The following is a 271,864-nucleotide window of genomic DNA, read 5'->3' as shown; positions in this document are numbered from 1 at the left end:
ATAATGGATGATAAGGATCAGCTCTGGCAGCTTACGCCGGCAGCTATAAGTCAATCTACGTGAGAGGTGACCAATAAGTTTTAATGAAGAGTTACCTGTTTTAAAATGTCAACGCGAGTAAATTTAATTTGACTAATAATATGGCATAAAAAGCGAGCAACTACTCTGTATTTGTTTCATTTGTGGGGGGTCATTTCTCGGAGAAACAGCGCTGTCATCTGAGATTGTACCGCTGAATGGTGCAACGCAAAGTTGTGCCACTGCTTGCAAAATGACATAAAAAAGAGAATTTAGCGGAGAGTGGCTGCAAAAATTCTTCACTAGCGATGCTCTCCGGCGTTTACTACCTGGCATGAACATTATGGTGATGATGATGGTGATGATGATGATGATGATGAATATTAGCTGGACATAAAAAACCTTATCTCCTACGTGCACAGTTAGATATGCAGTGTGCGCGTTCAGTTGCACACAAATCTCTCTTGAGCGCTCGAATGCCGCCATCCGCTGTGCTGCACAGCGTGCGAGCAACGTCTAGCTCGGACGTCTGGGTCCAGGTAGAGCATCTGTGATCATCGGAGATGCGCTATCTCAAACCTGGTGCTCCCGCTAGGCATCGCTCGTGTATTGCAGAGCACACAAGAGCACGGCACCGGAGCGCTCTACACAGGCCTGTGGACGACTTTTCACGGCCATGCGTAGTGTTTAAAGCTTTGTAATGTTACTTTATTAGTGTTCGTCAAATGTTTAGGGGAAACCCCCAAGGTGATTTGTAACAAGGGAGTACTTACTCATTGACATCCACCAGAGCGGAGCCATACGGCTACAAAGGAAATCTATACAGCTTTCTCATAAACTTTATAGGCAAAGAAAAATTCTTACTGGTCCAGGGGTTTGAACCCGGTACCAGAGCTTCACCGGAACAGTCTTTCTATCAATTGAGCTGAACGGGACGGCAAGCTTATGGTAGGGCGAGAGCGAAGTGATCAATAACTCGAAGTGAGAACTGCGTCAAATGTTTAGGGAAATTTTCTTTAACTGCGAAGTTTATGAGAAAGCTGCATAGCTTTCTTTTGTAGCCGTATGGCTGCGCTAGGATGGATGTCAATGACTAATTACTCCCTTATTTATTCGTTTTCTTTCTTGGAATCGTCCTAAGTTTCAAGAGAAACTTCGTGGTTGCCATACCAAGTCCTGCTAAGGGCTCCGTACCAAAATTCCATGTTTCTCAAGTTTGTGACACCTTCCCCGGAAATGAGCGCAAGAAAGCGGCAACAAAGGTCGAGCCATTCTTCGGCGTCTCCGAGTGGCAGGCAGTGAAAAGTTGGCGGCTATCCGGCCTGTTGAAAATTCAGCGACGATAACTGAGGAGTAGTGACCGTCTTGGGGGAATACAGGTCTGTTCGGCAGCACCTCCATGTTGTTCACAAAAGGTCCCTTGCGTCCTTGTTGCCCCTACAAGCCTTCAAGAGGAAATCGTGCAGGCTTCGCACGTCCAACCGACAGCGGCGCGCCTTGAGTTCTTCCGGACTCTCCGCCGAATGTAGGACAAGCATTCTTCGCCGCGTCTTTCCGTCGACATCATGGATTAGTCAAGACCTCTTAATGATGTCAGTGCTGCAAAACGTTGCCGATGAGACCGGCAGGATTTCAAAGTTCAAGTTAGCCCTCCACGGAGCGATTCCAGCTGATCTATGCGGACCTGCAGGGACTTCCCCAATGTTAGCGTCCAGAAACAAGAGGACAACAGTGGCGAGCAATTTCCTGGCCCAATGGGCCGAAGTGAAAGCACTGCCGAACGCCACTGCAGCTGAGTGCAGCGAACTGTTCTTGCGGAACACACGGCGCCAAGTTTAAACCGCTCTTTGTATCTGTGAAGAGGCTTAAAGAGCGGCTCACCATCCTTCGGTCGTTTTTAAACAGGCCTTACTAAAGAATCCTTGGCAAGGTGCTCCCTTAGAGCGTGTTTTCTTTCCTTAAGGTATAGACACAAAGCTATCTTCGCGCTTTATTGCACCTTGCTCCTCGCCCAGAACGTATACTTCACTGCACAAATGGCACACTGTGCACTTTTGTGTGCAGTTGGGCAACTCTAGCAGCTGCGATGACACCGAGTTCAAAATGGTGTCATCGTGCACGCTTGACATGGCTTCCACCGGTGCGCAGGTTCGACTACTTTGCCATGTAGCTTATTTTCGTGGGCCTGTGCTCGCGTGGAAGATGTGTGCGCGAACAAGGCTCCTGGAGTGATATCCTTCCGCGTGCTGTCTTCTGTCTGACTGACACCACGTCCGCTTGCTTATTATCGATGGAAGATCGGTGTTCGTGGATAAGCTCGCTTGTCAAGAGTTTCAGCCATTTTGTAAAAAAAACACAAATCTCCAGATATCGCGAACGAAAATAAAGATCAGTACGAAAAACGCGAGAATGGAGCGAACGCTCGCCGCTGACGCTGCACTTGAACAGCCTCAGTTTGCGTGAGGAACTTAGCAGTATAGATCGCTGTACAAAACACCTTACATTTTTTCTTCCCCTCCATCGTCTTTTCCTGCAACACCGCAGCGCTAGAGACCTCTCAGATGACGACTTTCAGGCTCGTCCTTGGTACGGAGGCTATGTACAACTCCAGTCGGCAGCATGCTGCCGAACGCTATCCACGAGGACAACCTCGGCGTTGCTCCCTGCCTGCAGCGCGCAAAGAAGGCTTCTTCGGCTACGCTTCAGAGACCACCGCGCATCGATGCGCCACGCTGTGTATAGAATCCGCAAAATGCCTCAAGGAATGCAATGCGGATGACCGCGTTTGTGGTCGTCCCTGCGGGCTCAGTAAAAGCATTTGCGCCGCTATTTTGGCCCATGCGAGAGCATTCGTCGACTTGGGGAGCTTTACTACGATCTTCTTCCAACGAAGCTGCGGCATCAAAGCGAGTTGCACACGCCCTGATGCCGTCCATGTCGGGAGCCTAAAACCACGTACTTTTTTTAGGCGACAGCGTATACACCTGGTTCGGTCGAAGAGCCGTCGGCGTAGTAGTAATATTAGTCGGCACCGCGTGTCGGAAATAATCCGGGGCTGCGCAGAAGTTGCCGCCAAATGTTTCGGATAGTGTCCTACGATTCTGCGCTTCATGCAGCACGGCCTCAGCCGCCAGACGGGTGACTTGCTGCTGGATGGCGGGGTCCCTGCACCGCAGCAAAACTTCCCAGGCTTCTCTACTGTTAAGGTTTATGCCGGCGCCAAGGGAATCGGCGCTTTCCCAAATTACGGAATCAAGAGTGCCCCTTTGTCCGTAATTCTTACATTTCACGCCCCTTTCATCCCCGGTCAGTGTCAAGTAGACCTAGACTGGGCACATGTAATTTCCAGCTTGTACCCTCCTCTAGATACGCGCCTCACTGTTGGGTAGAGACCGATCCGGGGTGGAAATGTCCTTCATTCTGATTTATAGTGTTCAGTAAACTCGTTATACAGGGTCTGTTCTGAAAGTTGTAGGACTGGTTTTTTTCTGGGCGAACGGGCGAACGAGAGGTAGTCTGCGCATGCAGGATCGTTGAAGGGGGATATTGGGAATGCTGGGGAAAATCGGCAGTCGGCTCGCGGTCGTTGAATGGAGCAGGTCGCTTGTACTGTGAACCCCTGTCGAGACGTATCGGCACGCAGAATCATGGAGAGTTTACTGGATCAGCGATACACGATCAAATTTTGCGTAAATCTTGGTAAAACGGGCAAAGAGACTCACGGAATGATTAAGGAGGCCTACGGTGACGCTGCCATGGGTAGATAAGGTGTTTTTGAGTGGCACAAATTGTTTCGAGAAGGTAAGGAAAGAGTGGAAGACGACGACCGCTCCGGACGCCCTTCGACCAGCAAGACCAACGATGGGCACGGTGGGCCTGGCAAGAACATGGCGTTAATCAAGCCCTTCTTATACTTCATGCAGGGATTATTTCTCTGGCTTTCTGGAACGTCGATGCCATGCTCCTGCGCCGGTGACCCATCGTGCTTATATCAACCAACTGCCTTCCACGTGCCACCAGTGCAGCTTAACAGTTGCGCGATCACCAGCGATCCAAAGTTTATACAGCTTCATCAAACCAACCTTGGAACCGCGACGCTACCGGCCGCTCCTCACGTGGGATTCATGACGTCACCGACTGGCGTCTACATAAAGGACTGTCTTCACCGCTTCACCTTCAGTGGGCACGGTGGGCCTGGCAAGAACATGGCGTTAATCAAGCCCTTCTTATACTTCATGCAGGTTGGTTCGTTTTCTAGTTCTGTTAAAAGTGACTGCCGTTTTTTGCTTGTCCTGCCGTGCCCACTACGGTGTCTGAAGATTGCATATGAGTGCTGCCATGTTCTTGAGGTCCTTCTATGTGGGGACGTTGAATTGAATCCCGGTCCCATTTCTAACAACGAATTACTGCAAAGGGTACTTGAAGGTCAAAATTCGCTGCGCGAAGAAATACTTGAGCGAAAGTGAAAAACAGATGGCATGATTACGGACATTCAAGCTCAATTTGCCACTATTGACGCCCACATCTCCGAACTTAAAGCTAAGACCCTGAAATTAGAGGATCTTGAAAACGCGCTCCGTACATACCAAGCTTCTGTGGGCAATCAGGCTCCTAAGCTCACAGATCTAGAAAGAAGCAGGCGCTCTAACGTTATCGTTTATGGTATAACCGAAGAAGAGAACGAAACTGAATCCGATCTTAAGCGCAAAGTCATCGCAGAAAGCTTTCAGGAAAAACTTGGCGTATCGTGTGTCAATTGGTCGCATTCACAGGCTAGGAAAGGGGACGTCAGCAAGACCAGTTATCGTTTTTTTCCAGGATTTCAACGAAAAAGCATCCCTTTTCAAAAATTGCACCAAACTTAAAGGGTCTAATATTTCTATCCGGAACGACTACTAGCAGCCTACTTTAAAACGACGGAAGATGTTGTGGCAGAGTGCAAAATCTAAGAAATTGCAGGGCCGGAAAGTGTTTCTTGTTCATGACAAGTTGCACATTGACGGTGATGTGTTTATCTGGGACGATACAAAACAAGAACGGCAGTTAATTTCAAAACCCCCCCAAGTACCTTCCCCATGACCCATTCAGGATAAGCATGTTAGGCTTCTTAACATAAATTCCCGGAGTATCGTAAATAAGACTAGCCAACTTGAAGGAGTCCTTTGTCCTATAGCCCACACATCACAGTCATTACTGAAACTTGGTTGCACAGCGCAATCAGCAACGACGATCTTGTTCCTCCAGCCTTCAAAATTTATCGTAAAGACAGGCCCACCAGGGGTGGTGGAGTTGCTGTAGTAATAAAATCGGATATAGAAACCGTTCGTCTTCCTGACCTAGATGACGTAGAATTTGTATGCTTAAAGATTAAGCTATTTGGGCATATTCTCTTATTGTATGCAATATAAAGACCACCAGAGTCGACACCTGATCTTCTAATAAAACTAAGGGATCATATGGCACATTACCGCAAATATAAGATGATAGTTGTTGGGGACTTCAGCTTTCCATGCATTGACTGGGACCGTTTGCTTTCCAGTGCCGACTCTGCAATTGATTCCAATACTATGTTTGACATCATGTTTGAGAATAATCTTGTTCAAATTGTCAGTAAGCCTACACGTGTAGGCAATTCGTCTAGTTCCATTCTTGATTTAGTTTTTCTTCATCGCGCTTTTGATGATTATGAAGTGTCTGTGGATTCCGGCTTATCTGATCATAAAATGGTATCTGTTTGCTCAGCACTTGCTCCCAAATCAGTAAAAAATGATGCAGTTGTTAAAACAGTGAAAGATATTGAACGAGCTGATGGTGATGCCATTTTAGATTACTTAGATTCTCAGTTTCCTGACTTCTCTGATGATGATGCTGCTGTTCTTTGGAACAAATTTAAGAATTTATGCCACTTTTGTTTGAGTAATTTTGTTCCTGACAAAATGAAGAAAACGGCGAAACATACGCCTTGGATGAACAGGCATATGATACATTTAAAACGGAAGACCAAAAGCTTACGTAAGAAAAGAACAGCATCTCATGCTTTCAGCGAAGCTCGCGCAGCTCTTTCCGACGCCATTATGCATGCAAAGTCTTTATTTTAACACTACTCTCCCGAACTTCATTTCTGAGGATCCTCAAGGCTTCTGGAACTTTATGAAGGAAAGCAAAAGGCATGTGCAACAAATATCTCATAACGATGCAGTAGTCACTAACCCCAACATTATTGCACAACATTTTAACCAATATTTTCACAGCGTTTTCTCCATGCCCGCTGAACCTTCATTTTCAACATTCCAGTCTCATTTTCCGAATGTCACAGATTTGATTTCGCATGACGGAGTATTGAACATGCTGCTCCGACTGAAAGTTAAATCTTCACCGGGACCTGATGGTATACCTGGTGCGTTCCTTCTCCGTTACGCTGAAACAGTGAGCAAATTCATCGTAGTTATATTTCAAGCATCCATTAGTACTGCGTCCATACCTGACGATTGGAAGACTGCACGTGTGGTGCCCGTCCTAAAGAAGGGTGACCCACTTTCTTTATCTAACTATTATCCCATATCTATATTATGTTGTTCTTGTAAGTTCATGGAGCACATTGTGTCTAACCTTATTTCGAAATTTCTTCAGGAAAATAACATTCTGTCGCAACATCAACACGGCTTCAGGAAAGGGTTTTTTACAACTACTCAGTTAGTCACCATATTTCACTTCCTTGCTTCCGTCGTGGATAGGGCTGGCCAGGTAGACTTTATTTTCTTGGATTTCAGCAAGGCTTTCGACCTAGTACCCCATAATAAATTAATTGAGAAACTTCAACTGATAGGACTGCCAGATTTTATTATTGCTTGGGTATCGAGGTACTTAATACAACGCAAACAGTACGTAACTATTAATGGAGATGATTCTTGCGCTCTTCCGGTCACATCTGGTGTCCCTCAGGGCAGTGTGCTTAGGCCGCTGTTGTTTTTGATATATTGTAACGATATTGTAGATGTGTTGATGAACCTGTACAGATTCGCATGTACGCTGATGACTGTATTATTTTCAATGAGATCCGATCAGCTGACGATCAGGCAATACTAAACACGTCCCTTAATAATATCCACGCATGGTGTAATCGATGGGGCATGAAACTTAACTTTGAAAAGACTGTCCTACTACGTGTTACAAGAAAACTTAATCCATTTAAACGCTCCTTTTTTCTGGGTTCAGGAGAAATTACCGAAGTAACTGAATATAAATATCTTGGTGTTACATTAACAAACAACTTAAGCTGGAACACTCACGTTTCTAACACTTGCTCGTCTGCCTTACGAAAACTTTGCTTGTTGCGCCATAAACTAAAAGATTCACCACTTCAGGTTAAGAGACTAGCATATGAAACCTTTATAAGGACTAAATTGGAATATGCGTGCAGTGTATGGGACCCGTATACTCTCACTAACATAAAAGCACTTGAGCGGATCCAAAGGAAAGCTGTGCGATTCATGTTTTCGCAATACAATAGAACTGCTTCCGTCTCTGCATTAATGCAGTCGAATTCCATACCAACCCTTCAGTCCCGGCGCAAGTTTCTTCGGTTGAAATTCTTATTTTTGTTATTTAACCATAAACTTGGAATTAATTCCGCTCTGATCCTCTAAACTATAGACCCATATCATTGACTAGCACTTTCTCTAAGCTCCTTAAACATGTCATACACACTCAGATCATTCATTCTCTTGAAGATCATAACATCATATTTAAATATCAGCACGGTTTTCGCAAGGGATTTTCTTGCGACACTCAGCTCGACGGATTTACTAACGACTTATTTACTTCTTTAGATGTCGGAATTCAAGTCGATGCGTTGTTTTTAGATTTTTCAAAGGCATTTGATCGGGTTCGCCACCATAGACTACTTCTCAAGCTATCGCACCTTAATATTCACCCTCAGGTACTAGCATGGATTAAAGACTTCCTTTCATCTCGCGCTCAGTTCATTTCTGTTAATGGTTCTAACTCTACAATGGCCCATGTCACATCTGGTGTGCCTCAGAGGAGTGTGCTTGGTCCCCTGCTCTTTCTAATATTTATTAATGACTTGCCAAATTGCATTTCTTCACAAATTAGACTGCTGACGACTGTGTTGTGTATCGAACCATTAGAAATAACTGTGGCCGACAATCCTTACAAACTGACCTCGATTCTATTAACACTTGGTGTCAGTTGTGGCTTATGACCCTAAATCCCTCTAAGACAAAGCTCGTCTCCTTTACTAGAAATTCTTATCGCATACCAACCGCATACTCTCTTAATGACATAACAGTTGAGACAACTTCCACTTACAAGTATCTAGGAGTTCACCTTCAATCAGACTTAACCTGGAACTATCATATTAACTTGATTCTAGCAGCTGCTAACCGTTCTCTTGGCCTTTTAAAACGTAACCTTCGACATACTCCGGCGCATGTGCGTAAACTTGCTTATATTACATTAATTCGACCTAAAATTGAGTACGCTTCCGCCATATGGGACCCAGATCAAGCCAACATCAAGGATAACATAGAATCCCTGCATACTGCTGCTGGCCTGTGGGCAGGCCAGCAGCAGTATCGGCAACATGCTCAGCAACCATTTTTGTCTTGCTCTACAGATTTTGGCGGTCCTTCTGTGCGGACCAGTTCCACCGCGTGGCTGCGACCCAGTGGCTACGTCGTTTGACCTGGTCAACGAGCCCTCGCATCGCGGGAATGAATGGTGGCCCAGCGCCTACGCATCAAGGGCAATCGACGTGGATGTGTTCACTGAGCCGGCATCGGAAAATCTGGCTCGTGCCAGGTGCCCGGCGATTACAATGCTTTCCGTTCCGCAACTGACAGCGCATCGCTTCATCTCGACAACTGTGACGTCAAATCACATGGCTCAGCAAGCCCCTTTAAAAGAGCGAGCAACATCGACTTTCTTCAGTGGGCAGGCCAGCAGCAGTATCGGCAACATGCTCAGCAACCATTTTTGTCTTGCTCTACAGATTTTGGCGGTCCTTCTGTGCGGACCAGTTCCACCGCGTGGCTGCGACCCAGTGGCTACGTCGTTTGACCTGGTCAACGAGCCCTCGCATCGCGGGAATGAATGGTGGCCCAGCGCCTACGCATCAAGGGCAATCGACGTGGATGTGTTCACTGAGCCGGCATCGGAAAATCTGGCTCGTGCCAGGTGCCCGGCGATTACAATGCTTTCCGTTCCGCAACTGACAGCGCATCGCTTCATCTCGACAACTGTGACGTCAAATCACATGGCTCAGCAAGCCCCTTTAAAAGAGCGAGCAACATCGACTTTCTTCAGTGGGCAGGCCAGCAGCAGTATCGGCAACATGCTCAGCAACCATTTTTGTCTTGCTCTACAGGTTAGTAAAAACGTTTCCATGTACTGTTATCGTAGTGACAACCGGTTTCTGTTGCTGCTGCCCTGCCCACAGTGTTTCAAATGTATTCTGGCGCACATTGCTTTATTGCCTACTAACCTACTTCTTTCGGGCGATATTGAGACAAACCCGGGACCAACTGAGAAGCAATTGCTGTCGGAACTGCTAGACGGCCAAAAGAAAGTGCAAGGAACTATTGAAGGAGTTATCGACGGTCAGAACGAAATAAAAGAGCAAATGGTTACACTAAACAACAGAATAGATAGCATTGAACAACAGTTGTCCAAACTAGGCACGCTGACAAAACAAGTAAGCGAAATAGAAAAAAACAATAGCAGATTTTGACAGCCAGTTGTCCTTTCTGATGAATAAGGTGGACGACTTAGAAAACAGAAGCCGTCGCAATAATCTTATAATTTACGGTTTAGAAGAGCCAGAAAACGAGACGCTTGAAGAACTTGAGAACACAGTGAAAGACGACATAATAAAAGAGAAGATAGGTATAACACCTACAGGCATAGAAAGACTTCATAGGCTTGGGCGTAAATCCAGTGACAAATCTAGACCGGTTATCATAAAATTTCTTGACTATCGGGAAAAGGCATCCATTTTACAAGCAGCCTACAAACTAAAAGGATCGTCGTACTCTATCTCGGAAGACTTCTCAAAGCGCGTGCGTGACTTACGTAAACTTTTGTGGGACAGCGCAGCGGAAGAAAAAGCAAATGGCGCTAAGGTAAAGCTGGTCTTTGATAAAATTAGCATTGATAGTGTTATGTTTGCTTGGGATGCCCAGAAAGGAGAGCGTGTCAGATTGGTCAATAAGAAAAAAAACTGACAGAAAAAGCATGATCCTACATCCTTGAAAATCTTAAACATTAACTGCAGAAGTGTAATCAATAAAGTAACCGAGCTTGAAGGGCTCCTTTTTACTAACGATTCAGACATTGCTGTGCTAACCGAAACATGGTTACATGATGCAATTTTCGACAGTGAATTCGTGCCTACTGGTTACAATGTACTCCGGAAAGACCGTACTGGAAGAGGTGGCGGCGTCTGTATGATATACAAGAAATCATTACGAGTTTTAAGGATGCCTGATGTGCCTAATGTAGAGTGCATTTTCAGTAAAACATATTGTGGTACAATCAGGTACATTATAGGTGTGTTGTACAGGCCCCCTTCTTCTTCCATATCGGTTTTAAATGATTTGAAAACTTACATGAACACATATTTAAAACCTGGCGATCGGATAATTCTAGCTGGCGACTTTAATCTGCCTAATATTGACTGGCGCACGATGTCCCTCAAAAACCATAACGACAAAACAGGTGATGCCATGTTGGACATAGCATTTGCATTTGATTTATCCCAACTTGTTGACGAGTACACCAGGGTACACGATAGCGCTAAATCTATACTGGACCTTTTCTTCGTAAGCGGATCTATTAGTACTAAAACAAAATGCGAAATAATCCCAGGAATCTCCGATCACCAGGCCGTGTTCCTTACCTTATCTGATGCCGCTATTGACAGGCATCCAAAGCAGTCATGTTTTCCTAACTTCTCACGCGCTGATGACACATCAATAATCGATACCTTATCCTTTTATTTTGATAGTTTTTCGAAGTCTACCGCAAATGTAGACGATCTGTGGATTTCTTTCAAGGATCTGGTTATGATGTGTATTAACCGTTTTGTGCCAAGCATTGTTAAAAAGACAAAACGTGACAATCCCTGGATTTCCCGCACTTCAATACAAATGCGTAGAAAATTAAAAAAGTTGAAAAAGAAAAGGCAAGCAGTTGTCCAACCTGAAGGCCTGCTGGATAAAATTTCCGCTCTGTCAAGTCTACTACGAGGACAAGTAGCACTTGACAAAGAAAATTATTTTGGCGATTTGTTGCCTAATTTTATAACTAGCTCACCTGAAAAATTTTGGCGTACAATCTCACCAGTATCTAGGGATTCTCATGCATTTGAAATCAATGGCACATTAACACATGACGGAAAGGTAATATCAACCGCCTTTAACGAATACTTCAAATCCGTTTTTACTAAGGATAATGGCATACAACCTGTGTTCGAAACATCCTTACCTCCGATGCCTGATCTTGTCATCAGTGAACAGGGTATAACTAAAATGCTTTTGAATCTTAACGTAAAAAAATCCCTTGGGCCTGATAAAATACCCAATGCATTCCTAACGAGGTATGCAGAATGGGTGTCCAAGTATTTGTTCATAATTTTTTCTAGGTCTCTAAACGAAGGACAGGTTCCGGGCGACTGGAGGACAGCCAGAGTCCAACCAATTCATAAAAATGGAAACAAACAGTACATTAATAATTACCGACCGATTTCATTAACATCGACAGTTTGCAAAATTATGGAACACATAATACACACCCACATTTCCCATTTTCTTGAACAACACAATTTTATTACAAATTTCCAACACGGATTCCGGAAAGGTTATTCTACTTGTACCCAATTAGTTCAGACTATACACGATTTTGCGAATGCTATTAACAATAGTAGCCAAACAGATGCCATTTTTATGGATTTCGCCAAAGCATTTGATAAGGTCTCTCACAAAAAACTGCTTTCCAAAATTAATAGCACACTCAGAAATAACAAAATCATTAATTGGATTTCAGCATATTTGAATAACCGTCAGCAATATGTCTCTTTTGGGGAACATTCCTCTCAAACTGTTTTTGTTGACTCTGGCGTCCCTCAGGGCTCAGTGCTTGGGCCACTCTTGTTTATCATTTACATTAACGACATCGTGAAAGACATTCCTGTTAATATTAAACTATATGCGGATGATTGTGTGCTATACTCCGAAATTAAAAACATGTCAGATCAGGTAAAACTTAATGAGGCTTTTCAGAAAATTAATGCCTGGTGTGATGCATGGCAGATGCCTATCAACTTTCAAAAAACCGTGTATATGAGAATCACTCACAAGAAAAGTCCACTGATGTTCCAATATTCATTTGATAACAACATTCTTTCCGAAGTCTCACACTACAAATATCTAGGGCTATGGATTACTAACAACCTTGACTGGACTAAACACATTGATCAAACTGTAAATAATGCAAACCGTAAACTTTTCTTTCTTAGGCGTGCATTGAGACTTTCCACACCCCGAGTTCGGCTTTTAGCGTACAAATCGATTGTCCTTCCAATACTAGATTATGCGGCAATAATCTGGGATCCATTCACCAAAACAAACGTAAATAAAATTGAAAAAATACAAAAGAAAGCAGTACGTTTTGTTTACAATAGCTATGGACGCACATCAGTAAGTGACCTCTTAAACAGGGCTGCTTTAATATCTATAACCGAAAGGAATCGCGTTGCTCGACTAAAGTTCTTATACCAATTGGTCAAAGGTCATTTTAAAATTAACATTGATGGACTAATATCCTTCTCTTCAGGTTATTCTACAAGACAACGTCACAATCTTACAATCACCCCTTTCACCCAGCGTAATAACTGCTTTAAATATTCTTTTTTTCCGCGAACAGTAACGGAGTGGAATCAACTTACTAACGACGAAGTCCTACAGCTATCTGTAACATCATTCATCGGCAACCTCAGTACATAATAATGTCCTCTGTCATGCATTCCCGTTTCCCATTTTTTATGACCTGACTTTAATATTGTGATCGTTTTGGTGCTCTTTCTTCATTTAATTAATTCCCTGTTGACCATGTTCACTGATGACTTGATAGTAGTGTATTTATATGCCCCAAACCTTATTGTACTTTTTTGCTGTGTTACGTCATTCAGCCTTTCATTTTTGCTGTTGTGTTTTTGTTGCTTATTATTAATTTGTGGCCTTTGTACTTTTTTTTCTTAATATTTGTACTTACCTATTTTCTGTATGCTCACCCTGCGAAAATCCCTTCCTGGGATTGCAGTATTAATAAATAAATAAAAAAACCGTGCTGCTCCTTTCATATATTCTGACTACTCACGTTTTACTAGCGTCACGGCTTTAAAAGCTCGTGCTGGACTTGACAGCCTTTCCCATCGTCGTAAACTGGCTCGCTTAACTCTTTTACACAAAATTTACCATCATCCGTTGCTTCACGACGATTTCTTTCACTTACCCTCAGCAGTGTTTCCACACTGTGACCATCCTTTCAAAATCAAACGCATCACATGTCGCACTTCAAGTTATGCTAAATCATTCATACCCAAAACCATTATTGATTGGAACCGGCTGCCTTACACAATCGCAACTGAAACGAATGTGACATCATTTCATGAACTTTTAAAAAATCAAAGCCATGTGTAGTTTTCTTCTAGTTCTGTTCTGCTCACCGCAATGTGTTCGAGTTTTGCTTTTCGTTCTGTTTATTCCGTTGTTTTTGTCTTTGTGTTTTCTTTTCTTGTTTTTTTTATTTCGTTTATTTTGTGTCTTGTTGTTCCGCCACATTTCGATTCTTGCTGACTACCAGCTATTGCTCTTTTCTTGTTTTGTTTTTTTGCCCTCTTACCCATGTTAATGTTCCTTCTATGTATTCAAGTTGAAATTTTTACCACCCTCGTGAAGAGGGCCTTTAGGGTATCTTGAAATAAAAATAAAAAAAATAAATTCTTCGCCGTATCTTAATCTACAGAACACCAGACAAACCCGACACTCCCACCCCCTTTCTCTGACCCCGTACTTTGCAAAGACTAACTTATTTCAGCACTCTTTCCACAAACCATCAGTGACTGGAACAGCTTACCAGCTTCGTGTGTACGGTCTCTTGACCTGATAAGGGACCATTGTTAGTTTGTTTTTAGTTTGTTTTGTTAGTTTCTTTTTCTTTTCCATGTCATTTCGCGCTGCTCGTTTTCTGTTTGCACTTTGGTATTATTGCTCAATTTGTGTTCTGTGCTGTATCCACTCCTGCTTGGGCCTCACGGCCTGCAGTATGCCATAAATAAATAAATAAATAAATAAATAAATAAATAAATAAATAAATAAATAAATAAATAAATAAATAAATAAATAAATAAATAAATAAATAAATAAATAAATAATGTGTACCGAGTGGAACATATTTACTGAACAGTGATCGTAGGATGAGTATCAGAATGATTGCTGATGACTTAAGCATTCCTCAAACCCAAGTTTTTGTGATCGTGACAGAAAACTTAGCCATGAGGAAAGTGTGCGCGAAATTGGTGCCGGGAGTGTTGTCAGACGAGCAAAAGGCCAACCGGAAAGCGATCTGCCAGGATCTTCTTCATCATGTGAATGAGGACCCCGCACAAGGCGGCAACGCTGCCTCAGCCCCCGTACAGCCCCGACTAGGCCCCGCCAGACTTTTTTCTATTCCCGAGAATAAAATCGACGCTCAAGGGGAAACATCACAGATCGGTAGAGGCGGTTCAACAGGCCGTGACGAGGGAGCTAAACAGCATTCCGGTCCAGGCGTTCCTGGAGGCGTACGAAAACTGGAAAACTTATTGGCAGCAGCGTGTAGGTCCAGAAGAGGGCTACTTTGAAAAATTGTAATCGTTTGTACCATTCTCATGAATGCATTTTATTAAAACAAAATGAGTCCTACTACTTTCAGAACAGACCCTGTATGTGGTCATGCTATCTTCTAACTTTCTGCATTCGGGTTGCTCTACGGCTGCTCGGTAGTAGAGGTCTCGTGCCAGCTTCGTGCGCAACCTAGTTACCAGGGACAGATTCATGCGCAGGTGTCCATATTATGAATATTCTTCTATTAATTTTGTTCGTTTCCAGTATGCGCTTGACTTCTTCTGAAATTCCAGCATTTGCAAAACTTCGTACGGCTGTTTTGCTGTCGCTGATAATTACAGGCGCTCGGGTACCGACGCAAGCGGGCGCTTTTGCAGCTTCAGCTGTCGGGAACGCGACCAGGTTGTGATTTTGGTGTGCCTTCTCTATCTACCACTGCCGATACTGTCGCTCCACGCTTCCCGCTTGTTGTGTCCACATAGGCTACATCCTCGGCTCTATTGCTTTTCATATTTTAGTTATGGCATTGGCCCTGTGTTCTCTGCGTTCTTTGTTGTATACTGGGTGCATGTTTCTAGGTATAGGTGCGATTAGTAGATTCCTTCTCACGTCTGGGGGGACGTCTTTTTTTCGCGCGGGCCTCCGCCTGGGTGAAGGCCTATCCATTCTAGAATTGTTCTTCCCGTCCTCATCTGACTCAGTCTATCTAGTTCCGCGCTTCCCAGCGCTGCAAGACACAACAAACACATGCAGAACCACATAAGCCGATCAAACAAAAGATCCTCTGGGTATCGGGTCACACGGGGGTGGCAGGAAACCAAAAGGCGGACAGGATAGCTCGAGGATATGCTAACTACCGAGCATATAACGTCAACGACCTTGAGGAATCCCTGCTAGTGCCTCTGGGATACTCGGCGATACTCAACAAATACAAAGGCAGCAGGATGCCTTACCCACCATCGCACAAATCCTCAAACACAGAAGAGGCTGTCACGTCGAGGCAACTACAAAGGGGGTCATATACAAACCTAAACACACTAAGTAAATTTCACCCCACACTATACGCACACCATTGTCCGCGGTGCCTTGAAAAACCTACGCTGTATCAAATAACAAGGGTTAGTCAAAAAGTCGACGTCGTCCCAATTATACGTAACCCAAGTGCGGAGCAATGGGAGCGTCTGCTCTCCAGCGACTGCCGCGATGACCAGATCGGTCAGGTAGGGCGAACTCAGCTGGCGGCAGCATACAGCGGAGCCCTGGAAGAGGGGCAACCGGCCATTGGGGAGGTGGAAGCATCTGACCGCATAAAGGCACTTGCGCTATAGCTAAATAAAGTTATCCTATCACCGCTTCGCATAGTTTCTGCCATCTGTTGTGGACCCCCATTTCTTCCAGTTTCTCCGTTGAGGTGAATGTGGGGAGTCCAAGTGCTCGCTTTACGCATTTACTAATTATGGCATCGATTTTGTCGCGTTCCGTATTTCTGATGCTTAGAAAGGGTGTGGCGTAGCATATTCGGCTGATGATGTAGGCTTGAGTCATTTTCGAGAGGCTACGGTCCTTGAGACCGTGGTCTTTTTGAGCGATTCTCCATAGTATACCAGTTACTTGCGCCGCGTATGTTTCAAATTTTCTAATGGTGTTTGTGTTTTAAGGCGAAAGCCTTTATTGCCTCATCGTTGTAAGCTGGAGTTGCCGACAGATATGTTACGCTTTTCAATTGGCCGAAAAAGTCATGACGGCAGAGTGCGCGGGTTTCAAATGGAACCAATTGTATCGTATCTACAAGGTTTAAGTGATCACAATTACTGCTTCATTTTTCTTTCACCTGCACCGTGCCTCACAACAGCAACTACAAGAAATATATCCGTGACTACAAAACTGCTGATTTTGATGCCGTTAACCCTGAACTCTCTGTTTTTTAGACGATTACTTACCCAGCTTTCATGACCGCTCCGTGAACGCCAACTGGAATTTGTTCACAGAAAAAGTTTCATCGCTCACCGATATAAAAGGTCTGTTAGAAAAGTATCCGACCTTTGGCCGTTGAAAAAAAACTTGCATAACTGGAGCGTTGCAAACCTAGTCATCTTTAAAGTAGTCTACTTGGGATTCCACACACTTCTCCCAGTGGTGCTGCCATTGTGGGAACTATTCCGAAAAGGCCCTTTTCGGAATGGAGTTTAGCTCAGCTGTCGTTGCAGCCATAATGTTCTTCCTTGTCTGAAATCGCGGTCGTTTCAATAGCCTTTTGATTTTGGGAACCAGCCAGAAATCGCAGGGGCCATATCAGGACAGTAAGGAGTCTGTTGAACTACAGGAGTCAGGTTTTTCACCAAAAAATCTGATTCGAGCGCGAGGAATGTGCAGGAGCATTGGCGCGATGGGTGCGCCAATTTCCTGTTGACCTCAGCTCCGGGTTCTTGCGCCGCACAGCATCACGTAGGCAACGGAGGACATCCCTGTAGTACTCTCTGGTCATTGTTTGACCCTGTAGAGTGCGTACTCGTGGTCTGCCACACAGAGGGTGTCAAAGAAAGCAGTCAGCATCACTTTCACATTGCTGCGCAATTGGCGGGCCTTCTTAAGTCTTGGTGACGTGGAATGCTTCCACTCTGACGACTGGGATCTGGTTTCCGGGTCGTACCTGTACACCCAAGACTCGTCACTAGTGATTATGATGTTGATGAAGTCGGGGTCACTGTTTGCGGAATCCAGCATGTCCTGTGAGACTTCAACACGAAGCTGCTTTTGCTCCACCGTGAGCAGCTTCGGCACGAATTTCGCCGCAACTCTCTCCATGGCCAAATCTTCGGTGATAATGGAATGTGCAGAGAAATTGCTCATGTCCACCTCTTCCTCAATTTCTCCGATAGTCACGCGACAGTCCCGCATCACCATAGCGTTCAGTTCGGCAATGACCTGGTCATTTTGGCATGTTGATAGCCGATTGGAGCGTGGCTCGTTCTCCACCGATGTGCGGCCATCTTTAAAACAATTGTAACACTGCTTAAACTGTGTGCTGCTCATAGCATCTTAACCGAAAGCCGTCTGAATATTTCGAATGGTTTCCACTCGGCTTTCGCCACGTTTATGGCAAAATTTGTTGCAGTAGCGCTGCTCCTTTCACTCCGCCATTTTCCTTGCAATAAAAAACCGACGAGAGCACTGCACACACAAGCGTTTGCGGGACGGCAGGCTGGAAACGCTGATTGGTCAAAAAAATATGACGTCATACGCGTGACGTCATAGGTCACGTGATATTTAATGACGTCATGTCCGGTTGGGGACAGGCATGTTTTCCCTAGATTTTCCCCCCGCCACCGCTCGTCAGCGGACGGGGCTGCTCGCGAGGAGCCGAGAGGCGAGGAGGCAGCGTCCACTGCAGCGTTGCCTCCTCGGCGTGTCCCCGTCATGTCTTTCGACCCGCCGCGGTGGCTCAGTGGCTATGGCGCTCGGCCGCTGATCCGAAAGACGCGGGTTCGATCCCGGTCGGGGTGGTCGAATTTCGATGGAGGGTAAATTCTAGAGGCCCGTGTACTGTGCGATGTCAGTGCACGTTAAAGAACCCCAGGTGGTCGAAATTTCCGAACCCCTTTCACTACGGCGTCCCTCATAGCCTGACTCGTTTTGCGACGTTAAAACACCAATAAACCATAAACCCATGTTCTTCAGTGCGCGCGCGAGATTAAAAAGCGCACCTGTCGCGCTGCGCTGTCACACTGCATGCCTGCTTCCGTGCATTTCTTGCGGACTCCTTTCAGTCATACTTAGCTATACTTTGACCAAAAGGCTTCTTAAACAGTTATTTCAAGTTTTATTGCTATGTATAAAGAATATGTTTGTAGCAGGTGCGTGAGCCCGAACAAAAGAAAACTGTTTTTATTCCCCTTCAGTATTCCTGCTTATCGAGACTTGAGTATTTATATGTTGCAGTACATCTTTTTTCAGGCATCACAACTGATGTTTCGATGTGTTTGGTAATTGACTTCATTGTAGCTTCATACTTGCACCATTTAAACTCTGCACATAGCTCTTTTTTCACAAAAGGAAATGTGATTAGGTTTCTGAATAGAGCTGTGCACGGGCCGCAATTTCGAACCCGCGCCCGGCCCGGGACTTAACCTACCGACAGGAAGCCCGGCCCGACACTGAAGGACCCTGAGCACGCTCGTGCTCGGCCCGACCTGCAAAGCGGCGACGACACAAAAAGAGAATTTCAGGAAAATGAGTTTATTTCAATGACATTCAAATTTTGACCTCGCATTCCAGATCACAGTTTGGGATTATACACAAGACACAACGCATAAAGGTATAGATTTGTCACTCTAAATATGCAAGTTGTTCATTGATGATGGCTTGATCGAAACAAGAGCGGCGCTCTTTCATTACGAATCCTGCGGCGCTGAAATTTTTCTCGCTGCTTGAATTGGTGGCCGCAACGGCTAATACTTCCATAGCAAGAGAAACGCTTGAAGTATGAAGGGGAATGACAGACGTGGTGTCGTAAGCCATGGATGGCGTGCCACAACAGGAAGACTTTTTGACTTGTTAGAGGATAAGCGAGCAAATAAGCGACAGGGCGGCGCTATACTGCGAATGCCGATGTGGCCGCGGCGTCCCTGCTTGTACTATTCACGGGAAGGCACGGTGCTGTGTTCACTTTGCTGACAAGCGATTACGGCGAAACGCAGCACTGCGCCAGAATACTACAAGCTGAGCCGTAGTGGAGGCGCCAGTGACATTCTTCTAATGCTTTTCATGTGGTGCCCCCCCCCCCCCCCCCTCCTTCGCTCTCGCCCGCGACTATTGTCCGTCTCCCCGGCCGGAACCTGCCGGGTAGGCGGACAAGAGAGAAGGCTGCCGGCTCTGCGGTGCGCTGCGAGTGGCGAGTGGAAGAATTTAACCTTTTCCCGATGTGCTGCTGCAGCGCTACTCCGTGACCCCGCGACCTCGCGTGCGCCGTACGCAGCCCTGCCTCCGCTTCCCAGAACCATCCTTTCTTCTTACAAGGCGCCCAAAACTGGTTGCTTTGCCCCAACGTTGGTACTTGCTAGAACGAAAAATGCGTTTCTAGCCCCAGCTAGCTTTTTTTTTTTTTTAGCGTTTGTACTATCTTCCCGTCCTTGTACATGCCCTCCTGGATGGTCTAGACACAAATCACTTCCTGCTGTGCATGCAAGACGCCCAGCGCACCACAGCCATATTCGCACTTCCACATATATGATACATGCTTTGCCCAACTTAGAGCCTTGGGCGTTTGGTTGTGAGTAACACCGTATGGCGCGTAATGCATTCCCATCAGGCAGAATTAAAATATGAGAAAATTCATCGCAAGATATATTTCCTTGCATTCTCCAAGTAAATTACTTCTATACTAACTCCTCCCTTCTGAAGTGACCAAAAGATAAAACAACTCAGCGTGTAAAAAAGGTGAATGCAAAAATACACTACTTTTGTGCAAAATTCACAGGAAGTGCACTTAAATTGCCACAAGTGCATGGCCAATTAAGGAAAAAAAAAAACAAGGGCAAAGGACGGAGACGCACAACAGGAACACAGGACGACGCTGTGTTCTGTGTTCCGAGTTCTGTGTCCCCGTCTTTTGCGCTGGTTTTCTTTCTACAATCGTGAACCAATTAACTCGCCCAGCTCTCCACTCTACTGGACCAATAAGGCATCAAGCTTCACAGTGCATTAGTGTTATATCTTACGCTACATATTTTCGAATTGTTTTTGCTCGGCATACACGCGTCTTTCATTTGCTTAGGAAGAAAGCAGCGCAGTCAAGAAAGTTACTCCCTCCTGCCAGCGAAAATTAAAAAAATGCGGTTTTTTCAGCGCCAGTATAAAATCTTTGCATGCTGACGGCATGTTGAAATTTTCGTTAATGCACCGTAATAATTATCTCATGAAGCCCCAGCTCTTGTGGCCCAGGACGAAGAGTACGATGATTTATGGCAATATTTGAGGTGCATTTATGAGCCAAGTTCTTAATGCTCTAACGTTCTCCTAAGCAAATAAAACTGAAAATTGTGATAATTTTGATAATGCTTTATGGAGCTAACACTACCAGGACGTGGTAAATAAACAAAAAATAAATTCTTTGATAAAGGCCTGTACGCTGCACTTGTGCTGCTCATTTATTTCATGCTGTCCATTTTCTCAGTGCAGTGTCTTCTTTGATATGCATATTTCTGGCTCATTACATACTTTGCTTCGGTTCACAATTCTTCTTTTAGCTATATTTCATCCACTTTCCTGCCATAATCTCTATTCAAACGTAATTTGTGTAATTTTGCTTTGTCCGGGCTCCTGCAATGTTCTTTTTATTTTTATTTTATTTAGAACATGCTGCAGGCCTACAGTAGGCCCAAGCAGGAGGGGCGAATACATAATATATGCAAAAAAGAACAGGTTTAGCAAAATTGAAAAATGTTAAATACAAGTTGTAACACAAAATACAGCAATAAATACAAGGCTCAGATGCAAAAGTATATATGAATGATGTGAAGACCTGTTTCAAGCTGTTGCACTATAATTCAGTCTAACCTCCTCGATCACGATCACCTAAGCCTTTCCTTATCTGTTGCCATACTTTTTTATGGAAACACTTAAAAACAGAGCACCATGATCTATTTCAGTATTCTGATGTATACATATGCCTACATATGCCCATATCTGATGTATACATATGCCTACAACTCACCACTTCAACTATGTTTTCATGCCACCTATAACTGTTGCTCCTACTGGTGTGAATAAGCTTATTGATGGACTCAGTGTTCATTCCGCTCCGGGTTATGACTGCGTTACTTAAAAAGCACTGCAGCTTATTCGCCCATTATACTAACCAAACTTTTCCAGCATTGACCAGTCAACGCTGCTACTGAGTGGAAGATCGGAAAGGTGGTTACAGTCTACAAATCCGGCAGCAAAGCATCCCCTATTAATTATCGTCCCATATCCCTTACCAATACTTGACCCAAAATGTTCAAACATATAATATTCACCAACCTTGTTAACTTCCTTTCATTGAACAACTTTTTATGTCAGCGCAACATTGTTTTCGAAAACTTTACTCTTGCGAAACACAGTTAATATAGTTTACACATGCATTGCACTGTATTCTAGACCTATCATCACTAACTGGCTGTATATTTCTGAATTTTTCAAAGGCTTTCGACGATGTATGTCACAACCTTTTGGCTCACAAACTAAAACATCTTAATATTGACTGTAACTTATTGAAATGGATTGAATGTCTACTTAATCGCTCACAATTAGTTATTGCTTACGGTTATAACACCTGTTTTACAGAGGTGTCTTCCGGAGTTCCACAAGGTTCAGTTCTTGGACCCTAGCTACTGTTCCTGATCTAACATTAATGATCCCCGCTCTCTTATGGATTCTCATATTCACCTATTCGCTGATGTTTGCGTCATTTTTAGAGAAATAACCAACAATAACAACCTTACATTACTTCAGTCAGTGGCGGTCACAGAGAGTGGTTTTAGGGGGAGCGGACAGACTGCTGTATATAAAAAAAGAAAAAATAGAAACAACGATTTTTCATTTTATTTGCACAAAAATTTTTTTGCGCTTTGTTATTGAAAAATAAATGGCGAAAGGTATAGACGTTATACCATTACTCAATCTTTGAATGTTAACGCTTACGCGAGCAATATTCATTTCGATACCAGGCGAAACGAGTCGACGTCTGAGATAATTGCCACGACATGTCCACTAAGGTCAAAGCACCTGCCCGGACATTTCACCAGTGGGGTTAGCGGCCTTCATTTATCAGTTCTGGGAAGTGGCTTAATTTGTTCTGCCCTCAGTCCCCAAGGCGGCTGGTCGGCGCTCCTTGTCAAGCCAGAAAGGGATGGTCCCCTCGCTTGCGTCGCTGTGTCCCTGGTGGGATAAAGACATGAATGGGTGGCTCCCCCCCCCCCCCTCCCGCCGACGAGGTTGTTGGCCACCGCAACCGCAGGTAAATGGCACCGCCGTCGCCGCCGCGCCGGCGGCATGGCAAGACAACGGTGGCGGGAACTTGATTACTTTTGTATTTTGTAAATAGTGTACAAAGCTCTCCCCTGTCCTTTCTTGCTGTCGCTCCCCTCTATACTTCTCCTTACTATCCTCTCCCTTTCCCTGTCGTTTCCGCCGGCTGCATCTCGGGTGCTTAAGATATTAGATAGCAATTGCCGCAGCCGGCAACACTCTTTTGCTTCCTTTTTTTTTAAAAAATAAACCACTACCACCAAGGCAGGAACACGATACCTATCAACGTGTAGAACGTGGAATTGTGTGAAATAAAACAGCCGCTAACAAGGTGAACGTACAAAGCAGGGGACTACTTGACGAGACCGCCACTGACTTCAGTGCGAAGAATGGTGAATGCAGCTATATATGAACAAATGCAAAGTCATGCGTGTATCTAGAAAAACTTCCGTCCCACCTCACTACTACATCGATAACATTTCGTTGGAATCAGCCTCATCATATAAGTGCATCGGCGTCCACATTACTTATTATCTTAACTGGTCTCTTCATACCGAGAACATAATTGAAAATGCTAATCGCATGCTTTGCTACTTACGTCGCAACTTCTTTAACGTTCCTTCCAATTTGAAACTACTGCTTTATCAAACACTAATACGATAAAAACTCGAGCATGCAACACGTGTATGGCACCCTGCTCATGACTTCATTAATGATCTTGAGCTGGTGCAAAATAACTCTGTGCGTTTAATCCTTGTTAACTACAACCGCACAGCTATGAAGTCTAATATCTGCCTCCCATAACTGACATCGCGTAGAAAAGTGTTTCGTATCACCCTGTTCCACAAGCTGTACCATCATCCCGCTCTTCGTGATCACCTCATCCCCCGTACAATTTCTGTATCCCGCCGCATTGATCATGATCACAAAGTTGGAAGTATGTCATGCAACAGAAAATGCTGCTCGCAGTCATTCCTGCCGCGAACCTCATGCGACTGGAACCACCTTACCGCAGAAGTTGCCGGCACTGAAAATTACGAGCAGTTCCGCGTAGCACTAGCTAACATTGTATATTCAGGCGCTGTTTAATGTTCATGTAATCAACTGTATTTTTCTCTCAGTTTTAGTATATTTACCATTCCCCCTGTGTAATGCCACTAGCCCGTTGTGCTCTAAGCGGTGCGGGCCGGGCTCTATTATTTTACTTTCCTTTTAGACAAGCCCACCCTAACATCTGTGTAATGCCACTGGCCTTGAGGGGTAAATAAATAAATAAACAGAGTAATATGCAAGCCTCTCACACAACATTCACTAATATTTTTCTTTCTGTAATAACAATTTGTAGACAGCCTAAACGCTCATATTTCACTGACGTGAAGGTTCATTTTTCAGTCACAGTTCCATACTGTAGAGCGCAGGATAGCGCTTGTGCTGCATAGTTATTCTTCTGTGTGTGTCATTGTAGGCGCTATTGTTTGTTTTCTCAAGTACTATGCACCGTGTATCCCAAACTGAAGTTCTTCTAAATCTTCTTTGATATTAGCAGTTGCAAATTCAAGCCTTCTGCAGGATTTGAAGGAGGCCCAAGGAGACGAGGACTAATTTTATGCATATGCAAATGTAAACAGCTAATCTATCTGTACTATTGTAACTTGCATTCTTTTTTGCTTTATGTGCTGTTCTTATATTTCGTGCCATAATGCTGAATGTCGTGATTTTTGTATGTATTATAGTGTAAATTGATACTGTATGTCTGCTGTCAAAGTGTTTTCTTTTTCTTTACTGTAATGCGCGATTGTAATGTTTATCTCTTATATTGTTTGGTGTACTTTCCATGTTCTTTTAAAGTACCAACTTGTTTTTCCTACGTTCAAAACTGTCATCTAATGGTCCCCTGGGCCTTGTCAAGCTGTGTGCACAGCTTTTAGCCCAGGGTGACCAGCGAGATTTTTCTGGTAAATAAAGTGCATTGACTGATTTATTAATTCATTGATATGCAACTTACAAATGATTGGAAATGAGGGGAACATGTGCACAGGGCGGAAAGCGCGTGGTCTGCCAGGAAACACTGAGGTGGCCCCTTTAGTAAGGACGACATCCGTTTTGTGCCTCTTCACTAAGCAGCGACGACACGGCGTGCGCAGTCCTCGTTTTGCACGAGCTGTCGAAGCAATCCTTGGTAAAAAAAAACACGAGGGAACAAAGTCGTGCTGTGTATGCAGATGCGATCGCCTCGTGGTTCCATTCACGGCGAACAACCATCCGGCAAGCCTGGCTCTTTCGACGGATTCAGGAAACGACTGAAAAGAACAAAAGTAAGGAGCGAAGAAAGGTGCACTGCTTACAGGTTAGAACACAAAAACAAAGCTAGGCGCTGCACTCGGTTAACCCATTCAACGAGGCGTGGCGTGAGCTTTAAATCCGATTTCGACAAGGCGTGAGAAGTCGCTAAAGAAGCAAAGGCACACTGCACTGAATGAATGATATAGATAGACTAAGCGCAAGTCATAACTTCTCTAAAGCCACACTGCACTCGTTTAACCCTGCAACGAGGCCTAGCGCGGGTTCTGATGTCTGGCGCCGATTTCGACAAAGAGAGGGAACACGGCCGCGAGATTGATGCCTGCAATCTTCCAGGAAGCAATGAAGCGGCCCTGAAAAGGGCCGTTTGGAGCAGCTCTTCAACGTCAACCTACAGCGGCGTGGCGGCGAGCAGTAGGCCCAGCGTCCGCGGCGAACAATGACATCGGCTTCCGAGAAGCATATCCAGGGAACGACGCTGCAAAAAAAAAAAAAAAAAAGTTTCGTTACAAGCACCGCAATTTGGTGAGTCCTCAATGCACGAGAAAACTTGCGACAATGTAGTTCAGTCCTTACCTCAGGGTTGAGAATGCGCACCCCCGACAAGCGCGTCAGCGTAGCTGTCAAACGGCGGTCCTCAAAGCGCGCCTGATGCGGATCCTTGTAGTGCCGCGGCAAAAACTTTAAATACGAGCACGACACTAGCCACGTGCTCCTGGGGAAACGGCGAAAGCCGCAAGCAAAAACTGCACAGAAATTTCAGCTGGCTGTCGCCGCCGAGCGCACCACGCACGAACGCCATAGCTGCACACGCCTCGAAACGAGCGCGCCCGAGGATCACGAAACGAATGCGGCTTGCCCGCTCACCACGCACTCGCGGCGCGGCGGGTGCACCTAGCGATTCCCCAGGCGCTCTAGGGAGAGGTCGAGAAAGGCGCGCTGACGCCACGCCCGGTTGAGAACGAGGGCGAAGTCAAAAAACGTCACGGAGAAGCGCATCCCATCGACCAATCAGCGTTTCCAGCCTGCCGTCCCGCAAACGCTTCTGTTGTTGTATGGTGGCCCCATAGAGTTTCTTACTATTACCTAGAGGGAAAGCTGGCAGCCCGTCTATGGGAGTTTGCATGGCGACCCCTCGAGACCACTTCAGCCAGCATGGGCGCTCAAAGCATCATGGGGCGGTGAGCTACTTTGTTAGCAAGAAGTGGCCGGATTCTTTTCGAATAAAGAAATTGATTTATTTTAAGACAAGAATTTAAGACAAGAATACAAGAATGAGATAACTGATACGTAGGAGGTTCGGCGGATCTGCAGAGTCGGGAGGGTCTCGCCGACGCGTCTCGTATCGTCGGCGCCTCTCGGTCGTCTCTCTTCCCAAGCTGCAGCGGTGGGGCTTTTATAGCCTGAGGAACGGTGGCCCCTCCGAACTGGCCAATCCAAAGGCGGCACTCCGAAAGAAGCGTTTGCGGGACGGCAGGCTGGAAACGCTGATTGGTCGATGGGATGCGCTTCTCCGTGACGTTTTTTGACTTCGCCCTCGTTCTCAACCGGGCGTGGCGTCAGCGCGCCTTTCTCGACCTCTCCCTAGAGCGCCTGGGGAATCGCTAGGTGCACCCGCCGCGCCGCGAGTGCGTGGTGAGCGGGCAAGCCGCATTCGTTTCGTGATCCTCGGGCGCGCTCGTTTCGAGGCGTGTGCAGCTATGGCGTTCGTGCGTGGTGCGCTCGGCGGCGACAGCCAGCTGAAATTTCTGTGCAGTTTTTGCTTGCGGCTTTCGCCGTTTCCCCAGGAGCACGTGGCTAGTGTCGTGCTCGTATTTAAAGTTTTTGCCGCGGCACTACAAGGATCCGCATCAGGCGCGCTTTGAGGACCGCCGTTTGACAGCTACGCTGACGCGCTTGTCGGGGGTGCGCATTCTCAACCCTGAGGTAAGGACTGAACTACATTGTCGCAAGTTTTCTCGTGCATTGAGGACTCACCAAATTGCGGTGCTTGTAACGAAACTTTTTTTTTTTTTTTTTTGCAGCGTCGTTCCCTGGATATGCTTCTCGGAAGCCGATGTCATTGTTCGCCGCGGACGCTGGGCCTACTGCTCGCCGCCACGCCGCTGTAGGTTGACGTTGAAGAGCTGCTCCAAACGGCCCTTTTCAGGGCCGCTTCATTGCTTCCTGGAAGATTGCAGGCATCAATCTCGCGGCCGTGTTCCCTCTCTTTGTCGAAATCGGCGCCAGACATCAGAACCCGCGCTAGGCCTCGTTGCAGGGTTAAACGAGTGCAGTGTGGCTTTAGAGAAGTTATGACTTGCGCTTAGTCTATCTATATCATTCATTCAGTGCAGTGTGCCTTTGCTTCTTTAGCGACTTCTCACGCCTTGTCGAAATCGGATTTAAAGCTCACGCCACGCCTCGTTGAATGGGTTAACCGAGTGCAGCGCCTAGCTTTGTTTTTGTGTTCTAACCTGTAAGCAGTGCACCTTTCTTCGCTCCTTACTTTTGTTCTTTTCAGTCGTTTCCTGAATCCGTCGAAAGAGCCAGGCTTGCCGGATGGTTGTTCGCCGTGAATGGAACCACGAGGCGATCGCATCTGCATACACAGCACGACTTTGTTCCCTCGTGTTTTTTTTTACCAAGGATTGCTTCGACAGCTCGTGCAAAACGAGGACTGCGCACGCCGTGTCGTCGCTGCTTAGTGAAGAGGCACAAAACGGATGTCGTCCTTACTAAAGGGGCCACCTCAGTGTTTCCTGGCAGACCACGCGCTTTCCGCCCTGTGCACATGTTCCCCTCATTTCCAATCATTTGTAAGTTGCATATCAATGAATTAATAAATCAGTCAATGCACTTTATTTACCAGAAAAATCTCGCTGGTCACCCTGGGCTAAAAGCTGTGCACACAGCTTGACAAGGCCCAGGGGACCATTAGATGACAGTTTTGAACGTAGGAAAAACAAGTTGGTACTTTAAAAGAACATGGAAAGTACACCAAACAATATAAGAGATAAACATTACAATCGCGCATTACAGTAAAGAAAAAGAAAACACTTTGACAGCAGACATACAGTATCAATTTACACTATAATACATACAAAAATCACGACATTCAGCATTATGGCACGAAATATAAGAACAGCACATAAAGCAAAAAAGAATGCAAGTTACAATAGTACAGATAGATTAGCTGTTTACATTTGCATATGCATAAAATTAGTCCTCGTCTCCTTGGGCCTCCTTCAAATCCTGCAGAAGGCTTGAATTTGCAACTGCTAATATCAAAGAAGATTTAGAAGAACTTCAGTTTGGGATACACGGTGCATAGTACTTGAGAAAACAAACAATAGCGCCTACAATGACACACACAGAAGAATAACTATGCAGCACAAGCGCTATCCTGCGCTCTACAGTATGGAACTGTGACTGAAAAATGAACCTTCACGTCAGTGAAATATGAGCGTTTAGGCTGTCTACAAATTGTTATTACAGAAAGAAAAATATTAGTGAATGTTGTGTGAGAGGCTTGCATATTACTCTGTTTATTTATTTATTTACCCCTCAAGGCCAGTGGCATTACACAGATGTTAGGGTGGGCTTGTCTAAAAGGAAAGTAAAATAATAGAGCCCGGCCCGCACCGCTTAGAGCACAACGGGCTAGTGGCATTACACAGGGGGAATGGTAAATATACTAAAACTGAGAGAAAAATACAGTTGATTACATGAACATTAAACAGCGCCTGAATATACAATGTTAGCTAGTGCTACGCGGAACTGCTCGTAATTTTCAGTGCCGGCAACTTCTGCGGTAAGGTGGTTCCAGTCGCATGAGGTTCGCGGCAGGAATGACTGCGAGCAGCATTTTCTGTTGCATGACATACTTCCAACTTTGTGATCATGATCAATGCGGCGGGATACAGAAATTGTACGGGGGATGAGGTGATCACGAAGAGCGGGATGATGGTACAGCTTGTGGAACAGGGTGATACGAAACACTTTTCTACGCGATGTCAGTTATGGGAGGCAGATATTAGACTTCATAGCTGTGCGGTTGTAGTTAACAAGGATTAAACGCACAGAGTTATTTTGCACCAGCTCAAGATCATTAATGAAGTCATGAGCAGGGTGCCATACACGTGTTGCATGCTCGAGTTTTTATCGTATTAGTGTTTGATAAAGCAGTAGTTTCAAATTGGAAGGAACGTTAAAGAAGTTGCGACGTAAGTAGCAAAGCATGCGATTAGCATTTTCAATTATGTTCTCGGTATGAAGAGACCAGTTAAGATAATAAGTAATGTGGACGCCGATGCACTTATATGATGAGGCTGATTCCAACGAAATGTTATCGATGTAGTAGTGAGGTGGGACGGAAGTTTTTCTAGATACACGCATGACTTTGCATTTGTTCATATATAGCTGCATTCACCATTCTTCGCACTGAAGTCAGTGGCGGTCTCGTCAAGTAGTCCCCTGCTTTGTACGTTCACCTTGTTAGCGGCTGTTTTATTTCACACAATTCCACGTTCTACACGTTGATAGGTATCGTGTTCCTGCCTTGGTGGTAGTGGTTTATTTTTTAAAAAAAAAGGAAGCAAAAGAGTGTTGCCGGCTGCGGCAATTGCTATCTAATATCTTAAGCACCCGAGATGCAGCCGGCGGAAACGACAGGGAAAGGGAGAGGATAGTAAGGAGAAGTATAGAGGGGAGCGACAGCAAGAAAGGACAGGGGAGAGCTTTGTACACTATTTACAAAATACAAAAGTAATCAAGTTCCCGCCACCGTTGTCTTGCCATGCCGCCGGCGCGGCGGCGACGGCGGTGCCATTTACCTGCGGTTGCGGTGGCCAACAACCTCGTCGGCGGGAGGGGGGGGGGGGGAGCCACCCATTCATGTCTTTATCCCACCAGGGACACAGCGACGCAAGCGAGGGGACCATCCCTTTCTGGCTTGACAAGGAGCGCCGACCAGCCGCCTTGGGGACTGAGGGCAGAACAAATTAAGCCACTTCCCAGAACTGATAAATGAAGGCCGCTAACCCCACTGGTGAAATGTCCGGGCAGGTGCTTTGACCTTAGTGGACATGTCGTGGCAATTATCTCAGACGTCGACTCGTTTCGCCTGGTATCGAAATGAATATTGCTCGCGTAAGCGTTAACATTCAAAGATTGAGTAATGGTATAACGTCTATACCTTTCGCCATTTATTTTTCAATAACAAAGCGCAAAAAAATTTTTGTGCAAATAAAATGAAAAATCGTTGTTTCTATTTTTTCTTTTTTTATATACAGCAGTCTGTCCGCTCCCCCTAAAACCACTCTCTGTGACCGCCACTGACTGAAGTAATGTAAGGTTGTTATTGTTGGTTATTTCTCTAAAAATGACGCAAACATCAGCGAATAGGTGAATATGAGAATCCATAAGAGAGCGGGGATCATTAATGTTAGATCAGGAACAGTAGCTAGGGTCCAAGAACTGAACCTTGTGGAACTCCGGAAGACACCTCTGTAAAACAGGTGTTATAACCGTAAGCAATAACTAATTGTGAGCGATTAAGTAGACATTCAATCCATTTCAATAAGTTACAGTCAATATTAAGATGTTTTAGTTTGTGAGCCAAAAGGTTGTGACATACATCGTCGAAAGCCTTTGAAAAATTCAGAAATATACAGCCAGTTAGTGATGATAGGTCTAGAATACAGTGCAATGCATGTGTAAACTATATTAACTGTGTTTCGCAAGAGTAAAGTTTTCGAAAACAATGTTGCGCTGACATAAAAAGTTGTTCAATGAAAGGAAGTTAACAAGGTTGGTGAATATTATATGTTTGAACATTTTGGGTCAAGTATTGGTAAGGGATATGGGACGATAATTAATAGGGGATGCTTTGCTGCCGGATTTGTAGACTGTAACCACCTTTCCGATCTTCCACTCAGTAGCAGCGTTGACTGGTCAATGCTGGAAAAGTTTGGTTAGTATAATGGGCGAATAAGCTGCAGTGCTTTTTAAGTAACGCAGTCATAACCCGGAGCGGAATGAACACTGAGTCCATCAATAAGCTTATTCACACCAGTAGGAGCAACAGTTATAGGTGGCATGAAAACATAGTTGAAGTGGTGAGTTGTAGGCATATGTATACATCAGATATGGGCATATGTAGGCATATGTATACATCAGAATACTGAAATAGATCATGGTGCTCTGTTTTTAAGTGTTTCCATAAAAAAGTATGGCAACAGATAAGGAAAGGCTTAGGTGATCGTGATCGAGGAGGTTAGACTGAATTATAGTGCAACAGCTTGAAACAGGTCTTCACATCATTCATATATACTTTTGCATCTGAGCCTTGTATTTATTGCTGTATTTTGTGTTACAACTTGTATTTAACATTTTTCAATTTTGCTAAACCTGTTCTTTTTTGCATATATTATGTATTCGCCCCTCCTGCTTGGGCCTACTGTAGGCCTGCAGCATGTTCTAAATAAAATAAAAATAAAAAGAACATTGCAGGAGCCCGGACAAAGCAAAATTACACAAATTACGTTTGAATAGAGATTATGGCAGGAAAGTGGATGAAATATAGCTAAAAGAAGAATTGTGAACCGAAGCAAAGTATGTAATGAGCCAGAAATATGCATATCAAAGAAGACACTGCACTGAGAAAATGGACAGCATGAAATAAATGAGCAGCACAAGTGCAGCGTACAGGCCTTTATCAAAGAATTTATTTTTTGTTTATTTACCACGTCCTGGTAGTGTTAGCTCCATAAAGCATTATCAAAATTATCACAATTTTCAGTTTTATTTGCTTAGGAGAACGTTAGAGCATTAAGAACTTGGCTCATAAATGCACCTCAAATATTGCCATAAATCATCGTACTCTTCGTCCTGGGCCACAAGAGCTGGGGCTTCATGAGATAATTATTACGGTGCATTAACGAAAATTTCAACATGCCGTCAGCATGCAAAGATTTTATACTGGCGCTGAAAAAACCGCATTTTTTTAATTTTCGCTGGCAGGAGGGAGTAACTTTCTTGACTGCGCTGCTTTCTTCCTAAGCAAATGAAAGACGCGTGTATGCCGAGCAAAAACAATTCGAAAATATGTAGCGTAAGATATAACACTAATGCACTGTGAAGCTTGATGCCTTATTGGTCCAGTAGAGTGGAGAGCTGGGCGAGTTAATTGGTTCACGATTGTAGAAAGAAAACCAGCGCAAAAGACGGGGACACAGAACTCGGAACACAGAACACAGCGTCGTCCTGTGTTCCTGTTGTGCGTCTCCGTCCTTTGCCCTTGTTTTTTTTTTCCTTAATTGGCCATGCACTTGTGGCAATTTAAGTGCACTTCCTGTGAATTTTGCACAAAAGTAGTGTATTTTTGCATTCACCTTTTTTACACGCTGAGTTGTTTTATCTTTTGGTCACTTCAGAAGGGAGGAGTTAGTATAGAAGTAATTTACTTGGAGAATGCAAGGAAATATATCTTGCGATGAATTTTCTCATATTTTAATTCTGCCTGATGGGAATGCATTACGCGCCATACGGTGTTACTCACAACCAAACGCCCAAGGCTCTAAGTTGGGCAAAGCATGTATCATATATGTGGAAGTGCGAATATGGCTGTGGTGCGCTGGGCGTCTTGCATGCACAGCAGGAAGTGATTTGTGTCTAGACCATCCAGGAGGGCATGTACAAGGACGGGAAGATAGTACAAACGCTAAAAAAAAAAAAAAGCTAGCTGGGGCTAGAAACGCATTTTTCGTTCTAGCAAGTACCAACGTTGGGGCAAAGCAACCAGTTTTGGGCGCCTTGTAAGAAGAAAGGATGGTTCTGGGAAGCGGAGGCAGGGCTGCGTACGGCGCACGCGAGGTCGCGGGGTCACGGAGTAGCGCTGCAGCAGCACATCGGGAAAAGGTTAAATTCTTCCACTCGCCACTCGCAGCGCACCGCAGAGCCGGCAGCCTTCTCTCTTGTCCGCCTACCCGGCAGGTTCCGGCCGGGGAGACGGACAATAGTCGCGGGCGAGAGCGAAGGAGGGGGGGGGGGGGGGGGGGGGGGCACCACATGAAAAGCATTAGAAGAATGTCACTGGCGCCTCCACTACGGCTCAGCTTGTAGTATTCTGGCGCAGTGCTGCGTTTCGCCGTAATCGCTTGTCAGCAAAGTGAACACAGCACCGTGCCTTCCCGTGAATAGTACAAGCAGGGACGTCGCGGCCACATCGGCATTCGCAGTATAGCGCCGCCCTGTCGCTTATTTGCTCGCTTATCCTCTAACAAGTCAAAAAGTCTTCCTGTTGTGGCACGCCATCCATGGCTTACGACACCACGTCTGTCATTCCCCTTCATACTTCAAGCGTTTCTCTTGCTATGGAAGTATTAGCCGTTGCGGCCACCAATTCAAGCAGCGAGAAAAATTTCAGCGCCGCAGGATTCGTAATGAAAGAGCGCCGCTCTTGTTTCGATCAAGCCATCATCAATGAACAACTTGCATATTTAGAGTGACAAATCTATACCTTTATGCGTTGTGTCTTGTGTATAATCCCAAACTGTGATCTGGAATGCGAGGTCAAAATTTGAATGTCATTGAAATAAACTCATTTTCCTGAAATTCTCTTTTTGTGTCGTCGCCGCTTTGCAGGTCGGGCCGAGCACGAGCGTGCTCAGGGTCCTTCAGTGTCGGGCCGGGCTTCCTGTCGGTAGGTTAAGTCCCGGGCCGGGCGCGGGTTCGAAATTGCGGCCCGTGCACAGCTCTATTCAGAAACCTAATCACATTTCCTTTTGTGAAAAAAGAGCTATGTGCAGAGTTTAAATGGTGCAAGTATGAAGCTACAATGAAGTCAATTACCAAACACATCGAAACATCAGTTGTGATGCCTGAAAAAAGATGTACTGCAACATATAAATACTCAAGTCTCGATAAGCAGGAATACTGAAGGGGAATAAAAACAGTTTTCTTTTGTTCGGGCTCACGCACCTGCTACAAACATATTCTTTATACATAGCAATAAAACTTGAAATAACTGTTTAAGAAGCCTTTTGGTCAAAGTATAGCTAAGTATGACTGAAAGGAGTCCGCAAGAAATGCACGGAAGCAGGCATGCAGTGTGACAGCGCAGCGCGACAGGTGCGCTTTTTAATCTCGCGCGCGCACTGAAGAACATGGGTTTATGGTTTATTGGGGTTTTAACGTCGCAAAACGAGTCAGGCTATGAGGGACGCCGTAGTGAAAGGGGTTCGGAAATTTCGACCACCTGGGGTTCTTTAACGTGCACTGACATCGCACAGTACACGGGCCTCTAGAATTTACCCTCCATCGAAATTCGACCACCCCGACCGGGATCGAACCCGCGTCTTTCGGATCAGCGGCCGAGCGCCATAGCCACTGAGCCACCGCGGCGGGTCGAAAGACATGACGGGGACACGCCGAGGAGGCAACGCTGCAGTGGACGCTGCCTCCTCGCCTCTCGGCTCCTCGCGAGCAGCCCCGTCCGCTGACGAGCGGTGGCGGGGGGAAAATCTAGGGAAAACATGCCTGTCCCCAACCGGACATGACGTCATTAAATATCACGTGACCTATGACGTCACGCGTATGACGTCATATTTTTTTGACCAATCAGCGTTTCCAGCCTGCCGTCCCGCAAACGCTTGTTGTTGTATGGTGGCCCCATAGAGTTTCTTACTATTACCTAGAGGGAAAGCTGGCAGCCCGTCTATGGGAGTTTGCATGGCGACCCCTCGAGACCACTTCAGCCAGCATGGGCGCTCAAAGCATCATGGGGCGGTGAGCTACTTTGTTAGCAAGAAGTGGCCGGATTCTTTTCGAATAAAGAAATTGATTTATTTTAAGACAAGAATTTAAGACAAGAATACAAGAATGAGATAACTGATACGTAGGAGGTTCGGCGGATCTGCAGAGTCGGGAGGGCCTCGCCGACGCGTCTCGTATCGTCGGCGCCTCTCGGTCGTCTCTCTTCCCAAGCTGCAGCGGTGGGGCTTTTATAGCCTGAGGAACGGTGGCCCCTCCGAACTGGCCAATCCAAAGGCGGCACTCCGAAAGGACCAACCAGCGACCGCGCGGCCAATCGCTTCAAATCTTGCCGCGCGCGCTGGCGTCCGGGGGAGGAGGAAACGGCGCCTCGCTGTCTGGCCTCTTGTGACAAGTCCAAACGTGTTGGTTGAAGATACTTCTCCTAGGACTCCGCTGTCGTAAGGCGCAGCATCGTGGATTGTCAAGGGACGCTAGGAGGAGAAGTTAGCGGCGTGCAGAATTGGAATCGGAAGGGGTTTCCACGCGTGACAGCGTGTAAGTTATGGGAGTGCTAACACGGCCCTTCCAAAAATTGCGCCTGTCCTCAGGCGCACGTTGTGGATACTAATTCCTCGGTGTCCAGGGCGCGTTCCTTGTACCTTCTCAGCTGTTCGATGTTCACGGTTTTCTCGTTTAACCTTCCAGGAATGTGAGGGATCCTGCTTATGATAGCCATGTTGGGTCCGGTCAATGCTGTTATTTCGAACGGCCCTTCATATCTGGGATCTAATGTAGATCTTGCGCCGATTTCTAGAAGAACGAGATCTCCACACTGGAAATACGGCGTCTGACGTCTTTCGTTGTAGCGTCTCGTTGTTTCCTCCTGGCTCCTCTCAAGAGAGTTTTTCATGTCCTGGCGCCCCTTGGCCATCTCGTGGAGTCTTTCTGCGGCGTCTATTTCTTCAAAGGTGGTTCCAATGTTCAGTTCTCCGGGCACTTTCGGGTCGTAACCGTGCATGAGGTAAAATGGACTTTCGTTGCTGAGGCGGTGCTTTGTGACATTGATACCGAACGTCGCCTTAGGTAGTTCCTTTTTCCATGATTCGGAGTTGCTGATGACCTTCCTTAGTACTTGTTTCAGTGTTCCCACCATTCTTTCAATCAGTCCGTTTGACTGCGGCCAGTACGGAGGAGAGTTCACGTGCTGAATTCCAAGTCTGTGGTGAACTTGAGCTGTTCGTTTGTTCACGAAGCCTTTTGCTTGATCCGTGATGACGATGCTGGGCACGCCGAATCGGGGAATCCAGCGGTTAGTAAGGAAATCCAAATAGTGCTTCGAGGAGGTGCTTGGCACTGCCACCGCGTCCATGTACCTTGTTGCGTGATCGATGCATACAAGTGCATATCCTTCGTTTTTATCCAGGGGGCCCATATGATCGAGAGAAATGACCACATTGGGCTCGCTCGGAATTTCTCTGGGGTTCAGGCACCCTTCGGCTCGCGTCGTTCGTGAGTTTACGACTTGGCACGTGTGGCATGACTCGATGTAACTGCGGATGTCCTTCGCTATAGATGGCCACCAATACTTTCTTTGCACCAAGGTCTTTGTTTTCTCGCTTCCAAGGTGTCCGTTGTCGTCATGAAACACCGCCATGACACTGCTTCGGAGTGCCGCGGGAACCACAACTCTTCTGCAAACGCGTCCTCTTTCGATAGACCTTTTCAACACAACGCCGTCTGCGACTTCGTAGCTGGAGCTGTTCGTTCCAGCTTCGGCGCGGAACTTTTGGCATTCGGGGTCACGCTCTTGAAGTTCGCGTATGCGGCTATGCTTGCTGACGATTACGGCGAGGCAGGTGAGATCGTCGCTGGTCACTTCGTTTTCGCTTGGTTCAGCTTCCAGCGTTTGTCTCGAGAGAGCATCAGCAGCAGCATTCTGTCGACCAGGCCGGTGCTTGACGTCGAAGCGGTATTCCGCGAGATCCAGAGTCCAACGTGCGAACCGGCGGTTCGTCGCTCCTTTCTTCACTAGGTAGGATAGACTGAAGTTGTCTGTGTACACTGTGAATTGCGGGCCTCCCCGCAGGTAGATAGAAAACTTCTCCGTGATGGCCCAGTGCAGCGCCATACATTCCAGCATGTTCGAGTGCAGGCCTCTGTCATGCTTATTCAGCGATCGGCTTGCGTATTCGATCACCCTTTCTTTTCCGTCTTGCGTTTGACTCAGTATCGCTCCGAGCCCTGTCTGAGATGCGTCGACGTGCACTTGCGTTGGGCAGTCCGAACGGAAGTTTGCCAATAGCGGGGGATTCTTAAGTGCGCTCTTGGTTTTGTCCACGATTTCTTGGTGCGCGCTCGTCCAGACGAATGGCGCTTCCTTGGAGACGAGTTGACGCAGTGGGTATGTGAGTTTCGAAAACTCGGGGATGAATTTGCGGTAGTGGTTTGCGAATTGCAGAAACGAGTACAACTTCTTCGCGCTTTTCTCGGGCTCAAACTTGTCGACGGCAGTGACTCTCGCTTCATCCAGGGTTCGCCCTTCAGCGGAGATGACGTAGCCAAGGAATGAGATGTTGTCTCGCACAAATTGGCATTTCTTGATGTCCATCTTCAGGCCATTGATGACGACTCTTCGTAGTGCCTCGTCGAGCAGTGACAATGCATCCGGAACCGCAGCTGCTCCCTGGCCGACGTCGTCCATGTACGTGGATGTTCTCTTCAAGCCATCAAACGTGTCACGCATGACTCTTTGCATCGTCTGCGGTGCCTTGCAAAACCCAAACGCCATTCGTAGGTACTCATATTTTCCGTCCGGAGTGACAAAGGCGGTCTTGTGGATATCGTCAGGCTTTACTCGCACTGTAAGAAAGGCCGACTTCACGTCCAAGACAGTGAAGTACTTTGAGCCGTCTCTCATGATGTCATCGATGACATCTTCCATAATTGGCATCGGATACGGCGGATTGATGGTCTTCTCGTTCAGTTTTCTGTAGTCGTGGACCATCCGTCGAGGCGTGGTCGGATGGTGAGGCTGATCCACCACAATGGTAGGAGCGCTGTACTGGCTTTGGCTGGGTCGGATGATCCCTTTGGCTAGGTAGTCGTTGACTTGTTCCTTCATAAAGTGGCGGTCCGCAGGGCAAGATCTGTACGGTCTTGACGCGACGGGAATGTCGTCCCTGAGTTCAATACTGTGCTCAACGTGTTCACAGAGCCCCAGAGCATCTGTCTTTGTAGTGAATGCTTTATGATGGCGCTTCAAAATTGTGCGGAGCTCATCCTTTTCGTCGGCGTCTGCGTCGCGGGTCATTTTGGATACAGCCTCTTCAACCAGATAAGCGAAATCTTTGTCAGGACCGGGGTCTTTCGAGTTCATCCTTACGAATCCGATGTCGCTTGCTGCAGCTTCGTCTAGGATCTTGCGATTGTTGAAGGCTGTTATTAACGTCTCTCCAACACGGCTCGTGTCGTGTGCGCCTGGAGCATGAAATGGTGACTCACTCACCGATGGCTGTACGGGGACCAGGGTGACGTCGTTCGAGGGGTGGAACGTGATGTCGACGTTCGCGGCACGGCGCCAATCCGAACCCAGAATCAGGTCCATGGCACTTGGCAAGGGAGCGATCACGACCTCATCGAGACGCACGGTCGATGATCCGACAGTCACTTCCAAGGTTGCCACGCGCGCTGGACTGATGCATCGGTCAAGCACTTCTATCTTTTCGGGAGATGTCCAGGGTCGGGGTCGAACGTCGGGTCCAACGGAGCTCTCGTTGAGGACGGACACGTTCGAACCGCTGTCTATGCAGACTCTCACCGGTCGGTTTTCGACGAAGCCCTTCACGATGGGTAATGTGCCGCCCGTCGATTGCAGGAAACAGTTCGCTTGCCTGTTTGTTGGCCCAATATTGAGCGCTTCGTTAGTTCTGGTTCCTCGGCGTCGTTCTGCACGGATCGTGGCTTCGGTTTTCGGTTTTGTGCAATCCCTTGACAGGTGTCCAATGTTGCCGCAGTTGAAACAGGTTCGTGCTCGCATGGCTCTACCTGGTTCTCGTTGGTCCCGCCGCCTTGACTGTTCGCCTGGATCACTGCGTCCGTCGTCCGCCGCCGCTCTGGCTTCGTCGTTGCTCCTCCCCTGGTTCCGCTGCCCCAGTACAGATTGACGGAATTGCGCCGCTTGCGCCGTTACTGCCTTACGTCGCCGGGTGTCGAGCAGCGCTGCGCGGTCGATCAGTTCGATGACGCTGCTGCAAGGCTGTGCAGCAAGAGGATTAGCCCAGGTGTCCTCGTTGATTCCGCTGAGAATCAGCGAAATTCTTTCTTCATTCGCGAGCGGATAGGGGGACTTGTCCAGAAGAGCGTTTTTGGAGTACATGTACTCGACGAGGGTCTCCGAACTGCGCAGTCTTCGAGCAGCCTGCAGGTCCAGAAACTCTTGCATTGTGAGCCTCCGGTCGAAACGCGTGGTGAAGGCATGCTTCCAGGAGTCCCACGTTTCGTAAGTCATACCGTAAGAGCTGTGCCAGTCCTTCGCAGCTCTTTGCAGCCGAGTTGCTGCCGTCGCGAGCGTCAGCGATGGGGACCAGTGGGCCAACGCAGCAACGCGCTCCACTTGCGAGATCCAAGTCTTTGCGTTTCGTTGAGCACTACCGTCGTACTCGGGGATGGCGGACGCCGTATCGTTCGTAGACTGGATCAGCACGGGTGAAGCTGGCGCTGACATTCTCGTCAATGCCTCCGTCATCTGTAGCTGTGCACGAGCGAACATAGCCACGACTTCGTTCAGGCTTGGCGTACCCTCGGGAGCTGTAGCGGCATCGTTTTCCGGAGAGGACTGGGAAGGTGTGCCGCGATCGGTTTCTGCCGGCCGTTGGTTTGCTGCCGCGGTAGGGGCGCGGACTCCCTCGTGACGTTGGGAGGCCGTTTCGTGCCCAGTTCGTGTCGGCAGCTCGTGTCGTTGTTGGGCTAGAAGCCGTCGTATTTCGTCAATCTCGGCCCGCAGCATATCGACCGCAGCCGGCGCTTTCGAGTCCGCTTCTCCGTGGTCATCGTCATCTGTTTCGCCCTGGCTGGTCGTCGAGTCGGATGTGGTCGACGGAGCCTGGAGGCGAGCGTTGTCGTCCAGGAGACGAGTCACGAGATCGTCCTTTCGGCCGGTGCACGGAAGCCCACGGGTTCTCAACTCATCTGCCAGTCGCTGCTTCTTCAAGGCATTGAGAACGTGGCGGTCAGTCGATTTCGCCGGAGACCAGATGAATGTGGAATCAGAGCTCACCGACGGCGTACTGCTGCGCTCCTCGATGTCCACTCTTTCTTCGTGCACGGGAGGTTCCTCTGCAAATCCTGTCGGCTGCGCCATGTTAGCAAGAAGTGGCCGGATTCTTTTCGAATAAAGAAATTGATTTATTTTAAGACAAGAATTTAAGACAAGAATACAAGAATGAGATAACTGATACGTAGGAGGTTCGGCGGATCTGCAGAGTCGGGAGGGCCTCGCCGACGCGTCTCGTATCGTCGGCGCCTCTCGGTCGTCTCTCTTCCCAAGCTGCAGCGGTGGGGCTTTTATAGCCTGAGGAACGGTGGCCCCTCCGAACTGGCCAATCCAAAGGCGGCACTCCGAAAGGACCAACCAGCGACCGCGCGGCCAATCGCTTCAAATCTTGCCGCGCGCGCTGGCGTCCGGGGGAGGAGGAAACAGCGCCTCGCTGTCTGGCCTCTTGTGACAAGTCCAAACGTGTTGGTTGAAGATACTTCTCCTAGGACTCCGCTGTCGTAAGGCGCAGCATCGTGGATTGTCAAGGGACGCTAGGAGGAGAAGTTAGCGGCGTGCAGAATTGGAATCGGAAGGGGTTTCCACGCGTGACAGCGTGTAAGTTATGGGAGTGCTAACAACTTGTTGCGGAACTGCAACTTTTGGCCAGAAAATAATAGAAAAATAAAGCTGTTTGATAACTACAAACGTCCTTACATTCATTATCTTGTCTAATGATTGCAACAAACGAGCAGAAAAGCATTTAAGTGCAAAATTTGCCCAAAATAAGAGACGACTCGCTCTCCTATTGGCCAAGTAAAGAACACTATAAAAACTAATATTGCGTAATTAACAGTAGCACTTTTAAAAGTAAATATGTTTTCAAAAAAAATGTTGTTGCTTAGATACTTTAAGAGGTTTTTTAATGACATTTCGGAAGAGTAAAACCTTTTATTGGCGTCGTGTGTCGTCGCGTTTTCACTACTATGGCTTTTGCACACTGCGTTCGCGCGAAAGTCGTCTGCGCACACACGGACAGCGTTTTTGGAATGAAATATCTTAGTAATGACACTCCGTGTTCCTGAAAAACTACAACTGTTCCGCAACAAGTAGCTCACCGCCCCATGATGCTTTGAGCGTCCATGGTGGCTGAAGTGCAGCGCCGCCAGCTTTCCCTCTAGGTAATAGTAAGAAACTCTATGGTGGCCCGAATCAGGTACACAGTTGGGGATAAGAGTTAATGGAGAACTGCTAAGTCACTCGGGACATGAACTGCAAAGCCTGATCAGTGAGTTAGACAGGCAGCTAGAGCAGAACGGTGGGGCTAAAAATTAACATGCAGAAAACCAAAGTAATGTTCAACAGTCTAGCAAGGAAACAGCAGTGTACAAAAAGTGGTAGTTTGGTCGGTTTATGGGGTTTAACGTCCCAAAGCGACTCAGGCTATGAGGGACGCTGTAGTGATCGAAGGGCTCCGGAAATTTCGACCACTTGGGTCGAAATTTCAGTGCACGTGGTCGACCACGTGCACTGACATCACACAGTACACGGGCCTCTAGAATTTCACGGATCGCGAACCCGCGTCTTTCGGGTCAGCAGCCGGGCGCCATAACCACAGAGCCACCGCGGCGGTACAGTGAACTGTCAATGTAGCGGCGGGGACAATGAGGAGTACAGTAGGTCGTGGTAGGGTCCCTAGAAATACTAGGGACCCTCGTGGTGAGGAGCTGGAAGTAGTAAGAGAATTATGTCTACTTAGGGCACGTAGTGACCGCTGATCCAGATCATGAAAGGGAAATAACTAGAAGGATAAGAATGGGGTAAAGCGCATATATGGCAGGTTCTCTCAGATCATGAATGACAGTTTACCAATATCCCTCAAGAGAAAAGTATACAACAGCTGTATCTTACCTGTACTCACCTATGGGGCAGAAACGTGGAGGCTGCCAAAATGGGTTCAGCTTAAGTTAAGGACAACGCAGTTGGTTATATTAACTCTATGCTTTACCCATGGAGGAAAAAAAAAACTTCCTCCATGGCTTTACCTCCCTGTTCTAATGCGCGCGTTTATCAAAGTCCATTTCCATGTCTAGCCACCATGGCTTAGCCGTAAGGCGCCAAGCCATATCAAAGACACAAGACGGTCCATTCGAAGAACGAAAGCATAAAGTCATGGCTCAAGCGGACTCGCAAAACGACGCCGGTAGGATAGATTTTGCGAGCAGTACTACGTGCTGCACACAGTGTCGCGCGTGTCACGCTCGGGAAAATACATTCTTGCCGCAAGCCATTGCAGTTGACGAGCTTTGAACTCGGGGCGTTCCTGTTGGCATGACACACAACTGAGCGAGTTGGTTGATCATTTCGCTACAGACAAAAGCGCAGCAATGCTGCATTTCAGGGCTCTAAGTCTTCCATGGGACTGCTGTGGTCGTTGGAAACAGCAGCTGTCATTCCTTTTTATCTCGGCCCCAGACTTGCTTAGGGCGTGCACCAAGCTGTTGTCTTCGGGGCGTTGCATTCAGGGATCGACGTTCGGGGTTTCCTTCTGTGGTGAAACTTCTGCCTTGTCACTGGTTTTGTCCTGAACAGAGTGATTTTTGTGAGCGAAAGGCAGAAACGCCCGTGCACTCGTGCGATCAGAGTGCATGTAGGAGAACCCAAGGTGGCTGTCGGAAGAACTGTACTGCGCTGACAGGCGCGTGCGAGAGAGAAATGTCGACAGAACACGCTCAGCATCGTCTGCGCGCGTCCGTTAGTGCAGTACCTGTTCTTCTAACATGCATCTTCACCAGCTAGTCCACCATGGAGCTGCAACCCCTGGTGGTTGACTACCGCATCCCTTATAACCCTTGTGTAGCTTTGGAGCGTTAGCGCACATGCCATGCTTTGTGTTCGTTGTGGAATCTTTCCGAGGAAAGTTTACGGAAGTTGGCAGGTGAAGATGCTACTGTTGGCTGTTGGCAGCCCCCTGCAACTTCAGAGAAGCTTGAGCAGTCAGAGAGCTGCGTAGTGCGAACAAGACGTGCATAAGAATCAACAGGGCAAGTGCTGCACACAACCTCATTCGCTGCATAGGCCAGCGGTTCTTGAGCACTATTTTCTGAAGGAGAAACTCAAGACACACACAGGACACTATGGGCACCATGGTGAACAAGTATCTCTGCTACGTGTAGTGTTGTTATATCAACGTTCTTGTGAAACGTGCGCACCTCCTGATGCGTGCATTTCTTCGTCTGTGTGGTATGCTTCTGGCAGTTGCTTCTCCACAGGGATGAGAGTTGACTGGAAGCTGTGCTAGCCACCTTTTAGGCCATGAAGAAACAACTAAGTCCTTCATGGTTCTCTGACTAGTCGGGTACCATACTGCTGCAAACCTCCAGAGTTTAAACAAGTCATTGTGCTGTTTGTTGAAACCTGGGAAGAGTTTTGTGCCGTTGCGATTGAAGGGCTCAAGCTTCTGCACAGCTTTGAGGGCAGATGAGTCGCAACTGGGTGGCAGAGAAAGATGTTGCTCATGCACACACAAACTATTTTGAATGAAAAACAGTGCAAAAGACAGGGTGGGAAAGCTTACATAAGTACTGCTATTCATTTACTTCGCGACCGCATTTAAGTTTATGTAAAAAACAAACAACCAAAAGGGTCAAAATAAACACGAGTAACCAAGACCTGTTATTCAGGAATCAAAATAAGCAACCTCGTGGTATGACAATGGCCTGCTTATGCAGATTTCTCCTTCCACTTAATAATAGATCCAAAAATTTTCCGCACCCAAGTGCTTGAGGATGATGCATTGTTCAAAGATTGGCAGGTCTCAGTTTTTCACTTCTACTTTTAGAGCGCAGCTCTTAGGCGCCCGTTACTGCGTTTCGCAGCGTCGCCGTTGCCGTTGGCCGTTGTAACCAGCAGTGGACACCCTTTAAGCTGCGTAAGCGATGGAACAGGAGCTTGGAAAGGAGAGAGTGAAAGCGCAACCTCTTCCCCTCCTTAGCAACCGGCGCACCAGTGGGGTATGCTGCTATGCATAGCAACTGTGACGTCGCACAGTAGTGGTGGAATGAGCGTGCGCGCGTCGGCGGTGGCAGCTACACTGCCGCTCCTTCGCCAGACGTCTCGTTGCAGTCGAGTGAGTGAGACACATGGCTCCGAAGCGGCCCAGTGATTCCGCGCCAAGGGTTTCTGGGAAGCGGCAGTGTGTTGACCACAAGGCTTTCGCCAAGCTCTGTTTAGAATTCCCAAAGTGTCTTCGGTATTTTTTTGTGAAAAGGAAATGCGCAGTATTGGTCCCCCACAGCTGCAAAACCAATACAGCGGGGGGCTTGGAAAGCAGAGGGTAAAATTTGTAAATTGGTTTTTGCGGAAAGGAAATGCGCAGTATCTGTCTCACACATCTCGGTGGACACCTGAACCAGAGGGAAAGCACATAACTGCCATCTTGGAACACTGGGCACCTCAGTCGTGCTTTAGGCTATGGGGGGGTAGTGACAGATGCGCGCTGCATGTTTTGGCATTGACAACGTTGTACCAGAAACGCTGCCACCTGCCAGGTTGGCAGGTTGGGTGGGGACTTTAATGTAGATATAAAGACAAGCGGGAATTTCTTACCACTTATGCGGGAGAACATCCTGTTCCTCTTGCTCGTAACAGCTCCCACTACTGTGACAACCTCGCGAAATACTTTCATAGGCCTCGTCTTTGAGAACCAGGCATTGGTGCAGCAAGTTTAGTGTATATCCATCTATTTCTCTGACCACAAAGCTTCGTTCATGACAATCAAGAACTGTTAGTGGAGTGTTTCTTGCAGAAGGAATATGTGTGAAAAATAAGTTGCCTGTAATTTTACATACATGTCTTGCTCGAATTCTTTGCCTCAATCTATCGAAAAGCTGAAACAACTGATGAGCTGTGCTCAACTTTCGCATTAGGAAGTAACATAATCGTCGGCAATTTTTGGTTTCTTACCATTGTTTCTTTTTGTTGCATGTGCTTTGATGTGCTCACATGATAAATGCATTCCATTGATAGTGCTTGCATGTGTCTCTTCTCTGCTCCATCTGTTCCATTGTTTTCTGTTCTAAATGTTCATTTACCAACTCACCCAGTGACATAACATTGATACAGCTGATTGCTGAAAATGAAATTGCATGCCTAGGAAGTGTTACCCGTATGAAAAGTTGCTAGGCTCTGTCACAGTGTACATTTAAAGGGACACTGAGGAGAAATTGAAGTTGGCTTGCATCGACAGAATACCAGCTCCTGATTACAAAAATGCCACTCATACCGACAACAACGCTCTTGTAACGTATAAAAGAGCAAGAACCAAAATACAGGTATCTCCGCCACAGGCCATACTCACAAGTACAAGCGTGGTGACGTCATAGGACAAAACAGTGTTGCTAGAACCAATGGTTCTAGCAACGCTAGGACCGGTGAAGTCACGAATCACTGAGGCGCAGCCAATGCATGCGCAAATCTCCTTGACGTCGCCAGATGGCGCCACGTGCCCGGCAGCTACGCACGCGCCTGCAGCATCGGGACGAATCAGCGCCCTTTCATCGGCGGTAGGCGGGCTCCCGGTATTCCGCTAACGGTAACAAGGTACACGGTATGCTAAAGGTGTCTATTTGCGAAAACTTCGTTGACGACTTCGACAACGGGATCCATCGTAACACTGGCAAAATGCCGGTGCAAACATAAGCGAAGTGACTGTAGCGACGGCCGCAATAGCCGATAGATGCCTTCAACGTGCGGCCGGCGGTATCTTTCTTTTCGGCTGCTGCTAGGCCGCTCTGCTGGCCGCTAGAAATCACGGAGTCTGCGTTACGTCATGTACACGTCATGTTTCACGTCACTTAGTCCTGTGTCGTCATAAGAGAATCCCAAGTTTGAATCAGAGCGGCGGGAAAACTTTTTCAACTTCGAATCCAAATTTCTTAGAAATAAATGCATCTTTCGCTGCCGGCCAAGTGGCAACAAAGCCATGAAATGCCGAACTATCTGATTTTACTATAAAAAAAATATTGATAGTGCTCTCCTCACTGTCCCTTTAAATCAGCCTGTACAAGACCTTTCTTGGGATGGGATGGTGAGCATTTATGACTGCCTATTTTAAGCGATGGAGGAACCTCCCATAACTGAACATATTGAAAAAAAGAACTGCACAAAGGCATATTCACAAAATGGAAGGTGTACTGTTTGTTTGAATATAAGTTGAAAAATTTGGGATCAAAAAAGGTGTGTACTCATTGCCAAGCAGTGCATCAGACCAAATTGGTCACTGTGACGCTGTTGCTGACATTCCGTCTCTCAGGCCTCTAAGTGAAGTTATGCGTGTTCTTTAAGAACTGGAAGGAGCAAGCTGGTAGACTGAAAATGCCTGGCCCAGACTGAATACCTTGCGTTGGGAGAAAATATTCTGGAACGTAGTTTCCACTAAAGTGTTGCTCCACTTTAGTGGAAACTACGTTCCAGAATATTTTCTCCCAACGCAAGGTATTCAGTCTGGGCCAGGCATTTTCAGTCTGCCAGCTTGCTCCTTCCTGGGTGGGAAGAACCATGTGACAAACCTTAAATAAAAAACAAAAATTGGTTTTTAGGAAAGGATAATCAGTAACTCTCTCACTTCTTGGTGGACACCTCAACCACACTGTGAGGGAAGGGAGGAAGGTTGGAGTGAAAGGATGCGGTACTGTAGGGGAGGGCTTGGGAATAATTTTGACTGCCTGGAGATCTTCAACGACACTGATATCGTGTAGCACACGAGCGCCTTCTACATTTCACCACCATCAAAACTCGGCTGCCACGGTTGTTGGGTTTAGACCTGGATCTGGCTCGGTAGCCAAGCACCCTAACCACTGAGCTACCAAAGCATTCTGACAAGGTTTATGTTTCCAACATGACAACCCTGTTGGGGCAGACAAAAGTACACTTGTGCCCTTCTGCTTTGATGTCCCACGAAATGCATGCCAGGGAATAGTGGTTGACCAGCATGCAGATTCTTCATCCTCATGTGGCTCTGAACTTCAGGTTCAACCGTAGTGGTGGACCTATGCTTTAATAAGCCGTTATCATCATCATCAGCCTGACTATGCCAACAATAAGACAAAGGCCTCTGCGATGTTTCTCCAGTTAACCCTGTCCAGCGCCAGCTGCTGCCATCCCATCGCCGTAAACCCCTTAATCTCATCCGCCCGCCTAACTTTCTACCTCCCCCTGCTACGCTTGCCTTCTGTTGAAATCCAGTCTGTTGCCTTATGGGACCATTGGTGCCTTGCCCATGCCCATGCACTTCTTCCTCTTGATTTTGGCTAGGGTGTCATTAACATGTGTTTGTTCCCTGACCCACCCTGCTCTCTTCGTGTCTCTTAGTGCTGCACCCATCATTTTCCTTTGCAGAAACCAAAAGTGGCTGGGACTAGGTGCCCTTGATTAGTAGTAGTAGCATTTATTTAAAGTTATAATAAAAAAGGAAGGCAAAGTTTTTTTCTGGCCTGGCATCTGCCATAGCTACGGGGAGCAGCTCACCTGGAGCAGCAGAAATAGAGGGATAGAAAGCAGACTGGAGTAATGAAAGAGGTGAGGGGACAGCCAGAAAGGATGGGGGGGGGGGATAGGTACTATATACCAGTATTCTTTTTTACACTTTGACATATATACAGGTTGGGCGCGTGGGATGTCCATAATCGAAAAAGAAGACTTGCACGACCCTTGATTTGTGACGGTGTTGAACAACAGTTTTTTTTTTAACTTGAATTTATCACGTAAAATTTTTTATATTAGCAAGACATTAGTGCAGCAAAATTAGTGGTGGGCTTTGCAATTTGTTTTGTTGGCCGTGGGAAGCTACAAGTCTACGCTATTCACTTATTGCCATTAGGGAAGGATACCCTGTCAGAAGGTTGGGCTTGAGTTTGGTGGTTCAGTGGCCTAAATAGATCGCCTTGTAGGTGATGGCTGAATGGAAGCATGTCTGGAAAGGTGTGGTTCAAGTGGTCACCAAGAGTTAAAAAATATATATAAAAATAACTTTTTTCTATACTTTGGCCAGCATTCACTTCTTTATAACAGAGCAAAAATATTGGACATATTTCATGTTTGTTGAGCACAGGCCCGCTGTGTAGTGCATTGAAGTCAGGTGCTTGGTTTTACACGTAGGGTGGTAAAATGCATAGTGCAGGCTCCGCCCAACTTCAAAATGCACTGGTTTATATATGTGGCTGAGGACAAGGGCATGCTACAGTGAATGCAGTGTTAACAGCTCAGTTGAGGTCATTTCTACTAGCATCTCTTTACCAAGTTTCAGGTATTCAACATGCTTTGTTTGCATCAAGTTAGAATTAACGGCCAATAGCCTTTACTGGCTGCTACTTATATAGATTGGACATGAAAGGTTCGTAATCTGATCAGAAGCCTTCACCAGAACTTCACATGAGTCACTTTCCATTACAGTTTCCATTAGTTCCCTTACAAGACCATTGCAATCCACTGTGGCTCCTGTTGAGGGTAACAGAGAGGCAGCCAGTGTGTGTGCATATTTGGATAACCTACATGAGGTTTTTCACTTTTGCTCTGCGTGAAATTCTTCTCTTCACCATCTTAAAGGGCAAACATTCGGAGTCCATTCTATGATGTGCGTGATCACTTTGCCAATTTTACAACTTGCACACCTCAGAGAAGGGAAGAAAAGTGATCCAAGCGAAATAGGTTGGGGCATACCTGTGATAATTTTCAACAGGTATTCATGCTGGCCAAGCTGTCCCGTTGCATTAGACTAAAAGGCTGGAATTAATTGAATTACGACCCTGAAGTCTTGATTGCTAGAGTCGATAGTGATGTTCACTCTGTATTGTGATGTGAGAGTTTTGAACTGACCAGGTTGTCTGGATAAACTCTTATTTTTGAGCAGAAGAAATATTCTGGTGGTCACTTGCCACTGTGTCACATACATGTATGTAACTCTTGAGCATGACACGCTGTTTCTCTGCTGAGGCTTGTGAATGCATGCCTGGGAGACACGTCCCTGTCCTGTCTGCAGCTTGCTAATTGGGCATCTTTAAGCTGGGAAATTCTTTTCCTGCTGGCGCCGCCGCGGTGGCTCAGTGGCTATGGTGCTCGGCTGCTGACCCAAAAGACGTGGGTTCGATCCCGGCCGCGGTGGCTGGAATTTCTTTGGAGGAGAAATTCTAGAGGCCCGTGTACTGTGCGATGTCAGTGCACGTTAAAGAACCCCAGGTGGTCGAAATTTCCGGAGCCCTCCACTACGGCGTCTCTCATAGCCTTAGTCGCTTTGGGACGTTAAACCTCATAAACCAACCAACCAACCTTTTCCTGCTGGCCTACCTCTCTTAGTCCGATATCCTCCAGACATGTCGTTAGGAATGACTGGAAATCGAAGGGACGCTCTTTTGGCAAATAGAACTCCAATCGCAGCGTGCAAGTTGTGTAACCAAGCTAAAAAAGTGGTCGATTTGCTTAGTTAGACCAGATGCAAATTAGATGCGCTAACAGTCTGGTTTTCACTTCAGTGCCGGTGTTAAAATGCTGTGTTCACGGATGACAGTTGTTCGGATAACAATAATGGGTTAATGGCCATATATGTGGAATTGGTCGTTCTCTACATTCATAGATCCCTCTTCTTACCACACCTGGCGCAGTGGTGCAGCACCACTGCTCTTCTGTGGCAGGTGCCGCTATCGATGGGACTTGGGTTGCTTGGGTTGGGTTACGACCCTTGTTGCTCTTCCCAAGCAGCGCCTATACACACGCGCACGCACGCACGCACGCGCACACACACGCACATGCGCATGCATACACACATGCACACCTGGGCAGAGAAAACACACAACAGCTGAATATGAGAAATGGCCACTATAAGTGCTAGCTCACTAAAAAATAGTAATTGAAGGAAAAAGTTTTGTGAGTAAAAATTAAAGCTGACTTACTGTGTTGGTTGTTATCTAACAAGTTTCACTAAAAACAGGATATGAGATAAAAGGACGCGTTTGCTTTGTCTTTATCACTCACTGTCTGAATGCTCAAGCCCATGTTGATCAATGGATGGCATGTCGACCACATCGTAGGCGTAGTAACTTGCAATGTGAGATGACCAAGGTCTGCTAGGCTACACAGTTAGTAAGCTGATTACGTGTAGCAGCAGCTCGGTGGCTGTGACTCTTGGATCCCAAGGTTGTGGAACCAAATCCTGGTAGTCGTGGTCACATTGCCATCTCTGTGCTTTGCATTGTCGGCGCGTATTGAACAACCTCAGGAGGTAGAAATAAATCTGGAGCCCTCTGCTAGTGTGCTTCATGTGCAGCCTCGGGGCATTAAACTTCAAATGCTAGATACCTTATTAAATGTAGAAAAAACTTAGATGATTTGGTTGCTCATCTGTCAAGGTACGCATCATCTTTTGATGTCATTGCATTGAGTGAAACGTGGCTCAAGTATGATGAGCCAGTCTATCTTCCTGGCTATAAATCCTTGTCTCGACCTGGCGAATCACACACAAGAGGAGGTGGGGTTGCACGCTTTGTTAAAGGTAACCTTGCCTACCAAGTGTTGACTGTGGCATCTCTTTGTGATAATTGTATCGAAGCACTTTTTATAAAACTTTCAGGTAGACTGATGGTTAAGATATTATACAGGCAACCTAACCCATCGGTAACAGTCTTTCTTAAAAAAGTTTAAACTATTCTTGCCGAAGTATTTCATAGGAATTGCAGTGTTCTCATTGTGGGAGACATTAATATTGATCTATCATCTGCACGTAGAATAACTATATCTTTCTCATCGAATCTTTCGCTTTGCGTAATCTCATCTCAGAACCAACCCATATAACGAGTACCTCGAGCACTTTAATAGATCATGCACTATGCAACATTGACATAGGTGTGCAAGCTGAACTTGTGCTCATATGATCGTTGACCTCCTGCCTATTTTTGTCTTCATTGAAAAAGAGCTGCGTAAGCAAGAACAGACATCACATAACAAAATTCGGACTAAAAACAATTGCGTCTCGCTGCGCAAAATTCTTGAGCAAACCACTTTTACTTCTGCCTATGCAAGGATGTTAATGTTGAGTTTGCAAAATTCCTAGCTCTTCTGAAAACCGCTGTTACCTGGAGCTCTTCAATGACGGCTAAAAAATACAGCCAGCCAACATGTCCCTGGATGACAACTGATATCTTAAAGGTGCACTAAAGAGGAATCTGAACTCAACTTTTTACCACGGGAACTCGATCTACACGTTCCGAGCATTCTAAGAAACTTCGAATTAATGTCCTATGCGGCTGATTTCTCTTATTTAAATTGGATTAAGCGTCCCGGCTCCTGCCTTTTTTTGAACTGGCTGCTGGCAATAGGAGGAGTCAACTAATGCTTGGAGTGCCTTTCAGGTAGTTGCGTGGTGGCTTCACTTTCGCTTTTATTTTGAAAGGTTTTTGTGAATAAATAGATCCAGTCAGAGACAACATAGCTGCAAATTAGGCCCACAGAAATAAAAATAGGCGTGAACTCTTTGCTTTTGCCGATCGCTGCGTATCACTCCGCCGATGGCAGAGCGGCAAGCCGACACCGGACTGGCTGATTGGCACTTCACACATTGACTGACTCCTCCTACCATCAGCGGTGAGTTCAAAAAAAGGCGGGAGCCGGAATGTTTATTCCAGTTTCAATTGGGGAAATTGGCCGCATAGGAAAATAACTCAAAATTTCTAAGGATGCTCGTCACGTGTAGGTCGAGTTTCCGCGGCAAAATGACGAGTTCAGATTCCTCTTTAGTGCACCTTTAAACATACTGAAGGAAAAGGACAAATGGTACCTTAAATGGAAGCAACTGAGATCAAACGACTCTTATCTAAGCCAGTTCAAATGCTACCGCAACCTGTCTGTGTCTGTTATGAGGAACAGGAAAAAAGAATATTATTCACTTGTAGAGGAGACTCGGGGTAATATGTATGAAGAAAATGTGGGACATAGTTAATGACTCAGTCGGCCTTCGTTCAAGAGTGGATGCTTTGCCTGAATTGCCTGACAAAGGTACGGCTGCCTTCGCTGGCTTCACAGATTTTATATTGGTGTAGCCTCATTAAGAATGCCTGAACGGGTGAACAATAATTTAGCATTGCCTGACGTATCAATAGAAGCAGTGGTAGCAGCAGTCAGCATTCTCTCAATAGGCAGAGCAGCAGGCCTGGACGCAGTTGCTGTGTGACTTATAAAAAACAGCATTGACATCTTTGGTACTCATCTGTTGCATCTTTTTAATAATTCTCTGAGAAGTGGAGTATGTCCTCATGAACTCAAAGCCTCTAAAGTCATGCCTGTCTTTAAAAAAGTGGTGAGCGGTCCACTCTGTCAAACTGCAGGCCAATTTCAGTATTAAATGTAATTAATACGGTATTCGAAAGGTGCTCTGTAAGTGAACATGGAGCTTTTTAACCAAGTACAATATTCTCTGTCCAAATCGGCATGGTTTCCGACCCCGAATGTCCACTTCCTTGGTAGTTCTGATCTTTACACAGCTGATAAATGCTGCATTACATGACAACAAACTGGTTGTAGTAGTTTATTTAGACATATCAAAAGCCTTTGACACAGTTGACCACTCAATAATATTACAGAAAATAAGCAAACAAGGGAAGGGGAATGAGGGGCTCGTTATAAATATGAGAGAAGCCAACAGCCACAGAAACCAAGGAGCAAAGGGGATTTTTTTAATTAATTTTTTTTTGTGGTGTTGATCAAGTAAGAATATTACTGACTATGTTGTCGCTTAAAGCTAATTGATTAGAAAAGCAGAAGAAAAAACAACCACATGCCGCCGGTGGGATCTGAACCCACGACCTCCGAATTACGCGTCCGGTGCTCTACCTCTGAGCTACGGCGACGGCTGTCAAACCTTCTGCTTTCGGGGGTATTTATGTTTACAAATAACCTAACCTTGAGAGTGTTCATCAGCGCCACCCACGTTTGTAAGCGGCGGACGTGGAACGTCCTGAGTTACCGCTGGTGTGACATAGAACGCCATCTAACGGCGAGGGTGGAAGCTGTGTGAGAACCCTCTTATGCTTCCTATGGCATCAAGGCTGCCAGAACTGAGACCCTCGCTAAGCAATCAAGCAAACAAGGGAAGGGGAATGAGGGGCTCGTTATAAATATTGAGAGAAGCCAACAGCCACAGAAACCAAGGAGCAAAGGGATTTTTTTAATTAATTTAAAAAAAAAAATCCCCTTTGCTCCTTGTCTTCTGTGGCTGTTGGCTTCTCTCATATTACAGAAAATAAAAAGTTTTGGTTTAAGGGGGAAAGTTATTGAGATAATCAAGAGTTACTTTTCTGTTTGTTAGCAATGCGTTGTTGTTAGAAACTATATCTCTATTCCTCAAAAAAATCTCTCTTGGCGTGCCGCAGGGGCCTGTACTTGGGTTCCTCCTTTTTTCAATCTACATTAATGACTTTCCATCGTTTCTGAACTGTTCTGATACTGTTATATACGCTGATGACACTGTGCTATTTCTTATAGGGGATACATTAGAGGAACTGGAGGGCAAAATTAACGAAGAACTTAGTAAAATTTCACAGTTGTTTGTAAACACTCGGCTCATACTTAACACCGAGAAAACAAAGTATACCTTATTTCACTCAAGGAAAAACAATATTAGTAATGATGATTTAATTGTAACCTTAAATGGTACGTGTTTGCTTACTGTCTCCCACATGAAGTACTTGGGTGTCGTCTTTGAATCGGATGTGCACTGGAAGCAAGAAATTAAAACTGTTTTCTCTAAATTACCTTATAGCTGTCATATTTTATTAACAGCAAGGGAATATTCTCGAGCACCGATTTTGCGTATATTGTATTGTGTGTTTGTCCACAGTCACTTGTGTTACTGTCTAGAGACATGGGGCGGTACTTATAAAATGCATTTGGAACCAATTATCCGTTTGCACAAGCGTGCCGCTCGTACAATAACCTTCGTATAGGGGACCGACCCTAGCCAACCACTCTTTCAACGATTGCGAATATTACCGGTATCAGTTGCATACAAACTAAAGATAGCTCAGGTAATGAACACAGTAATAAGAACTATTGATCCCTTTCCTCTTACATTGTTTAGATCACCACTGAGACAAAAAAGAGCTGCCACTAATAATAGATTTAACCTACCCCCATGTCACAACACTTATGGTTGAAGTATTAGAGTACAATGGTGCCCAAATTTGGATTGAAGTTCCCGATGAAATCAGACATAAAACGATTTTCAGCCTTATTGAAACAATTTTTCTTGTCTGTCCAGAACTGTCGGACTAAATACGTTTATTTGATTTTTGTGCATTTTGTATGTCTTTTTTTCCTCATTTTTCTTTTTTTTTTCTCGGAATATTTCTGCGCTTTACATATTTGAAATGCCATGATTGTAGTATTTAATGCCTCTTTGTACTTGTTCTTTCATTGTCTGCCATTTCTTTTTGCAACATCTTGTGTTTGGACCTTTTACTAGTTGAGTTGGCTATGGGTCCAATCATGTTTGTATGTATTGATTTCATAATATAAAAATGAGAGAGAGAGGGAGAAAAAAAAATGATTATGTGTTTTGCCCTAAAATAGTTTTACAGTTTTAAGAACCTAATCATGCCATATGCTAATCAAATGGCTACACTTTTCAGTGTGTACTATAACTAGTTCATGTAAGTGGCATTGTTGCTTGAGCTAAGAATATCATAATAACAAAATGTGGCTGTCTGAGAGCAGTGGTCCTTGTATTCTGCACTGTTTTGGCCGGATGGTTATTGTGCCTTGTATGTACTCTCTTCATGCTGGTTGGGTGTTATGTTTACCGGCAGTTCATCTGTGCAGCAAGTTCTTGCACTGAGTTAGTGACACTCGGGGATTTGTGCAGTGTCAGGGCCAGGTGGTGGAGTAATCATTCGGTTCAGTAAATGCTGGGGTGAAAGGAGGTCGCACACAGAACGTGTTGCAGAGTTTGTCCTTTGCTGAGGTCTACAACTTCCTTAGTCTTCTCTCTCTAGCCGTAGTTACAATTCTTCTGTACAATGCAAGTGCATTGGTTTGCATTCACTTCGTGTGACGGATTCACCCATATAGTCGTGCACAACCTTTGTGGCACTTATGATTGTTTCACTTGTGATTGTAATACTTGTGATTGTTGCAGCTCATCCTGCTTAATGTGTTAACATTGCTGCCATCACTTTGGCAAAATCTGTCCACTGCCCTCCAACCAGCCACTCACTTTCATAAGAAGCAACCCCCCCCCCCCCCCCCCCCCAGAACACATCATACAGAAAGATCTTGCACTCCAAGCAAAGCATGAGAATTACACTCAGTTTTACACAAATGGATCAAAAACAGCCCTTTACGTATATTGGAAGCGCAGTTGTACATGAAATTAGGAGAAAGCAATATGATTCTTGCAGAGCTTATCACTGTCTACAATTGAATGCTACGCTGTCTCTGTTGCAACCAGAAAATAATTACAAGAGGACATTAAGAACAGGATAATATAAACCAACTCACTAAGCATTCTAAAAGTACTGCACTCCAGAAATGCAGTACCAGCGATAGCCGAAACGTACATACAAGAAATAATGCTGGGTGCTGAGCCATGTCGTTATAGCCGGTAATGAAAGAGCCTACGGGTGTGGCATGAGCTCATCAAAGCAAGCTAAGGAAAGTAAATATTTTGCACAGAGATTGCTTATAGCTAGTAGAGAGTCAACTAATAAAAAAATGGTAGTCCACTCAGGATAATGCAATCAACAACAAACTGCACCTGGTAACGCCGATCTTTGACAAATGGAAGTTGTCAGGAAAGTTTTATTGAAGTGTTATGTTGCCTTCGCATTGGACATACGCATCTTATTCGTAACTTTCCTTTTTGCGAACTAAGCCGCCACGGTGGCTCAGTGGTTATGGTGCTCGGCTGCTGACCCGAAAGGTGCGGGTTTGATCCCGACCGCGGCGGCCGAATTTCGATGAAGGTGAAATTGTAGAGGCCCATGTACTGTGCGATGTCAGTGCACGTTAAAGAACCCCAGATGGTCGAAATTTCCAGAGCCCTTCACTACGGCGTCTCTCATAGCCTTAGTCGCTTTGGGACGTTAAACCTCATAAACCAAACCAAACCTTTTTGCGAACTATGTGGCAAAATGGTCACAGCAAGTCTTACTTTATTTTCAAGCAAAAAACTAGAAAAACTTACGAAAAAAGCAATTTACAGTATTTTATGACAAAGACGTTCCTTTCCACCTAAACTTGCTCTTAGGAGAGAACGCAATGGCAGGCTTATCGCAAGTTGTTAGATTCTTAAAAGAAGGAAATGTCATCAGCGAATTGCATAACTTTAAAGCCCGCCAGCACAACATCGAGATGACAGCCTCCTCTGCTTGTGCACCAAATCCCAACCCAGTAAACCAACTTTCACCCTCCAGACACCCCCGCCCACGATAAGCCATGCAGCACTAGAATGAAAAACTGGAGGGACACCTAAGCTCCAGTGTGACAGCGTTGATGGGTTAATTCCCACATATGCGGAACTGGGGTTGGCTTTACCCACGTGGTTGGCCTTACCCAACCACATGATAATCCTGTCTCTGGTCACTTGACATTTGTAGATAGCTGAGAGGCCTTGTACCACATATCCTGGCACAGTGGTTAAGTGACATGCCTCTGCTCCGGCAGGTGGCTGCTTCAAATACCTTGTGAGACCCAGGGCGACCTCTTGTGACCACTTAATTAACTGCCACGGTGGGCAGGTTGTGGTGACGTCACAAAATCACGCGAGCAAGGTGACAGGTGGGCCAGCTGCTTTTTCGCTCACAACACCACCGCCACCGATGACACCCTTTGCCGGGCTAGTTGGTTGCGATCCATATGTATCAGCAGTGCGAACACAACACAGGAAGAAGAAGGAGAAGAAGGTACAGAGCGCTGAACTTCCAACTTTTATTCGAACAAAACTGAACCCGCACTTATATACACACACACCAGGTAAAATCCTACCAGGGGGAGTAATCAAGACGCGTGATCAAACTGGGACCCACACGATGTCCAGGGCATCAAAAAGATAACTAGAATCGCACTATACAATGAGTTTCATGAAATGAAGCACGAATGATATGCGGAAAACAAGAGAATGTAAAAATGGAGCTGAGTGTGTGCAAATGGAAAAAATGGAAAAACAGAGTTGAGGGTGCAAATTTTGCTAAAGAACATGAAAAGGTGAGAACACGGTAAAAGGTAAGCGATACGAAGGGTGAGCACCAGCAATTAACACGGCTAGAATGAAAATGCAGCATGTGAAGTGTGCCTCTAAAAATCAGGTAAAATCAGATAAAACCAGAGAGAAAGGTGATTTCTTTTGCTCAAATAAAAGTTGGAAGTTCAGCGCTCTGTACTATCTTCTCCTTCTTCTTCCTATGTTGTGTTCGCGCTGCTGATACATATGCACCGATGACATCGGATTTTCTGCATAACGGGACCCTTAAGCCATAGTGTTAAAGCAATGGTGAATTGCAATTCAAGAACGCAACGGAAGGGCGCTCATTGCAGCAGCGAAATGGACAACCAGTACTGGACAATGGACAACCAGATTTGTCGCATCACATCGAATGACCGCCTGTGCATTTCTTTCAGTGTGTCTGTGTGGTGTGTCTGTTTGCAGTGCTGGTGGAGCGGGTGTTTCTGCGGTTTGTGACGGCCGAGACAGACGAGCAGTTTGAGTCGGTGCTGGGCAAGTTCCTGCTGCCCGTGCTGGCCAAACTGAGCAGCCCGCAGGAGGCAGTCCGAAAGAAGGCCAGTTGTTCACCCCCTACTCCTTCCTCGCTTGCTTTTGGGATCATTGCCAACTGGTGCTGTGGAGGACAGCTGCTGTTAGCACACTGCTCTGTGCAGCTGAAAACGAATTCTTGTCTCGCCCAACTCCAACCTCATGGGTGTGGGCTCAGAAATTTTATATTGTGTGAGCGCAGGCTGATCGGTTAGTCAGTGCAATGTGTGTGTACACAAAGCCCTGTCTGGTGTCGTTAGCAATATGGATAAGATAGTTAAAGTAGCCGAAGAGTTCTACACAAATCTATACCTTTAGCCAATGTAATCGGAACGTTAATGAGAGAGGCTGTAGAGTACAGCAATGGGACATCCCGCCAGTAACGAAGGAGGAAGTAAAGAAAGCCTTAGGAGCAATGCAGAAGGGGAAAGCCGCTGGTGAGTATCAGATAACAGCAGCTTTGTTGAAAGATGGAGGAGAGATTGTGCTCTAAAAACTAGCCACCCTGTATACGATATGCCTTGTGACCTCGAACGTACCTAGAGCTTGGAAAAATGTTAACATTATCTTAATTCATAAGAAAGGAGACGTCAAGGACTTTGAAAATTTTAGACCGATCAGCTTACTGTGTGTTGCCTACAAGGTATTTACCAAGGTAATGGCTAATAGAATAAGGAAAGCCTTAGACTTCAATCAACCAGATGATCTGTCAGGCTTCCGTAAAAGATACTCAATATTAGACCGTATTCACACTATCAGTCTGTGATAGAGAAATGTGCAGATTATAACCATCCCTTATATATAGTGTTCATTGATTACGAGAAAGCATTTGACACATTTGAAACCTCAGCAGTCATGCAGGCATTGCGGAATCAGGGTGTAGAAGGGTCTTTTATAAAAATACTGGAAGATATCTATGATGACTGCACAGCTACCCCAGTATTTCATAAAGTCACCAATAAAATTCCAATAAGGAAGGTTGTCAGGCAGGGAGACATGGTCTGACCAGTGCTATTCACTACCTGTTTGCAAGAGGTGTTCCGAGGCCTGGATTGGGAACAGTTGGGGATAAGAGTTAATGGAGAATACCTAAGTAAGCGATTCGCTGATGACATTGTCTTGCTAAGTCACTCAGGAGATGAGCTGCAAAGCATTGCTAATGAGTTAGACAGGCAGAGAACAGTCGGCCTAAAAATTAACATGGAGAAAATGAAAGTGATGTTCAACAGTCTAACACGGTAACAGCAGTTTGCAAATGGTAGTGAGGTGCTGGAAGTGGTGAGGGAATATGTCTATTTAGGCCAGCTAGTGGCCGCTGATCCGGATCATGAGAGGGAAATAACTAGAAGAATAAGAATGGGGTGGAGCGCATATGGCAGTTTCTCTCAGACCATGAATAGCAGTTTACCAATATCCCTCACGAGAAAAGTATACAACAGTTGTATCTTACCGGTGCTCACCTATAGGGCAGAAACATGGAGGCTGCCAAAATGGGTTCAACTTAAGTTAAGGTCAACGCAGCGGGCTATGGAAAGAAAAATTATAGGTGCAACGTTAAGAGACCGGAAGTGGGCGGAGTTGGTGAGGGAACAAACGCGAGCTAATGACATCCTAGTTGAAATAAACAGGAAGAAATGGGCTTGGGCAGGGCATGTAATGCGAAGGCAAGATAACTGCTGGTCCTTAAGGGTAACGAAGTGGATTCCAAAAGAAGGCAAACGTAGCAGGGGGCGGCAGAAAGTCAGGTGGGCGGATGAGATTAAGAAGTTTGCGGGGATAGGGTGGCCGCAACTGGCGAAGGACAGGGTCAATTGGAGAGACATGGCCTTTGCCCTGCAGAGTCAGGTTGATGATGGTGAGGCTCAGGCAGGTGGGACTCATGGTGTGGGGCCTGTGTGCAGGTGATGGAGTTGCTGGTGCACGTGAACAAGCGGCTCAAGTCACGGCCGCAGGTGCAGCTGCCAGTGGAGACCCTGCTGACCCAGTACGCGGGTTCCTCCGCCACCAGTGGAGGAGGCCAGGCGTTTCTGGTCAACTTTGCACTGGTGTACCTGCGCATGGGCTTCCCCCGCCTGCCCCCGTGTCAGCAGGTGCAGCTACTGCCACGCCTTGTAGGGGAATGCGTGCCCGGCCGCCCCCATCAGCATCAGGACGAGTGAGTGGGCACTCCACTGATTGAAGACAGTATTTGAACGAGTTGGCATGGCCCTGGTAGGCTTTGACAGTATTGTCTCTCCTATAACAAGCATACTGCAGTTCTATTTCAAATAAAGTTAGTTCTACGCTTGTTTTGTTACCTTCTTGTCCGTGTCTGTTTGTGCGCAGTAGCCCCTTTTATTTACCATGATTGACCGACTAGCCCAGCAACGTACGCTCTTAAAGGTCTAGAGTTCTCTTCATGAGTGTGACATTAGACGAACGTGAGTAGTTAGTCAAGATAAAATGAGGTGAACGATTCTGAATTGATTCTAAAGTATTAATCAGTGACTTGATGTTAGGGTGCCATACGGAAGACGCATATTCTATTTTAGATCGGACGATCGTTTTGTACAGAAGTAGTTTTAAACTAACCGGAGCAAGTGAAAAGTTACGGCGAAGGATACCAAGCATGCGATTAGCATTGTTAGTTATGTGTTCGATATGCGTTTTCCATGAGAGGTCATTGGTAATGTATATGCCAAGATACTTATATGCAGAAACAAAAGTGTCGTTTTATGTTTCTCGGTTATTTTTTATTCATCTCCAGCATGCTATATTTGTGCAGCAGCTGACAAACTTTGTGGATTACTAGTGTGGCTCACCTTTCCTTCTGCAACTGATTTTTTTGGGGGGTCAGCATGTTTATGTGGTGATCATGGGCTCTGTGACAGGCTGCTGCAGCTGGCCATGGGAGCCGTGCCCCATGTGGTTGCTGCGCACAAGGCAGCTGGTGGCAAGGGCCCCGCCCTGCCGCCCCCTGCAGGCCAGGGGGAGCCCTGGGCACTGCTGCGGGAGCGGCTGCTGGACCTGCTGCTGTTGCCGTACACCCCCCCGGCAGGGGACGGCCCCGCCCCAGCGGGACTGAGTGCAGCCGCTGTGTCGCGGCTACCTCCACACCCAGGTGCCGACGAGCTGGAGCGGCTCAAGCTGGCCACCCTGCACCTGCTCGCCCAGGGGGGTCTCTATCCGGAGCACACCGTCATCGTCCACCTGCTGGTGGCCGCGGCCGACAGCCGGCACAGGTGCTGGGGAGGGGTTGGGGTGGGAACAATGAGCGTGTTTCACGTGCCACTGTGGTACTTTGTGAGTGGGGGGTTTTAATATTAGAGAGTTTTAGTATTGCGGGCTTTGCGTAATTGCGTGCATAGTGGAGTAGCGGGTTCAGAGTGCGCATACGCAGAACGCTAAAGGGGAACTAACGTTAATGTACGCGTGCAATTTTCAGAAGTTAGCGTTGTGGCTTTTGCGCCTTTGGTGTGAAAACATGTCGGCGTCCTTCCAAGCGAGAGCTGCCCGCTTCAGCCGATTCAGCAGTCCTTGCGATTCCGATCGGCATGTTTACCGGCGACTAATGGTGTTTTTGCTTTTCACTTACCTTGCTTCGACGACAAAGTTTAAGCTGCAATTCTGCCCAGTTTTTGAGATATGCTCTCAATTCTGGAGCGTTCAAGCCTAATGGCACCTCGAGCTGCACTGCTGCCGTCTGCAACTGCCGGGAACGTAAACAAAGGTCCGGAACGAAACAGAAATAGATTTTGAGCTTTGTTGCGGTTTTTTATGTACTTAAATGATGTATCACAATTATTTATATTAACTTTACAAAAGTTTTTTGAATATTAGACTCCCTGTAATGGAAAATATTCTTGCTCGAACGGTTTGTAGTTAACATTGCCTTGACTAAATGGTGCCATTGTTTTGTGTTTTTATTGCACTTTATTTTAATTTCAGGGTCATTTTGCTGGCGAAATTAAGTGCTGGTGTAATAATTGGCTTAAATGGCTCTGAAATATTATATTTCGGCAAGTTAGCGGCAGTGGCGACCATTTTAGAAGGACCTTTACGCCTCCATGTAAAGCAGATGGCGTTTAACGTTCCCAGAACGCTATACTAAAACTGTCTTTGGGGATAAGTTGATTGTAGCATGCTAACGTAATTTCCCTTAGGTTCGGTATCACACTAACGCTATACTAAAACTCTCTAGTATTCCCTTCAGCTACACGGTCTTTTTCAGTGGAGTCATTCCACAGCGAGAGCATGCCACTGTGAACATCTCGGCCAGTCATCTCCATGTGAGAGCAGCTAAGCCCAATGGGGAAGAGGGAAGGAAAAGAGATTCCTGCCTTTCCATTACTTTCTGTGGTTCTGGTGCCCTTGTGCCAGAAAGCTCCATTCAAACAGCTCAGCAGTGGCAAGGTGGAATGGGGTCAGACTCAGAGACTCTGCTGCCATGGAATCCACCGGACCCGTGAAATATTTTGCTGCAGCGGAAGTTTCATTGTAAAATGAGTCCTGAAGAAAGAGAGACTGGACGAGATAGTTCACAAATACAGTAGCCTCCTATTAAGACGAGCTCAGCTAAGATGATTTCTTAGATGAGACGAGCAAAAAGAAAACATTTGGTTGGTTTCCCTTAGGCTCAGCGTATAAAAGTCCATTTGAAAGGAATTGTTTCGCGGGTCTTTTGGTTAGGGTGAACTTTTGCAGCAGTGTGACCCACGGTGACTCTGCGCATTGGTACTCAAATTGTGTCCACGAGGCACTCCTGGGGCAAACGAGAGGAAATAAAAATTGAAGGGATGCTTCCTCGCAAGAAAACAAGAGAAATTCCTGGTCTTCATGCCAATGGAGCTGAATTCACACGACATCCCACTTCCGCTCGGTAAGATTCGCGCCTGGCCCATGGTGTTGGTAAATGTAGCATGGTGAAAGACCGCGCACATGCCTAATTCACTTATTGCCACCTGCAGAGACAAAGTTCAGAGGAGTGGTGATAAAGCAGACTAGACGTGTGCAGCTTTTCTCCAAATGCAAGCCAGGCGCTGGTTTCACGGAGCAGAAATGGGACGTCACGTAACGCCTAGTCGGCAGGTGATTGGTCCGGCATGTGAATTCACCTTTAAAGGGGGGGAGAGGCAAGTGTGGGTGCTCAGCAAGCCCACAAATGCACCCTGCGGAAGCTACTTTGAGAACCTCCGAGTGTAGACTAAAACTGTGTTTTGAATAAGTAGTGACAAAAGCCAGCTCTTACTTTCCATGACACATTATGATAACTGTTTGTAATGGTTTCACACGCGCAGTTGACTGTTGCAGTTTATTCCATGGCAGTCGACTGTATGTGAACCTAGAGAAACTATTTTTTTGCCACCGTACAGTGCCAGCAACACTGCTAGTCAGCAACATGCTTTGACCTTGTGCAGAATACAGGGTAAAAAAATGGTTAACATTAGCCCGAAAGCAGGTATGCCTGTTCAGACGAAGTGGTCAGAAAATAGGTTGGTTTCTGTGGTGGCTGAGTAGCAAATTCAATGAAACTATCAATTGTAACAACAGCAGGTTCATGCTGACGAGGTTTTATAAACTTCACTAATGCAGCAGCACTCGGTGCATCATTAAGATGTATGCGATGGACACAACTACTTTTTTTTTTAAGTGTTTCTTTTTGTCGTTGTTGTATTCTCTTTTGCGAAAACCTGGCCATAAAACTGGCTGTAAGAAAACCAGGGAGGTTTTTTAGGTGCTTCGTGTGAAATTAAAATTTTTATTGCTCACTGCAGAACTCCAGTGGAGTATATATCATTGGCTGCCAAGCATTTTTTCCAAGCTTGCTGCAAAACAGCTAGAGAGACAAAAAAAAAAAGTTGGTTGATTTTTCTGCTGCCTCCAGGCCAAAGTGCACTGAACTGTTGTGGTGCACATTGATTGAGAGAAATCCATGTGTGAAGTGAGCGTGTAAGGAAGGGGTTCTCAATCTCTTTAGTCTTGGGGAATCCCAATGTCTTTCAAAAGGTGCTGAGGGTTCCCATGTGCCTTCGGCTTCCTGCCTTCCTCTTTAAAGGCCAACTCCAGTGTTTTTTTGAACATTATAAGTTGATAATTGCACTCCCTGGAGTGCCCTCTCTCCAGTACAAAAAACTGTTTTTCAAAATACCGAGTAGAAGTATTCTAAAAGAGTGAAAACCAGGAAACAAAACTAGGTTTTAACCAACCATTGACATCACCATAGACCAACCTATAAGGTTGCAGATACTGTCACAAAACTTGTCATATCCACATTGATTGGCTATACTGGAGATTGAGAGAGAGCTTGGGTCGTTATCTGTCTGGAATGACCAAAGGCAAGCTTGAAATGTTGCCGCGGTGGCTCAGTGGTTACGGCGCTCAGCTGCTGGCCCGAAAGACGTGGGTTCGATCCTGGCCGTGGCGGCTGAATTTCGATGGAGGCGAAATTCTAGAGGCCCGTGTACTGTGCGATGTCAGTGCACGATAAAGAACCCCAGGTGGTCGAAATTTCTGGAGCCCTCCACTACGGCGTCTCTCATAGCCTTAGTCGCTTTGGGACGTTAAACCCCAATAAACAAACAAACAAACAAACAAACAAACAAGTTTGAAATTTTGTCCTTCAGCAAATGCAGAGCAAATGTTGACGGCCATGCGTCCAGTGATGTCACACAGGCAAGGTTGCCTGTAGGAATATCCCAGATTGAGGCCATGAAATTCGAAATTTTAAAATTCACTCGTGCTGCAACAAAACACTGCTTTACTGTAAAATTTGGCACAAAGGACTAGAAAACTGCGGATAACATAATGTGGATGTTTCAGTAAAATCCAATGAGGTGGAAAAAAATGCTGCAGTTGCCCTTTAACGCATGCAAAATGGAGCGTAAAGATGCTTGGTCCCTCAAAAAAATGCCCAAATTCAATCAAATAATGACTTGCTGGTGTATATTGAGACAGCCTGCTATAAGCATCTGCTGTATGATTATTGAAAATGCAGTAGGAAAGAGGAAAGGCTTCGTTTGAGGTACGCATGGATCTAGGCACTCTGGGAAACCAAAAAATCACTTCCAGTTTGAGAACCCGTGGGGAAACTGTTTGGGTAGGCTTGTGCATCGTAGCTTGTGCATCCTGTGGAGCTGGGCATAGCATTTTTTATTTGCCAAAGCCATCACCCAAGTTCCCAGAGTGAGACATGCTCTGATCCTACTCTTTGTGCAGTGTTGCCAGTGCTGCTGAGATGAGCATGAAGACTCTGTCAGTGTGAGTATTTCCCTCTGGGGTATTTTCTTTTGTGCATGCTTCCTTCAGACGCTTTTATTTCACTGTTCATGCCGCGCGGGGGGGGAGGAGGTGTGCGTGCATGCCTGGGATCATCAGAGCGAGGCTTGAGTGCTGCTGGAACTGGTGATGCGAACTGTTTGGAGGCTTGGAATACACTTAGTCAGCAGCTCAGCATGGCCCAGACTGGAGAGATTGCTGTTGTGTAGCATTGCCCACTCGGTCCGTGGGGTGTGGACCCTTGTCAGAAGCCTTTGCATTGGCTTTCCTACGCTGCTGAACGATTGACATCACGGCAAAGGGCTCGGACTGCGTTCTGCTCTCACAGGAACCGTGTCGACACTTTGTGCTGCCTTTTTAAACCATTCATGGAGGCTATGTTTGCTGCAGTGAAAAATGGCTGTTCCATAGTGATGCAAAACTATCGATAGTACTATTGATACTATCGATAGTTGAGTCACTATTGAACCATCGATGGTAAAAAAGACTATCGATAGTGCTAGCGATAGCACGCTATTGATAGTACTATGGATAGTTAGTACTTTTGATAGTAGTATCAATAGTACTATCGACAGTACTTCTGATAGTTCTATTACTATCGATAGTACTTTCGATAGTTCTATTGATAGTACTATCAATAGTCGTATCGATACTGCTTGTTATATATAGTACTATCGATTCTATAAAATCAGCCACGCATACCCACTGCATTCTAAACTTGGTTTCCCGAGTGTATTATGGAGGTGATGGTATATATATTACTATCAGTAGTACTATCGATATGGCCGCCGCTGTGGTTCAGCGGTTATGGTGCTCGGCTGTTGACCCGAAAGACGTGGGTTCGATCCCGGCCGCGGCGGTTGAATTTCTTTGGAGGAGAAATTCTAGAGGCCCGTGTACTGTGCGGTGTCAGTGCATGTTAAAGAACCCCAGGTGGTTGAAATTTCCGGAGTCCTCCACTACGGCGTCTCTCATAGCCTGAGTCGCTTTGGGACGTTAAACCCCAATAAACAAACAAACAAACCAACCGTACTATCGATAGTCTATCGATAATAGCACTATCGATAGTTTTTTTACGCTATCAATAGTTTAAAAAAAACTATTGATACTATCGATAGTCAATTTTCCGATAGTTTTGCATCACTACTGTTCCACCATTGTGCAGTTGTGCAGCGCTGAGACTGGCTGAACATTTTTGTTTAAGGACCTGTGCAGTGTGCTGTAATCATCATCATCATCATTTATTTACCCTTAAGGGCCCTTGGCTTAGGGCATTACATAAGGGGGGGGGAAAGGTCGTTACATAATCAGTGGTCAGTAAAATCAACAAGAAATACAAAGTACAGGGTACATGGTCAACATTAACATTATCAAAATATTAACATGAGAAAGACACAGCAGCTCAAGAACAACTTGAGATAAGAAAAAAAAACAAAAAAAACACATGCACACACTCAAAAACACGACAAAATAACTCAGCCCTTGAAATGTGATGATAATAACTGCCTGAATTTAATGGGTTCTGTTTCAATAACTACGAAATCGGGTAAGTCATTCCACAGTGTAATGGAGCTAGGTAAAAAAGATCTATTAAATGAGTTTGTGGAGCCGTGAATGCGCTGCAGACTTAAAGAGTTAAAAAGTCGTCGTGAGGTGCGAAGCGGCGGGTGCAATACAGAGTTTCTTAGCTGTGGGAAGGTGTAGTACAATTTGTGAAACAAACAGAGCTGTGAAATTTTACGCCGGAGTGCCAGGGGTTGCAGATCAAGGGATGCCTTGATAAGAGTTACACTGTGCTGTCTGCCGTACTGCGATGTGATAAAACGGGCCGCGCGATTTTGGATGGCTTCAAGCTGATCGATTAGATATTTTTGATGGGGATTCCAGATCGCCGAGGCATATTCGAGTTTGGAACGGATGAATGTTACGTAGGCGAGCTGTCGGACAGAATGGGGTGAAAAAGCAAGGGATCGTCTGATAAACCCAAGCATTTTGGAAGCGTCTGTACAAATTTTTGCAATGTGCTCACACCAGGTTAGTTTGTTGTTTATGATGATTCCAAGATACCTGTATGATTCTGTTTCGGAGAGTGGTGTGGAACTTAATGAATACTGATAGCTGAGGTTATTTCGCTTTCTCGATACATGCATGAATTTGCATTTCGAAATGTTCAGTTGCATGAGCCATAATGTACACCAGGTTTCTATGAGGTTTAAGTCGCGTTGAAGCAGAGTCTGATCATCGGGAGTAGATATGCGGCGGTAGAGGACACAATTGTCTGCGAAGAGGCGGATACGAGATGATACGGCATTGGGAAGATCATTTATAAATATGAGAAAAAGGAGTGGTCCTAGCACCGATCCCTGAGGGACACCAGAGAGGACTGTGGTATTTGACGATCTATGGTTGCCTATTATTGTATATTGTGAGCGGTCGCGGAGAAAGCAGTCGATCCATGACAGGATTAAAGGGTCGATGTGGAGGCAGGAGAGTTTTGTCATTGAACGCCGGTGTGGAACGCGATCGAAGGCTTTGGAGAAATCCAGGTAAATGACGTCGGTTTGAAAAGAAGAATCTAAGTTTAAGTGAAGGTCTGTAGTGAATTCGAAGAGCTGAGACTCGCAAGAATGGCCTGACCTAAAACCGTGCTGTTTTTCATAAAAGAAAGCGTTATTGTCGAGGTGTGATGCGATCTGCGAATATAATATGTGCTCCAGTAGCTTGCATGGAATGGATGTTAATGAAATTGGGCGGTATTTAGAAGGGTCGGATCGGTTGCCTGCCTTAAATACTGGAGTTACTTTGCTAGTTTTCCAGTCATTTGGTATTTCACCATTTGAAACCGACTGCTGAAAAATAATTTGCAAAATACGGCTAGAAATGCTCACAGTTCCCTTTAATATTTTTGCAGTTATGTTGTCTGGCCCAGGGGCGCTTGACACTTTAAGGTTGTCGATGAGTTTAGTGATGCCCTCATGGGTTATAAAAGCTGGTGGCATTTGGGAAAAACTAGTGGCAGGTATTGAGGGAATATGGAGAGCAGGTTCATGCGTGAACACGGAGGAAAAATATGAATTCATGACATCTGCGCGCTCATTCTCAGGGACATGTAAGCCGTCTTGGTTAATCAACGAAATGTTTTGAGTACGGTTTTTGCAAGGAGTGACCAGATTTCAGAATTTTTTCGGGTTGACGCGCATTATGTTTCCAAGATCTTCGTGAAAAAATTTCTTTTTAGAACGCCGTAGTAAGGTAATGTATTCATGTAGGCACCTGCCATATATTTCCCATTTTTCAACTGAATTCGTATGCTTGGCCGCACGATAGAGGCGCTTCTTTTTGTTTGCTAACTGTCGTAAGGCATTGCTATACCAGGGCTTGCTACAATCACCACGTATGCAGATAAGAGGGACATGTGTTTCGATAAGGGATAAGATTTTGTTCTTGTAGAGCAACCAGTTTTGTTCTACTGATCTAGAGGATGCGGTTTGGTGGAAAAGGTGGAAAAAAGTTTCTAACTCGAAGTTCATAGCGCGAAAATCTGCTTTACTGTAGTCGCGAATGTACTTTAAGGAGCGCTGCTTGGTGTGGATGGGAACGGCAAAATTGAATACAAGCACCTCGTGATCGCTTAGACCGGTGATGCTTGTTAAAGACTCAATTAACTCAGGTTTAGAAGCGAGAACAAGATCGAGAATGTTGTCACCACGAGTAGGCACTTTAACTGTCTGGGTAAAGTTAAACGTGAGCACTAAGTCAATAAAATTGTTCGACGGACCGGAGGGTGCTGACAAGGTTTCCCAGTCAATATCGGGAAAGTTAAAGTCTCCACAAAGTAGGAAGTTGGCATGAACAAAGCGGGAGTGCAGATCAAGTAGGACGGAGTGAAGGTCGGTAAGAAAGGAGGAGTCGCAATTAGGAGCCCGATAACATGCAACAATAATATTTGTACAGGTAGGTAGGGATAGTTTAACGCAAAGTATCTCGTGGGAGGAACTAACATGGACGGGAGATGTATGCAATTCAGATTTCGTGAGAACAAGGACACCACCACCCCTTCTTCCCTCTCTGTCGCGCCTGTAAGCAATAAAAGATTTCGTTTCGGAAAGAAGCTCTGTGTCCTCGATATCTGAAGTCAGCCAAGATTCGGTAAAAATAGCAATATCCGCAGTGCTATCTTCAAGAAGGGATCCTACTGCTTCTTTCTTTGGGAGGTAACTGCGGATATTTGTCAATAATAGGGTCATTTTCTTAGAAGCCCGTGCATCTCTGTTTGCTAATGACGATTGATGAGGACTGGCACGTAGACGGCGGAAAGGAGGTGGTGATGATGGCTATGGCGACGACAGCTGTGTTACAGAATCGGTTGTGTCATTGTACACGTACTGCTTGCTACCAATAACAAGCTTGTTGAAACGGATCTTGAACGAAGCGTTAGTTTGCTGAGCATACTCAAAAAGTTTTTTCCGGGCCAACCTAACACGGGCTGAATAATCTTCGCGAACATTAAACTCCGAGTTTTTAAGCTGAGATGTAGCTGAAAGAATTATTGATTTGGTTTTGAAACGCGCAAATTTTACAATAATGGGGCGATTCTTTGCTTCCATGTAACGTCCCATTCGGTGCGCACGCTCAATGTCAGCAGGATCAATTGACACACCCAGTTTCTCGCTGCAGAAGGAAACGACATGCTCTTCAGATCGCGCCCACGTTTCATCTTTTACATCCGAAATTCCAAAAAAGATAAGGTTCGACCTTCGAAGGCGGTTCTCCGCGTCATCACATTTTTCGGCGAGCTGTTTGATTTCAAACGAAAGTTTAGTACTGTTCTGGCTTGTGTTATTGTGTGGGCAGGGGCTACTCGAGTGATCGTTCTTAACATTTCTTTCCAAATCATCGACACGCAGAGACAGATGTTTCACAGATTCTAGTATGTTAGACTGGGCACCGCGAATAGCTGACAACTCAGCAATTATTGTGGCGTGAGTTTGTTCGAGGCGAGCGAATGCTTCAGAAATAGACTCTAATGATACAGAGGGCCCAGGATTAAGTTCAATATCACCTGACTGGACGAGCATCAAAAAGACAAGGAATGCATTAAAGTAGTGGAAACATGAAAGGCGCAGTATCCGGCGAACACAATCAAGCATTTCAGGGGGGCACGACACCACGAGTAAGAACGGGTCATTTGAACGGAAGGATGCCGAGGACGGCAGGTAACTAACCTGCGTAAGAAGGGGCGAAATCATGACCGAGTTCCGAGCGGTGAAGTGCCCCAAGTGGCTCCAGAGCAGATGCGTCTTTTCTAGTCGATGCGTATCTCCCGCGCTGATAGTTCCACCAGGTTGCCAGGCGTTATACTTGACAGGGGGCGGGAACGGCGGTGCAAGGCAGGTTTCAAGTTCTTCGTGGTCGGTGACGGAAGGGTACCAAGGTAAGTCGATGAAGTCGAAGAATCCGGGGGGGTTTGTTGAAGCAGGGAGGCGGTGCGGTGATGCAGAGTAGAATAAAAGCCTGCGTAAGAAGGGGCGAAATCATGACCGAGTTCCGAGCGGTGAAGTGCCCCCAATCCCCCTTTTCTTTTCAATGCCTTGCTTAGTAGCCATACCGCACTTGACAGTAGAGCTCTTTGATATTACCAGTTGCGAAACTACCCATAGGGTCCATGCACCAAAAAAAATGGTGGTCCGAGGTGGCCAAAATTCGGGTGTTTATGGATTCCCCTGCCGCTCGCAGTCAATAATGTAAACTGTGTTCAAGTTGCGAACTTCCAGATTGTGGATAAATGTATGACCACCTGCTAGTTGAACAGTGTGCTTTACTACTACTACTACTATTATTATTATTATTATTATTATTATTATTATTATTATTATTATTATTATTATTATTATTATTATTATTATTCTGCTTCAATGCCCCACCCTCTCTGTAGTGTGAAAGTCCTGAGGGTGCAAATAAATGAAATGAAGCAAAATCAATGAAACAGATGCATTAAAAAAGTCCATGGATATAAAGTAACAGGTAAAAGAAGCAATAATAAAACACACTTTACAGAAGATAATGGCAACATGTGGCAACAGCTTTTACTGCATTTTCCCAATTCCAAGTAGCAAGCCCCCCACCCCTCTCCCCGCACTATTTTAACAAAAAAATTTCAAAAAAAGGGCATGCGAATCTAAGCACCCCCTTTTTTGCAAGCAAGAGTGCGTAGCCAAGGCTGCCAAGTGCACTTGCTCACTCTGTTGTTGAGCCGGAGCTGTCGGAGTCCCGAGGTGGTGTGGTTTCCTTCTTGTGTTGCTGCATTTCGACACTACATGACAGAAGGTGGCACAGAACGCAAAAACCGGCCGAAAGCGACCCCAGTTACTCAATCAGCATGTTGTCATGTGGGCCTGGTACCGGCGTGTTTGGTGTCGGTCGTTCGACAGCCCTAATGGAAATCAGAATGAATTTGAAGAGGGCCGCGCACAGCTTGAAGTTCAAGCGAACTGTAATTGCGTTTGCCAAAGATAATGGCCACCACAGTTCTGCCACGGAATGCGGTGTGTACCGATCTGGCATCATCAGGTGGAGGGAGCAGCAGAGCCAAATTATTGAAGGTGCTGTGACACGCAACAAGTTCACGGTACTGCACAAGGGCCGACATGCGCAAATTGAAGAAGTCTGGGAGTTTGTTTGCAGCGAACGATGCAGGGGCTTCACTGTCACTGCCGATGCAATCCAGATGAAAGCGATGGAGATGACAACACGAATGCCGATTCCCCACTCGGTGTTTTGTGCAAGCCGGGGCGCTGTGGAGCGTATGATGAGGGGAAATGTATTTTATTTGAGATGCCAGACAGCAATATGCCAGGAGTTGCCAGCCAGTTTCAAAGAAAAACATCGCTTTTCAGCGCTTTTCGCTTTTCAGGAGGGGAGATTATGCTAGAAAAACTAGCCACCCTGTATACGCAATGCCTTGTGACCTTGAGCGTACCAGAAGCTTGGAAGAACGCTAACATTATCTTAATTCATAAGAAAGGAAATGTAAAGGGCTTGAAAAATTACCAACTCATCAGCTTGCTGTCTGCTGCCTACAAGGTATTTACTTAAGAAATCGCAAACAGACTTCAATCAGCCGAATGACCGGGCAAGTTTTTCGTAAACGATACTCGACAATAGACCATATTCACACTATCAATCAGGTGATAGAGAAATACGTGGAATATAACCGACTGCTGTATTTAGTTTTCATTGATTACGAGAAAACATCCGACTCAGTAGAAACCTCAGCAGTCATGCAGGCATTGCGGAATCAGGGTGTAGAAGAGTGTTATGTGAAAATATTGGAAGATATCTATGATGGCTGCACAGTTACAATAGTCATCCATAAAGTCAGCAATACAATTCCAATAAGGAAAGGTGTCAGGCGGGGAGACACGATCTTGCCAATGCTATGCACCGCCTGTTTACAGGAGGTGTTCCGCGGCCTAGATTGAGAAAAGTTGGGGTTAAAAGTTAATGGAGAATACCTGAGTAATTTGGGATTCGCTGATTACATTGCCTTGCTAAGTCACTCCGGAGATGAGCTGCAAAGCAGGATCCAGTGAGTTAGACAGAGCAGAATGGTAGGTCTTAAAATAAACATGCAGAAAACCAAAATAATGTTCAGCAGTCTTGCAAAGGAGCAGCAGGTTACAATTGGTATTATTTAATCAAGCTGATGGTAAACGTGCCATGTAGTAAGCCTGCAGGCAAAGCGTTTACAATATTTCGCTCTCTACAAGGAGTGCAATACTTTTTGGTTATGGATGCAGGCAGTGCAAAAAGAGTGCTAGCTTTTACAGTGTTGCACCTGATGTATGAAATGGAGTATAGCTGTCTGCAACGTTTCTAAACCCTGCCGCGGTGGCTCAGTGGTTATGGTGCTGGGCTGTTGATCCGAAAGACGTGGGTTTGATTCCGGCCACGGCGGCCGAATTTCGATGAAGGCGAAATTTCAGAGGCCCATGTACTCTGCGATGTCAGTGCATGTTAAAGAACCCCAGGTGGTCGAAGTTTCTGGAGCCCTTCACTACGGTGTCCCTCATAGCCTTAGTCGCTTTGGGACGTTTAACCCTAATAAGCCAAACTAATAAACCTAAACAACATTTCTAACAAAACTGCTGCAGAATCGAGCACCTTAGACAGCACGCTTTCTGCTGCAGCAAAAAAAAATTGGGTGCTTAAAATTGAGTGTTTTGTCCTTTGAAAGGGTTCCGCCTTATCCATCTATCCAATCTGGGAAGTGGCTATAGGGGGCAGTCACGCTGCATATTGCTTGGAGTTGTGCATGTGCGGGTTGTGCAGTTACAACTTGAGCACTGTCTTCTTTTGCTTGCAGTGCCATCGATTGGAACGATGAATCGCTGGTTAAGGGCCTGTACAGTCTCTACCTGGGCAGCAGTTTGCCCCCTGTGAGTGATTCATTTTGCTTCTCATTGTCTCGGTGTTGTGCTGCTGACTCTACGTTTCTTTCAAAAACTATCAGTCCCATTCACTGCTGTGTCAGAAGTTCATCAGACTGAAGGTGTCAGGTGAGAGGAAACACTGCAAAGGTTCCTGGGAAGAGCTCAGTGATGCAGCAGGCAGTACAGAGTTGTCATGTAATGTAGAGCTTTTTTCAGATGCAAACATACTCAGAGTAGGCCGTAGGCCAAAAGCTAAGAAAAATAGCTTGAGAATGACGATGACTTTTACGAAAACCATGTGTAAAAAATGAATAAATACATGGCACGGAGGCATGTCACACGCGAGCTCACAATTTAGTGTGTGTCACACACTGGCAGGAAATAATAACAAGAACAGCAAAAAAAATGCACATACACATCAGAATAATGAGAAATTATGAAACTCTGTTTGAAAAATACAGTTTCAAATCATGTCGCAGGAGGTTTGCATGCTAGGCTGGTTGGATTCGTAGCTGTTCAGGTGAGATGTGAGGTATTCAAGTGGTTGTTTACCAAAAATTATTGTCGTGTGTGAAAGGGACCATTTATCAGTGTATCAGGTTTGAGCGTCCCTTTGAGCGTCCCTTTACGATATTAATTGCGATACTAAGTTGCGATATCAAGCAGGCAAGTTAAGGCAGGCAAGTTCCCCCAGCTTGACATGCCAAGGAGAAGCGGAGTGAGTATTCTGCCACCGTGCAGCATCAGTGAGATAAAGCAGGTCGTGTGTGAGACACATGGCATGCAAACAGTGTGGCTGAACTCTGCAGAGGTGCTGTTCTTCACACCCCTGTTTCGTGTGGGTGAACGAATGCTGGGCAGTCAAGGCAATGGCCACCTGCGGAGGATGCAAAAATGTGTTGCGGAATGGGGTGTCTTCTTACCTTCTTTTGCCACTTCCATGACTGTGACTGCATTCCATCTTTTTGTATAATTGTTTAACTTCTACCATCATGGCAGCCAACTAGGCGGGGGATTCCTCATATCCGGCTTCAAAAAATGTGGCGCAATGGCCTCTCCTCAACTGTTTCCTTTTTCCATGTACAACCCTTTATTGTACAACTCTCGAGAAATAAAATAAAATAAAAAAAAGTTAGAGGAAGCCCATACCCAGCCAGAGGTTATCGCAGGCAAAACAACTGAAAATAAAAGAAAAGGGGCAATGTCCAAGAGACAGTTACAAAAACCAATTACAAGGGGGAAAAAAAAGGCACAAATGATGGCCGATTTTTAGGGCGAGACGCCCCTGAAGGATTAAGAATTAAGAAGGACGAAATGAACATGAAACAGGGATGGGTCCAGCGTGCCCAGATTCTTCAGACAGGCTCTCAGGCGGCCAGGAGGAGGGAAGGTGCAGGGATCTGTAGGAAGGAAGAAGAGACAGGAAAAGAAAGCAAGGAGAAAAGAAAACAAGCAAACAAAAAGGAGTTAATGGGCTTAAGAAAGCAGAAGGGGTACATAAAAAAGGGGAAATAGAAAAGAGGATCAAGTAAATGACAAAAAGGCCGGTAAAGAAGCAAAGAAAAAGAACGAGTGAAATTAAAAATAACCAGACAAGTAAAAAATGAAAATATAACAGCTAGAAGAAAGAAAAGAAAAAGTAAACAAAAAATAGAAACAAACAAAAAAGAATAAAAATAAACATGAAAAAAAAGACGAAAAGCAAACAAAACAAAACAAAGACTGCGTGTACACGCAAGGCGACCAATAGCAAGATCCACATACCATCCACATGCCCGTGAGGCAGGGCAGTGCGCACAGTTCGCTGCTGTTGCGTGTTGGCTGCAGTGCTGATGGGCAAGAAAGGTCCTGCTCTATGGATAAGTTCTGGCAGCATTCTGTCTGTTGGTTTGCAAGCTGTTCTTTGAAAACAGTGTTCACCTGCACTGATCGCTTGCCTGCTAGGAGGTAATGCTGAACAGGCTGTGGGGATTACGCCCTCTGCACCTGGGTTTTATTCCTGACAAAAAGCTTAATAAAATAAAATAAAAACAGTCTGTCAATAGCCTGCTTAGTCATTCATACTCATTGGCACACGCCTTTTTATCGCTAAAAGCACACCAGAGTGCGCTACCTGGTGTGGTTTCAGCGATAAAAACAAGGCACGTCATTGAGCACCAAGCCCATGTGTTTTTTTTTTAATTTTTTTTCTCTGGTATAAAACCCAAGTGAAAAGGGCAAATGCTACCGTTTATTGATGTAGCAGATGACATGCTAACTTGTAATGCATGTCCAAAATAATGTGCAAAGCCATTAATCTGCACTGGGTGTCCAGATCAGCATGCAATCCCAGTTCCCCTCATAAAGCTTTTGACAGTTGCAAATAACTCACCAGCAAATTGAAAGGTAAATAAAGCTGGCGCCAAAAAATGAGGAGCGGAATTGCGCGTCAAAATGGTGCGTGAGAAAGCTCTTTTGTTGTTCTACGCTGTAGTGCCATAGCTTCTAAAAATAACGGGACTGAGGCTATCACAGACCATTCTTACGAGCAGTATCGCTTGATCACTGAGCTGTTTATTCAGGAGCCAGCGGTATCTTTTCAGTGCCGGTAAATTGTGTGTGTACAGACAAACATTCAGCCTTGTGCTTCCGCACTGGCCCCACTGCTCCAATTACAAGCTCCACACTGGCAGCTCGTTCGGTCAGGTGCCAGCCTCCTGCATCCTTTGTACACAGTGCTCCCACGTGCAAAGTGCTGCGCTGCCATTTGCAAGCATGGCGTCCGCTAAATTGGCCGAGTGTCCTGCATGCAGCAGCTGGACTCTGGTGCTCTTTCCTTCTCAGTGATGGCGCCACCAGTTGTGGGATGATGGGAACTGGGGAACACTTTTTGCAGCACACGCTGTTTTGATTGGCTCATGTAGCCATAGTCCACTGTCCTGCAAATGGCTTATGAGATGGAGTATGGATGCTGCTTTTTTTTTATGGTCTCCTTGTGAAGGATTTTTTTCATTGAAATGGTGCTTGTGTCACATGGTGGCATTGCCACAAACAGCCAAATTGTTAATGCGCTTATGCTAGACTTTTGTGGGTGCATTGGGAGCTTTATCTGAATCGCACCATTGGGTTCAGAGAAAAGTGAATGCCTGAGCCAGTGTGTGATCTTGCATTTGTGTGGTCAGCACTTGTGCTGGGAAGAACTGTATCTTTGTTTTCGTGTGTCCGTGTGTGGCCGCCTGAATCTCTTGGGTGTTTGCAGGGTGTGTCGGCAGTGTCGCCCGAACAGCGGCGCACCCCGGCCGACACCCGCATCCGGCTCAAGGTCCTGCCGTGCCTGGCCAAGTCCAGTCGGGCTGCCTCCATGCTTCCGCTGGCCCTGATGGTGCGCCCTCCATGTTTTCACCTGTGCTGGGATGGGTCACAGGGTGTCGTTGCTGGGCTGCTAATCGTGTCATCATCATCAGCCTGACTACGCCCACTGCAGGGCAAAGGCCTCTCCCATGTCTCTCCAGTTAACCCTGTCCTTTGTCAGTTGCCGCCACTGTATCCCCGCAAACTTCTTAATCTCATCCGCCCACCTAACTTCCTGCCATCCCCTGCTACGCTTGCTTTCTCCTGGAATCCACTCCGTTACCCTTAAGGACCAGAAAAGTATACAACAGCTGTATCCTACCGGTACTCACCTATGGGGCAGAAACGTGGAGGCTAACAAAGAGGGTTCAGCTTAAGTTAAGGTCAACGCAGCGAGCTATGGAAAGAAAAATGATGGGTGTAGCGTTAAGAGATCGGAACAGGCCGGAGTGGGTGAGAGAACAAACGCGGGTTAATGACACCCTAGTTGAAATCAAGAGGAAGAAATGGGCTTTGGCAGGGCATGTAATGCGAAGGCAAGATAATCGTGTACGTGAAAGGAAAAAGAAATATGCAGCTTGACTAAGAAATGACAATACACCCCTGAAGAAGTGTGCAGGATCAGCAAGTTGTGCAGTTCTGCTGCTGACTGACAGTCCATGAAAAGACAGAGAAGCAGTCCAGTTTTGTGCACCATTAATCTGGTTCCCAGTAGGGTTGTGCGAATATTTGAACGTTTCAAAAATCAGTATTCAAAAACCTGAAATATTTTTGAAGTATTTCGAAGTTCGACAATCCAGGATAATAAGCTGCTGGAAGAAACAGTCGTTGGCCTTATGCACACTGTGCCCCTTCTGCACGATTGCACTGCACTGAATTCTGACACGTGTCGTCCACACAGCTTGACAGCTGCATCCACAAACTGTGCCTTTGGCGGCTGCACTGTTCGGCATGTTGCTGATGAGCGCACGTGATGTGGGACAAAGCCCAGATGCGAAAGCAAATGCTACAGCTCATATTGCGATGCACTCACCGCACGAAAGGCTTGAAAGATGAAGATGACAAAAAAAAAGATAAGAATACAACCTTTTCGTTGGCTTTTGTAGTTGCTGTTTCACTGAAAACCAACTTCAAAGCCGGCGATACCTCATTGTTTACACCCTTTAACAGCTGAGATTAGATTGTAGGTGAAACATCAGTTATTGGTGCCACGATAAGAAAGCCGGGACCGCGAAGTTTTTCGTAGCAAGTGCACAGTTTTAGCTTTGAAAAGCACTGCCATTTTCTTGCGCTTACAACCGTAAGGGTACGCTTCCACTGTCTTTCTTTGTTTTCTTTTCGAATGTTTAGACAAAAGGTCAGGAGTGCTTCATTTAAACCTGCTCTTCATGGATAGGTGCATTTCATGCTTTTGCGCATGGGCGCGAATGGTGGTGCAAGCCATATGCACCCAAGCTGCATCATGCTCGCATCTCATGCCTTGTGCTGATGACACGGCTTCATTCAGAGGTCGGTCTACGCAAGGTCCCATTCCAGAAATTGCGGATACCGTGTTCTCCGACTGGTGCACGGTGGCGTGCTGCGTGTCACTGCTGGTGTGTGTGTGTAGTGCCTTCGCAGACGTTTTTCAATTTTCGTGTAACGGAAAACTTGGGCCATAGCCTCCTCCAGCAGTGGTACGAGTGCAAGATCACGCGTGTGCAACGCATTTACATGGCCGTATGTCGTGCGAGTAAGGTTGGGGAAACTGCGGCATGAGTTTTGATGTGTCCGAAATTTCAGCAACGAATTATATATTGACTCTCGGATACGTAACTCGGTGCCATTCAAGTCTGGAGTATCAGTCATATCCAAAATTTCAGCATCAGACAAATCTGTCAGCAACCTTTACATTTAAAATCAGCAATATATTACCACAACATAGTGGCGGCAGCAGTCCTGCAATTAGGGGGAGAGAAGACAGTGAAAGGCTTCCAGAAGGAACTCTGTATTAGGCCGACTTATGTTAACAAAGAACTGAACAGCTCGGTGGCAACAAACGTGCTGTGTGGTCATCAAAGAACAGAATCCCTGCTTCTCTCGACTATGCTGAATTTAAAGCTGGCAAAGAATGTTCGAGATAAGGTGCAAAGTTAACTATGACAATCTCGAGTAATGTAGAAGCCCATCTGCGCTGCTGCGATCATTCGAGATAAACCTGGTTGCTTCTCATGTCACAAAGTGATTAAGCCACTTGCCAATGGTTTTCAGCAAGAACAAACATTAAAGGGACTATGCAGTGAATTAAAAGTCGCTTGTAAATGTTTTCAATACTTAGAAATGATGCTAAGAAGCATTTACTCCAGGTATGAGTCTTCGGAACTGAGCCGGCAATTTATTATGGATTTTTGAAAACCGTGTTTTTTAAAATTCGCGGGCTGATTGGTGTGCTCGTAGTGACCGATTTTGAAACTAAAATCATGACAATAGATGTCACTAGTCCCGTGATGTTAGCAGGCCACCACACGCTGTCATTCGCTGGAGCCACGGTAGCCACAACATCACGGGCACACTTTTGGTAGCCATGAAAACGCTGGTTTGTACATTTTAAATGCTTGGTCACAAACTGGTATTGTTGCTGGATAAATTTACCTGGACATTAGTCACAGTTTGTGGATCTTATCTGTGGAACATTTCTGTGCTGAGTTGTTTTGGCTCAGTTGTACTAACCGGCAGCAGCAGAGTGCTTGAGGGGGCATGCGGCCTGTGGAAACCATGAGCGGGGGAAAATATTGATCTTCCTCAAAGTGAGTGCCTCGTACGTGCAACAATGTGTGTCCCCATTGCTGTACCCATGTTGCGGCTTCCGTCATGCATGAGCCGTAGCATAGTGCTGCATTACATTGCTCTGGCATAGCATTGCTACAGTCTGGCCTTAGTTTGAGGAGCACTGATATGGTGAAATATGGGATGAAGTGAAGTAAAACCAAAGTTTGATTGGTGCATACTTTACTTAAAATGTTTTTTTTTTTGTCCATGCCTGCCTCGAAATTAGTGAACAAGCAGAAATAAAAATTGCACAGGTAACCTCCTGCTGTTTGCTTTTCTGTGTTCATTCACACTTTTGTGTTCCATCAGATAAGGTCTTAGTGGCTGGTCAGACCTCATGGCTAGCCTGCAAACATTTCCTCAGTAAACTGTCATATCAGGTGGTCTTGCGTTCTCTGCTCCTTCCTCTGACACTGGAGCTCGAGCAAACACAGGAACTATTGTGAAGTGTTTATGCGGGCACATTCAGTTGTTGTAAACTGTGAACGGATTAATTTTCGCAAAGACCAAATTTTCATGTTTTTCACGATTCACTTATATTTTGTAAAAAATTGGTCTTGTGAATAATTTGTGTGAAAGTAAAGCTAAAGGGCCTATCATCTCTGATTTGTGAAATTTAGTGCTCTCGAAAAATTCTGATGTTGTGAGTTCACTCCAATCTATGAAACATTATTATCTGCGATAAATAAGTTGTGCGCAGTACTGACATTGGGCATTATTCGCCCTCTAGGTGGGACTTGTGCTACCCCGAAACCCTCCGATTTAGGACTCTTGAAGGCTGGCTGGCCTGTGTGGTCTCTAGTGTGAGGCTTGTTGCGAATGGTCGTGTTGCATTTCCCCTGTGGTGTGCTCGATGTCTGCCTGTGTGACCTCGCTGCAGGTGACCTTCGACACCCTGAACAGCACAGCCAACAGCAATGCCAAACTCAAGGGCACGGCCCTCGAGTTTATCCAGGTCATGTGCAACAAGTGAGTGGGCTATGCATGCTGGGTCTTTACTGGAAACGGAGGGGGGGGGGGGGGGGGGGGGGCTACGCAGTGTGTATGTGCTTGTGTGAGGCCACCCTGCCAGGGCCAGGAATGCTGTGTCAACGCATGCATCAACGTCTGTCAGCTGCCATGTTCAGTTTGGCCTGACTTGCATTAGTGCGGAAGAGAGAGGGCTTTCATCCTACAAGTTCGTTCATTCGTTCGTTCGTTTGTTGGGGTTTAACGTCCCAAAGCAACTCAGGCTATGAGGGACGCCATAGTGAAGAGCTCCGGAATAATTTCGACCACCTGGGGTTCTTTGACGTGCACTGACATCGTACAGCACATGTCCCACAAGGGGTGACACACAAGTGTGACACGCATGCAGCAGTGGTCTGTATGCGTGACGTGACTGACTGGTGCGGCATTTTACCTCATTCACGCCATCACTCAGGTTATCGACAGATGCATAAGCACTGCACACCTTGACATGGTACACTCTTTGAAGATTATGAAAAAATAAAATAAAAGACGGACAGTTTAGGATGGTTAGGCCAAATGCGAATTAGATGCACTTGCACTTTGGTTTTCACTTGGTTTCGGCTTGAGGCTCTATGTAAGAGGGCAGTGCAATAGCGGTGTGTTCTGGATCCATTGCACATGGATGCAAGTTGAGGACAACGTTCAAAGCGCAGCACGTGAGAGACTGGCAGTTAAACGCGTGGGATGTTCGACCATGGCGATGACGTAGTTCTCCAATGCAGTGGCCAGTGAAGCTGATTCATTTATGGTTTTGATGGTTCGAAACCCCACTGAATGTTTTGCCACAAAGTATCTGGCTGTAAAGCATGGTGACAGGTTAGCCACAACCCGGTGGGCAGGCTGCCACCTGCCAGAGGCGTCGTACAAACGTTGGCGAAACCTGAGACTGGGGGCTTTAGTGCTGGTGCACTAAACGCAGTCGATTCAGGTTAGATTGTTGCCTGCTGCTGGGTTATTGCTGGTGTGGGGTGCACGGTGGTGTGACTGTCATGCCCCAGTTGTGACAGCATCATTCCTGGCCTGCAGCAACCCCGTGGAGAAGCTGAGCCTGGTGGGGCACCAGCTGGTGACCTGTTTGCTGCAGCTGGCCCTGCCTGCCCCGGAGGCGACAACGGTGAGGAGAAAACCAGAGCTGCTCTGCCTTGTGAGCTGCATTTGCCTGAAAGTGTTGCCACAAACGAGAGGCAGGATCCATGCACTTCTGTGCCGCTGCTGGCTTGCAAGTGGTTGTAGGTCACCTGGACTCTGACGTACAGAGCTTCCACACTGGTACTTTCCGGCTCCTTGGGCCGTAAGCAGAACCCACTCAAGCCTCCTCCCGGCCATTGCCGTGGAACTCTGTGTCTGCTCTGCTCTTCACGGGCTAGCTGAAGTAGCCGGCTGCTGCCCCATCCCGGTTGGCCGCAAAGGCTTGGGCAAGCAGCGAGCTGTTTATTAGGTCCCCTCGATTTAGCTGCACCAATTCAGGTGGTGCAGCACTCATCCACTCGATTTGTCAGGGCAGCCAGCGCCACCTGCACTTCTGCAATAGCCTCCCCACCCGTGAGTTCCCTTCTCGTGCAAGTAGTGCAAGGTTCTTGTTAGACTCCATAGCAGGCAGACGGCTCCATGGCCATGTCTGTTTTTGTAAACGGCACTAAGACATCCGCACATCCGTGCTGGGTGTGGCATTTGTGACGTGCCCTCACTAAGCAGAAATACATTGTGTGTGCCTCTGCCCGTGCAAGTGACTTGCCGGCAGGCGCACTGCGTATGGGTTTTCACCTCGCTGTCAGCCTCGCACGTTGCTTCACATACCATTTCTTAAGTCGTGTGCATATAAAGATCATTATTATTGCATGCAGCATGGTGGAAGACTTGTGTAAGAGACAGAAGGTGAGTGCTGTTGATCTTAAATACATGGGTAATCGCTATGTTTGTGATGACTCGATGTGACCCATCATCAGCACCTTCACTTTGTCAGGCCTGCAACCAGGCCACGCCTTCGCCTGTCATTCAGCCTATGCCTTCACCTGCCAGTCAGTCTCTTGGCAGTCACTACCAGGCCGTCACCACCATCCACTGACAGTGAATGCCACTTGTGGAGTGCACTTTTTTTTTCTGTAATTTGTGCACAACTGCAGGCACTTTTCAGATAGAACAGCAACAGTTTGAACCATGCACGAAAATTGTCCAAGTTCTTGCATGACCGTTTGAGTGACCCCTTAATAAATTCAGAGTCAAAGTATTTTGTTGTTACCTCTTCAGTGAAGTACGCGTGTTGGCTCGGTGGTGGTCGGCCTGCACCACTTTGCACCACACAATTTGGAAATAAAAGGGCAGAGTCAAATTCGTCGGCTTTGGAATCGACAAGTTTCATGGCTGCTTCCATGAGGTGCACCACTTCGGACAAATGTGCAGCGTTCAGTAGAACTAGTGCAGTCCCATGCACATGTGGAACCATGCGACTGACACTCACACGTGACCGTAGCAGACGAACGTTTCTGCACTTTTACACTTGATTTGGCCGCTGCACCAAGAGTGCTAGTGTCGGGCTACACTCGCGCCGCAAGAACTGGCCCTGCACTGGCACGGCACTTTTGTGAACTTGTGCAGAAAGTGTGACCAGATTGAGACCTATTGCCCACAAAAAGAAAAAAATATCTTGGCGGCAGGAATGCTGAGAGATGCATTGGCTGTTGTCGAGATCAGGGTGGCCAAACAGCCTAGTCTCGTCACCAGGTGACGAGGCTAGGCTGTAACCTAGTTAACTTGCATGTAACTTAGTTAACCTGTGGAAAGAAAGTTGAAAATAATGGAAGTGTGCTTGCATTCAGAAAGAGCCAGACTGGGGGAAAGCAGTGAAGGCAACAGAACTTCTGCAATGGAGTTTGTCTCCTCACGTCTCGTCAAGCTGCGCCTGTTCTGAGTAATGACTGTGGGCTAGGGCACGTGTGTTGTGCATGCAGTGCAGTCCCTTTGTCCCCGACAGGAGCTGCGTGTGCGGGTGCTGGCCTGTGCTGCCCTGGGCCACTTGAGCCGCCGGCTGCCCCGCCTGGTGTCTGCTGACCTGAGCCTGGCGCAGGCCCTCTTCGAAGGCCTTACCAAGGTAGGGCCACCCTAGCCACAAGGGCCTTTATTCCTCTGATCATTGATTTGACCCTCATTAATTCATGCACGCTCCGTTTGCTTGAAGCGCCGTTGAGGGCACGGCAATTTGGTAGTGCTCGAGCGCAGTCACGTGGTATTTTTTGATATTTTGCGGGCTTTCTTTAGATGCCGGAAAAAAGGACCCCATAGGAGACACGATGCTGCAATAAACTGGATCGGTTGTTTATAAACCTGCTCTACAACCTAACTTAACGGTCTTAAGATTTCAGAAAAATTCAGAAAATTCAGAAAAAACAGCGACTTATACACTGGGAAATGTGATACATGAAATGTATCATTGACAATAAACTCTTACAGTGTTCTTGGGTGATTGAAGGAGGAAGTGCTAATGTGTTCCTTTTCTAAGCCAACATAATTAGGAAGCAGCCCTATTACCGGATGCCAAGCCATCAGCAGCAACTGATATAGTCCAAGCAATGATGCTGGGGACATTGTGGAGAAGCTGGCACAATGAGGGGTTCTGCAGATTGCCTTTAATCTGCTGCTGCCGGGGCGTAATGTGTGCAGGAGGCGGAAGGCAGTGAGGGCCGCCTGGCCCTGCAGGAGGCCCTGCTGGCCCTGGCCCCCGCCTTTGCCTCCCACGCGGATGGGCCCACCCAGCAGCTGCTGCTGGCCCTGGTGTCCTCGCATGCGGCCGCACCCAGCCCCACCGTGCGCCGGGCTGCCCTGGGATACGCAGCCCAGGTCTACCCGGCCGACCACGCGGCTGCCCGATACCTGCTGCTCATGGCCGCTGGGGACAGGTGGGCACTTGGACGCCGCTGAAAGGAGCATGTCACTAACCCACGTTTGTTCCCTCAACCACTCCGCCCTCTTCCGATCTCTTAACGTTACACCTATCATTTTCCTTCCCATAGCTCGCTGCGTTGTCCTTAAAAGTAAAGCTGAACCCTCTTTGTTAGCCTCTATCCCCATCCCCAGCTTTGCAGCGGAGATGGCTGCCAGCAGGGTTGGTGTGCAAAAACAGCACGGCAGAAGACACACATGCACATCTTCTGCCATCCTGTTTTTATAGGCCATTTCTCATTCTTTAAATCATGCACCAACTGGCCCAAGTAGCCCTACTCCTCAAGGCAGTAGGATCATTGGAACTGTTTTCTGAGTAGCGGGACCCTTTTCCTGCATTGCTGGCCTTGGAGCTTCGTGGCTACAGCCTCCTAAAACTTGGAGCACTTTCATAAAGGTGTCGTTTCTAGTGGCTCTGTTCCCTCATCAGGCTGCTAAGATAAAAGCCTTTTGTTTTTGACAAAGTGAACACTAGTAACTCTGTGGAAGGACAGTCAAGAGGTAGCTGAAAGAAAATTTTCGTTCTAGTACTTTTAAATACGCGTTCTGCCTTTTGAAACAAAAGTGTAGACACCACTGGAGCTGTGGCCACTGAGCAAGGGACTGAAAAGGTGCTCATTACCCTGGAAACAGTACTGGGCACCAGCCATGAGGCTACGTGGCAGCACTCGTTTAAAATGATATTTGCTGAGTCATGAGTGATTGCTATTTCATCACTCAACTAACTCACCATCATCATCAACCTGACACATCCACTGAAGGGCAAAGGCCTCTCCCATGTCTCTTCAATTAACCCTGTCCTTTGCCAGTTGTGGCCACCGTATCCCCGCAAACTTCTTAATCTCATCCGCCCACCTAACTTTCTGCCGCCCCCTGCTACGCTTGCCTTCTCTTGGAATCCACTCCGTTACCCTTAAGGAACAGCGGTTATCTTGCCTTCGCATTACATGCCCTGTCCAACCCCATTTCTTCCTCTTGATTTCAACTAAGATGTCATTAACTCGTGTTTGTTCCCTCACCCACTCCGCCCTCTTCCAATCTCTTAACGTTACACTTGTCATTTTTCTTTCCATAGCTCGCTGTGTTGACGTTAACTTAAGCTGAATTCTCTTTGTTAGCCCCCTCGTTTCTGCCCCATAGGTGAGTACCACTAAGACACAGCTGTTGAAGACTCTTCTTTTGAGGAGGTTTGGTTAACTGCCATTCATGACCTGTGAGAACCTGCCTTATGGGCTCCACCCCATTTTTATTCTTCTAGTAATTTCCTTCCTATGATCCGGATGCTAACAGCCGCTACCTGCCCTATATAGACATATTCCCTTACTACTTCCAGCACCTGGCTACCAATTGCGAACTGCTGTTGCCTTGCAACATTGTTGAACATTACTTTGGTTTTCTGCATGTTAATTTTTAGCCCCACCGTTCTGCTCTGCCTATCTAACTCATTGATCATGCTTTGCACTTCATGTCCTGAGTGACTTAGCAAGACAATGTCATCAGTGAATTGCAGATTACTCAGGTATTCTTCATGAACTCCTATCCCCAATTGTTCTCCATCCAGGCCTCGGAACACCTGCTGTAAACAGGTGGCTAATAGCATTGGCGAAATCATGTCTCCCTGCCTGACACCCTGACTCATCACTGCACCGTAAAAGTTTTCAAGCTAGCTTCATTGTATAACAGGGAAAAGTGGGCTAGTTTGTGGTCCGTGCTTGAATCCACGCTCCTTATTGTCTGTTTCCTTATTCGTCCCCTGTTGTTCGGGGGGTTACAGTATGCACTCAAGTAGCCTCATAAACACGGAAGGTATCGGCGTTTCAAGATGCTCCTCCTCTCCCCCCTCAACTCATACACCTCCATGTGGCAAAAAAAAAGAAAGGAAATTGGTTGGGACTGCACCCCTCCGCGTCCCATCTAGCCCCATCCATGCCATGCCACCCAGGGACGCCCAGTGAGAAGGCTCGCCCAGATTGCCCACTGCCGTCATTGGGGTAGAAGCGGCTAAGGACGCCCGGTGAAGTGTTGCCCTAATCGGCTGCGAGAGCAACAATTTCAAAATTATTTGTGAATTATAGGGTCCAGGCTAAGATTTAAATTCGACTCAAATACTCACAAAGACCACCACTACAGATCTGTTTCGCTAGAATATGACCATCAAAATCTTTCAAGAGTCCCTTTAATTTGCTTTCATTTGTGCACTGGACATTGCAGTAACACAGGATTAACCGTCAGTGAGAGCATCAGGGCTTTCATTGTGCCTCTTATTCTCTCAGCATCATTCAATCTCAGTATTCTCTCAGCACCTACTAAAAACTGTGACTATCTGCCGACGTCCTCCATAGCAGCGGTCGCATTGCAGAACTTTCAGGGAAATCGGTCTGTTGTCGAGGCTGAACATGCTTGCCAATGCTTGCCATTTCCAGTCCAATCCAATGCTTCCTCCAGTCTTTTCCAATGCTTGCCAATCTTTCTGTTTTGTTTTCAGTTTCATTGCGTAAAATGGGGTTAGACTTTGTGCGAAAATAGATTTCTATCAGGTTCTTGTCGATGTTGTGAAGCACTGGTGCCCAGTTCTGCATTTCCTCAAGAGCACTGGTGCTGTTGAGAGTGGAGCCAAAAATTCAGAGCGCTTGCCTAAGCTCTAGAGTATTTGTGAAAAACTTCTGAGAATGGCCTTTCTGTATGAGACATCTGCCTCGTTACCCAAGATTATGGAGGTCTCTTAAATTGGACACTTCGTGTACGAGATGTGCCGAGATGTGTCGTAAAATTTACACATGAATAGGGAGCATCCCAGCTGCATGTGGGCAGATGTGCTGTGTCTTGTCAGTTGGTTTTGTGTCTCCTTTGTTGGTGCCGAACTAGAGCTGCAGCTGCTGGTATCTTTGCAGCCAGGAGGAGATCCGACGCGAGGCACTGAAGGCGCTGTACCCAGCCGAGGGAGCAGCCAGCCAGCTGTTCCCCTCATTCCCTGACATGCTGAAGCTGCTCTGGGACAAGGTGATCTTCACAACACCTTGGCATGGCCTACATGATACCTTGTCAGATGCTGTAATGCCGCCTATATTAATGAAACTGGGAGCTTTAAACGAAGTATCAAAGAGCATCGACATGACTTCGGGAGTAGTCACTCTACAGCTAATGCTTTGGCAGGGCACAGCAAACCATTGAATGGGATGAAGCATCTGTCATCACCACAGAGAAAAACTTACCATTGTGCCTTCTTTTGAATCATTTCGTATGCATAACATGAAGCATGCTCGTAAAAGAACACGTGGGAACCTCCTAGAAATATACCATCGCTCATTGCACAATTCCAACCATACACATTCCATCGAGGTTCCACCCAGCACACTGTGTGATTAAGGGACCTGTTCGGGCCCCAGAACATCATGTTTTCTTTCCATAGATGCTGAGGAGTGTTTGTTTGCTATTTTCGCACTGTTCTCTCCTCACCAGACGGTATTCCATGAAACACTTGATTAAGGCTAGCTGGTGGATTGATGCACCTTTTAGTCTTGTTGAAGGTATCTTTGGTAGTGCTTGAAGACCACCCTGCTTTTAGGATGGGGATGCGGCTTTGAAATCGCAAAAAATGGCCAAAGTATTTTTTTTTTGTTTAAATCACTGTACTGTGTTTACACTATTTTAACTCGACCTGCTTTTTTTTTTTAAATTTGAAACTTCGAAGTTGGGGGTTCGACATAAAATTGAAACCAAAGCATGGCATCGTAAATAAAGGTGAGAGAAACGAAATATCAGGGATGCTGCTGTGTGGTTACAATTTTATGTTTGCTCTGTGGCGCTACCCAGTGGCATTTGGCTACTCTGCACGCTTGTTCGGAAGGGTTTTTTGTTATTATTATTATTACCTTTTTACTTTTAACGGCACACTTGGCGTTCATGGGAGTGTAATAGTTGATGGAAGGGTCACTGTTCTAATCACAGTGAGAATGCCGCTCACAATGGCAGTGCTTCCAGGGAGTGTCAGTAGCTGATGGAAAAGCCAGCACAGCTCATGCATAGTTTCTCTTTGGCTCTGTTTGGTTTGTTTGACGTGGCTGCCGGCCATGTTTTACCAGTTTTAATTTAGTGCTTCTTCACTTGTCATTTGTGCTTTGGGGCTGGTAAGCGTTCACAGCTACATTCAAGATGGCTATCATTCTATAAACCGAAGAAACGCACAACTGCTTGCCGGGCCATGAATTTGACGTTTCAGAACGGGTGATGCAGGTGTGGCGGCTGCAGCGAGGCAAAAATTTTCAGCTGTTCCACGCGATGTCGTGGTGCGGTTGTTTGCGAAGTGCCAGATTTCAGGGGACGACGACCTGCGGTTGCTGTTTGCGAAGTGAGGGATTTTGCTGGACAATGGCGTTAGTACCAGATTTAGAACGATGTGCTGTGGGACTGCAGCAGTGATGGCGACAGCAGCACTAATGTGTGGACGTAGTCGAATGACTAATACATTTTTGTTTCGGAATGTGCCCACAGGTACGCCCTTCTTTTGTTTATGAAGCGAAAGCTTCACTGCACTAGGTAAAGCCAGTTTCGTTGTTATAGGAGGATACAACTTGAAAAAGCAGCAGTTGCTAACACTGGGCCATGGTCCTCGGCGTCCTGTATTACTCCGCCGGCCAATTGCAACAGTAAGCAAAATAAGTTTTTTAATGTTGGACTATATCAAATGATACACATATCAAAAGTCTAGAGCTCATAATTTATTTCTTGCGATAAGCTTCTTGCTTAGGTAACAAGAAATGTTTAAGCAGCGGACTACTTTTTCGTCGTGGAGGAATTCTGTGCGCGGAGGCTGAATGTGGGTGGAGCTTCACAGCAGACTTAAGTTGCATCCGACCATAGGTAAAGCCAGTTTTGTGGTGGCCACAAGTTTGACCTTCAAATGACCTTCATAACCAAAGCCCATGCCAGGTTGCCAACAGATAAAGGGAAGGAAAGGTGCATAACTGGCCCCTTGGGGCAGTGGATACCTTAGAACCCACGAGCAGAGGAAAGGCATGAGCTTTAAGCTAGAAAACAGATGAAGAGCTTGGAAAGCAAAGGTAAGAGGAGCTTCAAAAGCAAAGCATAACTGCCCCCCTTTCCCCCCCCCCCCCCCCTGGGACAGTGGACACCTTAGTGGCCCTTTGAGCTATGAAACTGATGAACCATTGGGACAGTGGACACCTTAGTGGCCCTTTAAGCTATGAAATGTGAAGGGCAGATTGCATTTTAGACTCATATGATTTTTAAGGTAACGAAGTGCACATAACTGGCTCCCTGGGTCAGTGAAGCCCTGAATCGGGCTTATAGGTATGTGGGGTGGTGAGAGAGAGATGTGGGCTGCACAGGAGCAACAGGCCCCAGTGTTCAGCTGCCTTAGGGGAGTTCCAAGTCACGAGCCAATCTCTCTGAAGAAAAAAATGCAGCAGGTAGATTTGGTGTCTCTCCTCTTTTAAGGTGCCATCAAGGAATGTCCAGATCGTGCTTTAATGCTGCCTGGAGTGGGCAGAGACTATTTTTGCTGCTGTGTTGATATTGGCATTGTGCACAAGGAGGCATGTGGGCACCCTGTTGAGACTGGCTTTAGCCCGGGACAGACATGTGCAGTGCAGGTGTCGGTTGCCTCTGCAGGCGGGTGCCACGGCCTCTGGCCTGCCCAGCGTTTCCAACTTGCCCTGGAGCCGACTGCAGTACTCGGAGGTGAGCACCTCCTGGACATCTCAGTGGACATTCAGCATGATTTGGCATGGTTCTTGGACGCATGAGTGGGATTCGCTGAATGAGAAAGATTTCAGCCATTTTTGTTAATCTTCCTTGACAATGCACTATGTAGCAAGCAACTGGAGCACTGAAATGAGCCTTTTGTTAGTGTGCAAATAGCTTGGCAGGGCAGACTAATCGACTTGCATTCAACGTGAAATATTGTACCAGTGCTGCAGTAAACTAATTGAGGGCATACAGTGATTTCACATTTTAGTGTATATGTTGAGAAGGTGCGGGTACAGTACACTGCACCTTTAGAGAATGTGAACAGCTACAGTATTCGCACTTTCCACCTTAGCAAATTGCCACTGTACTGCACCACTGTCCTGAGTTTTCGTGTGCACACACTCCACGCAGGCAATTTGGGTGCTACGCTGCATTGCCTGTTCCCTGGACATTGTCTCTTATGATTACTTCCCATTTTCTTTTCTGTATTGATGTTGGCTTGTTTTTCACTAGCTAGACGCTAGAGAAAGCCAACAACCACCGAAACCAGGGAGCATAGGGGATGTTTTTTTCCTCTTCCTCATCATTTTTGGGTGCTTCACTGTTTTGCATCTAAGTACTGCAAGGAAGCCACCGCGGCGGCTGATTGTCACAGCGTTTTTGCTTTTGAAGCTGCCTTTTTAGGCTGCGCAAAAGTATTTGTTTCGCAACCAAAAATTTTATACTAGCTGTGCACTGCTCGCACATCATCTTCACGCCGTAGGTGCTGCGGTATCTGCGCCGGTGCCTGCATGCCAGCGCAGGCGTTGCTGAGGCCCCGGACGAGCGGTCGGTGCGTGAGCCTGCGGGTGCGCCCCGAGTCAGCCGCTACCTCCGGGCCCTGACTGCGGAGCCCCCGATGTATGCCCAGCTGCTGGTCCGCTTCCTGCCCTGGGCCGCAGGTACGTTCTGTCCAATGGGAGACAGGAGGGATCTTTTTTCTTTCAGAAGCGAACCTCTGGAAGGAAGTATGTGCATGAAAACGAACCCCCTCCCACGCAATCTGAAAGCGCACACTCGCCTCGAGTCCTTGCATCAAGCTGTTTTCATAATGCGCCAGCAATTGGTGGATTTCCTTCTTCGTAGGTGCTGAAAGGTTTCTCTCTGCACAACTCAGTTTGCATGAAAACAGTAAAAGTCTTGAACAGAGTGAGCTGACGGGCTAGTTGGTCATTCATAATAATTTCAACAGACACACGAACACAGGACGAGAAAACACACACACGAGCGCTGAACTGCAACTTTATTTGAGAAAGGCGCCAACCTCTACATATATACCCTCAAGGAACGGCCCACCAGGGTAAAACTAGAATCACAGCACGTGTCAAGCCACAAGCGAGATAAAATGTTCAATAGCTAAGCATACAGTAGACCGCAAAAAAAAAAAAGATGAAAGATTACAAGAAGCAGCAAGAAGAACTTACTTGCCCTTTTTTTCTGCGTAGCAAACAGTGGGCAAAAATCGTTTTTAAAAGTGGTAAATGCACAAATCGCGATAACGAAGCATGGAGATGACCGATTTGATATACATGAGAGCCAACAACTAACACAGCTAAACAAGAAAAAGTGGTGGCAAATGAGATGTAAAGGTGCTAACACTAAGACTAAAAGAGAAAAAACAGAGGTGCAAAAAAAAAGTGAGTAAAAGCAGCATTCGTGTGTGCGTTTCCTTGTCCTGTGTCCGTGTGTAGCATGCGCTGTTGAAATTATTAGTAAAAGTCTGCAACGGCCATCCGTTGCCTGTAAACCAGATTGCATTACTCTCGTATGCAGGCTGCGGGCGCACTCCTATTCTTGACTCTAGATGCCATCTGTTGTGGCTTGGTGCACTGTGGGTGGTGCACACAGCAGTCTTGCTTGTGTGAACGTGCTCTTCACTTCTTTCTGCCTTTGGTGTGCTCCCCCACCTAACGTGTGTACAGCCGGCTAAATCTTTAGCTGCTGTTTGTGACGGCCATGTTTTTCATGCTCCTGCAGCCTATGACGGAGCAAACTTGCGAAAATATCAAATGTAAGCAGAATCTCACTAATCCCGTGCTTACTATTGAGCCTTCCGCAAATTTGCTCCATCATGAAGCGCAGGAGCGCAGAAAAAGTGGCCGTCGTGCGTGCTAGCTAAAGATTTGGCTGGCTGTACACGTGTGCTGTGCTTCACTATTCCCGTTTGCCCCCACCAGACAGAGCAACAGTTATTTAAGGCGCATTGTTCCTCGTTGACATGGTGTCTGACGGTGGATGACCAGACAGGCAATAAAGTGGAAACCGACATCTGCAGGCAGATTTGTGCAGTGCAGTGCAGTGCATGTGCAGTGGTACAGCTTAACCGCTGTACCACGCCACGCACTGTGGCTAGCATTTTTTGGTGCCTGGGGTTTTTTTTTTTGGAGCATCTGTCACCGCCTACTGAATGGCGAATGCCCTCTGCGTGCAGACGAAGGAGCCCTGGTGTCGTTGGTGGAGCTGGTGGCGGCAGCTGCCCCAGACCAGGCGGCCGGCATGTTGGAGGCTGAGAAGACCGCCCTCAAGGCACGCATTCCACGCATTCCACTTATACCCAGTGGCAGCAGTGTGGTCACTGTGCAAACTTACCCACTTAAAAAGCTAGCTTTGTGGATGGGCAAACATGTCTCGAAACATGGCTGGTTTCACTGAGGGTCTGCCTAATGGAATAATCAGGAATTGTTAGGGAATCTGGTGGAGTCTGGAGGAGTTTCAGTAGAGCCAGGGGTCACTGGCCCCGATCACTGTCGCTCAAGGGAATTGACAGCATCCCACTTAGCCTCGCATAGCGCAAAGCTGAGGCCATGAGGTCATTCAATGGCAATGCCATGTGAGGCTAACTATGTCCTCCTGTATTCATTAGCACCTCCAGCCCTCCCCTGCTTCAAATTGCTACAAATGACGAGAGAGAGAGAGAAATAGATGAAAAGACGGGAGGTTAACCAGGCGATGCCCAGTAGGCTACCCTACGCTTGGGGAGGGGAACAAAAGGGAAAAAAGGAAAAAGAGCGGCAATGAAATAAGTTTTCCAAGTGTCCATCGACCACTATGCCAAGGGGACAGAGGGCGCACACTGAAAACTTAAAGATTATAGACGGGAATACAACCGTGAGTCCTTTAAGAATCTCAGGAGCACTTTCACCGCTCCTTGCCATAGTTGCAATCCAGAATGAACCGCTTCTTGCACCTTGGCTCAAAACAGTTGTTCTTGAAAGTCACATGGCATGCTGTGTGACTGCCAGCTATCCCTTTTTGTCCTGAATGGACTGTTGCTGTGCACTGAGGCTGTCGATTCATTGTGGTGGCTCAGGAGGGGAGTCTTGTGATTTGAATGGGAGCTGCAAAAGTGGTGCCTTCATGAGCAATGGTGTTCAGCACTACTCCTTCTCACTAGTTTTGTGCCGCACTGTGGAGGCTACTAATGCTCCCCACCTGCTTCCAGCTCTACACTGTGGGCCTGCATGCCCATGAGGGAGCAGCCCTTGCAAAAGCTAGTGGTACGGGTTCATGGGTTCTACGGTGCTGCGCAAAACAAGTGAGACAACAGTGGTGATCAAGAGAAAGCAGGCTGCGTAGAATGAGGGCAGTTCAGTGCGACTGATTCTTACCAGTTGTGCTTTCATGCTTGCTGCTGTACCATCCTGCATTACTAATTTGCGTGATCTTTGGCGCAGCTTGCAAGTCTAGCTGAGATGGAAGTACACGAGGACTAGTAGAGGAAAGCGTAATGGTTGTGATGAATGGATTTTAGAGATAAATGAAATACAGTCGAGCCCACTTATAATGAGCACTCACTTAGTACGAACAAAGATGACGCGACTGTCACAATTTTATTAGGGCTGTGGCACTGAATCTCAGATGTAACGAACGTTCACGGACACAAAATTTGGTTACAGTGAGCACGCAGGTGGCAGGAACTCATGTGCCGAGGCTAGCTGCACAGTCCTTATCGCGGTCCTACATAAGCATTGCTACTGCTTCTGTTTTTTGCATGGGAACAGTGAAAAGACCATGGGTTACACAAAGGAAAAATGACAATAAAAGTAAGTCCACTGCTGGTGCACCGTTGGCTTCTATACATTGAACTGTGAGGTTTGGCCACTTTGGGAAGTGACCTTGTGGCAGAGGTGCAGAGGCAGAGCTACAGGAAGAGAGGGAATCTTGGCCTGCGCAGAAGCACACTCATCAGTTGCACTAGCTATAATTGTGCCAAAAGCACTGATCACTGATTCCTTAGAAAATTGAAAATTTGTTTTTGAGGAAAGGAAAAGGCTCAGCAATTGTCTCACATCTAGGTGGACAGGAACTGCTTGGTAAGTGTCCACAAACTGCCTGGCCAGGTAAGGGAGGAAGGTGGGAGTGAGAGAAGAAAGAGAGAAAGAGGTGCGGAATAATTTCCACCACTTTCAACAGTGTGTGGCATTCCTCAGAGTATTTTTTTAATTCCACTTTATAAGTTAATTGGCTGAGATTAATTATGCAAATTTTCTGTTATTCACTTTAAATATGAAAAAAAGTCACGTGTCTGCACTCATGCACTACCATATTCCAGCGTTCCCAGCCGTGTTTTGAATGAACGAAACATGCTCGCTGACCAGGCCCAAGTGAGTGGCCATTGCGCAGTTCGATGGACTGCAAAGTTGCAAAATGATAAAAAAAAAGAGGGAGCTAGTACCTTGAAATGCATGACTTCACTGCTTTTCCTCCATTTTTCGTTTTGGCTCAATAGAAGCTCCGTCTGACTTGCTTAACTGGCTGTTGAGCCTGCTTATTACATATCGCAGATCATGGCACTCTCTTTCCACGCTCAGGAAGAATGTGCTAACGCGCTTTCAAGACTGTGCTGACAGCGGCATCGGCCGCTCACTTCGAGACGCTGAGCACGCGCGCTTCATTCACTGAGGACGCGCTTGGCCGCGCTACAGTATGGTAGTGCAAGAGCGCAATCACATGTTTTTTTTTCATGTTTTGCGGGCTTTATTTAAGTGCTAGAAAAAAGGGCCATTTTGATACAAAAAACTGGATGGGTTGTTTCGTAACCTTTACAACTTAACGAAACGCACGTGACCCTAAAGTGAATACTAAAATTTTTGCTTAAATAATCTAAGCTAATTAACCAATTAAGCAGAATTTTAAAAATACTCCGAGGAGCGCCACACTACAGGAAACAATGAGCCACCTAGGCCAGATGACCTTGTGACGACCACCATGGTAGGCGGCAGTTCAGTTAATGATTGGCCGCAAGAGGCCCCTCAGAGCAGTTGGGTCTCACAAGCCCCATCGATGAGTGCACCTGCCATCGCAGGGCAGTTACGCATCACTTAACCGCTGCACCACTGTGCCAGGAGTGGTATGAAAACTGCCAGGCATCTATGAATATAGAGACTGACCAATTCTACTGCAGTACAAGTCTAAAATGGTGAAATATCACGGAAACTTATGTTATAGGACATATCAACTAAGGTAAGTCAGTTCAAATGAAGCAAAACCATAGAAAGTCAACATAAACCATCCAAAACCGGGACTAACCATGTTAGCGCACGATAATTCATGATTAGTCCCAAGCTAAACCACTCGTGATTTTGATCCGCATGCCAAACAGTGGTTTGGAACTGCACGCGTGGTGAGGGTGACCATTGCCATAATCATAGGTACCATTTAAGCTGGAAGTTAGGGGTGACATGAAGGACAACCACATGCTCTAAAAATAAGGTGTCTGATGAGTGCGGCACACACTGTGATATCCAGATATGAAGATATCCAGATATGAATTTTGCCTTTTCATTCATTGCTTGCACTTGCATGGCAAGAATGGAATGTTGATAAGTTATGGTCACAGAAAGTATGCCTCTTTTCGAAGGAAGCAGTGTGTGATGCCCATGTGGAATTTTGTCACTGCATTCACTTTTAAAAGGCTGCACAGCACCGTAGAAAGTCAAGTTTTCATTGCAGCAGATATTGTCCGAGGCTGTTTTTGAAAGTGTAGTTTTCGAAGTTAAGCAGTTAATCTGTAAGCATCTGAAAAGCGTGTTAAACATAATGAAATTGGGGATTGAGATCGTCACTCACTGGTAATGGTGGTAATTTACTCAAAGGAACTGTGCATTCGCAGTAGGCCACCAGCGTCAAGAAGAATAGATGAGGATCATTTGGGGGTGAGGAGCTGAGGTATGTAGCTAATGGAACACAAGGTGTGGTGATTTTGTGGAGATTGTCAGTGGGTTTGACTTGGGAAGTTTAGTTTAACCTAGGCTTTTGAGTGCCTCATCTCACAGTTTTGTGTGACTCCAAAAATTCTGAGCAAACACTGGACAGAATCTCAGCAGTTTGCAGATGCTTATTCCGATTACTGGGAATATGGGTTCCTTGGGCTAGTTTCAACTACTGTGTAGAAGGGCATTATGCATTAGTGAAGCTAAGGAAATAGGGTGTTTGCCAGTGTTACCTAATTTATGGCATAATCGGGCGCGGTTATTAATGGTAATTGTGCCAAAATACAGTATCATAAGACAGGGTATGGATGCCGTGTTTACTGAGTGTAGGTTAGTCATTTCAGAGCATGAGCAAAATGTTTGCATTTGACGATGCTAAGTCTCGTGGGAAGTTAGGCCTGGCAGCTTCGTGGTCAGTTCACGCCCGCTCGAAGTTGTTTATGGTGTATGGGGTTTAACATCCCAAAGCGACTCAAGCTATGAGGGACACCGTAGTGAAGGGCTCCGGAAATTGTGTTGCCGCTTTGTTGCGAATGGCGCGCGCACAGCAGTGACGGTGTGTGGGTGCAGGCCCTCCTGTGTTCTGGCAAGGAAGCAGTGCGTGAGTGTGCTGCCCAGCTGGTGGGCATGCTGGTGGCCGCCCACCCACCAGACATCTTCCACACGGACCTGCAAGCACTCTGCACTGACATACGGGCCGAGGTGAGTCGCGTCTGCTCCATGTGCACTAAAACATTGCTTCGGTTACATTGTGAGGGCATGGTGTTGCCTTCCTCTGCGTGGTCTGCCCTTGCTGGACCACAGTATATGATTTGGTGCTAGGAACTGGTATCTTGTGCACAGCTTGCTTCCTACTACTTGAAACAAACCACGCCGCATGTCAAACGTTGCAACCTTTTGTGTTTGCACCTTGTGACGGGGGTCCACCGGTAATGCAGGGTCCATCAGAAATGAAGCAGTCATCGCTCCTGGTGGTGGCACACGCCCTCTGTCATCGTCATCGGGCGGGACTCGGTATCGAAGACGCCACCGACGCTGTTACCCTGCTGGCCAACACCTTTTGTGCGTAGCTTTGCTGTGCACTTATGTCGGGCACCAGAAAAGGCCCACAATCCAGAGATGTTCGCACATTTGCAGACATCAGAACAGTTTGGGGCACTCAACTACTGAGCCCAAGTGCTGGGGTTTCAAACCCCACCGTGGCAGCTGCGTTTCGATTGAGGGGACGCAAAAGGCGCCTATGTGCTGTGTGATGTCAGGACACATTAGAAATCGCTAGGTGGTCAAAATTATTCTGGAGCCCTCCATTGTGGCCCCTGCTCCTTTCTTCTTTCAACGTTACCTTCCTGCCTTTCCTTATTGCGCAGTTGGGGTGTCCACTGAGAAGTGACGCAATTACTATGCCATTCCCTTTCTCTCAAAACCCACTAATAAGAACAGTTTGGGAAAATTGATGCTGTGACGCTCCAGCAACAACTGGGAACTTTCTACTGGCAGTTTGAGAAGCATGTATGACCTGTTTTTTTTTTTTTTTATGGGCTTGCAAGTACCAATTTTTTTTTTTTGCGAACTGAATACTGTGAAGAAAAATTGATTGTGAATTTTGGATAAAACATGAATACAGGTATAGTCAAAGCTCGCTACTTTAATGAAGCTGTTTGTAACGTAATAATGGACGTATAGAAAAGCAGTATGTATTCTCCTTGCAAGCTCATGGAAGAAAGACCATGTGTTTCATGTCTCATTTTTTACGAAGCAGAAGTTTTGTTTAGAAGGATACAAGAAACCCGAAATGAACCTCACAGGCTGTTTTTACTCAGTACATCAGTTTATAATGGTGTGCAACAAACACTTCTCTAGCCATTTGATATGGCAGATTGATATTGCCTTGTATAACCCATTCTGTTGGGCACCGCATTCTGCATGGAGTGTTTCTTCAGAGGAATTGTTGGCATCAACGTGACAAAATTTTCAGCTGATCTTCACCAAAACTTGGGTACACAGCTTGCACAACCATGTCACACAGCATAGTGTGCATGGCCCGTTGTGCCACGCAACAGTCACTAAGGTCACTGGAATCCTCCCTTTTAACCAGTATGCCCCCCCCCCTCCAAAGTGATGTAAATTTTTCTGGAAAAAAAGTGGGTTTATTAAGTGAGTATACACAGTACTTATATGTTGTTAAGTGCATTGTGTTCTTTTTCTTTCAGGAGTGTTCTTAAATTTTATTATAGTTTATGCTTTCTCCAATGCACCCTTCAATGAAAAGCAATGCTTCTTTCTCAATGCCAGAGAAGTGCTTTTAGTTGTCACTAGTATTGTGAGGGTTTGGTTTAATGGGCAGGTAGCGTTAGTTAGCATTTATAGTGCAACAGATGCACGGGGATGTTGGAGAGAACGCTCGCCTACTGCTGTTTTCTTTCCTACACACCCATACGTTTTTTGCACTACAAGTGTTGACTTTTGTCACTTGAAGCTGCCACAGTGTTTAGCATTTCTTGGTTGAAGCGATAACCACGATCCTCCACAATTTTCTCTCACAAGACTTATGTCACTCTGCCATGGCTGCTTTGGATGTGGCAACTTACATATACGCTGCTCTATACTAAATCTGTCTAATATTGTTTGGCAGGTGATGTTTACTATATTAATTTTTGCTACATCACTTTTGCCAGCATGCAGTATCCATTGCACTCGCTGATCGGGGTTTCCAGCTTCGGGATATTAAAAATGTGTGCGTCCACGATAGAAAAGCTCTCAGTAATAATCTTCTACTGCGTTCCAAACAAAGCCTTTGAGGAATCTAGCACCTCAAGACAATTAAGTTTCTTGTCACCCCGAAGAAAAGTGGGTGCTTAAAATGTAGTAATCAGTCCCATTAAAAAAGAAAATTTAACTTTACTCTATCTTTATTTCACTGCGTAACATTTAGTTCTAGTGAAAGGCATCCAACGTAGCAGACCTACAAAGAGGATTGTGTGTGTTTATAATGCAGCAGTCACAATGGCCACCACTCTCTCAGTGTATTGTACGTGGTACGCTAGGTGGTTCACCTGAGGTGTTCTGCAGTTTTCAAAAAAAAAAAAAAGGCTTTTTGAGTTAGAAGAGCTCTTTTTTGGGATAGCAGTTTCAGTGGTATAGCCCATCAGATTGCAACAAAGACATGGTAACTAGTAGTCTGGTTAATTAATATTGAATAGTTAACTTTTAACTATTACTGTTTGTCTCGTCATTTATTGAGTGGCATGTAGCCCACCATCAGTAATGTCAGTGATCAGTTTTTAGAATTTTGAAAATGCAGTTACCCTCGGTGCTGTGCCTCAACAAATTTTGCCTAGATTGTGCCAAAACGCATGCGCTTTCGAGAAGCATGATGCACGCAAAGCAGCCTCTCCAGTGCACGTAACTCGTCGAAATTGCCAAAGTTTGTTGGGCCGCAGTGCCCAGGATAACTGCACTTTCGAAATTCTACAAACTGATTTGGATATTACCTACGGTGGGCTATATGCCTCTCTATAAATAAGGAGACAAGCAGTAATAGTTAAGAAGTCAGCTATTCAGTATTCGTTAACCAGACTACTAGTTACCATGTCTTAGCTATACTCTGATGCACTTAACCGCTGACAATGCTGTTCCAAAAAAGGTGCTCTAACTAAAAAAAGCCTATTTTAAAAAATTGCAGAACATTTTGCCTGAAACACCCGGCATCTAAAATCTGTATGAAGTATTAAACATAATTTCTGCAAGACAAAGGCCTTTCCCCATGACCACCAATTATTTCTCCTCCATGGCAGTCACAGTGCAGATGCATAATCGATGTACTCGCATTAGATGAAAAGTACCTCATTTTTTTCCTTGCGTCACCCCATCCTCACCCCGTGTCATCTGGTTGTGCAGTGGAGTCCCTGAGTGCCGTCTCCTGGCCCTTGGTGCTCTCCTCGTGCATGGCCCTGGGCCAGCTGGGCTCTGCCCTTGCCCTGCCCTTGACCCCCGGTCAGGTGCAGGGCGGCCCACCAGCCACACTGGGCTCTCTGGTGCATGCCTTGACATCGCTGCTGCACAACATTAAGGCAGTGGCCAAGGTGAGGATCGCCTGTTACGAGTAATTTGGCTCTCCGAGCATCACTCAGATACACAAGAGACGGAAAGAAAGGAAAAAGGTTGAAGGCTGTTTTTGTAGTCTCACAAAGTTATTGCCCCACCGCGGTGGCTCAGTGGTTATGGCGCTCGGCTGCTGGCCCGAAAGACGCGGGTTCGATCCCGGCCGTGGCGGCTGAATTTCTTGAAGGCGAAATTCTAGAGCCTCGTGTGCTGTGCGATGTCAGTGCACGTTAAGGAACCCCAGGTGGTTGAAATTTCCGGAGACCTTTACTGCGGCGCCCCACATAGCCTGAGTCACTTTGGGACGTTAAACCCCCATAAACCAAATCACAAAGTTATTATGCACTTTCTCCTTTGAGGGACAACTCTTTTCACGCATATAGATACTTGGGTGTGTTGGTACATACTGAACACAAAACATGTAGCGCAAAGAAAACGAGGTGCACACACATTGCTGTGCTTATTGCCTTCTTTTGTTCCTTCTTTCTGTGCTTTTATCATTTGTGCCACAGGCTTTTAGGATGCCTTTTTTTCCCCTTGAGGTGGTGCAGAGTATATATTATGTTACGGTGCTTATGTTGTGAAGCCACTGTCGGGGCATGTGCACTGTGAGGGGCGGACTGTGGGGCACCTCCTATTCTCCATCTAAAGGCACCACACAGAAGAGGAGACAATGGGACAGAGTGCCCCTCACAACTGCGATTTTATTCTACACAAAACATGTATATATATACCCTCAGTTGGTGCATGCACAAACAACACATTCAGGCATCAAGTGCAACATGATAAGCAATGCTGAGAAAACTTTTTCTTGCCCAACAAGAAGATCTCTTAATCGATCTACTACACCGGTCCATATCCGGTGGCGGGGGGGCCACAAGACAGGGTGACAAGAAAAGAATTGGTTTCAATCGCCTGGGTGGCATGAACAGCTGGCATTGGGCATTTTGGGGATGCTTCGTATGCAAGGCGGCCATAGCCAGCCGCTGTTAATCCCTCATCCCCTGTGCCCTGCTGTTATCTGTGCAATAAAGGTTTTGGAAGTGAATCTTTGAATGTGGTCCTCAAACTACAGTCATGCTGTTACATGTCTAACACAGGTGTGAGGGCAGAAAGCGAGTGATACTGCTGCAACATGCATTTGCAGAAGGGTGAAATACCATGCACGGTGGGAAACACAGGTGCGGTTAAACAGCTAGGCCAAGCAGTGCCAAGTATGTGTAAACCAGGTTGCATGCATAGAACTTTGATGTACACCACTTTTTACCTGGGGACATTGTGTGCACTGAAAAACTATTTGCACTAAAGGGTTGACATTTTGAAAAAAAATTACAGCCGTTCCGATTGGTTCGATAAAAAAGCCTTCGATGTGTAACAAGCACAACACAGTAGCGAAATGGCACAGTGCACCCGTCCTGTAAAAATGCCATTAAATTGATATGTCTGGGTTAGTTTTCCGTAAAGTGCTTTTTTAGGGCAGGACAATAGTGAGAAAACTGCACTTGCCTGCAAAAATGCAGCACTGAATGCATCTCCCTTTCTTAACTTTCAGTCTGCGGCTATTTCATGAAAATGCATGACGAGTGTGGTGTTCTATCCTTTGTATAGTTTTTTTTTTCTTGCTTTCCTACTAAGCAACCTCGTTTTTGTTCTTTTTTTTTTTCACTGTGTTATACTAAAGCCTGCCAAGAGAAAAAAATACTTTTTGTAGCTGTCTTGCATGAAATATGCTCAGTGCATTATGTCGCTTGTGCAATGTGCGTACACAATGAGAAATTCACCACTGGTGCTGCTGGCAGTACTGGACCTGGCTCTGAAACAAAGGCCATGCAGCAGAATTCGTGCCCATACCGAATGCAGTGCTTGCAGTACATGGAAGTGCCCCCCCCCCCCCCCCCGTTGCAGTGTCGAGAGGAAGCTGCCCGCACTCTGGGCCTGCTGTGCTTGGGACAGCCAGACTTTCCGCACGTGCACCAGGTGCTCACGGGGCTGCTCGAGTCTGGCCTCATTGAGGTGGGTGTGTGGAAGAATGAAACTGCACAGTTCGGCCCCTCTGGCTTCCGATGGTGGAGGCAGACACTAAGTGCAGAATGTCATGCGTACTTCACACATGCATCACTTGCAGGTTGGCACCAACAATCGGGAAAGTCAACTTGTCACAGTAGGTTCCTCTTGTTCGCTCTTGAGTTGTTGTGACCTACCCTCCTCCAGAAATTGAAACACAGAACAGGAGGAAAGATGCTTCCTGTCTGGGCAATGCAATGAGGCTGGAGGTTGTATGTGACCTCCATAAATTCTTGCGCAACCTTGGCAAAGAACCACTATTAGTCCATTTTCTTTCACTTCCAAACAAGCTTGGGATGCTGTGTGCATGCATCCGACTGATAGTAAGCACGGCTGACCAAAGAATTGTGACTTGTCCGTTGTGATCTGCTCAACTGGAGTGGTCACGCAGAAATATTATTCTGGCTAAACAAGATGCTGTGTCGGTGACTGTCTGAGAGAAGATGCTAAAAAAATTAAAGAAGGAACATTACAGACATGCACATTAGTTTTGTTGAGCACATTAGTAGGTGTGGATGCAATGCCTGACTTGAAGTAAAGATTCTGGGCAAAAATGCAACGGAAACATACAGTGATGGAAATGACATGTTAAGCATCGCAAGTCACGTTGAAGGCAGTGAATAGTTAAGTTATTGACCCCTCTGACTGTTATTTTCACTGACGGTGAACCACTTTTTGGGTGTAGATGGAATTGGAGCTAATAGGCATGTCTCCTCTACATGTCTCTCCTATCTTTCCTCCACATGTCTCTTTTACTTCTCGAAGGGGTAAAATGAAATGCGAGGCATTGGTTTGCAAATATCGGATTTTTGGTTGCAAATCGAATAGAATATTTGGGAATAATTTCGAGTATCAGTGCAGGAATTTCAAACCGAAGTCAGATGCTATTCCACAAAGCACAGCTATGAAAATAAACAGAGATATTGCAAACAAATTTTGTTTTCACACATCATCAGCACAATTTGTTGTACCTGTAAGGCCCTACTGAGCATTAGATAAGGAAGTGGGAATCACGTAGTAGTTATAATAATAGTAGTAACTCTTTGTACAACAAGTGCTCTCAGTGCGAAAAAGTCGACTATCACAGTATGACGTAGTGCTCACATGATAGTGGTGTTTACTGAATGCTGTCATGAAGCATTGTAAGGTGGCCAGATACCTCCTTACCGGAGGAGCAACATCAATGGTCGATTAATGTCTAGGCAAGGCACTGTTAGCAAAACACAACAGGACTGCTCGTGAAAAGGAGAGAAAAGCTGCAGTGGAAATGGGACTATCCCTTCCACCCTTCCTCGCAATGCCTTAAGGCAAAACATCGGTTGTTGTGGAAGGCTGCTCCAAACGCATTGTTAACAGGGACAGGTCACACTTATCGATTTTGCCAGACTGCAAGCCCTGTGGTGTTTCCAGATGCAATCGTGAATCGAAGTCACGGCTATGAAACCATGCTCTTAGATGTCCCAGCTTGTGGGCTGCAGTGCAGTTGCACGAGCTGGCTTTGAGACAGACGTTAGCTGGCTTTGAGGTGGACGTTTGTGTCATACGTTTTTTTCTTTTCCTCTATGGTCTAAGGTAGTACATGGTTTCTAGATTCTAACTGGCGAAAATTGAGAACGGTCATTACAAAGCAACCACAGCAGAGCACGCTGGCCTTGTGCAGGCCCACATGTGCTCTTCATAAATCAGCAATCCTGTACAAATCAGGCCGCTGAACAGTGATAGCATACTTTTGTATTGTTGGGAAACTGGTTACAAGCACTCAGTGTACAAATACATTCACGTGCCAAATTTTTTGGGGCAATCTTTTTTGTTGACAGCAGTGCCTTTTCTGTGCTGGACAGCGTATTGCATTTGTTCTGAAGTGTTTAGCTCAAAGGAAAATTGCACTGTGCCCTGAACAAGATGCGTGGGTTGTAAGCGGTGAGCAGAAGATCGAAGAGGCCCGGGCAGTGTGTCATCTGACGTGCATGGTGGGCCATTGCAGAGTGCCGATGTGGAGGTGCACTTCACTGTGGGCGAATCTCTGTGCTGTGCCGTGCTGGGTGCCACCTCACCCCTGTGCCGGGACCCCTGGACCACCGAGGAGGCAGAATTCCAGGCAGGTGGCTGCTGCACACTGATGTCATGTTATAGCTATGGGCTCCAGGTTGCACCCAGGGATGTTGAACATGCACCAGAGTGTCAACACGCGGCTATTTTGGCATTTTGTCTTCATCCAGACGTGGCCTCAGCTGAGCTTGTGCTCAGCATCCAACTACCATAAGCACTAATCCACTGGTACGTGGGGAAGTAGGATGCCCTGAGAAGAAAAATGTGGTTGCCTTGCCTGTGTCACAAGGTCTTTATCCATGACGAAAAAACTGTAGCGCTGGAGACGAGGACACAACGAAGACGACAACACATGCGCTAACTTTCAACAGAATCTTTATTCAATGCACAAACAGTTTTTAAGTACTGCGAAAGCATCAAAATATCGTCCCACAAGCCTATCACACCGCAAGTCACTTTTCACATTTTGTTCAAGCCGTCAAGAAAAATCATCTCCTTCTTTGATGTGAATAGTGACTTGCGGTGTGATAGGCATGTGGGACGATATTTTGATGCTTTCGCAGCATTTAAAAACTGTTTGTGCATTGAATAAAGATTCAGTTGAAAGTTACGCATGTGTTGTTGTCTTCGTTGTGTCCTTGTCTCCCGTGCTACAGTTTTTTCGTCATGTTCAACCAACTCACCCAAACATCCACCCTGATCTTTATCCATGGCTGCCATCATTGTTTGGGTACTGTCGGCATCTGCTGAACTCGCTTCACACAGCTTATCACCGTGCAGCCGAAGAGTGAGCTTCACGACATGTCCCCACAGCGTGCAGAGAGACAACCACCATGGGATTCGAGCGACAAGTCAAAAGGGCCCACTCTGCTCTTGGTGCATGGGCGTTCTGACTTCGACTAAAGTCAGGAAGTTAAAAGTGCAGGCAGCTACAGTGCAAAATACAAGCACTGTGTTGTACTCCCTTATCTAATATGCACTTCGTATTCGCCACTACCCAACAACAGGCCAGAGTGAATGTGCATTCGGACAACGGTTGGTACAAGCAGGCCAATGCGGTGGTCAGTGGTCAGTAGCACATGCAGGCCCCTGACTCGGGTCAGCAGCAGCTGGCACTTGACAGGTGTCACTGTGGTGCTTACAGTGGGGCTCTTGGCACATGATGATTGGGTAAGTCCAGGCACCTAAATGTCCATCGGCAAAGGTCTCTGTGTCATTGGTTAGGGTGATTACGAAAAAGAAAAACAATGATGCCCTGCCCAAAGTCTTGGGAAGAGCAGGAAATGATCGCTTATGTACATTGCCACTTGCTTCGGGCCCTGTGTCCCACACTCATCCCTGGCGTGTCTTGAACTCGCTGTGTGTCCGTGATCAGCCCTCGAGGAAACACAAATTTTGTGCTTGCGTCACACCCTGTGGCCCATTGAGAGGACTGCGTAGCGTGGCTCCTTAGAATGCATCTGGGATGGCCAGAAGTCCCAGTGGGAGGGGAAAATGGTGTTACGTTCAGAGCTAGCCTTTACCTTGCTTAGTGGACGAGGTTTCTTGAGAGTTGGAGGGAATAGCAAAGGCTGCTCTCTGCAGATGCTGTGAATCACCACAGTATGCATTCATCCTCAAGGCAAGAGTAAACTACCAACGAGTTGGCACTGCACGTTGTGTGCTCATGAGCACGCAACAACAAAATGGGGTGCCTTTGCATGCACGTTGATGGAGCACACCTGCCGTCTCCAGCTATGTGGTACTATGCGCTGAGGCTCACAAAAAAACCTCAGAGAAATGTGTCACCAGTATTGTGAGGGGGCCAGCAAAGCAAGGGGTCTACTTGTGTTGTGGCCGTAGTGTGCACCAACAGCAAGCTGATGGTCCTGCTCATTCGCACTGGGACTACACATAGCAGGTGCCATTAGGTCCTTTGGGGAGAGAAATCCTGCAACTGGGATAAGGTGTTTGACCACTCCCATATTATGTTCTGAGCATACCTTTTTTTTTTCATGTATAGAGCACAGCTGTTATGTGCCCAATCCTTGTTTTGGGCGTCAGTGTTGTTACAGTACACTCTAAACACGAGTAAGGCTGCAGGAGAGTAAAAAGGCAGTATGCTGTCCTCTATTGGGCTCCCTTTTAGGGGCAGGGTATGTGACCAAGTCTGGCAATAGGTTTCGATCACTAACTGTGCGGAATGCTAGCACTTGGAAATGGAGGCATACTCCCACTGCAAAGCTTAATAACTTGATGCAGTTAGCCGGAGGCTTTTAAACATGCCGCTGGAGGTCTTGAGGTTAACGAATAGAGCAGGTTGAAATCTTGGTTAAAACCTTCGTAACTGCTAAAACTTGCCATATTTTGGAGAGAATTCGTTTTCATAGCCAACCGTTAGTGTTCTGTCTAGGCCAACACTGTGTTTACAAAGCTGGAGTTTTGGGCAGGCGGGTCTGACTGGGGCTAAAAAGTAGGCTTGGCATATATGGAAGCAATAGTTTTCAAAGTAGTTTTCTGATTTCACAGTCACAGTGCACATGTGATGTTGTCCCTTCGTGAAGAACAACCAATTTCATCCTAGAACAGGTTCTGAAAGTATGAAGTGTGATTCGAAGGTGACGTATGTTCAAAACACCGTCCCACAGCTGGGGGTATGAGGCGGTAGTGCAACCCATAGAAACACATGTAAGCAAAATTTACCAAATTATATTTCTCCTTTGACAGAGCACCCATGGTGGCGGACCTTCGTTAGCAGTTGGCAGGTACTTTTATGAAGGATTACAAAGTATGCTTCGTCATTTCGAAGCTATCTTTTTTAATATGCCACGATAAATGTGTGTTATGAAGCGGGACATACCCCCAAGAGGCGCTCTTATCTATTGGGTGTTTTCCTGATTTGCGCAAGCTTCTGGTGTAGTCTGACATTCCTGCCGAGTACTCTATATTCCCTCGCAAATATTGCCATTCAAATAATAGCGACGTTTAAATTGAAGACAGTCCTCAAACAGCAGAATAAACTGACTGCGCATTGTAGCAGATCACTAGCATCGTGATTACAGACATAGGTGGCGCTGGCGGACACCGGAGGGCTTTACTGGAGGCGGCTGGGAGTATTTTCTGAGGCACCATCTGCTGCAGTGTGTGGTTCTGTTTCATCTGCTTTCCATGGCATTTGAGAGCTGCTTTTTCTGGTAACACTGTCTAGGCTGTCGTTTGAACTACTGCATTAGTGAGCAAATGCAGCGCATATGGAATCATGTCGGATGTAATGTCGGACAACACTAGAAGCTTGCACGGTTCGGGGAAACTCTTAGTGGATAGAACGTCTTTTGGGGGTGTGGGCAGCTTTATAAACATGTTTATCGATACTTTTTAAAAGGAAAGCGTCAAAATTACCATACTTCCTCACTATCTTCTTCAAAGCACTTACCACCTGTTAAAAAACGGCTGCTTGCGTGGGTACTCTATGAACCTAGAAGATTATTTCTGCAAGGTTTGCTTGCATGTGTTGCAATGGCCCATGCCCCTGTTCAGTAGCCCCAGCTGGCAATTACCCCAATGCGCATGTAATGCGGTGTTTTAAAAATACATTGCCTTTGAAATGACGCTTTAAACTTTCAGAGCCTGTTCTAGGATGAATTTGGTTGTTCTTCATAAATAGTCAACATCACAGGCAGCTTGCGAAATCAGAAAACTGCTTTGAAAACTTTAGTTCCCATCTATTCCTATGGGTGCCAAGCCTACTTTCACCCCCAAGTTTTTCTGCGGTTGTTCCAGCTGGTGACAGCAATGCCACCACACTTGAGTCACAGGTCGGCATTGGTCTGTAAGGGAGTGAACAAGAGGACTGCTTACTCCCGTTTTACTCCTATATAGATTAATTCATGCTTAGGATATAGGTCATTGGTGTAACCGGCTGAGTCAGTGCAGGAGAGGAATTACCAGAGGGTGGCATAGCATCCTCGACTGGAGAGCAGTGCTAATCGAAGAATGAGTATGTGGGCACATGAAAAGAGTGGCCTATAACTGTACATATACCAGGTGTTTTAGGGAAGCCCGCCACTAATTAAAAAAAGAAAGGCTTTTTAAGGTAAAAGGATGGCTTCTGTGTAGTAGTACCATGTGTTGGCAAATGTCAGAGAACTCGTGAATCATGTTGACTAGCAAGCTGGTTCATCATCATCAGCCTGACTACGTCCATTGCAAGGCAAAGGCCTCTCCCATGTCCCTCCAATCAACCCTGTCCTTTGCCAGCTGTGGCCACCCTATCCTCGTGAACTTCTTAATCTCATCCGCCTACCTAATTTTCTGCCGCCCCCATGCTACGCTTGCCTTCTCTTGGAATCCACTCCGTTACCCTTGAGGACCAGCAGTTGTTACGACTTCGCATCACATGCCCTGCCCAAGCCCATTTATCCGTCTTGATTTCAACAAGGATGTCATTAATGCACATTTGTTCCCTCACCCACTTCGCCCGCTTCCGATCTCTTAACGTTACACCTAATCATTTTTCTTTCCATGGCTCGCTGTGTTGTCCTTAACTTAAAGGGTCAGTCTACTCACCGAGATGAGTGTATAAATAATGGCATATTCTGGTAGTTGGCACCCTATAACATCAATAACGAGGGAACTGCTCCCTGTTTAGGCAGGAATTTATATTTTATTTCGGCGTTAAAAGTCGCGTAAAAATGCATGGTGGCGACCCCAAACGTTCATTTTGTTCAAGAAGGTGGTAGTCTTTTTTTGTAGAAGCATAAGTGAATATACTACGTACCATTTCTATGCCCCAATGTCAGAGAAACGCACGTTTTGTTCTAGTAAACTGTAGAAGGCATACCGCTCCCTTTTTCTGTAAATCACATGAATATTTATAGTCACACGTACGCAAAACGCAAGCACATTCCCACTTTTAGTTCAGCGTATGCTAGCAGAGACGCAAAAATAAACTCAGCCTATAGTGGCGCCATCTGGTTGTCAGGACGGGAACCATTGCTGTAAACAAACCGACTCTCCACTTAAGCCTAGGAGCGGCAGAATCGTCACTCTAATTATTAAAATAAAGCAAATTTATCACTTTTACGTTTTCTTGGAGGTGAGGTGAGACGAAGCGAAAGACCGTCACCCCATTCATGGCCAGTGAACGCACTGAAAAAGGCAGCAACAACGAGAATTCAGTCCGAAGCGAGAGGTCCAGCTTCGACGGGCGCCGCCATGTTTGTCGCCGCACGGCGGAAATCCAGATGGTTGCCAGATGAGACTACCATCTCATACAGATGTGTTCGCACATCAATAAATTCTATTTTAAAAAATTCTACCGCACTTCTTGGCACCACAGCTGGCTAAACGGTAATTTGAGTAAAGAGCTATCGGTTGCCGCAAAGAAAATATAGTCGATAAAATTCAGTAGACTGACCCTTTAAGCTGAACCCTCTTTGTTAGCCTCCACGTTTCTGCCCCATAGGTGAGTACCGGTGAGATAAAGCTGTTGTATACCCTTCTGTTCAGGGATATTAGTTAACTGCCATTCATGATCTGAGAGAACCTGCCATATGCGCTCCACCCCATTCTTATTCTCTAGTTATTTCCCTTTCATGATCCGGATCAGCGGCCACTACCTTGCACTACCTTGTTTCCCTGCATGACTGTTGAACATTACTTTGTTTTTTCCGCATGTTAATTTTAAGACCTACCATTCTGCACATAGTTGCAATTAAAGATTTTTGGTTGGTGATTAGTAATAGCCATATCAGTATTTAGAATTTCACAAACGCAATTACCTTTAGCTCTGCGGCTGAGCAGATTTTGGCCAATTCTCGAGCAGTTCAAAATCGCACACTGGCTGTGTTCACACAGCGGCATCCATCAATTCCGTCACTCCGTGGCACGTGTGTCACGTGACCATCTCTGTTCCACCTGCACTGCAATGCTCTCCGGCACTCGCTGCTCCCGTGGAGGTGTGCCTGAGAAGCTCGAGTGGAATGTGCGCCAAGGAGTGACGCTCACTCTGTGTGCTACAGCCTGTGGCACGCAGTTTTCGAATTACACAAGAAATGGCCAGAACTTGTTGAGTCACAGCAATGAGGGTAATAGCGTTTTCGAAATTAACAAAAAAACTGATGTGGCTTTTCTAATGCTAAGCTAAAGATTTCTAAACGCAACCAAGCACCTATCTGTAATCGATGAAGAGTTAACTATTAGAATTTGCTTAACCAGCTCACTACTAGCATGAATGGGCTGTTTTCCGATGTCTGCAAGCGCTTGTATTCCTATGCCGCAGAAGCCACCTTTTTATCTCAAAAATTCTTTTTTTTTTTAAATAGTGGCGGGGCTTCCCTGAAACATTTGGTATACATGTCCCTCTCTAATTCTTTTCTCTGAATGCAATATTGCGCAGTGAAAATGCCTGGGCAGGTGTGTTGAAAATTCATATGACCGAGTATTGTAATCGTCCAGTCAGTTTTTTCTCTTGGTAAGGACAGCGTTAATCGGAGGGGTCCTGCAGTGGGTGTAGTTAAGCTGCTGATGATGATGATCTTCCACAGCCGTGGAAGGGGGGCCAGCCACTTCATTCAGTTATAGCTGCTGGCTTCAGGGCTGCTGTTTCAGAGCGCGTTGTGAGAAACACTCTGTGTGCCTGCAGCCACCCGTGGGTGCCAGGGCCAACCTGGTGGAGATGGAGTGGCTGGTGTCCCAGCTACTGGACACATACCTCTGCAACCCACGGCCGGCTGCACGCCAGGTGAGACTGCATGCATCGCGACCTAATGCGCGCTGTGAGTGAAGCTTGTTGCAGTGAATGTCTCAGCCACACGGTGCAGAGTAAGCGGCTCTGTGTGCAACACATTGTGCGGCAGCTGGTGTGTGACACGAAGCTCTTGGTGTGTGACAACAGCATGTGTTGTCAGCAACACCTCCCAGCCTGGTGGTTCTTAATTAAGAAGCCCTTCATCCCCACGGGAATGCCAGGGAGTGGACACTTTATATTGGACTGGCTGAAACATGGATTCTGTTATAGAATTGTACAGTGCGGTCCACTGTTAAAGGGAACATGCAATCGCGTGACCTCCGCAAAGCGCTGCCGCCGAGAACTCGTGGGAATTGTCGGCACAAGACGCATGTGCAGTAAGCATGACGGCTGGTCATTCCGCGCATGCACCTGATGCCGCCTATTCTCACCGCATCTAGGTGGTAGGGCTTTGTGAAGCGTAGAGTGCACGCGATTGCATGTTTCCTTTAACAATGGACCGTACTGTACCTGCACCGCTGTGCTCCCCCTTGTATGCAGGTTGAATTCTTTTGAAAGTGTGTTTTTCACTTTCTTGATAAGTTTAATTGAAGCGAGTGTTCAATCTTAGGGTGGTGTGGAAACCATCACAGCATTTCTTAGAGGTTTGCTTCGAGAAGAGTCTTTTTGGTAAGGCTGAATTATAGGCAAGTGAAATGGGAAGTGTCCACTTCCTTACTATTCTGTGCCTCTCCACAGTGGATGGACGACCTCATGGCCTCTTTTTCATCCACTTAGCTGTAACCCATATGTGGCGAAACTTCAGACATTTGGAAAAATTAAAATTTTTTCAATATAGAATCTTCACTTCACAATTCAGAATCATCCTTTTATTGGTGGTAATATTGTCGTGTAGTAGTGATGGCAACCTGGCATGCAGGAAGAGAGCGAAAATGACTTCTAAACGAAGCTCTTTATTAGGCTGACTTGATCCCACAAGGAACTGAATGACTCGGTGGCAGCGTAGCAGCAAGCATGCTCGGTGGTCGTCAAACAGAATGCCGGCCGCTCTCGGCCGTGCTCAGTTTAAAGCTGATTGCGAACTTTCAAGATTCGACATGCAAAGTTACCACAACATTCTGGAACAGCGTAGTATCAGGTCCGCCTGGATGCAATCAGTCGAGATAAATCTGGTCGCTTCTTGCATCACAGACAAAGTGATAAAGCTGAGTGCTGGCAGCTTTGAAGAATGAACAAACAAACAGTACACAGATTTGCGGCAATATTTTTGTCAGTACTGACATTTGGGCCATCCTACAGTGTAGGATACTAGGTAGATTCGCTAGCTGTTTCATGTGGTAAAGCTTCAAACATTTGACATCGACATTAAAATCACATTTCTCATCATCATGCTTGGTGGTTTTCCAATGATATTGCACAAACATCTGTTTTGCTTGCAGAATCGCAATGTAGTTGACTGGGTCGAATTTGAAAAATATTGTCCTGAGAACACTGACAGATCTTTCTGAATGCACACAATGCTCAAAACTGTACACAACCCTTGCACAGGAAAAATTTAGACCCTCTTGAACCTACCGTAGTGGGCACAAGCTTTTGCACAATAAATTTTTAAGAGTTACTGCGCAAAGATGCGATGTCCTACATATAGGATGCTAAATCAGGTCCTAACCATCCTGTGATCTCTACAACACACCTTTCCGATAACCTCTGCATTCTGCACTAAGCCAGGGTGAGCACACAGTATGGTGTCTAATTCATTTTTAGTCTCATCATTGGGGTTCTTTCACGTCCACTTCCTGTTGTCTCGTTTGCGGAAGAAGGTATTCATGATCCATAAATTATTTTTCTCTGTGAACTCTACCAATAACTGCCCCTTGCTATTCCTAGAGCCAATGCTATAGTCGCCCATGGCCAGGTCTCCAGCCTGCTTCTTGCCTACCTTGGAGTTGAAGTCACCTATCAGTACAGTGTGCTGTGTTTTCACTTTGGTCACTGACAATTCCACGTCTTCATAGAAACTTTCAATGATCTGGTCATCATGGTTGAATGTAGGTGCATAAGCCTATACCACCTTCTTCAATGTTGCCATCTATATTTTGATTGATGGGGAATATCACTCCTAGTTCTTCTCGTTAATACTGCAGAATTCTTCAATGTTGCCATCTATATTTTGATTGGTGTGGAATACCACGCCTAGTTCTTGTCTGTCCACTAATCCACGATAGCATAGTACATGCCCATCCTTTATTGCTGTATGTGCCTCGTCTTTCCTCCTAACCCCACTAAGCCCTATAACATCCCATTAAATGCGCGCTAATTTCTCGAGCAGCCCTGCTAGGCTAGCCTTACTGGATAAGGTTCTAGGAACGTGACATTGCTGATGCCGACCACAACATAGAAAGGAATACACGAAAGAAATTTTTTTTTATTGATAAGGTTCTAGCATTGAATGTTGCCAGGTTCAGTTTCCAGTGGTGGCCTGTCTGCCATATCTGTCTTGTTTTGTTGTTCCAAGTTGCGCGATGCTTCCTTTCATGTGCGTGGCTGCTCAGTGCTGGCATCAGCTCATTAGGTCATTCGTTATGCAAATGGCAGAAGCGTAGCTGAATAAGTGCGAAGTGATGCAGGAAAAGGTGGAGATGCTCAGGGGTGGGCTCCTCCCGAAAATGCTGCGGCGAAGCAGTTTTTGTGGTGCCGGTGGATACTTGGAGATAAGATGGAGCAGTCCACAGCTGCAGAGTGTGCGTGCGTGCAGTGACGCTTTCAAACCAACCTGTGTGGTGCAGGCGGCGTGTGTGTGGACCCTGAGCGTGCTGCGGCGTTGCAGCCAGCAGGGGCCTGTGCTGACGCAGCTGCAGCGCATCCAGGGCGCCCTGCTCAACCTGCTGGCCGACCGCAGTGGTGAGGGTTCTCTGGCACTGCTGCCTGTCCTGTCTGGAGCATTGCTTGCCCCCATTGTTGGAGTGTTTGTTCACTGGGGGGGTGTGGGTGCGCGTGCAGAGCTGACCCAGAGTGTGGCCTCCAAGGGACTGAGCCTGCTGTACGAGCTGAGCGACCAGGCCAACCGGGAGCAGCTGGTCACCCTGCTGCTCAGCACTCTCACCTCGGGCCGCAAGTGAGGGAGAAGTTGGGCTCTCTTCCAGGGCTCACGTTTTTTTCTCCTGCTTGTGTGGCGCTTTGGCTTCTGGCTTTCCTTCTATTGTATAGTCGGGATGAAAAAAAGATTAGCACTAGTGACATGCCACCAGAGTGGCAGATAGCAACGTATCGTGCTGCGATTACAAACACACTGATAACAAAAGTGCCATACCTCTTTGCAAAGCTCGGTGCTGTACCAGCCACGCGGTGCGATTTTCGTTGCTTCGGTGACGTCATTGTGCTAATCTTTTTTCATCGCGATTGTACATGTGCTTGTGGTGGGTGTAAAAAGGAGTGCCATTTTTCAGCTGGTGCTTCTGTGCTCTTTTAGAGCGCAGCTCTTGGCACCCATTCGTAGGGTGAGCAATGCTCCTCACCATTACAGTCAGCCTCGGTATAACCAGTAGAGCGAATAAGCAACACACTGGAGCATAAAAGTATGGAGGTAGTGAAGAGAACGTGATGAGGAAAGCAGAGGAAGAGGGTATGGCATCAGCCAAAAGACCGGCTCCGCAGCGGCAACCCTCTAAGAGAGGGTATCAGAGTAGCATGCGCTGTCTAATGTTCGCCCGAAGTTTAGCAGCAGCGGACTACTGTGCACTGCCTAAGCCGAAATCTAGGGCTGTCTTCATTCGAATTTCTTTCTTTGCTCATGAATAAGAAATTGGTCACTAAAACCTGAGCAAAAAAAATGAGAAACCAACAGGAACGCGGAAAAACAACTCTGAGGCCACTACATTGTAGCTAAAAAATAGAAAATAAAAAGGAGCTAAAGAAATTGGTGCTTGACCCTGCACCCTATGTATCATTTTTAGCTGCACGAGGAGCTGAAGATTTTGATGGAACAAGTGGGGCTCTGTTCCAGTAGGCAGGTGGGCATCACCTGTGAGGGTTTGCCCCACGAGAAAGGCATTGATTTCCACCAGTTGTGAATAGTGCACCCACTAAACGTACACGGGAGAATTGTGTCACTCAAGTGTAGCTGTGTGGAAGGGCAAGACAGTGTGTGCAGGTGAGGATGGGCAAACTGCTCCAGCTGCATCTGGATCCACCACCAGTGGCTGTGTGTGTTTGCCCAGGTCCACCGTGGCGGTGACCGAGGACACACGGCTGTTCGACGAAGGCACACTCGGCAGCACGCCCACCGGGTGAGTTGTGGCCTCTCACTTCTTGTTTTGTCCAGGGAGTACCGCAGACTTTTTTGCTGGTGCCTTAGTAATGCTAGATTACGGTGGCTATGCCGACAGGAAATGAGTTGTCTGCTTGGTTTACCTGCACTGGTACCGACACACGAGGGCATGCTGTCAGGGACAAGTTTTTGAGTGAAGAACAATGCTGGGCATCTCCACATGTGGATAAGTAGAATTAATTCTTGGGCTAGTTGGTATGCTTGATTTAAACTCATAGTTTTTCAGCGCAACGGCACACGGCCAAAGAAAGGAAGCAGGAAGAGAAGAAGGACGAACACAGCGCTGTGGCTGCCCCCCATGGCCGGTGTGGATTTCTTTCAGGCTGCTCTGCCCACTGGACAACTTTCCTTTGTTTGGGTGGTCCTGGCTATCGGCAAGCTACTGCGATGTTTTACAGCGACATTTCCTGTTTGCGATGTATCATTGTAATTGCGACACACCAGGCGCTATGCTAGTGGTCCAGAATAGAGTGATGTCCTGAATTTTGTAGCGAAAGCTACACTAGGCTAGTCAGCAGCGCATTTCGGGCGGTCGTCGCAGGTCAGTACTGCGCATGTGCCGTAATCATGGCAACCATGGCAACCCGTTGCCATGGTTGTTAGGCGCCGAACACAACATGCTCGGCGCCTAATGTGCCATTCGCTACGTTTATTCTGTCCTGGCTGAGCTAAGCCAGAGCAAATTTTTCCTCTCCCCCTTTCCACCCCTCTCTCTCTCCCACTGCACCTGTCATGCCAGACACTCGCATTATATTCATTGTGGCGGATCAGATGGGACACACAGCTGTTCCTTAGAACGCTCCCTCTTTGACCACCTCGTCTTCATCCCCTTCTCTTTGATGCTGCATGCACTTCCTCTGTTGCTGCTGCTCTGCACTAGGCCACGACTGCGGACCTAAAAAGAACCATTCACGTTGTCAGTCTTTCTGGCGGACGACCCTTGTTTGTCCCCACTGCCAGCAGGTGCCTTCGGAGAGTTGGAACTTTCCTGCTTTTCTGCTTGGTGCTGCAGTCGTGGTTCCGTTCAGATTTTTCTCTAGACTGCTCTGTTGCTGATTCGCGATTATTTTGGTGGCGGCATCTTCCCGCAGTCATCTTCAAGGGTCTTCAGCCGGAAAGACTGGCAATGCGATTGGTGCTGCCTGCTCCTTTTAGGTCCGCAGTCGTAGCTGAGTGTGGAGCAGCATTAATGAGGAAAGTGGGTGATTAAAGAGGGAGCTTTCTAAAGAACAGCTACATGTCCCCTTTGATCCATCACATTATTTTTTTTATTTTAGACTCATATGAGTTCAGAAGCACTAATTTTACATAAAATAAAAGACATATTTGGAATCAGTACACAAAAATACGTGTTCGCTGAAGATTTCATAAATGTGACTATGTTTAGGAGGGACGAGGGTCTTAAAACTAACTTTTTTTATTTATGGCTAGAATCTCATGAAATTATGCACACAGATTTATTTTTCTCTTCTGATTCCAAATGTGTAATCATAATTGAGCTGGTGGTCTTAGATCTTACAAATTCTAGAATGTAATTAGGTAATTTCTTACGCAGCTTTAATGAACTTTCTGACTGCATTTTGTTGCTTTTATTTAAATGAATTAATAGCCAGAGAATTCCCATACCCGATGACATTCTTCGTTTTTCTCTAAAGGCATGTCATCCTGATGTGCTGTGTCAAGAGTAAAAGGTCGCAGTATTTGACACTGCAACTCGTTAAGCTAATTGTAAATATCTATTTATATGTGGCCTAAACAAAAAAAAGTAAGAATGTCATCGGGTATGGGAATTCTCTGGCTATCAATTCATGTAATAAAAAGCAACAAAATCAATGAGAAAGTTCATTAAAGCTGCATAAGAAATTACCTCATTACACTCTAGAATTTAAGATAACTCTTAAGACCACCAGCTCAATTATGATCATATATTTGAAATCAGAAGAGAAAAACACATCTGTGTGCAAAATTTCATCAGATTCTATCCACAAATAAAAAGTTCAGTTTTAAGACCCTCGTCCCCCGTTAATAAAATTTTTTCTTGATACGACCCTCTTCCTCCCTTAAGTGTTACCGTGTGGCCACTCGCATGACATACGGTCAGATGGAATGCATGCCTAACCTGCACCCCTGACCCCATAAACCTGCTCCGCACCTCACGACTGGTTACTGCATCCCACTACTTCCACACTCGGCAAAAGGCTCTCCTTCCCAGAGCTGTGACATTCGAGCCGAAATTTAGAAGAGGAAGTAGAATGCCTCAGGGTAACAGAGTGGATTTCAAGGGAAAGGAATGCATTGTGAGGGAATGCACTGGGAGGGCAGCAGAGAGCCAGGTGGGTGGATGAGATCAATAAGTCTGAGAGGAGGTGGTGGGTGCAGCCTTTCTCCTGCAGTGGACATAGTTGGGCTAAGACAAGGCTTTCCCCAAGTTTTCCGCTACTTGTTTTCGAGAGAAAAAAATGACAGCCTTCATTTCGGTTTCAATGTGAGACTTTGTTTTAGAGGGCACTGTGATAGTGGTGTGTTCTGGGTCCATTGCTGACGGATGGAAGTTGATGGAGAGACAACATCCAGAGCACAGCACGAGAGACTGGAAGTTAAACACACAGGGTGTTTAGCTGCAGCAGTGACGTATTGGTCTCGTGAAGGGGCCAATGAAGCTGATCTGTCCACACTGCTGTGGGTTCGAAACCCACTCCTGGCCATGGAGTGTTTTGCCATAAACTGTTTTGCATAGTTGGGCACAAAGATCCAACCTGCCCACCATGGCAGCTGGTGGGCTCCATGCCATAGAGACAAACATTGACGAAATCTGACCTCAGAGTTTTAGTGCTAGTGTTCTAGAATATTGGAAATCATGGATGTGGTCAAGGCAGAGAGAGAGGTGAGGGTCAGCACGACCACCTGAGTGGGTTGCTGTGCATGTGTGACCTTAGCACACCTTAGCGTGGTTGGATGTGCTGAGTAGCCAGTGTTGGGCTTATGCAGGGGCAGCCTGAGCACTTACCGTGAGCTGTGCTCCCTGGCGACGGACCTGAACCAGCCGGACCTGATGTACAAGTTCATGCACCTGGCCAACCACCACGCCCTGTGGAACTCCAAGAAGGTGGGCACCCAACTGCAGAAATGCTGCAAACTTGCTGGGACAGAGAGAGCTTTGTGCTATGCAGTCAGCCACCTGTGTACTCAAGGAGGCGTCATGGTGTGAAGCATGTAGAGCCAAGCAGAGCGATTTACTTACGAAAAACTGCATTGCGGGATCATATGCTTGTGGGGTGTGGAGCAGAAGGGCATTGCTGTGGAAATAGAGCCTTGTCGGATGTTGTGCAGTAGTTCTGAACTGCTGCATTGAATGAGTGGTCGATAGGACTGCCGTCTGTTTCAAGGCAAATGCAGAATATGAAATGGCCACTTAGTATTTACTTCTGAGAAGAGTGATCTATGAACGAAGTGAACAGACATACTTGTATGTCATGTTTCACCTAAGATGTTCTGCAGTTTTAAAAAATGGGTTTTTGAGTTAGTAGAACAGTGCTGTTTTCTGCACAGCATTGTCAGCAGTGTAGCACAACATCAGAATGCAGCAAAGACATGCTAGCTAGTAGGCTGGTTAACTAATATTGAGTAGTTAACTTTTTAATTATTACTGTCTGTCTCTTTATTCGTTGAGAAGTGTGTAGCCCACCGTAAGTAATATCCATATCAGTTTTTAGAACTTCGAAAACATGGTTACTCTCAGCACAGTGATTCAACAAATTTTTTGCTATTTTGATAAGTTACCTGAACTGGGCGGCTTGCTTTGCCTGCAAGCTTCTCGAAGGTGCATGTATTTTGACGCAGTGTAGCCAGAATTTATGGGCCACAGTGGCGAGGGTAACTGAATTTTTTTAATTCTAAAAACTAATGTAGATGTTATTTACAGTGGGCTACACGCCTCTCAATAAATGAGGAGTGTCACAGCAATAGTTCAGATGAGGAGAGAATTTATTGATTGGTTATGGCGACTGACACAGCCAGAAATCAGGGTGCACTATGACAGAACAGCCAGCCGGAGGCAGCAGTTTTGTCATGTGACTTACGCCCTGGCCACCAGGGATGGCGACGAAGTGTGGAAGTGCTGAGTGGTCCTGATCTTCTTCTTACTAAAAAGTTTATGACTCAGTATTAGTTAGCACATCTGAGCTAACTGCTTGTGATGTGCTACACTGCTGACAATGCCGTACCGAAAAAAGCGCTCTTCTAACTCAAAAAGCCTATTTTAAAAAAAAACGCAGAACATCTTAGGTGAAACACCTGGTATAGCAAAGTATACCTCATGTCTCATTAATAGGGACACTTTGGTTCCTGAGCTAGAGTGTCCATAAAGCAAATTGTCCGTAATAACGAATCATGAAAAAAACAAAAGAAATATTCTGAACATCTGGAAAAAGAAATGTTTTATAATTGTGAACTGCTTCATTGCATAGCGGCGGGCAGTGAAGGGGAAATCAGGCAATCTTGGAAGCTCCAGGTGCATTACTCCAGTCACAGTTATATTTAAAATCATGCAGCGCAGTTTTTGGCACGCTTGGAGTGCCAGTTGTCCATGAGACACTTGATGGTGCCTCTTGGTGCAATGAAGTATCTCCTGCTACGGCTGTTAACAATCCAGCAACTCTGTATCACTCAGCTGACAGCTGCTGAATGTAGTTTTAAAAGTAGTGTGCAGAAAGAATTTTTTTCGCAACTATTCGTGCAATGCGGCAATGGGCGGGACTGTGCTAATTCGTTATAAAAATGCATATCACATTCTAAAAAACGCTGCATATTCGGGGCTGCGCTGTTGTCAGAAAAATTTTGAGGAAAAATCTCTTTCCCATGCAAGGGCCACACCCCATCAAAACCACGAAAAAAAAGCGCGGCCCATACACGAGTATATACAGCAATAATACCAGTGTTATTAATATTTTCAATTTCAGTGGTGTATCGAAGTATCGACAATACAGTATCGAGTACCTGTATCGGAAATTAATTTTGGTTCGGTATCTTGTATCAGTTTCGGAGATTCAGTTTTCGAGGACATTGGGTATCGGTATTGAAGATACTTTTTTAAAATATCGTGCCCGGCCCTGCCGGCTGTGTACCGATGCCATACTTTGCCACCAGCTACTTCCACTTGTGTCAACAGTACCCCGTACTTGCTCTGCTTAGGTTTGTCCCTTTGAAGGAAGGCAATCGCTGAAGAGGGCCTTCTCCGGCTTCCTCTCATTCATTGGCGAGAAACAGGAAGCAGCCTGTCCCCAGATGTCAGCTTGTTTTCTCCCCATGCCCACTGTTATGTGAAGCTGCACTGAATTGTTCTGCTGCAGGTTTATCTGCTTGATTTTCACACCGCATGGTTGCTCTTCCCTCTTGTTTGTGGTGGTGTGCAGGGAGCGGCGTTTGGGTTTGGCAGCATAGCGGAGAAGGCTGGGGAGCAGCTGAAGGAGCACCTGGGCGCCATTGTGCCCAAGCTGTACCGGTACCGGTACGACCCTAACCCGGGCGTCAGGGCCTCCTTCGGCTCCATCTGGGCTGCCCTGGTCAAGGACCCCATCCGCACGGTGGGTCTTCCACTGCCCCAGCCAGTGGTCCTCTCGACTTTGCTGGGAGTGCTTGTGCGTCAGCTGTTGCAAAAGGTCCCGAGCTAGTGTGCCCATTGTTCGAGTGTGGTGATTGCATGGATAGTGAAATAGCCACATTATTTTGTTTGTTGTAGCTCATGTGGGGAAGTGAAATTTCTTCTCGAACACTTTCCAGAACAACGCTTGCTGATGTGCAGAAAGATTGTTGTCATTGTTAAGAGAAGTTAACATTGTTAACTGTAACACATGACCATGTGTGCACTGCAGTCAAGGGATCCTTGGCTCAAGTGGAAGTTCTACACCCGCAACCACACCTCAACTTTGATTTCTGTTAGGGCATGTGTGACTGCACTCTAAGAGCAATTCATTTTATGCTTATGCACGGTGATGCAGAAAACGGGCCCTGTGACAGCAGCCTCCTTGTCTCGCAGTTCCTCACTCCACTGTGCTCATCATGCTCATAGTGCCTGTGTGCGTTTTTAATTATCTTTTCCTAGAATTCACTATAGAGGGATTTGCCAGAGACACTTTTCCAAGCATTTCACCCTTGAAAAGCAAAGCATTGGGCCGAGGGAAAGCTTGTAGGCTCTGCAAAATGTTCTTTTCACACCTAATAGCCTCAGCTGCTGTACATCTGCTCAGTCTGCATGTTTTGCTTTGTTGAGGAAGCAGTGACAGTGCACACATCACAATCTCAAGTATACGATGGAAAATTGTGGGGTGTTAAGCACACACAGTTTTGCAGCTTCTCTGGCCCAACACTGCTGCCTCGCGCACTCACGCAGGTGGACCGGTACTTCAAGGAGATTGTGGTAGACGTCCTGCAGCACCTGACGAGCAACGAGTGGCGTGTGCGGGAGTCCAGGTCAGTCCTGTCCTGCAGCGGTCGGCTGACATTTTTACAGCGACGGCTGTAAAGGGCACAACTTCTCTGTTCTGTAGCATTGGCTTAAGGAAGGAAGGGGGGGGGAACCAGGGTTTGGAGGTGAAATTTTTAGTTTTTTGGTGCAGAGGATAGAAATTTGGCATGCTTACTGGGAAGTCACTGAACGCTTAAATAAAAAATTTTGCTGAAATATCTTAAGTCATTTGGACATTATAAGCTTTTATATGTTTATTTGCTATGCCAACCTTGCAGAAAGCCTGGCATGGCAACAAAACATGGTAGGAGCCTGCAGTTGCTATAGACCTTTCCAAAAGTGACCTTTCCATGAGCACCGCCATCTTGAGTGATGGTGTATGCTCGTAGTACAGAAAAGAGTTGGGGATGAAGCTCTCCCAAATTATTCCCACAGCCCAGAAAACCGGTTTTCCCGGGGTCTGTGAAAAGGTCCGTAAGCCAAAGGAATGGCTGATGCAGTTACATTCTCTCAATATGATTAGCTGCAGCCTGGTTTTGTTTCTACACAGAATGTTATATCCACGCTTACATAACGCACTCACTATTGTTATATCAGCTGAGTGACAGACTGGAAAAAATGAGAAAGTAATTCGGAAATATAGAAATGCCACTGCATAAAGAACACTATCGCAACGTACCATGTGACAAATTTGTGAATCTATGTCATGCTTTGGTTTCTACAAGCAGGGCAAACAGTAGTACTAGTAGAGTAGTAGTAGTAGTAGTAGTAGTAGTAGTAGTAGTAGTAGTAGTAGTAGTAGTAGTAGTAGTAGCAGTAGTAGTAGTAGTAGTAGTAGTAGTAGTAGTAGTAGTAGTGGATTAGTTAAAAATAATAATAATAATAAAAGGAAGGAAAAGATTTGTGCTAGCTCCGGCATCTGCCATAGCTACGGGGAGCAGCTCAGCTGGAGCAGCAGAAATAGAGGGATAGAAAGCAGACTGGAGTAATGAAAGAGGTGAGGGGACAGCCAGAAAGGATAGGGGGGAGAGAGGTACAAGTATTCTATTTAAACTCTAACATATGTATACAGGAAGGCAGAGAGGTCAAAAAACACTTTTGAGAAAACTGGCATTTTCGCAGATATTTCAGCCAGTTTTTTTGGTACCTAACGTCACATTTCTTTGTTAAAGTCATTTCTAGGCTGTTTATGGGGAAAAGTTTTGGAAATATAATTAAATATACCTTATAGGTACCAAATCTAACATTTTCTAAAATAATTTTTTTTTTTAGATTTTCGTGATTTAATTTCTGTGTCCCCCCAACCCTTTAATCACCAACCTTGAGCTGTGCTCGTTATTGGAGATACTACCAAAATCACCAGTGATGAGTCACACTCGTCTGGCCCAATGTTGCACTGTTCCCGCCGCCAAAGACAAATTAAGGTGAGCAGTCGTATTGGTTGCATTTTTCTACACTAGAGGGTGGTAGTTGTCCACGAAAAGCGTTTCGTGCCTTTAGTGCTACTTTTAAGCTTGACAACAGTCATTTTCGCCAAAAATCACCGAAAGAATTTGGGGATTTTTGTACATTTTTCAGACATTAATTTGAAGGTTAAAGGCTTAAAACAAAGGAGAAACAAGGAGCAAAGGGGAGTGTGTGCTGCTCGCCCCACCACACATTTCTAGTGTCCTCTGCACACAGCTGCACAAACTCTTGTTTGCACCGTGGGTGCATCTGCACCTAAAGTGTGTCACTGTTGTGCAATGAATGACACATTCAGCACAGCGAATAGCTCTCATTGATTACACAGGCATCAACTAGTGGTTAGTTTTTCCTCTGGGAGAGGGGACTGTGCAGGGCTGGTTGGATTTACACATGATGGTGTGCACAACTGCAGCAAACAATTTTTTTGTGTAAGATGAGGATACCCAGACTAAATTACAATAGGTTAACTGAGAAATGAAAAACATAAATTGTATTTCAATCTTTGTCTTCAATGAGAGGGATTCCCTGCATTGTGCCACAACACCTGTTACTGCTGAAAGCCTTTGGCTGAAAAAATTGAGACAAGCAGGCTGTGAGGATATTATTAATGATTTACTTTTTGCTCACATGCCAAGTTTAAGACATCAGTTACTTGCATTGTTTTATTGCTGGCTCTCAACAGAGTAGCTTTTGCCTGTGCAGGATTTATTTTTGTGCTGTTCATTTTTGACCATGTGCGTAATCTATGCAGTATTTTTTGTTGGTTTTTGTCAGCAGCACTGGGGTAGTGAAAAGTGGTAGGACTGTAACATACTTAAACCGAGTAGATGTGCGACAGCAAGGAGTCGACAGCAATTCCCTTGCTTGAAAGATGCGAAAGCGAGGGACCTTGACGGTGCCACAAGGTTACCCCGAAGCTCATCCTCAAGGTCACCCTCTCTTTGGCTACAGCTAGCGTGATGCTTCTCTGAGCTAACCCAAGCCTACCCGAGTTACCCTGAGGCTTCACACAAGATTTTTGGTTGGAACCGTGTTAAGCATTGCTTTTGCCCTGAAACGAAGAAGTGCAAGGGAAGGCCAGGAGGAAAAACGAGGTGTGCAGCATCGTCTAGCTGGCTGAGCACCAAATCTGTATCCGTGGCGCCCTCTTTGTGCAGCAGCGCAAACTAGTGCTTGCTCCTCACTTTTCGGATTCGTGGCATGCTGTGTGCACAGTGCCACGCTGAATGCTGTCGCAAAGCGGAGAAATCGAGAGGTGTACCGGAGAGGGTCCCGCAAACTGCTGCCACAAGTATACTTTAAAAGAGTTAACTGTTGGGCTAGTTGGTGTTTTGACCAAGTATATTTCTTCTACATTGGGCTCATCTCTCTTTGTGTCCCCTAGAGATCTTCAGGATACCAGCCTGCTCCTGAAGTGTCCATGTTCGTCTTCTTTTGTGTTTTCCATATCCTTTGGTCTAAATAAGATGAACACATGTCAAAATACCAAATAGCCCAACAGTTCGAGCTCGTCTTTCTTTGTGCTGCCACAAATGTCATGTTACACAGGCTTGGTAACTGTCAGTCAATTTTTGTCTCCTGCTTTCTTATTTGTTGCGTGCAGCTTAAAAAATGCAAGTTATAGATGCCAATAATTGAAGATTGAGTAGGTACAAAGCTACCATTCCAAAAACAGTTCCGAAGTGCATGCATGCCACAGCTTCACTTACTCTGCGCACACTTCCTCCTTGCTGCTTCCTCCCTTCTGCTGACAGCTGCTCGAGTAGATGGAGAGCCACCACTAGATGTTTTAGACATTCTGTGCATGCAAAACAATGGCAAGAGCTGCAGAGACTTGCAAATTGCAATGAAACTCATGACTTTTATCTGCGAAAAAGAAAAAAATTGACAGGCAAACGAAGCGCCGATCTGATGAAAATGCACAGCATTAGACTTCCTTTGCACGACACAACACATCACACACTTTTCTTTATGTTCACCTTTATTGCACACTTAGTCTTCTTTGTTCTTCTTTACACTTGCATGCAGCAGCCGCGGTGGCTCTGTGGTTACGTTACTCGGCTGCTGACCCGAAAGGCATGAGTTCAATCCCGGCCACAGTGGTCGCATTTCAATGAAGAAGAAATGCTAGTGGCCCATGTACTGTGTGACGTCAGTGCACATTAAGGAACCCCAGGGAGTTGAAATTTCCAGAGCCCTTCACTATGCCATCCCTCATAGCCTAAGTTGCTTTAGGATGTTAAATCCCCATAAACCATACACTTGCACGCTTCGACTTGCTTTCTCCTTGCATGCGAATCGATTAGTCTTGCTCCACATTCTTAGTCACAGCATTCAGCATTTCATCTGTGTCAGCTGCAACATTAACCACAGGCCTTTTGCTGCCATACTGGCCCTGGTTGTACATCATGCCTCATACTCGCATGAAGGGTATTCGAGGGAAGATACACTCTTGCTTCACTCACATGCTTCTACTTGTTTTATCCTCGAGAGCAGCATCTCCCGTTTGTCATTGACGCGCTCTCTGAAGGCACCGCATGGTGCTGTTAAACTGTCGAGAGAAGCTCGCACAAAACCCCTTCAGTAGAAGAGTGGCCTCCGGCACACGTGTGCTGCTCTGTCTCCTGCCCTCTTCTCAGCTCACTTCCTCCTCTCTCCCCACCTTCCAGGGTAGCCACCTCCCAGGTTGTTCTCTTGGTAGCCACCCTCAGGCTTCACATTCTTCCACTCACGTCAGAACCCCCTCTGCCCATAGTGGCCGCTCTTTGGGTTCTTCCCATGGCATGCCAATCATGGCAGGTGTAGGCCTCAGAAAACACCACTGATGAACACTTTTCCTATATGGGGGCTCGAATCTGCATCATCATCATCAGCCTGACTACACCCACTGTAATGCAAAGGCCTCTCCCATGTCTCTCCAATAAACCCTTCCTTTGCCCCGCCGCGGTGGCTCAGTGGTTATGGTGCTCGGCTGCTGACCCGAAAGACGTGGGTTCGATCCCGGCCGCGGCGGTTGAATTTCTATGGAGGAGAAATTCTAGAGGCCCGTGTACTGTGCGATGTCGGTGCACGTTAAAGAACACCAGGTGGTTGAAATTTCCGGAGCCCTTCACTACAGCGTCCCTCATAGCCTGAGTCAGTTTGGGACGTTAAACGCCATAAACCAAACCTAACCCTCTCCTTTGCCAGCTGCAGCCACTGTATCCCCGCAAACTTCTTAATCTCATCCGCCGACCTAACTTTCTGCCGCCCCCTGCTAGGCTTGCCTTCTCTTGGAATCCACTTCGTTACCCTTAATGTCCATCGACTGTTTTGCCTTCGCATTACGTGCCCTGCCCAAGCCCGTTTCTTCTTCTTGATGTCGACTAGGGTGTCACTAACCCGTGTTTGTTCCCTCACCCACTCTGCCCTCATCCTGTCTCTTGACGTTGCACCTATCATTTTCCTGCACTTAAAAATGTGGCAGAGAACAATGTAAAATTTTTTCACATGCTGTATTTGGCTACTAGGTTTGCCAGCTAGTCTAGGATACCATAGGATTGGATCTTACTCATAAGAATGTTGTGATCAAGGGAATCAAAATCTTTGCGGAAATCTAAGAAAACCCCCACTCACTGCTTCCAACTTCCTATTGTCTTGAATGTGCAGCTCCACATGCATATTTGTGACACTAGGAAAAACTTTCTAGCCTCCGTACTCTTGGTCTGAGCCGCAGCACTTTGCTGGCAGCCTAGATGGCCAGGTGTCTCTGGTGCCTTCTTGTCTGCTGTGCGTGATCTTGTTCTGACTGGCACGCTGTGTCAGTTTTGGTACATTGGGCCTCTGTGATTTGGCAGTTTTTATTTTGGCTTTTCAAAGTTGTCTAATTTCTCCCAGCCAGCTGTGTGTCTGGATGGGAGAGAAACAGCTGAGGAAGAGTGCAGCACAAGAGGGGTTGTGTGTGGGTCTCTTGTGGAATGCCCTGTGTGGTGACCTTGCAGCTGCCTTGCCCTGTCAGACTTGTTGGGTGGCCGCAATCTGGACGATGTGCTGGACTACGTGCCGCCCCTCTGGGATAACCTTTTTCGGGTCCGGGATGACATCAAGGCAAGTGTTTAGAGTGCCACTCCATGGCTGAAAAAAAAAAAAAAATATTTGAATAATGCTGCTCTGGACTTGACCTTGCACACCTGAGGAGAGACAAGTCTTGTAGGGGACAGGGCTTGTGCTCCTCGTTGCATCTGATGATGTCTTAAGGAATGCCTGTTATCAGTGCTTCTCAGCCTGTCATTGATCACAGCAGCGAGGACTAGGTCTCCCACACCACTGTCTGCTCAGGAATCTGCGCTGCCTGTATCAAGTTGAGAACTCGCTGCTTGGTAACACCGGGGCCAGTTGCTCGTATGCTTGTTTGCTTGACTCGTTGTGCTTATGCCATGGCAGAGCAAATGAAAGTCTTGATTGGTAACTGTTCTTGGTGGACACCTCAACTTCACCGAGAGGGAAGAAAGAAGAAAGAGCTGCCATAGTGGAAGGCTTCAGGGTAATTTCAATCACCTGGGAGAATCTTTAACATGCGCTGACATTGCACAGCACACGGGTGCCTTATGCATTTCACCTCCATCGAAACGGGGCCTGGCAACACATACCAATGCTGCTTGCTTGATATTGGCATCAGCCTGCAGCAGCAGTAGCAGCAAGGACACGGCAAGCACAGGCACTGTCTTCATGCCAGACTCTGACCAGTGCTTTGCAGGCTGTCTTGTCTGCTTTCCTCCCTCACAGTGTTTTTGTAGTTACAAATTTATTTTCACCAAAGGCTGGTTTATCTGTTATATTTTTGGCTTCTATGGCAGTTCATGAAGGTCCCGGGAGTTATAGAAATTTGTGATAACAGTGAACACGTGTGATGAGCCATGCAGTTCTTGCGAAATTAGCTCGAAATTGGATGGTACTCTAAAGGTGGGAGGAGGAGATTTGTTCATTCATGCAACATGATTTTAGGTATTTATGAAGTATTTGTTGTTGTAGTGCTCAAGTAACCATTACTAACCTCCATTTCCAAGTGGAAATAGAGGGGCAGCAGGAAGTTACGTGGGCGGATGAGATTGAGAAGTTTGCGGGGATATGGTGGCCGCAACTGGCTAAGGACAGGGTTAATTGGAGAGACATGGGAGAGGCCTTTGCCCTGCAGTGGGCGTAGTCAGGCTGATGATGATGATGATAAAGCAATAAGACCATTTCCTGCCATACTTCCCTAAAAAACAGTGCACAGAGGCCAGAAAATAATTGAAAATTGATTTTGGGGAAAAGAAATGGCACAGTATCTGTCTCACATCTAGGTGGACACGTGAACCGTGCTGTAGGGGAAGGGATAAAGGAGGGACTGAGAAAGAAAGGAAGAGGTGCTGTAGTAGAGGGCTTAGTGGAGGGCTTCGGAATAATTTCAACCACCTGGCCCGCCATCATGGCTCAGTGGTTAGGGCGCTCGGCTACTGATCCAGAGTACCTGGGTTCAAACCTGGCCACGATGGCCGCATTTCAATGGAGGCGAAACGCAATAGGTGCCCGTGCGTTGTGCGATGTCAGCGCACGTTAAAGATCCTCAGGTGGTCAAAATTATTCCAGGGCCAGAAAACACCATTTTGCTATTTTTGGCGTTAAGGTGCCATGTCCATGTTTGTGGACGCGCCCCTCTGAGCGTCCACCACAGTACTTTTTCTTCATCTATCACAGTGAAAATTGGTGTGTAATTTCTAAATTAACCTATTGACACATTCTGAACGGTAAATTGCATTGTTCAGGACCATTTGAAAAGAGAGCATGCAAAAATAATAGCTGCTTACTCGTCCCACCAAAAAAACGTCATGACGTCCATCTTTACTTGCTATTTACTGGCACATTTCATTGTAGCTGCAAGAGATGGTGCCACAAATTTGACAGGGAGGGTCAAAACGATAAGGGCGCGGAATTCAAAGGTGGAAATTCTCTTTCTATATGAAAATATGAGCAGGTTTAGGTCACGTGCACATATGTGGACACAGTGTCTGAAGGGGACATAATGTGAGGTGCTTTCTGAAACAGATGATTCAAGGAAAAAACTCGCGTTTATTTGTGCAAATTATGGTACTGTTGCATTCATCAGGCACCAGTATCATAGCTCGTCCCATAGCTTGTTAACACTGTGCTGTATAACTGCAGCGCTTGACACGCCTTGCTTGAGCGAATGGGAACAAGAATGTCCAAGCATCAGCACAACTTTGTTACCAGATTCTACGTTTCAAGAGAATTCGGACGATTAAAGTAATCAAATTAACATATCACTGTATCATTTTCACTGGTCTCTACAAGCATATTATTATAAAAAAAAAAATGAGAATGTGGCTGCTAATGCACAATCCCATGAAAAATGTTAAAAGCCGCGATTTGTTGTACAATCGTGGAATTCCAGGCAGTGAAGGGTCTTAGCCACATCATCTTTCTGTTCTCTGATGCAGGAGTCTGTGCGAAAGGCAAGCGAGTCTGCACTGCGAGCGTTGACCAAGGTGAGCTCTCGTTCCACGGGCTGAAACTGGGAGGACGTGCTGGCCTGTTGGCACCTACTGTATTTTCCGGTGTATAAAACGCGGCTTTTTTTCAAAAATCTCGCTGATGCGTCTTATACGTGAGTATTTCGTTATTTATTTTTGCGAGTTCAGAAATTATTTAGGTTCATGTTCAAGCTTTTTTCACCCAAAAAATACCACTACCAATAACGTGGTTGTGACACGGTTAATACTTCAATAAGGATACTTTTTTAAGTGAACTTTATCATGAAACGGTGATGATGACGACTTCCAGGATCATAAACATGTGACCGTTTCTGAGGCCCCAAGGAAAAGTAATGGGCATGGGCGTCCGGAAGGGGGGGCAAGGGGGGGGGCAGTTACCCCCCCCCCCCCTTGGAATTACGGATATTATTTATGCCCCAGTAGAAAACAACTACAAACCTACCGCCTCCCCCTTTCCCGGACATCGGGTGCCCCCCCCCCCCCCCCCTGGAAAAAGTTCTGCGGACGCCCTTGGTAATGGGAAATGCTAATAGATGGCAACAATCATGCTTCTCACCATTGTCAGGACAAGCCGGAATTTTTTTTTTTTAGTCACCCTTTGCAACTTTGTTTGCTCTGTGTACGTAGTGCAAAGAGAATGTTTCAGCCGCGTTGCCTCCAGAAATGGACGAACTTTTTGATAGCGCATCCGAAGATGAAGACTTCGGTGTTAAGCAAAAATAAAATGTTATGGACATAAGGAGAGTTGTTTCGTTTTTTTTTTTCTTTTCTGCTTAAACGTGGGCGGGTATGGAGTGAGTGTTGCCTTTTTCGATCACTTAGCGTTGCTTAATAACCTCTCACAGATACGGTGCATTTCACGATGGTCGCACAAGCGTGTTTAATTAAGCCTCATTAGCCTAACTGGGTAAATTTGGGTGTGTCTTATACACAGGTGCGTCGTATATACCAACTTTTTCAATGACAGCATGCATATATGGCGGATGCGTTTTATACAAGGGTGTGTCTTATACACGGGAAAATACGGTATTCTTGAGCACATGCTTAGTGCACAGGGAAAGGGTTGAAGGTGGGAGCAGCACACACCGTTACCGCCGATTATGTGGAGAACCAGCACACAGCTTGGAGGGTGCAGTCAACAGTCAAGAAACTTGGGCCGTGAAAATGGACTCTGCTCAGTGTGCTTGTGTGTGCGCAGGCATGCGTGCGGACGTGCGATGCCCAGGCGAGTGGCCGGGAGCGTGCCCTGGGGGTGGTGCTGCCCAGCGTGGCACAGGGCCTGTCCAGCACTGTTGCTGAGGTGCGGCACACGAGGTGAGCGTCACACAGTATTCAGCGACCACCTCTGACCAGGCTTTGAGAAGTTTGTGAAAACAGTGCGGAAATTCACACCCATGGGGATGAAGCCTAACATGTGCCGGGATTGGGCAAGAGTGCAGTGTGTACTTGTGGCTAATATGGAGCACGCTTTAGTGTGCTCACTCGCACTGCACAGAGGTAATAGGAAGGTTTTCTGACTTAAGAGGACACGGAGGTATAAAAAAAAAAAAATTCAGACGAAAATTAACGTTTTTTGTTTTTGTTTGTTTTGTTATGTGCGCGCCTTTATTTTTCTTGTTCATCAATACCAGTGTTGAATATGGACACCAAATTACTAAAACCTGCCATGTAAACACACCAAGTGACTCAAAAACGAGTACAACTAAGCTACTTTCACGGCGGCAATAAATTTAAATAGCGGCATTTTCCACCACTGAAGTGCTGCACACAGGTAAAGTACACCTTTTTGTCAGACATGTCCCCTGACAGTTTCGTAGCTGAAGAAAAGATAAATAAATAATTGGAACTAGCGTGGTTCTTGTCTCCAGAAGCTGTGCATGACATCATTGCAGTTACTCTCGTCACATCGCAATGAAATTTGCTATGGATATGCTTTACTATGTGCAGAATGTAGCTATTCTATGCTTATTGCAATGTGTGGTGGGGAATGGGAGTCAAATTTCTGATAACCACTGTTGTCCTATTGTCTCCAGATTTGTGTGCTTTCCTCTGGGCAGGACCGTTGCCCCGTTGCATATTTTGGTGGCAGCGGTGGGATTTGAACCCACACCCCCGAAGAGACTGGTGCCTCAAACCCCCGTAACAATGTACACACGACAGCTCTGAGAAATATCTCATTTTGCTTCCTATGATTCATTTTATGCAATGAGAAAAACGTCTGCCACGTATCAAAATTCTGAATTTTTCAAAACTTAATACTGTTTAAAACAACTAAACAAAAATTCAGAATTTTGATACGTGGCAGACGTTTTTCTCATTGCATAAAATGAATCATAGGAAGCAAAATGAGATATTTCTCAGAGCTGTCGTGTGTACATTGTTACGGGGGTTTGAGGCACCAGTCTCTTCGGGGGTGTGGGTTCAAATCCCACCGCTGCCACCAAAATATGCAACGGGGCAACGGTCCTGCCCAGAGGAAAGCACACAAATCTGGAGAACTGAAGGAACGCCCCGGCTGCCCCCAATCTTTATCCTTGTCTTCGCGCACTCGCTCCTTTGCGCCTCATCTTCTTCCAGTGAGGGCACTTGGTCAGCGTACGCCGTGCCCTGGGCGTTTATTCCCGTAACAATATACTGGTGACAGATGGGTGCATAAAAACATCCCTTTATTTCAGATGTATTACTTGCAAAAATTAAACCAAGCAGGATAAGCAAAAACTGACAACAGATTTAGAAAGTGCTTCATCCGTTGTCTGCAGGCTGTTGGTATTCGTATTAAAAAAGCGTTCCTTCCCCCCCTGCAGCCTGGACACCCTTGTGCAGCTGAGCCGCAGTGCGGGCCCTGCCCTGCGTCCCCACCTGCCCCTCCTGTTCAGCGCCCTGCTGGATGCCCTGAGCGACCTGGAGCCCCCCGTGCTGAACCAGCTGTGCCTGAGGGCCGACGCCGAGGCCCGAGACCGAGTGGGGCCCCTTTTGTTGATCCTCTCTTGTGTTCAAAGTGCCTGCCACGCTGTTCCTCACAAGTGAAAGCAGCTGATATTAAAAATGCTTGGAATTAGTGAGATGGGAACACTGCAGCAAAAATACCTGAAGGAGAGCACCTGAACACACCTCGCATACCACAAAAGCTGCAGGACTGTTCAGTGCGTATCGTCATAAAGGTTGCCTTCTCTGCCCAAGAGTGTCCCTGGCGCCATGCTTGCGCAAGATCCAGGCCAGCAGTTCCTAGACATTTCTCTCTGCTTTTGTTTTCCTTGGCTGGTGACTTCAGCCGCCCCGAATTTGGGCTGGCTGCCAAAGTTCTTGCAACACTGGACAGGGTTGGCACCGCCATGTAATTTTAAGGAGGTCTACTGTCAAACCCGAATACAGTAGAACCCCGTTCATACGTTTTTCACCGGACCGGGAAAAAAAACCGTAACAGCCGGGAAAACGCAACAGTGAGGAAAGCACCGAAAATTAATGAAAACAGTGCAGCTTTGACTTGAAACAATTTATTTCCGCAAATTGACCCTAGGTCTTTAAAAAATCGAGAATGGTGGATTGCAGTTTCTTTTGCTCGCTGGAAAGAACAACGCGTTTCTCAATAGCAAAGGCCGCATTGCTGTCAGCGTCGCTTTGCGGTGCGGCCACACCTCACACAGCAGTGCTGTGCAGTTCACGTGCTCACTGCAGTCCACGCTGAAGCGACGTTGTGCACAGCGTCAAGCACTGAAATGTTCGTAGGCTGCTCGCCGCGCTGCTCCGCGTAGGCCGCCCTGACTGCCTGTCGACTGCGTTTAGTACGTCCAGCTTTTCCTCAAGGGGAAGCGCCTTTCGCATACGCAACGCTATCACGCCATCAAAGCACGATAAAGACGTTGTTGCGACTGAGAGAAGGATGAAAAGGAAATTGCACGGGCCTGCCGACTGGCTCCAGCCGAGCCACCACCGCTGTCACTTGCAGATAGAGGGGAGTTAAAAGATAAAAAAAAAGAGTGAAAGAAAATAAAAGACGCGCGTCGCAACAACTGCGTCCGTCGAAGCGGACGCTGGCTGAGAGAAACAGCTAAGCGACCGCAGCCGCGCGCCTCCTCGTCACCACCTCCCACGATAAAGATCGCGGCATTCGGCGTTCGCGAGGCAGATAGCCATCTAGTGGCGGCCTCTCCAACTCGCGTGCGGCTTCTTGCAGCCAGTTCCGTAGCCAAGCCTGGCCAAGACTCGTCAAAAATCAAAATGCCGGTTGCCGCGCATTGCCCGGGCGGGTTCGGGGAGTCCGATTGCGACGTATCATGCGGGATCGTTTCCTCGGCTACGACGTAACAGCGGGGTTCCCAATACATTGGATCCTATAGAAGCTATGCCGGGACCCGAAGAAATCGACGTAACAGCCGGGAAAACGCAGCAGTGAGGAACATAACAGCGGGCTTCTATTGTATAACAAACTCAGATATAGCGAATTATCCTTTATATTGAACACTTGGAAGTTCTTCTTCCGTTATGCATGTAAAATGTGTTTTTTTATCATGAACTACGCATTGGATAGATATATCGAACTCTGAGCACCTGCGATCGGTCCCCAAACGCCCGCCAACGCGCTGCTGTGCGCCGGCTTTGGGTAGTCTTGGGGCAAACACCCTACCCAGCCGCCCGGCCATGCTTCAGCGAAACGCGTGAAATGCGGAAGCAGGAGCAGCCCTTTGAAATCCGCGCCATCGCCCAGCCTTGCTTTGTAGCATCGCTATTCGGAACCGCTTATCATGTGATCAAGCGCGTGTGAACAGCGCTGGTTTCGGGAGCCTACGAAGGCTACAGTACATTGTCGTCCTCTGTGCTTTGTTTGCATTTGCGAGTCGCTCATTTTCTAGGCCCTAGCTGTGCCTGTGTGGCTGCTTGCTGTGTTTTGCTGGCACTTCAACCTGCCAGATGATGATGAAACAGCGGCAAGCCCTTCTGAGGAGCTTGCAACAAGCAGGCACAAGATTTGCCTCCTCCTGGATGACTGGTCAGCACACCGCTGCGGCATCTCGCTCAAAAACGTTGAGCTTTGCTTCCTGCCACTGAACGCAACAGTGGTTTTACCATGACTTGATCAAGGCACCATCCGTGTGTTCAACCTAGGCTATCAGAAGTGCGTGGTTGAGCAGCTTTTAGTTGGTTAATTACGAGCTGAAAATTAATTTGCTGGCCGCGATTGAAATGATCACTTGCGCCGGGAAAGACGTGACTCTAGACGGTCAAAACCACCGGCGCACAAAAAACCAAGTGAACTTTGTGACCTCATAATACTGTCACGATTAACGAGAGTCATTTCTGGGTGCCACGCCCATAAGCTGAGCGAGTTCACTCACATCTAGAAGCTTCTCGTTGTGCGGAACAGAGCCACGAACAGCTTGTTGAAGCACAGCAGTCACACTTTTGGAGCTCCTCACCCTAAAAGGGGCTCCAGGAGACCAAGTCCTTGAGATGCCTTAGGAGGCTTATGCTGTGCAGCACTTGCCAGAGCCAACACCTGGCCTCATCTGGTGTCACTTTCACTGGGTTGAGCTTCTTGCTCTGTGCTTTTTGGGCCTTCTTTTGACTGCCCCGATCAGCAAAGCAGCTTTGCAAAGCGTAGCCTGGCTGCATGAATTCCCTAGATAGCATCTCATGCCCACTGCTTGCAGGTGTCAGTGCTCGGGAACTGTGGAGTCTGACTGCGTGGAAAGGGGCATTTTCTCTCAGGCTTGTGAATGTCTGGACTGTGTGATGGACGTGTGGTGATGGTTTGTCTGGTGCAGCTGGACGCAGCCAGGGTGGCCGCCTCTCGGACCTCACCTGCCATGGAGACCATCAACTACGTGAGTTGGCCGCTTTGAAACATCACCGTGGGATGTTGTCCTTGAAAAGTGGCTCTCTCCTCGGCTTGGCAGCATGTAGGAGCGGCAATCCTTGCAGTTATTCTTCGTCAGTGCACTGCAAGGCCACCAGAGTAATGCCCCTGCCACAAGGGCAGTTTCAGTGCCCATTCGATCAATGGACATCAAACTCAGTGGGGATTGGCCAGTGCCACATGGCAAATTTCAGTGGCCATTGAAAACAGCCTTTCTCAGATCATGACTGGCAGTTTACCAATATCCCTCAAGAGAGAAGTACACAACAGCTGTATTTTACCGGTACTCACCTATGGGGCAGAGACGTGGAGGCTAACAAAGAGGGCTCAGCTTAAGTTAAGGACAACGCAGCGAGCTATGGAAAGAAAAATGATGGGTGTTACGTTAAGAGATCGGAAGTGGGTGGAGTGGGTGAGGGAATAAACGTGGGTGTATGACATCCTTGTCAAAATCATGATGAAGAAATGGGCTTGGGCAGGGCATGTAATGCAGAGGCAAGATAACCGCTGGTCCTTAAGATTAACGGAGTGGATTCAAAGGGAAGGGAAGCGTAGTAGGGGGGCGGCAGAAAGTTAGGTGGGCGAATGAGATTAAGAAGTTGTCTGGGATATGGAGGCCGCAGCTGTCAAAGGACAGGGTTAATTGGAAAAACATGGGAGAGGCCTTTGCCCTGCAGTGGGTGTAGTCAGGCTGATGATGATGATGATGATGTATGCACCCACGTGAGGGTGAGGGCGAAGTTCATCGTCACTCATGCTGGAGATAGCAGAGCCACAGTATGTCCCCACAGCAGCACCTGCTGCTGGCACCATGGGCTGTGCATTTTTCAAAATGATTGTTCATTCAAAGGTAGAAGATGAGATGGTTGCTGCCGTAGCTTATATGGCAGAGGAGCACTGCACATGACATGCAGAGATCCTACTGGTGGCAGGTGGCTGTCTTCTCTATTGCTCTGTGTAAAACTATCTTGCTAGTTGCGCAGCACATTTCCCAATATAGTTAACGCCACCACAGTAGTTGAGTTTATTGAGCGTTTGCTTCTTTAATGTTTGCATTGATCTTAACCAACTTTCCCGTACCCTTGCGTGCTTCATGCTTTATGAGTCGGGGGTATTATGTGCTCTCCATGTCTGTCTAGCTTTGTGGCTTGCATTGTTGTCCTGTTGAGAGTGCTCAGCCTCCTTCCCATCCAAGTGGCTTCACTGGTTGGGCTGGTGCAGTGTGTGCAGTACGTGGACGGCCCCGTGCTGGTGGAGCTGGTGCCCCGCCTGGTGGAGAAGAGCAAGGGTGCGGTGGGGCTGGGCACCAAGGCCGGCTGCTGCCACCTGGTCACCAGCCTGTCCCACCAGTGTCCCCGCGAGGAGCTGCAGCCACACACCGGTACGGGTTCCTGTGGGCCAGGACAGTGCTGAGCTGTGTGACACTGTGTTGTTCCATTCGGGTGTTGAGGTCAGTGAGGCCTGTCGTCAGCCTTATTATAAGTATACTCCGAGAAAAGTTTTCTTACAGCAACAGCTGTAAAGGCCCAATCCCTGGATTTTGCGACGTAATCAGTGTAACCAGAGGGTGGCTATCGTGGAAGGTGTGGGAACAGTGGAGGAATACACGACTGGAAGAGGGTGGCTGTCACAGGAACCACCTGGACTGTGTATGTTAGTATGTAGTGAGAGCGGTGTGTTAACCATTGAAGGTGGAAGATATTGCAAGAGCAGGGGAATGTATAGAGTTTCTCAATATTACCTGGAAGGAAAGACGGTGCCCCCATCTAAGTGAGTTTCTTAAAGAACGCTTCCTCCACTGCGGGAATGCCAGGAAGACGAGGTTTCATATTTGGCTTGGCTAGCTTTGGGCCAGAAACGTGTGTTCTGCCTTGGAATCAGTGGCTGCACTTCAGTGCTGTCCTCTGTGCACAAATGAAATTATCTTATTAGTGCATTTTTCGCTGCTTCAACTCGAGTGTTAGTAAGACTGGTGGGGAAACTTTCACGGCATCGAGAAAGGTAGTATTTGTACGACTGAATCTATATTTTGCGCCCAGCAGTAGTGAAGGCAAGTGAGAAGAAACATCTCTTCCTGGCATTCCTGTGCTCCATGGAGAACAGAGTGCAGTGCTTCCCCACTGGGTAATGTTATGGGGGAATGGGCGACCGGAGGGGGGTCAGGAGGAGTACGAGGGTCACTGTAAATGGAGACTGAAGCTAGGGCGGGAAAATGTGTAACCAGAGGGTGGTTACCACACCGAAGGAAGCGGAGGAATGGGCAACTACTGGGTGGTTACCATCGAAAGAGGAGGAGGAGGATTGCAGTGGAACGACAGCGTGACGAGTGCATGACAGGTTTCCACGGTAACCACCTTCCGGATGGTTCCTGTGGGATGAGGACGGAGAGCATGGCGGGAGTGGAGGAATGTGGCACGCTCCACATCTGTGCCATGCGTTTAGCAGGGGACTGGAGAGGAGCACTAGTCGAAGAAAGAGTAGGGGTGGAAAAATAAAGAGTGGTCTATAATTGTGCATGTTGCACTCAAAATTCCTTACCTCATCATCATTATCATCAGCCTGACTACACCCACTGCAGGGCGAAGGCCTCTCTCCCATGCCTCTCCAATTAACCCGTTCTTTGCCAGTTGCGGCCACTGTATCCCCACAAATTTCTTAATCTCATCCGCCCACCTAACTTTCTGCCACCCCCTGCTACGTTTGCCTTCCCTTGGAATCCACTCTGCTACCCTTGAGGACCAGCAGTTATCTTGCCTTCGCATGACATGCCCTGCCCAAGCCCATTTCTTCCTTGAATCACTATGTAATCAAATGAAACTGCCTCAGGTGATGCCACTAAATCTCGCCTCATACAGTGGTAACCATCCTGACAGTTTTTTTTTTCTGTTGTTTCTTTGACTTTTTCTGTAGGGTTTGGATTTGAGCTGTGTGAATGGCTAAATTTTTGATGTGGAGTGAATTGAAATAGTAAAAAATTTCTAATATTTCTTGACTACTGACAAGTTAAATTGCAGACGATATATTCTGCAAAACATGGCCGGAAGAAGTAAATTTATTGAAGGTGGGCAAATATGAAATCTTTAGGTGCAAAGCAAATATGAGTAATAAAAATTGGTCATAAGTAAAATGGCGTGCAGTTGTGTGGGCTAGCTTTGAGCCCAGCATTTCCATCATACATTTTTTATTGTCCTCTGTCACCTGAGATACTCATTTTCTCGATTCTAACAGATGAAAATTGAGAATGATCAAGGCAGTTGTCACAAAACAGCTGCACTATGGAACAGTGGGCTGCTTCCGTAAACGCGTACATCTCTTTTGTACTGATCTAAAATGAGCGGATGGCTGCCGTTCAGCTTCACAGTCAGCTCTTGACTGCACCATGATAGACACACTGACATGCCATGTGGTGCCCCCTTCGTTTGAGAACCGCGGTGGGTTTCGATGGCCGTTAACGCGTTTATTTTTTGCAAGGCTTAGCATTACCATGCTTAGGCTTTTTGCCGCATGCTGGCAGTTGATTCTGTGAAGGAAAAGCAAGTTAACTCGAGTGAAAAGTGCAAGATGTCGTGGAAGACCTTTTGGGTATGTCGCGATGTTACGCCGCAAGTTTAGATGAACAAAAAGTATACTTAATTTAAAGGCACACTGAGGAGAAATCGAAGTTCGTTTGTATCGATAGAGTACCACCTCCTGACCACAAAAACACCACTTTTACTGAAAACAAAGCTCTTGTAAGGTAGAAAAGAAAGAGCAAGACATAAAATACAGTTATCACCGCCACAGGCCAGTCTCGCAAGTACAAGCGTGATGACGAAATAGGGGAATTATACCACGGATTTCTGAGGCTGACAAATGTGCATAAAGGTTACGCTGTTTGATCGATATTGAAGTACCTAAATAAGTTTTGTTTTGAAACCACTAGTACACTTTTATCTCACAAAGAAGACTGAAAAAAGACAACCTGAATGTTGGAAGTCAAAGAAACGTGTAGTTGGCGGCGCAATAGGTGGCCAGCTGAGTTTTGGTATGTTTTGGGGTGCCTCGTGGCTGTGCGTTTTGCATGCCCACATGGTTTCCCTCATATGAAGTTTGTGCAATAGCAAGCACCTGCATGTGACAAGGAAAAAGAACTTTGGATATCTACTGTTCCACACTCCTCCACGTAAGCAAACGCACCGCTCGGCTTGTTCACTGCATCAATGTACCAAGACACTGGGCTGCCTAACCAGCCCTACGAGGACTACTATTACTGAATTTAAATGTACCGGACTCTACACGTCAGTTGTGACGGTGGCCCGGTGGTAATAGCACGCTGCCGACTCCTTGGTGCTAGGGCTTTCTTGCCAGACCTGCTGCCTCAACCCTCAAAAGCATTGTGCGCTCTGTGGGATTGAGATCACTGAATGCAGGTCGCAGTTCTTTGCGAGAACTTCGTTGTCGGAACCAGGAACAGGATCTATCGTAACACTGGTGCAAACGTAAATGAAGCGACGATGTCTGATAGAGGCCCTGAACATTCGGCTGGCAGTAGTTTTCAGATCGGCTGCTACTAGGCGGCAGCACAGCGCTCGCTAACAGCTATCACGGAGTCCCTGTTTCCGCCCCTTTACATCTTTTTTCCTACTTCGCCATCCAGAGTCCAGAGTTTGAATCGGAGCGGTGGAAGAAGTTTTTCAACTTTGAATTCAAATCTCCTAACAACAAATGCACCTTTTGGTGCCGGAAAAGCGGCAGCAAAGCCATGAAATGCCACACTATCGGATTTTACGAACAAAAAAATTTGATAGCATTGTCCTCAGTGTCCCTTTAACATTTAGGAGGTTCAGATAGTGAAAGTGTGGTGCGGATCGAATCAAATAGCAAATACTACTCGAAAACTAGTTGAAGTTTCGAATATTTGCATACCTCTGGTGTGGCTGTTTGATGTGCTGTAAACGGCTTAATTTTCGCGAGGACCTCATTTGTCCGGTTTTCGCAAACCGCACGAAGTATAGGCCATGCGATTAATTTCGGCAGAGTGTTGACTTTTATTTCAGCAAAAAGAAAAACATACCTCTGCAACTAGAAGTGAAAAGTGTGGTGGCAGCTCAGCCTGCATGCAGAAAGGAAATTGTTTAAAGGGCAATCTTCTAGTCCCACCATCGTTCATTTTCTGTTTATTTGCTTCTATATGTAGAGCTCCCCTCCTTGCGGGGAAGTATCTGGAACCCAGTGACAGGCACAAATGCCATCATAGACAGGTCTTGCAAGTTAGATTTTTTTCTTCATCATGTGGACAAGGTGAGTTTGTGAACAACATCAACGTTTAAGTCCTGACTGAGGGCTGCGGAATTCGGGTGGCGTTTGAATTACTTCCAAAGATATCCTACTTCAAGGTCCACTAAAGAGGAATCTAAGCTCATCTTTTTACCGCAGGAACTCGATCTACACTCTCCGAGCATCCTTAGAAACTTCGAATTAATGTCCTGTGCCTCTGGTTTTCCTATTAAATTGAATTAAACATCCATTCTCCAGCCTTTTTTTTTTAACTCACCTCCGAAAAGAGGAGGACTCAGTCAACGCGAGGAGTTCCTTTCAGCCAGTTGCGTGGCGCTTTCGATTTCGCTTTTATTTTGTTTTTTAGGTTTCCGTGAATAAATAGTTTCAGTCGCAGACCACATAGTCGCAAATTAGGCCCAGGGAAATAAAAATACGTGTGGACTCTTCGCTTTTACCGATCGCTACATATCACTGCGCCGATGGCAGAGCGGCAAGCCGCCGTGTGGCTATCTGAAAGGCACTCCACGCATTCGATGACTTCTTTTCTTTTTGTAGGTGAGTTTTAAAAGAAAGGGCAGGAGCCAGGACTTTTAATTCAATTCAATATGGAAATCGGGCGCATAGGACAATAATTTGAAGTTTCTAAGAATTCTTGGAGCCTGCACACCGAGTTCCCGCGGTAAAAAGATGAGCTCAGAATCCTCTTTAGTGCACCTTTAAGGAAGGATGACCGTAAGTATGTTGCTTCTTTATCTACAGCTGCATTGATGTTAGGGTGCGTTCCATGACAGGGGGGAATCAGCCATGCAGCTTTTGCAACATCACAAAGCTTGCAGACCTCAGGGAAGAGGGCAGAACTAAGGGTGCTGCCATATCTTATTTGCAAATATTCTTCAACTGCAGCTTTAGCTGAATTCACAAAATACTGAGCTCGTGGAAAATAAGTTGTTTACAGTAGACAAGCCCTCTGGGAAATATATTAGGGCCATGTGTGCCCCAAAAAGCAGTCAAGATTCAAATCAGAACCTATAATTGCACTATCTCTTGACAAAGCTGGTCTCCTCATCCACTCTGCCACCATCCAATGCATTTTACTGGTCTCCCATTCTTATTCACGGGCGTCTAGTCATCTGCCAGTTACTACCACTCTTTGTCACTGTGCCATTCATTTCTGTTCCTTGCTCTGGACTGTTCCTGTTTATGCATGGTGTGCCTATTGTTTACTTTTTTATATTTTACCGCACTCACAGTATCTTTGCATAAAGCTGTTTGCATGTCTGTGTGTGCCCTTTTTGTCAAATTTTGGAAATTGTGCATGACGTGCTGCCATGGAAGCGCATGGTAGTTACAAGCATGAAAAAACACCTGGGAAGAAAGGACAGTGACATAGGCATGTGTCGTGCTGTATGCCTCCCGTTAAAGGTAGAGGAGAAAGGGAAATTTCGTTTGTAGAGGCTTGTCACCCAGACAGGTGAGGGAAACTGGCTCAGAGGGGGTCAAGTATAGAGAAAGTGACTAATTATGGCGGCTTTTAAAGGTGCACTGTTACTGTATCTTTTCAAAAACTTCTTTCAGCTGTGCATTCCAAAGATGATGGCTGAGTACTGCTGGAATGCAGTCTATTTTTGGGATAGGGGTGAACAGGGACCACAGGAACCTCTTCAACTACACAAAACCTAAAAGAAAAAAAAAATCACATATCTGTATGCTTTCCTCGATTTCAGTGACTGTTTGCGCCCTGCATGTGTAGTGAATCATCAGGAGGCCCTTGTCTCTTTACACATGTGGACCACTACCCTTCTTTTGTTGCCCAGTTTTTTTTGCGGCCAGCAGAATTTGGGGCGTGATTTCATCTGGTGTCCTGATTTTGCCCTCGTGTGTAGCCATTACGGATTCATTTGGAAGGGTGTACTGCTCAGTGGTTTTGTTCATGCCGACTTTTAGGCAGGGCTCTGTGCCAGAACAAACCACTGCTGCCTTTGTGCCTTGCAGGAAAGCTGCTGCGGGCCTTTGTCCATGGCCTGAGTGACCGCAATGCCACCGTCCGGCGCTGCTGTGCCACCACCGTCGGCCACTTGGCCAAGGTAATCGCTGTGCTGCCCGCGAGGGGCATTTTTGCATCCATGGGCCACAGCCACCACTGGAAGAAGTGCATTGCTAATTCAGCAGAACAGCTTGTAGCATGTGTTAAGAGGGGACATAGGTTACACATAGACAACTGGGCTAGTTGGTTCAACATTTTATTGAGTGGGAACAGCGTTATGCACACAAATGAAGGTGGAGATTAGACAAACACAAGGGCACTGTGCCCAGCACAGCCGCAATGGCTGTGATGTAGGCGCTCACATCAGGGGTGGTTGATGCTCTGGGACCATGGGTGGGAAAGAGTTATGGGGACCATAAAATGATATTTACTGAGGTTAGGAAAAGCGCTCAAGAAAACGGTGTTCTGTCATTCAATCGTGGCCTGCCACAAATATTTTAGGCTAGCTTCATTAACACCGAAGATATCGGTGATTATAACTGGTGCTCTTTCTCACTCTCTTCAGCTCATACATGCCAAAGTGCCAGAAGAAAAAAAATAAGGAAAACTGTTCAGCACTGTGCCCCTCTACACCCAGTCTTTCCCCATTTTGCCCACTGAGAAGGCTTGCTCAAAAAGAGAGAGGGTTTACTGACAGGAAAGGCAGAGAGGTTGGCCTGAAAAATGAGAATATCTGGCCTGCTACTCTGCACGGGGGAATGGGAAAAGGAGAAAAAAGAGGGTTGTGATGGGGGATGATGACGATAGGAGGCGGCAGGTGAAGAAAGACAATGCACACCTGCTAACATTACAAATGCGAGTCAAGGTCCGTGTCGCTTAAAAAGCATGAGCGCTCATGTGGCCTGTAAAGTTTTCGAACTATCTGGCGTCGAGGATAAAGTCCTCCGAGAGGGGCCTGTTGTCCACTGACATCATAGGGGTTGGGGCGGCAAAGAACGTGTGGCGAGGTGTCACCCTAATCGGTTGAGAGCTACTGTGAGCATCAGCGTTTTAAAATTATTTCGAAATTACAGGGTCCATATAGAGCTTTTAAACTTGGCTCGAATATTCACTAGGGCCAGCTCTACAGATCTATTGCATTAGGATATGACCATAAAAATTATTTCAGGGTCCCTCTAAGGATGACATGAGCACACAGGTAAAGTGCATCTTGGAAGTAAAACTAAGAAGTTTCCTGTAAGGATTCTTGCTTTTTTACATGTAGTGGACGAAAGGAAAGAGATTGACCGAGGAGAAAGGTACAAATTCAGATGTGGAATGTTTAGTGAAATTTGGGACACCTGCTGTGTGCTGTTCGTTGCAGAGCTGTACCAGTAGAATGAGCACCTGTGCCTTTTCGTGCTTGTCTTGCTCTCTTTTTGTTGCCAGCCATGTGCATTGCTGCTGCACGGAGGTGTCAGGTTGAACTGGTGTCGGCCACTGTGGCACACCCCTTTTTCCCTCTGGTGCAGGTGGCCAAGGAGAGCGATGTGGAACGGCTCCTGGCCAAGCTGCAGACATGGTACATGGAACAGGCGAGCGGTGAGTGCCCTGAGATGGCGGTTAGACCGTCACCGGAGCGCTCAGACTTACCGGTTGGTGCGTGCAGGTGGCCAGAAAGCACAGCCTGAGTAATGGTGGCCATGCACAGGTTGCTTCAAGATGCTCTATTATGCACATAGGAGTGCTCGCTAAGTGGCTGCACCCAGCTTTCTTGAGATCTCAGAGTTGCACAGTGCCCCCTCCTTGTGGCTCGGGCCATGGATTCACCGGCTCAGTGCATGAAAGAATGGGCAGGGGAAGGGAAATGGGGTTACTGCTGCCCAAGTATGCCAGATACAGTAAAACGTCATTGGTACGTTAAGAAAGAAAAAGAAATGCAGAGGAAACCGTATTATCCTAGAAAACGTATGATCCAGACCGCCTAGTTTCGAATATATAGAATGAGGTACGAAGGCATTTATTGGCAGTCTTACTTCACAGATTAAAAATGTCGATTAGCATTTCTTGCAACAAGTTCTGAACACCTCCTTTTCGTGTGCAAGCAGAATTCAGTCCGCATTTGCTTAGTCTTAAGTGTGGAAGTAATTTCACTACGCTTTCGATTTGTTGATGGCAGTTGCAAAAATAGCTGATATTTCTTCCTCATACTTGAATGCTTCGCTACCTTGCACCTATGCTTAGTCACGGCATTCTAGCCTGTCATGCTGCGTTCTCCCCCACTCGCCAGTTGTGCACTACTACAACGTGAAACCCAGGGCATGGGCTCTTAACAGCTGTGAATGTAAAAAATCTTTAAAAAGTAAACAATAAAAGTTATTCGGCACGTAACAAGAAAAAAGTCAGGACAACAGTTTAAAATAAACATCTAACAACCACTGGCAAGAGGTGCGTCGGAAGACTGATGATCATGATACGAGACTTTTTGTCTGAAATAAAGCAGGATCCCCGCATGTTCCATGAGACACCTGTAAGTTTGCAAAGGTAACCGATTAAGTTTTGCAACCATCTATGCTTTCTTGCTCATGTAGAATTGAGCAGTTTTACAAAGAAGTTCTGTCAACTGAAGACTATCACTGCTGTCTAAATAAACCATGGAGAAGCAAGTTCTTTTTATTGGACTGTGTGAATTTTCATTTGTACCTAGAACTTCAGTAGCTCTGTGCATGTGAGGCTTCTGATGCTGTCAGCCAAAAAATACCTAATGAAAAAAATCATGCTGTAGGTGCTTGCAGCGCACACGAAACACGGACGGACAGAAAAGGGAACGAAACACAGCGCTGACTTTTCTGTCCGTCCGTGTTTCGTGTGCGCTGCAAGCACCTACAGCATGAAAAACAAACTAGCCCAAGGAAAGACAATTCTGAAAAAAATCAAATGTGAATACAGTTGATCCTGATTGTATCGAACTCGGTTAGATCAAATTACTCTATGTATCGAATAATTTCTGAGCACCATAAAGCTGCAACGTGAATGTGTAGAAAAATGTATGGCTATATGGTACAAAATTAGCCATCATATCTAATAGATCGAACTTTGGGCAACACTGAGTGACTTAAGAGGCTGGCTTTTTCTCAACACACCTCTGGGTGTTAGCTTCCCTGTAGGTCCTATCAAACTTTGCACTACTCCGGTCGACTCAGGAAGCTGGCTTTCCTTCAGCACATCTTCAGAAGTTAGCTTTTCCGCATGGACCTGCGGAGCCATGGTGCTGCATAGCGCTCACAAACCCAGGATGACACGGAGTTTCCATGATATAAGTGGCGGACACTTAGGCAGCCAACTACTAAGCAAAGCCGAAAGTTGGGCCATTTCCTTTCCGTCCCTTGTGTTCCTTGTGCGCTATGTTTACATCATGAGCCAACTAGCATGTTGGGCCAGTTGTGCCTGCGTTTTCGCATGCGAGGTATGTCGTGCTGACACTGGCAGTTTTGAGTGGTTTTTGTTGTCTCTGTGGGCGCAATGGCAGCCTCGAAACGGCAGAAGATCCCTTTTTTCATGAAACTGGAAATTATCAAGCAAGTTGAACGAGGAGAGAAGAAATCCGAAGTCGCTGTAGTGTGCAAGGTTCCACGAAGCACACTGAGCACCACTTTGAGGAACAAGGCTAACATTTGGGCTAAAACAAAGAAGAGACCTAGCAGGAAAAGCAAGTCTCTGCGATGCTTCCAGATCATGCTTTTGGCTCCAGTGGCATACAGGTCCATTCGAAGAGAGTAAATGACCTGCAAACTTTTTGCCAAATGGCTGAAATCTTGGAACAGTGACCTGATGGGCCAAGATCGCAATGTGTGCCTCATCATAGCCAATGGCTGTGCCCACCCCTGCAGTGCTAGTTTCAGCAACATTGCATTTTGCTTCCTGCCGCCAAACGCTATGTTGATGCTGGTTCAACCATTGGACCTGGGGATAATTCACGCGGTGAAGGTTGATTGTAGAAAACGTCTGATTGAACGGCCCCTGCAGAACCTGAAGATTGGAAGAGACTTAAAAATCGACCTCTTAGATGCCCTGTTTATGCCGAGTGGGTTGCGGAATGATGTCAAAAACGAATATACAGATCTGTTTCCAACAGCCTTGGGCTTTCTCTTGGTCGGGAGAACGAGTGGACTCCCCTCCTGCCTTCTTTTTGTTCGAGGCGATGTCAAACGCTGTCAGAGTATACTATATATAGCATCGCTTAGCATTGCATAGAGCAGCGTAGCATAGCATAGTATAGCATAGCATAGCATAGCATAGCATAGCATAGCATAGCATAGCATAGCACAGCATAGCGTAGCAAAGCATAGCTTAGAGTAGCTCTGCATAACAAAACATAACATAACACACATAGCGTAACGTAACGAGACGTGACGTAACATAGCACAACGTAACTTAACATTACATAACGTTATGTAACATAATATGTTGAATCACAACGTAAATAACATAGCATGACAAAATATGCATGGCACAGTGGAATGATGTCGAAAAAAAAATACACAGATCTGTTTGCAATATCCTGATCTCTGCTTTCTCGGAGAAGATGGAGCAACTTCTTTGTCAGGTGGATTCAGTAAACCCTTTGGGGTTCTTGTTGATGTGTGGAACCAGTTGTCTGAATTTCCTGGTGCTATTTGTGATGGGGCAGCCGCAAGTGACTTTGTCTCCATGCACAACAATGTTGAGACCGCGGGAGAGCTTGTGGATGAAGACATTAATGCCGATGTTGGGGATAACCAGGACACCACTGATGCGATTTGTGACAAGGGAGAACCTTTGCCATGTGCTTCGACATGCTCTGTGCGATTATCATGGTTCATCGCCATAGCGCGTCGATAGAAGAAATGTGGTCTCAGCTGTTTGGAGCCCTGCGATAATACTGAAAATTGTGTCCTGTCTTAGGCAATGAATATGAAGAAATAAAACAAAATCGCGACAGTTTTGCTCAATAATCTGCAAGCAGTAAATGGATATCATAGAAATGAATTTTTTTCATCTCAGTTAGTTTGTCGTTGTTAAATTTACTGCTACTTTATATTGAACTATGCGGGGCTTTAATTGGAGAAATAAATACGTTTCCCCCTTTTAACCGCGGACGACACAGTTCAAAACTGCCGGACCCCACCCCATGATCGTGTACGATACCGAGCGCACACTGACCACGGCGGGCCTTGCTCTGAAGGAACAGAGGAACGACGCACTGGCTAACACAAACAAGGCATTTATTGCTACAACAACAATAACGCCAACTAGCAGCAAAATACGCTTAGGAATCGAGGACGTCTGACTCACCAGCAAGGTTACGAGCGAACGGTCGCCCTCACTAGGGCAAGAGGAATCTCCGAGGACGGATGGGACGAGTTGGCGGGAGCATGTTCCCACCACGAGGTGCCCGCCAATGAAGAGCGGAGTGTCGCACATGAACGTCAGTGCGCTTCGCAGGCCCGAGCAGAAGAGGGCCGTCTCCCCCGCGCACGTGTGCAGCAAACATGTCATCTGTGGTGCTCGTGCGCTGCGAAGCCAATGCCGTCCCTTGTTAGTTAAAGTAATTTCAAGAAATGCTTCGGCGCGGCAGACAAGGACAAAACGTAGAAAACACACCACAGCATTTCTTGAAATATGTATCACCAACCGGCCTACAAAACAACCCTTCTAAGTTAAAGTAACGAACACGACTAAAGAGGGTGCACTGCGGGGAAGCAACACGGCTAAGGAGGGTGCATAGTGGGGAAGCCAACCACAGGGGACGAGGTTCCCACAACTAATAAGCACCTTTTTTCGCAAATTTGATATGTGCAGGTTTGACTATATTTTCTTCTGTGTAATTGTGCTGAGTTCAGTGCAGATGTTTTATTGGCTGAAAAAAAAAAAAGGCCAGTGGAACCATTGCATGTTCCCGGTAAACTAACACAAAATCCCTACAACCAGTACAGTAGTGTATTGGACCAGTAAAGATTTTTTGTTGGGCCTTCCTGGTGCTAGGGTTTGGAGTTTTGCCTTTTAACAACACTGTGTTTGGCTTGTCTGATCGTGTTGTGCAGATGAAGCGGTGCAGTGGGCGTGTGCGCACACGATGCAGGCTGTGGCGCAGCATGCTCCCGACCGGCTGCGAGCTCATGCGGCGGCTGCACTGCCACTCGCCTTCTTCGCCAAGCACGCAGCCGCCCCAGGTGAGGGTCTCCCTGGTTACTCTGCCGCTTCTGCGTCAGAGACACATCAATGCTGCTTTTGTGTTCTCATTGGGGCCACAGGACGTAACTGGGATTGTGCAGGCTTCCCTGCTCCATTCACATAATGTTGGTTGCAGTGATCATCTCATTCAATCTCTGCCCATTAATACTGGGAAAGAGGCAAGTGCTCCTTATGTGGCCGTTTGGTGCTACTTATTGATACAATCACACTGTGTAAAAATATTATTGCGCCCTGCCGCGGTGGCTCAGTGGTTATGCCGCTCGGCTGCTGGCCCGAAAGAAGCGCAGGTTCGATCCCGGCCGCGGCAGCTGAATTTCGACGGAGGTGAAATTCTAGAGGCCCGCGTACTGTGCGATGTCGGTGCACGTTAAAGAACCCTATGTGGTCGAAATTTCCGGAGCCCTCCACTACGGCGTCCCTCATAGCCTCAGTCGATTTGGGACGTTAAACACCAACAAACCAACCAAACTGATCAAAATATTATTACTTGTGGCCTTGCCTAGTGAGTGAGGAACTCGAGCTGTAATAAACAGTAGTTTAGCATCAATTTGCAGCGGGAATTACTGTGTGCACGCTGGTTACATTCTTTTTTCTGTGGTTAGCAGTAGCATTGTCGATACCACTTTATTTTTTCATAAAACAGATTTCTGGAAGAAGTTGTAATTACACTGGCTCACTTTCATAATAATGCCATGGTTAAGAAGTATAGACACCACATTTCGCTTGCGCATTTTCTTCTTTCAGATGATGCGTTAGACATTAGTATTCATAGATCACCCTGCGTTATTCCTAAGTAATTTATACTTTAATTTCTTTTTGATACTGTTTTGAGTGCATCAGCAGAACGATGGCTGTGACATGTTTACGACATGTGAGATGTAAAATAATTTGGCAGAGACGCTTAAGACATGCTTACAAGTGAGAAGGCCTGCCTGCTCACTTCATGAATGCAGTTGTTCACTGTCTGTAGCACACAATCGCACACAGCCGGACCGATATGACTAGTACTTGCGGTGAATTGACGTGGTAGAGGGAATCACATTTCCACACAGCCGACAGAGTCCTACCTCTGCGTGGCTGTTCAAAGCCGCGGCACCCCTTTAGCTCTGGGCGCCTGCGGTGTGATGTAACCTGATGTCTCGCAGCTTGCATTTCCACCTTCCGCTATGCCGCGCTGACTTCGTGAATGCAGTCGCCTCCCCCTCCACCAGCTGCTGGAGAGGTTGCATTTGGATGCATCAACTGTCTGCATGAGAACGCCATCTCTTATGGGTACCATCGAGTGTTGTCACACACACAGATGGGTGTTGGCTTAAAAACTGCAGTGTAATCGCTGATGCTTAGTTTTCATTCACTACAATGGTTAAGCCAGCCTGCTTCAAGAGCTTGAATGAGAACAAATGATAGATTAGTGGTTGTATTGCAATTTTGCCATGCCTCATGTGACCTAAACATACCTTGCACGTCACTGCCATCGTCTGGTTGATGAAACGGAAACAGTGTCAGAGAAGAAATTCAATTACAAGTTATTTAGCGGCCATAGGCAAATACCACATGATGGCCCATGTATTCTATGCATCATTACAGAGAAGAAAACATGCAAGTAAAACAAGGTGAAAGCTCACTCACATTAACTCTAGACAGTGATGGGCGTTTAGTAATGGGCACATGGATTCTTGGTAAGGACGCATTGCATCCTACTGCATGCTACAGGAGTCATTCCAAGAGTAATGCCTCTTGCCTTCTCTTTGTATCACGTTAAGTAAAGCCTTTATTTGCTCCTGTAGTGGGCACAAACACAGTTTAATCCTGCTGCAACAGAATCAAGAGGTCATGCAAAAATTTTCATTGTTGCAGAACTGGGTTGTCACAAAATCACAGAAAAAATAAATTTAAAAAAAGGGGTATTGGGTGTCCTTGGACACAGGCTTCTGGAACAATGCTTTGCTGAGCCTCCCTGTGTAATCATTGATCCCTGACAGGCAAACAGAATCAGGTCGCTCCTGGCACATGGTGTTTCCATTGAAGGGTGATGCTTTTAGCCTTTGTCTTGACATGTTATGTTGCACGGACATCCCCGCAACCAACAATACTCAGCTCAGTGCGATGCCCAAATCTTCAGTGATATTAGCTGGCAGGTGGAGCCAGTACGCATGCCCCTCACTACCACTTCGTACTGCTCCATACTTTGCGCAGTTCTGGCACTCGCACCTGACGCATGCTCCTTATAGCGAGAGCAACGATGGCCTGACCAACCCAGAGATGGGTGGAAACAGGCGGCTGTGACCCTTGACACCCGGCATCCTCCTTTTCCTTGCTTTGTGAGGCGCTCTGATGGAAGTGCTTTCTGCATTTCTCTTTCTGTGATGTACTGCTTGGACAGTGTGAATTCATTATGTACTTTGTGTAAACGGTGCCTCTCTTCCAGTAGTTCTCCACTGTTCTTGTTTATTTTATTTTAATACTGTCAGCCATAAGGCCATTGCAGGGTGAATGTAGATGAGTAAAACTCGACAAGTGTACACAGCCACAAGTGTAAAACGTTATACAAACATGAAACAGTCAACCCAAAATGTACAGATTATCAGAACATAGTTGTCCTACTCCGCAAATGCAGGCCTGAAGTGCAATGCATTTCAAAAATATTTACGAACCAATATTCAGAAAAATAAGTTTGGTTTTCAGCCACTGAAAATCGGAACCATGATTGAAGGACATATGGAGTAATGCTGGCGAAATGATCACTAAGGTTCTGAATTGTAGCTCTTAGAAGCAAGCACACAACTTGTGAAATATAATTTGCTTTAGAGGCAGTGCTTACATATTAACCCTTTCAGGCGCTTTGTACACAATTGTGTAAGCGGCAAACTTACAGCTTTTCCTTAGAGACTGGAGCACTTAACAGTGATTTCATTATTTCAGTCAAATTGAGCGCCTTTCTTGTTGCAAATAAGTTGCTTTTTTGTACCATGTAGCGAATGCAGTAAATAATATTTCACATAACAGTGAGCTAGGTAGCACTTTGTCCGCTGTTTTTGTGCAGAAAGATTTTGCCGCGAGTGAAAACATCGATGGTTTTTGCTCAGTTTTGAGCGCAATGTGAATCTTCGAAACACAAATCGATTCCACGATCCCTAGAGTGTTTACTTGACACACGAGAACATTTCCCTGTTATTATTAACAAATCTGACTCTTTGTACAGAATTCTCTGCATCATTGTAAAAATTTACCTGGTGGTCTTTCACGTTTGAAAACTAACGGATTCCCTTTCTTGAGACCTGAATATACTACTTAGGTGAAAAAATAATTGATTTCAGTCAAAACAAAAATGGTGCCTGAAAGGGTTAAAGGAAGTGGGGGTATGATGTGGAAAGAAAATACTTCGCTGTGCCAAAAATTTTATTGAACCAGTGTTTTAGTGTGGCAGAATTCAGTGGTTCAAACTTCATGCTAGCATTTTGGAGTAGGAGGCATCGCTGTGGAAGTGGCGGCCATGCTTTGAGAGGTAGCGATAGAAACTAGTGGTGAGACAATATGGAAAGGTGGCTGAACAAGTTCACTCGGGAATCTCACATGATAAGCTTTGAACAGCTGGTGAGACGTGAGGCCTTGCAAGGTTATCTTGCAAATCTTTCCACCACACCCAGTTTCACGTGATCATGTGCACTGCACTTGTGTCGCAATGAGTGCAGCTGTGCTGGGTGTTTACGAAGCAGCTCGAGTCATTCGGCTCCTCATTGGCCCTGCAGTGAGCTTGTGTTGATCACTGTTGCCATTACCTGATGGGAATCCAGGCTGGTGCAAATCTTTGAATATCTCCCTCCTATGTGGCTTTGTGCAGAGGGCAAGACACGTGATGAGTCTCCGGCAGCTGTGTGGGACGAGATCTGGCTGGAGTTCACTGCTGGTACGTATTCCAGTTGCTGTCAACGTTTTTTTTCACCACTAGGAGGCCCCATTCTGCACGTAGGCAGAGCTTCACTTGCTGTCATTTTAGACACATGCATCTTGACGCACAACTTGATACTCGGGGAAACAGGATGAACAGAGTGTATCGTAAGCAGAGAACTGGTCACAGTAGACGAGTTTGTAATTTCGTGCACACACTTATGAAACCTTCATGGAACATATATGTTTTTGTGTGCCGATTCTAAATATCCCATTTATTTCCATATAAACCAAATGTTGTGCACTTATTTAATAAGATTTTTGTCGTGAGATGCTTTATGCAATTTTGCTGCAGGTAGCGGGCTAAAATGCATGCCATTGCTTTTTTCCTGATGTCAAGGAATGCAATGGGATAAAATTATCATCCTACCTATGTTAGAACTTCAGTTTCTGGGGTACCAATGAATGGGTGTTAGGTTTACTTCCCCCACATAAAGAGGGTTCGGGCCATAGCATGCTGAGGGCACCACCAGCGTCCACTGTACACCTGCACTCTCGCTCCGTAGGAAGGAAGGCACAGTTAATTGAGAGCACAAATGTTTATTAGGCAGTAAGCTGCATTACAGAACACTGCACTAATCCCCAGACCTCGGTAATTACAATCCACAGCACAGCCGCAGCACCTGAAGGGGGGTCCGCAGCGCTGTGCGTGCAGAGCTAGGACTACACACGTGTTGACAGTACAGCTAAGGCCGACTGTGGGCTGCACAGCTAACCAAAGGGTTGCATCATGCACGACACAGCACAGGAAAGGATTGGAGATGCATGAAGCTCAGCCAGCCAGTGGTGACCTAGAACCAGCCAAATCGGACCCTCCCAAATATAGAGCATCAACACTGCACAGGTGGTCGACAGGACTCTGTTAAGGCCTGGGCCCGAGAATACATACTAGGGGCACACGTTAAACCTCCCGCGTTCTTGGTCCGCTGGCAACAGCCAATGCACCGGGAGTGAAAACCACACACTTTTTTGTCACCCGAGTCAGTCGCGGTCTCCTCGTTCATTTCCTGCTTGTAGCCTCTTGCCAAAACTACGCCCCAAATGCCATTCAGAGTGATCCAATGGGTGTGCCTGGTAGAAGCGGTAAGAAGGAAAGGGAGGGTAATTTGGAGTGGTTCTCAAAAGAGCTTCCCTTCGAGTGGAGACGAGCAGTGTGACCATCCACTTTCCCCTCGCAGACCCCACAGGGTAGCAGGGGTCGCGTGCTCATGTCACCCAGGAAGCGCAGTAGTCATCAGTTATGGGGTAATGACAAAAAAGAAAAAAAAACATTTGGAGTCCACCTAATTGCCATTAGCTGTGACAGTGTGATGGCATAAGAACCTGTGCTGCCAGCGACAAGAGTATGCCAGCCACACTCTGGTATCGCATTCGTCTGCCCATGTCGGAACCTCGTCCTTCCACGGCAGCCACCCTCTGGGTTCTTCCCCTGCCAGCCAACTTGTGGTCTCACCCTCTTCTCTCCTATAAGTGTGACCTTTGCAGAGACTTTTGTGCCCGACTATCCTGACTGGGCTTCTAAAGCGCCAGAATCGCTGCATGTCAGTGTTTAATCGAGCATGTGTGCAGACAGACTGACTCCTCACTGATAGACCCTGCCCATCTCACTGAATCTTAATGTTAGAGGTCCGCTCAGAAAGCATTAGTTACTCCACACCGCACCTCAAACAGCGGAACAAATCAAACAAACCTGGGATAGTTTCACCACTTAACCTTCAAATTCCCCAAAAAATGTACCATATTGTTTGGAATTTTTGGTGAAAATTACTCTGCTCAGGCTTAAAACACATGCTAAAGCACGAAATGCATTTTTCATGAACAACTACCGCCTTCTAGTGTTGAAAGTTGCAACCTGCATTATGGCAACCGCAATTTGTTTTTGGCATTGAAAGCAGCACATCGGGCTGGATGAGTGGTGGTTAAAGGGTTAAAACAGTGCAAAGCGAGAAGGGAAACCAGACCGTAGCATTATGGACCAGTTGGAGACGCTGGGAACAGCAAACTTCCTACACTGTTCCTGGTGCAAAGCAGTGTTGCTGGAGGCATTGGTCTCACGCTTTGCAAGGGCTACTGCAGTGGCAGTGCAGAGCTCTGAAGGTGCAGTGAACCTTGGTGGGCAGTCCAAGCTCGGCTCCCTCAGCCTCTGTTGTAGCAGCACTTGTTTCTCCATGAGTGTGTGCTGTTCACTATACACCCATCAGTGCACCATCTTTTGTGAACAAGCATTTTACTTTATTCCTAGCTGCCGCAGTGGCTCAGAGGTTAGGGTGCTCAGCTGCTGACCCAAAAAACGCGGGTTCGGCCCTGGCTGCAACAGTCGCATTTTGATGGCAATGAAGTGCTGGAGGCTAGTGTGCAGTGTGATGTCAGTGCACATTACAGAACCCCAGGGGGTCGAAATTATCTGGAGCCCTTCACTATGGCGTCTCTCATAGTCTGATTCATTTTGGGACGTTCAACCCCTTAAAGCAACCAATTTTACTTTTGAGCCATCTCTATTCATATTCAAACTGCCTGGAAATAATCAATTTACAGCCGGTCTTTACCAGTAACTGCTTTGCTAGTGGTTTGCAAATAGAATATAATATTCACATGTGTCTCTTGGTGACCACAATATTAAAAGAGGCCTAGCTTTTGGCTTGACCTTAGCTAAACGGTCATTTTTTGCTCCAGACTGAAGCATTAAGACTCAAAGCTGGATTTTCTTTAACACGCTCACCACCTTGTGGGTTACCAGTGGATCAAGCTGTGTACTTATGCTTTGTGGCCACAAGTACCGAGTCATGCGATGAAGTCATGGAGAGCAGGTGAAAAGCACACGTGCCTGTTTGCTGTTGCTATCTCTTGGCAGATCAGAAAAGCTGGCTGTGCCAGTGGTTCACTGGCAGGTCATGCCGCACCCAAGAAAGTTTAAGGATTGTCCACTGGTAGGCCATGATGCATAGGGATTTGGGCTTAGGAAAATTGCAGCTGCCGTGAACGTGTTTGCAGGGCAGGTCTGCTACACGGGCCAGTTGGCTTGCACTGGCTACGAGGAATCGTTTGGCTGCAACACAAGCCAAGCCAGTTGGAGGCTTTTCATGGCATTGTGTGAACTTACTGTATGACTTTTCATGGAAGTTACAAGTGAAAAAAGGAACCTGAACTCTGTCAACTTAGAGGGAAGGACAATGTTTTTAGAATGAAAAGGGTTAGCGGCTACTCTGCAAGCAGTGTGCAGTAGGTCTAAGTATTGCGACCTCTTGTGGCTGCAGGGGCGGAGTCTGGAGTGCGCCTCTACCTGACGGAGGTCCTGGCCCTGGTGGAGCAGGCCCTGGCCAGTGCAGCCTGGACCCTGCGGTGCCAGGGGGCGGCCGTTGCGTGCACCGTGGCCCGCACCCTGGGTCTGTCTCTGGAGTGGGGCCGTGCCGAGCCGCTGGTCCGGTCCCTACTGGCTGCCTTGCCAGGGCGTACCTGGCAGGGAAAGGTGCTGCCCCCCTTCTCCCCTCTGCCTTCACCCACATGACGCAAAATAGCAAGGCTTGATTGACTTATGGCTGCTTGGTGTCTGTGCAAAGCGCCTTTGGGATGGGACAGCAGCAAGAAAGAGACGGTGCAAAGCACAGATGGTATTCATGCAGTCTGCTCTTGGTGACGCAAATTCAGAGGGGAGTGGAAATTCGTTCCAACAAAACAGAACCTCTTCAGTATCCTCAGTGTTGTCAGAATCAAGGCAGCGGTTGAAGTTAATCCGCTTATGAGGCCTGTGGTCAAGGTCATTGACTTGACACTTTTTTATTGCCTGACGATTAACACAAACAGATGTGCAAGTCGTTTTGCCTTGTGATATCAAAAGAAATCACCCTTCTTTAAAACTGTGGCACAGAGCTGACACGTCACTATTTTTTTTTTGCTTATCTGGAGGCTGCATCAGTTTCAGCTGGCAAAAGTTGCTTGTCCACATCATGTGATACGATATTCTCTGCTCATTGTTGTATTAGGGCCAATGTGCTTATATGCGTATTATCATGCGGCTGAAATGCCCATGCCATGCAGCGATGGCGCGGAGGTAGAACATCTGCCTCGCGTGTAAGAGGACCACCGGGGTTCAAATCCCAGTGCTGTGCAATTCTCCACCAGGTAAAAAAAGGAAAAGTGTGTTGATGGAATTGCATAACCATTCGTGGGGTCTGGTTTGATCTCGGTGACCAGGACCAACTACATACTCCCTCACTAGAACAGGATTTGGCCACCCTGATGCAGTACTTGGCCACAACCTCCTGTATGATTGCACCATAACCCTCGGCCCTCAGTCCTTAGCGGCTTCGGGGCAGCTGGCCAAGACACTGGTCAGACCTGTGACGCAGCGGAGGATGCTGAGAATCTCGGGCTCCAGACAGGTTGCCATTGGAGGTTGAACCTGGCAACACTTAATTCTAGGACCTTACCCAGTGAGGCTAGTCTAGCAGTTTGTTTGAGGAACTAGTGTATAATGAGTGGGATTTCATATGCCTTAGTGAGGTTAGAAGGACAGATGGGGCGTATACGGTGTCCATGCTATGCTACCGTGGATTAGTGGACGGACGAGAATTAGGTGTAGGATTTCCAATTAATCAGGATACAGCTGGCAACAAAGAGGCAAAGTAAAAACACAGTACACTCTACTGATGGGCGACTTCAGAGCCAATGTAGGCAAAAAGCTGGCTGGAGACCAGGAAATGGGCGACTATGGCATAGGTTCTAGGAACCACAAGGGTGACTTATTAGTAGAGTTCGCGAAGAGAAATAATTTTTGGGGTCATGAATACTTTCTTCTGCAAATGAAAGGACACGAAGTGAATGTGGAAGAGCCCTAATGGTGAGACTAAAATGAAATTTGATTTGATTTGATTTATGGGCTTTAACGTCCCAAAGCGACTGAGGCTATGAGAGACGCCGTAGTGGAATGCTCCGGAAATTTCTACCACCTCGGGTTCTTTAACGTGCACTGACATCGCACAGTACACGGGCCTCTAGAATTTCTCCTCCAAAGAAATTCGACCACCGCGGCCGGGATCGAACCCGCGTCTTTCGGGTCAGCAGCCGAGCACCATAACCACTGAGCCACCGCGGCGGCGACTAAAGTGAAATAGATTTCATAGTGCACTCACCCTGACATCGTGTAGGATGTGGAGGTCCTCAGAAAGATGCACTGTGGTGAACACAGGACGGTAAGGTCTTGAATTAGCCTAGACTCGAAGAGGGAATGGAAGAAACTAGTGAGGCAGAAGCCCATCAATGAGTTAGCGGTAAGAGGGCAAATGGAGGAATTCAGGATCTCGCTGCAGATGTTTCGCTTTAATTGAGGATTACAACCTTAGTCTTCAAACAGTGAACAATAATCTCACAGCTATCATTACACGGTGCGCAGTCGAAGTAGGTGGCAGGATGGTTAGACAGGCTACCGACAAGCTCCCTCTGGAGACTAAAGATATGATTAAGAAACGCCAAGTCATGAAAGCCTCTGACCCCGCAGACAGAATAGAACTCTCAGAGCTATCAGAGCCAATCAATAAGGGCAAAGTAACTGTCATAAGGAAGTTTAATATTTAGAGAATTGAGCATGCTATAAAGAACGGAGGTAACCTGAAAGCAGTGCAAGAATTGGCATATGCAAAAATCAAGTGTATGCATTACGAGACAAAAAGAGCAATATCATTAGCTCAGTTCAGTTTATTACCTTAAAGACTCCTGCAAGGATATTACATAAGGGGTGGATTACACAGAAATTAGCAATATGGATAAGGCAGTTAACATAGCTTAAGAGTTCTGTACAACTCTACACAGTAGTCAGTGTAATCGGAACTTCAATGAGGGAGGCAGTAGAGCATAGCAATGGGACATCCCGCCACCAATGAAGGAGGAAGTAAAGAAATGCTCAGGAGTAATGAAAAGGGGGAAAGTGGCTGGTGAAGATCATGTAGCAGCAAACCTGTGAAAGGAAATTGGGGAGATTATGCCAGAAAACATAGCCACCCTGTATATGCAATGCCTTATAACCTCGACCGTACCAGAAGCTTGAAACAACGCTGACATATCTTAATCCATAAGAAATGGAACGTCATGGGCTTGAAAAATTATAGACTGATCAGCTTACCATCTGTTGCCTAAAAGGTATTTACAAACCCTTTCAGGCGCTTTGTACACAATTGTGTAAGCGGCAAACTTACAGGTTTTTCTGAGAAACTGGAGCACTTAACAGGGATTTCATTATTTAAGTCAAATTGAGCACCCTTCTTCTTGCAAATAAGTTGCTTTTTGTACCATGTTGCGAATGCAGTGAGTAATATTTCACATAAGAGTGAGCTTGGTAGCACTTTGTCCGCCGTTTTTGTGCAGACAGATTTTGACGCGAGTGAAAACATGGATGGTTTTTGCTCAATTTCGAGTGTAATGTGCATCTTCGAAACACAAAGCGATTCCACGATCCCTAGGGTACCTGACACACTAGAACATTTCGATGTTATTATTTGTAATAAATCTGCCACTTTGTACGGAATTCTCGACATCATTGTAAAAATTTACCTGCTCGTCTTTCACGTTCGAAAACTAACAAATTCCCTTTCTTGAGGCCTGAATATACTACTTAGGTGAAAAAATAATTGATATCAGTGAAAACAAAAAATGGCACCTGAAAGGGTTAAGGTAATCTCTAATAGAGTCATGGCCAAAAAAAAAGACTAATTTACCATATTTACTTGTGTAATTTGTGAACTTTTGTTCCTAAAATTAAGGCTTTGAAAGGAGGAGGCACCCAAATTACTTGGAGAGTCCGTGAACACGTGCAGGTGTAATCTCAAGATGTAATCCAAGTGCCAATGATTTAACATCTGCCACTGATTTCCTTCAGCTGTGTGAAGTCAGTGGGGAAGCGGCTGGCCAGGCGCATGCCAGCTGCATCACACACACACAGTGCTTGCCAGTCAGGCATATCATTGGGCAGACATCTCTTCATTGGTGTAGCATCTGGTTTGCGAAGAAAGTGCCATATGAGCCACTTCATCCGAGGCAGCTCCAGACATTTATTCTCCATGAAGAGTTCCTAAAAACTGCGCTAACTTCAGATCGAATCAAATCGTGATTTATTATTTTAAAATTTTTACAACCTGTGAAGTACACAGGCGAGGGTCCCAGAGTCAAACAACTGTACTGGTTGTTATAGTTTGTCATCGTAAAACGTCGGTGTTGTCTCTTTCTTGATGTTGTCTCGTCTGGATGCCGTTTTGCTTCGTTGGGGATAGAGGCTGGCTGTTGCTAAGTTTTTCTGGATGATCTCAGGCATGCGCCATAAGCCACCTTGCATATGTCGCAATGTTTTGCTGCATGCTTGGGAGGCTCAGTGATTAGGGTGCGCGGCTACTGAGCAGGAGGACCCTGGCTCAGTCCCAGTCGATGGAAGCAGAATGCAAAAGGAGCCCAGGTGGCCTTAATTAACCCTTAGAGGGTGAAACGTTTTTGAAAAAAAACTTTCCCACATGGCCAAATTGCTTTATTACGTATTTTGAATGTACAAAATCAGAGTCGGAAGAGTCATCGCTGTCGGTGTTAGTTGAAGCGGCAGTGCATCATTGGCCATATCACTGCTTTGCCATGCATCTGAAGAACTCGAAAAAAACTTAGTCAACAAGGAGAGTGAGAATACCTCATGAGCATCAGTGATAAACAAGCTAAGAGTAGCATCAATAAAGATAGAAATCAACTTCCGCGGCCACTGCGATAAAGATAAAAACTAAGTTTTGCATGCTTCCGCTGTGATCACACGGCGAAACCGAAAGCACGAAAGGGCATTGCCGCAGACTGTGTGACATGCTCGCTTCATCAAGAAATCAGTTCTGTTTGTCTCCGCAAGAAGGTAGCACAACTAAATTTCAAACGCTTCTTGTAAGTCCTAGGAGGTGGCAGCACCTTCCAGTGTGCATGCTTCATTTATTTATTTATTTATTTATTAATTAAGGAACCCACAGCGCCATGGCATTACAGTGGGGGTGGGGGGCAATGTACAAAAAAGAAGCACACATGACACCTCCGCTCGCAGGCAGAGTTACAAGCATAAAGCGTTCGCCATGTACATCTTACTTCAAAGGAACACATCACAATCGCATCACATCATTAAAGAACGAAAGAACGCATCATTTGATGTCACACTCACAACATCGCTCGGTAGTCTGTTCCATTCTCTAATGGTTTTCGGAAAAAAAGACATTTTAAACAATTCAGTTTTTGCCGCGAATTCGCGGACTTTAAAAACATTACAGCACGAAATTTCAAACGGAGGGTTGAGACCCTGCAGTACGAAAAACTGCCACCGTACATATAGTGCAAAAACCCTCAAAGGGTTAATTCACAGTCCTTCGCTATGGCGTCCGAGATGCTAAATCCTATAATTTTCAATTTACAGTTTTACATAGGTTTCACAATGTCTATAACAACTGTGCAGCTTCCATAGTCCTCCATAAAATCAGCAATAAAATTTCAATAAGGAAGGCTGTCAGGCATGCAGACACAATCTCTCCAATGCTATTCACTGCCTGTTTACAGGAGGTGTTCAGAGACCTGGGTTTGGAACATTTGGGGATAAGAGTTATGGAGAATACCTAAGTAATCTGTCATTCATTGATGACATCGCCTTGCTAAGTCACTCAGGACAAGAACTGCAAAGCATGATCAATGAGTTAGACCGGCAGAGCAGAACGGTGAGGCTAAAAATTAACATGCAGCAAACCAATGTTATGTTTAACAGCCTCGTAACACAACAGCAGTCCACAACTGGTAGCAAGGTGCTGGATGTGGTAAGGGAATATGTCTACTTAGGGCAGGTAGTTACCACGTTTGGATTATGGAAGGGAAAAAACTAGAATAAGAATGGGGTGGAGCGCATATGGCAGGTTCTCTCAGATCATGAATAGCAATGAACCAATATACTTCAGAAGAAAAGTATACAGCACTTGTATCTTATTACCGGTACTCACCTATGGGGCAGAAACGTGGAGGCTAACAAAAAGAGTTTAGCCTAAGGACAACGCAGCGAGCTATGGAAAGAAAAATGATAGGTGTAACGTTAAGAGACCGAAAGTGGCCAGAGCGGGTGAGAGAACAAATGCAGTTTAATGACATCATCATCATCAGCAGCCTGACTACACCCACTGCAGGGCAAAGACCTCTCCCATGTCTCTCCAATTAACCCTGTCCTGTGCCAGCTGAGCGCTCCCTATCCCTGCAAACTTCTTGATCTCATCCACCCTCCTAACTTTCTGCTGCCCCCCTCCCCCCCCCCCCCCTACTATGCTTGCCTTCTCTTGGGATCCACTCTATTACCTTTAAAGGGATAGTGAAGCAAAATCTTAAAATTGAACAAAAACGCTGAAAATAGATTCTCGAAATGTGATTATACCGAAATCTAGTCGTCACTGGGCATATTTTTCAGCGGATGGTTTTATTTTCGGTGCTTCATGAGCGCGCGCCAAGCCCTCCAGGCTGGCGCGAGGTGAAGAGCGCATGGCACCCTCCAGCGGTGACAAATGTGGCGGCGCCCTTTGATGCATGAAATCTCGCTTCGGACTGGTTTCTTCATTGTTACTGCCTTGTTCAGCGCATACACTGGCCATAAATGGGCCACTGGTCTTTCGCTTCGTCTCCTGTCGCCCATAAGAAAATGTACAATTAGCTCTACTTTTTTATTTAGAGTGACGATTCTGCTCCCTTTAAGCTAAGAGGGGTGTCGGTTTGTTGACAACAATGGTTCCCGTCCTAACCACCATATGGCGCCACTAGACTGAACATCGTCGCCCTTCTGTTTTAAAAGTGAGAATGTTAGAAATGGCGTAAGGTCCGGAAAAAATAGCTGCATTTAGCGGACGTAAGCGTGTATACGGTTATGGTATGTAGACAGCATCGATTAACATCTTGCTACATCTATGCATATATCTATGTATGCTGTGAGTAGACGACAGATATGGAAAAGCCGCGAGTAGCGATGACAATCGTGCCTCTGCGGGAACGGTGGGCGTGCGGGTGTAATGGCGTCTAGTCGCAGCTTCCACAGGCGGCAGCCAGGTGCTACGATATGGCAATAAATCGAAAAAAAAACGTGTTATCCACCTTTTTCGCTAAAATGCTTGTCGCATTTATCAGTTTTAGCAGTCAAGCTCTTGTTTACATGTAAAAGAGCAGCTCCAAAAGTTTGGTTCAGTATCTCTTTAAGGACCAGTGGTTATCTTGCCTTCGCATTGCATGTCCTGCCCAAGCCCATTTCTTAATCATGATTTTGACTAGGATGTCATGAACCCATGTTTGTTCCTTCACCCACTCTGCCTGCTTCCGGCCTCTTAACGTTATACCTATCATTTTTCATTCCATCGCTCGCTGCGTTGTCCTTAACTTAAGCTGAACCCTCTTTGTTAGCCTCCACGTTTCTGCCCCATAAGTGAGTACCAGTAAGGTACAGCTGTTGTATGCTTTTATCTTGATGGATATTGCTAAACTGCCATTTATGATCTGAGAGAACCTGCCATATGCGCTTTGCCCCATTCTTATTCCTCTAGTTATTTACCTCTCAGGATCCGGATCAGAGGTCACTACCTGCCCTAAGTAGACGTATTCCCTCGCCACTTCCAGCACCTTGCTCCCAACTGTGAACTGCTGGTTTGTTGAGAGACTGTTGGACATTACTTTTTTTTTTTTGCATGTTAATTTGTAAACTGACCGTTCTGTTCATGGCATCCTAGTTGAAATCAAGAGGAAGAAATGGGCTTGGGCAGGGCATGTAATGTGAAGGCAAGATAACCGCTGGTCCTTAAGGGTAACAGAGTGGATTCCAAGAGAAGGCAAATGCAGCAGAGGACGGCAGAAAGGTGGGTGAATGAGATTAAGAAGTTTGCGGGGATACGGTGGCCACAACTGGCAAAGGACAGGGTTAATTGGAGAGGCATGGGAGAGGCCATTGCCCTGCAGTAGGTGTAGTGATCCTACTGCAGGCTGCTGCTGGAGACTTAGGCTGATGATAATGATAGGTTCCGTGTCTTTTTCAGTGCTTGTCTCAAAAGTATTGAAGAAGCGTAGCTTGTTGGGCCAGTTGGTGCATGGTATGAAGAAAACCAGCGAAAAGGACGCATTCACAAGGAGGAGAAGTACACAGGACAACGCTGGAAACACAACTGAAAATTCTTTACTTCGTCAACATCAGAACAGGGCGCACATGCGCGAGAGCACCACAAATGCTATCAAAACAGCAAAACACAAAACTGATTAAGCGAGCAAAGAAACATGTGGCAACCTATGTCCCATTCATGAAAGTGTACTCTTTTGCCGTGAACCTGACAGAGCTGTCGCTGACGCATTCAGTCCCTAACTGCTTGATTTTTAAAAGCTTCTAAGATTTCTCGTTCCATCTGTGTTTTGCCGCGGCCGATGATTTTGACATTATGGAACAGAGGGGTGCAGTCTTTGCAGTGGTTGCAGTGTCTTGGAAGATTTGCTGTGTTGCCTGGCTGCAGCGAAGTGCGGTGCTGCCTCATACGGTCGTTGACGCATTGACCCGTTTGACCTATGTAGGCCTTACCACAGGACAGTGGGAGCGAGTAAACAACATTGGTTGTGCATTTGGTGAACATGCTCTGGTGTTTAACATTACATTTCTTTTTTGTGCTGATTTTTGAGATACGTGAACAAAGTGACGACAGTTTGGTGGGCGCAGAAAAGACTACCTTAACACCGTATTTCTTGGCTACCTTCTTAACGTTATGTGAGACTTTATGCAGGTATGGCATTACAGCAGGTCTCAAAAGGTTTTTTTTATCAGATGTCTTCAAAGCTGGCGTGTGGAAACGGTAAACAAACTGGGTCATTAGGGTTCTCATGACCAATAGCTTGTGCCACAAACCAACAAGTAAGTTTTGGCTAGCATGCCTGCCTGTGTGCTCCTCACTGCTATTGGTGTGATTCCAGTGCCAACAGCTGGTGTACCACCTCTGGCGCACAAAGAATTCGTGGCCGAAAAGGGAGTCCATTCAGATTCCGAGGGCACACATGGGAATGAGCTGGCACCACCAATTTCCCCTTTTTCTGATTTCAGCTCTCTGTGAGAGCTCTGTGAGAGCTCTCCTTGCAAGCATACTGCAGGTGTGGGGGACAAATTGTTCAGTTACAGTGCTTCTTTGTGGGCGATAACCTGAAAATTAAACTTTTTTACCTTCTGATCTCGAACATGTATAGTGTGGGATACTGGGTGGGCAGCATAATGGTGCCGATTGCGCGCTTCCACTGCTAAGTCCATCTTCTTTTCTTGTCCACACAGGAGACCCTGCTGGAGGCCCTGTCGACTGTCTGCACCAAGTGCATGTAAGGCAACAGCAGCCGCTATTCTTGTCACATCCTTTTACTATGAAAACGTGCTGTGTATTTGTCACATACGGCATTTTCACATGCACAAGCAAGGGTCAGCTGTTGGAGCTTCTTGAGATCACTGCCACCTGGCTGGCACTTGAAAGTTGTGACAGCAGCTCAGTGGTGCCCTAGATGTGCTTGTCCAACACTAGCTTCGTGCATGTGAGGCTCTGGTAGAAATGTTAATGCAAGAGCATTACGAGAAGGGCCGTGAAGGTGAAAACTGTACATCAGTGTTGCCTCCAGTGTGAAGCCTCCGCCTGCTAGTGGTGTTTAGGGGAATTTGCCTCTTTCAGCCTGTCAGCCCTCTCTATGTGTAGGGGAGAGGAGGGCGACGCAGACACAGAATGACTCGGACAACAGCAGGCCTACGTAGGTGCACAATGTGCTGTCTCCTGAAGAACTATGCGTGCAGAAATGAGGCTTGGTGGAAGCTATTCCTCCTTGCACTGCTCGGGAAGAGCAGCCTGGGTCTCACAAGCCCCGTTGGCAGCTGTGTTTGAAACAGCCACCTGCCAGTGTAGTGGCACTTCACTTTATCTACACCAGTAGTGGTGTAAGTACTTGCAGCAGTCTAACAGTGTGACGCATTTTGCGTACTTGCATGGTCAGAGCCTGAAAAGAATCATAATTGCAGTAGACTGGAGAGTGAAAGAGAATTCGCATTCCAATCAGATCGAATAAGGAACAGTTTACTATTCAAGCTAATATTCAACAAAACTATCAAATATTCACACTAGTGTAATAATTGTGTTTAATGTCTAATCCTTATCAGATCAGAGATTACAGATAGCTCTTTACTTGTAGAGTGGCCAGTTAGTGAGCGTCATTCAGAAAGGAACCCCACAAGGTTCATCCATGATTTTACATGACCAAGCAAATCGATAACTTCAGTATTTGTGTGAATCATTTGAATGGCAGAAGTGCAGTGTGAAATGAAAAATAAACGCTACACTCAAGCTCTTCTGTATTTCGAATATCGTCTCACGCCTAACGTGCAGTCTTCACTTACAGCATCAAATAAGTGGTCCTGATGGAATGCTTGTATGCACAAGATTTTTGAAGAAGTCTCTGTGGAGTGTGGCCCATCCCTCCCTTGTGGTGCAATTTCAGTGCAGGGCCCCAGCTGGAAGGCAGCCGCACCCCAGCACAGCAGGCTGTCCTGAGAGAGGTACCCTTTTCTTTTCTTTTACCGAGCCGTTTTTTTTATCGGGACAGAAATGCTTGGAAAGAGACTCTGCAAGTGCCTGCTCTCTGCTGGTCGGTGGGCACTGAGCACAAATGCTTCTGCAGAGCATTCACGGAGGAAGCCTATGACGAGGGCTTACAGGGAAGCTCATGAAGGCACTGCACAGTAGTAATTTCTTCACTCACATCACCATCTGGAGTACCTATTATTAGCGACTTTTAGTATAGCGTATCAGCGCTTACGTACGTTATACGCAAACATTTAGCGGGAGATTACTGTGGAAGTCGCAGGAGCACTTTTAGTTTACCATACGACAACCCGAACGCAACGATAGCCAAGGCCGCAGTGGCACCATCTGGTGTTATAATGTAAAAACATTGTGTGTTGTATTTTTCGCGCGTAGCCAAGGCATTCGCCAAGCTTATCCAAGTTTCATCATGCAGTTAGCTGGTTGCATGATGTCCCCAAATGAGTCGTGCTACGGGCACTGCAACGATGTCAGCACCAACACGTGCTACGAGCACTGCGACGGACTAGCCATGACCGATCGTGGGCCAGCTGACCGAAACGGCTACTTTTGGCAAGGCTATGACTACCTTGGCGTAAAAATTTAAATCAAGCCAATCCACAGTCGGCGGTGTTTTGTTAGGGTTAGGAACGGCGGAATCGTTACACAGAATCCAAAATAGGGCAAGTTTATCACTCATTTGTTCTGCTCCATTTAATGGCTATGAATATGCCTGAAAACCCAATAACATTGACAATTTCTCTCCGAAGCGGGCGATGTTGGCGCCGCCATGTTGACAACGCTATTTTTCCTGCCGTACGCAAGAGCACGCATGCTAAATTCGAAAAACAGCTTATGTAATGCGAACGTGCATAAGACCCCAATTTGAAATAGCGTTTGGCGCATGCGCAGTACGAATGACGTTATTGTATAGCGTTTGCTATGCCTTTGCTTATGTCTACGTACGCTATACTAAAACTCTCTATTATTAATAAAGCATGTTACTACCTTGGTTGCACCAACCACTTTAGCCATGCTGCTCTTTGGCCAAGCTACCCTTGCTCCATTCAAGTCAAATCATCATCATCGTGATGACCACTTTATGCTTTGCACATTTTAGTTTGTCCTTTTCATATCCCATATCCCAGAACAGCAGCTAAGGAGGCAACACGTATTGAATGCCACACGTTTTTAATGCATAACATAAGAATTTACTTTATTTTAATGGTTTAACAAATTTGTTATTTATTATATAAGAAGATCTTTAATTTCCATCAAACATATTATTCTGTTTAGTAGCGCATAGCAATGTACGTCCTGTTCACTGCGGTCCCTGTCCTGTTTTCAGTTCACCCTATACGAAGCTGTGGCAACATTGTTGTAGTAGATGCTATTAATTTTGTATGTGGGAAGCAGCCATATTGACAGGTGTCTTGTGTTACATAGCAGCACAGAAGGAAGCTTTTGGTAAGTTTTTTGTGCCGTGACAAGCAAGTGCATCTCGAGACTTGTCACACTGGGTGCAGCATTGCAAAGGCAGAGCCAGGGCAATGCTGGCGCTTGTTGTGAACTGATGATGATACTGTGTGGTCATCAGATGCACGTGACAGCTGCAGACTGCCACATGCCAATGCGTGTCAATGAAAGTAAGGCTCTTCGAGAGCTTCTCAGAGGCACTCACGTGGTGGGACGTTGAAGCTTTTACTTTTCCTTTTTGATTCTGTGTGTAGAATAGAGTTGAGACACCAGTTCTGAAGACAAAGAAACAAGCTTTCCCCAGTCACGCCGTGTCAAAAGGCTTCAAAAAATGCCTATTTTTCGGCTGTTTCCTGCACCACCATGGTTGATAAAGCAATTTTTTTTTTAGGACTCGCTGATAGATTTCAGCAGTGAAACTTAGAGACAGCATAGAGAACGAGTCATACGAGCTAATACTTCGATTTTTATAGAACCGAATTTTTGACCATGTGTCATGATTGAAAGCCACATGTCCCATTACATGAGCGAGAAACGGCACTTATGTCAATGCTTGCAGACAAATTTGTGACTCAGCCGCACAAGTCACTGAAAAAAACAACCTGCCACCATCAAATGGATGGACTCACTGAGTAGTTCAATGGGACTATCTCTTACTCGAATGCTTTGTTTCTGGACTTTCTCAGTACCGGACTGCCATTTTGTTCTTCTAAACAATGCTGCCAACTGTGATCTTACTTCCTTTTGCGGCTGTTGATTAGAGTAACAGGTTGATAACCTGGGTGGGGGCTTGTGCAAATGGTGCAGGTGTCTGAGGCTCTGCTGCGGGAGTGCCGGCGGGAGAACCGTGCGTACCGGGAGTCTGCGGTGCGCCAGCTGGCAGAACTGCTGGAGGCCCAGCAGCTGGACCTATTCGGGCCCCTGCTGGATGTCCTCGAAGGTCCCCTGCTACAAGTGAGGCCCTTGTGTGGCACCGGGTTCTTGAACTGATCGACAGGGCATACCTAAATTGGTCCTCTTCAGACTGCTGAGGCGCTTTGAGTGGAATGTGCTGTACAAAAAAGAAGTGCCCAGAGTACTTCCTAGTATGCGTTAAGACAGTGTCCAGAGCCCAACTCTGCTCGGCACCAATTATGCACCTGTTTCTATAGTCTAGTGTGCAAATCTGTTCACTGTTGCTATTGCCGTCACAAGAAGACTTGTTTTGCACCCTGTAAAAATATGGCACACACCAAAACCTCCTAAACGATCCTGCAACCTTTTGTCACGCAAAGCCAAGAACATATCGCTGAGTACGGGGGCTATGCATGGCCCGATACATATACCATCTTTCCGAATATACACATCCCCATTCCATTCTGCGAAAGTCTAGTCAAGCATGTGCCTAGGTCCTGTCCTTGTTCAGAAAACCGACGTACTGGAGAAAGTAATCGCATACACTAGCCGTTCCCTGTCCAAGGCCGAGTTAACTATTCGAGCACTGAGGAGTTCTCGCGCAAAAAATGGTTTTTTAGCGCATGCCTTAACTTTTCTATATATTTGCTGCCTTTGCAGTAAATAAACTCGGATGAAGTTAGCGCATGTCCTGTGTCAGTTTTTAGGGGTGTGCGAATATTCGATAATTTTGAATATTCAATCGAATAGCACGGTATTCGATATTCGCTTCGAACCGAATTCTCGATATTCGAAATTTGGAAGTATTCGTCTCGCGCGAATAGTGTTTCTGGGATGCTTCCCCGCTTGCTTTATGTGGTTTCAGTTCCGAGCATTGCCGCATAGACGGCTTTTTTTTATCGCACTTTCAACGCTCGGGGGTCAGTCAATACACAAATCACAACCAGGTCGGGGTGCGAACCCAGCTACAAACGAAATAAAGGTGAGGGCGACGCGCTCTTGCGGAAGATCCTGCGTTCTGGCCGTCTCCGAGCCTCTCCGCACTAAGGCTGCCATATGCCGCGTCGCTGCCACCGTGTCGAGGCAGACGCAAAGAAGGAAGAGCACAGCCATCAGTCGTCTAAGCTTCAAAACAAGAAACCTCAGTTTACTGTTGTTGTTGTTGTTGCGACTGAGCGAAGGATGAAAAGGAAAGTGCACGGGCCTGCCGACTAGCTCTAGCTGAGCCACCACCGCTGCCACGTGCAGATAGAGGAGAGTTCAAAGATAAGAGGAAAGAAAGAAAAGAAAATAAAAAAGACGCACGTCACACGACGCAACAACCGCGTCCGCCGCGGCGGACGCTGGCTGGAAAAACAGATAAGCACCGAAGCCGCGCCCGCTCCACCGCCTCTCGATGTCAGCTGGTGGTGACGTGATCGATGAGCTCGGACGCCGCAAGTATTCGAACGCGGGCATTGCTTGGCTGCGTTCATCGCATTGCGCTAGTTGAGTCCGATGCAACTCGATTTTTTTTCCGTTAGAGTTGCGGAAAAGATTACCAGATAGGACAGATGCAAAGATAAACGCGCAGCCCTACCGCACTATCACTTCACCCAGTCAGGTGACGAATCATGCATACGGAACATGAGCGAGCGTTCTCGGCAGCTTTCAAGCAAGCCATCATATTACCGGCGGAGGCGCGAAAAATTCAGCGGCAGCACGGGGACTCGATGTCGCCGAAATGTATACTTGCATCAATGGGAAGGGCGCCTATAGCGTGTGATAACGTCAAGCTTATTGTGCACCCGTGGAGGATTACTGCCGTTGACGCTCGGCATCGGGGAGGCTGCGGACGTAAAACATGACTGCTGAACTTCAGTGGAACGAAATGATCGCATTCATCTACGACTGGCGTCTTTTCTTGCTATTTTGATTGCTTGCGCATTGATGGGAACGGAACGCCGCCGTAATCAGGGCATTGAGCCATCTTCGGTGGTGTGCCGAACTCCGTCGCCGCAACTTGGGCACTCCGGTACGTTGGAGGCTGAGAGCATTCTTGGAAGCGCGATGCTGAGAGCTGCTCGGAGGTACTACCGGGGACAATTTTGCCAGGACGCGCTAGCGGTGCGAATGACGCTTTGCTTGCGGCGCGAGTTTTGTACAGCCGTTTCCATTCTTGCTCGGGAGAATGCTAGTCTGGGAATGTAAAAATTGTTCTACCAGTAAAAATTGCCAGTAAAAATTGTTCTTCACTCTAGGTGTTAAAATTTTGAAGTGTGGTTTTAAATAAAGCCTCAGTGCAGTGTGTAATGGCATCGTGTGTTGGGAAAATAAATGGTTTTGGAATTGCCTACTGTCACTCAGCCTCTTTTTAGTGCCAGAAGTACTATTCGAACTATTCGCTTCGAAATTATTCGAAGAGAATCGCTATTCACTTCAAATTCGCTTCGAATCAAAAAACCACTATTTGCGCACCCCTATCAGTCTTTCTTGTGTACGTGTTGCTGTTGCCCTATTACCATTTCTGTCTCAAATTGCTTAGTTTGCACACCCTCTTTTAGGAGCCTTAATGTAATGAAAAAAGTGCGCAAATTACACAACTAAATATAGTAGTTTCTCGGTGGCAACAACCTGACGTGATGTGGGATAACACTACAGCATATGCACAGCAATATGGTTAAGTACATAAAATCAGCGACACTTAAAACATCAGCTAGTGTACCACTTTCATGGTGTATTAGTTAATAAGGGTTGATAAATAAGCGCTAATCTCTGTTACGCGCACACTTCTTCTGCGCTGTTTCGTTGTTCCTTCACAGCTTTTGCAGGCATAAGGCTCTTAAATAGCTCCTTGAAGCTTTATTGCGAGGTTGGAAAACAAGTGTTCTTCTCAAAGCAAGTCTGGTACAACAGCAAGAGAATGTGCTCATGCAACGGTGCATTGGATTACAAAAGCGAGCACATAACTGGTGCTCAGCACCATGGTACTCTAGATGCTCCCTACAAATAAAGTTTAGTGGGTCCTTTGTCAGACAGGCACTATTTTACAAAACGTGTTTTAAGCATTGCTCGTGATGTCTCTTGACATGTAGTTGTTCTCACGTGCCAGTGACAGCCTGCTGGAGTGTTTAAGAGGGTACGTGTTGTGACATTTGTGCATTCCGCAGTGTGTGGCGAACCGGGGCAGTAGCGAAGGCGGTGCAGCCGGGGAGGAGGACGATGAGGAACCCTGGGACCTGGAGTCCCAGCTGCGTTTCCAGGAGGTGGCCCTGGAAGCCCTGGGACAGGCATGGCCAGAGCAGGCACCAGCCACCCAGGGTGAGTGGCTGGTGCACAAAGGGGGCAGGGAGGGAGTGGAGTCACTACTCAGTCACTCTTGACTGTGCAAAATGAGCAGGCATGCCTTCTGAGCACACTGTGCTGCAGGATCATTTGGAGACGAGCATCACAAGTTCTTCCTTTGCAGGGGTTAGCCTTGGGAGACTGATTCTGGCCTCATGAGGAAGTTGTATGCTAGGCCTCGTCGAAGACCGCACAGTCGGCTGTTGCCACGTGTGTAGTCTTTTGTGGACATGTGCATAATATCATCCCAGCACATATGTGGTGCCTGCCAACCTGAAAAACTAGAAACAGTTTGTCTTGAAACGTGTGGACAGTTCGAAGAATGGCTAGAAAAATTTTTACAAGCATGCTAAACTGCAAGAATTGACTGGGAAAAGCAGTTATTCCGTTATGTTGGTAGTGATTGCAAGTGGCTGTGGCAGTCCCTACGGCAAGCACATTCATCTCAATGTAATGTATGTGCACAGTTCTTGCATGTTACTATCAATGCATTTCAGCACCGAAGTTTCAGAACAAATGGGTAAGCATAGCAAGGGGTGAAGAAAGGATGTGATATTCTTTGTTTTGTATTGTTGCACAATTTTATTTTTTTAAATGAACGTGCACCAACTTTTCCACCTTGAGGTTTTCCTGGTTGACGCAGCTCAGTTGGGGGATAGCCTCAACATAAGGTGGGTCACATTAGCGGGAGCTTTGGCTATCTGCCATGGCAGGGGAAGAGTGCACTGCAGCAAATTTTTCTGAATTTTGTTGCTTAGTCAGCGAGGAAGTTGATAATTATTCATGTTAAAGCACAGACAGCAGACAGACAGCCTTCTACGCAATACAAGTGCTGACTATGAACAGCTGAATAAAATTCTATTCAGAGAATAAGTGCTCATTCAAAGAGCCAAAATACAAATCTGAAACGATATAATACAAATCCAAAATTAAGCTTTAATCCAAATCTAAATCTGTGCATGGGGGGATTTGGATTGGAGCCCGATTGTGACCGACCGCAGTGGCCCAGTAGTTAGGGCACTGAGCCACAGGACCAGAGTTGAGTACCGCCTACCGTGGCCGCATTTTGATGGAGGTGAATTGCAAACAGGGCTATTGTGCTGTGCGATGTCAGTGCATGTTAAAGAACCACAGGCGGTCTAAATTAATCTGGAGCCCTCCACTACAGTGTCCCTCATTGCCCACATGTCGCTTTGGGGTGTTAATTTCCACAATTTACAGTTTAAGGCTTGAATTTGTATTGAAGTGCGAAGTGCCAAGAGTGTGCCCGTGTTGTGCAGAGAAGCACCGGGGGCAGCTGTGCGACCTGCTGCTGCGTAGCTTCGCTGGTGGCACCTGGAGAGTGCAGCTGGCCATTGTGAAGGCACTGCACAAGTTTGTGCTCAGGTGAGGAACTGCACTGGCCCAAGAGTGGTGCTTCTGGAGGACGGCAGTTGAGGTGCACTGTGAGCACCAAAGTACCAGCAGTACAAGTGCGGGACTCGCTGCCAAAACACAAAACATTAGTGATGATTACGCGCGTGGTAAAAGTAGATGATGAGCGCTAGTTACGAAGACACAGTTATGTTGTAATCCATTGATTCATTGCCGAGACCGCTTCTCCTCCGGCCTTCCTGCATTTTTGTCATCCTAGTGCACTTGAATTGCGTTAGAGCAAGGCGCGGGGACTGAACGTAACAGGGCAAGCGCTGTGTTCCGGAGAGGTAGCCAAAATATTTTTTTTACACTCCAGCGCAGCTGGTTGGGGAAGCACAGGTGTCGGGTTGTTCAGCGGCGGCTGCTCCGGACCTGTGACACGGGTTGTTTCTGGGTTAGCCTATCTTGTAGCGCTGCTCTGTGCAGCATCATTCAAAGCAGTAATGGTCACCAAATGGGCCAATTGCGCTGCAGTAACATCCTGTATTTCAAGCCACGTAACAGTTTTTCTTTTTTCTTTCCAGCTGTTTGTCCGACTGTTTTGTTATGCGGTTTGTTATAGAGTGTTGTGGTGTTCTCTGGGATCCACTGAAGGCTGCTGCACCTGTTCACCGACTGAGTGCCCCTTGTAATGCACATGCGCAGGCTTGCATGGCCGATGCAGGCATCACAGGAGGTGATATCAATGGCTGGTGGCATCATCCAGGTTGCGTGTGAGGCTCTGGGTAAGTGTTTAGCACTGGAGGTGTGTAAATATCAGACTTTAACGCGATCGCATTAAGCAGCGTGTGTCGCAGACAAGCCGGCGTCCTTGACTATGAGTGAAAAATCCACAAAAAATCACCAGAGAAGCAGCCTAGGTGGCAAGTGGGCCATCTGGGTCATGTGACCTTATGGCATCATCACAACCTGCCCACTGGATTGAGCAAACTTCCTAGTATGGCAGGTGGCAGTTAAATTAATTATTGGTCGCAAGGGGTTGCTCGGAAACTGCAACCCGAGTCGCACAAGCCCAACCGGTGGAAGCACCTTCCATCTTGGAGCAGTGGCGCATTGCTTAACTGGTGCAGCAGTGAATTACTACCCGCGTATATTTCAATTCGGCATATATGGGCATTAATTCATTGACACTATTGTGTCATACCTTAAGACAGAGCTTAAAAGTCCCCTCTGATTTTCTGGGTTTGAAGCGAATGTGAATAATAAAAATTGGTTATGAATTGTGTCGGATATTTTGGAATATTTTCAATCAGAGCAGCTAGTTCAGGTAAAAAGAAATGTTCATCCACAAAACACAGCTATGAAAAGAACGGGTAAAAAAATTTTTTCATGGATCACCAGCATAAGTTATTATACATAGCTTGCACCGACACCACGGCAGCCACCACGCTGGGCAACTAGGAGCACGGCGAAAGCGTACTTGCTTCTATAATCCACTTGATACCACCTGCACTGCGGAAACTAATTGTGGTTCACCGTGTGTAAGCACTACCAAGCAGGCATTAAATAAGCGAGGAAGAATCGTGTAATAGTAATAGTAAACATACGTTGTAGCCTATCACCTCGTTTACAATTCTTTGGATAACAGTTGCATTCAGTCTATATCAAGGATTGCATCTGTTACTATGAATTCCATTCCACTTCATACCGCTGTCTACACCACATTTTTTTTGGTTAAATTAAATAAACATTTAAAGTTTAGCAAGCACAATCATCCAGTAACTAGGAAAGCAGTGTACGGCATAAGAGTAGTGATCAAGATGGATTCACATTTTAAAGTGACAGCGTTAAAGGCTCTGTTACCCAGAAAATCCAGCATCGGCGTTGTCGACGTTGTGAATGAAAAGTGACGAGCGTGACTCTGGCAGGTGGTGCCCACAGAGCAGCCTAGGAGGCAGGTGGGCCACCTAGGTCACGTGACCCTGCAGTGTCATCACAACCTGCTCACTGCCTCTCAGACAGCTTCTTTGGATTGACAAAAGAAGCCGGCTGGAGTGGGAGGACAAGTGTGGTGCATTGCTGATGCATATTGTGCAGATGGAAGGGGCCCACGTAAACAGCTTTGGAGGCAACAGAAGCACTGTCTCATGTTGTTTCTTTCACCATTGACTTTTGTCTCTTTTTCTTTCACCGTACACATCACGTGGCTTTTCACTCATTGGGTGTCCATGCTCGTGCTGTGTGCTGCAGTGTGCAGTACATTCATGGATGCACTGTAGCATTTAGTCACTGACCTTGCTTGATTGCATGTACCAGAGATGACCAAGTACACCAGCCTTTCCCTGGAAGCCATCAAGTTGCTCAAGACCTTTGTGGAGCGCATACGAGGTAAGGACGGCATCTACAATATGCCACCGGCTGTGTTCTTAGGCCTTGGGCAGTACAAAAGCACAGATAAGAAAAAGGGCCTGTTTCGTCTCGTTGTCCAGTGAAGTGACGCATGCCAGTGTGAAGGGAACAATGCCGTGCTGTTTATTCAGCGAGCATATTTAAAGAGAAATAGTGGCAAGGGGGTTAAGAAAGAGGGGACACAATATCAAGTCAGGGCGAGGGCACAGCGCTATCTTGCGCACGCAGGTTGCGATACGATACATCCTCCTCCGTCACAGTTTTTCGCAGCACATTTAACGCTGGTGGCTGATTTGCTTGAAGTTCTCGTCGTAATGAAGGCGGTCAAGCGGCTTTCTCACACGTGCGGACCGGCGGGGTTGCTGGGGCGCCGGACTGGTGTCTCTGGTCGGCATAACCGGAGCCGCTGGTGCCGGTGGTAGGGTTGACGACTCTTCCCGGGCTAAAATGCTGTCATCGCTAGATTCATCGCTGTCTGAGGCCTCAGTGTCAAACTTCTCCTTTGTTGCCAGTAAATGTTGTCGATTGCGCCGCAACGTCTTGCCATCATTGGTTTGCACGTAGTAGGAGCGAGGAGCTGCCGCTGCAGTTACCTTGGCCTTGCGATCCCACGTTGTCCCCTTAATGCGCACGACGTCGTCTTTTTGAAGTGGGGCCAGGCATCGGGTGGCGTGACTCGCCTGCTCATGTTTCTTGACCCGTGTAACAGCCTGACGTCGAAAGTCTGGCAAAGTCGTGCGCAGGGTCCTCCCTTGGAGCAGTTCGCCGGGCGACCGGCCGTCTTCCAATGGGCTTGATCTGTAATTGAGCATACCAAGCCAAAAGTTTTCATTCGCCTCTGTGGTTTTCTTGAGGATACGCTTTACTACTTGCACTCCTTTTTCGGCCAGCCCATTGGACCGAGGAAACATCGGGCTTGACGTAACATGTTTGAAGTCGTACAGCTCAGCGAAAAGAGCGAACTCATGGCTGGAGAACTGTGGGCCATTATCTGTGCATACCTCCATCGGGATTCCGAATCGTGAAAACATGGCCCCAAGTTTTTCGATGACGCCGGATGCCGTTTGGTCGCAGAGCTCCTCGACATCTGGAAAATTCGACATGGCATCGTAAGCAATGAGGTAGTATTTTCCGCCATATTGAAATATGTCGACACCAACGCGGTACCAGGCTTGGGTTGGAGTGGCGCGGAGCATCAGTGGCTCTGATGGTTGGTTATAAGCATACTTTCTGCAGGTTGAACAACCCTCAATCATCGATGCAACGTCACTGTTGATGTTTGGCCAGTACACCAGCTGCCTTGCCCTTGCTCTGCACTTCGCAATGCCAAGATGCCCAGCATGAATGCGTTTCAATGTCTCGGCCCGCATGCTTCGAGGTATAACGACCTTCGTTCCTTTAAACAGTATTCCACCCACTACTGAAAGTTCAGCAGCCACAGATTTGAGCGGACCTTCAACCGTGACCCCGTCTGCGAGGTTCTGCATCACCACTTTGAGATAGGTATCAGCTCCCGTCTCACGCGCAAGTAGTGCAGCTGTTCTGTCACTCACCAGTGCAGACAAAATGCTGATGGCATGGACTTCAACATCTTCTGTCTCCGAGTGGCTGATGTCAGCAGGACCCGCCGACCTTGAGAGCATGTCTGCCAACTGCATCTGTTTACCCGGAACAAATGTTAGAGCGTAATCATATTTCAACAGTCTCAGGAAAAACCGCTGCAATCTCGGCGGCATGTCTGCTATGGCCTTTTTTGATATATTTATTAGCGGCTGATGGTCACTTTCAAGCAAGACTGGGCGACCGTATGTGAAGTGGTCAAACTTCTCACAGCCAAATACGAGAGCCATCGCTTCTTTTTCGATCTGTGAATAGCGCTGTTCACACTCTGTCAGTGTTTTCGACGCGTAAGCGACTGGCCTCCAATTTACGCCGTGCCGCTGTAGCAGAGCTGAACCGATGCCGTTCTGTGACGCGTCTGACGTCACTTTTGTTTCTTTCTGTGGGTCAAAAATTGCGAGTAATGGTGCCTTGGTGAGCGCGTCGCATATATCTTTCCACTCTCTCTCGTGATTGGCCGTCCATTCGAATAAAACATTTTTCTTTAGAAGAGAGCGGAGAATTGGTGTTCGCAGAGCTAGGGATGGCAAGTACTTGCTGAAGTAATTTACCACCCCGAGCAACCTGTGTACTGCCTGTTTGTTTTGTGGTTTTGGCATGTTCCTTACGCTTTCGACCAGGGCCGGACTAGGGCTTATTCCTTCGCTGCTGATCACGTCGCCTAAAAATGCTATTTTTTCGGCGCCAAACTCGCATTTTGCAACATTGAATGTCAGGCCTGCAGCTTCAGCTGCTTTTAGTGCACATCTTAGTCGTTCATCGTGCTCTTCTCTGGTAGTGCCCCAAATGAGAACGTCATCCACGTACACCCGTACTCCAGGAACACCGTCAAAGACTTCATTCAGCGCCTTTTGAAACACCTCGCTGGCGGACGCGAGCCCGAAAGGAAGCCGGAGAAAGCAGTACCGGCCGAAGGGCGTTGCGAACGTACAAAGTTTCGACGACCGCTCCTCAAGCGGGATCTGGTGAAAGCCCGCATTTGCGTCTAGACGAGAAAAGAACTTAGCTCCCGCTAACTCCGCCTCGATATCTTCCCGACGCGGCATCTGGTAGTGCTCTCTTTTCAGGCTGTCGTTGATCCTTCTCGGATCCATGCACACCCTCATTTTTCCGTCTTTCTTGCGTGTAATGACTAGTGGGCTTACCCAGTCGGTTGGGTCGCTGACCTTTCTGATGATTCCTTCTTTCTCCATTCGCTGTAGCTCAGTACGCAATGGCTCCTGTAAGGCAATGGGCACCCTCCGAGCAGCTTGAACGACGGGCACAGCGTCCTTGCGCAGCAGTATCCTGTATTCACGTTGTAAGCACCCAGTGCCTTGAAAGAGCCCAGGGTACTCCCTAGCCACTTCATGAGAAGAGGTCGAGGTGACGGTGTCCACTGTGCGGCGAAGTAGACCTAGCAGCTCGCTGGCTTGAAGTCCCAAGATGGCCTGGTGGTTTTTCTTGACTATGAAGAATTCAGTGCAAATTTTTCGTTCACCTACTTGCACCGGCGCTGAGCACGTGCCGCAGTGTTTGATGATACCACCTCCGTACGACCGCAGAACGGCACCACTGGGCTTCAGTGCACCTGCATTTAACGTCCGAAAGAGTGACATAGGTACAAGATTCGCCTGGGAGCCAGTGTCGACCTTGAACGTCACCTCCTTGCCGCCAAATTTGGCCTTCACACACCAGTCGCGGTTGCTTATGACACTGCCAATGGCTATGTCCAGAACGTCAAAATCGTCACCTTCGTGCTGTACTTCTTGAACGTGGGCATTCGCTCTGCAGCACGATGCGAAGTGGTTGGGCCTGCTGCACGAATAGCAAGTCTTGCCATAGGCAGGGCACTGTCGTGGGGCGTGAGTGCGGTCGCATCGACTGCACCTGGAAACTCGCCTCGAGAGCTGTTGTAGCTCCACTCCGGTTCTACTCGAAGAGACAGCGTTGATCTCGGACAGTTTCTTTGTTCGACTCCAGAACTCGTTCTGACGTGCTGATGTTTCTGCCGCCTTGCACAAATCTACGGCTTTTCCCAGAGTTAGCTTCTTTTCCCGCAGCATTTTTTCTCGCAGTTTTGGAGAGTTCGTGCCGAATACAATTTGGTCGCGAACCATATCGTCTGCACTTGTCCCAAAGTTGCAATTCATGGCCTGCTTTTTTAGGTCGCGAAGGAACTGTTCGAATGGCTCTGCTTCGCCTTGGATCCGTGAACGAAACACATACCGTTCGTGTACTTCGTTCTGTTGCTCGACGCAGTATTCCTCGAACTTCGCAATGACGGTGGCGTAGTCTTCTCTGTCTTCCCCGTCGGCAAACAAAAAATTATTGAACACTTCAATTGCATCCTCACCGGCCACGCTAAGGAAGAGTGCAGTTTTTGCTGCTTCTGATGCTGGCTTGCTGGCAGTGGTTTTTTCTGCTTCTGATGCTGGCTTGCTGGAACTGGACGTTGCTTGCAAAAAGAGTTCAAATTTCTGTTTGAACAACTTCTAACTTCGACCGCCGTCTCCTGTTAGACGCAGTGGTTCTGGCGGCCTTAGGCGCTCCATTTCTTGCTTCCAGCAGCACGCCGCCGGCAGCCGTTCCAGGTCCTAGGTGCAGGGGCGTTCCTTAGGCCGAGCCTTATCCCACTTCTGACACCATGTTTCGTCTCGTTGTCCAGTGAAGTGACGCATGCCAGTGTGAAGGGAACAATGCCGTGCTGTTTATTCAGCGAGCATATTTAAAGAGAAATAGTGGCAAGGGGGTTAAGAAAGAGGGGACACAATATCAAGTCAGGGCGAGGGCACAGCGCTATCTTGCGCACGCAGGTTGCGATACGATACAGGGCCGAATATAGAGCATTGCAAAAAGTAAACAAACTTTTCACAACGGAGCAAGAAATACAGCATTTCTTGGTGCGCACCCGTCACCTCAACAATCTAAGGAAAAAAAGAGAGAGGTTAGGAAGAGCAGTACCATATATTGCGGCGAATAAGTTGACTTAGAATACAAGTCGACCCCTTGACTTGCAGCCCTAGCTGACTAAAAAGAGTTGACTTCGAATATAAATCGACACGTACATCCCCCTCCCCCCACCTCTCTACCCTCCGCGGAATGGCATTGCACAGCTCAAAGCAAAAATCATGCAACAATGCAGTCACAAGGCCAGCATTCGGAGGAAATGGAGATCAAAGGTGATAAAATGGCGCCACAGCTTGCTTTTGATGCTTGCATGTGGTCAGCTGACTAGCTGCAAACTGAAGAGCCAGTGGTCGTGTAGGTTCGGATTCCGCCACGACGCGCAGTCTGTAGTTTACCAGAAGTTTGCTCTTGCGCTGTTTACCCCTTCTCTGGGAAAGCAACTGCCAGTGTGAGCGAGCTGGGTAAACAACAATTGCCCAGTTCAGATTTTTGCAACGGAACCGATTTACACACAAATGAACTTTTTGTGAGAGACATGAGAGCGCAAAACGGCAACACGGACGAGTAAGGGAACAGGACAAGCGCTGCACTTTCAACAGGATTTATTAAAGGGAGAACATTTATATAGCCTTTGCCCTTATCCATGCTCTTAATCGCTGACATTCACCTCTCACAGATATGCATCAAGAAACAGCATTTCACTGTGGCGAAGAGCAACTGACGTGTCACTAATGCAATTATCACCTTGCTTCTTGATATAGAAGGCTTCCACAAGCTCATGTTCTGTCCTGTCTCGGCTTTTCAATAGCACTTTGCAATCAGCTCAATCAGACACCTTCAATCAGACACCTTTTCGTTGTATGTCTTCTTTGTAAGGATACATAAGGCATTACACAGATACATGAGTGAAGAAGTAGTGATTATATCACAGTTTTTCTCATGCTTCTTGTGACCTATACAGACCTTTGGCATCATAGTCATCATGTCACAGTTGAGACCGAACCAGGTGAGGGAAGAAATTCTGTTATAAATTATTTAGCGGTTGTAGGCAAATACTACGTGGTGATCTATGTATAACAAGACTGGAAAGGTTAGTTGTTCAAGGTAGCGTGGTCACAACGCGAAAACAACATCACGAAAGTGCTGCGTGTGTCCTGTTCTGGAGACGGAGACCTCTATTTGTCATCACGACTGCCGTCGCGTGCACTAGAGAGTGTGCAAGTGACTCTGCGGAATGAAACTCGGATTTTGAGTAAGGCCATGTCAACAATCTCTTGCCACGCTGGTCATACCTGCAACGTATAACTGGTACAAGACTCGCAGCGTCCAGATTGGCGAGCGTCCGAGCTGGCAGTTCGAGTTATCCGGATGTACTAATTATATTTATTTAATGATTAATATTTGTATCATGAATATGAAATACAGTCAACTCTCAATAATGTGAACTCAAAAGATTATTGAAAATTTTATTAAAATTATGCAGAGTTTGAATTAATAGGGCCTTTTTGTGCATACGATGTTGACATGACGGAAGCATCAGTTTAAATAAACTGGCAATTCAAATAACAAAGGTCACTTTACAAGTATGCTGGCAGGTCACGGTGCCATAGCAACCCGAAGAGTTGTTACGATGGAGGCGAAATGCAAAAGGCAGCCATGTGTTTCGTCATGTCAATGCACGTTTAAGATCCGCAGGTGATCAAAATCCATCTGGAGCCCTCCATTATGGCGTCCCTCATGTAAGCCCATGTGCCGATTCATGACACTGAAACCTACCGTTTGCAATTTAGATGTTGCATTGATACAGAAATGAGGTCTTTGGCAATGCATGTTCAGGGTTGCTTTATCCTGCAGCAAGTATTTTGGAATGTGTCATTCAGGCCAGGGCCCCGAGCTGTTCACACCTGGCATCATCAACAGTCACACCAGTAGGCTACAAATGAGGATGCTCACACTATAGATCTTTCATTCTGCACTCAGCTTTACAAGTGCAACACCTGGTTCATTTCCATGGAGTTATCGGCATGCACTCGCATCAGTGTAAAAACAGGTGCTAAGCACCTCCAACACATCTTGGAGGGCCCTGTCCATTTAAGTTTGGTATTAATCTCCTCTCGGAAAACCAACACAGACTCCGTTCACATCCCAGTGAGCATTGTGAATTGTGCCATCAACTTTGCCAGTAGCCAATGACAAAACTCTACATCACCAACTAATCGCCACTTTTCCTGCAGACACTGGATCATCCTGGATCCTGGGCCCGTCCTTTGATAGGGTGCGGCAGTCCGTATCAGTTGTGGCTGCCAGGGACAACATGGAGCTCAGGTGCCTGGCCCAGGAAGTGGCCGACCTCCTGGCCACCCTCACATGACAAGTGGCAGTGGAAATAAAGGGGTCTCGTTCTGATTGTTCGTTCAGGTGTGCCTGCTGCTTCATTCAGCTGGAATAAACTAACAAGTTTAAGAAGTACCAGTGGCAAGATTATGTAGATGAAAGGGCTGCAGATTTTGAGCCAATCTCGGCTCCTCAGTCCAAGAGCCCTCTGGTTCTCCAGCCTAGCTAGCCAGGTCAATCAGCTTGCACTGTTCACCAGCTTGTGTGGCCAGAAGGGTGGCTTCCCACGCGGTTGGGGTTGGTGTGTGAATGGGGGGGGGGAATGGAAATGAGTTCGTTTGAAGTTGTTGCCATTGTGTGCTTTGTAAGTGGTCTATAGTGTGGAGTGGGGAAGAGGAGGTTATACGATGCGGCATGTCAAGGGGGTTATTCTGGGTGTGAGCATATGGTTGTGGGTTGGGGATCCACCGGTACCCGGCCACTAAGTTCACGGGTAAAAGTATGAACGCGCTCATTTCCAGGGATGCCCTCATGCCCCTGGCCCCATTATGGTGGTTCTGTGATGCTGGTAGCAATAGTATGGGGCATGAAGATGAAAGGATACTAGTGCCTTTAGGAAGAGTCTGTATGCTGCACGGGAGTCTGTGCAGACATGTCGCCTCTAAGCAGGGAGCACATGTGCCACTCGAGGCGAAACGCAAGTGGCACCCGTGTGCTGTGCGATGTCAGTGCACGTTAAAATATCCCCAAGTGGTCAAAATTGCTCTGCAGCCGTTCATTGCTGCACCACTTTCTCTCTCCCTTCTTTCACTCCCTTTCCTCACAGTGCGATTGAGGTGTCCACTGGTATGGGTTACTGCACCATCTTTCCTCAAAAAATTTGGTGAGGTTTAACTCTTCTAAACATAGTTATACAGCGAATGCTCTGTCTCACTTGGTTATGCTTTCGTTAAGCTTACTTGTTAAACAGGTTAGCAATTCCTATGCATTGTTTAACAATGACTATGTGCACAGTTCCGATTAAAGTTAGTTTTCGATGGACTCATGATGAAACTTGTTAGTTGCAGATTAACTTACTGCAAAATGGATGGTGTGTTCGGTCAAATGCCGGTTAGACTCAGATTCCAATGCTTCAGTCTCACTAACGGACGAAGCCATCATCGAAGAGACAGCAGCGGCTGCCTCTGCCACTAACCGTTTGCCCTTTCTCTCCTCGTTTGAGAGCGTGGCGTCAAAATGACAATACTGTGAAACGCCGACCGCGGATTCAATCGATTAGTGATGGCCAGAAGCAGGGCTCCGCCCCGGAAGCATTTATTTGCATGACAATGTATCGTTTTGCTGTAAAGATGCAGTGAATAAAATGAACTCGCAGCCAAAATGTATGTACCGTATTCACCATGGACATTGAAAAGGCGTACGATAATATCAGTCGTGCTGCTATCCTGGAATCCTTTGACATGCTGCATTATCGTTGGAGTGCACAATTTTGTAAAATCCTTTCTGGAAGGCTGACACTGCCATATGCCTCAGTGGCGACGCCGTCGGATCCTTTGTGCCTCTTCGCGGCATACTCCAGGGATGGTTAGATGTTTAGGGGAATCCCCCAAGGTGGAGTAGATTTGTAATAAGGGAGTAATTACTCATTGACATCCACCCGAGTGCAGCCATACGGCTACAAAGGAAAACTGGCTATGGAAAGCTGTATAGTTTTCCTTTGTAGCCGTATGGCTGCACTCGGGTGGATGTCAATGAGTAATTACTCCCTTAGTAGTCCAGGGATCAGTATTATTACCAACATTATTGAATATTGCTTTTATCCCCCTTCCTTGGTGCTTATATGAGGCGCCTGAAATTGTTTTTATTGTACGCTGATGACATCACTGCGTGGAGCACCTACCACGACCTGCTGACTCAAGCCTCCGCCCTACACTCAGCCATAGGTGATCCGTCGACTAATGCTTCTTCAATTGGTCTTAATCTCGGACAAGAGGTATAAAAGTTACGTTAAATAATGTGGGGGCGAGGACGAAGCCCTGGGGTACACCGCAATTGGAGGTAAAGTGACCAAAAGGCTTCCCATGGACACGTACACTGAAGATTCTGAAGGCTTTTTGTAGCGGTTAGTATCGTTTTTAGACATTTAGCGTAGACAGGGTGCAATGTGCCATCATTCTTTATTGTGTTAGGCGTAGTCTGGATGATTAGTGACTCGAGATTTCGGCGGGCTGATACATTCTTCTCTGTTGTCACTATATCTGCTTCGTCCCAGTTAATCTCATGGCCAGTCTCTTGCGCATGCTCCGCGATTGCATTCGTTGGCTGACAAGGAACGCAATCGCGGAGCATTCGCAAGAGCAGATATAGTGACAATAGAGGAGAATGCATCAGCCCGCCGAAATCTCAAGTCACTAATCATCCAGACTACGCCCAACACAATAAATAAGAATGATGGCACATTGCACCCTATCTAAGCTAAATGTCTAAAAACGATACTAACCGCTACAAAAAGCCTGGGACGTCCAGCCGGTTGGTCAATGTGAACAAGGGAGCCCGAAACGTCAGTTGTATTTGACCATGGTCAGTGACCAGTGAATCTCATGAATACACGTTCCTTACAACTATGCTGATATGTGGGTGTTAAAACGGAAGAGGAAAAATTAAACAGCCGATTTCAGTGGCATATCAAGCATCTCTATCGGAAATACAATTTTTGAAGGTATCGGTATCGAAGTAAAGTATCGTGCCCTGCCCAGCCCTGCAATGGGTGGCATGCCACTGGTGTGGCACCACACATTATTTTATGTCAGAGGTCACTTGTGTGCCGGTTCCTGGTCACCGAAGGCACTCAGCTGCTCCGCCATGGATGTGTGTGCAGCAAGCACACAACAGACAGCAAAGTGAGGCCAACATTTTTTTTTTATTTGTGCTTAGATGCGAGACGGGTAAAGCATGATGCGCACACGTCGCCCCATGGCAGCGGCGGGCAGGTTACGGCGGAACTTTGCTCGCACGATGCCACTGTTGCCGTGCGCCCGTGTCACCTTGCCCCAGATGGCCCGCACCTTCGAGTACTGCTTCTTGCGGCCGGGCACTCGCGTCTTGCTGCACACACACAGAGAGAAAACACTTTTCAGGTCCACTTCAAAGCGCAAAACGAATGCAGAAAATACTGACAATAGGGTTGCCCCCCGTCTCACTCTGGCCTCTCCAATGGGCACCACACTGAGGCAGAGGTGGTGATGAAATTAGAGGTGAAGAGATCATAGTAGTAGCGAGGAGACATGTAGACTGGATTTTACCAACAAGGGAAGAGGTCCCCGAAGGCCATTACGTGCACTTAACAGAAGTTACAACAGTGGTGGAATCAGATCTGCATCCGTGGTATCTGCAGACTTCACCAGACTAGTGCTGTATGTCCTTTTTCCAACTAAAAGCACACTGCACTCAGAAACAAAATAGAGAATCTTGTCGACATGTTTAGGTTCATACAATTTCCCAGCTAATACATTATTGCGGCCAATAAAAATGGCCCGTAGAGTTGCACTATTTTTCTTTTGGTTATATGTTTCCAGATACCGACTTTCTGGCTACTACGCTTAAAATTTCAACAAACTCTGGTTGTACAGGGTCGTCCACTCTCAGTGCAAACACGCGAACGAATAGCCGTGCTCTTTGGAGGGCCACTACATCCAGCACAGCGGCGCACCAAAGCAAGCTGGCAGATGACGTGAAGCACTACGACCAGGTCCATCGTCTGCTGCACCACTTAGCTGTGATTAGCGGCTGTGCCGCACGCAGTGGCCCTGTATAGAGTGCAGCCACGCGCCTGCGCATTCGCACTAAGAGTGGATGACTCTACGCATTATGTTTAGTGACCAATTGCACATGTGCAAACATATGAGTGGGACGATACTGGTCGTACGCCCATGATTTGGATTGCAGCGGCAGTCATCCGCCACTGTACCTTTTCTGCATTTTGCAGTGCTTTTTGATGCAAAGGGACGAAACATAAAAAAGATAGCAGTGCCCTTAGCAGTGGGCCACTTCAGCGATGACGTGACATAAAGAGGGGAAAGCATTTGAGAACTACACTATTGTACATCTTTATCACAGACTTCAAAATTGCACACAGAGCTTGCATATTGCGGAAAGTTTGACAAAGCTACTTACCGCGCTCAGCAGCACATGACACAAACCTCAATCGTTTATGCAGAGATCTACGAACCGAAATCAAAGCCAGGTTGCCGCCGAAGGGCAGCGATGGTACCAGTGAAAGCCCCCACACACCTGCCAACACTCCCCTTGGTACCGTCCCTATTGTGGCACTTCCCTCTGCAGGCAGATAGTGCCCCTTTCTTTCAGCGGCAACCTAGCATCGGCGGTTTCTGGTTCCTTGATCCCGACCCAGACCGCTCGGCCAAAGCAGTTAAATACGTTTTCAAACTGATTACGAGACAAAAGTTACTGCAATATGCAAGCTCTGCAGTTTCACTGGAAAAAAACGAGTGCACAATACTGTACAATGACGTGCTTACATACAAGCGGGCAGGGAACGCAGAGCACGAATGCTATGAGAATAAGGAGACTTCCCCACAATGAGCTGGTAGGGGGAAGGAGGAAGCATCCATAAACAAAGAGACCCTGCTGAATCTGCGAATGCCATCGATGAACTGGATGTGTCACCAAGTTTCTTATTTAAGCGCAAGAAAAATAGCTGTTCATATCTAGCGCCTCAATACCTCACTCAAGTTACATTTTTCAAAATTAAGTAGCCCCCCCCCCCCCCCCCCCCCCCCCCCCTCATTTTTTGAACGCTATCAAGTTAACTCTGTAATGTCATCATCAGCCTGACTACGCCCACTGCAGGGCAAAAGCCTCTCCGATGTCTCTCCAATTAACCCTGTCCTTTGCCAGTTGTGGCCGCCGTATCCCCACAAACTTCTTAATCTCATCCGCCCACCTAACTATGCCACCTCCTGCTTCTTGCCTTCTTTTGGAGCAGACTTTTTTTTTCTCCCTCCCTGGTTGAAGCCTATCAGACAGAGTGCATGACTGTTACTTCGCGTGTTTTGCTCTTTTCTGTTCTCGTCTCTCGACTGTCGCATCCTTAAAAGTCTTTGTGTGCCCCTGTAGTTGACTCCCTGTAACACTTATATCATGTGCACATAATTTTGCCTTGCTTTGACCATAGCTGTTCCACACTAACATCCAAGATTATGATGACATTAGTGTGGCATTTCTGTTTAGATGGGTTAGCACATATACTGCATCCTAGCCAGTGGTAAGAATATGAAAAACTCACACTATGGCCATATTCATAGTGTCAAGAGGCCGTAGAGCAAATACTAGGGCAACCGAATCGAGGGCGTTTCAGTAGTGGTGGCTACCTATCTTTACATCTGGATCAATGATGATTTGTAGTGCAGCTGAGCGGCACATCCATTTCCGCTGCTTCAGGCAATCGGTAAGCATTTCAAGGGACCAAACCTTCAAGTTAGATTATAGGTTATGGAAGTGGCCTACGTTTTCAGTGATTTCAAAAAAGTGAACAAGGCCAGTGTTAACGGATCTTTCAAAGGCTTTAAGGGGCACCGCAGCGTGGCAGCGGTACTTCCTCACCTTGAGAACCAAGATTATTACTGCCATTTTCCATTGTTTTGGCAGCTTCCCTGCCTTCCATACATGGTTACAGAATGATAACATGGCTTCTGGGGAAGGCGCAAGTATTGTAAAATACAGATGCTCAAGTCGATGCTGTCAGCCGGTATGTTTGCAAACAGCCCATGGGTGAACTCATAGGGTTATGGTGAAGTGAAAAAAAATCATGGACAGATAAGATAAAAGCGACATTTACCCCAAAAACTAAAAAAAAAAAAAACACTTGTGGTGGACTTCAGATGCCTGACCTTGTTAATATTTTTGTAGTTTGCAAAGCTTTTTGCTCCAATTTTGTAGCAGAAGAAGAGTAGAGAGCCTACACTCGTCCAGCATCTTCTCAGTCTACTGTCTGCCCGTGCAGCCAGTCAGATGAAAAAGCAATCCAGCAAAGCAATATGGCGGAAATCTGCTTGGAAGTTCACCACACACTACAGAAGGCAAAATGGACGGCAACGTGCAAACATCGCAGAGACATCGTTCCCTCCTGATTTTAGCTGTTTGGCAGCGCCACACTCGTCATTTTTCTGAACTGTGACCATTTAGTACATGTGCACTAATGTAGATGGTGCTACTTACTACATTTATCGCATGTGCCTGTCTTATTGCTATTATTGTTTGTATTTTGTGGACTTTGCAGTTGGTAATCATTACAAGTTGATTAAAAGATTGAGAGCCCGATATTTTAGGAGTATATTTACAAGGAAAAAAGAAGCCGCAGAACGTTTCAAGAGCTTGTGCCCTTCATAAGCCCACCGAAAAAGGTAGTTAAAATCAACCAGACAGGTGCACATTCCCCAAAAGCCATAGAGTAAAGGCGATGCTAAGCCATGTAGAGCGATGTATTAAAATCTCAGAACAGCAAAGTGCTGGTTACCTGAACAGTGTAGCATTTTGTTTTCAACTACTTTGAAAAAAACGCTAACTCTGATCAGGAATAACTTAAACTAAAAAGGAGGCAGATGAATGATATTTTCAGAAAGGAAGAACGATTAGACGATCTCCAACTGTGCAAAAAGTCACCGCAGGGCAATGCATATCCCAAAAGTTATTGCAGATTACATTGTTCTGTTTTCTACGTTTTTCAAACATGCGTGGTAATAAACTAGCCTAAACACATATTACTAAATGCTTAAACATGCTCATTACATCAGATCTCAAAGTATCTCGAAAGATTTTTCTCTAGGTGCAAGAGGTTTTGCACAATTTTGCATTTCCTGAGACAAGTTGAGCTCAACTGCCAGTTTTCATCTCTGCATTTTCTTTTACAGTTGAAACAAATTTGCAGCTATCGTTAAACCACACACATCTTTTGAAAGCAGAGAAAATTAGCTTTTTTGGAGATACCTGAACCATATTTATGAAGCTAACGAGCGAGGTACAGTCAATGTACAAATATATCACCAAAAAATGTTCACCGTTGAAGTGGGACCACCACTTTAAACGAGATTTTGCTCACCTCGGGAGTTCATCATCACGTTTTCTGATGGCACTCCTAAATGTGGTGGCGCTTCACCAACAGAAGCGGCGTGTTTACAGTTTATCATAATTGCAGAATGTGGCAGAACATACCAGTTCACGATTCCAGTGACCGTTAATGCAAACGCTACTGGATTGCTTCTCACACATCATTGTGGAGCCATCCAAGCTGCCATCAGCAATATAAATGACAAATCGTCCAACTGCCAAGTGTAGGCCAAGCAGGACATGACATACCATGTGACCGGCAGCCATGCCAGATGCCGAGGCAGGCCTTGCTGTTGCAAGGTTGTGATAGGCAGGGAACCTCAGGGTAGCCCCGCCCTCGTTTCCTTGCTTGCACAACATGATTTAACAATGCCCATTGCAAACGCTGCGGTGCTTAAATGAATCTCACCTTCAACATGCTTGTCAAGCATCAAGTGGCGATACAAGATCAGGTTTTCAAGCAGCTATTTTAAAGTACAGAAAATGAATCTACCATAAAATTCCTGCATCCATGTTCCCTAAAGCAGTGTGAACATTTAAGATGTACAGCTCAATTTAAACAGACACTGCGAACAAATTGAAGTTGTCCCGCATCAATAGGGTACTGCATTGACGAAAAAGCAGCTACTTTCCTTGAAAACAGGGCTCTTACATGAACTAGGTAAGGTAAAAATGAAATCCAGGTTGACTATATCCGTGGCCAAAAAGTAGTCCACAATCAGTAAAAGTTCAATAACTGCACACCTGCCTGCCATAACTGTTGATGATTTGCAATGCCAAGCAAGCCATCTTAAACAAGTCAATGTTTTTGTCAGAACCCTCACTGAGGCTTCAGTGACACGCAGCGGAGTGATATGCTTTTGCAGGCGCACTACTTGCGTAGCCCCTGCAGTCACACGCTAAGTGCGAAACGAAGTATAGGACTGTATTCCAACTTTAGCCTCCCTCGGCAACACCCGACTGACCGAAATGCCAGAAGAGCATGAGCCGATGCAACCGCTGCCGGCATCTCAGCCAATCAGATGTCGCCGAAAGGGTCCCATTTGAAAGGGACGCTGAAAACGGGCCCCAGGGAAGTAACAGAGGACCAGGAGAAGTAATGAGGCTAAGAGATCTGCTGGCATGGGCAGACTGCAGCTGGCAAATGAGAGAGAGGGAAAGGAATTTGAATGACATGAAGAGGTCAGCAGATTTGCAAAATGTCTGTCCACTCTTCAGCTCAGCTCGTGGCAAGAAAGCAAGCTGTGCAAAAAAAAAACTTCACACAAAACTCCAGCAAGGGCTCAGGGATGAAATGTGGCAGACTCACTTTTTGGCTGTATAGACAAAGACAGCTCGCTTCCCAAGGTAGAAGCCCGTGTCCCGGCGGGCGTCCACACCTTCAATCTTGAGCAAGGACGTATGCTCGTGCTGATTCCGCAGGCCCCGCCGGTAGCCGACAAATACTGCCTTGCAGTACAACCTGCACAACAACCAAAATGGCCTCCACGCATTCACACACCGCTCGCCACTTTGATAAAGGCTGGTCAGTGCATAACTATCTTGCCTCTGTGCAAACACCAAGGCAAGCAATGGCACTGAACAGGATACCCATCTCTTGCAAGAGGAATTCCAGACCAACCTCTTCGCACATCAGAAAGGAATCCATGCTCCGTGTGTGAAGTAGCAACATCGCCACCATCATTGGCCGAGGAAAAAAGCGCTGACATGGCTTAGCTCCACCCTCAAGCATGCCAACTGAGCGAGCTGTCTGATCATGGCGTTCGGTTCGGGCAGTACCTGCCTTTGTTGCCAGCGAGCGAAACCCGGGTCTAAATACCAAGACCGGCTACAACCAACACACTGGTGCTGTACAAAATTTTCAGGTAAGCAGCTAGGCCCTTTAAAGATGTCAGTCATGCTAGCCTGCCACAATCCCCAACAATAGGAGGTATTCACATGATGTCATCCGCAAGGGGCGCGGCATTCACCATGTTGGTGGTCGCGCGCGCGGCCGCCGCAGCCAGCCGCAGCGTTAAATAGCCGGTGATGTGTGAAATGTGAGTGTATTTCGCGTCTCGCCATAGATAATTGCTGTCCGGCCCGTAACACCGCGTTACTGAGAGGGTGTTCCGGGAACTGCGCGAAGCAGAAAAGAGCGGCCACGCTCAAAAGGTTCCACTTTGTGAAAAGGCCGGCCCGTAAGAAAGCGGAGGCGCCGGCGCAGTGTGAGACGTACAGGACTGGTGCTGCGCGTTGAATTCACCGGTATCGAGGCCCACCTTGTGCACGGCTTAATTTTGCTGGCAGGCCAAGGAATTAAAGCATACAAACCTATGAGAGGGTGCAATTACTTGACAAGCGGGTGAGTCCAAGAGCCGTGCTGAGGGTGCCGACGTCCGCGGTGCCGGCGGCTGAAGTGCCGTTTTTGAAGAGGTGAATAGTTCGAAGGGTCTGTTCACTTAGCTGTAGCTTAACTTGTCATCTCTATCTGCTGAAAGTAACGTGTTACTACTGAATCTAGCGGAATGGCTGCACACTGCGTTGCTGCGAAAGCGCTAGACGTCTTGTGCATATGAAGCAGCGCTACGTAGCTACAATCAAAACTGCAAAACATTCTCGCTGTGTCTGCCGTTCATGCTGCGAGCGCATGACAGTATTTGTTTGACCGTTCTGTCGTGTAAATAAGGCAGCTATGACGCTTTGCCTTTCTGCTGAAAGACCGTCTGAGAAGCGTCAGCAGTTCGCGGATTACAGGCGCTTGAATTATCAATTTCTGCGGCGGCAGTTTTGGAATTTCGGCAGTTAATCGTGCTGTTTATCCACGATGTGCCCTGCATGACTAGCTGACAGTTATCAACTGATATTAAAAGCTGCAAGTCGTGTACATTCTTGCGAGCAGCGCAGCCAGCCAGTTTTGCTGCCGAGTTGAGGCAGCTCGATTATATCACGGCGCAGAAGAATTCTGCTGCAAACTTCATGCACAATACGTGCTCCACAAAGAAAAGTGGTCGCTGACGTATTCAACAACGTACAAATATGTTACGGATCACTAACAGTTCGGCCGGGTACCTCACGGCGCACTGTGACACCACGCGAGCTGGCCTGAAACGACCGCAAACATGGCGCGCTTGCCGCGACGACGCTCGCACCGTCTAGTAGCGCGGCCTCAGTGAATACCTCCTATAACGCAAATGAGACATTGGCATTAAAACCAGTCAATCATAAGGCAATTTTATTAATAAGATGTAACGGTAGCCTAAATTCCTTCACATAAAACCATTTTGTCCAAAATAAAATTGGATGCTTAAGCTTCGCCTTTAGGAGTGGAATGCGACAGCATGCTGCAGCGCTGCCAAGGAGTCCGCTGCCAAGGAGTCCACAGAACGCCATCGCCCATTCGGCGCGATGCCTTGCTCATTGGAAAACCCTTTCAGACGTATCCACTTTTGTGCAGTCTGAGCTGGTGACATCTTTGCAACAGGTAAGGTTGACGCCACATGCTGTACTGTTGTGGCTTTCACAGGCAGCCACTAGGTGCGGCAGTTCAAAAGTGCTGTTTTGGTCACCCTCAGTGGCACAGTTATCGTTTTCGCCACAAATCTCGGAGGCGAATCTGCGTTCACTACCCCTTTAGTGACAAGCCCAAAGAACATACCTTGTCCTTCATGGAGAGGTACGGCTCAGCCCTACCAGCACACTAAGGAGTGCACCCCCCCCCCCCCCCCTCTTCCATAACACAAAGGTTATCCATAGGAAATAATTTTTTGAGGGAGAACAAATAAAACAGTGCAGTCCTGATATGTGCATCTGATATGTGCATTATTATGGCATCATTTTGTGTGTTATGAAAATAAATTCATGTCTGCTCAATGAATTTTTCCTGCAACCAAAGGAATTAGGCATCCTTTTTAGCCAGTGTACAACGCGCTTCTTGTCCTGTGTGCACTTCCTGAAACACTTGATTTTTGCTTCCTGTGAATGATGTGTCAAGCTTCACGTGCTCACTCTCTCGATAAGCGCCCGCGTTGTATCCAACACTACGCTGACGAGTTGCGAGAGTTGGCATCCACGTTTCTTTCTTTCTTTGGGTTACTACTTAAACAACCAATGATGCAGGGGAGCGGAAAGAAAAAATTGTTCCTCACATCGCCCAAAGCTGACAATCAAGGGAAAGCAGGGACAATTTCAGCCGGGCGATTCAACCGGCTGCAGTTTCACGCGAACTCGCTACCCCAAATAATGGCAAATTTCAGGCACGTGCGACAGCATTCACCACGTGCGACAGCATTCACAATAAGAAGTTTAACGAGCGCCTGTAGTTTCGGCTGATGACACGAAACGGGTGTTTCAACAAAAAGCTCCACGGAGCTCGCGTTCACGCCGCAAGCACCGGGTTCCTCACCTGCACAGCGGCCTCTTCCTGCCGCTCTCCTTGCCTTCTGCTCTGGGAGCCTCGGCGACTGGCTTCTCCTTGGCCATCCCTCCTGCACTCGGCGACACCACAGCAGCGAATCAGCAGAGAAACAGCGGTGCGCTCCACACACACACAGGCACACACACGGCGACAAGGCACGGAGCGATCCAAACAAATCGGCGCAAATTAGTCGAAACTTGCCTGCAAACCAATTTTAGCTCTAACCGCCACAGCTTAGCAACACACAAGAAGCATTATTTCGGGCTCATGTGCTTCGGATTAAACAAAATTAGCCATTCATAAACCCCACAAGAATCGCGCACATACCTTGTTACAAATTATGGACGAAAAGGACCTCTTCAGCCAGACCGAGCCGTACAAACGTCATTCGATTCACTCATAGGTGACGCCACCTTTTAGTTGATTTATAGGTTTTTGAGCAAAAGGAGCAAACCCGGTCCCCCTAGTGGAGATAAGCGAACCAGGTCTATTTAATCAAAAACTTAACAAAACCCGCATTCACTCATAAGAATGAAATTATTTTTTTAGACATAGTAAAAAATTAACATTTTTTAGCTACCAGCCAGAGTAGTCAATCCAACCCCCAATCCCCAAATTGAAAAAAAATTACCAACTGGTGGCGCCACCTATGAACCAGAGCCTCATTCATGCAGAGCCTCTTTCATATGTAAGCAAAAACGCCAGCGACGCCTGCCGCATGTTTTGTGGTTTTGTGTCGTCGCGGCGGCTCGAGCAGCGAGTTTCCAGCAAGTTGAAAATATTCCGCGGCGACGCGCCGCCCAAACTCTCAGTCGCTTGCACGCATGCTTGCACGTGTACCAGAGAGAGAAAACTTATTGCCGGAAAAGAAGGCAGCGATTCGCTGTTGTTCCGCTCTGCCGCGTCAGGTCGTGGTTGTTCAGTTCGTGCAGCAGGGCGCTCCTCAGGGCGCGGCTCACGGTCGAGGCTGCTGTTCCAAACATGCCTGCATGACAACCTTGGATCCGACCGTTAATGGCATCTCCAATGATTCTCCAATGCCCGTCCCGGCATCGAATCTGCGTGCCCTACTACGGTTCCGGCACTTTGAAACTTGTTGAGCCATCGAGCGATGGGTCGGCCGACGATGAAGTGTCGCTCTGAACTGCTTTCGTACGAAGAGAAGGGAGTTCGACTCACATAGCCTCCTCTTGACCGCTGTACGACCGCATTTTCGTTGATGTCTCGCGCTGCTTTGCAGCAGAGCACCAAGCAAAGCTACTTCGCTCACCAACTTAGCAAAGCAGCCGTCGGTGACAGAAAAACGAAAGCAGACATAAAGAAGACTACGAAGGTGGCGTCACTATTTAGCCAAGACTAGCCAAAGCTGATAGCGAGCAGTGTTGAGGTCAACAACCAATAAGGCCGGCATCCTTTCAGGCTAATTTCAGGCCAGTTGAGTAAACTTCCTTCCTCCATGTTTCAGGCTGTGTTCCTAGCTGTGCAGTTCAGTGTACTAGCTGTGTGCTTGTGCGCTCGATTTGCAGGTTTGTTTTTTTTTCCGTCCTCAAGAGGTGTTCGCCGATGGTGTGGCTCTTGAGGTCGACGAATGGTCGACGAGTATCTCGCGCATCAGTAGGTGACAGCTGTGTTTTCGGCAAAGAACGTGGAAACATTTCTTGAGAAAGTGGTTACTGAAGGGAAGCAACCGTAACTAATTTCGAATGCCCGAAAGGTGAGCACACTTCTCTGGAGCGCTTGAGCGGTGCTTAGGGGAGGAAAGAAAACGAATTGTCAGAACAGATCCTGAATTTCAGAAGTAATACTCCCGCTTGATGCAGACTGATAGGCATGCCACCCCGTGCAGGTACTACAATCACTTCACCCTTACGCTGCGTAAAGTTTCACTTCACTGCCTGCCACCGCTCGAGTTCCAAACGTGCTCGCCTCTGTGCGTGAATAGACCGCCGTGACTGTGTTTGCTGTGATTATGTAATTTGCCGTATGTGTATATTGTGTTGTGTTTGTCGCTTTGGAAGCAGCTTTCTCGTGCAATAAACGATGTTTCGTTGTACCTATTGCTAGTCATTTTTGTTCTTTATGAAAACAGTGGCCTGTCGATGTCCTACGGCAAAAAGCATTCGTAAACTGCTTGAATAACCTGGATATGCATGCTACCCTGCGGTGCTCCGAGAAGTGTCGGTATGTCCGCGTTCGGATGTCCGTCGGATGGTCCGACGTACGTTCGGGGATGACGCTGGGCAAAAAAAATGGGACTTTCGACGGACATCCGAAAGTCCAAAGCGGGATAACCGGTGGACTTCCGTCGGACGTCAATGGCTGTGTGGGATATCGCAAGCTAGCGGAATGCTGAGCCATTTTTCGGTTATTTAGGTTTCCAAAGTTTCACCATATTTTCACCCATGAATTTACCGGCAAATTTAAAATTGAACATCGCCCGGGTATGAACGCCAGACAGCCAGGTACGACAGCGATCCGCGACTACCTTGGAGATTTAGTTCACGCATACACCGAAGAACGCTTTGCCAGTACTACCTGGTCAAGAAATTGTGCTGACATCTGTGACAAAGAGCTCGATTCACCTTAAGATAGGCCTCGACTAGAAAACTGAAACCAACTCTGGCTAGCGCAAGAACTTGCAACAGGGAACATGTATGTCATCACATCACGGAACGTTCTGGAAACAGCTCGAACATCCGCGCCACATTTCAAACGCTGCACGCAGGACGTCAGGTCACGTGAACAGACCTATCCAATAGGAAAACCCGAAAACAACAACAAACACACGCACGTGACCATCTCGTTTGTTCGCGGCCGGCGACGTCGGAAGACTCGTCACACAGTCACGTGACTAAAACAAGGACTATATATACGACGGATAGGCGTCGCGGGGTCGTCAATCGGACGTTGGATCTGTGTGGAGCACTACGCAGTATGGCAGGCCCGATGTTTATGCGAGTGTGGACGACGCCGTGCCGCCGCGCTCTCGTGGTGTGCCCGCGCCGAAGCCTGTGGAGGCGCTACCCAGTCACGATCAGCGATGCCTTCAGCGAGATGGACCGGCAGCTGCGCCACTTCGAGCACGAGATGTCCCGCACCTTCCGCGACCTGGACCGCTCGGGCGCCTTCGGGCCGGCGTTCCGCTGGCTGCGTTCGCGCGACGTGCCCGTCGAGACCGGCACCGCGGGAAAGTTCCAACTTCAGCTGGACGTGAGTCAGTTCAAGCCAGAGGACGTCAAGGTGTCTCTGTCGGGCAACCAGCTCACGGTGCGCGCCCGCTCCGAGGTGAAGGAAGGCGAGTCGACGTACGTGAGAGAGTTCTCGCACAGCGTGACGCTGCCGGACGATGTGGACCCCGACACGGTGCGCTCCCTGCTGCAGGCCGACGGATCGCTGAGCATCGAGGCGCCCCGCGCGCTGGCCGAGCCCAAGGAGGTGCCCATCGAGAAGTCGGCGCCCAAGGAGAAGTGACTGCTGCGCTGTAGTGAGAGTATGTACCGATTTGTAGTGTGTAAATAAACATTCACCCCAATCTCACTTCGTGTCTGATGGCTCACTGTGGCGCGGGCTAGGTGTCTTGTACTCACCTTCATATGGGTGATGCAATGACGGGCCCCGCCACTGCTAGGTTACCATGGATCACATCTCGGGCTGACAGGATTTTATTCGCTTATCTCTGCTCAGCGACTATAGTTGAAGCACGCACTGAAGCAGCGTAAAACATGGCACACACATGCAGCTGGGACTGTGACTACTTTGGAATGAGACCCAGAGGCTTGTCAACAGGTTCACAATTCCTTTGGGGACAACCATCACACGTACAAAACATTAACGTATAAAACATGTCACACGCGACTGCGCAGTCAAAATCTACGGTTAAAACAAAATGAGAATGCATTACAGTATTCTAGCCGGGCGGTACGTACACCGTGGGGAATAAATAGGAAAGCATGAGAATATTACTTGGAATCACACTTTCTGCTCTCAACTTAATGAGATAGCACCTGCAAGCAACCCCAAATCAGGCTGCACGTTTAGGCGCCCGAAGAGCAAGCATATTGTGGCCATATGGAACAATACGGGACATAACTTGTCGAAACAAAGTCCCCATCAGGGTGGCAACAGCAGTAGATGAACAGGGAGCTCAGGCAAAGCCGATGACCTCCAGAATGCGGATGACAAAATCGCTGCTGCTTGCCAGCGGGCTGTTGTCGAAAGTGTCGCAATGCTCGGTGCGACCATGCTCGAGGGACTCGTCTATGTACAGCCCCGTTCCATTCCTGCAAGCAATATTAACATCCACTTGTTAACCGTACTTGTGATTTGACGGAACAGTGCAATCGCACCCATTGAATGCCGCTGAACTGCGAACAACTGCAGCACAAGGGCTAATTCCAACAGCTGACAGCGTGAAAGGCTTTTTCCACTCTTTGCTTCAACGGCAAGAATGCATGTTGTTCAGCTTGATTTGGTGCTAGGCCACACGACTGCTCTGAACGCAATTATGAGTGTGCATGAACTATTGGAATTTGTTGCTAATTCATCACACTCTCAACTGCACCAAATGTGCATCCCAAAGGCAGGAAATTTCTAGAAAAGTGCAAAACGCAAATACAGCGCAGCCACTATTCCACACAGCTTTGCTACGTCAGAGGTAGATTTATGGGCGACTTTCAGAGAGGCAGTCCTATTTATGCAACGCATTTGTTGGACTTACTTCATGGAAAAAAATGATGGTTTTACCAGAGAAAATTTCTCATCTCTGCCAACCCCTTAAATCCGCCCCTGGCTCTTTGCTACAAGCATGGTTCCAGTACTCAACTATGATCTCTTGCTTAATCATGCCGAACTGCTTGCTGAAAATGTGCAGGTTCACATTTCTAGCACAAGTGGGGCAACCAAGGCATCCACAAGCAAGAAAAATCTGGAAGGCAGTCAGTGAATTGGACATGAAGTATGATTTAATGATGCCACAACATGCCGGGAGGCACGCCCATTCCGGCATGTTGTGGCATCATAAAATCATACTTCATGCCCCAATTCACTTGACCCTTGGTTGTGGGACCTTTCCGATTGATCAGGGAGTTTGTGATGCGTACCCAGCTCCAACCTGGATCATGTGCTGATTGGCCGAGATGAACAAGTTGGCTGAGTGGGGCACATCCTGGGTGGAGCCCACGCCGACCCAGGAGAAGCGCCGCGGCTGCTGCGCGAACGTAAAGAGGAACGTCTCGCCCGTGCCGAAGTAGGCGTTGCGCGCCCGCTCCTGCCACCGCGTCGAGCAGTAGGCGCCAAAGCGCTCGTCGCGCGTGGTCAGGATTGCCAGCAGCGTGGGTTCCCATGTGTCCGTGTGGAAGTAGAAGTTGGTCAGGCTGCTGCCATGCTCATTGGTGGAGTAGATCACCTCTGGCTGGAGCATGGTGATGCGCACTGGAAGCCAGTTCCACACCATGGCCATCTGAGAAGAAGCACAGTGGGCAATGCACTTGGCCGTGACTTCCCTGTAACATCACCCAATTTTTGTTCTCAGTAAAAGTCAATTCAATTGCTCTTTCTGGCTATGCTGATGTTTGTTTGGCACCAGAGCATGCATCAACTGCTGAGGAAATTTAGAAGTGGAGCACCTTTTTTACCACCACTGAAGTCAAACTCTTTAAATCAAGACCAGAAGAGTGACTGTTAACTGGAAGCAACATGAACTGATGGTTTCACATGATGGTGAAGCAGCGCGACACATTGACAAAGAAAAGACTCTGCAGTATATGTTCTATGTTGCTCAGTTTTGCCATTGTTGATTGGAAGTGGATGATGGGTATCCGGGTGAGAAAAGTCTATTAGTGCCACCGCAGTTTGCTTCCAATAATGGCCTATCTGTATTATTTAATTTTATGACCTTTTCTAGCTAATAGAAGGGCTGCTTTCAGTGAAAGATGCCTCTGTAAAAGAATGCAGCAATTTATCGCTACAGCCCAAATTCCATTTAAACAAAGCAGCTCTGCCAAATGTCTTCTACGTAGTTGTATGGCCTTCTAAGAAAACCAGCTCTTCAAAGACAGGAAAAATTCGCCCTGAACCCAGGGGGCGGATGGTTCAGGGGTCATTCATATGGGTCACCTTATGGGTCAGTTTATGGGTCACTCTTGGAGCCTCCCTGGGTAGCTCAGTAAGTAGAGCAACTGTCCTGGAGAGGCAGTGGTCCCTGATTTGAAGCCAGGACCAGGGCGAATTTTTCTTCAACTGCGAAGTTTCTGTGAAGCCTTATGGCTGGACTTCGGCGGGTGCAAATGAGTAATCACTCCCTTATAACAAATTTCCTCCATCTTAGCGGATTCTCCTAAACACATCGGAGCAGAAGTTGTGCGGACTGCCACTCCTCAGACTCATGGCTTCCTCAGGGGACAAAAATTACTGTGGGACCATAAAAAAAAGAAAAAATAAAGTGTCCCTGCCCGTGCCACTAAGTATAACGGGCTTAAATTCCTCAGGGGACAGTGGTGCACAGAATGCTGCTGCAAACATCGAGAAAGTATGAGCACCTTGCTTGAGTACCGTACCATGAAAAAGATCCTGAAAAGCGCTGTGCAGAATGCGGTGTTACACAGGCAATTTTTTGTTTGAAAGTCGCCGTTCCTGCTTTCTGAACGTATTGAAAGCAACCTTTGAGCTTGATGTATAAGGACTATGCAGTTTGGCAAAATCTTTGCGTTGGAAACTATGCCACGCTCAGCTCCATGCAGTATTTTGACCTTTTTCTTCAGATTATCTCCTCCGCAATACCTGCCCTGACTTCCCATCATCCAGCACACATCTGACGTTAAGCGGCATGTGCTGACAGCAGACTTAGCAATAATGGCAGTGGGATTTTAATTGGGGAAATAAATATGTTTTCCCCTGCGTTTAACCGCGGCTGACACAGTTCAAAACTGCTGGACCCCACCCTGTGGTCGCGTATGCTACGAGCGCACGCCGACCATGGCGGGCCTTGCTCTGAAGGAACAAAGAAACGACACTATGGCTGACACAAACAAGGCGTTTACTGCTAAAACAACAATAACCCCAGCTAGCAACAAAATACGTCAGGGAATCGAGGACGTCCGACTCACCAGCACGGTTACGAGCGAATGTTCGCCCACGCTAGGGCAAGGGAAAACTCCGAGGCCGGACAGGACGAGATATGGAGGAACGTTCCTTCCCACGAGGCTTTGCGCCAGCCGGCGAAGAGCGGAGCCTCACGCCGAACGTCAGTGTGCGTCCCCGTTCCTGAGCCAAAGAGGGCCGTCTCCCCCACACGCGTGCAGCAATCATGCCATCTGTGGCGCTCGTGTCGCTGCGACGCCATCACTCTCTCTTGTTAAAGTAACTAACATGGCTAAGGAGGGTGCATTGTGGGAAAGCAACACGGCCGAGGAGGGTGTATTGCGGGGAAGCCAACCACAGGGTATGAGGTCCCCACATGGCAAAACATTTGTGCACATTTGTGCAGACCCACCCATAACCATGACCACTATGCCCATACACTGACGACAGCCATCAGATCAGTTGCCATGGTTACTGATGCACGGCCTATCATTGCTCAGCCAAAGGAAAGCCACTGGCCAGGGCTGGTCAGGTGCTAAATGACCATGTTGTTAGACAGCCAGGAGTTTTCTCCCATTGAAATATGATTGATGCCAACAGGACTGAAGAATCAGTCTGAACAAACCACTGTGGTTCACACAGTGGTATGGCATGAAACACTGTAGCGACATACCGAAGGTGTTATATATGCATTTAAAGTTTACGACCACATTCATTTAGTTGTAAAGAAGACGGCGCACACTCATGGCAAAGATGAAGATGGCCCTGCACTACAGCCGTTTTGCTGTTGCCACGTACGTCTGTGCTAGACCTGGCTGGCCTCGAACTGTTTTTGTCGCTGCTCCAATCTTTCCAGTTTCTTTCAATAAAGCCCCATCTTACATTTGGTGGAGGTGTGGGTAACAGCCCTAGAACTCCGCAGCCGTACTCTCCCGCCACCTGTCATTCCTAAAGATGTTCAACATCCAGCCGTGCAAGTGGTCCCAGCTGTTATATGCGCTGGCTCCCCCTGCCAACAGGACCCGGGCATCTTCAGTGGGATTGAAGAGCAGGATGTCGAATACTGGCTCACGTCTTATGAGTGGGTGAGCCTTTACAACAAAATGGACGATGCAACAAAACTAAATAACGCCAATTTTTTTATCTCACTGGTGTGACTAACCTGTGGAATCGGAACCACAAGGTGAACATCCGAACTTTGCCTGCCTTCAAGATGACCTTCTCCGAAGTGTTCAGTCGTCCTGCTGTCCGGAAACTTCGCGCAGAACAACGCTTGCATGAATGGTCTCAGCAGGTTGGCGAAAGCTTCACAAGCTACATCAAAGGCATTATTAACCTATGCAAATGTGTGAACCTCAACATGTCGGAAGCTGACAAGATTAAATGCATCTTGAAGGGCACTGACAATGACGCCTTTCAGATGCTGTTAGTGTGCGACTTGCACACCATTGCTGAAGTCACCCTCTGCCAAAGCTTTGAGGAGCTGCGCAAGAAGAGGATCCTGACTCATCAGCACCCCCGACAGGTTGAGTCACTTGCTGGGCTGACGCCAGTAGCTGAAATCTCCTTGCTGTGGCAACAGATCAAAGACTTTGTTTATGAAGAAGTGGCGCATCAGCTATCTCCTCTGCCGAGCCTTCGAGAGCGAGCCCTATATTTGGCTTCGGATCTTCAACATGCCATCCTAGAGCAGGTTTCCATGAATCTTCCACCCGCCTATACGCCACCATCTGTCGCTGCTCCGCTGTCATACCGGTGTCGTTGGCCATCCGCCGCTGCCACCACTTGCTGTTCCGCTGACATATGTGGAGATCATCGCCAGCCCACGACCGCCTACCTATCCTTCGTCTCCAGTACCTGCATGAGTGGCAGCTCCTTATCTTCAACGAGCTCCGCGAGTCACCAATCTCTGGTGCACCACTGACAACCGGCCTATTTGCCACTTGCGGCCTGCCTGGCACGGCTTTGCCATCGTCGTCTCCCAGTCTACGCGCCACCTTCTCAGGCTTCTGAGTAGTCAGTACTCCGGGCCTGCTGAGCTGCTGTCCACTCATCCTTTTCCTCCTGACCGTTCGGGCCTTTCAAGACACCGTTCACTTTCACCAAGGCGCCGCTCCACCCCTCCTATGCGACGTCACCCCACTACTACTCAGGAGGAAAACTAGGTGCCGCAGTTCCTGAGGTGAGAACTGCATCCCCGTCAAACTCTCCAAGGCCTCACATATCATCTGCTAATCTGATCGAAGTTTCTGTTGAGCGCATTTCTGTCATGGCGCTTGTGGACACTGGTGCTGCAATTTCTGTCACGGAAGAAAAGTTTTGTCGCTTGCTGAAAAAGGTAGACACCGAGTGCTGGACTATTGCTGCTAACGGCCAGTTCTGAGCACATCAAGCCTTCCGCAGCGTGTACCGCTCGAGTTGTGGTTCAGGACTCCCTCTACACGATAAAATTCGTTATACGGCCTTCCTGTTCCCATGCTGTTATTCTGGGCTGGCATTTCCTTTCCTGCCATGAAGCTATCACTGACTGTGCTTGAGTGGAAGTCGGGTTTTCTTCTCTGCCAAATCCTTTGCCGGATGCTACACCTTCAGTTGCCTGTGTTAAAGCCCTCGCCGCCGAAGACATCGACATTCCCCCATGATGTTCTGTTCTTGTTCACCTCTCTTGCAACTCTCAGCGACGACACTGTCCTCTTTACTTCAGCCTATACTTTACTGCACCACAAGTGTCTTCCATTGCATTGCGCTGTACTAACTGTCTCCGCTGGTCTCTCAACACTTTTGGTTCCTAACCCGTTTTCCTCGCTACCGCTGTGCGTCTTGGTGAACGCTTTGGCAGTGTGCAGCCCATTGCATCTCTGCTCATCCGCGAGGAGACCGACAATACATCGCACCTCGCCATGAACGTGCTCAAGCCACCTGCCTCTGTGCCAGATCCCTCTTCTACCGAATTGTTCTGACGCTCGATGACGTCGATCTTCCTCTACCGCCAAGAACAGAGCTTCTCACCCTCTTTCATCAGTTCAACTCTTCCTTCGATGCTCACCAAAGTTCCTTGGGCTGAACTCCCACCATCACCCATCGCATCGACATTGGTGCCTACGCGCCGTTGCGGCAGTGCCCCTATCGTTTTTCTGCCATCAAGTGCCAGGCTATTGAAGAGCAAGTTGACCAAATGATTCAAAATGGCGTCATTCAGCCCTCAAGCAGCTCTTGGGCATCGCCTGTTGTCCTTGTGAAAAAAAATTGCCGACGATTATGTTACTTCCTAATGCGAAATTTGAGCGCAACTCATCAGCTGTTTCAGCTTTTCGATAGATTGAGGCAAAGAATTCAAGCAAGACATGTATGTACAATTACAGACAACTTGTTATTTTTCACACATAATCCTTCGTCAAGGAACATTCCATTAACAGTTCTTGATTGTCATGAAGGAAGCTTTGTGGATGGAGAAATAGATGGATATACACTCAACTTGCTGCACCAATGCCTGGTTCTCAAAGACAAGGTCTGCGCAAGTATTTCGCGAGGATGTCACAGCTGTGGAAGCCGTTACAAGTGAGAGGAACAGGATGTTCTCCGGCATAAGTGGTAAGAAATTCCCGCTTGTCTTTATACAATTAAAGTCCCCACCCACCCTGCCACCCTGGCAAGTGGCAGCCTTTGCTTCTGGCACAATGTTGTCAATGCCAAAGCATGTGGGGCACACCACCTAAGCTAGATTGAGGTGTCCACTGTTCCAAGAGTGCAGTTATGCCCCTTCCCTCTGGTTCAGGTGTACACGAGATGTGTGACAGATACTGCGCATTTCCTTTCCTCAAAAACCAATTTACAAATTTTACCCTCTGCTTTCCAAGCACCTGCTCTATTGGTTTCGCAGCTGTGGGAGACATAAAAAAAATACCGAAGACACTTTGGAAATTCTAAAGTGTGCTTGGCGAAAGCCTTGTGGTCAACCCACTGCCGCTTCCCGAACCACGGAATCACTGGGCCACTTCGGAGCCGTGCGTCTCACTCACTCAACTGCAACGAGACGTCTGGCAAAGGAGTGGCGGTGCAGCTGCCACCGCCGACGCGCGCACGCTCGTTCTACCGCTACTGTGTGATGTCACGGTTGCTATGCATAGCTGCGCCCCCCACTGGTGCATCGGTTGCTAAATTAAAATTCTGACCATATGACGCACTAAAAAAATTCTTGCTGGAGGATATTTGTGAAGCGGCGCTTTTTAACACCCTAGGCATACCTTTCCTCAGAGTCCCTTTAAGAAATTTGCAGAAATAAGGGGCCGCAGTAGGCACAGGACGAGGCTAATTGGAGAGGTGTAGGGAGGCCTTTTTACCCATATCCCTCAAGAGAAAGGTATACAACAGCTGCATCTTACCAGTACTCCCCTATGGGGCAGGAAAGTGGCGGCTAATGAAAAAGGTACAGCTAATAGCTAATAGGGTCAGGACAACCTTAGACTTCAATCAACCAAATGATCAGGCAGGTTTTCATAAAGGATACTCGAACAATAGACCACATTCACGCTAACAATCAGGTGATAGAGAAATGCGCAGAATATAACCAGCCCCTATATACAGCGTTCACTGATTACGAGAAAGCATTCGACTCAGTAGAAACCTCAGCAGTCATGCAGGTATTGCGGAATCAGGGTGCAGAAGAGTGTTATGTGAAAATAATGGAAGATATATATAACGATTGCACAGCTACCGTAGTTCTCTATAAAGTCAGCAATACAATTCCAATAAAGAAAGGTGTCATGCAGGGAGACACGATCTCGCCTATACTATTCACTGCCTGTTTACAGGAGGTATTCTGGGGCCTGAAATGGGAACAGTTGGGGATAAAAGTTAATGGAGAATACCTAAGTAATCTGCGATTCGCTGATGACATTGCCTTGCTAAGTCCCTCAGGACATGAACTGCAAAGCATGATCAATGGAATTAGACAGGCAGAGCAGAACGGTGGGGCTAAAAGTTAACATGCAGAAAACCAAAGTAATATTCAACAGTCTAGGAAGAGAACAGCAGTTCGCAATTGGTGGCGAGGTGCTGGAAGTAGTAAGAGAATATGTCTATTTAGGGCAGGTAGTGACAGCTGATCCGGATCATGAGAGGGAAATAACTAGAAGAATAAGAATGGGGTGGAGCGCATGTGGCAGGTTCTCTCAGATCATGAATGGCAGTTTACCAACATCCCTCACGAGAAAAGTATCCAACAGCTGTATCCTAGCGGTACTCACCTATGGGGCAGAAACGTGGTGGCTAACAAAGAGGGTTCAGCTTAAGTTAAGGACAATGTAGCGAGCTATGGAAAGAAAAATGATAGGCGTAATGCTAAGAGATTGGAAGCGGGCGGAGTGGGTGAGAGAACAATCGCGGGTTAATGACATCCTAGTCGAAATCAAGAGGAAGAAGTGGGCTTGGGCAGGGCATGTAATGCGAAGGCAAGATAACCGCTGGTCCTTAAGGGTAACGGAGTGGATTCCAAAAGAAGGCAAGCATAGCAGGGGGCAGCAGGAAGTTAGGTGGGCGGATGAGATTAAGAAGTTTGTGGGAATATGGTGGCTGCAACTGGCGAAGGACAGGGTGAATTGGAGAGACATGGGAGAGGCCTTTGCCCTGCAGTGGGCGTGGTCAGGCTGATGATGATGATGATGATGAACATGCATGAAATGGTTGGCTAGTGGTAGCTTTGAGTTTGGCTGTTGCTAGACTGCACCACTTGCCTCCCAGCAATCATGGAGCACACACATTTTCGGTGAGGATGTGTCAGAATGTTCTGAGTTTGAATCGGAGTGCAGGGAAAAAAAAAACACTCCAACTTTAAAGCTAAATTTCTCAGCTAAATATTCATCTTTTGTTGCCAGGTAGACAATAGCAAAGCAAAAAAAGTCCCTTCAAGAATGAGTCAGTTTGCGCACCGAGCCTTCTCTCTCCACTGATTCTCGGTGGCTCACCTGCTGGGGGCTGAGCACCTCGGAGCGGAAGTTGGCCAGGGGAATGATGCCGAGCGACAGGGTGCGCTTGCGGACGGGCAGGCACGAGGAGGTCACGTCCAGGTAAGGGCAGGAGCTCTGCAGTCCGGCCTCCGAGGCTGCCCGCAGCCGGCCACTGGAGCAGCTCCGGATGTACATCTCAGACTTGAGCAGCAGCTGGTTGAGCAGCTTGGCACTGAAGCCCTGCAGCAGCAGCAGCACAGTTCCAGGGCAACATTTTCTCCTCGGCACAGGCCAAATGAGCACTCACGGCAGTACAAACAGAGCTATGCCAGTGAAGGGGTGCACCAGAATGTGAGCCAAGATGGTGATTTGGTTTATTGGTTTGGTTTATTAGGGTTTGACGTCCCAAAGCGACTCGGGCTATGAGGGACGCCGTAGGGAACGAAGGGCTCCTGAAATTTCGGCCACCTGGGGTTCTTTAGCGTGCACTGACACCGCACAGTAGACGGGCCTCTGGAATTTCACCTCCATCGAAATTCAGCTGCCACAGCCGGGATCAAACCCGTGTCTTTAGGGCCAGCAGCCGAGTGCCATAACCACTGAGCCACCGCAGCGGGAGCCAAGATGGCGAATCAAGCTCACTAGCAGGTTGTAACATGCCAAGGGCGGTTTTTGAAGATGACCAGACAAGCCGTCCAGACTGGCCATTTATCCTTTAAACACTTTTCATGCATGCATGCCTTCCTAATGGACATTGAAACTCCTCTGGACGTCCTGTGGACGTTCAGGAGGTCTTCAGGACATCCAAGGGACGTTCAGTGCTTATTGGGTTGCTTTCCCCACGAGGCATATAGCATAGGGATGTGCTGTCCTGGCCCAGTCACTGCTTCTGTCGCCGGTCTATTTTTTACACTCTCACACTGCTTGCTTCTGCTAAGAATGTGTGACACTGCTTTTGCTACAAACCCTTTTTTTATTTTTCTTCAAGTTGAAGTCAAGTGCAGCCTTCATGCGCGGCTTAAAAAAAAAAAAGATTTTGCACATGTTGTCAACTAGTGTCTTGTAAGGTTCTTGACCTCATGGCGATGCATCATGTGAAGTGATTTCTGATATGTTTAAATATACGATGCACAGACACCTCTGTGTCATCTTACACCCTTTCAATCAAGAGCCTGCACAACTCCTGCAGCCTGCTGTGTTGGTTAAAGGCAGTGAGGGAAAGACAATGCAAGACAACGTGCGTGGCCACAAGGTGGGCAAGATGACAGGTGTTTCCGCAAATTTGGGGTTTGAGCGCTTCAACCAAGGATTCTCAAAGTATTTTTAGTGCGAAAGCACTTCTAGCCCACTCCTTGGGTTTCAACGATGTGTGTCTCTGTGTGTGTGAAGTCTCTGAGCAGCAAGTGTAACTGACTCACTGAGTCAGTGGACAGCTTAATCACACTGTGAACAGGAGGTGGCATCCGACTACAAATTGAGGCAGTTGTATGCGCCTTTCCGTTTTAGGCTCGGTTGATTTTGAGGAGAAGAAAGGCACACAACTGGGTCCTTGGGTCAATGGAGATCTCAACTGCACTATGAGCTGCTTAGCAAAGCTAAACCATTCTTGCAGCCCTGGGGAACCCCGCCGGCTTTTGAAAGGTGCTGAGGAAACACGTGTGCCTTGGCTTCTATCCCCTTCCGGTCTGACATGCAAAAAAGGAGCATGAGGACGTATGGCAGCTCAAGAAATACCCAAACTCAGTTAATAATGACCGGCCCTAGAATGAAATAGTCTGGAATCAACAATGCCAGTGCGATTAGTCCCAAAAGGAAAGCTGAGAATTGAGGCATGCTTGAATTTAGGTGCTTGGGAAACACCTCCAAGAGCACTACAAGAAACTCACGGGCTCTGTGGAACCCAGTTTTAAAACCCCTGGCCTAGACAATCCATAAAACTATCAGATCCTTCTCCCTTTGACAACTCTGTGTTTTAAAACCTGGAATACTTTGAAGGACCGACAATTTTAAAGTGACTAGGGGGTGGTTGTCACAGCTGAGCATCTTTTCAGTGACAAGGTTCTATTTATTTATTTTTGTGGTAGAGTTGAAGAAACTGTGGATGCAGTGTGCTAAGCATGTGGAACTTTAGTGTGTATATTGCCACCTAGTATTGCCAGGTGGCGCATACGAAGTAGGGCGACGACGACGAAGTAGGGCTCGCGCCGTGTGGAGTCTGTCGCTGTTGTTGCCCCAGCTTGCCTGGCCTTCCCTTTCGTGCCTGCTAATAAAGCCCCCCTTCGTCAGCAAGTACGTTACAGTCTGGTGGAGGTGCTGGGTATATGTCTAATCCCTGTATATGTCTAATACTCCTCCGCATACCCTGGGCTCCAGTCCTTCGCTGGTGGACACCCCTGTGCACCGTGCTAGCCGGAGAAACCAAGGCCTACCTCCCGAACACGGGCTTTTGGAGTCTGCAAGAGCACCCACCCATCGGCCTGTTATGCCAGCTGCAGCCTACTATACCTTGCAGAATCCGCGACTGCCCAAACCATTCCATGGCAGTCAGCTCGAAGACGTCGAAGACTGGCTGGTCGAGTTTGAACGCGTGGCTTCGTTCAACCAGTGGGACGACGCAGCCAAGCTTCGAAACGTCTTCTTTAGCCTGGAGGATGGGGCACGTACGTGGTACGAGAACCGAGAAGATGCGCTAACATCATGGCATGAGTTCCGCCGACGCCTGCTGGAGACCTACACCAGCACGGATCGCCGAGAACGGGCTGAACGGGCTTTGCAGTCTCGCATTCAAATGCCGAATGAGTCTGTAGCCATGTACGTGGAGGATATGACTCGGCTCTTCCGGCGAGCTGACCCGGCCATGCCCGAAGAGAAAAAGGTGCGCCAACTCATGCGCGGCGTCAAAGAACAGCTCTTTGCAGGCCTCGTGCGCAGCCCACCATCGACCGTCGCTGCATTCCTTGCAGAGGCCGCGACGATGGAAAAGGTTCTTCAACAACGTTCTGCGACTTACAACCGGCCCGTGCATGCTGCTGCAGTCACCGAATCGTTTGCCACCTCCAGGAGCCACCCTGACAATTTGCGCGAACTGATTCGCACCATCGTGCGTGAAGAGGTCCTCAAGTTTTGCAGCCCTTCGCAGTCTGCACTTGGTTCGATTTCCGCTCTTGTTCGCGAGGAGGTGCAACAGGCGTTCAGGGGTCCTACCGTCGAAACACCACCTCTGCCGGGAGACTACAGCCGCCCCACCTATGCCGAAGTTGCGAGACGCCCGGCTGCAGCTTCGCCACCGCCGATTCCAGTAACGCCTCCTGCACCGCTGTCCCCAGTTCCACCAGTCCCGTATTTCGACGATCGCCGAGTGCACTTGCGGAAGGCCGATGTCTGGCGCACACCTGACAACCGGCCACTCTGCTTTCACTGCGGAGAACCAGGCCATCTCTACCGCAATTGCTCTTATCGACGCCTCGGTCTGCAGGGCTTTCGAGCCGATTCGCCCAGACCCCGGTTTGGCCACCGGCCTCCAGCCATTGAAGACTTCCTCGCGGAACAGCGACTTTCAGCCCGTGCGCCGCATCAGCCGCGCTCATCTTCTCCGCGGCGCTCTTCCCCGAACCCGCACAGCTCCCCGCGAGCAGTACAGGGTCGCTCGCCGAGCCCTCGCCGAGAAAACTGAGACCAGCGACCTTCGGGGGCGAGGTCGCTGGGAGTCGCTGCGCTGAAGACCTCCCGCCGCCGCCGCTACGCTCCGACCGTGAACAGATAGTACCGTCATCTGACCAAAACAGCTGCGTTTCCTTGGACATACCTGTTCTTCTCGACGGTCACAGAGTCAGTGCATTAGTGGACACCGGGGCCGACTATTCAATTATCAGTGATAAATTGGAGACTCTTCTAAAAAAAGTCCTTACGCCTTGTTCTGTAGTGCATCTCCGTACTGCCGGTGGTCATCTCGTTACTCCAAAGGGTATTTGCACGGCTCGCGTTCAGATTCAGGGATCTACGTTTGTCGTCAGTTGTGTAGTTCTGTGCAATTGCTCCCGCGATCTCATTATCGGCATTGACTTTCTGCGGGAGTATGGTGCTGTCATCGACCTCCGCCGACGAATCATCACCTTTTCGACCAGTAATGCGACCCACCTCGCCGACTCTTGCCACCGCAGTGCCGCCCTTCGTGTTTCTGCAGACAGTGTCACGTTGCCGCCACGGAGCAGTGTTTTGGTTGAAGTCACTTGCAATGACTTGCATGACGCAGAAGCAGTCGCCGCGGCTAACCGTTCACTCCTGCTTACTCAAGGCATCTGCGCCGCTCGCAGTCTACTGACGCTTCGTGGTGGCGCCGGTCTGCGGTCCTGGTCACTAATTTTTCTAATGAATACCGGCACCTTTTTGCAGGAACTGCTATCGCTTCTGCCGAGCCCGTTACCGATATTCCCGTTTGTTTTGCGTCCGCGGCAGCCGGCACTGACGAACCTTCCCTTGAAAACGTCGACATAAACTGCCACCTGTCTCGGGAGCAACGCCTGGCTTTGGAACAGCTGCTGAAGGAATACAAGTCGTGCTTCGCTTCCTCCTCGAAGGTTCGTCAAACACCCATCACGCAGCACCGCATCATCACCTATGACGACGCTCGCCCTATACGACAGCAGCCTTATCGTGTTTCTGCTAAAGAACGGGCGGTTATCCAAACTCAGGTTCAGGAAATGCTTGACGACGGCGTTGTTCAACCTTCCCAAAGCCCGTGGTCTTCACCTGTAGTCCTTGTTAAGAAGAAGGACGGCACTCTCCGGTTTTGTGTCGACTATCGCAAACTGAACAGTGTGACCAAAAAGGACGTCTACCCGTTGCCGCGCATTGATGACTCGCTGGATAGATTACGGCGCGCTAAGTACTTCTCATCCATTGACTTAAAGAGCGGCTATTGGCAAATTGAAGTAGACGAACGGGACCGCGAAAAAACCGCCTTTGTGACTCCAGATGGCCTCTATGAATTTAAAGTGCTTCCTTTCGGTTTGTGCTCCGCCCCGGCTACGTTCCAACGGATGATGGACACCGTCCTCACAGGCCTCAAGTGGCAAAGCTGTCTTGTTTACTTGGACGACGTCGTAGTTTTTTCGGAAACGTTTGATCAACATCTCCAGCGCCTGCGGGCTGTCCTCGAAGCCCTCCGCTCGGCAGACCTTACCCTGAAGCCCCAGAAGTGCCATTTCGGTTACGAAGAGCTCAAATTTCTGGGTCACGTTGTGAGCGCTGAGGGAGTGCGGCCGGACCCCGAAAAGACTGCCGCCGTCGCACGTTTTCCCGTTCCGACCGACAAGAAAGCTGTCCAGCGCTTCCTGGGTCTCTGTGCGTATTATCGGCGCTTTATTGCGGACTTTTCCACGATTGCTGAGCCGTTGACGCGCCTCACAAGGAATACCACCTCCTTTGTCTGGACCACTGAGCAACAGACCGCTTTCTCTACGCTCCGCCAGCGCCTTCAAACACCTCCCGTTCTTGCGCACTTCGACGAAGATGCCGATACCGAGGTTCACACCGACGCCAGTAACATCGGTCTTGGCGCGGTCCTTGTTCAACACCAAGACGGCCTTGAGAGGGTTATCGCCTATGCTAGCCGTACTCTCTCCCGCGCCGAGAGCAATTACTCCACGTCTGAAAAAGAATGTCTTGCGGTCGTGTGGGCCACCATGAAGTTTCGCCCTTATCTTTACGGCCGCCCATTCAAAGTGGTCACCGATCACCACTGCCTATGCTGGCTGGCAAATTTGCGAGACCCATCTGGACGCCTGGCACGCTGGAGCTTACGGCTCCAGGAATTTGACATTACTATTGTTTACAAGTCCGGCCGCAGACACGAAGACGCCGACACACTGTCGCGTGCACCAGTTGATCCTGCCGACGCAGCGCCCGATGACGACAGCGGCTTCCTTGGTACTCTCACCGCCTCCGACCTACTGACTCGGCAGAGGGCGGACTCGGACCTTCGCCCTCTCATTGACGCCCTTGAAGGTAGTGATACGGTTATACCTCGCCACTTCTCTCGACGTCTTGGCTCCTTCTGTTTGCGGCAAGGTCTCTTGTACAAGAAGAACTCGAGAGGCAACGATCGCCCTTACCTTCTCGTCATTCCAGCCGACCTCCGATCTGACGTTCTTTTCGCCTGCCACGATGAGCCCACGTCTGGCCACTTGGGCTTTTCACGTACGCTCGCCAGAGTGCGGAACATGTATTACTGGCCTGGACTTTCTGCTGATGTCAAACGATACGTTAAAAGCTGCCGAGAATGCCAGCGCCGGAAAACGCCACCACTTAAGCCGGCGGGTTTTCTCAAGCCCGTTACTGCCCCTCGCGCTCCGTTCGACCAGATCGGCATGGACCTCCTCGGCCCTTTCCCCTTGTCGCAGGGCGGCAATAAGTGGATCATAGTTGCTACCGACTATTTGACTCGCTACGCCGAGACCAAGGCGATCCCTCGTGGCACAGCTTCAGAAGTCGCAGAGTTTTTCATGCACAACATCGTCCTGCGACATGGCGCTCCTTCGCACGTGATTACAGACAGAGGGACGGCGTTTACAGCGCAACTAATCGACCACATCTTTCGGCTGAGCTGCACAACACACCGCAAGACCACGGCCTACCATCCGCAGAGCAATGGCTTGACCGAACGATTAAACAGGACCCTTGCGGACATGTTGTCCATGTACGTAGATGTTCAACACAAAACTTGGGATGAGGTCCTGCCGTATGTCACCTTTGCCTACAACACCGCCCTGCAGGAAACTACGCGCTTCTCCCCGTTTCGCCTTGTGTACGGACGCGAAGTCCAGAGCATGCTTGATGCCATGCTCCCGTGCCCAGAGGATGACCAACTCGCCCCAGACGCCCAACAGTTTGCCCAACGTGCTGAAGAAGCCCGTCAGCTGGCCCGCGTGCACATCGGGCAACAGCAGAGCTCGGATGCGCGCCGTTACAACCTTCGCCACCGACAGGTTGTCTACAAACCCGGTGACCAAGTCTGGGTGTGGACTCCTGTTCGTCGCCAAGGCTTGTGTGAGAAACTGCTCTCCCGCTATTTTGGCCCTTACAGAGTGGTACGGCGTGTGAGTGAGGTTAACTATGAAGTGGTTCCGGACGGTGCTGCGCAACCGCGACGCCGACAGCCCGACTCTGACATTGTGCACGTTGTGCGGCTTAAGCCGTACTATACACGGTGACGCAACCGTGCTGATGTTTTCGCGCGCTTCAGTTGCGGCAGTTTGCTTGTTTTCTTTTTGTTTATTTTTTGTTTATTTTTTGTTTCACCCTTACGTCGACAGCGACAGCGCTCTTTTTTTTTTTCCTTCATAAGGGGAGAATAATGCCACCTAGTATTGCCAGGTGGCGCATACGAAGTAGGGCGACGACGACGAAGTAGGGCTCGCGCCGTGTGGAGTCTGTCGCTGTTGTTGCCCCAGCTTGCCTGGCCTTCCCTTTCGTGCCTGCTAATAAAGCCCCCCTTCGTCAGCAAGTACGTTACAATATGATGAACAAATAAAAAAGTTTCACATCTCCACCTGATTTTCTTGTAAGCCAGGCAGAGACCTTCTCAGCAGTCTCTTGTAGCTGCTCAAGAGAGGGAAGCACAACATCCGACAGGACACGAGGAAGGGTGCAGAAAGGATGAGTGACCTGCAGCTCTACATTCCTAGACCTCTTGTCAATGCTCACAACATACTCCATGAGCGCAGTGCCAAGTCTTGGAATGACAATCTCGAAGCTGTCCTCAGCTAAGACATGTTAAAAAAGTTCATAGTGCATGAAAAAAAACGGGGACGCAGAGAGGGTATGAACATGACAAGACGAGCGCTACACTCATCCTCTCGTTTTTTTGTGTTGTGATTGACGCCAACCGGACCGAACATCTGTGCTTCTGCTCAGCTGAGACTTGGTCATTTTTGTGCAGTGTTAAGGAATGCTTGGTGACTGAGTCGCATTTTTCTAACAGTGTGAAGTGAAGTTGACTATTGACTTGACAGACAGTTCCGAGCAGTTTCTTCAAGCACAAGTGATAAAAAACTCTACAAAAAATGAGATGCAATGCTCATAGACCTGGAGAGTTCTACAGAGCTTTTTTCAGTAACCACACTGATCTCCTTATGATTGCATTTTCCTCACCTAACAGAGAGGTGAACTAACGGTGGCTGAGCGCTCTTGAACGATATAAGTTCACTGCGCTGAACTCAATGTCTGCAACAGATTTCATATTCAGTGTTTTGCTATCTAGTGCTTCTTGGTGCAAGACGCAGTGCACTGCCATGAACTATTCAGTTATTCCGAGCCTTTCAAGCTTCTTTTGCAAATTTCCTACAAGACCACTCCTGATTCCGACCACTGATGGAGCACCGCTGGTTGCCACACATACGAGGGGCGTTCAATAAAGATTTCCCCTGACTCACTTCCATTTATTGCGCTGTAATGACTTAAGTCACTATAGGTCAGGCACCAATGTGGAACTCTGAACTAATAACAGTCTTTCTTTTAGAGGTGCTGAAGTGGTGTGAGGTGTGATAATGGATGCATTGGAATACAGAATAGTCATCAAGTTCCTGTACTTGAAAGGCCGCATTCCAAGGGAGACGTTCAATGAGATAAAAGAGGTTTATGGGGAGGATTCTCCATCATTTGTTTGATGTAGTGAAGAACTGGTATTGTCAATTCAAATGTGGTTGGATTTCGGTGGAAATGGCTCCGATTGCAGGGCGACTACACTCCGCTATCGATGACCACAGCATCCAGCTAGTGGAGGCCGCAATTTTGGAAAGCCGCCGTGTAATCGTTCGAGACCTAGCCCAAAATGTCAAGATTAGTGTTGGGTTCGTGGAAAAAATCATTCAGGACTATCTTCACATGCGTAAGGTGCATTCAATAGGTGCGCTCACTGGGTTCCCCGGCTGCTCACACCTTTCCAAAAGCAGGAACGAGTCGAATGCTCTCAGGCTCTTTTGACCACGTGAGGACTTTTTCAACAGACTGATTGCACAGCATTAAAGCTGGGTCCATCACTCTGATCCGAAGACTAAAGTCCAGTCGATGCAATGGAAGCACCTGGACTCACCGCCTCCGAAGAAGGCACGTGCCCAGCCCTCGGCGGGCAAGGTCATGTTCACAGTCTTTTGAGACCAGCACGGAGTAATCTTGATGGACTTCCTAGAAAAGGGTGCTACGATTACTGGGGCATAGTATGCTTCACTGCTGCAGAAATTGCGGAAGGCCATCAAAAGCAAGGGACGTGGCATGCTCACCAAAGGTGTCCGCCTTCTGCAAGACAATGCCCCTGTTCACAACTCACATGCTGCCCAGATGGAAGCATGCTGCAGCGGGTTTGAAATTCTACCGCATCCCCCTTATTCACCCGACCTCGCACCATCGAACTTCCAGCCCTTTCCAACAATGAAATAATATTCGAAGGACAAGCATTTTCCAGATGAGGAGGCTCTGATTTCTGAAGTCACAACATGTACCTTTGGAGCAACCTACATGCGAGGTGTTTGCAGTTGCATAAAAAGATGGGAGAAGTGTGTGTCCCTGGGTGGCACCTATGTAGAGAAGGACTAATAAATCTGCAAAGTTTCATTCCTCTCCGTCCACAGGAAGTGGATCAGGGGAAATTTTTAATGAACGCCCCTCGTACCATCCACACCCAATGCAAGCCGGTCTGTACAACTTTCAAGCACCGAAATTATGTCCACTCCTGTAGTTGTGTGCCTCTCATCAGAACAATATTGTCACGGAAGACAGAATGACAGTTCTCCCACTAGCAGCATTCAGCAGCCAGCAAGCACGAGACAGTCTGACGTTACCACCTGCATGCACCACCTAAGAACACCAGGTGGCATTACTCCTTGAGCACGAGCAAAAAAAGAAAGATTAGCACAAGAATAGAATAGATAAGGGATGCAGGCCAAGGTTTCCCATGCGACAACTAGGTGAATGCATAGCGTAATGCACATCACCACGTGAAGCATGGTTTCATACGGACAATGTGCACAACCTCGGAGTGGAATAGGCAATGCTGATGCTTCAAAGTCCCATCTGGAAGAACTTAATAGGTCACTTCTATGACATGGCGCAAAACTTTGTAAGATCCAAAGTAATGGCATTTCAGTTTTTCAGACAAGCCTGGGCGGCGTATCGGGGTCCACAACCAAACTTGGTCTCCGGGATGGTATGTGACGTGTCAATGACGGAGGTTGTAGCGGCGTGCATCTGAGGCCTGCTTCCGCTGAACGTGAACGCGGGCAAGTTGACGTGCTTCCTCGGCGCACTGAGCAAAATGCTCGGCATCCGGCATGAGCGGGTAATCATCAGTGCATCATGGAAGCATGGCATCCAACATAGTCTGTACGTCACGTCAGTAACCAGTCGAAATGATGTAAAGTGGGTCGTCTATTGGACGGCCATGTTGTAGGCGTGTACAATGTACGGGAGAATCTTGTCTCAAGTTTTGGTTAGGTTAACGTCCCAAAGCGACTAAGGCTATGAGAAACGCCGTAGTGGAGGGCTCCGGAAATTTCGACCACCTGGGGTTCTTTAACGTGCACTGACATCGCACAGTACACGGGCCTCTAGAATTTCGCCTCCAAAGATATTCAACCGCCGCAGCCGGGATCGAACCCGCATCTTTCGGGTCAGCAGCCGAGCACCATAACCACTGAGCCACCGCGGCGGCTGTGTCTCAAGTTTTGTGCTGGGAGTCTACGGACATTGCGATCATGTCGGCGATGGCTCTGTTGACTCTCTCTATAAGCCTGTTTGTCTGTGGTTTTGCGATGGATCAGCTCGTGCATGAACTGTGCCATAAAACCTATGCCTCGATGGGTGATTACTTGCGACGGTGCACCATGATGCAACATGATTTGCTGCATAAAAAAACTTGGCAATCTCAGATGACGTGCCAAACTGCACCGCCTTGGTTTCCACATACTGTGTTAGATAGTCGGTCGCAACTATAATCCACTTGTGACCGGCCGATGACACAGAAAATGGGCCCAGATGGTTGGGGGTGACTTGGTCAAACGGCGTCCAAGGCGGTGCATAGAATGGAGCAAACCCACGGGCTTGAGAGGCGGTGCCTTACGACGCTGGCACTTGCGGCATCCTCCGACGTAACATTCGATGGTGTTTTCTTGAACAAAATGCTGTTCCGGAGACAGACGGCAGACAGGTTTCTAGAAAACTGCCGAGGTATATCAGCAGCTTGGCCCTCCTGATAATTGATGACAGACAACAGGTTTTGGTCAACTTGCTGTCGGGTCATTACGTCTAAGTCGCTCACAACTCCAAGAAAACAACTCTCGTCCCAATGCTCTCATCGGCTAATCCTATGGGTCCGCGCGACAGTGCAGCAGTGTCTTCGTGCTTCTGGCCAGATTTATACGCAATGGTGTAGTCGAATTCTTGCAGGTGGAGGCTATATTGGGCTAGGCACCCCGATGGGTCGTGAAGATTGGCCAGCCAGCACAAAGGATGATGGTAGGTAACTACTTGAAAGGGGTGGCCGTAGAGGTAAGGCCAAAATTTCACGGTTGCCCACACAACCGTGAGGCATTCCTTTTCCGTAGTAGGATAGTTTGTTTCGGCACGACAGAGTGAGTGGCTTGCATCCACAATGACACCATGTCACCTTGGTGTTGGACAAGTACAGCGCCTAGGCCAATGTTGCTGGCGTTTGTCTAGACCTCGATGTCAGTGTCTTCATCAAAGTGCACAAGAACGGGGACTGTTTGGAGCTGCCTGCACAGCTCTGCAAAAGCCTCCTATTGTTTGGCAGCCCACACGAACTGTGTATCGTCGCGTGTGAGGTGTGTAAGGGGTGTGGAAATCTTGGAAAAGTCGGCGATGAACCGGCAGTAGTACGTGCAGAGATCCAGGAAGCATGTCACGATTTTCTTGGTTGTAGGAATGGGGAAATCGGTGACAGTACAGTTGTCTCGGGGTCGAGCCTAATGCCATCGGCACTTACAAGATGACCGAGAAATTCTTTGTACCTAAAGTGGCCCTTTTCGGGCTTGAGCGCTAAGTTGGCCGACCAGAGGGCATCTAATACTATATGCAGGCTTTCAAGGTGTTTGGCAAAGGTTTAGGAGAACACGAGGACATCATCTGAGACAACCCAAACAAGTTTGCCATTTGAGGCCAGAAAGAACAGTATCCATCATGCACTGGAAAGTTGCTGGCGTTGAACAGAGGTCGAAAGGCAGCACTGTAAATTCTTACCGGCTGTCGAGGGTGATGGAAGCAGGTTTCTCATGGTCTCACTCATCCCGCTCTTCCAAGTCAATTTAGGAGGATTACTGGGCGCGACGAAGTCTGTTGAGCCAGTCATTGATAAGGGGCAGCAGGTAAACATCTTTTGTAGTGATGTTATTTTATTTCTATAATCTACACAGAAGTGGAGGGTTCCATCCTTCTTCTTCACCAGCATGAGAGGAGACAACCATTTGCTGTTGGAAGGTTGAATGATTCCATCAGAAAGCATCTCCTTCCCTTCCGTTTGGACCGACTCACATTCCATCGGTGAAATGCAGTACGGTGCTGGCGGATCAGGCGGGCATCGTCCTACGTAATGATGCGGTGCTGAAGAACCGTTTGTTGTACTTTCGAAGAAGAAGATGCAAAACAGGTAGTGCACTCGAGTAGGACAGCATGTAGTTCTCGGCGTTGAGTAGCTGAGAGTTCCGAACTAATATCAAGATCGTCAAGAAATGGGTGCACAATTCCAACAGCTTCGAACGTGAGACATTCAGAAATCTCCGCTAAGAGGCTGGCGAATGCGATGGCAGTAGCACGAAAAAGATGCCAGGTTCGTTGGTAAAGTTAGTCATCAGGAGCTCAGATCAGCTGTCGCTGAGATAGACGAGGCTCTGCGCTGTGCAGATGCTGTAGGTGAGCAAAAGGGACAGGTTGCCTTCTGTGACCACTATCCCATCATGCAGTCCATCGCAGTTAACACTCACAACATCGGTGCTTGGCGGAATTCAAATGTTCTCGGTTGAAATTGGAAGAGCGGCGCAGCATTGGAGGTCCTCAATGTAAACATCAGCTTACTCAGTTGAAAATGCGACAGTGCGCTTTTGGAGGTCTATATTGGCTCCATGCTACCGGACAAAATCAACGCCGAGGATACAGTCACAGAAGCAGTCAGGTAGAACCAGGCAGCTGACAACAAATGTGGAGCTGCGAATTTGGACTGTTGTCGTGCACAGGCCAAGTGGAGCTACGACATGTCAGCCGTGTGAATCTGTGAGCCAGACCGTGGCACCATTAGTTTTGTAAGAAGTGCCACTACCTTTCCGTGTAAAGGGTCCCTGAAAAGGATGTTACAGGTTGGCTATAATACACTTGCATTACGTAGAGTATAGACCACCGAGCGTTTATGACGCGTACAAGACCTCAAAAGCGAGCCAATCATTTACAATATACTTTTAAAGAATTGCGCTTCTACGCCTTGGAGCGACCAGTGGTGCCCGGCTTTTGCCTGAATTTGCGCAGAACGTGTCATGCAGCGCTCGTTATGTCAGCAGCGAAGGGCTATCATTGGTTCGCCGTGCAAACTTTTTCTGATATCACACAGCTACCAGGCCACGACCAGAAGCTCCACGACCCGGGGAACTCTCGCATGTGCTGGCAGTTGGCGGAGGGTCCGAGTGAGCGGGGCCGGCGGGGGAGCGCCGATATTACAGTGTGCAAAAGTGACGAGAGGGTAGAGAAAGGCACAAAAATGCGGAAATTTAAAATTTGAACCACATGTAACTAAGCTGCCAAAAAACGCATTAAAAAAATTCTTGCTGGAGGTTATTTGTGAAATGGCGTCCTTTAACATCCTAGGCATACAGCAAAATTATTGACAGCCCCTTTCAGAGTTCTTTTAAAGTTGAGAAATCAGCGGCAGTGTTCACCAAAGTGCTAACTTATAGCCGTCGAGAAGCGTGGGCATATCCAGCGAAAATGTTTCTCTGAGTTCATGAATTGCCGTCGGTGCCATGTTCGGTCACTGTTCATGTTGTCAGGGGTGTCTTCATTGTGTTGATTGCCAGCAGCCTTGCCCCTGGAGGTCGCTGTCTTAAGTTTTCCCAGCAGGAGCTTGGCGACCGCTGCTGCACCATCCAGGAGGAGCTGTGGGGCTGCGAAGAAGGTCGGCATGGAGACGTGGATCGTGACTGCTGCTGGGAAGTTTGTGCCCCGCACTGCTGGGCCATGTAGTCCTCAATCTCACGGGGTCATTGACTTAATGGAGGGCAGGGCATATCAACAAGAAACCCCTGCAGTCCCAAGTGTCAATGTGAGCACTGGCGATACAGATGACGGGGTTCCTTGCAGTGGAAGCACAGGCGCTGTCGATTTGGGGCACACCACAGGTCCATCTTCTGCTGGGGTGGCCGTCGATTGTCGATGTACGAGTCAGGCTACATGGAAAACAGTGAGCCTTGATTGTGTAGGAGGGGGTTGTGGCTGAGCAGAACCTAGGTCGCTTTGCAACGTTCAGCAAAGGTGCAGGCCAAGCGTTCGGGCTGCGAGCGAGCGTCACACCTCAGGATCGTCGTCGTCTTTCACTACCACAGTTCACCACAGTGAGCGAGCGCGGCTGCTACACTACAATTGGACAAATGGAACGGCGCCGAAACTGGCGTAGGGCATTGCAAGGCTTCAGCATCTGTTGGCTGATGGTAGTGAAGGCCTAAATGCTTAGTGAACCTTTTCGTAGATGAGGCTAGCAAGAGAGCTGACCGTTGGCTGGGGAGCACCGAGAAGCGTCTGGAGCTCTTCGCGCATACAGAGCGGATCAGGTCACAGAGAAGATCGAGGTTAGCCCCAAAGGCAGGAAGAGGCTCTGTAACTGAAACGGCAAGTATCGGCCTCTTGTAGACCCGCCGTGGTGGCTCAGTGGTTAAGGCGCTCGTCTACCGAGCCGGAGTACCCAGGTTCGAACCCGACCACGGCGGCCGCATTTCGATGGAGGCGGAACGCAAAAGGCGCCCGTGTGCTGTGTGATGTCAGTGCACGTGAAAGATCCCCAGGTGGTCGAAATTATTCCGGAGACCTCAACTACCCCACCTCTTTCTCTCTTTGTTGTTTCACTCCTACCTTCCTCCGTTTTCCTATGGAGTGGTTCAGGTGTCCACTGAGATAAGTGAGACAGATGAGACAGATTTCCTTTCCTTAAAAACCAAGTTACAATATATTACTGTTGTAGGTGGTAGACCGCTGAAGAAGCATCTTCTCCATCCTGACTGCTTCCATGAGAAACTCTGCAATAGTCCTTAGTGAACTGCACATGAGGCCAGCGAACAGTTACTCTTTAACGCCATGCATGAGGTGGCACACCTTTTTCTTTTTGGGCATGGCCGGGTCAGCATTCCCGACCATGTCATGTCCTCCATGTCCCTGGTTACAGTCTCGTTTGGCATCTGAATAATGCGAGACTGCAAAGCCCGTTCAGCCCATCCCTTATGATCAGTGCTAGTGTAGGTCTCCAAGAGGCGTTGGCGGAATTTGCGCCATGATGTTAAGGCATCCTCTCGGTTTTCATACCAAGTACGATTGGTTGGTTGGTTTATGGGGTTTAATGTCCCAAAGCGACTGAGGCTATGAGAGACGCCGTAGTGAAGGGCTCCGGAAATTTCGACCACCTGGGGTTCTTTAACGTGCACTGACATCGCACAGTACACGGGCCTCTAGAATTTCTCCTCCAAAGAAATTCTAGCCGCCGCGGCCGGGATCGAACCCGCGTCTTTTGGGTCAGCAGCCGAGCACCATAACCGCTGAGCCACCGCGGTGGCATACCAAGTACGAGTGCCATCCTCCAGGCTGAAGAAGGTTCTTTGGAGCTTGGCGGCGTCATGCCACTGGTTAAACAAGGCGACCTGTTCAAACTGGACAAGCCAGTCCTGGACGTCTTTGAGCCGACTACGTTCGAAAGGTTTGGGCAGTAGCAGGATCTGTAAAGAGTAGTAGACTGCAGCTTGCATGCCAGGTCAATGGGCGGGCGCCGTGGTAAACTCCAAACGCCCGTGCTCAGGGGCAGGCATTGGTTTCTCCACCTATCACGGTGTACAGGGCTGTCGACTGGCAGAGGACTGGAATCCAGTGTGTGCGGAGGAGCATAGGAGCTGGGATCGTTACGGAGTGCCTACACCAAAAGATGTCACGGAAGACAGGAAGACAGTCCTCGCACAAGCAGCAGTCAGCAGCCAGCAAGCGCAAGACCCTTCGAAGTCAGCTCCATGTGCCTCGCGAGAACACCAGGTGGAAATATCCAGCAGTCTATCGGCCACGTTGAGATTTTTGTCTACGGCCCTGATAAAGATGGCACACTGAGTGTTATCTGTAATGTCAGTGCTTTCATTAGTGGCAAAAGAAAAGGCTTCGAAGTCCTGACACCTGTTAATTACAGCATTTTGAATATCGTGGCCAATCTCAGTAATTGTCTCCACAACTGTACTGGGTGAAAAAGGCTTATCTTTTCAAATTCCTTTTTCATGTCGGGATAGATAGTGCCGGTGGCTTCAAGTGAGCAGTTTTTCTCATATCACCCATTGACGAAAGGTTTTGCAGATTTTGCAACTGGATGGGAAATAATGAAACTCTCACCATTTCTTCTGTTTTGGCAGGCATTTGGCAAAATTCTAGGTGTTTTGCAAGTGATACCTTCAGTTTATCCACTCTGCAGTCACGTACCTTTCCAGCTAATGCACTGTGCTTGTCATGATGACAGGACATGAAGTGGCGTCACATGTCGTACTCCTTCGGCACAGACACAGACAGGCGGCAGATTAAACACATCACCTTGTCCAGTGACTCAGTGAAGATATATGACTGTTCTCATCGAGGTTGAAAACAGCACTTCTCATCTTCGATTTTTTGTTTCAGTGAAGCCTTTGGCAGTGACATTCCAACACTGAACTTTCACTGCAAAAAGCCTGTGTACTTACTGCCCCAAGGGCTATAGAAAATATTGAAATAGAAGTGGCAGAAGTGAAACACAAATTAGAGCAGGCTATCGCTGAGTGGAGTTCGGTACGGTGGCGCATCTAGTAAAGCTCCTCAAATGATGTCATAAAGGGTGAGAAAAAACAGAAAAAACCCTCCGAAAAAAGTGGGTGTGGTATGCTGTATGTGAATTTCAATGTCTCCAAATGACTGGTGGGCTATCAGGCATGCAACAAGTATTTTTGGCTAAGGGGGCCATTCCTCATCCGAAACTGTATGCCTTTGTAGGATCGTTTGCATAGCACTGTGAACATTGGCACTCACTGAATGCACTGAAGGAAACAAGCAAAGGTGGCAGCCAGTTTAAACGTGTCGTAATTCTATGTGCCTTAATGCTCCCCTGGAATTCCTTGACCTTGAATTGCTAAATTCGGTAGATGATGATATGCACCAGCTAAATGTACAGCCCTTCATACTAGTAGCCTTCCTCACCATGGCTGTCCTGATATTTCAAGCCACAATTTTGCTGTGCTCAAAACGGGGAAATGTACTTGAGGGTAAGAGCAGGGTTTCAAGAATGAGGGAGGACAAAGCTTTCGTAGGGTTGCTGGCAGTCAGGAAGTCCGTGGCCTGAGCAGGAAGAAATAAATGGCAGATGGACATCCTTTATCCTTCTTTCACAAAGGAGGTGAGAACTTAGTAAGGGCTGCAGGCGCAACTCCTCCCCTAAACAAACAAAGAAACCAAGCAGCTCTTCCAGCCTGCTCACATAGGAATGCTTTGTGTGCAATCCAAGGTGTGCCCTCAGTTTCTACAGATCTTCCATCAGTTGCCTGTAGTTGCCAGTCTCGTCTTTGGAATGTGATTTGTAGCTGGAGTGCCCTGGGAGACAGGTAATAGGCAAATTTACAGATTATCTGAGCTGTGGCTACTGGGAAGTGCATCGTCCATGCCTTTTATTACCACCCAATACTTTCTCCTTACACAAGATGAAAGTTAGTGACTCACAGTCGGGAATAAAGGCAAAGGTGGGAAGTGAGTGCATTTCAATTTCCACTTCCACCCTGGTGTGGAAATTGTCCACTCCCAGACAGCTTTCGTGGCTCTGCAGCGAAGGCTACGCAGGAAAAGGAAGGAGGCGGGCCTTTGCCCTGTGCTGTGGGAAGTGGGTCTACTGTTTGTTTTAAAGGTGTGAAAGAGAGAAATGGTTGGCTGGCTCTTGCTCCTCGCGTGTTCTTGAAGGCAGCTGACGTCCGTCTGAAGGTAACACAGATTAAGGGGCCCCTGCCTTTTTTCCTTTCTGCAAAGAATGAGTGCCATCTTCGGACATAACTTTTTGGCTTATTTCAGTTGGAAAACAAGTCTATGGTGAAGCTGCATTGTGAAGTTGCATGGGCTTTCAGAATAAAAATGAAACTTGGAACGCTAGCTGGCTGCATGCAGTGTGTGTTTGGGGCCCCTATTATAAACGATAATCGTGAACTTCAAACCAGGCACAGCATTTCTGACATTCACAAGATCTTCCGCAATTTACTAGTCGGCACGTGGACAATGTGGACCTTGTGCTATGTTAAGACCTGTTCTTAACATAATCTTCGCTTATCCCTAAGAAATAGGAACCGCTGGGCATTTCGGTTGAGATAACGCTGTTGCATCTTGTATGTGCTCAGGCTGCGAATGCTTGTCAAACTGACTTCTGGACACACTTTCAATAAGCTTTTACGCTTATCTGTTCCTTTCCAAGTAGCTTATTGTATCAAGTTCCTGCTTAAGGCTGTGCTCATTGGAACACATGCGGACTGCCCAATTCACAAGTGACACCATGAATGAGTGCTTGTGAGCTAATGGATGCACAGATTTGAAATCGGGGCACCTTTTGGATTGTGTGGGCTTCCTGTACACACTAAACTTTAGGCCAGTGAGTGAGTATGTTAAGAGGGTGTCCAAAAATGGTATTTTCCTGTTACCTTCTTAAACAGTGAAGTAAATGGAGGCTGGATGGTCCAGGAAGTGTAGAATTTACCCTTTGTCTTTCAGCTGCCCAGCTGGCATCCCCCATTAGTTGTCATGACCCCTTCAGAGCTGTCAGCTGCTAAGGCAGCTAGCATGCCGTTCCAAGGCAAGTCTGCGTGTCGCTTCTGTGAGTGGCTTCTCAACAGCAGTGGATTTATAGAGGAAGGGTGAGGAGCCAACCACACCCCACACAAGAAATTTTCTTGGGACAACCATGGAAAACTCCATTTTTTTTTTTTCACGCTCGAGACCCACCAATGTAGCATGCTAATAGGCCCCCCCCCCCCTTTATCCCCGCAACCAGCCTCTCCAAGAGACACCCATAAATCTGCCTGTTTGTCAAGCGCCTGCAAGATGCACCACATGCCTTCGGCTCCCAAATGCTAGCGCCAAATGCTAGGTGACCATAGGCACAGCAAGTCGGCAAGGCTGCAATCTGGCACCAAGGACTGGACTCACTGAATCCTGAATGTCCTGTGGCTATGCCTGCAGTTGCTGAATGACTGTTATGTGCCAGGCTTAGCTGTGCACACTGCTGCAATGGCCACCACTGCACTGATGAAGGGGTGGCTCGCAAGGTTCGACTGAGAGTGCTCCCTTTCGTTTCCCTTTGATGCAGTGAAGGGAAGAGCTTTTGTTCTATGCACCTAATAGGTGGGTGCCATGGCAATGTCTGACACCCTGAGCAGTGAGGCTGGCTTGCTAAGGCAACAAGTAGGTGCCAAGGAAAGCAGAAGCCAGGGGCAGCCACTCTGAAATAAGGCCGTGAGGTTAGCAAGCTTGCTGGGGTAGTGTGCCTGCAACCGGAGCAGTGCCTAAGCGCTGAAGCAGCAACACCCACTCCTCCTTTCACAACTGAAAAATAGCACCACCGCCGCTGGGCTGATGTGCAGCCCTGGCGTTCGCAGCGAAGTGGAAACTCTTTCCCACTGCCTCCAGACAGCAAGCCTGCCATGTCTCCCAGACATGCTTCTGGAGGGAGCCATGCACACACCTGAATGCTGTACGCAGCCTTGAGGAACCTGTCGACATTGTACGGCATCTGCTTGCAGAACATTATGATCCCATCCAGGAAGGTTCCTGCATCTGCCGTGCCATCTCCCAAGGGGTCCTCTGCTGCAGATGTTACACATACAGGGCCAGTGTCATTTTGCACAGAGAAACTTCACACATGGTGTCACCCTACCATGGCTTTTTTGCCACTGCAGCTGCCAGCACGCAGCCGCACTGATCACAGCAAAACTGGCTTGTCTGCAGCAGCAGGCATTGTTACAACACATGCTTAAACACTATTATAACATAGTTGAAGGATGCTGGCAGTGTTGCATTATAAACAGGGTTTTGCTGCATCTCCGAGGAATCACATTACACTTCAACATCCATTATCTTGGTTGGTGCAGACTATTCCGTAATAGTGACATCCAACTGCACAGTACTACAAACCCAACAAACTCTGGTTGAGGCAGCACACGCAATTTCAGGCAGACAGATGTGCTTTTACATGAAATACCTGACATGAACTGCAATGCTCTGCTTTAGCACTGTTTCTAGCGTGCTGTATACGAGGCAATAACTCAGTGAAGCACACAATCACTTTTCTCACATTCTCCATCACAGCACTCGGGGAAATCACTTAAAAGGAGCTTCATATTACCTCAGTTTCTTTGGTGCATAAAAGCTCAGCACTTTCAAAAATAAAACATCCATTGCTAGTGCAAGATTTTTCCCGTCTTGTTCTGCCTTTTTGTGATCCACTTTCCATCTCGTTGAGCACAGTTACTTCACTTCCAGTTAAAAAAAAAAAACTGACTGCCTAGCCCTTTGCCTTTGCCCTTTGACAGAATGCTCAAGCTCCATGCACTTGGGAAAGCTGAGCAGTTATTTCTACAGCAGTTTAACAGCACAGAGCATTTTGCATTAAAAGCTAGTTAATATACAACAAAAACAAAAAATAAAATAGCTGAAAGCTTTTATGAGGCAGAACACATCTCGGTAATCTCTGTTATAAAGGCGTTGCATTTACCACATGGTATTAAGGAACAACTTGCTCAAACTGCCGCCAGTCTGAAATAACCCCGTGATGCTGCCGTGCTATAAGCAAACCACATGAAAAGGCCTCTCTGCTGGAAACCGGCCTGTTGCCATGTTATAAAATGAAGCTGCCTTTTTTTCAACGGATAGGAGTGAAGCATAGCCATGTCGCCCCGAGGGCATAGTTTAGAAACTCAAGTTTCGCTAGCATCTCCAGATAACTACAGCTAGTTGTAGCACTTGCTTCTCCAAACGAAAAAAGTGGGTCAACTGATGCATCTGATGCTGCCAGCGCTGACGACACCAATGACCTCTGAGTGGAAGAGTGCGTGACCTTTACCGTTCTGAAAAAGTGAACAACAAATGGTTTGTAAGCTCCTGAGCCTGATGGTGAAAGTCTCCCTCTTCTGTTGGTAACCACCGCAGCTTGGAATAGAGGTGAAAGGGTGTTGTTTCTACCACAATGGTAAGCCTGTCTCTTTGTCCCTTCTGCCACTGAGTGTACAGAAGCGCCGCAGCACATACGTCGTCTACATGCCAAACAACGAATTCGGAAGAAACCAGACTGACCAGGTCAATAGAATTGATACTGTCTCTGCCTAATTCTACTCCATTCCTTTCTTTCAGTGTGCTACCGCCTGAGCGAGCACTGCCGACCGAAAGTCTGACGCACAGCAACCTCAAAATCTGCAGCACACGATTTCTTCAGTACCGAGTATCGTTAAAATACACAGTACACAAAAAATGTATTTTCGATACCTGTACTCCGATAATTTCATTTCTGGCACATGATACCTAGTACCGATACATAAAATATACCGAAAGATAGTACTGAAGATACATGTATCTTCGATGCTGCCCATGCCCATGGTGCAAAGTCAACACATCGGGACCAAACTAAAAATAGTAACTAAGAATGATAATGTGGAGAAAATAAAGACAGCAGTTACATTGGGGAACAAGTTTCTGGAATGTGAAGATAGCGCTGAATTAAAATTACTTTAATTCGAGCTGAAAAACACACGGGACACACGGAGAGATGTACAATTACAAGGACAACAGAACACGGCCACACAACCACCTTATTGCAGAGTGCAGGCAACTTGGTGTCACATTCCACTGGATGGTACTGCAGTTCTGCCTCCCATAGCACAGCGGTGCTGGCAAAGCCAGGACTGAGGGGGCAATAGATCGTGCGGGTGATGTTGGCGAGACTTTAATAGTGTTGTGCCCCGAAGCTGCAAAACTTTTGGATGAGCAGCTTAGGAAAACATCTGATGTCACGACCTCAGCCAGTGAAACTCTGAAGAACCCATCTGTCTGTGCCTTAGTTCCTTGCCTGTTCACCTCTGTGATTTGTTCGTCCGCGCCAGAGAGATGGCAGGTAGCTGGTTTCTTAGTACCCACAAAGTGAACAAGGGAGAGAGTAGCCTCAGGGCGCTTGCCATTGTTTCGACAAGAGGACTCGTCTTTGTTTGGGCAAAGCATTCATCATTGGGCGGGGTTATCATGCCACCTGTCTAGCTCAACCCGCAGCCTTTCAAGCCCACGTCCACTATCTCTCCACGCTCCATATCCCTGGATTCGTTTCTGCTGAGCTGACCTATTTCCTTCAGTTTTGCAGGTCCACCAGTCAATCCTCTTTAGCAGCCATCATGCCTGGGCAAGATTCACGCTCCACATCCTTACACCCTTCCCACTTCATACCCCCTCCCCCTAACCCACGGTGTAAGCATATACTTAAGTGCTGACACTCCGTCTGGCGGCGCGACCAGATCTTGTTAACTGCTCCTCGTGCTTCTCTCAAGCGCGGACAGATGGCACCTACGACGGAGGCTTGTCTACTTGCCAAACTGCAGTGGCCGCAATGCAGGTGTTGCGCAATTGGTCGTTGCCGCGGCGTGCTAAGTGCAGTAAGGCACACAAGAATTGAAACTGCTGTTGACACCAAATAATTTCGGGCGACTTCGTGTTTTACTTGCTGGGACTGCATGAATGGGTGGAACACCAGTGAGGACGCTGCCCTGTGATCCTTCTGAGCTCATTATTGAAATGCGTTCACTGCAAAGCTTTTTTTCATTCATCCTCACGAATGCTGAGAGCATTGCTAACTATACCGACTCTTACACACAAAAGGTCGGCCGCAACACGCATGTCCCCACATTTGGGCCAGACAGCCTACGCATACATTCAGACATTGCTTCAGCAGTGCAATGCGCCGACACTGTAAGATGATTCTCGTCCTGTAGAGAACAAGGTAAACTTCGGCAAACTTCTTTAATGTGCAAAGAAACCTCAAGGTCGTTTGCACATTTGACCTGCATCAGAAATATAGCCTCAGCAGACAGAAATAGAACCCACCCTCTAGTGCTGCGTTGCGGAACGCCTCCACTGCTATACGAACGAGCACAGGGACCGAAAGGAAACCAAGTGCGCATTTGCGACTTTTCAATGGCTAGAGCAGTACACTTTTGCCTGCGTGGCGACGCGAAAATGGTTAGTGAAAATTCCCCTGGCGTTCCTCCTGCCAAGCTGACAATGACGATGCTGAGCTGTTGTCTCCCTCAAGGAAAGATGGGCGTGCACGCACCGAGGTAAAATACTTACACGAATCTAAACTGGGATCGGCAGATGTCAGTTGAAAATAATTGCAGTTGGCATGGTAAAGCGACTTCTTTACCTCGGTAATATTGGGCCACGAAATTCTACATCGAGAGTTCTAGGGTCCGGCAAATTATGCTGCTACACATTTGTTATAAATGTTACTGGCATGTCTTACCATGTTTTGTGGCACCAAAATGTACACAGCGGGTGGAAACTGGCCACGAGATCGCCGACCACAATTAATTGCTCCGCTGCATGTACAGGGAACACTGAGCACATAGAATGTTAAGTGCCCGGACTAGTGCACAGAAGAACAGATCTTAGCACCATGAATGCCGATGAAGACGGAGCTTGCACTCAAGTGAGGAGGCGCCTCCAAGTTTCATGGTTGAAGAAGAGCATGCTCCTTGATCAGCTGGCACGCATGATGTACTCCAGCCACCTGTGTGCAGTTTTTTTTCTGAGCGCTCCATGATGAATTGGCGTCTTTTTGTCTTTCACAGGCTGTACCTGAGGGCAGTGTGGCAGCGGTGGGTGCGGGTGTGGACCGCTTGCTTTTCTGCTTGGCACACGTGGCTGCAGACTGTCGTTTTCTAGGGGGCGTTCTTCAACTTGCCTGTTTTGTCAGATAAACAGCACCGGTTTCTTGGGTGCATTTAAAAGTGCCTAGCCAATGAACTTAACACAGCGTGATTTTATATCGCATGCCCGGGAAAGTGCTTTGCGCAGATGTGGTCGCTCGGTTGCAATATCCAGGGTGTCTACCAAGTTGACGTTTCCAAATTCCCTGAGTTTTCCAGGTTTTCCCTGAGTGCATTTGTTAAATTCCCTGAGTGACACATTACTTTGGTTTATGCAAAAACAGCCTGACACAAAGCCGCCTGACGGTATCACTCTTCAGTAAGCATGTTAAAAAATAAAAAAAAAAACGATTTAGTCTTATTTGAATAGTAAGGAGTAGCTTTTAACCGTATTTACTAGCATAATAGGCGCACTTTTTTTCCAGAAAATTCGGCTCAAAGTTCGGGGTGCGCCTATTAGCGGGGTAAAATTTCCGGAAATTTTTCGACTCAAAATTGAACACACCGCGTAAACGCACTCGTGCATGGGCCGCACCCCGTTTTCCCGAAGAAAATATTACAAAAAAAAAGATCTGTGGAAGGGCCGCACCGAAACTTTCTACGACCCACGCGGGAATAGCCTTCGGAATGCACGCGCCGAGGCCTCTGCGATCGGCTCCGGCTGAGCGCACCGGGCGCTTGATCGTGGAGGCCACACACGCGCACAGGAGCTTCCAGACGCCACCCACGGAGGGCGCCCGAGGTAGAGCTTATCAACGCAAAATTAAATGATGAACAAATAGCGCTAATATCAGCCGATATAGAAGAAGTAATTGAGAAACGCCACATGGAAAATTGGGATTATAATCAGTTGGAACTGCTCATCGCTACAAAAATGAAACAAGTGAAAGGAGTTAACCGCTGGAGAGGAAAGAGGAAGCCACGAAGCTGGTGGAATATGGAAATTAAGGAGGCCATCGAACAACGACGGGTGGCTTCAAGGGAACACAGAGAAGCAAAGAGAGCGCAGTTATCTGTAAAGGAAATAGGAAAAAAATGGGAATCTTATCGACAAAAGAAACAGCAAGTTCAGGTCCTAGTCCAGGCTAAAATAAAGCAGTCCTCTGATAAATGGCTGGCTGAAGTTCGCGAGGCAAATAAAGGGGGGCCAAGAAAATTCTGGAACCATATAAGCTGGTTGGGAAAAACAAATCAAAGAAAGCAGGAACAGATTATAGATGCTGAGGGAAAATGTTCGGAGGGAGACGATGCTGTGGACTTTATAGCTGCGTCTTTTAGCGACGCCAATGGGGTAATCTCCCCAAGTGAGGCGGCAACACAGGACAGCACAAAAGAGAACAGCTTAGAACTGACTAGTCTTAACTGGGAAAAGGCGGAAGCGAATATTCCTAAAACCACATCCGCAGGGATAGACGAAATTCCAATTAAGCTGATTAATGAACTTGGCCCAAGAAGCAAGGACGCGCTGATAAAAGCATTGGAGGCAGTCATAACAAATAAGCAAATTCCGCACAGCTGGAGACAGAGTAAAATGAATTTGATTTATAAAGGGAAAGGAGATAAGATGAACATAAAATCCTTCCGTCCGATTACGATAACATCTGTTATGTACAGGCTGGCAATGCAGGCGGTGAAATTAAAAATGCAGTCATGGGTAGAAGGGAATAGGATACTCGGAGAACTTCAGAATGGGTTCAGAAGGGGTAGGCGGTTAGATGATAGCCTGTTCGTGCTTACCCAATGCATAGAAATAGCTAAGGCGGAAAATAGACCTCTGTTTATAGCCTTTCTAGACATAAGCGGTGCATATGATAACGTGAACAGGGAACTCCTGTGGAGCATATTGAAAGATTTAGGTATTGGTGATGAGGTAATTGATTTTCTACAGGAAATCTACCGAGATAATGAAGTTGAAATTACATGGGAAGGGAAAAAAAGTACCACAACTGTAGGGGTGCACAAAGGATTAAGGCAAGGTTGCCCTCTATCACCGCTGCTGTTCATGCTTTACGTGATAAATGTGGAAAGAAGGCTAGAAGAAAGTAATCTGGGTTATAATCTATCGTACAGATTAGGCGGAAATGTAGTTGAGCAGCGACTCCCGGGTTTAATGTATGCGGACGATATTGTACTGTTAGCAGATAGCCAGGAAGATTTACAAACTTTGGTTAATTGCTGTGGAGACGAAGGAGACGCTCTAGGATTCAGTTTTAGCGCAACTAAATCAGGTGTGATGATTTTTAACGATACAACTGATCAGGTGCTTACAATACAAGGCCACGAAATACCCAAAGTGGCCGAATACAAATACCTCGGGATATGGCTAAACGAAGGGCAGATATACACGGAAAAGCATGAACAGGCTCTTAGGGCAAAAGGACGAAGAGACGCCGGGATAATGAAACATAGGGCATTATGGGGGTACAACAAATATGAAGTACTAAGAGGTATTTGGAAAGGAATAATGGTGCCGGGACTTACTTTCGGCAATGCGGTTCTGTGCTTAAGGGCAGAAGTTCAGTCGAGATTAGACGTAAATCAGAGAGCTGTTGGAAGATTAGCACTAGGTGCCCACGGCAAAACCACAAACGAGGCAGTACAAGGGGATATGGGCTGGGCATCGTTCGAGGCACGGGAAGCTAAGAGTAAAATACTATATGAAGAACGCCTGAGGAAATTGGACGATAACAGATGGGCAGCTAAGGTATTTAAATATTTATACAGAAAGAACGTTGACTCACAGTGGCGCAAAAGAACTAGAAAACTAACCAGTAAGTATGCCGGTCATGAGGACGGAGAAAGAAAGAGCATTAAACGACAGGTCAAAAACGCGGAAGTTAAAAATTGGATGAATTCAATGGAAAAGAAACATAGTGTAGAACTATATCGATTCTGGAAAAGGCAGATCAGGAAAGAATTTTTCTATGATAACTCAAGAGGCAGTGCCCTACTTTTTGAAGCTAGATCAGGGTGTCTTAGAACGCGCAGCTACAAAAAGAAATTTAACGAAGAAGATGACACATGTGCAGTGTGTGGTAGATCTGTGGAAACAATTGAACACCTCATAATCAAATGTGATGGTATCCATCCGGATGTCGATGCAGGCACAGTCACTCTTTCTGAGGCCCTAGGGTTTAAAGATAACAATGGTCATGTCAATAAATCTGCAGTGGAAGTCAGCAAAAAGCGATTGGAGGATTGGTGGCTGAAAAGCAGAGATGTGGAATAAGGTTAGAATAGTAGGAAACCGTAGGCAAAGTTGATGTAGAATCTTAATGAGAATTGCCAACACAGTAAACAAAAAAAATAATAAATAAAGAAAAGCTGAGCATGGTGGCAATTGCCACCACCCCGTTTCAAAGGGGGCGCTCCTATTCATTCATCCATCCATCCATCCATCCATCTATCATCATCATCAACGTTTTCCTCCGCCGCGAGCTTTCGCTATCCATATCGCCATCAGCATCTCTAGCTCGTTTTTTTTTTGTTTTTTTGTTGCTGTCAAGTGCCGGGATCTGCGGTAGCGCGATAGTTCATCGTGGTTTATGGCTTTGCCGCGGAGCGTTGCTGTTCTAGCTCGACGGCCAAGCACCTTAACAGCTACACGGCTGGGAGTTTGCTCTCGAACACGGCTAGCGTGCGGCAGGTCGGAAAATACGACGTGGCCGAGAAGTCATTAAAACAGCAGTCATTAAAACTAAGTCGGTTCAAAACGGCGCAGCTAAGTACGGACAGACTTCGTTGCTTCGCCAGCGTCGCCAGATCGCGATAAGGCGGGAAACTATTCCCCCTCTCCCAAAGCTGCGCTGCCTGCATCGCGTGTGTGCACCCCCTGCGGCAGAAATGGACGCTTCCTTCAGAGAGACGCGCAGGGAGGAAGAGTTCACTCAGAAACACCGGAAAACAAGGGGAGGCCGCTGGCCGTCGAACAGCGCACGCGCGAACCACAGCGCCGGAGAAGCACCGGAAAGTACGCTTCAAAATTCGAAGTGCCGCTGGCGCCGCGAAGCGTTTTGCCGCCTTGCTGGGATCAGGGAAGAATGGTGGGCCTGTTGGTAAGGCATGTCAAGGGAGAAAACCAGCCAAAAAAGACGGAAACACAAGAAGAGAACGACACAGAACAACGGCTGGACTAACAACTGAATTTTACATTGAGTACAGACCGCCAAGTAATCACCACGCATGCGCCAAGGCAACACTCAAACATGATCACTCAAATAATCAAATTCTTTTGCCGTTAATGCTATCGATGGCGAGCTGACGCAAGCATCACCATGTTTGGCAATCTGGAAGGCCTCAAAGATTTCACGAGCCTTCCGTGTTTTTCCGCAGCCCAGGATGGTGACATCTGCGAAACGTGGGGAACATTTTCCGGGACATCTACTGCAATGCAGAGCAAGATTACCATCTTCACAAAACAAACAAAAGTCGGCGCTGGTGAAGATGGTAATCTTGCTCTGCATTGCAGTAGATGTCCCGGAAAATGTTCCCCACGTTTCGCAGATGTCACCATCCTGGGCTGCGGAAAAACACGGAAGGCTCGTGATATCTTTGAGGCCTTCCAGATTGCCAAACATGGTGATGCTTGCGTCAGCTCGCCATCGATAGCATTAACGGCAAAAGAATTTGATTATTTGAGTGATCATGTTTGAGTGTTGCCTTGGCGCATGCGTGGTGATTACTTGGCGGTCTGTACTCAATGTAAAATTCAGTTGTTAGTCCAGCCGTTGTTCTGTGTCGTTCTCTTCTTGTGTTTCCGTCTTTTTTGGCTGGTTTTCTCCCTTGACTTGCTGGGATGCTCCACTTGACGGCAAAACGTTGGAGGCCGGCGCTCGCTGAGGAGAGTACGCGTAACGCCGCAGTGGACAATCCGTGCAATGCCAGTCCGCATCGTTTACACGAGGCAGCATTATCGCGCCTTTAATTCTTTTTATGTAGAAATGCAGCTATTTTTCCCTGATATAAGCACAAATCCCCTGAGTTTTCCCTGAGTTTTTCCAGATTGTCCAAATTCCCTGATAATTCCCGGTTTTCCCGGTTTTCCCGGTTGGTAGACACCCTGAATATCCTATCTGCTCTGGGGAATGACTGCCCCCAGAGTTCTAGGCGAGCAGGCTTTGATGCAGCTTTAAAAAGTGACACTTGGTCTGGACAACTCTGGTAGCCCGATCTGCAGTTGATACGAAGCATGATAGCGTCTAGTCAAGTTCTGGACCCGGCTGGACCCATCAGGTGTCCCACAGCAACAACCAACACATCACAGCCACTATGCACTATCGGGGACAAAAGTGGTATACTCCATGTAGCGGGATCCAGAGCAACGGAAAACTGTGGAATTTTGGCGAGTTAAAGCACGAAACATTGAAATGAGCCAAGTGACGTGCCTGCTGACATTAAAGGTCACGCACTGGTTGTCTCGATCCCAGATGCCGCCTGTAGATGGCGTTGCAATGCAGTTTTCTGTTGCTCAGTCTCCCGGCGCGTGGAGTATACCACTTTTGTCCCTGATAGTACATAGGCCGCGACGACCATCACGACATCGGCCCGCGCCACCACGTGTGTTTGCACAACGATCACTGCGGCTGGTCCCAAACCGCGACACAGAAAGCTAGTTCTAGCAAACTTTGTGCATGGTGCCTACCACAACATAGAACCCGAGAACCTAATGTCCACACCTTGTGATCCACTCTTGCAGTACAAAACACTGACAAACACAGCCTAAAATGGGACTAAAAGCCGTGCAAGCAGCTTAGTCATGTCTGCTGCTTTCCAAGCGAATGGCAACTATTCCGCAGCGCCCCCACGCCACTGCGGTCGGCGCATGAACTAGAGGACGAACATGATTTATGCGCGCTCTTCGCCGCAGTGGGCGGTCAGTGTCAACACGTAAAATATTCTTGCACCGTGCCCTTACCATGCCTTCCTCCTCGGAGTGAAGGCCCTATTTAAACCCCGCCAATGATGAGCACTTTGCCCGGAAGAAGACAAGTCCTGTTGTCGAAAAGTTAGCAGGCACCCTGAGGCTTTATCCTCCATTGTTCACTTTGGCAGTGTGATTTCTTAGTTCAAAAGGGTGGAGTATTGGGTGAGTTGGTATGAATTCATACTGCTGTGGCACCACGAGGACTCTGTCTTCTTCCCTGTCCTCGTGGTGCCACAGCAGTATGATTTCTTAGTGTTTTTTTAGATGTACAGTCTGTACAGTCTTTGTCAAAAGTAACCAGGCTGCATGGTTTGCTTCTAGCTCGTACAGTGGAGCCCTTACAGCTTTCCTGAAGCTGAGATGGTCTTTAAAGGTAAGGTCTGGGGGTCTTCTTACCTTCCAACACCTTTTGATCTTTAGGAAAGCCACAAGGACTTCACTATACAAGCTAGAATTAAATCATGCAGCCTGGTTACTTTTGACAAAGACTGTACCGACTAGCACAAGCAGAAGCCCTACACAGCTGTCTCCTCCCAACTGAACTCCTGTAAATGTGCAGTTACCTTTATTCTTCTTCCTCCCTGAGCAGCAGCGTAGACAGAGAAAACATGAATGGGAACACATTTTAGGGGTTTGAAATGATTAAAAATGCAATCACAACAAAAAGCAGGGCTCTGATCATCTACCAGCTACAAAACTATATATACCACAGCAGACAATAAGGTGCAAGCAGAGCAGAATTGTTCTCTATTGTTTTTCTTTTTTGCAAAGTATGGCTTACCACCATGCTGCCTTGCCACCCGTGTTAACTTTGGCAAGAATTACCGTATTTACCCAAATGTAACGCAACCATGATTGTAACACAAGGGTTGACTTTGCGGGCGCATAAAGAAAAAAAAAAACGAAAAAAAAAACACAAATGCATTAGAGGCCACAGTACACGGAAGGCTGGGCAGAAGAAATAATGACTTTTCAAATAACAGCAGAGAAGATAAGATTGATAAAAAAAAAAAAGCACAGTCCTGCAGTGCCATCACCTCGTCGACCGTGTGCTTTAGAGGCCTTGTCATAAAAATGAAACTTCTCCTACTCGATTCGCACAACCTTCCAGCAAGTCACTACTCCTGAATGCTGGTGGCTGCTCTCGGCAACATTTAAACGAGCCATTGTAGTCTCACGCGTGGAGCAGTCGGAAAATTGCGTGGCAGCACGCAAGTTCAACGATTCCACAAAATGTGTCAGACACCAAGAGAAGCAGTGAGAGTGGCTTTTTGAGTGCAGCAGCAATGCCAAGTGTTCTGTACACTGCCGTTAGCTGGCATTAGTGCATGACGCCGGCGACACTACGGACGTTGATGGTGTATGCCGAACTTTAATAGAATGATATGAAGCCCTTTATGTCTTGCATGTTCTATCGCATTTCCTTGGGATGATACGTTGAATTTGCACTTGGCGTATAAGGGTGTACTGTTCCTGTCAGCAAGTTTCTCACTGCTGTGCCACAGCTCCGGTATGTGGTGCGTCGTGCTGGTCACCTTAATTAGATATTGGTGGCTCAGAGCTTCCGTTGGTCAATCAATATGGCATTCTAACCTTTTTCTTTTGTTGTTTTTTGGTTTCCTGAAGTTGGGGGCCGACTTGTGTGACACAACCAATAAGCGAGTAAATACGGCACAGTGTGCCTTTTCTCCAAAGAATTTTAGATTATAATGAGCATAATCTTCGATTATAATGTGTATTATACATTTGATTATGATGCACAATTGAACTATAAATAATGCAAAGAGTCACTTCTATTTTCAGTAAAAACAAAGTGTTACTGTAAAGAGGAAGATGGGCAGCAGCGGCAGCCGCACCGCCAGCGCACGGCGCGAGGTCGTTGGGCTGATGACCAGAGCTTGGAGTGCCGTTATGGTTAGCTGTCCTTAGGCTGTTTTCCCTGGAAATCCTGTTATAATTAGGTGGAGCTGTGCTGGGTGCAGCCTTTGGTCTATGTCCTGGAGCTTCGCAGCAGGACCATAGCTTCAACTATGTCCACTGACGCAAGGCAGTCATCTGCCCCTTCGCCTAAGCCCGTCGTTTTCCCTGGCGCTCTCTTACAGCGGGATGCAGCCATCTTTAGTGGGTCTGATGACCACGACATGGACTGGCTTGCCCTCCAACGAGCGGTTAAGCGACCACAACCGGTGGGACGACGCCATGAAGCTAAACAACGAGGTGTTTTACCTGTCTGACATGGCCAGCCTATGGTACCGAAACGATGAAGCAGACTTTACCACCTGGTTGGCCTTTAAACGCACCTTTTCTGATATCTTTTGTGCCCTGCAGTACACAAGCTGAATGTCAGACAGCGCCTGCGAGTGAGAGTCCAGCTGCAGGGTGAATCGTTCACCAGCTACATCAAGGACGTCATCAACCTCTGTACAAGGGTAGACTCATCTATGTCCGAGGCAGACCGGATCAAGCACGTCCTGAAAGGCATTGAAGCAGAAGCATTTCAAATGCTTATCGCCGGAACCCTACCACCGTTGCTGAAGTATTCACCCTGTGTCGGAGCTGCGATGAGCTCCACGAACAGCGCATTCCGGTGCCATCACCCTCCGTGCAGCCTGATTCGCTTTCCAGCCTCACTGCACCAACCTCTCACAGCTCGCTGCTGGACCAGATCAAAGACTTTGTGCGTGAGGAGGAGGCCCGACAGCTATCACTTCTTCACATCGTTCAGGGACCTCCCTCCAACCGACCAAACAGTGATTCGCGAGCAAGTGTCCGAAGCGCTACTACCTGTTTGTCTGCCAGCCCCTGCTGTGGCGCTGCTCACATACACCAATGCCGTCTGAAGACCAAGGGCCGACACGTTTTTCCTGTTCTGTCCGCCGACGCAGCTGCCTGCCTTTGCAACCCAGTCGACCCTGCTTGTGTGCACCCTTGGCGCATCCGTGACAACCTTCCGATTTGTTATTCATGTGGTGTCCCTGGTCACATTGCACGTCTCTGTCGTCGTAGTGCGCTACCACCCGAGGAGTACCCACGAACCTACATCTACGTGGCACCACAGCCCCCGCCACATCCGTCGCCTCCTGAACAGCTTGATGCATCCGATCACCGCCCATATGCTCGCCACTGTTCACCATCCTGTGCTCGCTGCTGCGTAGTATCAGCTTCGTTCCCTCTTTTCTCACAACATGTGCACTGTTCTTCCTTACCTACTGCCAGGGTTGGCACACTACATTTCCCATTAAACAGACGCAACACTTCACCTGCTTCCAAAGTTTCCCGCTCGCCCTTGCAGTGCTCCAGCGGACGATGGAAACAACGCCACCAGAAGTGTGCACGACAAGTGGTGCAGCAGCAGACGGGTACTCACGGGACAGCTCCTGGGTGAAGAGGATCAGGATGGCCATGGCAATGCGGTACAGGGCACGCACCCCCTCCAGCAGGAAGCAGTCCATGGAGCGCACCTGCACGGGTGAGCCAAGCACGTATCTGACATGGCCTGGCCGACTGACAGGGGCTGGGTGCTCATGATGCAGCTGAGTAGCCGTGCTGCAGAAGGGGAAACAAAATGAGAAAGAGGGAAAGAAAAAAGATGGTGTGATCTTGCGTGGCTCCAGAGGGGAACCCTCACAGCAGGAGAGAAAGAAAAATGCAAGAAACGAACAAAAAGGTCATTGTCGAACAAGAGAAACAAAATGAGATCGCAAAGGAAAAAAAACTTCAATGCACTTTCAAGCAAGATCATGGAAGCTTAGAACTTGAGGCGAGTAGGTCAAGCATGCTTTGCGATGACTGGCGCAGCGGGAAATGACACAAACATAAAGACGACACACAGAAGCAAGTTATGTACATGGATGCCTGAGAAAGGGGTGCTGGGCGGGCCAGGCCCCTTCTCATGTTTTTTACGAAGGGGGGGGCTGAGCTCTCCACTTCCAAAGAAAGAGCTCCAAAGGCAGACAGGACGACGCAGACAAGAGCCCACTTCAAGCCGCTTCCTGTCCTATTTACCTAATTCCCATTTACATAAGCTAAGCCTCCCACCCATAAGAAAAATTAGGGGAAGAGGGGGGAGGGAATGTTCTTTCTGCAACTATCTTTTTGCAAGGCTATAATGCAACAGATATTTTTAGGCGCTCATGGCACACTCACACATCTCGTTTGGAGGCACCTGTGATAAAAAGAACTGGCAAGTTTGGGCAGTCTCTTCTGGTTTTTCACAATGGGAGTGCTCTAATCCACCAATCACACCCTGTAAATGTCCACTGCAGTTCAAAAGCCTCTCACAGTGATCCCCCATTTATCCCGTTCAGCTGCAACCGGTTTATACGAGCAAATTGCCTAATCTCATCTCCCAGCCTTATTTTTGGCCATCCCCATCAACGTTTGCCTTTCTTCAGAATCCAGCCTCAAGGAAACTTAAGTTCACCACTGTAACCATCTACACTGATGCTCTTAACGATGGAGCATTCATATTCAGGTGTTAATTAAATGTGCTGTGGGAGATGTTGGCTCTCTTAGAAGCTCCAGTAACTCTTTATAGCTTAATGTAAGCAGGACTTTTAGTCTAACACTCAAGTGCCTCCCTCCCCCTCACACTTAAGCTCTCACCCAGGAGTACCCAAAAATCTATACAGCATGCTGGACGGACACTGCACATACACATGCACATACACGCATGCACACACATACTACAGCACATCCAAGACATGCAACATAATGACGACAGAGGAGAGCAAACAAACGTGCGCTTCATCTTTTTATGAAACCATGCACCAACTAGACCCACAGTGTGTATAACTAGTACAATCATTTACAAAGCCCTAACAGTTCTCCCAATATTCCCAATTCATCATAAAATTTTATACACATACTCGCAGGCCGTTCCTCCGAGCCAGGTGATGACCATGAAGACTAAATGTTTTGCAAGGACATTGGCCTTCGTTGTATATTTATAGTGTAGAAGAAGGACGGCGTCGAGGTCGGTGAGGAAGCGAGGCAATCTTTGAGCTGCTGCAGCAGCGTGGAGCTCCCAGATGTAGAGGAGAGACCAGAAAGTGGTTCCACAGGCCCGGGAGGCGGTCGAGTGATGAGGCGCTGCTTGCGCAACTCATCGTAGCTCTGGCAAAGGTTGACAACTTGGGCAACAGTAGTAAAATCCTGGGATGTTAACATTTGGAAGGCGTCATGTTCAATGCCCTTCAGGATGTGCTTGATCTTGTCTTTCTCGGACATCTGTGCATTGACGCGACTGCAGAGATGGACCACATCTTCAATGTAACTTGTGAATGTTTCGCCGAGCCGCTGTGATCGATTGTGCAGGCGTTGTTCGGCGCGGAGCTTGCGTACAGCAAGACGACCAAACACGGTGGTAAGATTAGCCTTGAATGTGTCCCATGTCGTGATATCGGCTTCGTGATTACGATACCACAAGTTGGCAACCCTGATCAAATAAAAGATGACATTTGTTAACTTAGTGACCTCGTCCCACTCATTGTATGAACTCACTCGCTCGTATGAAGCAAGCCAGTAATCGCAGTCTGTGTCGTCAGTCCCGCTAAAGAGTGCAGGGTCGCGCTGGCGTAAGGAGCCAGAGCAGACAACCGGCTGGGTTATCGGGGCGGTCGGTGGGTGTTCGTCTTCAGCCATACGAGCTCGTCTTGCCATACGTGAGGAAAAGAGATTAGGCCGCACTTCCACCAAATGTAGAAGGACGACGTAGGGGACGGCGTCGAGGTCAGCGAGGAAGCGAGGCAATCAAGACCAACACGATCTGCGCGATGACAATCCCACAACTGCTTCTTCTTCGTCGGCGTCCAGCGAAGGGGTCCATTTACTTCTTCACAATAGCAACAATTTTGTTTTGAGCAATGACAAGTGCTGCCCTGAGTGCCTCTTGATTCCCAGGCCTACAACAAACACGGTCTGAGCCAGACTGTGACCCCAGGTCCAACAACGTCCCGGGAATACGGACACGGTGCTTGTGTTTTAGTCAGGGGTTGAAGGCACTTAGCGAACATTCAAACAGTGTTATAGATGCACGAGTCACTGTAGCACTTGTCACTGCTCAAAATTACCATGTTGCTCTAACAACAAAGGCCACTCTCTTGTGCTGTGTCTGCTGTGTCTGTCTTGTGCTGTGTCTGTTTGTCCTCATCCTTTGTGCTGTATCATACAACACGGTAAATTTACGTAGTGAAAGACTGGGCAATCGTCGCCTCATTTAGAGATCAGAACAGCACGGCAGTGAAAATCAATGCTATATTAAGTGCATACTGTTGGAAGCATCGAAGCAAATCTAGCGCATCACACTCATCATAGGTGGCACGCTGTTTCAGCACACTGGAAGAACGAAAGCACATGGACTTAAGCAAAGGAAATGGCATCGAAGTAGTGAGAGAAAAAGGGGGGGAGGGAGAAAATGCCAGCAATGCTCCAATCAGCGTGCGAAATGGTCCTCAGCTGTGTTAGGTTGGCTGGTTCATACTGGCTGGTTGAACCTCAAATCACGTGGGCTTGCACGAAGCTCAAGGAACCGAAACTAAGCGCAAACTCAGAAACGGAGCTGTCTGTTTGCCATCATGCCAGCCTAAGTGACTCTGCAGTGTGGAATTCGGGTTTTGAGAAGGGATGACCCCTTGCCATGCCGGCCATACCTGGACGCGACCTCCTCTTGGAAGCCCTTTCAAATTAACCAGTGCGAAACCAATATCGTCTGAATTAGCAAGCGCCTTAGGACATAGATTTACATGGGCATTGGCCGGGACCAAGCCGGCAGTTCAAATTAAGCAGCTGTTCACTAGGATACAGTGAATTAAGCGATGCCTGCAATTACCCTGTGAAGACAGCCTGGCTGCAATTAAAGTAGACAAAATTGTGGATACTTGTGTGTAAAGCTGTTTCAAGGCTCGCACAGCAGTGCCTACCAGGTGGTAGAGGGGTAGCCCCCGGAATATCCAGAGCTCCCACGTGTGGAAGACCTTCTCCAGGTCCTCTTCTTCCTGCACTCGGCGCAGCAGCCGGGCGTACGTCTTCCTCTGCAGACAGAGAGAGAGCATCAGTGAGCACGGGGGGGGTCACATTCATGATTCTGTTCACAGCGCAACAAGAACGGGACAGGAGACGAAGGAGTGACACAAACAAGTGCTGTCACAAGCAAGTGTCACAAACACGGGAGCACCCACCGCCAAGCGCCGTGTGAGCTGCATGAGGGCGTAGGCCGACGTGTCGTGCATCAGCCGTGTCTGGCTCAGGTGGCGCACCGCTGTGCTCTCAATCAGGGAGCACACACACTCGTACGTCTGCACCAAGAGAGCCATGATCATCAGCAGCAGCAGCCTATCTGCGTCCAATGGCAGGACAAAAGGCCTCTCCCACTGACCTCTGCTTAACTCCGTTTTGTGGCAGCTTCCTAAACTCATTTACCCACATAACGCTCTGCCGCCCCCTGCTATGTCTGTTGTTTCTCGGTGGCCACTCCGCCGCCTTAAGACAGGGGCTCTCAAACTGGATTTAATGGAATTCTTGGGTTTGTGCTTACTGGGTGCTCTGAGCACACGAAATGGCACCAGTCATACTGCAGTTGCTTACAGCACACTGTTTCACTAAACATTCGGTTGCGATAAATTGATTGCAGTAATTTTTCGAGGAAGTGTGCACTGCACATCTATTTTCTAAGCACCCATGTTGTGCAGAGACATGGAAAAACCAAAACAGGGCTCCCCGTCAACTTCTGAAAGCTGTTGGGGCTCCCTGAAAAGACCAAGCTGAAACGATTGAGAGCCCCTGCCCTATGGGCCCACTGGTTATCTTGCCTATCTGCGCCTACTGCTTCTAGGTTCTTCTGCTTCTTTTTGCACTGCTGTGAAAAAAAATTGACAGATTATTATGATAGACATTAAATGCGAAATCTGAGAGCAGTTCTTCATGGCTGGCAAGTGGCGGGTTACGCAGACTACATTGACGACCATGACGCAGAAGCCAGGAACAGGCACCTAAGAGCTGCGCTGTAACATAAATGTTGCCCCTTGCTTCTGAAGACAGGGCCACGAGAGGGGTGGAGAGCACGCACCTGTTCCTCGGAGAGGTAGTGGAGCAGCAGGGAGGTGACCGGGTGCAGGAGCGGGCAGTAGGTGATGTGCGGGTGGCTGACGGAGACCACGTACAGCACCCGCTCGGCCCGCTTCTGGCCCTCCGCCGAGAGCAGGTAGTCCTCGCAGAAGATGGGGTCCGCAAAGGCAGGCAGGCTCATGGGCCACAGGTCGCCCAGGGACTCCCGCACAGTGCTCTGGTAGAAGCCGGCCGCCAGGTGACGCCCCCCACCTTTAGAGTGCAGCTGGCACAGCTGCAGCCACAGCTCACCCCGGTTCGGGTGGTCCACGGGCCAGTGCTGGGTGCGCACCACGCTCTTGGCCTGCGCACACGTGCCGCACACACTGACTGACGGGCTGGCTGCGTGTTTGACAACGCACACTCCAGGGTCAAGCATGCGCAAAGACAACATTTCTCCCACTGACAGTTCTTTCCGCAGCCTCAGAAGCATACCTTTCAATAAGACAGAAGGTTGGGCTAGTTGGAGGCCGTTCGTGATGAAGATACGCAGGCGCAAACTCAACGAGTCACAAAGAAGAAGAAGACACAGGCGTGCCTCGTTTAGTTTGCGCCCATATATTTTCATCAAGCATACCTTTCTTTACTACATGCTTACTTACACAGTCCAAACTATTTTATCTGCTCATAAGCGAAAAAAAAAAAAATGCATTAATATATGTTCTCCAGACCTGGACTGTAATTTGCGTCAGCAATTTTTTTCCAGCACTTAGAAAATGACAATCTCGGTTCCAAAATAAACTAATCAAAAATATGATCTCCTGCATTTTGAACTTCTGGCTGCGTGTTGGGAGAACTCCACTGCACAGAAAAGTAAGACAATTACAAAGCACAAAGGAAGATAAGAGCCCTCTCTTAGCTCAAATGCACGTGTGTGGGCTGTACCGTTACGAGTGCTAAAAGCACTTAAAATTAGTGTACCGTCTACTGAAATGAGCCCAAATTTGCTTGTTTCTTTCAACACCTCTGTAAAACAGACTTGCACTCACTCCCACCTCTTTGAGAGCCCCTGAAGAAGACGAACAAGACAGCTTTGGCCACACTCACAAGATAAGAGAACATGTCCTAAAAACAGCTGAGAAAAAGCTTTCTACACAATCAGATTCCCGCCCATGGCTGCCACACACGCAGTTCCTATGTGGAACTATGGAGTTCCACAGTTAAATATACTGGACAAGTTTTTCATCCCCATACCTTGGAAGGACAATTATATGTGGCAGCAAGCCAAAGAACGTAACACAATAAATGATGCAATGGCCAGCATGTCTAACACTAATGCTCTGTCCCCCATCACCACCTGTTTTGTCACCTTCCAGTATGGGACAATAAGGCATCCCACATTGCACAAGCAATGGCACCAGTGCTCGTGCACTGTTTCTTTTGCATAAAAGGGTGTGCCTGTCGAGACGCTTCTCTTGGTCTTCTGTGCAAAGCTACTTTTATTAAGGCACTAGCATTAGAAGGGTCTGTGCAAGCAGAAGTGGCGACTGCTGTCACGCGTGTTGTGTCGTGCAACGCAGTGCAAGCCTTGTCACGTTATCACAACTTGCCCATTGGATTGTGACCAAACTGTCCACTATGGCAGGCGGTAGTTCAATTGATGATTGATCATGAGAGGTTGCTTGGGAAGAGCAACCTGGCTCTCACAAGCACCGATGATGGCCGTGTTTGAAACCGCCATCTACCGGGCCAGGTATGGAGTGGAATGAAGCCAAGATTGGAATGAGGACTCCCAGCAAGGGAGAACTCTTTTGCAGGTGGGGGAGGAGGGAGGGGGCACCCATTGTTTATAGAGAGTCAGGGGGGAAAAATCACAAACAATCAGAACAATCAAAGGCACTATTTGCGGTCTGAACTATACAGGTGAAACAAAAATTAGAAACGACAAATAAGTGCCAGGCTTAGAGAAGACACACCACTAGATTTCATCAATTAACAAAGCACTAAACTTAATAAGCAAAATGCAAAAAGCTATTATCATTTCGTGAACAAGAGTGATTAGTCTCACTATGTGCAGGTTCGCGACTCAAGTGAAGTGATCACCAGTACACAACACAATATGTTCATAATAGAGCAGAACGTTGGGCCAGTTGGTGTAGCAACATATTCAAGAAAACTTTGCGCAGGTTAACACAAGACGGAGGAACACACACACGAGTACAAACTTGCAACTGTATTTTCGAAAACGATACATCGCCTTAAGAAGCAGGAAGGGCACAAGCGTAAAATATCCAGTGCAACACGTGTGGGAGCACATTGTGTCGAGCGATCGATAACCCGCTTCCTGGTTTCTGGGCATTTCCGCTGAGTTCTGGTATGAACTGTCTCGTGCCTATCATTGATGCTATATTTGCTGTACCAATGTGCTCCCACAGGTGTTGCGCTGGATATTGTATGCTTGCGCCCTTCCTGCTTCTTAAAGCGATTTAGTGTTTCCGAGAATACAGTTGCAAGTTTGCGCTCGTGCGTGTGTGCGTGTTTCTCCCTCAGTCTTGTGTTATTCTACACAAAGTTTTCTAGAATATGACAATATGTTCACCAACAGGTAACTGAAGTCAGTCAGTCCTCGGGTTTTTCTGGGCAAATTGCATGACGAAACAGGTGATAAGGTCATTCTTGTGTTTCATCAGGGGGCTTGGGGAATGGGGTGGTTGAAATTTAGTCAGGGGAAGGAGGGCAAGGAAGATCTACGAGCAGATGTGATGCTACGGGAGTTGGTTACGCTCCCAAGACTAAGTGTAGCAATCAAAATTTTAAGCTCAATAGAGCTGGCAATCTATACCAAACCCCAGCTTCACGCGTTAAGGTTGCATAAATCTCTTTGAATTCAGCAAAATAACACATCAAACTTGTCTTCAACAACCGCGCAGCCAGTCTTCTTTCACTGTTGTGATATGACCTGCCAGATTGGTCACCGTACGTGACGTGTAAAGTTAGCTGGCAGTCCTCAAGGGTGCTTTGTACAAATCTGAGATGCTTGAGAGTGCTGATCAAGCTGTGTAGCTTTTTGCTAGTGCATACAAAGAACAAAAGATATTATCCAGCAGCACACCCCTCCCCCTCAAACCTGTGTTTCCAGACACCCATGACTCCCAGTGATGTACGAATGTACAGAATGACCAATTCCGCATATATGGGCATTAGCTACAACAGAATCAGCAGCAGCAAAAATGCAAACGAAATGCGAATGCATTCAAATGATCCATCAAGGATCACCTCAAAGTTTTTCTTCTTTTCGTTTCTTTATTGAAAGAGGGGGGCCCAGTAGTGCCACTATGCATGCAATACTGCAAGCGTGCGCAAAATATGCCGAAGTGGAGTGCATGACTGTCGAAGTGCTTAGAGATACATTGACGACAACTCGAGGCATTTGTTGCCCCCAGTGAAAGTTGATTCTGGCTACGATGAGATGCCTGGCGCATCTCATCGTAAGATGTAAGAGACGCAAATATGACTGAGAAAATTGAGCTTCAATTTGATTCCTGCCACTTGATTCAAAACTGTGATATCTACGCTGAAAAGGATTGGTTATTCGTGAAATCAGCCAGCGAAGGTGACACCCGAATTTCGCTCTTCGGCATTGTCCAGCTTATAAGAGCTCTGTTCTTGGTGAGACTAGTCTACTTGTGATAAGAACATGGCACTGTAGACACAGGCAAACTTCAACATGTCCTCAGTGTCCTCTTAAGGCCACCAAGTAGGGGTGTGCGAATAGTGGTTTTGTGATTCGAAGCGAATTCGAAGCGAATAGCAATTTTCTTCGAATAATTTCGAAGCGAATAGTTCGAATAGTACTTCTGGCACTAAAAAGAGGCTGAGTGACAGTAGGCATTTCCAAAACCATTTATTTTCCTAACACACGGTGCCATTACATACTGCACTGAGGCTTTATTTAAAATCATGCTTCAAAATTTTAAGAGAGCACCTAAAGTGAGTTAAGGACAATTTTTACCGGTTTGGTAATAAAAAGTTATAACACATAAAAATACCGCCTGCTTTCTAATAAGAAATTGAAGATAAAATACAAAAAATGACTGTATAACATAACGGTGCCAGTAGTACAACCAATAACTGAAACCATAGGAGTAACTGCACTACACTGCAGCAAGAGCACTGAGAAAAATAATGAAAAAAAAAGGACATTCTGCACTACCGGTGACCAGTGGCCGAACGGGTCAAATGTCCAACACTGAGCTAGGCAATCACGCTCGGTGCACTGACTTGCCCTTGCGTTGCTTGCGTTTCTATAATTTAGGATCCTCACTTCTTGGCTTGGATTGTGCCTTCTTTTCGGTTACGCCGCCGCGGTGGCTCAGTGGTTATGGTGCTCGGCTGCTGACCCGAAAGACGCGGGTTCGATCCCGGCCGCGGCGGTTGAATTTCTTTGGAGGAGAAATTCTAGGCCCGTGTACTGTGCGATGTCAGTGCACGTTAAAGAACCCCAGGTGGTCGAAATTTCCGGAGCCCTCCACTACGGCGTCTCTCATAGCCTTAGTCGCTGTGGGACGTTAAACCCCATAAACCAACCAACCATCTTATCGGTTACGCCGATGGGACTGCTGCGTCCAAAGATGCTAAAATGGAACATAGGCTGACCGGACCTCCTAGTAGCACTGGCAGCATCGCACCATCGCGTATCCGCAGCTTCCACAGCACCGATAGGTTGGCCGTACTGTCGGGGACAGAGCGTTCAGGGCGCCGCCCATATGGCTCAAATGCATCGCCATCACCTTGCGGCCGGAGACTGGCGCGTCTATTTCGCTATCCGAGGGGTGCTCGTATGGAAACGTCGGCTCTGCTCTGTCTCCCTCGGGTTTAGTGCGGCTAACTGGCGCTCTTCCCGGCCTATGCCGTCACTCTGACAAGGCGTGTCACACGATACATTTTTTTTTCTTGCATTTCACTACCAGCTCGCGGCTGCTGTTTGCGGGAGCGTTGCTTCGCTTATCAAGCTGAAGGATCGGAACATCGTGTTTATCTTCGAATCGTGTTTATCTTGGCTGCGTGTTTATCTTCGCATCTGTCCTATCAGATAATCTTTTCCGCAGCTCTATTGGAAAAAAAAAAAAAAGAGGGAAGGGGGGTGGGGGAGGGGAGGGGCGGGGGGATGAACGCGGCCAAGCGATGCCCGCGTTCGAATACTTGCGGCGTCCGAGCTCATCGATAGCGTCACCGCCAGCCAGACTGTATAAAGGGTTCGCTGACAATAAACTGAGGTTTCTTGTTTTGAAGCTTAGACGACTGTCGGCTGTGTTCTTCCTTCATTGCGTCTGACACGGTGGCAGCGACGCGTGCGGAGGTTCGTAGACGGCAAGAACGCAGGATCTTTTGCAAGAGCGCGTCGCCCTCACTTTTCTTTCGTTTGTCGCTGGGTTCGGACCCCGGCCTGATCGTGATTTGCGTATTGACTGACCCCAGAGCGTTGAAAGCGCGATAAAAAAAAAAAGCCATCTATGCGGCAATACTCAACCGAAACCACATAAAGCAAGCGGGCAAGCATCCCAGTAACACTATTCGCGCGAGACGAATACTTCGAAATTTCGAATACCGAGAATTCGGTTCGAAGCGAATATCGAATACCGTGCTATTCAATCTAATATTCGAAATTATCGAATATTCGCACACCCCTACCACCAAGCACAGCTGAGGTGTCTGCTAGCTGGCCACTTCATGCTTTGCACAGCATCTAGCTACTGTGGGAACACTGCGCACATGTCAACAAAGTAGGAGACATACCTCAGGCAGCAGACATTGGGAAATGCTTGAAAGCTCAAGCAGACAGAGGAAAAAGGCAGTGAAAAAGAAAGTTTTGCCACTTCCACAGAAAAGGTAAAAAGTTTTCAAGGTGTTCACTGACGAGATATGGTTCATACGTAACATGCTCAATAAGGCTAAGCGAGGTAGACGACCAGCTTTCATGCTCACGACATGAATAGGTGCAAGGATGCTGCAGAATGCATGTCCTTGTGACCCTTCTTGTGGCTCTAATGAGCGAGACACCTTCTCTACACAGCTGCAACTAGTAGCCGCACCTGCTTGTTCAAGAAGAGGTCTGAGCAGCACTCCGTATTGCCTTCTGTGAACCAAGTGCCAGTACTGGGTGGAAAAGCCACCCCTCCGATTATCCCAGTACCCCACCTCCTTTGTCTTCTCGTGCCTGATGAGGTGAATGACATCACTGTAGGCTTTGCTGACGGGTGTTGGGGAGCCAGGGATTGGCTGCGGCAGCTTGGCCGCATCCACAAACTCCTGCTTGAAGCACTTGGGCACTGCCATCACTCTAACTGGCAACTGGAACAAAAAACAAAGAGGGAACAACACATTTTTGAAGAATTGGATAAAACAGTGCAACGGAAGACGAGACAAGAGAAGGACAAACACCAGCGCTGACTAACAACCAAATGGTTTATTGCTACAGGTGAGGCAGCATATAAATGAAATGGCATAAGTCAAAATACTGCACAATCACACAACCTGACTGAAAAAAGGCACGTCACTGATTAAGATACGCATGTTCCTTGGGTAGTAGATTTATCGATGGGCTGCTGATACAGGTGTTGCCTAGCTTTTTAATATGGCAGGCCTCCGAAATGAGCCTCGTGGTCTCATCTTTATAACGGGCGATCATCATGGTCCGATTGAGATGCGCTTCACAATCTTTACACTCTGCACAATGCAAAGCAAGATGGTTTCTGCGTGACTTGTTCTTTATATCTTTTGCATGTTCATGTAGTCTATTGTTTATGCAGCATACTGTCTCACTGATGTAAAAACTGCCACAAGAGGTCGGGGGATCTTGTAAACGACACCAACGTGACAGTGGACAAACTTCCGCTTATGCTTCTTCTGGCAGCCTTTTTAGCTTCCATTTTTGTTCACACGTTTGCAAAATCCGTTCAGTTTATTGCAGCTGTTTGCTGTGCATCATTAGTGTGATATAAAATTAAAAAGTCATCAACGTATCGCATTATCTTATTGATGCCTTTTTAATTTTATATTGCACTAATGACACACAGCAAACAACTGCAGAGATTTCTGACGTGTTCTGTTAAGAACTTAATGACCTCCAACTGACTTCAGAACTCCCCTCTAACAACAGGCTCAGGTTTTTAGACATGGAACTGAGAATTTCTAACAACCATATTTGTTGGGCATACTTGCTGTGGTCCAGGAAGAGCCTTCTCCCTTTCCAGTTGGCTCACTCCAAGATTGTTAATGGCGGCATCGCCAAGGCATGCCTAAAAGCCGCACTGCATTCTATGTACTGAACATACGTGTTTTTTTCTTCTTACATTTTGTTTGATGTCGTACTCCGCCGCCGTCAATGCTGTACTGTAAGAGGAAGCCAGGACCTCTCAAGCTGTCTATACAGCTTTTTCCCTGGCTGTCCTTGCAACACCTAGTTGCGGAAAATAAACCTTCAAACCTTCAAACTGCAAAGATCATGCCTGCATCAGACAAAAGACAGTTTCTACGCACAGGTGAACAGGCTCTCTGCAGTGGGATACCCCAAGAAGATTGTGTCAACTGTTACTGAGTCCCTGCTTGCTGAATGTAGTCTGCGAAAGATCAAGCGCACCGATGCGGGTCAGGCAGAAAGAAAGAGAACAGCGTGCATTCTCTAGGTGCACAAAGTTTCGCACAATCGAAAGAAAATAGTGAGCAAAGGAGGCGTTACGCTGATTTTTTTCAGCCAGGTATATAAACTGAGAGGATTGTGCAAACGTGTAAATGAGGATGGAAGCGAAAAAGGCTGCCAGAAAAAGCATAAGTGGAAGTTTGTCCACTGTCGTGTTGGTGTCGTTTACAAGATCCCGACCTCTTGTGGCAGTTTCTACATCGGTGAGACAGGACGCTGCATAAATGATAAACTACGTGAACACGCAAAGATATAGAGTACAAGTCATGCAGAAACCATCTTAATTGTGCAGAGTGTAAAGATTGCGAAGCGCATCTTAATTGAACCACTATCATCGCCCGTTATATAGATGAGACCACGAGGCTCATTTCGGAGGCCTGCCATATTAAAAAGCTAGGTAACACCTGTATCAGCAGCCCATTGACAAATCTACTACCTAAGGAACATGCGTATCTTAATCCGTAACGTGCCTTTTTTCAGTCAGGTTGTGCGGTATTTTTTCTCATGCGTTTCTTGTGTTTTTACTCGTGCCATTTCATTTACATGCTGCCTCACCTGTAGTCATAAACCATTTGGTTGTTAGTCAAAAATGATTAAATCATCGTGAAGGATCACTGCCATCACATTGTGAAAAAAAATTTTTAAAATGTGGGTCTTGTGCTCATATGCACCAGAAAAGGTAAACAACAAAATAATCAGACAGATGATGGTTTATGGTGTATGGGGTTTAACATCCCAAAGCGACTAAGGCTATGAGAGTCGCCGTAGTGGAGGGCTCCGGAAATTTCGACCACCTGGGATTCTTTAACGTGCACTGACATCGCACAGTACACGGGCCTCTAGAATTTCTCCTCCAAAGAAATTCAACTGCCGCGGCCGGGATCGAACCCACGTCTTACGGGTCAGCAGCCGAGCACCATAACCACTGAGCCACCGCGGCGGCAATCAGACAGATGAGAACATTGATGAATACCAGTTTTGATTAAACAATGCCTTGTGTGAAAGGGCATGGTACTAAGATGTGGTGCTGTTTCAGAGATAAGCAATACACTAAGAAAGAAAAAGCAGCGCTAACAGTCGAAAAGAGGACAAAAGTAACAGTGTAGATGAAACATGGCATGATACTATAAAGTACTGCGGTTATGACGATAAACAAGTCAGCTTCCAAACATTTTTATTCAGACCGCAAGAAACAGTATTAAGCTTGTGTATAAGGAATGGTTCACGAACTTCGCATTCATGGTGGGCCTTGAAGCGTGATTCCAGTAAACTTGCTTGAATTTTTTCAAAAGGGTGCTTAGTATTATTCACATGTTTAGAGATACGAAGGTTAGGCACTGTCTTGCAATGAGCTTTGTGATTATTAAAACGATATCTGAACGGTGTTTCTGTTTAGCCAATATACTGAATTTTGCAGACTGAACATTAAAGAATGTAGATTACGTTGCTGGCATCACATGAGTAGTTTCCCCGAATTTTTACCTTTTAGTGAAAGCAAGGAGTCTTCCCGCACCCTTTAATTTGTAATTTCAATAAAGGCTTACGCGAATCACCACAATTTAGGAGATTGTTCAACCTTGACTATAACAGACTGCAATGGCGGCATTCAATATTCAGAAAAGATGAGTAATATGCTGTGCGTGCATTTCCAAACTTCGCAGTTAACTTATTGAGACACTTTTTAAAAGTGGGAAGCTCACGGGCTGATCACGTGTGAAGTATATGTTGGTACAGCTTGTCCCTAATTTTCATATCACTGTGTACATCAGGTGTAATCCATGGTTTCCTGGTTTTTATACTTTTTTCCATGTGTCCCAGAAGGGAAGCTCTTGTGTCTCAGTGGACATGTTGTAAGCCTCACTGGCATCCGTAAGGTTAGTTATCACGTCCCATACCATTGACAACAGGGCATTCCGGAGCTGTGCCGGTAATTAGTTGGCACAGCACTGGTGGGAACTTCCTCCCTCTTCACCCGATTATTTGTGCACGTAGAAGCACCAGCAAATGACCACTTTAAGAACAAGAACCCAGATTTAATGTTTAACTCCAGAGTTGAATGGCCTTCATATGTAGGCCTGGTTGGTGCACTAAATTAAGATGACAAAACCGTTGGATAACATAACCACACTGAAAGCATTCAATGAGTGGTCATTGGTACTGATGTCAATGCTGAAATCTACACCAGCTGTTAAAGCTTTGGCATCATGATTTTGAATCACAAATGCACAAAACTGGTAGTAGAACTGCAGAAACGAAGACATGTCACCAGTCAGTGGTCAATAAACACTGAAAATACGTGCTTGTCACTGTACAGTGACAAAATTTCTTAATCTGGTGAAACCACCGAACAAGAATCAAAGATTTCACATTCAGAGCTGCCTGCAAACAGCAACTAAATATATAAAATGGTTTGGTTTATGCGGTTTAACGTCCCAAAGCGACTAAGGCTATGAGAGACGCCGTAGTGGAGGGCTCCGGAAATTTCGACCACCTGGGGTTCTTTAACGTGCACTGACATCGCACAGTACACGGGTCTCTAGAATTTCTCCTCCAAAGAAATTCTAGCCGCCGCGATCGGGATCGAACCCGCGTCTTTTGGGTCAGCAGCCGAGCACCATAGCCGCTGAGCCACCGCGGCGGCTAAATATAAATATATAAAATGAACTCAATATATATATATACACATTTTTAAATAATAATAATAATTTATTCACAAATCTACAAGTATCACAATAATAATAATATTATTATTATTACTATTAAAATATATAATGCCATTATTCTGCTGCTCAATACGAAAGAACAATGCTTAAACATTGTTCAGGGAAGATACGAAGTGTTCAGGGAAAAAAAAAAGCAAATTTTTCAAGGAGAGCTAGTTTTGAACTTGACCAGAACATTCAGGGCCGCACACATGTCCCAAAAATCTTTACGCAATAAATATTTAGGAACATTTCTGGCTTCTCATAGCAGCCATGAATTTTTTTCAAAAAAAGGCTCGAGTGAAAAGTGTGATGTATTTGGCACCGAATAGCCCTGCACCATGTCTACCTTCCTTGCTCTTTTGTTGAGCCCACCAAGGGGAGGCAAAGTGGGAAAGCGACAGGTCTCACCTGCGTCTCTGGCTCAGCGGGGGCAGACTGGCCAAGGCTGGGACGACATAGCAGAGCAGCAGCTGTGGCCGCAGGGGCACACAACCACCTGGGAGTGGGAGTCAAGCCACGCACTCGGTCAGCCACCTACCACTAGATCGACATGAGTGCGACTTCATCCCATACATGCAAACTGGGTTGGATGCACCAAAGCTGCACAATGAGAGCTCTAAAACAATTTGAACCATCTAGGACTCCGTTTCACACATTGCAGGCAACGCTGCCAAAGCTAGCGCACCTGTTCGCATAGGCTAAGTTCGCACGCAAAAAGTAGTTCGCCATACAACCAAAGCGAACATAACCATATTTCGTAGCGACAAATCTTAAGTGCCGTGACTGGCACCTCCTGGACTTCGTTTTACCTCTTGCCACTATTTCGTCCTGCGATTCGAAATTTCGAGAAGCAAAAAGTACACTGACGGTATGATATGCGGTTGGTAGGGCAAATCGCTTCTTCTAAATCCATGACCAAAAAGTAGTTCACAGTCCGTGAAAATTATGGCCAGAGAGCCCGAACACCGAGCGCCTCACAGCTTCGACCGTGATTTTCAGTGCTACCAGATCGTTTTATACTGCTCTTTGTATTCGTCCAAACAATGACCGGAGTTTCGAGAAGAACGAATGATACGTGGCAGACTAATATAGTTTTGCGGACGGACTACTTCAGCAACCTCCGCAGCACTGCCTGCTATGTATTGAACGGAGTATAGGGGTCTTTAATGTGCACTGACATCGTGCACCACATGGCTTTTTCACACTTCATTTCCACCAAAATGATGCTGCTGTGGCAGGGACCTGACCCTGTGGCTGAACGGCCAAACGCCAGAGCTGCTACAGCAGGCTTAGTACACATGCATGCCTACTCCTATTCGTGCATGGGTGTGAACGCATCCAAATAAAGAAATGAACCACGAAACCTTGCAAAGTAACAACAAATGAAATAAGAGAGAAAGCTCACGAGCACTGCACCACAGAAAATGAAAATACCGGGTGTCCAAAAAGTAATGACCGTCAGTTTTTCAATCCTTTTGAGAACAAATTCATCATCCAGAAGAGGGCAAATACGGGCTGGTTGGTACATGTTTTACGAAATGGAAAACACAGCGCAATGGAAGATGACACAAGAGAAGGACAAAACACCAGCGCTGGTGTTTTGTCTTTCTCTTGTGTCGTCTTGTGTTGCGCTGTTTTTTCCAATTCGTAAAATTCATCATCATCATCATCAGCCTGACTACACCCACTGCAGGGCAAAGGCCTCTCCCATGTCTCTCCAATTAACCCTGTCCTTTGTCAGTTGCGGCCACCGTATTCCCGCAAATTTCTTAATCTCATCCGCCCACCTAACTTTCTGCCGTCCCCTGCTACGTTTGCTTTCTCTTGGAATCCACTCTGTTACCCTTAAGGACCAGCGGTTATCTTGCCTTCACATTACATGCCCTGCCCAAGCCCATTTCTTCCTCTTGATTTTGACTAGGATGTCATTAACCCACAATTGTTCTCTCACTTCAATTTCACAGGCTAGCAAAAGCATGCCTTCCGCATATGTGTGCCTAGTTCCAGCTCCAGCACAAATGACAGCGCTTTATACCAGCCCAAGAAAAAGGCATCTGTGTCCGACACCCACTGTAAGCAGCGAGCTGTCATTGAATTTCTTGTAGCTGAAAAAGGAACATGTTCATTGTGTTTGTTAACCTTTGTGCGCTGTCTATGGAAGCTCTGTTCTCGACAGAAGCACTGTTGGACGCTGGGTCAGGCAAGCCCCAAGCTCCAGAAAGTGCTGCACGATTGGCTTGGCAACCTGCCGCTGCAACCAGTGCCGAAGCTGGAGAGCACCGACACCATCATCCGTGCTGACTGGCGCATTACGGTTCGCCAAGTGGCTGAGGAGCTGCCCATATGCAAAGGAAGTGTGGCGGCAATCATCGATACTCAGGGATACTCTAAGATAAGTGATAGGCAGGTTCCACAAGCCTAACAGCTGAGCACAGAGAGCAAAGAAACGCAATTTGTCCCAAGCTGCTGGAGCACTGCGATGTCAAACAGGAGGATTTCTTGACTCTGACACTGACCAGTGATGAAACCTGGGCTCATCACTTTGAGCCCTGAACAAAAAGACAGTCGATGGAATGGCGCCATCCAAGTTCGCCAAGAACAAGAAAGTTCAAGGTGACTGGGTCGACCAGAAAAGTCATGATCACCGTTTCCTGAGACACTGATAGAGTTATCCTTGTGGATGCGCCACCTAAAAGGAATATAGTAAAATCCGGCACTAACAATCAAAACCCTAGTTGCGGAAACTAGAGCAGTGGTACCAGTGTGTCCAAATTAACAAGAGTGCGAGAAAGATTCTTCTCCGACACGACAATGACTGCCCTCACACCAGCCTTCAAGCAAAAGAATGAATAGCCAAATTTAGGTGGACTCTACTGCCCCATCATCCTTACAGTCCTCACTTTGCACTGTCTGATTTTCATTTTTTTCGGGCTGCTAAGGGATGTGCTTCGAAGATCCAGATTTCAGGATGATGAAAGCATCATTAGCACCTTGAAGTCATGGCTGCACCAAAAGGAAAAAAGCTGGTACAAAGTAGGCACGCAGGCCCTTGTTCACCAGTGGCGCAAAGCCATACAAGTTGATGGAGACTACTTTGAAATGTAACATAGATCTGGCAGACATGCAGCTGTATTATTCCTTGTGAATTTAATAAATTTTTATCAAACAGTGTTCGAGAAAAGAAATGAGGGGCATTAGTTTTTGGACAACATTAGTATAAAGCAAGCATGACTGTTTGACACATACTGTTTTTTTTCCAGAAATGGATGAAACTAGCAGTGGCCCAAACCAACTAGCCCCAATCAAATTATTGCTTGAAGCTTCAGCTTTACAACGTAAACCAGACATCCAGACTTGACAATTTCCACTGTACTACGCAGCAAGAAGACAGAAGGAAGACATTCTGGGCTGGCTGGTTTGGCCAAGCGAATGCGCGGTTCCAGAATAAATGCTCATTGTGAAAGAAAATGACAATGCATAAGATATATGGGTTCTTTTTATTGTGTCTGCACATCTGCAAAAAGGCAGTTTCCTTCAATGTTTCTAAAAAATAAATGGTACTCTAGCAAACACTACAGGGCAGTAAGAAGCAAGCTTTCAAGTGAAAATTTAAAAATCTGCATAAGAAACAAGTGCGTGTAGTCCTTGAAGCCGAGCTCGGTGTCACTATAGCTATCAGGAGTCTTCCCGCAAGAATATGCACAAGTATAACCTTTTGTGGAATTGCACTGCATAGGCGAGAAGAAATCACAGGAAACTCATTCCAGCCACATTAAAAAAGTGACAGATGCAGCACCATTACTCTCAACGCACAACTGAAACCTTTGAGTTAATTTAAACTAGAAAAAAAATTTCCCAGAAAAGTGCAGCAGAGCGAGGACTCACGTTAGCAGCCCACGGCTATGCATGCAAGAGAAGCACCAGCAATTTTTACACAACAAATACTTGCGACACTTTGCAGGGTACTGTTCACACACAATTCAACTCTCTAACCACAATGAATGATTTGCAAGAAGCATACTTTATTAGTGGAATACAGTAAAATCTCACTGATTCAAATCCCGTTAACTCTGTAATTTGCATAATTCGGACTGTCGCCAGACTCCCGCCAATAAACGGCCCTGCAAATCTATCGTGCCACAAAATCGTTCACTAGGACACATTGGTATATTCGGACGGGTTCCCGCAGTGGCGCCGCGTCTCACCACCTCGCAAGTCAAAAATTTGACAGTGCAGAGACTTGTGAGCTGTTGCTTTTTAAACGTATACAACAGCAAGGAGGTAAGAAGGATCATTAAAGCAGATCTGACTAGAAAAGCCAATGCGTCCTGTGCTAGCACACAGTCTATAAACCTGCCTTGTAAAGAAACCGTGTTTCTAAAAGCAGCCATCTAACCAGAGTACTGCAGTGGATGATGTCACGAAGGAAGGTACATGCATCAGTGTCAATAAAGCCCCAGTTAGAAGTCAGCATTTGTGATGTTTGCAGTCTGAAGGCATGCAAATCTGCTACTCTGCCAGGCTGCAGTGAACAATAAAATTCTGCAACTTACAGCGCTCAGACAATGACACCTTGCGTGCTTTATCAAGGCATTAGTGTACCAAATTACTACTGCTTGCACTGATTCAGCAGGATTGTGGCTTCGGACTGGAGTAATTGCCAATAACTTTCTCACAGCGATATAGCAAGAATGAATAAATGTGCTAGTTGAGACTCCATTCATGCTAGGAATGAAATGTGTGACCTGATGGAGTGTATGAGAACAGAGTGCTATGAATGGTAATGCCTTTGTCTTGTTCACCTCGTGTGGGACACTAAGAAGCCAAAGCCCACGCCTCCCCAATGATCAAATGGAACATGACCAGGAACTCCCGACAGCAACTGTCCAAAGTTACATCCTGCCCTTCATGTGATTTGTGACCTGAAAGTATTCGTGTTAGCTGCCTTGAGGCAACAACAAATAACTAGCCAGACATCATCACCTTTCACCCTAGATGGTCTGTGTGCACAGCATGTCACTGAGCCAGTGAGCCTGTCGACACAAACTTGTTGCCGGGAGGTACTCCGTTATAAAACTGAACGCCCTGGAGCAATTAAATGCAATCAGTGAACCATCAGGATTTTGAGAGGGTCGGGAATCGCAGTGCAAGGGACACTAACGCCACATTTGCATTGATACGCACCGACGATGCCTTTAACTTGTGGGTAGCACGCTACACACTTGGAAGTGTCTTTGACAAAGAACTGCAACTACGCTGGGACCAGCTTAAAGAGAAAAACATGCAAATGAAAGCGTTCCCTTCCAAAGAGAATTTCCGTACAAGCTGGCAATGTGCCGGCTGCCCGCACTGATACCTTTGGCTACGCGACTTGAAAAGCGACATAAGTGCCAAAAAAAGAATCGATAGAAAGCACGCGAGTGAATGCCACGGCGTCCTCCGAAAACCCATCTAAAAGTAAGCACGCGCCCAACTGCAGTTTCGCTTTCACGCGATCATTTTCGCCGGCTGACAGCAAGCTTGAACTAGCATTGGCGCGCGTCAGTATCCTGCTTGATGCCAAGAGCACCAGTAGCCCCACAAAAGTAACCCACCACGGTTCGACAGCTTCGAAAAATGCTCCTTGCAATCTTCCTGATGATATGTGAAACAGAGCACAAAAAAAAAGGGGGTGGGGGGGACGGTTGGAACTAACGCGTTGGAGCACCGCCTCCAGTGGTCGCCGTGAAAGACTGCATCAGCTACGCACCGGCAAGAAGAGACAGCAGCATTACTTGGTCACTCCAGATACGTTCGTCGATATGGGCCTGTGGACTCCGGCGGCCGCGCGAAGATCACCGGCTTCCGATATTCACACTCCGGACGCAATCGCCCTCACACCCAACTATTACATTGCTGGCCACACAAAGTTAGTGAAACCAAGCGCTTGGTCGCTTTCTGTTCTCGCCGTTTGAGGACACTACCTTCTCAAAATTATTTACTAGGCCTGGTAGCAGTCGCCACAACCCCGATACAATGGAGCCGGCAAAAAGTATTTATCTACTTATCTATGTTTGTAAATAAAGGTGGCACTGGACAGACACTTTTATTTTAGTCACTCCTGTGACAAACTTTTATCACTCCATGCTTGATCTCACCCCCATTGCTCTTGCGCATGCGCTGCGTGACAGAGGCGCGCGTCGTCTGCTTCTCACCGCGTCGCGGTCGCCGCGGCCCCAAAGACGCTCGCGGTGCTAGCGTGCTCTGCAAGTTAAGTCAAGTGCTTGAGCACTCTGCTTGAGCAACGTCACAGGAGAAGGCTGCGATAGAGAAGTCGTCTGCTTCCACGGCGGCGTTAACTCAATATGCACGTATACGTAGGTGGTGGGCGTTGCCGGACCGCATGGATGTTTTTGCAGCAGCAGTGACGAAGGTCTCGCAGAGTCCTCCCCTCTTGGCGTCTCGGCACGCGCATTTGTTTTGTTCTGATTGGCTTTCTCTTGCATTTCTTTGCGAAGGGCAAGACTTCGCCGCTCCCCTTCAGCACTACGAAGCCGCGCGGTCGTAGCGTCCTGTCGCTAAATAATCGCGCGTGTGGCACACTGTACGAGAAGCCTAGGTGGGACGCCCGGCTGCATATCGTCCGAGGTACCACAAACGGAGCGCTCACGTCACGCGCTCACTACCTGGCGATGAGCAAGCGGGATGTCAAGCCTGCCTGCTTGATGAATGCAGATGCTCACAGCACACAGTCTCACGGGTGCGCACACTGCTGCACGGCCACAGGGGCTCATAGAAACTGTCCGGGATGATGCCCAACGCCCTGTACGCCGCGAGCATCTCGCGACGGTGATATGCAAAAGCGGCACAGCACAGGAGCGGGAACTACAATGCCTCGACTGCGCCCAGATAGCCACATACAACCTTCAGACATCTCAAATACGGCACTTTTTGGACATTGTGTATGTCGAGGAGATATCCAGATTTGTCCGTACAACATTGTGGGGATGAGCAGTGGGTTATCAGAAATGCATCCGCACCTCTAAAAAAAATTCAAGGGGCACTTTGACGACCTAAAGTGCGCGAGGCACACACGAGGCGGCTATGGAGCGACTTGGATTGGCTAGTCATGACCCATGACTAACTAGTCATGGTTGGTTAAAGACTAACTAGTCATGATTGGTTAATGACCAACTAGTCATGACTAGATTAGTTAATGACTAGTTAATGTCTAGTTAGTCATGACTAATTAGTTGATGACTAACTAGTCATGACTTGCGACTAATAATGACTAGTTACGACTTTCACTTCAGATGTAACGGACGGACGGGCAGTCATGGCTTCGAGCATAACCGCTTAAAGGGACCCTGAAATGGTTTCTTCAATCATATTTTATTGCAACAACTCTGTAGAGGTGGTCTCTGCGAGTATTAGTCTGATTCAGAAAACTGTGCGTGGAACCAATAATTTATTTTTTCAAACTTGCCGCTCACAGCCGATTAGGGCGACACCTCACCGCGCGTTTTTAGCCGCCCCTACCACATGACGTAAACTGGGCAGCCTTGGCCATGGACTGAGCGACCCTTATCTTCTTCTTCTTCACCTCTTTATAATGGCACTTACCCACGTGGGGGGATTGGCCAAGGTGTAGTGGTATACATAAGAAAATTTTCATAGGATTAAACGTGAATTTTGAAAAATGTATTCATGAAAAACGACAGAAGAATATTTGAAGTGAAATAACAAAGAACATTTTGGCGAGAATATAATAATTAAAAAAAAAAACTCCGAGACTTTTAAAGGAGTTAGCAAATCAACCTACCAGTTGCAATTATGTAATCATGGAGATTCCCACAAATTGAACTCAATGCAAATCCTTTGGCGCTCGCTCCGAACGATAACAACACTGGCAGAGATAACGGGAGCCCTAACCTGGAGAGAGGGACCTCCAGGTAAATCTTTCTCTGAAGTACGAACTTTGGACAGTAGAGCAGGAAAGGGTCCACAGATTCAACGACCCCGCATGAGTCACATAGGTTTGTCGGAGACCACCCACATCTGCATAGGTATAAATTTAAACTGGGAATCCTGCACCGCAGTCGCGTCATTGATACCTCACACTGCCTGGTTTTACACGAACGGACGTTCCATTTATACGCTATAAGTGCTGATAATCAGCAGTATTTAGTAGGGGATCGCGTAACCTGGCTGATATGTGTTGGAACCGCTGAAACCTGGAGATCGCCAGCAGACTGAAATTCGGGACGGGATGCGTTATTGGCCCGTCAAGAGCTGACCTTGCTAAATAATCAGCCACCTCGTTGGAATGAATGTCTGCATGACCAGGAACCCAGACAAAACGGACCTCCTTTAAAGTGGACGGGACAAAAAATCGCAGGAAGCGGCACAAAAAACCTTTTTGGGAAGTTTCAAGGGAGACTAAAACTGACAAACAATCAGCCAGGATGATAACGTGAGATGATAACGTGAGATGAGGATGATAACGGAATTTTGTGCAGGGCCATTCCAAGAGCCAAAAATTCCGCAAAGAATATGGGGATATAATCTGGGATGCGGACAGAATAGCTCCATGCCAAATCCTGCGAAAAGATGCCAACTGCAGCTTGGCAGCTGACGGAGGCATCAGTAGAAAGCACCACATGATGGGGGAATTCCGCTATATGACCAGAAAGAATGCCGTTTAAAATGTTTGTGGGCATGTGTTTCGCATGAGATGGGAAGATGTGGTCAAAATGGAATTCCACTGCTGCCGGCGTGTCGTCAACCCACTGCAAAGAACTGAGATCAACACCAATCGGGGTTAAAAGTTTCTGCGTTAAGGTAATTTGTGGCATTTGATATCGTGGCCAATGATGGTAAAAAAATAAGGCCTGCTGAGACACAAAAATAGGAGTACTGACATTAGTCAACGGGTCCAACGACCTGAGGAAAGTTCGCACCGTGAGTATTTGAAAGCGGTAAATTAAATCGGGCATACTGGCTTCGAGATAAAGCAGGGCGTTTGAAACTGATTTTAGGAGAGCAAGGCAGAGACGTAGAGCACGCCTTTCCAGTAAGATTAACTTGTAGTTTGCGCTACCAGAGAACAAAATGCAACCAAATTCAAGTATAGGTCTTACATAAGCTTTGTAAAGTAATAATAATGTGTCGCGGCGCATCCCAAACCTTTTATTGGCGATTCGTGTCAGCCGGCCTAGAGCGCGTTCTCCTTTACGCACGTTGTTCTTGATATTGGATATTGGAAGGCTCCAATCTAAGGTAGGATGGTAAGTAACACCTAGATATGTAACAGATTCCACTTGTGGAATCAGATTAGAGTGATGGGCTAATGAAATGTACAAAGGCGTGTCTGGAGGAAATACCAGTGTGCCACATTTGTTAACATTCAGGGATAAATTATTACGGTGCAACCAAACTCCAAGAGCATCCAAATATCCCTGCAGAATCTAGTAAAGCGAATGGATATCCGTGGCCGAGGCGAAAAATGCTATGTCATCTGCATACACAAAAACTGTTATATCAGGACGGATGGGGATGTCACTGACCAAAATATTAAAAAGCAGCGGTGATAGTACCGAACCTTGCGGCACTCCTCTTGATTGGTGGTATAAGTATTATAACATAGGGTACCCTCTGCGCAGTAAAAGTATCTGTCCTTTAGAAATTCAGATATCCATGCATAAATGTAGATTGGAGGATGTAACTGCGCTAGTCTGTCAAGTAAAATAGTATGTTCTACACTATCATAGGCCTTTGCTACATCAAGAGTCACCAAAGCTGAAACTTCTCTTCTGCGTATCGAGAGCCGGATTCTACTCTCTATAGATCCACATGCGCGGTCCATATAGAGCATCCGCGACGAAAGCCAATCTGTGCTGGGCTAAGGCCATTAACATCCTGAACATGTTTTGTGAGACGGCTGTGCACTACCCTTTCAATTAATTTGTCTAAATTAGAAGTTAGCGCAATTGGCCGAATATTATCTAAAACATACCCTTTACCTGCATCTTTCCTCAATAAAATAATTTTCGCTATCTTATCTAAGAGGTTGCTTGTGAAATCCTGGGCTAAAATTTTAATCATACCAACAGTGACATCATCTTGTCCGGGAGCTGCAGGGTGCATCATTGCCAGGACTGAGAGGAGTTCCGACGCATCAACCTCGGTATAATCCGAAGAGGGTGTGATTACGCGCAGAGGGACGTTTCTTTGAGTCTGGAAACGTACCGCTGGTCCCCGAGCAATACTATCCAGGGTTTCCTGAGCCTGTTGGGGTGATAATACTGTTGAAGAAGTAAGGTGAGGGACTGGAGAACTCTTGTTACGTTCCATAAATCTATACAGGGCCTTCCGATTACGAGGATTTGAAAGATAAGTGTTCCTTCCTCCATGGCTCTGCCCAATGATGTCACGCGCAATTTTTGCAATAATTCATTTGAAACTGAACACTGATGCTCCTTGAAATACTATTTTATTGATTGCTTATTATTTTTTAAAACACACGTATACAGAGGTAAGAATCCAGGGCATTTCTTGAATTAATGTACTTCCGGTGCAGAAGGAAATCCGTCTGCTCACAAAAGCATGTGTTAACGTCAAATCTTTGCGCCCGCATTTGCGAGTTTCCTAGCTGCGCCGACGAGTCGCTGCTGCCGTCGCCCTGTGGGTCTCAGTATGGCGTGTACTGAAAGGCTCGAAGCCCATCTCAGCGGTGGCTGCACGAAGCCGCCCTTCGAGCTCCGGATCCATGCGCTCGAGCAGCAAGCAGGAGACACATGTGCGAAAACTTGGCCGGCGCGCCGCACCGATCGTCATCAAAAAGACTGCCAGCTATACTCGAGCAGTGACAAAGCATGCCTGCTTATGTTGGGAGCTTTCGGCAACGGCACCGCTCGCGGGCTCTCAGAGCGACGAGCTCTGCTGCTGCCTGGCTGTCGTGGTCGTCGCTAGGCCTAGAGCTCGTTTCGCGTCGAAGCCGCAGCGGCCGGCGCTTCGGAAGTCGCCTGCGTTATAATAAAAGGCCTACTCTACACATCGCTTTGCTGTCAGCAGCATCATTTCACAATAAAATAATAGTATGGTCAATTTCCGTGGCGTTTTCAGCGGTGGAGCTAGCGGGCGCCAGGCGAGCCGGACCCCAACGTCGGGCCAGCGGAAGCTGCAAGGCGGTTGTGGCCAGAAATTTGCTCGTATCACAGTTGTTACCTTTACCAGCAGCTCAGTATTGGGCAGCGATCCTCAAAAATGACACATTTTTCACATTGCTTGTCCCAGGATTTATTATTTACGTCACGAACACTCTTTAGCTCATTTTTCATGACGCCGGCAGACGTGATCCAGGCTGGTCGGCAGGCCGGCATGCGGCGTACTTGACGTTCGCACAAGGAAATACAAAACAGCCATTCTACCAGATATTATGCTTCCTAGATTCGAGCAACGACAACATGTCTGTTCAAAAGTGGATCTTTCGGCAACGACACCGACTGCGGCAACGCCGGGCGACGAACTGCGCGCTGGTCCCAGCTAGGCTGCCCTAGTCGTCGCTAGGTCTAACTGGTTTCGCATCGAAACCGCGGCTGACGGCGCTTCGGAAGTTGCCTGCGCTATAGCAAAAGGCCTACTCTTCACATCGCTTTACTGCGAACTCGTCCCATAATAGAAGATATATTCGATTTCCACGACGCCTTTAGCAACGGAGCTAGCAGGCGGCAGGCGAAGCGCCGCATCAGCACCAAAAGCGGCTATGGGATGAAATTTGCTAGTATTGCATTCATCACTTTCACCAACGATCGCCAGAAAGGATGCGTTTTTGACATTCATCTATCCCGGGGCTTGCTATAAACGTGAACAAACAATACTAGCACAGTTTTCAGTCGCCGGCGGCCGGCATCAAAGCTGGCGTCGCTGCCGCTCTCCGCGCTCGCTTTGGCTCCCGCTTCCCGGCATTGTGTTTGCCGCGCGCGGCTCGTCGTTGACATCTAGCAAGTCGCACGCAGGCGACGAGCTGCGATCGGATGTTGCGATGCCGTTCGCGACAGCGCACCGCAGTGAATCGCACTCACTTTTCGCACATGTGTCTGCGAGCACCGGAAGTAAACAAGCAGAGCGCCATTGCTTGACGTATGCATGGGCGGAGCATCGGCCCGTCTTTTCTTTTTTTTTTTTTGGAGCGAGCCCCGCGTGTATGAGTTTTTTTTTAAGATAAGATAAGAATTTATTGAGTACAAATCGGTTACATAAATTCAGTATACAGGCGAGGGTCCCAAAGTCAAGCGACTGTCACGGGACCCCCGGTAGATTAATACTAACTTGATTAAAAAACAAGCAGCATCACAGACAGGTACAATTAGCAGTAAGAACAATGGTATTTTAAATAAATAACATTTATATAATAAGAATTAAATAGATTACCAGGGCAAAAACAAACAGACAAGCAAAACCAGCATAACAACCCACTATAAATAATATTGAACAAAAATACAGCGTTCTGAAAAGACATATAAAGAAACAATTGAGAATACAAGGATACAGTTGTCAAGAAACAAAAAACAAAGTAGAAATTTCTAGCAAATAATTAAGTACAAGAATTTTCTAAAGGGAATAGAAGCAGTTCACTCCACATTTTGCTGCAAAAGAAAACTTTTTAAATACGATTTAAACATAGACAAAGACATAGGCGATTTTAAACTCGCCTATGTCTCAATGTCGCCTATGCCTCAACTATGTTAAAGTTGAGGGTAGTATGTGGGGGAGAGGAGGAACATCATTTTTAATCGGCGATATCTTCGGTGTTGATGAAGTTCGCTTAACAATTTTTGCGGTGCGGTGACAAGTGATGGAATACCGATCTCTCGTGAGCTTTTGCTTGCAACAGTAAGAGCAGCAATACACAGACCCAAAAATGGTTTATGGGGTTTTAACGTCCCAAAACGACTCGGGCTATGAGAGGTGCCGCAGTGGAGGGCTCCGAAAATTTCGACCATCTGATGTTCTTTAACGTGCACTGAAATCGCACAGTACATGCCCAGTCAAAAAAAAAAACCATTGGAACCAATTGGACATCCCAGTTGGAACAAATTGGACATTCCCATTGCTTCCAATTGGATTTCCCAATTGGAACCAATTGGTTCCAGTTGGGTTTTTAGCCACCCGACCAATTGGATCCAACTGGACTAGCCAATTGGACCCATTAGGCCAGGCAGTTATTTCACCCAGAAAATATTCACAAAATATGTACGTTCATTCAGAAAGAAAGCTAAATATTTGCGAATAATATGCTCTAGGATCTTGTATAAATATTTCTACAACTTAACCTATTGGAATGTGCAAAAGGAAAACTGATTTATGAGGACTGCAGGAAGACTCTCTTCCTAGTGCCAATCAAAGCCAACAGACACACATACATGTACATCACACACAAGCAACACTGCACATTCAGGCACAAAGAGAAGTTTATTTGGACCCAGGAGCATAAAAGGGACAGCCGCCCCAGGCACTAGTAGAATATATTAGCTCAATATGTACATTCAGAGAACATACTTCTGCTCCAACTTATATGCCCCATTTGTGAGGCCCTCATGCTGGGGTTAGTGGCGCTTGCCCACTGAGCGCAGTTATTTAATTTAATTTCAGCTCCAGTGTAGATGATGAGTACAATTTAGTAGGTTAAGCTGCTGATAGCTCTTATTATAAGAACCATATCAGTTCTACCTTTTTTGTCAAATATGCAAACATTCATTGGATACATTGGGTGCAGTTGGGCGGACCAATTGGATGCAATGGGTAAGACCAATTGGGCTCACCAGTTGGAAACCAAACTGGTCCAATTGGATAGTCCATTTGGACCATCCCATTGGAACATCATTCCATTTGGAACATGTTGAAAACTGAACTCACCTAATTGGAACCAACTGGAACCCATTGGAAATCCAATCAGTTCCAATGTTTTTTTTTTTGACTGGTAGGGCCTCTAGAATTTCGCATCCATCGGAATTCGACCGCTGCGGCCGGGTTCGAACCCGCGTCTTTCGGGTCAGTAGCATATAGCGCCGTAACCACTGAGCCACCGCGGCGGCCACACAGACCAATAAACTTCAATTGCAAATAGTGGCTATAGCTTTTGTGTATACAAAATTAGTGAAAACCAGATGTTTTAGAAGTAACTTATTCTGTTTATTACCACCCAAAAATGCAGCTACAGCACGTAACGCCAAAATGGATGCAGGCAATCGGTCTCTTACCGAACACAGTGACGGCAATAAACAGAATAGACTTCAAAAACAAATGCAAGCAACAGTTATCGCAACTATAGAAACATAGCACAAGGGGCAAAACGATCTCGGCCTGTCGTCGGCCTTACATCGGCAAGCCGACCAGAACTGCACGGGCCGACCTCGCCGAAATACCCTGAGCCGAGGTTGGGGATTGGCATCGGCCTCCCAGGGGCCGACCACACATTTTGCCGACTTCTCGACGTAAGGCCAAGCAGGAGCCTGTACACAACCGAGACTGAATTTTAATTGTTTGGTAAGTGGCCCGATATCAAGCGCCAATGCCAGGCCAAGTAAGAACCAACCACTTTAAGTCCTCTGTTTAGCCATTCACTGACATTGTCTCGGTATACCGATAGCAAGCTATATTGCATGCAGCTTTGTCTTGGGTCCCTCTCCTTTTCACTCTTGTAAACTCGAGAGGTTTGCGGGGAATATTAAGCAGTCACTACTCACCCGTCTCCTGCATCTGGCTCATGGCTTGCTCGATACTGAATGCCAGCCAGTAACGAACAAGCCACGAGCCGGCTGAAGGCCACTGGGGGCGGGTGTGTAGCGACTGCTTAATATGCACTGATAATCTTTGCCACTTGCTTCAGTGCAATAGAGCTGCAAGAAAAACAGAAAGAACTACACAGGGAGAATGTTTCCCTTTAGACCTCAGAAACATAACTTTCCACTGTAGAAAATCTTAAATTTGTGGGTTCCTACGTGGACACAGGCCACCACCCACCGCGGGTTCGAGCTTCGCGCGAGCCAAGGGCCCCGATCAGCCGTCACCACACACACAATGGGACACCGATGCGGCGCACTCAACCTCCGCTGGGAGGAGAGCGATTCGCCGCAAAGAAATAGGCCTCCAAGTTC

General features: G+C 47.1%; 4 protein-coding genes across 9 annotated transcripts; 2 read left to right on the top strand and 2 right to left on the bottom strand.

Moving 5' to 3' along the window:
• Positions 1–42,288: 42,288 nt before the first annotated feature.
• Positions 42,289–183,697, top strand: LOC149344914 (proteasome adapter and scaffold protein ECM29). Of its 2 annotated transcripts, XM_089546403.1 has the most exons (47): positions 42,289–42,418; positions 57,902–58,032; positions 59,908–60,161; positions 60,877–61,227; positions 65,201–65,242; positions 73,626–73,698; positions 76,931–77,053; positions 80,711–80,799; positions 81,868–81,955; positions 83,813–83,929; positions 84,499–84,734; positions 87,669–87,777; positions 90,409–90,477; positions 91,250–91,427; positions 92,957–93,051; positions 97,308–97,439; positions 97,676–97,799; positions 100,635–100,819; positions 102,744–102,851; positions 102,964–102,999; positions 104,887–105,000; positions 111,574–111,672; positions 114,465–114,579; positions 114,679–114,793; positions 115,896–115,964; positions 118,994–119,111; positions 121,417–121,587; positions 122,394–122,473; positions 127,916–128,021; positions 130,412–130,459; positions 131,664–131,779; positions 133,270–133,426; positions 136,228–136,287; positions 137,541–137,700; positions 143,571–143,662; positions 145,074–145,143; positions 149,625–149,753; positions 153,617–153,682; positions 156,978–157,189; positions 166,034–166,077; positions 167,236–167,293; positions 169,602–169,748; positions 172,838–172,988; positions 174,293–174,398; positions 175,074–175,153; positions 176,685–176,756; positions 183,521–183,697. In XM_089546403.1, exons 1-47 carry the CDS (start codon positions 42,301–42,303, stop codon positions 183,655–183,657), a joined length of 5,550 nt encoding a protein of 1,849 aa, XP_089402529.1. In that variant the 5' UTR covers positions 42,289–42,300; the 3' UTR covers positions 183,658–183,697. The 2 variants fall into 2 exon arrangements, with proteins under 2 accessions (XP_089402529.1, XP_089402530.1); XM_089546404.1 differs by lacking the exon at positions 102,964–102,999.
• A 2,824-nt stretch (positions 183,698–186,521) lies between these two features.
• RpL35A (ribosomal protein L35A) lies at positions 186,522–195,288 on the bottom strand. Its single transcript, XM_089546402.1, has 3 exons — positions 195,130–195,288; positions 192,055–192,207; positions 186,522–186,725 (listed from the first exon to the last, which is right to left on the bottom strand). Exons 1-3 carry the CDS (start codon positions 195,204–195,206, stop codon positions 186,551–186,553), a joined length of 405 nt encoding a protein of 134 aa, XP_089402528.1. The 5' UTR covers positions 195,207–195,288; the 3' UTR covers positions 186,522–186,550.
• A 2,733-nt stretch (positions 195,289–198,021) lies between these two features.
• Positions 198,022–198,678, top strand: LOC149344912 (heat shock protein hsp-16.2-like). Its single transcript, XM_089546401.1, has one exon. The coding sequence runs from the start codon at positions 198,076–198,078 to the stop codon at positions 198,610–198,612; it is 537 nt and encodes a 178-aa protein (XP_089402527.1). The 5' UTR covers positions 198,022–198,075; the 3' UTR covers positions 198,613–198,678.
• Positions 198,679–198,787: 109 nt separating this feature from the next.
• On the bottom strand, positions 198,788–262,843 carry LOC149344911 (GTPase-activating protein skywalker-like). 5 transcript variants are annotated; one of them, XM_089546398.1, is made up of 12 exons: positions 262,477–262,836; positions 260,613–260,627; positions 257,136–257,223; positions 252,522–252,674; positions 246,346–246,687; positions 245,459–245,575; positions 245,201–245,311; positions 241,648–241,741; positions 228,136–228,257; positions 208,182–208,403; positions 200,241–200,599; positions 198,788–199,421 (listed from the first exon to the last, which is right to left on the bottom strand). In XM_089546398.1, exons 4-12 carry the CDS (start codon positions 252,657–252,659, stop codon positions 199,286–199,288), a joined length of 1,641 nt encoding a protein of 546 aa, XP_089402524.1. In that variant the 5' UTR covers positions 252,660–252,674; positions 257,136–257,223; positions 260,613–260,627; positions 262,477–262,836; the 3' UTR covers positions 198,788–199,285. The 5 variants fall into 5 exon arrangements, with proteins under 5 accessions (XP_089402524.1, XP_089402523.1, XP_089402525.1 ...); XM_089546397.1 differs by lacking the exon at positions 260,613–260,627 and adding an exon at positions 258,867–259,062; XM_089546399.1 differs by lacking the exon at positions 260,613–260,627 and having other exon boundaries at positions 262,502–262,836.
• Between the last annotated feature and the right edge of the window lie 9,021 nt (positions 262,844–271,864).

Source organism: Amblyomma mixtum, chromosome 5 (assembly GCF_055824585.1).
Source record: "Amblyomma mixtum isolate Tamu chromosome 5, ASM5582458v1, whole genome shotgun sequence".
NCBI classification, from domain to species: Eukaryota; Metazoa; Arthropoda; class Arachnida; order Ixodida; family Ixodidae; genus Amblyomma; species Amblyomma mixtum.
Note: the sequence above shows the minus strand (reverse complement) of the source record. Positions and strands in the feature narration are given on the sequence as shown.

Bases quoted from the DNA above. Each gene is read 5' to 3' on its own strand.
- LOC149344914 (XM_089546403.1), top strand. From the start codon at position 42,301: ATGTCTAGCCACCATGGCTTAGCCGTAAGGCGCCAAGCCATATCAAAG. The intron at 167,294-169,601 runs GTACCCTTTTCT...CAAATGGTGCAG, and splicing joins AGCAGGCTGTCCTGAGAGAG to GTGTCTGAGGCTCTGCTGCG. The intron at 176,757-183,520 runs GTAAGGACGGCA...CTTTTCCTGCAG, and splicing joins CTTTGTGGAGCGCATACGAG to ACACTGGATCATCCTGGATC.
- RpL35A (XM_089546402.1), bottom strand. From the start codon at position 195,206: ATGGCCAAGGAGAAGCCAGTCGCCGAGGCTCCCAGAGCAGAAGGCAAG. The intron at 192,208-195,129 runs GTGAGGAACCCG...GTTGTTGTGCAG, and splicing joins AGGAAGAGGCCGCTGTGCAG to GTTGTACTGCAAGGCAGTAT. The intron at 186,726-192,054 runs GTGAGTCTGCCA...GTGTGTGTGCAG, and splicing joins TTTGTCTATACAGCCAAAAA to CAAGACGCGAGTGCCCGGCC.
- LOC149344912 (XM_089546401.1), top strand. From the start codon at position 198,076: ATGGCAGGCCCGATGTTTATGCGAGTGTGGACGACGCCGTGCCGCCGC.
- LOC149344911 (XM_089546398.1), bottom strand. From the start codon at position 252,659: ATGGCAGTGCCCAAGTGCTTCAAGCAGGAGTTTGTGGATGCGGCCAAG. The intron at 241,742-245,200 runs GTAGGCACTGCT...TCACCCGTGCAG, and splicing joins GGCTACCCCTCTACCACCTG to GTGCGCTCCATGGACTGCTT. The intron at 228,258-241,647 runs GTGAGTACCCGT...TAACATCTGCAG, and splicing joins CTTCACCCAGGAGCTGTCCC to CAGAGGACCCCTTGGGAGAT.